Here is a 244411-nt window from a genome sequence, read left to right on the forward strand (position 1 = left end):
GTTGGAGCAGCCGGGCCAGCCACCCGGCGGCCACCCCGCTGGTCCCTCTCCGCCCACCGCCCCCGCTCCCGCCCCCTTTGCGGGCTCTCTCATTCTCAAACCCAGGTCGACCCATTCTCTCTCCCATTGGCCCGCCGCGGCTCCAGCCATTGGTCCGCGCTACCTGTCCATTTACCCGGACAGTTCTACACCTCCTCGCAGGAGGAGGCTCGGGCCTCATTGGATGCGTCGGGAGGGAAGGGTGTCCCGGAAAGGTAAGGCCGAGCCTTCATTCTGCCTGAAAAGGCTGGAGAGGAGGCCTCTCCCTTTGTTTGCCGCGGATGCGCAGGGGCTCAACTAGGCAGCACCGGTGATCTTCATCCCAAAGGGGCTTCTGAAAGGGAGCAGAGGAGGAGCGAGCTGGGTGGCACCTCCGGAGAGCGCTTTCTTCCCCAGCTCCCGCTTACAGCTGGATTCTCGCCTCTCCAGGATCTGGCTCTGCCCCAGCCGAGCTGGTGGATCAGCTTCCGCTGCCCCCTCCTCACACGCACACTCCCACCCGAAACCGTTCACCGCCTCTGTAAGACTCGGGCCCATCGGAATGTTCAATAGGAGAGCTCTGAAAACCACAGTTCTCGCCTCTCTGAAGACTGCACACAGCTCGTCCTTTCCTGGGTTCTGTAAGAAGAAATTCCAATACCATCATTTTATTAGAATTTAGAAAGGGAAGAGACCACCTTATTGGTGCTTCAAACGGAGACTGGGAGCGCTGTCGTGAGATAGGCTTGGTCTCTGAAAAGACTCAACTTTTCTACAGCCCTTGAGTTTCTTTTGCCTTGTGAATTGCACTTCGGATCATGGTGATGTCTACAGAGACCAGATAAAGAAGAATCAAAACAGAATATATATACAAAACGATGCTGTAGTTCTTGAACAAGGGCCGACCTCTTCCTACATGCCTTTGTTATACACTAAGAAAGAATGACATAGGTGGCCTGTCGTGTTTCTTCTGTGCTTTAATCCCATCATAGCAATGTTGACTTCCAGTAAGAAAGGTTCTCTGATATTTCAAAACAAGCCAGTGCTGATGGATCTATCCCAATCTCTACCAAACTTTGTTATTCTTTCCCCTTCAGTAGTAGGAATAGACATGATTTATTTAGCAAGGGTTGGTGCTTTTGCTTAATTTTACTTTGGGGCTTATTATCAGACAAACTGAAGACAGGTGGGGCAATTTGGAAAAATTACCAGACAGCCACATGCCCCTGGGAAAGTGCTTAACACTGTATTGTGGTCTGCTCATCCTTAAAGTGAGGGCAGTGAACTGGAAGATCTATGTTCTCATAGCCTGCACATTCTGTGGTTTGCACACAAATATGGCTACACTGTAAACCTAGGCATCCCACACATTTGAGGTCTTACAGAAGAGAGGGGAGATGGCCGGGCATCCTGGCTCATGCCTGTAATCCGAACATGCTGGGAGGCCATGGTGGGAGGTTCACTTGAGGTCAAGAATTTAAACCAGCGAGACTCGGTCTCTACAAAAAATAGAAAAACAAAAAATAGAAAAACTAGCTCAAGAGCAAGACCTGGTCTCTACAAAAAAATACAAAAACTAGCTACACATGGTGGTGTGTGTCTGTAGTCACAGCTACTCAGGAGGCTGAGACAGGAGATCCCTTGAGCCCAGCAGGTGGAGGTTGCAGTGAGCTATGATGGCACCACTGCACTCTAGCGTGAGCAACCAAGCAAGACCTTGTCTCGGAAAAAAAAAAAAAAAGAGAGAGAGAGAGAGGAGAGAATGTTTTAACTTGGGGGGAAAAGTTTTATGAACTGGGTGTGGGCACACAGAGAAAAACAGAAACAGAAAAAAATACTAGAAAGAGAAAAATGTCAGTGGTGGGTCTCTTTAGTAGGATTATGAAAAAGTGGGCAATTTTTATTGTCATTTTCTTATCTGTAATTTTGTTGTCCTACTATATATAGTTTTGTGAATTCCCTCCCCTCCCTGGGACAGGGAAATGTGGTGGGGAGAAATCCTTGATCCCTCTCAATGGGAAAACTCTAATACTCTGTACAACTAAATCTTTAATACTATAGCATATGTTTAGGATCTCATGAAGAGTCATTCATCAAACATTTCAACAAGTCACTCAGGAAATATCTGTTGAATGCATAAGTGCTAGGAATTCAAATGAGGGAAGATCCTTCAGAGCAAAGTTGTCTGGAAGGGCTTCATGGAAGAAGGTAAACCAAAACTGGCCCTGCAGGGGTAGGGGGTAAAGCAGGGAAGAGTCTGTTCAGGAAAGGAGGGAGGGGGTGGGCACAGCCACAGAAGTAGGAAAACATGAAAGGTGGGCCCACTTGGATGGAATAGAAGGATGAGAAAGAACTCTGAAAAGATAGGTTGAGACCAGATTGTAGAGGGCTTGTAATTTCTTCATTCACACTAGTAATTATGTAATTGATTATTTGTAATTATTTAATGTCCAATGTGTTCACCATAAGGGTGGAGACCAGTCTGTCTGGTTCTCCCAGCACCTAGAGGGTGCTTAGCACATAATTGATTCTCAGTACATATTTGCAACTGGATGACTGACTTGAATACCAGGCTAAGAAGCCTTGGTTTTGTTTAGCAGATAAAAAGGGTTATAAATGAAAGGTTTTGAGCAGGGCTGCAAGGCGATCAAATATTTCCTTCACTGAGATCTAGAATGGATAAAGAATGGATGAGAAGATGCTTACACTGGGCATTGAAGGATGTACGCAACTTGATTAGTAGAAAATAGAAGGTATGGAAATAGAAATTAATGTAATGGGTAGCAATAAGAAAAATCCCAGCCAGAGAAGAGAGGAGAGTGCAAAAAGGAAGTGATGGGAAATAAAATTGACCAAATGAAAGGATGGCAGATTGTAAAAGACTTTGAAAGCCATGTAGCATTACCAAGAGTTTGCCACTATTAGGTTTTGAGCAGGGTGTTGACAAATGTCACCCAAAAAAGGGAACATTTTCTCTACCACACTGAAAAGTATAGCATATGGCAGGGAGAAAGTAATAGCAATCAGTGATGCAAGTTGGCATTAGACTTAAGTCAACAGATCATGGTTTATCCTGGTGCTGCCCTTTAAAAACCATGTCACTTTGGGCAAGATACCTGTTTGAACCTCAGTTTCCTCATTTTTAAAGAGGCGTAATGATAAAGCCTGATTTTTAATGGATGTTTATAGGGTTACATGAGGCAAGACATACAAAAGCTCATAGCATGCTGCTCACACCCAGTAAATATTCAACATATTTATTTCCTTCTTTCATCTGCCCATTACTCTCAGAAACACCCTTTAATTGCACCCTAGAAAATAGTACAGGCCTCTTGATTGGAAGTTGGATCTAGGGTTTTTCCCTAAAAAAGAGAGAGAGAAGAGAGAGAAAAACAAGGAAGGAAAAAAGAACAAAAAGGAGAGGAAAGAGGAAAAAAGGAAGGCAGAAAGAAAGGAAGGAAGACAGAGAGGGAGGGAAAAGAAGGAGGAAGGAAAAGAAAGAAAGAAACAGAAAAGCAGGGAGGGGAGGGAAGGAAGGAAAGAAAGAGAAGACAAGCATTATAGACTAATGAAGAGCTGGGGGTCTTAGACCCTGACTGAATTTGGATCTATGCTTACTGTGTGCTCCAGACCCTCATCCAGAAATTAGGGACAATAATATCTCTCTCCCTGGCTTCCTGGAATGACTAAATGACACAATGTTATAATATGCTTAGCACAGAATCTAGCGTGTGGTTAACTTTATTATTATTATTTGAGTCTAAAATATGACTTAGCAAATGAATGTCACCCTCTCCTTGGTTCTTTTAGGAAATATTTCAAATTAGTACCTTAATGCTAAAATACCTCAAGCAGATGTTGACCTTTTCTAAAAGAGCCAGCCCACCCCTCTCACCTCTCATGTTCTACGCTTTCAGTAAAGGAGCCCAAGTTCCTGATTCATAAACTCCATTTGCATAAAATGTGATTTTAAGCAACTGGTTGGGAAGGGTGTGTGCTAGAGCTGAGGGAACTGAAGCTTTGGAGTCAAACAGACTTGAGTTCAGGTTCCTGAACAACTAGTCGTGACTCTGGATGAGGCACTTTGCCTCTCTGAGCCTCCGTTTCATTATTGGTAAAATAAGATTGCGTAAAATGAGGTTGTTTCAAGGGTCAGATGAAGTAAGGGTCCTTCTGGCAGTGCCTAATAGTAAATACATAATAGGTGCTTAATATGTTAATTGTAAATGTTCTCATTGCAATGGATAGCATTTTAATTCGTGTCTTCTGTGAGTTCATTCAGCTTGAAACATCAAAATGGTAAGAAATCTTCCCTCCTTTCTTCTTCTCCCTTCTATCTCCTTTGAAAACCTCACTTGAGGAAAGGAATAGATTATGGGGGGCTGATTAGAATATCACATCTCTAGAGCTATTTGCATTTTAACATGATCAGAGCCTTTAACTAAGGAGTGAAGGTCAAATAGAAGGTCTGCTTCATCCAGCCTGGTCACAGAGTGAGCCCATGGGACAGCTCTCTGTGAAAGTACACTGCTTATGACCATGTTGGGTCTGCAAGGACTACATTCCAGCCTTTCAGCCAAGGGCCCCAAATAGGTTCTGTCAAAAGAAGAGTGATTCCATTAATGATAAAATTATCCCTACAAATGGGGTTTGGGGGGGTTTTTGAACAACATATAATGATTGTAAATGTGATCATATAAAGAAAAAAAAAGGAAACCTATATATTATAGTTTTAAAATAATCTTTGAATAAATTTGAAAAATTAAGAGAAAAACTGGATATATAATATATTCCTAATTTTATGAAAAATGCATTAATATCATTGAAAGAAATGTATCAAAATGTGGACAGCAATTATCTTCAATCTAGATGATGGGGTTAGGAGTGATTTTTTTTTTCTTTTTCCTGTACTATGTAGTTTTTTCTATGACTAAAATGTACTGATTTTTCTAATTAGAAAAATATGTGAGCCACAGAAAGACAAACATCACATGTTCTCACTTACATGTAGAATCTAAAAAAGCTGCACTCATAGAAACAAAGTAAAATAGTGGTCACCAGTTAGAAAAAAAGGAATAAGTTCAAGAGACCTATTGTACATCATGGCGAATATAGTTAATAACAATATATTTCATACTTTAAAATTACTGAGAGTAGATTTTAAGTGTTCTTACCACAAAAAAAAAAAATATGTGAGGCAAAGCATATGTTAATTAGCTTGATTTCACCATTCCACGATGTATACGTATGTCAAAACATCATGTAATACACCATAAATATATACGATTTTCATTTGTCAATTAAAAAAATAAAAAGAAGCCACCACAAAGTATGTTATTAGTAATGACGATTATAAGAAAATTGTAATGATGTAGAAATGTGAACAATATAATGATAAATGAAAAAGCAGTGAAAAAAATCCTTGATTTTGATCACAAATGCAGCGGGGGGGACAGTATCAAAAGCATAAGAGGTATTTCTGAGTTAAGTGATAGAGCATGGGTAATTTTTATTGCCTTCATTTTACTTTATTTACCATATAGCTAAAATAATCATGTAATACTTTTGTAATTGGAATAAAGAACTACAAAAGCACTTTTATTTTTTGTGATAATGATACAAATTTCAAACTGAAAGCATTATTGTTAGTTGGAAAGATGGTAGAGGAGGGAAAACTCAGAACCTGAGGATGACACTAATAGTAACAATAATGATAATAGCTACTATTAATTAATAATGATAAGTCTTTTTTACTTACCAGAGGCTTTCACGGCTCTTCCAAGCAAACAAAAAGTTCTGGAATCCAAGCAGTCCATTTATTCCCTAGCCCGCCTACCGCACGGAGGGAACGTTCTCGGTTATTTGCAGGCAGATGTGTGGACTGATTCAGCTGTGGCCTCCCTCACCTGACACTGACCTAGGCTGCTTCCTGTGACTCTTCCGCTTTTCAAACCTTGGCTTTTAATTCATGTTGCTAACAAAGACTGAGCTCAAACTTCAGCTCACTGTTTTGGTTTTGAGATGTACACCTTCTTATCTGAAACAATATCAATTTAAAGATTTTTGTTATTTGTTAAACAAACCAATAAGATCTGAGGATTGAGCAACCATCACAGTTGTGTGTGAACAACGTATTTCTTGCACAGCAGCCCGGGGCTGTTTATGGACTTGGCATAGCAAGACCCTCCTGGAGTCAGTGGTGGGCAACCGCGCCACCGTGTGGTACTGAGGAGTAGGACACCTTTTTTCTTTTTCTAATTGCTTGTTTTCTAGTTTACTTTTTAAGAGCTGGAAGTAACCTGACCGGTCACTGGGTGGAGCCCTTTCAATTTATGGGTGTGGAAACTAAGACCTAAACAAATAAGATTACTGGGACTTGAACCCAAATTTTCAGACCCTTTCTCGCTCCACAGCTGCTCCCAGCTTTTCGAGTTAGTGCAGGGATGTCTGCACACCAGCGGGAGCTATCTAGTGCAAACACTCAATTTCACATCCAAAGAAACTGAAGCCTAGCAAGGATAAATGACTTGCTAAAGGGTCCACAGCTAATTTGGGGTTCCTCATTTTTTATGCTACTCAATCATTTATTCACATGTCTGCTCTGTGTCAGGCACTGCTCAAGACACTAGAGGCAAACTAGTGAACAAAATAGATAAAAATCCCCTCATATAGTTCATGTTCTAATAGGAAGGCAGAGAAACAGGATAAGCAATAAAATACATAATATAATAGAGGGGAATAAATGCAAAGAAGAAAAAAATGGAGAAGGGGGCTATGAAATGTTAGAAGGGGTTACATTTCAGAGGGGCCAAAGAAGGCCTCCTTGACAAGGTGACTTTTGAATAAAGACCTGAAAGAATTGAGGAAAGGGGGTAAGAGAAAGAGAAGAAACGAAGATGACACCAAGGTTTTTGGTTACAGCAACTGGTAGCCTAGCAGTGCCATTAGTGGAGATTGGGGGAGAAGCTGGTTTGGGAGAGAATCTCAGGAGTTTAATGTTAGACATGCTAAGTTTTATACTCAAGAGAGGTCAGGTAGACAGTTGATTATGTAGGTCTGGAGCTCAGCCAAGAACTGTTAAGTAGCAACAGTCTAGTCATTGAAAACCTCAACCCCATAAAATGACTAAGGGCACAATCATGATTAGAAAACATTCAGACTGAAAGGATAAGATACTTTCTATTTTAGCATACAGGTTTTCAGATTTCTGTCCAAAGAAACCTTGAATGCTCTGCCTCACCTAGTTGAAGGTTGTTAATCTCTTGCTCACAGACATGAGACAGGAATCTCCTGGCACTGGTTTTAGGACGTGTGCCTGTTCTCTGGGTTACTGGGATGGAGCCCTGTGAAGTCAGTGGGAGCCCTAGAGGGCAGCCTGTTGGGCCAGTGGAATATCAGGAAAGTTCTCTCATGCTTCGTGTCTTACTAAAGGTGAAGGAGATTGCAATCTGAAGACTTCCCTTCTTTGCTTCCTTGGGTTTTGTTGATGCACAGTGCAATTGCTTGCGGCTGCATGATCTGTCTTTATGATTTTATTACCTGCTCTTACCCCCACCCAAATCTCTGTACAGGATGGAATTGACACTGTTTTGCACCAGCACTCTGTCTCTTCGGGACAAGGGCAAGAGGTGGCAGAGTGACTGACAGCTTATTGAGTACCAGGCAGTAGGTTAGGCGCTGAACACATATCTTCAATTAGTATAAAGTGGCTTCAATATAAAGACGAAGCCACCAACCTACCAACTGTACCACTCATTACAGTAACAACCAACACTGAAATAGTATTTTAGAGTTCAGAAGGCACTTTTACATACAGGTGCTGTTGTACTGATGAGGAGTACAGACTCTAGAACCAGACTGTCTGGGTTTGAACACCAGTTCTGCGATGACTTGCTATGTGGTCTAGGACAATTTACTTAACCTCTCTGTTAACCTCAGTTTCTTCAAGTGAAAAATGGGGATTATAAAATCATAACTAGCTGAGTATGGTAGCTCACACCTGTAATCCTAGCACATTGGGAAGCTAAAGCAGAAGGATGGCTTGAGGCCAGAAGTTTGAGACCAGCCTGAGCAACATAGCAAGACCCTGTCTCAAGAAAAAAATAGAAAAATTAGCTGGGCGTGGTGGCTCACGCCTGTAGTCCCAGCTACTAGGGAGGTTGAGGCAGGAGGATCACTTGAGCCCAGGAGTTGGAGGTTGCAGTGAGCTGTGATCGCACCACTGCACTCTAGCCCAGGCAACAGAACAGAACCCTGTCTCAAAAAAAGGAAGGAGGAAAGGAACGAAGAAAGGAAGGAAAAGAAAAGAAAGGATGACAAAGAAAAAAAATCATACCTACCTCCTAAAGTGGTTTTAAGGATTAAGTGAAGTAATACGTTAGCAGCACTAAGAACACTGCCTGGAACATAATGAGCCTTCATTAAAGGCAGAAGTGATTGCATCACCTCCCTGGGCCCTCAAAAAGTCCTATAAGGTAAAACTTATTCTTTTTAACCAATTTTACTAATAAAGAAACTGAGGCTCAGAGAGGTTATTCAATGTGGCTAGCACAGTAGTAAGTAGCAGAGGCACAACCAGTCGGGGACACCTGCTTCTGACTCCAAAGCTTTCCCCACTTAAGATCCATTTCCTCGGAGAATATTGGTTTTGCATTCAAGGAGCCAGACTCTCTCACGAGGTCTCCTGGAATCCACCGGCTTTGTCTTTGTGAAATGACACGCTGGGACTGGAGGGAATAACAGCAGAAATAACTAACCTTCTTTGGGCACATCAGTCAGTGTGCCAGGCCCCTGCCAACGGCTTCACATGCCTTTCCCGTTAAATCTGCACCAAAAACCTACGTGTTGGGTACTTTTAGTAACTCCTTTGAATAAAAACTGGGGCGCTGAGCATTCAGTAACAGGAGTGGTATGTGCTGGGGCCAGAATCCAGGCTCAGCTCTCTCCGATCAGGGTCCCCCAGTTTAGTTTACGCACAGGAAGACTTCCACCAGGAGCAGCTTGGCTTCGTGCAAAATTCACGGTACGGATGGGGGAGGCAGATCGCCTGACCCCTGACACTACCCTGGCCAACCGGGAGGGGCCCGACGGCGCCACCTGGGGAAGGCAGCCCCTTCCCTCATTCCCTCCGGAACTCAGAGGCTGGGCGGCCGGGTTCCCGCTCCACACTCCCACCTTGGAGAATCCCCAGGGCGGAGGCTCTGTCCCAGCGTCCCAGCGCGGAGGACGGCTGCAGAGGAAGCCAGGTCTGACGCGCTCCCCACGCTCGGATCAGCAGTGCTCACACGGCCCCACCTGCGCCCTCGCCCTCCGAGCCACCCTCCGGTGGCAGGGTTGGAAGCCTGCTTTTATTCATTGCCTCCCCACCCCCCCCCCCCCCACACACTCCCCACAGAGTCTCACTCTGTCGCTGTCGCCCCGGGTAGAGTGCAGTGGCATCTTCATAGCTCACTACAACCTCAAACTCCTGGGTTCAAGTGATCCTCCTGCCTCAGCCTCCCGAGTGGCTGGGACTACAGGTGCATGCCACAACGCCCAGCTAATTTTTTTCTGTTTTTGGTAGAGCCAGGGTCTCGCTCTTCCTCAGGCTGGTCTCGAACTCCTGAGCTTGAGCGATCCTCCTGCCTGTGCCTCCCAGAGTGCTAGGATTACAGGCTGAGCCACCGCACCGCTCTATTCATGGCCTCTTGACATTTAGATCTCCGTGCTCCACTTCTGCGCCTCTGGAATGTAGTAAGTAGTTTCTTACAGTTATATGGAACAATTTCCCTTTTCAGACATGAGGCTGGAAGTGGGAGGGAGAATACAAAACCTCTGAGAAGGTCGCCGAGCTTAGGTTTAGACATGAACAACCTGGTCTCTCTCTCTCTCTCTCTCTCTCACACACACACACACACACACACACACTCTCCCCTCCCCCTTCCTTCCTTCCTTCCTAAGGGAGTAGTGCACTCTGTTTTGCTGCACCCCAGGAACAGAATTGCCACACACAGTTGAGCAGGCTCCAGAGATCTCGCTACTACTACCTAAGGCCGCTTGCCTGCTAAACTGGGTGAGCTGGGTTCAGGATGCTCACTTTGCACACTTCAGGTGTCTTTTGTGGGCGCTTGGATGTGGCTAAGTGTGACTGTTCTGACCTTAATTTAAGCCACCTGTTGTCAATGCCCTGGTGCCTCTTCATCCCACAGTTGGCACACTCGCCCACTGCCCCCTGTTACTTCACCAGGGGTCCTCTGTTCCTGGCCCCTGCCACGGATCTCATGGGCAGGCTGAGCAATCCGTGCAGCTCGTGGGCTGCAGCTGGGTGGGTCGGGCTGTAGGGTCCCCTTCCTCTCCACCCCACATTGCCCCCTTGCTTGCCCACTCCTCTGTCCCTGCTGTCACTTCACCTCCCTGTGTTCATCCTCCCAGGGTTGTATGAGGGCTAAATAACAAAATGTAAGTGGTGTATCTTTATGTATGTATCATCATCTCTCCCCAAAGTAGGACAGACAAAATTGTGCCAGGCGAAGATGAAGAAGCCAAAGTCCCTTTCCTCAAAGACTGACAGCCAAGGGAGGGGAGGGCAGGGAGGGATCTAAGTGGGGGTCAGTCCTGTGGGAGCCCAGGGAGGAAGCTTCCCCTGTGTCTTCAGGGTGATCAGGAAAGGGTCCCCAGGTTGCGGAAGTTCAGAGCTAGGTCGTAAAGGACAGGTAGGAGATCACCGGGCAGAGGAGTGTTTGTGGCAAGTGGTGGAATTATGACAGGGTGACTATGAGGAGATGGGATTATGAAGGGGCTGAGGGTGATGGTCCTATGGTCAGACCTTGTTGGACTCTTTATGTTCACGCTGCAGAGGCCACACTCGGCAGGCTGATTTCAGAGGCACCAACCAAGAAGGCTCTTTGAAATCATAGGCTGTCAAGATTCCTCTTCCCTGGCTTGCTGGCAGCGTCGGTTCCACCTCTGTTTCTTCAGAGCCAGAAAGAGACCTTGAGTACGCCCTGGTGTGGTCCTCTGCACCACAGTAGCTGGATTGGCAGCCCCATGTTGCCAACTGCGGCCGGGGAAGCTGGAGCTGGTCCCTGGATGGAGCACCCCGGGCTACTTCTCCTAGAGTTCTCCTTGTTCTCCTCTGTCAAGATGCTTCTTTTCTTTGGTTCCTTTTAAGTTTCAAATCTCCATTTCGTGGAACACTTGAGGTATTATTTATTTATACTTCCAGTCTTAAGTCCTTTCCTGGCAGCAAGTTATCATATAAAAAGGAGAGAAGCTCAGCAGGTATGGTGGCTCACGCCTATAATCCCAGCTTCATGGGAGGCAGAGGCAGGATGATCCCTTGAGTCCAGGAGTGTGGGACCAGCCTGGGCAACATGGCAAGACCCATCTCTGAAAAAAAAGAAAGAAAAAAGGAAAGAAGCTGAGGCAGGGAGGAAACAAGTAGAATGGGTACAGGTGGGAGTTGGGTGGTGAAACCTTCACAGACAAGAAGAGAAGCTTCGTTGACTGTTAGTGGATTCAGCGGCAGAACTGGATGATCCAGCCCAATTCCAAGAGCATAAACTCTAGCTGACAGGTGTCCCCAACCGCCTCCTGCCATGCAGTGGGAAGATTCCTGCAAAGGCAAGATCTACCTCAGCTTCTTTCTCCTTTCTCTCCCATCAGGCTCAAACATCAGGCAGCTAAGATAGCTGAGTTGACTCCTGAGAAAAGTCAAGTCTTAATAACCTGCCTTCCTCCTCTGGCAAGGACCCTTCTTGGAGGGCTGAGACTGTTTTCCTGGAGGCCACCAGACTGCAGGCTTCTAACGTGGAAGCCTGGGCTCTATGCCTTAAAGCTTGAACTTTCCGAGTTGTTGGAGACCTCCCCTTTCAGCTGAGAGCCTAGCGTCAGCCACCCTGTAACTGGGGCTCCAAAGGCCTGTGTGTATGATTGTGAATCATCCACAGGATACACAGAGGAAAGGACTGGGTTGCAACTCATCAGGTTCTTGTCCCTCTGGTTGTGTGTCCTGGAGTGAGCCATGAGCCCTGTGGACCTCAGTTTTCTCATCTAGAAAACAGGAGTTCAGTTTAAGAAATATCAACTAAATGCCCACTACGTACAGAGCCCAGAGCAAAGATAAAAAATAATGGTCTCTGCCCTTTTGTAAAATCAAACAGAAGAGACAGGAAATAAAAAATATCTATAGACTCCATAGCAGAGTGAAGTAGAGTAGATATGGAAGTAAGAATGTTAATACCTGCTTTGCCTGCTTCATAGGGTTGTTCCAAGAATCAAATGAGATCATGGATATCAAGTGTTCTTAAAATACTATGCAAATACAAGCAAATAGTGTGTTATGATTTGGCTTCTGTGGGAGATACCAATTGGGTTTTCTGCCCAAATCTCCCTATTTTTCCCCAAGAACTGCTCCTATAGCCAAATCCATATGATATCAGTGGTGTCCCCCTCCCCAGGTGCCATTTTGGCCATTTTGTTTGACTGAGCCAGTGCAGACCCTTATAGTCCCTGCTCTGGATTTGGAACAGGAAGGAGGGTAACTCAGTCTCATTTACTCTGGACTCTTGAGTAGACGGGACACAAATCCTGGAGGCATAGAGAGCATAGAGAGCTGTTTTCTGACAAGGTGGGCTGGAAATTAAAGAACGTCAAACTACAGCAGAGGAAAAATGGAGAGATTCAGAGAGGAAAGGAAGCAAGAGGTAGAAGCTCCCTGGCATTCAGGCCCGGGTTCATGCTTGTCCCCGCCTGCCAAAGACAGTACCCCAACAAGGGCCATCTTCTTCTAAAGGTAGCTCGAGTGGGCTTCAATCATCATTGAACAGTCTCTAAACTAATTCCACTCAGGCTAACGTAGAGCAGAAGTCCTGCCTTAACCCATGTAAGAGCTGTGTCACTCATTCAGTCGGTCAGTGAATATCGTTGAATGCCAACCATTTACAAGGTAAGGAAGGAGACAGAAAAGGAGGAGAAAAGTTGGCTGCAACCTTTATGATATAAACCAGCCACTGGATGTCAGCCTTCTCTCAAAGCTCCTGGGATCACCTAGTTGTGCCCTGGAAGCACCTTGGTGGCATCTGATATAGCTGTTGCTTGCAGCTCTCCCTGAGAGGCTCTAGAGGCTTGGACGCTGGTGTTTTCTCATCAGCCCTTCCCTTCTGGTAGCAGCCACTAAGCCCCACTCCCACCACACACACTTTTAGGAATCTGCCTCATTTCCACCCATGTTCTTCTGGTGAGGCTGTTAATCACAGGACCACTCCCCTGACCACAGGGTGGACATAGGTCCTCAGCTGGGCAACCAGAATCTCTTGTTGGGGAATTTGAATTTTTTTAAATTTTTTATTTTATATGATGTTGAGACAGTCTCCCTCTGTTGCCCTGGGTAGAGTGCAGTGGGGTCATTGTAGCTTACTGCAACCTCCAACTCCTGGGCTCAGGTGATCCCTCTGCCTCAGCCTGCTAGGTAGCTGGGACTACAGGCGCACACTGCAACACCTGGCTGAGTTTGTTTTTTTTTTTTTCTTTCCTTCTTTCCTTTTGGTAGAGATGAGAGTCTTACTCTTCCTCAGGCTGGTCTCAAACTCCTGACCTCAGGTGATCCTCCCGCCTCAGCCTCAGGTGTGAGCCACTGTGCCCGGCCTGGTAAATCTGAATTTTGAGCTGAGACACGAATACAGAGGGTACTTGGAGCTGGGCCATCCCACAGCAGCACCGCATAGAAATGCTCCCCAGGTGCCCTGCTGAGGTCAGGGCAGCCTGGTCCCTGGACTCAGTTGTTCTTTTAAATCTGTTGACACCCAAATTTCCATCACTCAAAAAATAAATATCTTTTGAACGAAATTAGCCAATCAAGTACTTGTAAACAAAGAATTCTGACACCTCTACTCTCTGCTTTTCAGATACAAGCTCATGGGTGAGTGAAGACAAAGAAGGAAAAGGTAGAAGAGGAAAGTTGCATCGTGTCCCCTGCCCAAGCCTGCAGCCCCAGCCTCCCTCCTATTTTAGGATCCTTTAAAGAATCTATATTTACCATCAGGTTTTTATTTATGGAAATCTACACAAGGCATTTGGCTAAAGGCTGAAGCTTATTTCAGGGAAGCAAGTCTGTTATTTCAACAAAGCCCCTGTTAGCTCACTCTGCACCTGTTTTCTCTTCTGCCAACCTACCTATTGTTCATTTCCAAAGCAAAAATTAAATAAATAAATCAGGACTCAGGTTCCAAAGTAGGACACAATTGCCAATTAGAGAGGCAGGCCTGTGTTTTTTTGGTATAAATTTTCTTGATGAACATTATGTATTGTTTCTAGTCAACACAGATCCCTCATGAAAATGTATTCATAGAAGTTGCCTCCCAAAGTAAATCTCATAGAATCCCAAATAATAGCCCAGTTAACACAGAGCTAACTAATAGCAGATCTAGGACCAGAACTCAGGTCTTATTACTGTTCGATCAGAGTTCTTCCCTCTATTCCAAGCCTCCTTTCACATTACAATTTGCTTTCTTTAGATATAATAATTTTATATATATACATATATATAAGTATTTCTTTAAACAATAAATATTTGACAAAAAATCTGGATAGAGGAACCTTAAAGTATTTGCTTCCACTACTATTCAAGATCTATAAATTATGCAGATTATATGTCAGTGGGAATATAGAATCCAAATAACACAACTTAATGCACATCCAAATATTAACTAAATATAATGTAGACAAAGTAAGTTACCTGGTCCTCAGTGGTTGTTTTTTTAAACTCCCCAAAGTGACTCAATTATATGGTAGAATTGGAACTAATGAGAGGAAATGACAAGGAATTTGATTTGGTCAAGACATGTTTAAAGGGCCTGCTCAGAGGTAGTGAGCTCCCCATCACAAGAGGACAAGCAAAGGTTGGACAGAGAACCATTTGGCAGAAGTGTTAAAGAGCAACAGTTCTCCAACTCTCATGAGCACCAAAATCACCCCTAAGAGCTTGTTAAAACTCCATTGCTGCACCCCAGAGTTTCTAATTTAGGGGATCTGAAGTGGGGTGTGAGATTTAGCATTTCTAACTGGTGACCAGGTAATTCTGATGCTGTTGGTCCAGGACCACACTTTGAGAACCACTACAGTAGGAGGAATTAAAAGTAACTGGGTTGGGCATGGTGGCTCACACCTGTAATCCTAACACTTTGTGAGGCGGAGGCAGGAGGATCACTTGAGGTCAGGAGTTCGAGACCAGCCTGAGCAACATAGCAAGACCCCATCTCTACTAAAAATAGAAAAATCAGTCAAGCATTGTGGCACATGCCTGTAGTCCCAGCTACTCAGGAGGCTGAGGCAGGAGGATCACTTGAGCCCAGGAGTTCGAGGTTGCAGTGAGCTGTGATCATACCACTGCACTCTAGCCTGGGTGACAGAACAAGACCCTGTCTCAAAAAAAAAAAAAAAAAAAAAAAAAAATATATATATATATATATATATATATATAGCTGGTAGGAGCCACCTCACTCCAGCTAAGGTATAGAAAGGAAGGTCACATTTCTTTTAATGTCCTGTCAAATGGTTTGAGTCCAGTTTCGCCAGGTGAGACTGGGCTTCGTTCCTGTTTGGGGGCCACCTCAGGTAGTAGTCCTCAATCCTTCACAAGCTTGCCCACGTTCACCTTGCAGCAAGGACAAAGAGCAGCTTTGTTTAGGCCAAAGGGAACCTAAACTGGCTGAAGGACACCTAAATCCAGCTGCTGATTCTTTAGGGTGGGCTGCCAGAGAAGTGGCGTCGCAGCTCACACCCGGGACGCAATGCCCTCTGACGACATCGCCACGGCCCGTAAAGCGTGCTGTGGATGGCAGTCATGACGAAGCTCCAGTCCTCACTCACTCCAGGTGCCTCCTGGAGGGAAAGCCGGAGAATCCGCCCCTGCTGCCCGTGGGGCCACAGCTGAAGAGAGGACATTGGCGCAGCCCTACACCATCCCTGCCCACACCCGTGAAAGCACATAGCCAACATTTATCAGCCTTTCACTCTATACCAGTGATTGTTCTCAGCAAGTTATAAATATATCTCATTTGATTTTTGCAACCACTCCATAAGGTAGTACTTGGTAGAATTGGGATGCGTGCCCGCATTCCTCAGCTGTAACCCCACACTCTTCATCAGAGTGAAGAAAGTCAGGGTGTGAAGGAGAGAGAAAGAGGTGGTCTCTCCCGCACTGTCACACTAGGCCAGAGTTTCAGCTCCTGGACATTACAGGGGTCTTACCACCCCAGAACTGGGCTCCTAAAATTTCACCTGTGTGTTTCACGTATACACATAGTTATTGCTTCCAAACTCACTCAGAGTGCGAGGGACTAGGTCAGGAAAGGTTTCTAGCTTACCACATTCTGCCCATACCAGCCTTTACAATGTGATAACCTCAGTGCTGGTGTTGAGCCAAATTCGCATTCCGGCTCCTCTTGCTGTCAGCTTCAGTTGCCCCTTGGGGAGCCTTCATGTCCCTTTCTGCCTGCTGGCCCCGGATGGTACCACCTCCGGCATCAGAAGTATCAAAAAGTGTTAAACCCCAAGACAGATGTAGTCTGGCTATTGGATCCTTCACTCAAGCAGTATCCTTGGCCCGCAGGGCACATTTCTCCAACCTCTCCCCCAGTCAGCCACATTCCAGGGACTAGAGCAAGCCTTATACATGGAATTGGCCCTGTTTGATCATTCCTCTAGGAAGAGGGGCCACCACTGCTTTAACTTCGCGTAACCAAAGAACCAAAGCAGATAATTCTTGCAAAACAGGATCTGCCCCAAGGCCTTTTGCTGTAGCCATCCTGGACACTGGCTTCAGCAAATACCTCTTTTAAAGAGCAGCTTCCCTCTCTAATAAAATAATTAAATTTTTGCCTTGTTTGGGCTCCTCTACTCAAGCTTTGGCAGTTTAATAGTGTCATCATTCAACATATAGTGAGCATCTACCCCATGTAGGGCACTGTGCCAGGAGCAAGAGATGGAGATAAGATACAGGCTTGCTAAATGGAAAGGGGAAAGGCCATCCAAGGCTGCAACGTCAACCCCAGGTCTGCCCCAAAGACGACAGAAAGAGCATGGGGAGGGAGGAGGAGAGCTGGGGTGGACGAGAGAGAAGATGCAGTGTTCAGGAGCCTGAAGACTGTCTGCTGGTAAAACCAGAGCAGTCTGACATTGTCTAAGGACAGCCTCAGCAGAGAAACCTTATTAGCCAAACCTATCGAAATAGACCCACTTACTAAATATATAGCCAGACTTTTCACTCCCACTCAACTACATATAGAAACATCCTACAGATATAATTTTTTTTTCAACACACCCTTCTGAAATACATGGTAACAGTCCCATTTGAGGAGCAAAATAATTGAGGTGTGGATGGTAAGTGACTTGCCCGATATTATGGAGCAAGTCATTGAAAACGCTAGAAACAGTCCAGGTGTGCTGGCTCGGGCCTGTAATCCTAGCACTCTGGGAGACCGAGGTGGGAGGATGACTTGAGGGTAGGAGTTCGAGACCAGCCTGAGCAAGAGCAAGACCCTGTCTCTACTAAAAATAGAAAAATTAGCCAGGCATGGTGGTACACGCCTATAGTCCCAGCTACTCAGGGCTGAGGCAGGAGGATCGCTTGAGCCCAGGACTTTGAGGTTGCAGTGAGCTACAATGCACTCTACCCAGGGCGACAGAGGGAGACCCTGTCTCAAAAACAAAAACAAAAACAAAAACAAAAAAATCACCATAAACAGGTTCTTAGGAGCTTCCTGGGAACTTCCTAAGATTTCACAAATGGCTGGCCCTCAGGGGAGTGTTGCAGTCATCTGTGACTACGTAACAAGCCGATCCAGAACTTAGCCACTTAAAACAACAATCATTTATCTGCTTATGAATCTGCAGTCGGGTCTGGGCTCATGGGCTCATCCGGGCAGTTCTTCTGCTGGTCTTGCCTGGAGTCATTCATGAGCTTGTAATCATCTGGTGGACTGACTGGAGCGGGTGATATAAGATGACCTTACTGACGAGACTGGGGCCTTGGTGCTAGCTGTCAACTGTTGCTCTCAGCTGATGTCATTCAGCAGTGTGGCACTGCAGGAGCATGCCAGGAGGGCCCCCAGGAAGCTACAAGGTCTCTTGGGCTTGAGTTCCCCTCCCTGTCCCCCTGAGCACACTCAGAGGAAAGGCCATTGAAGACAAAGCAACCGTCTGCAAGCCAGGAAGAGAGCCCTCTCCAGAACCTTGATCTTGGACTTTCTGGCCTCCAGAACCACGAGAATATGTGTCTGTTGTTTAAGTCACAGAGTCTGTGGTGTCGTGTCCTGGAAGCCTGAGCAGACTGCTACAGACCTTTCACCGTTTGGGGCTGTTGCGAATGAAGCTGCTATGATCGTTCGTGTACAAGTCTTTGTGTGGAGCATACACCTTCATTTCTCTTGAGTAAATACCTAGAAGTCAAACAGCTGCGTCATAGGGTACATATGTGTTTACCTTTCAAAGGCACTATCAAAACTGTCTTAAAGAAACTATCAGAACTGTTTTTCAAAGTGGCTTCACTGTTTTGCATTCCCACCGGTGGCGTGTGAGACTTCCAGTTGCTTTGCATCCTTGCCCACACCGGGCGAGGTCGATGTTTTTCATTTTAACCATGCTAGTGAACGTGCGTGCGGTGGTCTCTCACTGTGGGTTTAATTTGCATTTCCCTAACGACTAATGATATTGATCACCTTTGCATGTGCTTATTTGCCATCTCTACATCTTCTTTACAGAAGCGCCTGTTCAAATCTTTTTGCCCTTTAGTTATTGGTTGAGAGTTTATGAAATGTAAATGTGAATTAGCAGAAGCGTAGAACCTCCCTGGCTGTCCAGGTGGGGCAGAACACCCAGGAAGAGTCTGTGAACGTTGAGCACCCGGAGGTGGGCCTGTGAGGGAGGAGAGGAAAGTGGGAGGCCTGAAGATAGATCCTGCCAGCTTCACAGTCTTGTCTAAGTTTAGCCTTCAGGCCTCCCTAACAGTTTTCTCGCCATTAGCACTGCCTTCCAGCCCCCAGATCCTCCGAGAGCCCCAACTGCATGACACTTTCTGTGGGAGTTTCCTGGTTCAGGAGTGCACCACCATATGTCACTCTTGCCTGAAGAAGCTTGCCAAGTTTGTAGGCAAATACAGAGACACCCACGATAAGTGCTTAGATAAGATTTGGCCCAGAGTCTCGTCTCGGGGGGTGGGCAGAGCTGGGAACAGAGTGGTGTCTAAAACACATTCCACTAGCTCCAGGCCTTTAGAAGGGAGGAATGGAGAGACAGGTCTGAGGAAAGATAGGAGTGAGGACGGGAGGGAACAGTTGGTGCTCTGAGCAAGAACACCGTGTTCAGCCACGGATAACTCCACGCCGGAAAGAGATAAGTGGGAGAGAGTCCAGGAGAGAGCAGAAAAAATGATTAAGGAACAGAGAAGCTGATGTATGAGGCTAATTTAATAGAGCTCACCAAAGCTCGTTCATTTAACAAAATGTAACTGAAGCTAATCTTCCATCAGAGCCTGGAAGGCAATGGAAATGCACATATAAAAGATGAGGAAAGTAGCAAATGTAAGAGTCAGCTTGCCTAGCAAACCCATTAGGTACAATGAGCATAATTTCTGCATTACGTCGACCAGTTCCTGATCTAAACTTGTCTCTCTGTGTCGTGACAAGCCTCTTGTTGACATTTTCTCATTCTCTTCCACATTTCTCATTCTCTCCCTCTTCCTTTTTGCTTAATGAATAGATAATTATAGGCAAAACCCCAGCTCCAAAATTTCTTGTTTCCTTACCTTTTAGAGGAATCTTTCGGGATGGGTCTTGTACATGGGTCCACCCATCCATGGTCCACCCACTTGTCCTAGGCTGAGGTTTATCCTAATTTCCCTTGTGCCTCTATGAGTTAGGCCTTTCCTCAAGCCAAGAATTCAGAGAAAGGTAGTAAATGATCCTAATTCTACCATCTTAATGTGGCCACCCATAGTGTTTTGGAGCATTTCCTTCTAATCGCTTTTTTCTTACACATTGGAGCCACTCAGGTCAAATCACATCATCTCAGTGCACATATTGGAGATAATCATTTCATAATGGTTAATTTTATGTGTCAACTTGACTGGGCCACAGTGGCCAGGTGTTTTATCAAATATTCTAGATGGTTTTTTTTGGTGGACTTTGAGTAAAGCAGATTGCCCTCCGCAATGTGGTGGGCCTCACCTAATCAGTTGAAGGACTAACTAGACCAAAAGGCTGACCTCCCCCAAGCAAGAGGGAACGTTGCCAGCACACTGCCTTCAAAATTCATCTGCAACATCAGCTCTTCCTGGTTCAATGGAAGACTGCCTTTGGACTTGTATTGCAACTCTTTCCTGAGTCTCTAGCCAACTGGCCTCCCCCATCAGAATTGGACTCATGAAGCCTCCATAGTTGGGTGAGGCAATGCCCTAAAATAAATCTTTTTACACACACACACACACACACACACACACACTACACACATCCTATTGACTCTGTTTCTCTGGAGAACCTTGACTGGTACAAATTTGCATGTCATTAAATATCACTTTTGATGTAGCTAAGTATCTAAAATACTAAGAATATGATCATAGGCTTCCTCAACAAAGAATCCAGAACTGGGAACTTTTAAATTCACTGAAATTATGATATGCTCGGGGAGGAGATTTTGCAAGCAAAGAAGCAGAAGTTTTTGGAGTTATTTTCAGTGGTACAAAAGGCCATTGGGAAGAACGTATCTATTTCAACCCTCTTTGAACTCTATGAATTAAAAATAAAAAATTAGACTGGGCAAGGTGGCTCACGCCTGTAATCCTAACACTCTGGGAGGCCAAGGCAAGAGGATCACTTGAGGTCAGGACTTCCAGACCAGCCTCAGCAAGAGAGAGAGAGACCCCCATCGCTACTAAAAATAGAAAGAAATTAGCCAGACAACTAAAAATAGAAAGAAATTAGCCAGACAACTAAAAATAGAAAAAATTAGCCAAGCATGGTGGTACACACCTATAGTCCCAGCTACTTGGGAGGCTGAGGCAGGAGGATCGCTTGAGCCCAGGAGTTGGAGGTTGCTGTGAGCTAGGCTGAGGCCACGGCACTCTAGCCTGGGCAACAGAGTGACACTCTGTCTCAAAAAAAAAAAGCAAAAAAAAAAAAAAGCATTAAACCCACTCATGGCCTAATCATCTCTTACAGGCCCCACTTCCCAATACCATTGCATCAGCAATTAAATTTCCACGTGAGTTCTGGAGAGGACAAACATTCAAACCATCACAGGCAGGCAGGCTGAGTTCCTTCCTACTCTGAGGATGACAACTACTGAATTTGTAACTGTGAAGACAGGGGACCAGAGAGGCTCCCTCCCCGTGACCTGGTAGAAGATCCGCAGCTTGCAAGTAGGACACCCCCTTTGTACTTCTCACTGGTCACAACTTTGCCTGGCTCAGGGAGCACCAACAGCTTGGCCAGAACTTTAGATTTTTATAAGACAAGCCACTAGATGTAGATTAAATTGTTCTTGACCTTCCTAAGAAGTAGGCCAAGTAGTTACCTCTTTTCACACACAAGGTGTAACTTGGATACGTAACCCACTAGCAATCTCTTCAGTTTCTGAGGCTTTTTAAAAGATGAGTCAGTAAGCATATGCAAAATCCATTGACACTGAAAGTCACCGTAGAAGCAAGCCCACTCCATGTTAATAATGTCAATGTCTGTTTTAAACCGTTCAAGTCTAGTAGTATGTATACTACAAGATAGGGATGATATTTTTCCGTCCTCTTGATCCAATGGTAGAACGCTGTTGTCAGGATTTATCCAAATCAGACCAGTTATAGCAGAGGGTAGAGGAATGATCTGGGAATTCAGAGTTCTGTCTCTCGACTGGCCCCATGACTGCATAAGTCATTGAACTTTCTGAGCTTCAATTTCTTCGTTGGAGCAATAAGGATTTTACCAGAAGATTTCATCACACTTAACTGTATGAGTTTCCTGGGACTGCCATAACAATGTACCACAAACTGAGTGGCTTAAATAATAGAACTGTATTGTGTCTCACAGTTCTGGAGGCCAGAAGTCCAAAATGAAGCGTTGATCCCTTCTGAGGGCTGCGAGAGAGAATCTTGCAGCTCTCCTAGCTTCCGTAGCCTTGGTTTGCAGATGGCCATCTTTCCCTGTGTCTTCACATTGTCTTTTCTCTATGCGTGTCTGTCTCTGTCCAAATTTCCCCTTTGTATAGGGACATCAGTCATATTGGATTAGGCCTGCCCTAATGACCTCTTTGATCATCTGCAATGACCCCATTTCCAAATATGGTCACATTTACAGGTACTGGGGGTTGGGATTTCAACATCTTTTGGTGGGGACACAATTCAATCCATACACTAACTTCCTAAAAATAATCAATAAGGCAGAATACCTGTGAACCCAAAAATAAACTGAAGTATCTACCAAGAGAAGCTAGAATGAATGCCAGTAGGGAGGTAAGTGACTACAATTGCCTACCTATCCTGATCTCTGCCCAACTGCAGGGTGTCCTACAGGCTCCTTCCATAGAGATTACAGGACCCACGCAGGGAGAGTACCCAGGGAGGAAAACACACAGCTCCAGAGACATTCTCAAATAGTACCAGTAACATGTACATAGGAGTGCAAAAGTGTATATGGGTTTATCTGTTCCTTATAGATGTAGAGCCAGCAATACTCAAGCACATAAATATAGTCTTTCACACTTGATAAAAAAACCAAAATGGCTCTCTCATTCATTTCTTAACTGGATCTACCTGCCTACATAAACCCCATCTTCATTTTGCCTGCTGGGTGAAAATGAAAATCTCATTGACTCACCCTAGTCCTCAGACTCTTAGAAATAAAGAGTGAACCTTTCATGAGGCACATGTCTAGGCCAGACCCAGAAAACGTCTGTGTCCTAACCAAAGGTCAGTTATTTTTATGCTTTTCCCTTTCACCAGCATTTTACCTTGGCCTTTTTTTGCTCCCATCCTATGTGAATTTCCCATGCCTCTACCCCAACGCACACTCTCCGTAGGGAGATGCAAAATCTCTGTGAAGTGGCAACCTTTGTAACAATGAAAAAATTTCTCCCCAGATGACTCGGGACAGATTGGAGCCAAACCATTTCCTTCAGTCCCTGAGCACATTGTTTCCCTCCAGTGACTTCTGCAATCCAGAAACAGCTGCAAATTCCAGTAAAACAATGTTCTGATCCAATCCCCCAAGCCATCTTTACCCTTTTGTTTTTCTCTCTGGAGGGAGGAAAGAGAAAAAATCCTTGAAAAGCTGCCATGGTGCGTTATTTCCAAGTGTCTGATGATGGAGGCATGGGCCAAGCAGCCGTTTTCATTGGAGAAAAGGAGGAGAGAGTAAAAATGGAAGAAAGAAATGGAAGAAACAAAAAAAAAATGATAGAAAAGGGCATGGAGAAAAATATGAGTGGAGTAATGTTACATAATGGGAAAAAACTGAGCAAAGACATTGCTTATGAGATGCAATTGAAATGTGCAGAAGGCTTACGCTCACCTTGCCTCTCACTCACTTTGGACAAGTCAGGAAGCCAATCTATTTCAACATTTAATTTGGGCCATTCTTATCTGAAACTAACCCAATAAGAAAACATCAAGACATATAAAAACGATACTGTGGCCAGGTGCAGTGGTGCACACCTGTAGTCCCAGCTACTTAGGAGGCTGAGATGGGAGGATCACTTGGATCCCTCCAGGAGTTTGAGGCTGTAGTACTGCTATGATTGTGCCTGTGAATAGCCACTGCACTCCAGCTGGGGCGACGTAGTGAGAACGGGTCTCAAAAAAAAAAAAAAAAAAAAAAAAAAAAATTCATCCCTGCAAGGTCTGAGAAAGAAAAAAAAGATACTGTGAATTGAAAGTGCAAAAAGAGGATATTTCGCAAAGTAATTTACAGTAATACTCTTGTAATTAGCAACATCCACAATACGCTTAAATGGTGTTTCAATTTATAAAATTATCTGTCATTTGCTCCTTCGGATTCACTCTTTACCTTTCTTCATTCTTTGCCATGCCTGGGAGACAGGTCTTTATGGATAGAATCCACGCTTTCCCTCTGGCTTCTGCTTGGGGTTAGCTAATGGAAAAACATCCCGAGGAGATTGAAGAGCGGAAACAGTGAGATTGAGGGTCACCATGGGTTGGCGGCTTCCCTTTACTGTGGTCACAGCTCTTGAAAGAGGGGTGTGTTCCTCCCTCTTCACGCAGCTCTGGCTCTTCCTCACCCTTGCCCCTGCATGTCTTGGGGACATGGGTAACAGAACCCCGTCATTGCTAGAACTCAGGTTACTGCACTATTCCTGTCCAATCCCCTAAACCTCACCCACATTTTTATAAATAGATTAGTTCTTTACACTCTCCTTAATTGTCCCGTTTGAGTGGGCTCTTTGCTCTAAGAGGTGCCCTGATTATTACAATGCATAATTTTTCCCTTCAGCAAGACTGTAAGTCTCTTGAGCACAGTCTTATAGGATGCTCTGTGTCTCCTTCCAAACGTCTAGCACGGTCCCATGTGCAGAAAAAAACATTTGTCATTCACAGTGTTCATGATCTCAGGAAAGCCTTTCACTTAGTCTGACCCCTCTTTCCACGGTCACACTTCTAGACCCATTTAATGAACCACACAAGATTCTATCTGTTCACGCGAAGGCTGTCCATCATTGCTGCTTAATGTCTGCATTTAATGGGATTTTGTTGCTTACAGTAGAGAGTGTGATATAATGGAAACAGTGGGTGTTTTGGAGCCTTACTGACCCAGGCTCGACTTCCAGCTCCGCTATTTACTAGTTGGGTAACATGGGAAAAGCTGCTCAAAGTTCCCAAGAACCAAACCACTGTCATTGTATAATATATAAATGTGAGATGCAGAATTGCCACATCTCTGCCTCTTTCTCCCCCTTACTGCTTACTCATCTTTCCCAGTGTGGCCAACTGGAGTCCTTTGTGCCCAGTTTAAACACAATGGCCAGTGGTACAATAAAGCCATTAGTACAATAGAGCCAGGTTTCTAAGGAAGAAGGGGTAGAAAAGAAAGGAACATGGCAGAAAGTTTAGACATTGGCAACATGGAACAGGCTTACAATCAATATTTATGATTTGAGGAGATGTGGAAGAAATCATGATACCTAAAGAAGCTGATTAAAAAAAAACCAAACATGAGGAAGTATAAGAAATGAATAAGACGGGATATTCCAATGGTGCTTGTCTGAGGCAATGGTACTATATTAGTACTCCTTTCATTGGGAGCTGGCTGAGACAAAGAATTTATCCAATGTAGAAAGTAGGACATTAAGTAGAGAACATGTCCAAAAGAGAAACATAGTAAGTGACCATGATTCATTCAACCCCTTAAATGAGTTGGCTGGTAAGTAATTCATAAGTTCACACCAAAATGGTACTTTAAATTTCCCAACTCTACCAAAAAAATGAGCACCATCATGCAGAATAGAAAACAAGTTAATTTACCCTTACTATTTTCCTTATAGATAAATACTCCAGTTCCCTTTGCAGGGTGGGGAAGGAGGTTGCCAAGCACCCACACAAGGCAGGTGTGCCCTGAGAGACAACCCAAGAGAAGAGGACAGGAATGTTTGCACCATACCCTGGGCTCAAAGTGTCCCCATCACTGGCTGTGGCTAAGTGTGTTCTTTCTATGGGCCAAGTCTGCCTGGCTGTTGTGAAGAGTCACAGCAGGGTCACAGGGATTATAATACCTTCTTCAAAATGTTGCTATGAGGCAGTTCAGTGAGGCAATATACACAAGGCAGCTAGTAGTCAGCATATAGCAGGCACTCCATTCATGCTTTTTGTTATTTTTTGTAGGAGTTTAGAGCCTGTATTCAATTTAGTTAAAAGGCATTTTTTTTTAATTTAGTTGACATTCTGCTAGCTGATCATGCCAACTATTGCAATGACCCCAAAGGGTTGCTCCTTCCGCTTCCTTGCACAGCCTTGCACCCGTGATAAGCAATGACAAGGATATGACAACACCGAGAATCAAATGGTACAATGGAGTTACAGCACACAAACATTTAAGTTGCTGGGATTCAACTATATGCTCAGCAAAAGGAAATAATACAGATGCATATATACATATATGTGTAATTTCTTCCTCCTACAATATGGCTCTTAATTTCAAGCCAACTACTTCATCTGGCTGAACCAAAGAAACAGCCATGACCATCTGTTCCAGCTCTGGAGGGAAAACTGGCTGTGTTGAATTTACTGAGAGACAGCACAGAATACATAAAACCATGTAATCTGTACTACATGGGTGATTTAAGAGATTTTTAATGGGAATTTTTTTTTCCATACATAAGTTTTGCCACATGTGTTGACTTTAGAACCTAAACTTCAAGCACAGTACACCACCAGTGCTACACACCATTGTGTGTCATTTTAAGTTGTCAGATCTTAAGTATATATGAAAAATGACTCCTAAAAAAACCAGTATGTTTTAGTCAGTTTTGCACTGGTATAAAGGAAACACCTGAGGCTGGGTAACTTACAAAGAAAAGAGATTTATTTGGCTCACGGTGCTGCAGACTGTACAAGAGGCTTGGCACCAGCATCTGCTTCTGGTGAGGGCTTCAGGGAACTTCCAATCAAGGCAGACAGTGAATGGGGAGCAGGAATGTCAGATGGCAGAGAAGGAGCAAGAGAGACAGGGGGACATGCCACACTCTTTCAATAACCAGCTCTCGAGTGAACTAACATAGAGCAAGAACTCACTCATTGCCTTGGGAGAGCACCAAGCTATTCATGAGGGATCCACCCCCATGACCCAAACACTTCCCACTGGGCCCCACCTCCAACATTGGAGATTGAATTTCAACATGAGATTTGGAGAGGATGAACATCCAAACTGTATTACCACATTACTCTGAGGTTAATTTGGGAACTGCTTAGGCAGCCTCATAGCTGCAAAGACATCTGCATTACCATGTTCTCTCCAATAAATTCCTTCTGTCAATACTGGCATTACTGACATTTTCAATTATTTATTTATAAAAATACTTACTGATTATCTACTACCTATTAGGCCCTGTGCTCAGCTCTATAAAAAAGGCTTGGTTTCTGGTCTCATGGAACTCACATTCTAGGAGAGTAATCAGATACATTGATCAATTAATCACACAAATTTATGCAGTTATTCTTTCAATAAATACTCATTAAGAGCCAACTATGTGTCAGTCATTGTGCTAGGCATGGGGGATAATATTGTCAACAAAACAGATCAAAATCTCTCTTGTAGGGACTGCCAAGCGTGGTGGCTCACACCTGTATTCGGCCGAGGCTGGAGGATCCCTTGAGCTCAGAAGTTTAAGACCAGCCTGAACAAGAGCAAGACCCCATCTCTGCTAAAAATAGAAAGAAGTTAGCTGGACAACTGAAAAAATATAGAAAAAAATTAGCCAGGCATGGTGGTGTATGCCTGTAGTCCCAGCTACTCGGGAGGTTGAGGCAGGAGGATTGCTTGAGCCCAGGAGTTTGAGGTTGCTGTGAGCTAAGCTGTGAGCTAAGCTGATGCCACGCACTCTAGCCCGGGCAACAGAGTGAGACTCTGTTAAACATTAGATCAGATCATTGAGTACTGCCTTAAAAAAAGGAATGACAAAGAAGGTCAATTGTATATGTTTTTTTAATCACAATTTAAAATTTTAAAGAAAAAAAAGAGGTTGGACTTTTCTGGATTTTTTTGAAACTCACTGCATCACGCAGTATCAGAAAATCTAGAACCAAGGAAGACTGGGAAACTGATGAGACCACATCTCTCATTCTTGCTCCTGTAATAGACACTATAATCCCAAATTGCACAGGGCTGCCTTTACTTAAAGGATATGACTGACTTGACTAAGATATATAGGAATCCAATCAAAAAATAAAGCAATACTATTAACTATCTGAAAATTAGGAAAAGAAAAAAATATGGCATATATACCGTAGGATTTGAATTACTAAAGTTCCCTGGTAGGTAGAGGGGAGGTGAACCCCAAGGGAGAACCGAGAAGGGTAGGGTTTTGCTTTTATCTGTTTTACATTTTAGGCTAGCATAACTTCTTTTTTTAAAAAAAAAAAATGTTCCTGGTAAGAAAATCACTGCTCCAGAGATCGTCTATAAGGAGTGAGATTCCTGAAGATTTTCCCCCTAGTTATAAATTTATAAAATTTTTCTGTTTTTTTTTTTTTTTTCATTTTTGAGACAGAGTCTAGCCTTGTCACCCCAGCTAGAATGCAGTGGCATCATCAGAGCCTACTGAAACCTCAAACTCCTGGGCTCAAATAATCCTCCTGCCTCAGCCTTCGAAGTGGCTGGGACTACAGGCGCACACCACCATGCCCGGCTAAGTTTTCTATTTTTTAGTAGAGATGGGGTCTCGATCTTGCTCAGGCTAGTCTCGAACGCCTGACCTCAAGGGTTTACCTCTTGCTCAGGCTGGTCTCAAACTCCTGACCTCAAGCGATCCTTCCACCTCGGCCTCCCAGAGTGCTAGGATTACAGGCATGAGCCACTGGGCCTGGCCAAAATTTTTCATTTTTACAAGCTGGTGTTACTTTTGTAGTTAGAAGTAATAATGAGATTATTTTAAGACAAGAAATTCCCTCTATAGGCAATGTAACTCTTAGGACATATTGCTTCTTATTCTTTGTGACTCCAGTCTTTGGCCTGGGTTCTTGCACATTGTAAATCACAATTCCTAAAATCTTTGTATTCAGTGTGACTATATGTATTTTCTAAAAGGATGAAAAATTGGAATAATGATTTTGAATAACCATTATGAGAAATCAGGTATAAAACACATGTGATTACTAATTTTGTGTTAGAAATGGAAGATACCTCTTCTAGCTCCAGGATTATTTCCAAGGGCTACCTTGTTGATCCAAGTGCTATAAGCTGAATAGTGTCACCAGGCCCCCGGTTTATATGTTGAAGTTCTAATCCCCGGTACTTCAGAATGTGACTGTATTTGGAGATAAAGGGGTAATTAAGTTAAAATGAGGTTTTCTGAGTGGGACCTAATCCTGTAAGGCTGGTGCCCTTATAAGAAGACGAGATTAGGACAGAGATGAAAGACCATGGAGAGAAGATGGCCATCTGCACCCATGGAGAGAGGCTTCAGAAGAAACCAACCCGCCAACGCCTTGATCTTGGACTTCTAGCATCCAGAATGGTGAGAAAATAAATTTCTGTTGTTTAGGCCACCTGGTCTGTGGTACTTTGGTACGACAACCCCTAGCAAACTAATACACCAGGTATTTTTTAAACTACATAGAATGGACCTATTTTCATGGCATTTGCATGCCAAATGTACAAATAGTATCCAAAAGAAAGGCTGTGTAATACAGTTTTGGGTGACGCCCAAGCCTTATGTCAGTGTGGCTTAAAGCAATAAACCTCAGCAGGCTCATCCCTAATGTCAGACAGAGGAAGCAACTGAACTGCCTGTGTGTTGGTCTCGGTGTGCACCCAGATTTGATCTCCACAAATTTGGGAGGCAGATGTTCGAAATCCATCTCATATTTTACAAGGCAGCAGAGGATAGTGTGTTAACGGAGCAAGACAGATTGGAACTGGAATGTCGGCTCCATGCCCTTACTGGCTACGTGGTTTTGGGCAAGTTCACGTAATTGAATAAGCTTCTACTTCATTATCCATGAAATGGGAGTTGGTCAAAGGGCACAAAATTTTGTTTAGATAGGAGGAAAAAGCTCAAGAGATCTATTGTACAATACAGTGACTATAGTTAACAACAGTGTATTGTAATCTTGAAAATCACTGAGAGTAGATTTTAAGTGTTCTCACCACAAAAAATGACAAGTATGTAAAGCAATGTATATGTTAATTAGTTCAAATTGGCTTGTCCACACAGTACACAAAACATCAAAAACAGTATTCAAAACATCATGTTGAAGAAAATAAATAAAATGGGAGTAATGATAGTATCTAACTTTAGGGCTTTCGTGACGATTAAAAAGGATGAAAGTGTAAAGCTTTTAGTATAGTACTCACCATTTAATTTTTTGTGGATACGCACTTCTCAGGAGATGGAGGAGAAATTGGTAAGGAGGGCAACAATTTTGACAAGTAACAATCAAGGAAGAAGAGAGCCTTGAGGCAATTATGGGGCCAAGTCATTTTAGTCGCCTGATTTATGGGGCACAGGGCTTCAGGTGCCTACACTATCCTCAGATGAGCAGGTGATCTTTACACGTGGCCACAGCAGCGCTGTAAAAGGGAAGTGACACACCAGGCCATGACACAGAGCTCATGTTCCATGCACATCACAGGTCTCTCCTGGAGAGCTACTCAGCAGCCCTGCCTATGGGAGAAAGGAAGAGAATACTACTGAAGAGTCCCCTTCCTCACAGTCTGTGTGGGGCCTGGCCTTCTCTCAGATCAAGTGAAAACTGATACAGATAAAAATTATAATTCAATAACCCGAGGCAAGTTTCATGATCCCAATCATCTTTAGCCTTTTCCAATATCGGTTAGGATGCTGTTAAGAAATACTGTAACTTCTGGCCAGAACTAAGGCCTCTAAATAGTCCAGTCTTTACGTAAGTCTGCCGGCCAGCTGTGCAAAGTAAAGTCTGTTTTTCAACTTGACCCAGAACTAACGGTGGAGTTGAGGTAAGTGCTGATGGATGGAGGTTGCTGCAGGACCAGCTTCTATACAACTAGAAAACGTGTTGAAAATGGCAATTGAGGCCTGACATGGTGGCTCAGGCCGGTCATCCTAGCATTCTAGAAGGTGAGGTGGCGGTCAGGGGCGGGTAAATGGCATCCCTTGAGGTCAGGAGTTCGAGACCAGTCTGAGCAAGGATGAGACCCCTGTCTATATTTAAAAAAATGGCAATTGAATAAAATCCTACTCTAAATGTTCAAAAGGCAGGTAGCAGAAATGTGAAGCTGAAGTTTTGATTGTCTTCCCAGGATTATGGGTTTGACAAAACAAACATTGGTCAAAAACCATTTTAGCAATTTTAGAACAGTCACCACACCAATACACATTTTTTCATTATTTAGATCATTTTATCTCTTCCATGATGAGTCATGGAGTGCAGAGCTTTTAATAGTGGACGTTTTAAGAACTCAGGAAGGACCAGGCAGCTGCCTAGGCTCTCCATAAGTCTATGCTTCACATTGGATTTATATCCTTTTATTTATTTTATTTTATTTTTATTTTTTGAGACAGAGTCTTGCTTTGTTGCCCGGGCTAGAGTGAGTGCCGTGGCATCAGCCTAGCTCACAGCAACCTCAAACTCCTGGGCTTAAGCAATCCTACTGCCTCAGCCTCCCGAATAGCTGGGACTACAGGCATGTGCCACCATGCCCGGCTAATTTTTTCTATATATATTTTAGTTGGCCAGATAATTTCTTTCTATTTTTAGTAGAGATGGGGTCTCGCTCTTGCTCAGGCTGGTCTCGAACTCCTGACCTTGAGCGATCCACCCGCCTCGGCCTCCCAGAGTGCTAGGATTATAGGCGTGAGCCACTGCACCTGGCCAGATTTATATCCTTTTAAATACCAATTTTATTTCTCCAATTCAGGTGCATACATTGTTTATTAAATGGGTTATCATAGGTAATTTGACTTGGATTGTGGAGATCATTCAGATTGCATATCTTAACAATTTCAGTACTGGCTGACTTAGCGTGAAAATCTGCCAAACTATTTCCTTTGTATTTAATTAATTCTTGTCCTGCTTGGGTTAGCAGTTTTATGGTTAGTCTCTTCATTAGAGTTCTGGGAATTCTTACCCAGTCCAATGGTATAAAACTAAGGTTAGCAGAAACCTGCACTTGTCAGAGTCCTTTCTATCCTTTCTACGAACCTCCTTGAAGACACACTTTAAGATCATATTTGCTTATAAAGAACCTTCAGGAAAAGCATCAGAATTACGTAGTTAACTGTGGACAACAAGACTTAAAATGGTCATAGTTAAAGACACAATTGACAAGAATTTAGTTATTTCTGTGGCCTATAATAATTCAACATAACCATAACTATGACTAATAACATATACCAAGACATATAAGAATTTTAAGAATGTCATACAATTTTGGAACACATATTAATAACATATCCATAAAAATATAACTCAAAAAAAGAGGTTAAACATCAATTTCTTATTTGTCAATGCTTCCCATGTAATTTTTTTTTGAGACAGAGTCTCGCTCTGTTGCCCGGACTAGAGTGCTGTGGCATCAGCGTAGCTCACAGCAAACTCAAACTCCTGGGCTTAAGCGATCCTTCTGCCTCAGCCTCCCGAGTAGCTGGGACTACAGGCATGTGCCATGATGCCAGGCTAATTTTTTTCTATATATATTTTTAGCTGTCCAAATCATTTCTTTCTATTTTCAGTAGAGACGGGGTCTCGCTCTTGCTCAGGCTGGTCTTTTTTTTTTTTTTTTGAGACAGAGTCTCACTCTGTTGCCCGGGCTAGAGTGAGTGCCGTGGCTTCAGCCTAGCTCACAGCAACCTCAAACTCCTGGGCTCAAGCGATCCTCCTGCCTCAGCCTCCCGAGTAGCTGGGACTACAGGCATGCACCACCATGCCCGGCTAATTTTTTGTATATATATATTTTAGTTGTCCATATAATTTCTTTCTATTTTTAGTAGAGACGGGGTCTCACTCTTGCTCAGGCTGGTCTCGAACTCCTGACCTCGAGCGATCCACCCGCCTCGGCCTCCCAGAGTGCTAGGATTACAGACGTGAGCCATCGTGCCCAGCCTGATGTACTTTAATATATCAAATAAGGTTCTTTATTTTCTCTCCTTTGGATGCTTCAGGGGCTATTTGGAACATCCCAAAGTTAGTTTGAGGTCAAAAAGACTTTCTTTTGTTTGCTTGTTTTTAATTTTTTTAGAGACTTGGTCTCACTGTGTCACCCAAGTTAATTTTTTTTTTACTTTTTGTAGAGATGGGGTCTCACTATGTTGCCCAGGTTGGTCTTGAACTCTTGGCCTCAAGTGATCCTGCTGCCTCGACCTCCCAAAGTGCTGAAATTATGGGCACGAAGACTTAATTTTTAAAATTTGATTTTGGGAAGCCTGTCAAATATGTTAAAGGTTTAAAACACTTGATCTAAATAGGATCACAGGTCACTGTAACATAATACTCATTCATTTAGCCAAAATAATAAATAAAAGATTTTTAAAAACAAAAACCTTTACTCTTTGTACTTTTTGAGCTTGAATTGCTCATTAAACAAAACTAACCACTGAAGAAGTTCAGGAAATATCACCCCAAAATATGTCACTTTGGTATATTATTGCTACCAAAAGATATGCAGAGCCAGGCTTTTTGACTTCTCCTTGTTTGTCTAACGACAGATTTTCCAAAGGAGTTCAATTGCCATCAACACTCTCTCCAGGGAGGTCCAACCACCAGGAAAGACTTTTATCACAGGAGAGGAGACTTCATCACACCCAGATAGACCTTGTCACCAACCATCACCCATTCTTCTAAGGGCCCATTTGTCTTTCCCCAAAAATATTTACTTCCTGAGGCCTGAATACTATCATTTGCCCAAACCAAGAAAGGAGGGTATAGGAAAAGACCCAGTGAAGACAAGATGGCCAGGAAAGTCACCCCAAAGGTAAGTCTTGCTAAATAAATTTAAACCCAAAGCCTTTTCCATTGCAAGAGTTTGTAGTGATTCATCTCCCTTTCTTCCTGGTGCACAGAGGCAGACACCCTTACGGATGGAGGTTTCCTTTATAGATGTGAATTTCTTTCACAAAAGGGTTTCAAAATAGCCAGCTAACAGCCAGACAGAAGTATTTTATTTCAATAGGTGATCTTTTTAACTTAGCTTCTGTTTCTTGGCTAAATTACTGAGTTCAGGGCAGACCCCATTAATGAATAGGGCAAAGAAAGCATTCTCTAGGCTTGGGTCAGCATGAACGGCTCTGAAAAAGAAGCAAACCTACTTTACCTGAGGGCCTACTTTTTGTAAACTCTTAATCCAGCTTTCTCTTCGCCTTGGGGTGGGATAGTAACTAAGCCCAAATGTTAGTAGATTCCATTTCCCTTATCAATTAGTCCGTTAAGATTTTTATTTGTCTTTTGTAAAGAGTCCTTTAAAAGAAGCAATAAAAATTTTGAAATCTTCTTAGATGCTTCTGTACATCACTGGGCATCCCTGAGTGAGGCTAATTCAGGAGCCCTCATTTTAAAATGCTCTTCTTAAAGTGCAGTGCTCTTCATTTGAAACTTTCTCCCATAATTCTAAATTATGTTTAGTAAGATTTCTCCATTTTTGTAAGCTTCTGCTACATCTAGAGCCTGATACTTACACAGTACTTGCAAAGGCAGGTGTAGCCAGAAGGTGGAGTACTGAGTTCTTCAGAAATTAAGGAGCCCATTTTTGTGTAGAAGGTTGGTTGTGCCTCTGAGATCCCCTCAATATAGTTAGCCAATGATGTTTTTCCTACCAAACAGTGTAAGAAAAAGAAACAAAGGGGATAGAACACAAAATCCCTGCAAATTTCCAAAAGCTAGAGCTCGTACAGTAATCACTATATACTGCCAGTTTCTGCCTGACCCAGTGAGACATGGAGACCTCTACCTGGATCCAATCCAGTTAATCACTGGATCTAATCTGATGCTGGACCCAGTCTAGTTTCTGTTGTGATGTCTGACCCTGGTCTGGATAAAAAATTCGCTCAGACAAACTCAGTTCAAAACAGAAATCAGGCCGGGCACAATGGCTCACGCCTGTAATCCTAGCACTCTGGAAGGCCAAGGCGGGTGGATCGTTTGAGCTCAGGAGTTCAAGACCAGCCTGAGCAAGAGTGAGACCCTGTCTTTACAAAAAATAGAAAGAAATTATATGGACAACTAAAAACATATACAGAAAAAAAAAAATTAGCAGGGCATGGTGGCACATGCCTGTAGTCCCAGCTACTCGGGAGGCTGAGGCAGGAGGATTGGTTGAGCTCAGGAGTTTGAGGTTGCTGTGAGCTAGGCTGACGCCATGGCACTCTAGCCTGACCAACAGAGTGAGACTCTGTCTCAAAAAAAAGAAAACAGAAATCAGTTTGGAATCCAAGAGAGAACTTGCCCCTGACCCCCAGCTGCTGTCAAAGAGCAATGGACATAATGGGCCCGGCAGGTCAGTTGGTCACTCAATTTCTCAGGAGGTCACTGGGAGCTCTACTTCAGATTCCACTTCTGACACCATCGGTTAAAAGAAAAACTTTAGATGAATGTAACAGAGTTTAATTGAGCAAAGAACAATTCTCGAATTGGCAGACTACAGAACCAGAACAGATTCAGAATGCTCCAGGGCTGACATGTGGTTGGATAACATTTATGGACAGAGAAAGGAAAGTGACATATAGAAAACAAGCGAGGTACAGAAAAAGCTGAATTGGTTACAGCTGGGTATTTGCCTTATTTGAACCAGGTTTGGACAATTGGCTGCCTGTAGTTGACTGAAATTTGGCTGCTGTGATTGGCTGAGACTCAATTACCAGTGTGTTTACACATCAAGTTAGGTTACAGTTCACTATGTCTGGATAAAACTTTAGCCCAAACTTAAAATATGTATAGAAGCAGTTTCAGGCCAAACTTAAAAATAATTTTAAAATTTTAAATTTTAAAAATTTTAAAAATTTTAAAAATAATCCATGATGTAGCCTTTTTCCTTTGTTCAATGTATTTCTACAGGGGGAGATACCTTCACAGCTTCCTTGTTACTCTCTTAGCATCCCCAGATAGCTTAACAGAACTTGCCCTATCAATTTCAGCCTGTTCTGAAGGTCTTCACATATAGCTAAGGCTTTTTCTGTAAATGTGGAAAAGCTTACCCTGATCACTTGAAAATATTAACTTGCTGAGAAAATCACATATGCATCAATGTGACTTCCGTGTTACATGGCTATCATTCATATCGAAGAATTTTGCATTGCAGCAAAAAGGATCGGAACTATTATGTACTGAATTGTGGTTCTCCCTGCACACAATTGTGGCTCTCTGCCACCAAATTCATATACTGAAACCCCAACCTCCGATTTGATGGTATTTGGAGATGGAGCCTTTGGGAGGTAATTAAGTTTAGATGAAGTGGTGAAGATAGGGTCCTTATGATAGGATTAGTACCCTTATAAGAAGAGACACCAGAGAGCTTGCAGTCTCTCTCTTCTCCTTATGAGGACAGAGAAGGCAGCCATCTACAAACCAGGGACAGAGCGCTCATAAGAACCTGATTATGCTGGCACCCTGATCTTGGACTTCAGCCCACCAAATCTGTGAGAAAATACATTTCTGTTGTTTAAGCCACTCAGTCTATGTTATGGCAGCCCAAGCTGACTTAGGTGGTAGTCATCACAATATGACATAACAGGAGCATTTAAAGTGAGCACATAACTCTAGAAGGGGTGGGGGTTGGAGAAAAGCTAAGTTGGGAAGAGGAGAAAGAGGTGTCAGGAAAGTCTTCCTACACGAGGCACTTCTGGCAGTTGAGTCTAGTCTGGACGGATAGGTGGTAATTCTCCAGATGGTCTCTAGGAAGATTTGGAGGCACTAAAGACCAGGGACACAGTAGTAATCTTCTTTATAGGCTGCCAACTGCTGTGGAATATATAGCTTCAACCTCATTTGTTTTCCATGAACTCCACAATGATGTCTATGCCTTCTTCATGTACAAACATAATATGACTAACCCACCACCATGATAGCATGTACTTTCTGCTGCCGTGTTATTTCCTACTAAGGTGATATATTTGTGTTGCTTCCATCAGACGCTTCTGAGTGATCAACTTCTGAACAGTGGATGCATTTACAGACGGCTGGCCAGGTACAAAAGATCAGTCTACAGCCATAAAATAGATACAGTAGGCTTGTCACATTCTGAAATTGAAGCCACGATCTTGACCTCATCAGAAAGTGCTCTAACCGATTGAACAAACTAGGCCTACATGGAGCTGGAGTTGTCACGTGGGAGATTCTTACAGGGCATGGAACATTCATGCTTCCGCTTGCATATGTACCACATATGTGTTCCTCTCAACTGGCTTTGTACATTTCCATCTTTGCCTTAATTATATTCATATAGCACTTTTTAAATACTCTGACTATAATGAAAAAAAGATAAGGAACTGAAATGGTTCCAATCCATTTCTCACGAGAAAGTTGATTCTGTGCAATCTAATCCTATTTCCTATCAGTCTCTCACTCTTGGATTCAGCAGGGAAGAATGGGACACAAAATGTGGCACAATTAAAAGAGAATGAATGAAGAAGAAAGTTAAAACAGCTAATTGTTATTAATTGATTTTAATGTGTATCATTTTTTTTAATTCCAGAATAACCCAAAGAGGTAAGCATAACTATTAGGTACGATTTACCAGTGAAAAATAGAAGCTTAGAGAAATGAAGTAATGGCTAGAGAGTCACAGCCAGAACTCAAAGTGAGAATTCCCAGCCAAGAAGTCTAACTCCAGATTCTTTACTCTTAATCTCTGCCATATTGCTTTCCTGAAATGAGGAAAGAAAGGGAAAAAATAGTGACAAGAAAAGGGGGAGGTGAACACGAGAGGACAAAGAAAAGAGGAAGGAACTCAAGTAGCTTCTACGTTCTGGAAAATAATTGAGCAGAATTAACAATGGCCTCCGAAAAGAACTACTTCCCTCAATGTTCATTTTATTGTTTAAAAAAAATCACTTTGTTGTTTCATTTTCTTTTTCTTACATTGCACAGTGCCTAGAATAACACTCACTAAACAGCATATGTTCAATAAACCCTATTGACTACCAGTGGATTTGTACAAGAAGCACTGAAGGACTCTGAGGCCAGCAGATATAGTGGCAGCAGATCTGTGGCAATGAGATCTTTTGGATGAGTGTTTCTTGTTGTTCACTGCTTGTCAAAAATGATAAGGTCATAAGAGCCAACCCTCCACTGGAGTGGCCCCCATGAAACTGTCTGCTGTGGAATGGGGATTGTAGTGGCTCTCCATCGTGGGTTCTACCACAGCTCCAGGGTGGGCCCTGGGCGTTCTGACACCCCTCCCCATTCCTACTGCCAGTGAATGGGTCTGGGGTAGGCAGGCCTAGGCCAGTTTGGACCAGTGAGTCACAAAGAAGAGTTTTCTAGGCACTTCTGGAAAATATGCTTCCTTACCCTTAAGACAGAGCCATAGGAAGTTGGTAGGAGGTGAAAAGACAGGCAATTGGCCCACTGAAAAGCCTTTCCAAACCTAGGGAACTTCCACAGGATGAAGTCAGCGCTGGGACAGCACAGCAGAGAGCTGAAAAGAGCCACTGAATCCACCAATCCTGGCCCCTGTCCTACCTCTGATTCCCTGAATTCAAGCCAGGAAATTTCTTTACAATGGAAGCTAGTTTGAAGTTGAGTTGGTATTTCTGGTACTCAGGTTTTAAAGCATTCTACTGATACATCCTGGTAAACATAAGAAATGGTAAACATGCCTGGCCTGGTTTTACTCCCAGCCTGGTTCACTGGTTCACGCTATGGTTTGAGCTACTCTTGCCCTGTTGTGGTTATGACAGCCTGCTCTGCTGAAAAGTGCGGCCTTTCTCCTGTCATGCCTGCCTGGACGAAAAAGCCCAGCCAGGGTCCCAATAACCATAATCTCCTTTCTGTCCATCCATCCATCCAGCTGATGGATCAATAAATTTATATCAAGCACTTACTGTGAGCTAGACACTGTAAGGCATTTTGCTAGACACCGTAAGGCTACCAAAAAGAAAAAAATCAGATACTCTTGCTCTTAGAGACCTTATAGTCCAAAAGGGAAGAAAACTATGTATATAATTAACTATGTCAAAATGTAGAAAATCGTTAAGTGTTACTAGACAAGTGCAGATAAAGTGCCACAGCAGGTTAACAAAAAGGAAAAGACTGTTTCCAGCTGGGAGGATTAAGCCCATTTTTGTGGAGAAGATGGATTTTGCATTAGATCTTGGATGATACAGAACCGACATAGAGGAAATAATTGTTCCTGGCAGAGCAGAGCAGGAGAAAATGCCCAGGAGAAAATCACAGAGAATGGACAGGAAACAGTTGGATGGAATATAGGGTTGGAACTTGGAAGGGTCATTGAGGCAAGACAGTGAAAGGATGTAATTCTAGGTCAAGCTATTACTTTGTGGGCAGTAGGGTAGGTTTTGACTTAGGTATGAGTGGGGTGATAGAACGTGGTTTCGAAAGGACAGTATTCAAGACACAGCAGGGCAGGAGCACATAGAGGAACCTAGGTGAGCTGGTCTCTCTGACACGTGCAGGAAACAATCTTCTACCATCATGAGCCAGGCTGGAAGATACAGGAGACTCTACTTGTGAGGCAGGTGAGTCTAGAATGAGGGGCAGTTTCCCAGAGTCTGGGAGCAACAAGCCGGTTTCTCATCAGTCAGGCCCTGCCAGCACACTTATGAGGAGTGGGATTAGGAAAACCCTCCATCACAACCACGAGGACCAACAAGAAATAGGTGAGTGCCATATGTCCCCAGGGGCCAGACAGGTGAGCCTGTGAGCAAAGAAGACAGGACCCAGAAGGGTGCAAACGCAGGAAGGACGGGAGAAAGCAAGTCAGGAGCTGGCCGGACAACAGCATACCAGGCCCAGGTAAAGGGTCCAGGCAGAGGGTCAAGAGCCTAGACAAGGACGACAGCTGTGCTGTAGGGATGAAGTGGAGCGAGCACAGGCTTCAGAGTCAAGCAGACCCACGTTTGAACCCAACACTATTTTATCTCCTGTGGAAACCTGGGCAAACCACTTAACCTCTCTGAGGCCTCTGCTTCCTGGACTGAAAAGGAACGTAATAATGTCTACCTCACACAGTTGTTATAAGGAGTGTAAATAATATATGACCAGCGCCTGGCACTTGCAGCACTCAGTAAATGAGAGCTCTTGTTATTCTCTGTATCGTCCTCGTTATTTACCTTGAGCCACAGATTGCTTTGGCTCAGGCTGAGAAGACAGAGGGAGGGAGAGGAGCATTTGCCAAGAACAGAGAGACCACTGGGAAGGGGAGCCAGGCCTCTCCAGAACCGATCTCAAATGCCTTCCCTCACTTACATATTGGCCCTTTCGAATTGTCAGTTTGTTCTTCTACTCAGTGGTACTAACATCATTGTCACCAGTGTCATCATTCCCTCCAACAAAAGTATAGATTTCTGGCAGGGCACGGTGGCCCACGCCTGCAATCCTAGCACTCTGGGAGGCCAAGGCAGGAGGATCACTTGAGCTCAGGAGTTTGAGACCAGCCTGAGCAAGCGCGAAACCCTGTCTCTACCAAATATAGAAAACTTAGCCGGGCGTCATGGCATGTGCCTGTAGTCCCAGCTACTGGGGAGGCTGAGGCAGGAGGATCGCTCGAGCTCAGGAGTTTGAGGTTGCAGTGAGCAATGATGACACCACTGCACTCTCTACCCAGGTGACAGAGTGAGACTGTCTGAAAAAAAAAAAAAAAAACCAACTCTCTCTCTCTCACTATATATAGATATAGATATAGGTATAGATATAGATATAGATTTCTGTTAAGCCAGCCACACAGCCTGTGTCCTGTCCCTGGCACACAGTTCATCTTTTCTGTGGGGTGAGCTCTCATTGGCATTCAGGGATACCTCCTGCCTGGGGGTTCTGACAACCATCCTATGGCTTCCGGCCAGATCTCATTAGTTAAGTGAGGTCGAGCCCAGCGAGGTTAAATGCTAACAGGGGAGATGGGGGAGGGGAGAGAGACAGATGGTTACAAGAGATGGTGCTTGTGATGGGAGGGCATCGCTGACCCAGCCTGGTGTTAGGGGATGCTTTCTGGGTTAGAAAACCAAGGTCACAACCTTCTGCAGTCTCTGAGGAGGCACGTGACAACACATTTCATTAGATGAGGATGTTGACCACAGTGATCCTGCATATTTCCAATTGATGTGGTTTGCCTGCTTTCTCCACATTCAATTCACCCAGCTATTAGCGCCCAATCCAATAATAACCAACAATTTATTAAGCTCTTACTGTGTGCCAGGCTAAAGATAGGCTAAAATGCTGGACTAAAGCATTTTACATACTGTCCCCTTTAATCCTCACCATAACTCTGTGAGAAGTCAGTACTTATTATTTTCTCCATTTTACAGATCAATAGAAGCTCAGAGAAGTTAAGCAAATTGTCTAAGTGCACACAGCTAGTAAAACTATTGAGCCAGATTGGGAACCCAAGTTTTGCCGATTCCAGATCTCCAGCTCTGAATTAGAATGCTAACCAGTGATTCTCACATTTTAATGTACACACAAGTCACCAGGGAGTTTGTTAAAATAAGGTTCTGATTCAGTAGATGTGGATGGGGTCTGAGATGCTGCATTTCTAAGAAGCCCTTAGGTTATGTGCGGTGCTGTTGGTCCATGTGCCATACTTTGAGTCGCAAGGGGGCTTGTCTGATAGATTTGGTTCACAGTGGTTGGCAGGTTTCTCTTTGAAGGAAGCTGGTTTTTGGTCTTAGATAAGAGGCTTCAAAACCACTGATGAAGTGTGTGTCCTAGTTTTATGCTGCATAACAAATTACCACAAATTTAGCACCTTAAAACAACATCCATTTATTATTTTATAGTTTTTCCACAAAAACTGGAGTCTGGGAAGGGCATGACTCTGCTCAGGTTCTCACAAGGTGGAATGAAGGTGCCAGCTGGGCAGTGTTCGAACCTGGAGCTCAAGGGCCTTGTCTAAGCTCATCAGGTTGTCACAGATGTTCCTTGTGGCTAGAAGACCGAGGCCCCTGTTTCCTGGCCAGCTGTCAGGTAGGGGCCACTCCCAGTTCCTGGGGACTGCACTTCTGGCCACCTTGTCCTCTATTTTCAAAGCCAGCAGCTGAGAATCTCCCTTTTGTTCAATTCCTCTCTTTGACTTTTTCTGTCTCTTCTAGATCCAGACTTAAAGGGCTCATGTGATTAGGCCAAGCTCACCAGACAATCTCTCCATCTTAAGGCCAACAGATTAAGGACTTCAATCATATCTGCAAAGTCTCTTCACAGCAGAACATAAGTCAGTATTTGATTGACTAACTGGGAGAAGGCTCCCAGATTCCAGAGGCAGGAAATCTTGGGGACTATCTTAGAATCCTACCATCACAAAGTGTTTTGGTTTTCCTGGAAGAGCTGCGTTGTTGACTGATCCGTGTTTTTAGAGTCGAGGAAATTGAAACTACATAAGCTTCCTCATTTCTGCTTTCATTTCTACCCTTTTGTTGTAAGCCTCTCCTTTTGTATAAACAACGGTTTCAAAATAAAAACGGGCTGTCAATTTCCAGCAAATTGAGCTAAGCCCTTTTTCTCGTTTGTTCTATAAACTGAAAGTGTAAAATAACAACTGATGCATAGATCATTTGGGTTTTTTCACTGACTCATTATCAATGTCCAGGAATAAGTCTCCAGATGCCTAGATGTTTATGTGAGGGCAGCACTTATTCAAGGAACTCTAAGTGCCCACAGATGATGTGAACTGACAAACATTAGGGCCTACATTTTGAAGAAGGGTTTGTGATATCCTGATGTCAAAGATCTGACTGAGATCCCAGGGGTCAAGCCTATCTTTTCTGATTTCTAGCGTATTTTCCTTCCAATGGCATTGCCCTATGGTTACACAGCTTAGAAAATGGTAACATAGTATTGTTTTCCTTCCTTGTAACTGAGAGAAGTCAAAGTAAGAAAGGGGAAGCAAGCCCTTGGAAACCTCCAGGGGAGGGAAGTCCCAGGGGTTTTCTATATTGGAGAGAGTTCTTTCCACAAGCAAAGGAGAGAGAGAAGCAACACACACCCCCTGTGGATTCTGGGTTTGAAAAGAGTGGCTGTCTTAGTCCATTTGGACTGCTATAACAAAATGCTATACACTGGGTGGCTTATAAACAACAGAAACGTATTTCTCACAGCTCTGATGGTTGGGAAGTCCAAGATCAAGGTGGAGCAGATTTGGTGTCTGATAAGGCCCCAATTCCTTGTTCATAGATGTCAGTCTTCACATGACAGAAAGGACAAGGGAGTTCTCTGAGGTCTCTTTTTAAACGCATTAATCCCATTCATGAGGGCTCCACCTTCACAGTCTAATCTCCTCTCAAAAGCACCACCTCCAAATAACATCACATTGAGGATTAGGTTTCAACACATGAATTTGGGTGGGACAGACATTTAGTGTATTGCAGTGGCCAACAACAGCCCCCATCAAGAGGTAGAGCTGGGCAAGATGTAATACAGTGGGTCTTCCATATCCACAGGTTCCTCATCCTCAGATTCAGCCATTTGTGGTTCTAACCAATCTCAAATTCAACCAACCACAGATGGAAAATATGACAAAAATAAAAAATAGCAATGCAACAATAAAAATAATACAAATAAAAAATACAGGCAACTATGTAGCATTTACATTGCATGATTTAAAGTATATGGGAGGATGTGTGTTGGTTAAATACAAATATCATACCATTTTATATAAGGGACTTGAGCATCTACAGATTTTGGTGTTCTGGAGGTCCTGTGACCAATCCCCCCATACTGAGGAATGACTACACTGGTGATTCTATTTCATTGCAATTCTCCTTAGTGCCTCCAAAGCTGTAGCAACATCACCACACAGGAAATAGCACAGTTTTCTTAGCCTACTCACAACACAGAGCACAGTGAAGTAATAGCTGTAGGAAAATCCAAGTGTCCATTGCAACCTCAGGGTGAGGAGGGAAAATTGGTAGTGGTGTTGCTTCCTTCAAAGCTTAAAAGGCACAGCTGGGGTAACGCCCTTAACCACACCGTTGCCAGTACATAACCAGATCTGCTTTGCATTTTTGGTCCCATGGCATCATTTTTGAAATATGACTCATAAAAGCAGTACATTTCTGCTGTGCCTGCTGAGACCTGCTTTATCACCCTCCTAATTCAGCATCAATAAAATGATGCTGTCATTCCAGCTGGGAGGTATTTTGATCGTTCCAGACAGAAAGCTAGCTGATCACATTGTGTGAGTGTGTATACTTGTGTGCATATGCCTCCCTTTTGGGGCCGAGGAGGAAATTGTCTCATCTTAGTAATGGATAAATGCATTTGATGGTAATGGCTTACTAACTTGAGATTTTCTATAAAATCTTATAGCACCATGGCAATTTAATAACAAAGAGAATTCCTTGCTAAAGATATCATTAGCAAAAATCCTATGCCACTAGCTTCAAAGTAGAAGCATAAACATAGGGCAGTAGAGACTAGAAATAAAATAAGGGGGTTGGAGTAAATGATCTCTAAGGGCCCCTTTCATTTAAAGAAAATTCTAAACTTCACATTGAAAGACTTAGAAATGATGATAAATACCTGAAAAGGAAAAGTATAAGTTTAGGAAGGTAGTGGAAATCTTCTCAACTGATAAATGAATTTGTAACTAAGGGTATTTGCATGTGTGTGTGCCTGCTGTGTTGAGGGGAATTTTTTCTAAATCTCAGAATGATGGCTCAGTTGATGGCAAATGGAAAGGACTCAGAGACTAGCTAGAAACCCAGGAGAAAGGCAGGCAGAAGGTCTTGGCAGAAAGAGTCAGACAGAAAGGCAGGCTGGCCGACCAGTGCCAAGGAGGGTGAGAGTTGAACTACAGGTGGGTGGAGCACAACTCACAGGTTACAGAGGTCTAGTCGAGGTCTAGTCGAATTCAAATTGGCTGCTCTGAATAGTGGGTAGCAGGGACTGTACCTTGGAGGGTGAGGTTCAGAAGTAGGATTTGTATTCTTAAAAGGATTAGCAGGAGAAAGAACATAATCCAGAACAAATGGGGATGCCAGCAAGGGACCCAGGGACAGGCTGATAAGGACTTGATCTTCAGGCATAAGGCTGGCTACTAGAATCAGGGAAAAGCTTTGTGTAGGGCCCACAGCAAGGCTAATTGGATGGTATTGTCTTGGGAAACTGGCTTAGGGCTCCTTAAATTCTCCCACACTATAGAGTGGCTTCCAACTGGGCCAATTGCCAAATCATAGAATTGGGCAGGTGATTTCAAGAAGTTTAAGATGCTTTTCCTGTCCTCAAGGAGTTTATAATCTATTTGGGAAGAAAAGGTCAGCAAACATGAGGCAGAAAAATATGTCTAGTGAGTCTATTTATTGTGTTATGTACAAGTTATAGGTATTAAGAAAAAGAAAAGTTAGTAGGTGCTGGAGAGGTCAAAGAAAGTTTCATGGAAGAGGTAAGCTTTGGAGGATTCTGGGCCCTGGGGATAGAAGATGTTCATGGAGATGGAGAGAGGAGAGTAAGAAATGTCCTGAGATATGTTTCTCATCCTGTTTCTATTCAAGCAAGAATAGCTGAGCCTCTCTTTCCTGCAAGGGAAGCCAGCTCCACAGCCACTAGTGAGCACTTACAAAGCGGAAGATAAAGAAAGGAAGTGGAGTTCGTTTGGTAAGAGAACATGATTAGAATGACTGAGATGGTAGCTCCCAGCCTCCTTCTCTGTGGCTGAGTTTGTTTCAGTCCCCTAGCTATCTAGCCTAGATTTACAACAGTGCCAATTTCAAGCCTTCAGGGCATTTTTCTAGTGCTTCCTGCCTGTGCTCCCCACCCTTATCACTCCCACTTCTTGTTTTCCTTCCCTTTGTTTAATGACTACTATTGAATCAAATTTTCCTATTAATTAAAACCCTTGGGATCTCGGAGGCTTAGTCAACTTTTCCCCCCATAGATGACATAATGATACACATTTTGTTCCAATGGCTCTGGATGGCATCGCTGACAAAATAGGTCACCTGTTGAGCATAATCAGGGTGAATGTCACCATCAAGATGACTACTTTATATTGAAGAGTATGAGTCAACTCAGCATATTAGTTTATCTTCGTGACTTTTACTGTTAGGGAAAAAAAAAAGTGTTTTAATATATTCCTTTAGCACTGGCAGTTGCCTTTCCCAGTCTGCTGCTGCTTAAGAAATTCCTAATGGTTAATGTCAGATCCCAGGACACTGGCCTATAATGTTGGGAAAGGAGCTAGTGTCAGAGAATCCTGGCTCTTTGTTGCCGTTTCACTCTGCAGGAGCAGTGAGAAATAGAAGCCAGGATAATCCCTTTCCTTTAGCAACTGCTTAAGCAGATCTGACATTTGGATTGGAAAAGTATATCAACTCACCCCAATTTAGAGAAATTATTTTTTAACCTTCAGAAAGTAATGTATGTACTGCACCACTGAGGAGGCTTTCTGTTGGATTGTCGGGGAAAAAGCCAGACACCCTACAGAGCTCTATTACAGACCTGGTGACCCATGCAAGGAGCTGGCAATTGTGGGAGATAATAACAATGATTGGCACTTCTCTGGCAATTTCCAGCACACTGCTCTAAACTTTATCTAATCCTCTCAACAAGCCTGAGAGAAAGTGGTTATTTTATTATGCATTCTACGGATGAGGAAATAGACTCACTTTCTTAAGCAACAGTTAGTTGCAATCCAGAAATTAACTCAGTCATTCTGAATCCCAATCCCACACCATTCCCAATAAACCAGGGGTTCTGTTCCACTGTATGGCCATCAGTCATGAGATGTTTCACACAATAATTTGTTGTTAACAACAACAGCAAACAAAAGATTTGATTGTGATACACTTTAGAATCATAGAGTAGATATGTCTCTCATTTTCTTGAATTCGAGTGCACTTTTTGAGCAGAGAGAATGGGTCAAATTGCATCAAGCTATCTGGGGAATCACACGTGCCAGTTTTATCTATGCAATAGCACTAAAAGACCACGGCTGGTGGAGATGATAATAATTGTCGTGATTATAAGGTATTGCCCTGTTTTCTTCCCTGCAAAATGCTGGGTTTCACCAAAATTTGGATCTGAGTTCTCCCATGAAAGTGTGTTGTTTGTGAGTGTCACCCATTCTGAGTATCTCCAAAGACACCAGCGGGGAGTGACTGTGGCCCATCACGCAGCCTTCCTGGTAGATCTGCCTTCGGTAGCACACACGCAACCTTTGATCCCCTGCTAAGTATCAAAGCTGGGTACTTATCCCTAACGCAAACCCTTTTGCTCATAATGAGATTTTAATGGACTTTTGCTTATAAGGAAAATTTGTATAACCAACTCTCAATTCTTATTTGGATGTAAGATCGAAACGACAGTGTTTTATTAGTGGCAGTACTGTCACCATATAGAAAACTGTACATACTCCTATTACACAAGTGTAATGTAAATGTTCTTGAAGAACTAGGAACTTCCTGCAGCATCACTCCTGGCTACCTCCCAGAAGTCCAGAGCTTGTATTAATACAACTTAGTGTGACAGTAGAAATACTCAAAATACGTTCGGGAGCTATTTTTACACAAACTAATGCTGTTGCTTTTTTTTTTTTTTTTTTTTAGGGATAAAAAAAGGTACGTTTTGATGCAAGAACACAGGGTATTAGTGTGCATTGAATAAAGATGTATGTAACCTCTGTACCAGAGGTTCTCCATGGGGGAAAGGGATATTTAGCAATGTCTGGAGACATTTTTGATTTTCACAACTAAGAGCTGGTGTGTTTACGCTATTGACATCTAGTGGGTAGAGGCCAGAGATGTTGCTAAACATCCTACAATGCACAGCTTCTTCCCCCCATGATAAAGAATTATTTGCCCCAAAATGTCAACAAGGCTGAGGTTAAAAAACCCTAATCTAGGCCGGGCACAGTGGCTCATGTCTATAATCTTAGCACTCTGAGAGGCCAAGGTGGGAGGATTGCTTGAGGTCAGGAGTCCAAGACCAGCCTGATCTAGAGCGAGACCTGGTCTCTACAAAAAATAGAAAAATCACCCAGGCGTGGTGGTGCATGCCTGTAGTTCCAGCCACTTGGGAGGCTGAAGCAGGAAGATGACTTGAGCCCAGAAGTTTGAGGTTGCTGTGAGCTATGATGACGCCACTATACTCTAGCAGACTCTGGAAAAAAGGGCGAGACTCTGTCTCAAAAAAAAAAAAATAAATAAATCAATAAACACCCCAAAACAATAACGAGAACAACAACAACAAAAAGAAAAGAAACCCTAATCTATACTGACACTAAAATGATATGTTGGTAGGAATTGATGTCTGATGCAGCTGAGCAAACTGGAACAGGGTTCAATCACAGAAGGGAAAAAAGTATGTTACTATAACCAGATATCACTATGTCTTATGTCTTCCGCTTTTGGGAGTTAGTTTTGTTCAAGTTCCCAGCCCTTGGTGGGATGTCGCTTTCAATATTTCCTAGGGATTTACGAGTGACTTTATTTTAGCTGTGGGCTTGGGATGCTCTTTGCTTTATTCACTGCTACTGTCTGTTCCACATTGTTGTTTTCAGTCCCTGCATCTACTACTTCTGTCCCAGGACTACTCAGTGTCACTTTGGATCTCATTCCTTCCTCTCCCTCCCTCCCGGAAGAACATTGCTTACATGTGCTTATTGTGGGTTGCAAACTACTGCTGGCAGTTCAGGGTTATTTTTGTATTTCTCAAGCCTCCTTCACCATGGGAGGTTTCCCCCACTGCCCTTGACCTTGCATAGGATTTGGCTGTCCCATGAAGTTGCTGGAGTTCCTTGCCCTCTCACATCTCTTTTTCAGATCCTTATGCTGTCTCTCTGAGAAGCCAGCAAATTCCTATTTTTTTTCTTATATAATACAAACTAATATAGCCTTCTTTGTTTCACTCTCCTCTTCCCCTGCCCTAGATGGAGTGGGAGTGGGATTATTCAAATAGGAGCATCAAAGTATTTTCCTAGACAAACAACAACCCCCCAAACAATTCATATCCCAGGAGATAACTCATGCCACTCTTCTAGAAGGTAATGTGTAAGTACTTGTTTTGTAATACATAAAATTTCTTTTCTTCCCAACACACTGGGCAGAAACAAGGTAGCGTAGCTGTTATGAGCAGTGTGCACTGGAGTTAGACCATCTGGGGTTTGAATCTTGGCTCCATTACCTATTATCTGTGTGACCTTGGGCAGGTTACTTTACCTCTCTTTCCTTAGCTTCCTCACTATTACAATGGGGAAAATAATAGTACCTACCTCATAGAGCTATTGTGAGAATTTTAAACAGGTAACACATGTGAAGTGCTTTTGTCCAGTGGCTGACACACGGTAGCTGCTCAGCAGTATCAAAGAGTGGGATATATAAGTAGCCTGCCCACATATGAGAGCACATGCATTAAGCACATTCCAATGGAGAGGGATGGGTGTACTAAGCTATAGAGGTTCTGAAGACAAAGAGCTTCTGACTTAAAAGAACACTCAGTCTCCCGGGAAAGACAGAAAAGTAAACAAATAACTTTAATGCAATGTGACAGTGCTCCGGGAGAGATCTCTTTATACTTGTTAAAGGATTTTTACTCAGCGGTGACCATGACATCCTATTGATGTGGATTGACGTTAGTTCCTATCCCACTAGAGAATCACAATGCATCTCACCATCTCCTTGCAGTGAAAGGGAGTTAAGCAGAGTGTCCCTGGGTATCTGGATTTGGCCAGCCCCACTGCCAAAATCCACAGCTTAAGGAACAGAGATGTGTCTCCCATCTGTCTCCACTGCTGGGCTCCCCTCTCCTGGGTTGTCTTGGAGGGGGCTTCACACTCCCTGGTGGGCTGCTTCTTAATTAAGACTTTGGGGCTCAGCAGTGTGTTAGAATGCAACTAGAAACAAGCTACCTCCCCCAATCCTACAGGAGAGTAAAAAAGATTCGTCATCCCACATCTAAAAAGAACCCAAGTTAATGAACAGAATTTTAAACCTGCCAGTTTTAAGTGACTTAAATCATTGGAACATACTGTATTGTTTTTAATGATTTCTATGGTGAGTAAGTGTCCTGAGTAAGCACATTTCCAAAGAGCAATGATTATGAAAATGCAGCAAACATTATTCTTTGTATGGTTTCAAGACATTTTTGCTCCATCCTCTTCCCAACATCCAAAATATATTATGGCCTAGGGTAAGTTACAGAAACTCTGTGAGTTATTGTTTTTCTAATTAAAGTCAATGAAAACTTAGATTTTTTAAAACAACTGTAGAAAATATTTGTAAAGTCTTGAGTGTTACAAAACAAGAAAGGGGCATCATTTTGAAACAGCACAAAATATAAGTCAATCAAATGAGAAAAAAATCAAAATTGAGTTTATTCCTCACACCTGAATGGGATAAGTTCCAAGTAGATAAAATATTTAAATGTATAACATGAAACCATCAAGGTATTAGAAGAAACTTAGAGAGAGTTATTCACCTTAAAGTGGGGAAGGCCTTTCTAATGATGACATTAAACCCAGAATCATAAAAGATTGATATATTCAATCATAAAATTTTCTGCATGGGAAAAACCATAAGTGTAGTCAAAAAACAAATGACAAACTGGATGGAAATATTTCCAGCTTTATTTCAGACCAAAGACTAATTTCCCTAATATATAACGAGCACTTACAAATCAAAAAGCAAAAGATAACAATGTAGTAGAAAAATGGGCAAAGAATATGAACAAGCAGCCTGGAGGAAGAGCTACACGTGGTACCTAGGTACACGAAAGTGGCTCAGCCTCACTCATAATAGAGAAATTCAAATTAAAGCTACACTGAGATATCAATTTTCGATTATCAAATTACCAAAGAAACAAAAATCTGACAACAGTCTCTGTTGATGAGGGTGTTCTGAAATAGGCATTTCATACTCTGTTAATGGAAGTATAAACTGGTGCAATAGCTAGAGAGAACCATTTGGCACTAACTCCACTTTTAAAAATTCATGCTTCAGAGAGATATGCCCCAAATATGCAAAATGAAATGTATACAATATTATCTATGATAGTATTGTTTTGTATTTCTATGTTAGGGGGCAGGGAGCCCTCAGAACCTTAAGAGGTTCAGAGAACTCCCACCATTTTTTAAGTTGCTTTTCCTTTTTTTATTAGAGACGGGGTCTCTCCATCACCCAGAGTAGATTTCATCTCCTGGGCTCAAGGCATCCTCCTGTCTCAGCCGCCCGAGTAGCTGGGACTACAGGTACACACCACGGCACCTGGCTATAGTAGTGTTTTTAAACAAAACATTATTAGTCAACTAAATGCCCATCTATAAGCATTAAATAAATTGTGGCACAGCTATGCAGTATAATACAACGCCGTGAAAAAAAAGAATGAAGTTCTTTAAGTGCTAATATAATAATCTCCAATACGTATTTTTAAGTGAAAAAAGCAAGGTGCAGAACAGTGTGTATAGCATGCTATACTTTGTGTACAAAAAGGAGGAAGTATATGCATACGTAATGTTTTTCCTTGTACACATAAAATATCCGTATGGCTATGGTCAGCACTGGAGAGGATGTGTACCCTTTTTGTATTTTGTATTGAATATTGAACTAAATGAAGGTATTACTTATTAAAACTTTAAAGTAGGAAAATAAAAATAAGCCCAATATTATTTAAAAATATATATATAGAAATAAAATGACCAAGTTTTTAAACCATCTGTGGTTGGTTGTCTGTCTGTTAAACATCTACCCCTCCCCTCTGGTTCTCAATATAATCCAGTTTTATTTACTCATCTATCCCTCCCAACATATCCCTTGTGTCTCAGTCCACATCTGGGACTGACTGGTCTAAGGGTAATTCCATTCCGCTGGCTAGTAATTGGTTCAGGAACCCAGGCCAGAATGAATCAGTGTGTGGCAGTGCCCTGAGGACAGGGGTTGGCTCAAGAATAAGCATGTAACTAAAATTATGCTAGAGGTTCCTGGGAAAGAGTCCTCCTTGCTCTTAGGTGAATTTCTAATCGATGGCATCTCTATATGAAACCAGTAACAAGTATAACCATTTGCCTTCATGAAGGAAGCAGCTCAAGGTCAAAGCCAACACTTAGAGGAGGTGCTCTCAGGGTATTGCAGAAAGATAGATCCAGAACCACTAAATTAAACTTCCCCTGAAGCCTGCCTACCTCCTGGACTTCCAGTTATATGAAGCAATCATTTTCCTTATTGCTGACATGAGTTTGAATAGAATTTTCTGTTACTTGAAGCTGCAGGCTAGTACCCATGTAGCACAGAGAATGTTTCCAAGAATCTAAGTGAAACACATGGGTAAGTCAGAAGGAAAAAATGTCTCCAAAGTTTCTCAGACTTAGAAAACTGCCAAAGCACATGGCATGTGTTGACATAAAAACTTTCCAAATCAGGCTCTGAACTCCAATTAGAATATGGTGCAGAAGTCGAGGGGGAAGGGTGGAGAGACTCAGCTGGGAGATATCACACACCAACAGTGGTTGTGAATGGGTAGTGGGCCTGCTGGCTAAATTTTTATCTCTCTTTTCTATATTTTCTCAGATAAAAAATATGAATGTATTACTTTTAGGAAGAAAAGCTAAATACTAGCCGAAATGAGTAACATGTGCATGACATAAAACTCAGGAAGTACAAAAGATATATAATGAGTCTTTCTCTCAGCCCTGTGGCGATGCCTGCTATTTCCTCAGATGTCCTGTTAGGGACATTAAATACACAGATAATCACAATCTATGCCTTTTTCTTTAGGAAAATGATAGCATGTGACTGTGGTCCCCAAGCCCCCCTCCCCCCACCGGTACCAGTTAGGAACCGGCTGCACAGCAGGAGGCGAGGGCAGCTTCATCTGCCTTCCAGCCTCTCCCCATCACTCACCATCCCTGGTTCCTGGTCCGTGGAAAAATTTTTTTCTATGAAACCAATCCCTGCTACCAAAAAGGTTGGGGATCGCTGGCGTGTGACGTGTGCTGTTCCGTATTTTTTTCCACTTCACCATTTATCTTAAAGATCAGTCCTCACCAGTTCAAAAAAAGCTATTTCAGTATGCGATTAGCTGCTTGGAATTCTATGTCTTAATATCAAAAGATAGAAAATAATAGGTGTTTATACTATTTATAACTCTCTAAGGATTCCCAAGACTAAGGGAGTTTTTTAGTGTCCTATGTTTAGAGGTATCATAAGTTAGAATTCTGTGTGTTTAATAGAAGATTGTGATGAGGAAGGTTCATTGACTACACATTGAGAAACACTTGTCACAGGACTTGAGGCATAATGAGTTTAAAGGATGGAAATACTGAAAGAAGGGGAGCAAGAAAGCTGGATGAACAGGGAAGTATTACTTTGCATCATCATCATCTCTGCTGAATTATTTGAAGATTTTATCCTGAATATGTTATCCCCCAGGATGTATAAACAAAATATGCTATTTATGCATAATTAGAAAATGGTTATGTGTGTTAACAGCTGCTGAATCCCAGTGACAATAGGCAAGACAAAACAAAAATCCCACCAAAACCAAAAAAACCAAAAACCCAAACCAAATCAACAAATAAAACTAATAAGAAATATATTGCCACGTACTGTCAAGGTTTCCATAAAGAAAGCTGTGAAAAGTCTCCAGCAGAAAGACCTTTTTATTACATCATTGGAATCCCCAAAGTTCTGGCCATCTAAACAAAATGCAACGAGTCTGGAACGTTGAATTTCCCAGGACTCTTCCATTCTGCTTGGATTCCTTGACTTGGGGCTAGGACTAATTTAGAAACAGCAGAGGGTGGATTGAAACACGGGTTTATCTGATTCCACACCCCATAATCTTTCCACTACTTTCCCACCAAGGAATGTTTCTGGTGCTCCTTGCCAGAGGAGCCAGACTTCCGGCCTCTAGAGGTGACAATTCTCTCATTTCTGCATAAATACAGGGAGGCATTACAGATGACACTGGTAGCTACTAACAGGGAAGGTCGAGCTCTTCAGAGAATCCCCTAGCTCCATCGACTGTCCCAGTGGATCCTGCTGAAATTATGCTACCCTTGCTGAAACAGCAAGGTAAACAAGCTCTTTAATACGATATAGTTAAACCATAAGGCATCAAACTGACACAGAACAATCTTTCAATGTCAAAAGTTAGAAAACGATGTGTGGGTATATTGTTTCTAATTTAGGGGTTCCCAATATTTGGGGAAGTTTTGTAATATTCTATGTATTTCCTCTTTCCTTTCATTACCTTGCCCCAAAAGTGTTTAAGAAAAGTGAACAGGTTTTTTGAGTTACAACAAGATACTCTCAGGAAGACACAAAATCATAACAAGAATTACTGAACTAGTTAATGTCATGTTTTAAAACATGTTTGGAAGTACTCTTTATATGGAATTGACATTAAAAAAAGAGTAGTTTGAGTTGAGATTTCCAAGAAGGATCATCTTCTACATAGAAAGTTATTATTTTTATTTATTTAGTTTCATATCCAGATATTGGTATTTTATAATTATATTATGTAAGATTTGGGAAGTCTCCCCCCCCCCTTTTATTTATTTTTCTGATATGATACAAAGTGGTATAGAGCAAATGGCTAAAAGAGAACCAGGGAAGGATTCTAGGGCATTTCCTTTCTCTTCCAAATTCTCTTCACCATTATTCCATATATTTTTTCCCTTCCTTGAGCTGATTTTCAAAGCTGGTAAAATGCTTTTAAATGTTGAAGAGTTGCCAAATGAATGCTAAAAAAGGTTAAAATCTCTAATTGCAAATCACTGGGTTTTGTGCTTTATTTATTGAATTTATATGAACTGAGCATCAATTGATCTTAACAGCTTTCTGGTAGGCACTGTGGGACATACTGAGAAGTGCCCTGCCCTCAGGGAATGTACAGTTTAAATGGAGGGATATCAAGTAGTACACAAATAAGTGCTAAGTGAGCAGAACATGAATGCTCTAGGCTGTTCAAACAATAGATGAATGGATTTGGAGTAGACATAGTGGATTTTAGTAGGCAGGTGGAGGGGGTAAGGTTTTCTAGGTAAGACAAATGGTATCAGTTAGAGCACAGGGGCAGAAATTAATAAATGGGTGGGCTGATAAAAATAAATAGGTATGCTGATATTCACCAATAAAAAAGGGTCATGCTGGGCAGTAGCTGCAGTTAAGTTGGAGAAAATAGTGATTCAGGCTGCCAGGGACCTTGAATGCCCAGCTAAGTAGTATGCCTTTAGTCCTGTAAGCAACTGAAGGGAATTAAAGGCTTTTAAGAAAAGTGGATTAGGGAGATTAGTTTGTTGGTGGAAGGTAGAACAGTTTAGAAGACGAGAGGTTGGTGGCAATAGGAAGGTATTGAGTACGAGTTAATGAGGGCATCCATCAGCATGGTTGATCTGGCAACACAAAAGGAAGGGTGGAGCAGGAGAAAGACTATAGGAGACTAGTAATGGGAGAGGGTATATGAGGTTTCAAGTCTGAGCGAGTTGGAAAATGTTGGCTTTACTAAGAGGAAGAAGAGGGGCTGGTCTGGGGAAAGACATGAGTACTTGCTGTATTTGGGTTTTTGGCAGGACATGTGGGCCATAATGTCTAAAATAGATCACTGTCCCCACATAAACTGACCAGAGCTGCAGTTTGTACAACTCTTCTCCAAGGTGGGCTTGGGTGGGGTTATTAGAAGGCTTTGCACACTCAGCTTTGCCTTTTTAGGCAGGGAGAGAGCATCTGCTATCGAGCATTCTCAGTCCTCAGGGGGCCTATGAGCTAGTCAGGAAATATCATTTTAATAGGATTAGCTGAAAGATGAGCAAATGTCAGGTGATGGTTTGGTAATACGTCATGGCTGCTAACTTTGACATACTAAGTGTGACATTATTCATGACTTCTATGCATGGCTAAGAGGGTTAACACTTAGTAAATTAGATCCCTGAATTTTATTGTCCTGTTCTTATATTTTATGGGTATGATGAAGTGTTACCTTGGACAAACCATTTAACCTCTCTGTGCCTTGGCTTCTTGTTTATAAAGTAGGAAGCTTGTGGCAGCATTCACATTTTGAAAGCTACAGATAAAAAGCACTGTAGGATTCTCTCTCCCTCCTACCCCAATGACTGAGTGAGTCATTTGGAAAGGTCAGTCTTTTCATTGGATTGTTTCAATTTGCTGCTCCCTAAATCAGTTAATTAGCATTTTTCTAAAATGATTCTACCAGTCCAGAGTTGAAAGATGTAGTCTCTAACTGCCCTTTCTACCTTCTGGGCCTGCCAATCCTGCTGGCCCCTTTTCACCCAGTGGCTGTTGCCATGTGACTACCACCATTAGGCTCTGGGATCAATCCCAGCCATTTTAGAGAGGAGTTAGAGTTCTATGTTGACAGTCTGAGACTTTGACATAAGGCAACCATGCTCCGTGTGAAATTCGGTCCAGTTCCAGGTATTAAGCTCCTGCTTTGTTTGTAAGTCTCACTCTGTCCCCCACGCCCAGACTTTGGATACTTGTTTTATTCTCCTGAGCCCCTAAAACTTGCCCAGCCCATTAGCTCAAGGACTTGAATTCTATTTGTTTTCATTAGTTATCCATAGGGACTAAAGTCCAGACCTAGAAGACCTCAGCACTGAGGCTGGGAGCTTGATATAAGCAATGTGTTTTCTCAATGCTTGCTATGACTTCCCAATTTTTGCCTGCTCCTGGATTTCCCAAGGCTGTGTTCCAGCTGTCCGCTGGCTTGCAACACTTGCTTGCATTCTCGGTGTTGAACAGGCCTGATGCCGCTGCCTTCTTGGCCTGCTGCCAGTACCATATCCTCCAGATACTGTCTTCTGGCTGAACGTTCATCACGCCAGCTGGGTCTGCCTCCAATTCCATGGATGTATCTGGTTCTAGTCTCCATTTCTCCCTGTCTACCTCATGCTCATTACAGTTAATCCTTTTATATTAAACCACAGTGGATATTTGCTGGTGTGGAAACTGATGTGGCATTGGAATTTTATCCTTGTTTATGTCTTTGTGTTGGGAAGCTTGGGATCACTTCCAAAACCTCCTCAGAGAGCTTTCCTGTCTCCTTGAGGAGAAACAAATGAAAACTTGACAATACCTTGTGTCTATGACTGAGCTTCAAGGCCACTATTTAAATTGTAAAATTACATTATGTAATTATAATTTTGTGTTTGGATATACAAATATATTTAAAAGTGCATTATTGATCAGTTCAAAATGTTACCTTAATGGACAAGGTAGAGAGTACTGAGAAATAAACTTCCAAAGTTTAGTGCATGTAGTTAGGACGACTGCAGGTTTCAAAGTTCTTCTAAACCAATTATTACTTATAAGAATTTGGGCAATCACTTAGTTCTTTAAGCACAGGTTTCCTCATCCATTAAAATAAGGGTAGCATTATGCTGCCCCCACAGGAGTATCCGGAAGGTCAAATAAAATGGAGGGTGACACGTTTGAACTGCTATAAAGTTATATGGAAGTACTGCAGTGGTTTTTCATTACTTTTGCTAAAATGTCACCAGTCTCTTTTGCCTCTCTTGCTTCCCTCATTAATTATGGCAACTTTAATCCGGGAATACGGAGTACTTTTATTGCTGTAACACAAACTTCTGTAAACTCAAACTTCAAACTCTTTTTAAGAAAATTTCATTCAACGAGATCATTATAAACAATACACAGAGCCAAGAATGAGTCCAAGTTTTTACAGCTTATAAAAAGAAAAGTACAAAACCTTATTGTAATTTGGGGAGGAGTCACACTTAATCTTTCAACTCCATTTAGATGAGATGGGCCCATTGATAAAAATAGCTTCTATTACAGCACATTAAAAAAATAAAATCACCACATACAAACGATAACCTGTCCATCCCATACTTTCATTTCTTGTAACTTCTATTACATTTTTATCTTTGGAAGTAGTAAATTCTCCAATCCTGAACGTGGGTGTCTATTTTTCTCACCCAAGGGCCAACACAGTTCTTGCTCAAATTGGGTGCATTTGTGACTTTTCAACAGTGCCATCCGCCGTACCTAATTCTTCCAGGCCTTCAGTGAGCATCTCAGATGTTAGCTTCAATTCTTCCCAGGTCTTTAATAAATGTCATAAACGTCAGCCAGGACGCTTTTCTGAAGACAAGTTGTATTGGGTTCGGAGTCAGAAAGACCCCGTTCAGGGACTGCTAAGCGAACCTGCCAGGTTCGTCTCCCCGGGGCGGAATGGGGTCCCCTAGAGCCGCTACCCGCGTCACCCCACCCTCCGCTGCCGGGGACCCCGGCCGCGCCGGCGCGCACTTCTCCTGGGGGTCGGCAGGGGGCGCCCGCGGCGGCCAAGGCGCTGCGCACCCCCGCGGGGAGCCGGCACAGGGGGCGGGGAGAGAGGGAGGAGGAGCTGGAGGGGGCGCGGCTTCCTCCCCGTCGCGCCCGGGCGCCGGGCCTGCTTCTCCGCCTGGCGCAGGGCTGGCGGCCGGCGGGGGTCGCGGCGGCGGCGGCGGCGGCGGCGGGGGCGCTGGCGGGCCGTGGCCGGCGGGGGCCTGGCCCCGGCTCCGGGTGTTAGGAGACAAGATGGCGGCGGCGCTCTGGAGGCCGGTCTCCTCCTCTTCGCTCTCCTCCGCCCCGCCGCTCGCCGCCTCCTCCTCCTCGGTCTCCTCCTCCTCGTCCGCTGCCTCCTCCTCCTCCTGCAGCAGCACTAGAGACCGCCGAAGCGCCGGGTCGCTCTCCCGGAGCTCCGGAGGGGGATAGACCGGGCAGCTGCAGGCTCCGGCGACCGAGGCCGAGCTGGGGCCGGGGCGGGGACGGCGACGGCGGCGGCGGCGGCGGCGCCAGGTGGGGATGGGGTCGCAGACGCTGCAGATCCTCCGACAGGGGGTGTGGGCCGCGCTCAGCGGGGGCTGGTACTACGACCCACACCAGGCCACCTTCGTGAACGCGCTGCACCTCTACCTGTGGCTGTTTCTGCTGGGCCTGCCCTTCACCCTCTACATGGTGAGTGTTGGGGCGGGGAGCGGGTGGCTCCTTCCCCCTCCTGGCTGGCGGGGCAGCGCCCGCTTCCCAGAGTCCGCCGGCGGTCGCGCCTCCCGGGCTGGGCGCTGGGGTTGCGCCCTCTTCCTTTCCCGGGGCGCGCAGCCCACCGCCCCGCGCCCTGGCGCGCCCGGGGGCCGCAGCCCCGCTCGGTGGAGGCTCCCCTCCCCCATCCCTACTCCCCACTCTCTCCTCTTCAGGGCTTCCCCTGTGTCGGCGACGACTCGAGAAACGAGTCAACAGCAGCCCGCGCCTCCGCCCCCGTGCCTCCCGCCCGTTCACTGGGAAATAACAGCTTGCTAGGCCCCTTCTCAGGGGGTCCTTAACCTTTCCACCCGGATGGGCAAATCCCTGCTGGGCTCCCTGCCCTTGCTGTGTTGTGGAAGGCGCCGAGCGTTTTGCTCCTTTAGGGGACGCCGCATCCATCCTTGGCACGCTGGCTTATTTGCGCTCTGTTCCTCGGGCGCCTGGGCACCCCTGGGCACTCCCCTCACCCGCGGCGGTTCTCGCACCCGGTCGCCGGGGAGAATCCTTCCTCCACCTCGCCTCTGCTCCGCGTGCGGGCCTTGGGAGCGGGCCTAGGACGTGTGCCGCTCTGCTCGGAATGTGTTTGTGCGCCGTCCGGGCGCTCGCCCTCGTCTAGGTGGTGGTTGAAAACCTGGCTCTTAACCGTCATGCCTCTAAAAACATCGTTTTGCTTCCCACTGGCTCCTCTCCGTTCCGCTCTGTGGTCAGTGGCTGCGGTGTTTCCAGGCCAGCTTTGGGGGGAGGGAGCGGGGGAGATACGGGGAATCTGGCTGGCATTTCAGCGGATTTGTTTGGGTTGGTTCAAGGCCTGTGACTGATAGGAAAAAGGAAACTGCCGCCTGTTGCTGAATTCGTTACGATCAGCTTCTCTCGCTGATTTACGTTTTTAAGCGATATTTTCACTGAAAGTTGTTTAAGCGCCGTTTTTTTTTTTTTTTTTTTTTTTTTCTTTTTAAGGCACTTTAGGTTAGGGTGGGACATTAGGGTAACTAATCTGGTTAGAAATGATGCTCAAAGCTTCAGTTAAATTTTTAAAGTAACCGGAAGGGAGGAAAGGATAGTGACTTTTTATTTTAGGAGAATTCCTTTGATTATGTTTTTGCTAACTTTGTGGTTCTTCTCCGAGCTAGAATAGGTGCTGAGTTAGAAAAACTGGGAATATGACTACCAGAAGTGCCAAAGGCGAGAACACCCAATTCTTCCCGAAATGAAGCTCAGTTTCAATAACTGGAAGGAAAGTGTCTCCTTGGGGGAAGATGTGCTATATTTCACATTCTCAGGCAGATTCAGATTTTTCATTGAAATTGTTTTGAAGGGACCTGTTGTTTAAGGTAAAAAAGCCATTTAAAAAAATGCTGATGGCTTATGGCTTATTTTATTAGGGGACTTGTTCAGTCTTGTTGCATTCTGAAAATTTATTATGAAGTGTTATAATTTTAAATTAATTCTGGCCTAGGGAATTCTATTTGCACTACTCTACCTTCCAGGAATATGACATCACTAATGAACAGGTTAATTACTTTGGGTGTAAGAATCCTCAGGCTGTGTCACAGAGCTTTCATAACAGATTTATATCCAGGAGAATTGTAAATTTAAAACTGAAAATGATTCTTGAGAGGTAAAGATTAGTTGCAGTGTCCCAGTGTAAGTAAGGTTTCTTTGTTAGCACCTTTAGTTAACTGTGTGTGTCATGGTTAAGTCTCTGTGTGTAATTTACAAGCATGAGTAAAAGCATATTAGAGCAAACGGAAACCAATACATTCAGTTTACTTGCTTCATTTTGGGAATTTATTCAGTTAAATTTAATTCTCAAATATGTGAGTGTCTACTATGTACTAGATACTTTGCTGGGTTCTAGGAAAATAACATTGCTTCTCTGACCAATTCACGGTAGTTCCACTCTTCCCAAACATTTACAAAAAACTCTCTTTGATTCTTTTCTTTCTCTTTCTTCACATCCAGTCTGTCAGCAAATCTTGGGGGTTCTATCCTCAAAAGCTATCTTGACTCCAACTCATCATCACCAGCATCATCATCACTCCTTTGGTTCAAGCCACCATTCTCTCTCTCCTGGATTATTGCAGTGTTCTAATGAGGCATACTGCTTCCATTCTTTATTCTCTATTCTGCATACAGAAGTCTGTGATTCTTTCAGGTCACCTCACTCTTCTCCTCTCAGAGCCTACCCTCTTAGGTGTCTATCCCCCACCCCAACCACACACACATTGCCTTCCTACTATTCTTCCCACACAAGTCCGCTCCTGCCACAGGGCCTTTGGCTTGTTCTTCCCCCTCTGTCTGGAAGACTCCTCCCCTCCAGAGATCTGTGTGGCTTGCTCCACTTATTTCAGGTTTCTGGTATATGTAAGGCTTCTCCTGATACCCTATGTGAAATAATAACTTCTTCAGTTCTTAAAACACTTCCTAGTCCTCCTACCCTCTTTTTAAATAGTATAATACTTATCCCTAATTAATATATATTTATTTGGTTTATATCTTTATTATCTCATCAGAATATATGCTCTCTGAGGGCAGGAACTTTATTTTGTTCACTGCTGTATTCTCAGGCCCTAGCTAGATCAGTGCTAAACACATGGTAAGTACTTAGATATTAAATGAATGATGACAAGTGAACTAGACACAGCTTTTGCCCTCAAGGACTGTCAAGTCTAGCCTGGGAATAATGCAAAAGTACAACCATTAGAACTTTTATGAAACGGTGAGTAAAGAGTGACCCTGATCTTTACAGGCAAGGGATGAATCCTAGTCTACAGGTGATTAGCAAAGAGGATTTGTAAACATTTCAGGAAACATTCTAGTGCTATGGTATTGCAGTGGAGAGTTTGAAGTACATACCTAAAAGAAAGTAAAATCCAACATTCTGTGTAAAATAAAATTTCAAAAAATATATTATTATTTGTGTGCTCTTTTAGTAATAATTAGAATTGATAATGACTTTATTAAGTATATGTATAGGTTCTTTATCCCAAACCCTGTGTCCTTATGAGGCTTAGCTGCTAGTGACTTGTTTTGTGACCTTCTGCAGATGGGTGAGCTGTGAGCTGGGATTTACATGGAGCTTTCTGAAGCCAAAGCCGCTGTACCTGTTGCCTTTTTTTTTTCTTTTTTAAAAGACCCTAATTCTGTTTTTGTACACTGAGTTAGGAAAGAGTCTTAGAACTTTTTATGTAAGACTCACTTTTGCTATCTAGGAGCTTTTGTGGATACTTTGAAAGGTAGAATTTATAGTTTCTAGCAATTATGAAACTTTTAAGTAGTGCAAATCAAGAAGAAATTTTTTCTTCTTAATTCTGATTGTTTCCCTTAAGGTACTCACTCCCTTTTATCTCTCACTCCCTTTTATCTTCTTATAATTATTTTTGTATGTGACATGTCACAGATGGTGCGCTTTTTCAGGGTAGGTGACAGATTGGAATTTGTGTCTTGATTTTTGAATTTTGGTTTTGTTACTGATTGTTCTTTGGGCAAGACTCTAACTTTCTGAACCTTGATGTACTCATCTGTGAGATATTTCATGTGTATTTTGCAAGAAAATATTTGTGAAATAGAAGAAATTATTCACCTTCAGAGTGGCCTTCAGTAAATGTCATTTGAAAGAATGGCTAACTAGAAGTGTTTCCTGTATAATGCTGTATGACTGGAGGAGATTAGCTAGCTCTGGATTTATTAAGTCAAACCATTATTGTAACATATTGCTCAACATACTTTCGTCTGTAAAGAATTATATCCCTAGGTGATGAAATAGAACATTAAAATCTATTCATGTAAGTGGTCCTCAAGCTCTAGTTGACATCAGCATCACTTGACAATGTTAAAAATGTGCATATGTGCAAACCCATTCTGATTCAGTAGATCTGGAGTGTGGCCCATTAATTTGTATTTTATAAACATCCCACGTAAGTTCAAAGAATGTGATCAATATCCCTAAATCCCAGCCCCTGATTTATGTCCAGCTGCTACTCAGCGTATCCTCTCGGTTGTTTCAGAGGCATCTCAAAGGTGCATGTCCAAAAGCTTCTAAATTGCCCACTAAACCCACCTTCTCTACCACCCCCACAAAACTTTTTTTCTCAGTCTGTTATCTCAGTTAATAACACTATTTTGTATCTGGCTGCTAGTACTATTCCCTTCCCCCTCTCCTTATGAGCAAATCTTACCAGTTCTACTCTCAGAATATTTCAGACGTTCCTTTCCACTTCCGAGTCCATGCCGTTGTTTGTCTGTACTGCTGCCTTAGCCTCCTTGCTGGTCTTTGGCTTCTGTTGATGCCTCTTTACAATTCTTTCTCCACAAAGTAAAAGACATAAATCTGTTTGTGTCATTCCCTCTTTTTAATATCTTTTAATGATTTTCTTTAGTATTTAGAGTAAAATCTAGCATCCTTACCATGGCATCATCAAAGCCAATTCTGCCTTTGTTTCCAGTTTGTGCGGGTTTCCCACTGTACTCCAGTCACACTGGCCTTCTTTCTGTTACCTCAGCTTACTTAGCTTCTTCCTCTTGTAGGGCCTTTGCACATGCCGTGTCTTCTGAAAGGGTTCTCTCGTTTTTTATTCTTTGCAAGGCTGGCTGCCGCTTATTCTTTAGGGTTGGGCTTAAATATTATCTCCTTACAGAGGCCTAACCTGATAACCATAAATAGGTTCCCGCTCTTTTTTCCATCATTCCATCCTGTAACTTTCTTCCATAGTGCTTATCACAAACATATATTTATATCTTTGTTTATTTGTCTGTTCTTTCTCTCCCCACCCCCACCCCTCCCAACCCCCGTGTCTCCAGTGTCTACTTTACTGCTTGGCTCATATTAGTCTCTGAATGAAGGGTTATTAAATGAATTTTTATATAGGTGAACCTTCTTTGAACTTATCAACATAACAAATAGAGAACAGTTGGGGGTGGACAGAGTAGTCTACTAATTTGTTATATGGTGAAGCCATGCCTTATCTAAGGGTTAGTTTCAGTGTGGGTGTGCAAGGCAAAAATTAAGTATAGAATTACTGGAAAATACAGAATGACTCTTGAAAAACCCTTAAATCACTACAAGTGCAACTTATATGGCTCTTTGTGCACTTATACATACATGTATACACACATGATATATACAGTATTATATACTATATAAATTTATGGATAGATTGTATTCAGAAACTAAGTCATATAAAATTTAAAATGTATGGAAGTTTCAACTTTTTCTTCCTGGTTATCATCATTATCATTATTTTCTGTAGCTGATTTTTATCATCTGTATAATGATAAATACTTTATTATGATGATTTCTTTGAGGCGCTCAGGTCATTTTCTTGCCTAAAAATTTGAAAGTATTTAAAGTCATTATAAACAAGATTTAGTTGATGACTACAACAGAAATCTTCATATTTTAAAATTTATATTTCTTATGAAGTCAGAAAAGTTATTGTCCTATAAGTTAGTAGTTTAGCACATGATTATTTAGTATTAGAATATTTTCTGTGCCTTTAGGAAAAAGTGAATGAGTAGTGGATGGCCTATTTTGATTTAGCCTGTGCATTTTCTCACCAATATTTTCAATATTTGGTATCAAGGTGAATCTAATTATTTCCATAATTGGTGATGGCACAGACATAGCTCTTATCTGTCTGTTCTGTCACTTATAATAAATTAAGAGTACACTGTTCAAAGGTGGTTTACAAATGAAGTATCCAAAAAGCAGCCAGATTTTTTAGCTTGTAGAAAAGCTTGTGAATTTACAAAAACGGCAATTGATTCCTAAAATGTTCTGTCTTTTGTTACATAAAGATGGAATGTTTTCTGCCATTTGAGAAATGACTCCAAATCATAAAATCATTTGACATTTGGAAAACTAAGAAGGTTTCTATTTGTTTTCCAGCCTTTGAATACAGATTTAACTAAGTAGTTCTTTTCTTTAGCTGATTTTACTGAGAGTTAAATTTTCTAATATTTTATTATGAGAATTTTCAAGCATATAGAAAAGTTGAGAAAATTGTACCCACCCCCTGGATTTTACAGTTTTTTATATTATAATACATATGTTCATTTATGCATCCCTCTGTGTGCCTTTTTTAGGCGGATGCACATAAAGTAAGTTACAGACCTCAGTACAGAGCACCCCTAGACACTTCAGCAGGTGCACCATTAGCTCAAGTTCCAGGGGCACAAATCTTCAGTGAACCATTAATGAGTTTTGGTAAAAGCAAACACCTGTGTAGCACAAACCCCGCATGTTGTAGATTATTAGCATCACCCCAGATAGTTTCTGCTTGTTCTTCCCAGTTGGTCCTCTCACCTTTGTTCTGATTTCTTTTCATTATAAATTAGTTTATCCATTCTAGAACTTCATATAGATGGAATCATGTAGCATTTACTTTGTGTAAGCCTTCTTCACTCACATGTTTGAGATTCACCCATAGGTTGTATCAGTAGCTTGTTGTTTTTATGGCTGAGTAGTATTCCTTTGTATGAGTATACTACAATTTGTTCATCTTCTTACATTCTCCTGTAGATGAAGACCTAGGCTCTTTCCAGCTTTTCGCTATTTTGTATAAGGGTGTCACACCAACATCAGGGTAGGTTTTATCAGAACTCAAAGGCATTGAAAAACTTTATTGAATATCAAAACCCTTTTCTCTTTCCAAGTAAGACTATGTTTTAATTTAAAATAAATTAATAATTGCATACTGATATCCTCTCATTTCAATTTTAGTAGTCTTTAATACTCTACTTTCATTTGTTCAGTATTTTTCTTTGTCAATGCAGTAAAATCTTTTTCTTCAACTATTCTAATTTAGCTAAATCAGAAATTATAGATAAGTAAAAAGAAGAAAATAAAAACCATTGGTAATCACATCACCCCAGCCTGCAGAACATGTTAGTAACCAAAATGTATTTGGAGCTACAAATACTTACTTGACTTCTTTGCTTACAAAAATGAGCTCATAGAATTTGTACTGTTTGGAGGCCTTCTAGCTTCACTTGACTATAAATTGTGAATGTTTCCATGTGGGGGAAAAAGTGACTTTTTAATAGCTCTGTAGTAGACCGTAGTATAGATTCGTTACTGTGTATCTAATTTTCCTGTTACTGGTTGTGTAGGTTGTTTCTAGTTTTTAGTTATTTGGAAAACACTAGCATGAATATTCTTGTGGTTAAATCTTTGTACTGGTGTTTTGTATAAATTCCTAAAGATAGACTTGTTGAATTAAAGGATATGCCTATTTTCCTTTGATAAGTAATCATTCATTTTATAAACATTAAGTGAATCTTTATATTGAGAGAGAATATGAATGAGAGAATGAGGACTTGGTAGATAATAAGGCAGGGTTCCTGGGAAGGCAAAATAGGATTATGGTCCAGAAAGTAAAGGATCATCCTCAGAAAGGAAGAAGGAAGGAGGTAAAGATGAATGCTGATGAGGACGGGATAAACAGTTGATGGAAAAAGTTGAGGTTGATCTTTTATGATTTATGTAATCTCCTTGAAGTACAAAGTGAGTGTTTTCCGTTAAGGGTAACGGGGGAGGGGAAGGGGATAGTCAAAGTGTGAGGAAGATCCCCCAAATGTGAAATGCTATCCTTGCTGTTAGTGAGTGGGAAACTGAACTGACTGTTGATGGTAGGATTGCTGAGCAATTTTGAAGGTACCTTTGAGTTCAGAGTGTTGAAGAGGAATGTTCAGGAGAGATATTTGGGATAAAATTTACTTGGAAGTTATCAACATATAGATAAGATCTGGGGAGAAAGTATAACTCAATAAAATGAAAATGGCCTTGGACAGAATTCCAAGACCCAACAAGCACTTAAAAATCAGCAAAGGAGACAAGAAAGGTAGGAAAATGAAGAGAGAAACAGAGCCAAGGAAAGACAGTACAGGTGTACGTTGGAGATACTGTGGGTTCACTTCCAGACCACAGTAACGAAGCGAATATTGCAATAAAGCGAGTCACCCAAATTTTTTGGTTTCCCAGTGCATGGGTTATGGATGATAGTTATGTTTACACTATATTGTAACCTATTAAGTGTGCAGTACCACTATGTCTGGAAAAAAGTATACTGGCCAGTATACTTTTCACACCTGTAATTGCAACCACTCAGGAAGCTGAGGTGGGAGAAACACTAGAGCCCAGGAGTTCAAGGCTGCAGGGAGTTATGATCGTGAAACTGCACTCCAGCCTGGGTGACAGAGCAAGACTACGTGTCTAACAAATGAAAAATAAATAAAAAATGTAAAAAATATACATACCTTAATTAAAAATACTTTATTGCTAAAAATGCTAATTGTTATCTGAGCATTCAGCGAATTATAATCTTTTTGCTGTTTGAAGGTCTTTCCTTGGTGTTGATGGTTACTGACTGATCAGGGTGGTGGTTGTGGAAGGTTTGAGTAGCTGTTTCAGTTTCTTAAAATAAGATAACAATCAAGTTAGCCACATCAATTGGCTCTTCCTTTCATGAAAGGTTTCTCTGTAGCACAAAACGCTGTTTAGATGGCATTTTACTCACAGTAGAACTTCTTTCAAAACTGGAGTCAGTCCTCTCAAACCCTGCCACTACTTTCTCTATCAATTAAATTTATATAATAATCTAAATCTTTTGTTGTCATTTCAACAATGCTCATAGCATCTTCACCAGGAGTCGATTCCATCTCCAAAAACCACTTTATTTTCTCATCCATAAGAAGCAACTGCTCATTCGTTAAAGTTTTATCATGGGATCGCAGCAATTCAGTCACATCTTCAGGCTCCACTTCTAGTTCTCTTGCTATTTCTACCACATCTGCAGTTACTTCTTCCGCTGAAGTCTTCAACCCCTCAAAGTCATCCATGAGGGGTGGAATCAGCTTCTTTCAAATTTCTGTTAATGTTGATATTTTGACCTCCTCTCATGAATCATGAATGTTCTTAGTGACACCTAGAGTGATGAATCCTTTTGAGAAGGTCCAATTTATTTTGCTCAGCGCTATCAGAGGAATCCCTATCTATGGTAGGTAGAGCCTTATGAAATGTATTTCTTAAATACCCAGACTTGAAAGTTGGAATTACTCCTTGACCCATGGGCTCCAGAATGGATGTTGTGTTAGCAGGCATGAAAACAATGTTAATCTTCTTGTACGTATCCATTAAAGCTCTTGGGTGACTAGGTGCATTGTCAATGAGCAGTAATATTTTGAAAGGAATTTTTTTTTTTTTTTCCTGAGTAATAGGTCTTAACAGTGGGCTTCAAATATTCAACAAACCAGGCTGTAAACAGATGTGCTGTCATCTAGGCTTTGTTGTTCTATTTGTAGAGCACACGCTGAGTAGATTTACCATAATTCCTTAAAGTCCGAGGATTTTCAGAATGGCAGATGAACATTGGTTTCAACTTAAAGTCACCAGCTACATTCGCCCCTACCAAGAGAGTCAGCCTGCCCTTTGAAGCCAGGCATTGGCTTCTCCTGTTTAGCTGTGAAAGTCCTAGATGGCATCGTCTTCTACTAGAAGGCTGTTTTGTCTACATTGAAAATGTGTTGTTTAGTTTAGCCATCTTCATCAGTTACCTTAGCTTGATCTCCTGGATAACTTGCTGCAGTGTCTCCATCGGCTCTGGCTTCTTCACCTTGTTGTTTTTTGTTTTGTGTGGGGTTTTTTTTTTTTTTGAGACAGAGTCTTGCTGTGTTGCCCAGGCTAGAGTGCCCTGGCATCTGCCTAGCTCACAGCAACCTTGAACTCCTGGGTTCAAGCAATCCTCTTGCCTCAGTCTCCTGAGTAGCTAGGACCATAGGTGTGTGCCACCACACGTGGCTAAGTTTTTCTATTTTTAGTTGTCCAGCTAATTTCTTTCTATTTTTAGTAGAGACGGGTCTTGCTCTTGTTCATGCTGGTCTTGAACTCCTGACCTCCAGCCATCTTCCTGCCTCGGCCTCCCAGAGTGCTAGGATTACAGGTGTGAGCCACCATGCCCGGCCCACCTTGCACTTTTATGTTATGGAGACGGCTTCTTTCCTTAAACATCATCATGAACCAACCTCTGCTAGCTTCCAACTTTTCTTGTGATGCTTCTTCACCTCTCTTAACCTTCATAGAATTAAAGGGAGTTAGGGCCTCTCCTGGATTAGGCTTTAGTTTAAGAGAATGTTGTGGCTGGTTTGATCCAGACCACTCAAACTTTCTCTCTGTCAGCAGTAAGGCTGTTTTGCTTTCTTATTATTATTTGTGTGTTCACTGGAGTAGCACTTGTAATTTTCTTCAAGAGCTTCTTTGCATTCACAACTTGGCTAACTGGTTCAAGAGGCCTAACTTTGGTCTTAGTTTTTGACTTGCCTTTCCTCACTAAGCTTAATCATTTCTAGGTTTTGATTTAAAGTGAGATGTGTGACTCTTTAACTTGAACAGTCTTCAGCATTTTATATGGATGGGCTTTGTGGCACCCCAAAACAGTTACAATGGTAACATCAGAGATCACTGTAACAGATATAATATTAATGAAAAAGTTTGAAATATTTTGGGAATTACTGAAATGTGACTCAGAGACATGAAGTGAGCGAGCACATGCCGTAGGAAAAGTGAAGCCAATAGACTTGCTCCATACAGGGTCGCCACAACCCTTCAAGTTGTAAACAATGTAGTATCTGCTAAGCCCAATAAAAAGGGGTCTTTCTGCATTTTCAAAAGAAGAGATTGGTCAAAAATGACAAATTGCTCTCCAGGAAGGTAGTTGTAATTTAAATTTCCATCAACATTATTAAGAGTACTTGTCTTCCTACCCTTTTGCAACATTTTCCAAAACAGAGTGTTATTGTAAATTTCTTATTCAATGGAATGTTGAATAAAACCATTTCACTTTCATAAGTCTTTGATAATAGGCAGACTTTCTCTTAAACTTTTTAATTCAAACTTCTTTTAGTCCAAATTAAGGATGTTTATTGCACTAACACATATCACATAACAAATTTGATCTGATTTTTCCTCCTCTTGGTACTCAGATTTTCACAGCAGGTAACTTGATAAGCAGAGATGTTTCTTTAAGAGAGACTGATTGCTTCCTTCTGTTACTTAATCTGAGTTAAACGATTTTCCTGTGTCTGTGAGCAAAGCTGGAGAGGGTGAGAATTATCTGGTAGGTGGAGTAGGACACCTGGGAGTAGTAACACTAGAGTAGCATAGACCAAAGATATGGAAAAGGGAAGAGTACAACAAACGTGTAGATTTTACTACTGTTGACTTCTTGAACAATAAAATAAGTAGCTACTGATTCTGGTTCCTCTGCTGCTTCTGCCTGTCCCCGCAAAAAAGATTAGATGCTTTATTTGGTAGAATTGCAGAACAGTTTAGAGATCTTCCTTTGTTGTTGGAACCTGAATAGTAGTTATCTTTTATAACTTGCACCACTGGTGCTAGTTGCTTTGTGTTACAGGGAAGGAAACAAAACCTAGGGAAAAGCAAGCCATTTTCTTTTGAGGTTTTAATGGGAGGGAAAAACTACTGTTCTACAGAGCTTTGTACAAACCAAGTACAAAGAACCCTGAGTGCCAGCTGCCCTGAGAATAGGCAGGAAGATTAGTCATAAATTTGAGAAGCTTGAATCACGTATCTGGCTGTTTTCCTTCCCTTCCTCACTTCTTGTTTAAGTATTGTCTAGACATAAACTAAACAGGTATAATGACCATAGTTATCATCTTTAAAAATTTACATTTTAATATAATCTTAGATTTACAGAAAAGTTGCAAAGATGGTACAGAGAGTTCCCATATGCCCTTCACCCAGCTCCTTCTAATATTAGAATGTTACATAACCATGGTTCTTTTATAAAAATTATGAAATTAACATTGGCATAGTACTATTAACAGACATCATACTTTATTTGGATTTCATCAGTTGTACATTTTCTATTTCAAGATTCAATCCAGGATATTGTGTTGCAGTTAGTATCATCATCTTTAGTAAGGTTGGCTGGCTTATGTTTTTCCTTAATATGGGTTTCTATTCTTTGAGGAATTATACAATGTGTAACAACTTATCAAATGTATCTTATAAAAATAATCAGTAAAAGATTTTAAGGCTTTGATAGATTCATTTTAGATGGACAAAAAAGGAGAGTATTCTGAATATTTTTGAATTGTGTATTGACCTCTAACATGTATTTTATTTAGGCTGTTTTAAAACTGAGATATTTTACATATGAGGAATTGTGTAAAATGAAATAATTCTAAGTTGAAAAAGACTTTAGACCTCATTTAGGGCAGAACGGGCACCTGTCTCTTAGCTTCCTGTATAATGCTGTTTTTCCTAATTTATAAATTAGAGGCTATGAGACAAGTACACAGCCATATTACAAGGTAGAATATGAATAATTATGTGTGATAAAGTGTTCAGGAATTGGAAGTAATTCCTAGAATTCTTTATGCAGAGGATATTCATACTTTCAAAACATTTTCTGGGCTGGGTGTGGTGGCTCATGCCTGTAATCCTAGCTCTCTGAGAGGCTGAGGTGGGTGGATCGTTTGAGCTCAGGAGTTCGAGACCAGCCTGAGCAAGAGCTAGACCCCGTCTCTACTAAAAAAATAGAAAGAAATTAGCTGGACAACTAAAAAAATATATATAAAAAATTAGCCGGGCATGGTGGTGCATGCCTGTAGTTCCAGCTACTTGGGAGGATTGCGTGAGCCCAGGAGTTTGAGGTTGCTGTGAGCTAGGCTGACTGACGCCAGGGCACTCTAGCCTGGGCAACAGAGTGAGACTCTGTCTCAAAACAAAACATTTCCTGTGTGCTGGGCACTGTGGTAGGCCCTATGGTGGGACTTCTATGAGGTTTGTTATTCGTGCTGAAATAGCATTTCCATAGTCTTCCCACTGGGCAAGATGGGGAACAAATGAATATTTGTTCTGGGGAAAGATTATTAATTAAAAGAATAGATGTTCTTGGGTATAGTGTTTTGCTCTGCTGTCAAGTATTTAATATATCCAATACGTTAAGTGTTTCTCAGTGATTTATTTTTTAACTTCTGAGATATTATTTATGTTCATAACATTACCATTTCTGGCATGTATCTGGAACAGTTAAAGAAAGGATGTAAAAACAAACAAGAAGTCCCAAATAAACCAATTATCATTTACATTTAACAGTATTCTATTTTATTTATCCCAGAAATATACATTACACGTGATTTCCACAAGCTTCACAGACCCTCATGACAAAACAAAAATTAACTGGCCAGGAATAAAGAGGTTTTCTTTTGTTTTTGTTTTTTTGGCATTTTGGTAATGAAATCCTCTATTTAAAGAATTTTTTTTAATTGAGAAAAAAATATAGCTAATCTAAAAAAATTATACTGTAGTTAGAAAGACTCACTTTTTTTAGTTCCTTATGTCACAGGAATAATAAAGTATACAGTATGTGTTATTGACGAATAAGCTTAAAGTAATCTTATTTTTCCAATTTCTTAATATGAAGATTTTGAAATGAATAAGAAAGTTGAAAGAATAGTACATCATCATCCATATTTCCACCTAGACTCTACAATTATGAGCGTTTTAAAAAATAATTGCTTCAGCTATGTACAGATGTATGATACTTATCTGTACACGCACTCTCACTCACATATGTTTTCTGAGTAATTGATATGTTGCAGATATCATGACGCTTTACCCCTAAATGGTTCAGGTTTCATCTCCTATATAATTATAATACTCTTATCACATTAGACATCATTGAAAATTCCCTAATATCTAACATCTACTCTATGTTCACCTTCCCCCAATTACCCTAAAAATGTCATTTTTAATTTAATTTTTTAAAATTATTTCAGAATACTAAGAGAGTACAAATGGTTTTGTTACATGGATACCTTGTATAATGCCTAAGTTGGGGCTTTTAGTGTGCCCATTACCAGTAAAAATGTCATTTTTAGCCAGGTTTTCCAAATTGGGATCCAGTTAGGATTTAATCACTTTTCCCCCATCCAATTAACTTTTAAAAAGTCTAGGTAAAAAAAAAAAAAAAGGGGTGTGTGTGTGTGTGTGTGTATGTAAATTATAGAGTGTTTTACATTATGGATTTATTTAATTGTGGTGTCATTTATTTAATTGTAATGTCATCTCCCCCATTCTCTGTAGTTCCAGTAAACGTAAACCTTATTGTCCAAAGTTAAAGTTCCTAGATTTTACAAATTTTAACATGATTAGCATTGTATTGCAAATTTCTCTATTATCATTACTTTGCCTTTGATTTGGTAATCTTGTGTACTTACTGACAAATATTTATAGCATCATTTTTGTTCACATCATTATGCAGTGTCACTGTTACTCAAGCTTTTATTGTGTTACCTGTTTTGGTTTTCTTCCTTATTAATGATGTATCTGTAGGTAAAGTAAAGAAAGTCAAAGTAACTGTGAAATCACAAAGTGTAACTCTTCACACTACTCCAGGCATTCACATGTGGTTTTCAGCTAATTATAACTTTCTACTTTTTTGGTTACTAATAGGGGTGAGGAGAGTTATGGGATGATTTCAAACTACATCTCCCCTCTCCTCCACTTCAGTTTCTTTGTGAGCCATTGCTCACCTCTCTTCCTTCCTTCCTTTTTTTCTTTTTCTTTTCTTTCTTTCTTTCTTTTTTTTTTTTTAGACAGGGTCTTGCTCTGTTGCCTGGGGCCAGAGTGTAATGGTGTCATCATAGCTCACTGCTACCTCCAACTCCTGGGCTCAAGTTATCCTCCTGCCTCAGCCTTTCGAGTAGTCACCACACCTGGCTAATTTTTCTGTTTTTTTGTAGAGATGGGGTCTTGTTCATGCACAGGCTGTTCTTGAAGTCTTGGCCTCAAGCAATCTTCCCATATCAGCCTCCCAAAGTGCTAGGATTACAGGCATGAGCCACCACACTGGGCTTATCTTTCTGTAGCAAAATGCATATCATAACACAGGCTAGAGTGAAGCTAATTCAAGGATGCTTTTTTTTTTTTTTTTATTTTAAAGGTAGTTATTCAGAAGCTTTGAAAGATTATTAGGAATTCTTTTTTGTACCTTACTAGTGTGTGCCATGATACTTCATTTGAGAATTGCTGGCCTGTTACACATGACGTGGTCTTTTATATAGGTGATCCATAGGACAAAGCTATCATTACCTTTCTTCAAACAAAACAAAACAAAAACAACCATCTACTAACTGGGAGTTAGCTTACCTGAGGTCCTCTACTGCTCCGCCCCAATACATCAGTATCTGGGGGAGATTCTTAGCCATGTACATTTTGAAAAACAACTCTCCCAACATGTACCAATAGAAAAAGCCTATAGGTGATTCTGGTGGATACTCCAAGCTAATGGTCACTACCTTGAGAGGTCTTAGTCTGTTATTTGTGAATGTCTGAAAACACCTTCTTGTTTCTTGCTTTGGTTCTGGTTTAACTCATCTCCTTTTTTCAGCAGTGAATAAATTGTCGAATAACTCTGATTCTGGTTAGACTATTATGGTACTGATACTAGTAACACTTAATATAGTACTTTTTGTCCAGTATGGTATATTTCTCAAGCATTTCACCCTTTAGTTAAAAATCCTTTATTAGATTTTTGTCCTGAAAATAATACTAGCTGTAGGTACTGTTCTAGACAATATGTCAAGTATATATACTCCAAAATGAAAGTCTTCTGTTTTCCTCTCTGTCCTTTGCCCCACTAGTTCCCACTCTTCAGAGATAATGGTTGTTATCTCTTGGTATTGTGCATATACAAACATACATACATATTATGTGTGTACTTTAAATCTAATGGGATTATTGTGCTGTACTTTCCATTAAAGTTCGTGTAGCTCTTCTTTATTTTTTGAACCATTTGTGTAGTAATCCATTATATGAATGTATTATAACTAGTATTTTATTTATTATTTTTTGCTATTATGAACAATGCTGTGACAATAAGGTCATGAACATTTATGTATATAAGATTTTACTTGTGGGAATTTATGGCATAATGTCATGGGGCATGTACATTTAAAATTAAATTAGATGCTGCCAAATTACACCTCAAAAAAATTGTCAATTTATATTCTCACCAGTGTGTGAAAGGACCTGTTTCCTTTTGTTCTTACCAACATTGGTTATGAATCTTTTTTAATGTGAAAGTGTAAAATGGTATCTTGTTTTAATTTGTTTTCTCAATAAGTTTTTGAGTATTTTTTCATATGCTTAGTAGACATTTATATCTTTTTCTTTTAACTGCCTTCTGTAAACTGTTTTTTTCGAATACTCGTCTAAGTGATTGTGAGAGCCCTTTTTGTATATATAAAAATTAGCTCTTTGTGGTATATTAAAGTTTTACCCTAATTTCTCTTTAACTTTATGATAAGGTTTTTGAGTATATAAACTTGAAATATTTAGTATTCCACATTTACCAGTTTCCTTCTTGTTATAAAGGCTTTTCCTATTAAAGGTTTGTTAAAAAAAAAAAATTCATGTTTTCTTCTGGTAGTTTTAAAATTTAGTAATAAATTTGCAAGGTTAAGTCAAAAAACACCACCACAACACTAACAGGTGGTGAAAGGTTGCCTTTCTACAGCTGTCCAGAATCCTCACATTTTCCACTCCTGCACCGCCTTCCACAAGAAACCACTGTGAATAGATTCTTGTGAATCTCACCATAGCTTACAGATGAAAATTCAAATATATTTGTCTCTCTCCCCCAAAATACCATTGTATGTTGGTTTTCTCCCACGTAATATATCTTAAACATCTGTCTGTCAGTACCTAAAGGGCTTTTTCAGTTATTTTAATAGTCGCCTAGTATTCCATTGTCTGAATGTATTCTTTAACCTGTTCCCTGCTAATGGACATACAATTTTTTGTAGCCTTTTGCTAACATTATTAAGATAAATTCCTGGAAATGGGATTCCTTTTGTCAAAGGGTAAATGCTTTTGTAATTTTGAAAGTTATTGTCAAATTGCCCTCTTGAGGGGTGGTATTATTCACTTGGCATGCCTTTAAGCAATCTATGAGAGTGCCTGATTCCCTATAGCCTCATTTTAGTTTGCTATTTTCATAGGTAAGAAATAGATCTTAGAGTGGTTTTAATTTAAGTTTTTCCTGCAAAGAAAAGCTTAAGGTCCTTTTTATTTCATTTTTCTGTGAACAGTTCATAATACGCTTTATCCATTTTTCTAATATATTGTTTTTTTTAATACCAAGGGGCTTGTATATGTTAAAGAGATTAGTCCTTTGTGATATAATTGTAAATGTCTAATAGTTTTATAGTTTATCCCATTTAGAATTTATTTTGCTGTAAGCAATGTGGGGGCTAGTTAAGAAAAATAATATTTGACAGGTAATTGTCCCAATCAACCTAATTTATTAAACAATCCCATCTTTTTTTCAGTGGTTTCAATGTTGCCCTTTTCAGAATCTAAATTTCTCCTGGGGTAATTTTGGGTTTTCTGTTTCATCAATATGTGTATTCTTACATGAATCCCATTTTTTTTTTAGTGACTCTAGTTTTTTACATTTTTTTTCTTTCATAGTAGTAATCTTACTGTGTTATTCTTTCTTTTTATTATTTTTCTGGCTGTTCTTGCACGCTTACTCCTCCATTTTAAGTTTCCTAAGAATACTATTAAATTTTTAATTGAGAGGGCATTAAATTTGCGGATTACTTTGCGGGAGGGGAGTTTGGCATCTATTTGATATTGAGTAAGGTGAGCTTTCCATTTATTCAGGTATTCTTTTATGTTCCTCAGAGTATTTTTTCTAAAAGTTTTCTTCTTCATGACCTTGCACATTTACCGTTAGGATTAATCGTAGATTTTAGTTTCTAACATTAATGTAAATGGAACCAGTTTTTTCATTGTTTCTAATTGGTTATGGCTTGTTTATAAGAAAACTGTTGATATTTAAAAATAAACCTTTTATTTTAGAATAGTTTTAGATTTCTAGAAAAGTTGCAGAGATAGTGCAGAGGGATCTCATATACGCCACACCCAGTTTCTCCTCTTGTTAACATCTTTGATTCCTATGGTACTTTTACCACAACCAGTGAACCAATATTGATGCATCATTATTAACTTAAAGTCTATACTTTATTCACATTTCTTTCTTTCTTTTTTTTTTTTTTTTTGAGACAGAGTCTCGCTTTGTTGCCCGGGCTAGAGTGAGTGCCGTGGCGTCAGCCTAGCTCACAGCAACCTCAAACTGCTGGGCTCAAGCGATCCTCCTGCCTCAGCCTCCCGAGTAGCTGGGACTACAGGCATGCGCCACCATGCCCGGCTAATTTTTTGTATATATATATTTTAGTTGTCCAGATAATTTCTTTCTATTTTTAGTAGAGACGGGGGGGGGGGGGGGTCTCGCTCTTGCTCAGGCTGGTCTCGAACTCCTGACCTTGAGCGATCCACCCGCCTCGGCCTCCCAGAGTGCTAGGATTACAGGCGTGAGCCACCGCGCCCGGCCTATTCACATTTCTTTAGTTTTTACTTAATGTCCTTTTTCTGTTCCAGGTTCTCATCCCAAATTATTGATTTTAGTTTATAAATTTTGCAACCAGCCACCTTAGAAATTACCTTATTCTTTCTAATAATTTTTAAGGTGATTTTTAAAGGAATTTCAGATATGTGATTATGTTTGTAAATAACAATTTTCACATCTTTTTGATATACTTTTTTCTCTTGTGTAATCACTTTGTGACCTCTGGTCATTTACTGTCAGATTGACATTTACCTTTGTGTATTCTGAGGTCTCACAAATCTCACTTGCCTCATCTTTTTTGCACCTCATCTTTTTTGTAGCTCATCTTTGGTTCCTTTGAACTGTGTCTACTCAGAGGTCTTTTTGTCTGCTTATCTTAATCTTGTCACCACATTGCTTAAACATTAAAAATATCACGTATTTATTGTGCTATTATATATCCATCCACCATGTGCTTTCAAGTTTTCTCATTTAATTCTCATCATAGCCTTGTGAAATGTAGATACTGTTATCCCCATTTTACAGATGAGGACACAGAGGCTCGTAGAAGTTAAATCATTGGCTCAGGGTTATGCAGATTGTCTCTGCTGTTTCTCCTTTGACCCCAGGACGACCACCACAGTCACCTGCCACTGTCCTCCTCCACAGTCATGCAGGGTGCTTCTTGCTGATTAGTCTGTCCATCTGAAAGCCTACCTGTGATTGATGTGAGATGAGCTAAATGTCCCCTGATCTTTTTCAGTCTGTGTTCTGAGTCCTCGACTCAGAGCTGCCTTTCCCATCACTATCTAATTATACCCTTCATCTTGGCTCCCCTTCTTGACCAGCATATTATGTGAATACAGTGGAAGCCCATTTATAAAGTACAATGTTCTCCCAGGGATTTAGCTATGGTTCTCGCATATACTTAAAGTGAGATAATTTGTCTCACTGATCATTTGGGGCTGGCTTAGCCTTGTTCTATGGCACACGATGTAAATGGATTTCATTAAACTTTAATGTCCTTTCACTTATTGGTCTAATGTGGTCTCTCTTCCTGCTGTGTTTATATCAGATGCTTTCTCTCTTTCTTGCTGTTGCTCCTGCCATCACACCTGCTCCTTCTCTCCTGCTACAGAGATGCAGCATGCACAGTGTGTTTATATCCTGTCCATTCCAGTTTATTTGCACAAAATCTGGATCATAGTCCTTATGAATATGTAAATAGAGGCAAGAGAAGCAAGTGCTGCCACTTAGTTGAATGTTTCAAGGGATGGAAACCTTTTTGGGGGGACTTTAACCTAAAGCTGGAAAAGTGTGCTGTTGGCCTCTAGTGGCTGGAGGCCAAGGATGGTGCTAAATCTCCCACAATGCGTAGGGTGCCGCCCCCCCCCCCCCCCCCCCCCCGCAAAGGATTGTCTGGCCTACAGTGTCAACACTGAGAAACTGCCATGGGGCATACATTCTCAGTGAATGTGATGTCCTCATGGGGCAAAAACTAGTTCTTGAGAGATATGTGTATGAAAAAAATCTTACCTTTTTAGATTTAAAGTACAGATGTACATGCTGTAAATACAGGTATATAATATATCTGTGGTATTAAAATTTCATGAGGGTGGGCATGATTAGGAAAAAAAAATGCCCAAAAAGGCTCCTAGGAGGGCAATAATTAAACAAAAAAATGGATGGGAAACACTGCCTGGGAGGGAGACTGTCTAGTACAGTGGTTAAAAACTCAGGCAGTGGAGTCAGACTGTCTGGGTATGAATTCTGTTTCTGCCACTTACCAGCTGTGAGCAAATGACTTTATACTCTCGGTTTTCTCATCTGTAAAATGGAAATAATAGTATTAGTACTTTGTTCAAAGGATTGTTGTGAGATACTCCATTTAAAGCACCTGGTACTTGGCAAAACACTAAATTAGTCATTCTCCTAAGAAGCTCAAAGAGAGGAAGAAAGGATCTTGTTTGTTGCTTTATTACCATTCCTTAGAGGAGTACCTAGAACTTAATAAGTGTTCTAGAAACATATGTTGAATGAATAAAGCTCTTACACATTAAGTGTGTCTAAGTTGCCTTAAAGGTAAATGAGGAAATGGTGGTAGTAAGATATGCTGTGCTTTCCTACATTATTTTTTTCTATTAGGCATCTTTCACATTACTTCACCTTAAATTTAGTGTGTGATACATTGCCTAATTTTAGCACTTTCTTTTAAAGGTAGAAATGGATTATATGGCATGCAATACTGTCATTCTGTCTCAAGCAAATTAAGTGAGCTCAGGGCAAATGTGATGGAAATGATGTATGGGTTCTGGTCATACTCTTATGAGAGCTAATATACTTATTTTAATTTATATATTGTATTGATTTTCATTCTTGTGTTAGGATTTCAGCTTGCAGTTGATTCCACTGAATGGTAGTGAAACATAAAAGAATACAATCAAAATAACTTGACAATCTAATTTTTGTGTGTAGTACTATTTTATTTTAAAATATTTATTTTTTACTTTATCCTTATAGTTTTGACTGCTCTTTTGGCTTATTTTGTTATTGAATTAAATTATTTTTATTGTTAAGTCTTAAATTTGAGCTATTGTGTTTATTTTGTGTTGCGCATGTATAAGACTGTAGTTATGCTTTTATATAAGAGCAAGGAGAATCTCATTGTTATATATTTATCTTCCCATTATGTATATTCTGAACCAGCATTTTGTGAAATGTGGTAAAAAGCAACCTAGCTACTGTTCTTCAGAATTGCCAAGTCATGTTGACAGAACTTGTTAATGAATGCTTAATTTTACTTACTGTGAATTCTGAAAAACTTTTAATAGACTGTATCAGAAACAGATGGAATAAAGAACTAGGTCAAGCTATTTAAGTTGGACTTTAGGAGACAGCTTCTTGTCCTCATATTTACCATTTAGAAATACAGCTTTTATCAATTTACTCAGGGATTTACTTAGACTGATTAAACTGATAAAAGAGTGATTTATACACCAAAATGTCAAGTTACTAATTTACAAAAGGAGATATTAATCAAGATAGTTCTCAATATAGGACACCTCACTCTCTTTCCAGGTTGGTTAGGTTTAATCAGAAAATCATATGTAAATCAAAATTTTATTGATGCCTCTCAAGTTATATTCTCACATATAATTCAGATTCCATTTTAGGAATTTTTGGATAAAGAATACAATCCATTCTCTGGATGATACCATCTGGATAATCCTGAAAGATAAATCTATACCACACTCTTTCTTTTAGATGCTTAAATGCCTCTACCTTTTTGTTTTTATTTGCTGTTCTGACATTTTAATAATGAGTTATAATTTTCAGACATATGAGGTTTTTTTTTTTTAGTACACTTTAGGTTTGCTATTGCCTGATGGTTTGGGAATAGGTGCCTTAATGTCATCATAAAATCATTTCAATACATGGGATAGGGAAGATTAGTTTTGGAAAAGGTTTTTGTGAGTCACTAATTCCACCTATAAGGTTTAGATTGTTGGGTATGTTGTATTTGGGGGCATACCTCTTTGTTACCTTCATTTTTGAAAAATTTCTAAGTGTGCTACCTTTAACAAATTCTTCTAGACAGGAATTATTTGGAGACCCTTTTGGAATTATGTGAACATTATTACCTTGCTTTTGTTCTCTACAATAATCTCAAGATAATTTTGGAATCTGGGGAAAGCTCTGCTGTTTAAGTATTAATACATTCTACTCCCCCCTGCACCATCTTGCTCTTGTTTTGTAGTATTCTTTCTCTAGTCCACCATATGACTGTATATTTGATTTATAAGGTTAGGTCCCTACTTACCCTAGAACTAACCCTCAGGAAAGAAAGAATTATCATATTGTCTGAGTCATTACAAAGTTGCTTGTATGATTTGCTCAGTTACCTTTTTCCCTCCAATTTCTTTTTTGTGTGTTTTTAACAAGATGTCTGGTTTTTAAACAGTCTTTAAAAATTTAACATAGATAATAGTAGCTATTACTAGGGTTATAACAATAATTTTCAAGTGTTGAATATCATAATAAATTTTTAAAGATTAAGTTAAAAGTAGCTTATGGAGATAAGAATAAGTATTTATGGGAAGAATGAAAAAAAAGAACAGTTGTCCTAATGAAGTACAGGTGGATATTTGTGACAAATAGAATTTCTAGTAACAGCATCATATGTACATTCAGAAAGTGTAACTCAAATGATTTATACTAAAATGATAATGGAGATGTGCTATGTAAACCTATGTTAGATAACCCGATGATGATGTCTGTGATGAAGAAAGCTCTGTTGCTAAAGATGTGTATGAATAAATTGGACAAAATTACTTCATGAAATAGAGTAGAAAACTAATATATTTAAATATGTTTTATATAACATTTTAACTATGAAGATGTTGACTTTCACCAAAATTTATAGATCCAAGTTGTCTAAAACCCTTTTTTTGGCTTTTCTTTCTTTAAATAAAAGTATAAAAGTATAGGAAAAATCCTATAAAGTATATAACATTTATTTTAGTCCATCAGTATACATCCTTACATTTATTTGTTAGGATGTTTTTCCAATTTTTTTTCAACCCTTTGTGTGACTCATGAGCTAAGGAGGATTTTTACATCTTTTAATGGTTGAAAAAAATCAAAAGTAGAGTAATATTTTGTGACACATGAAAATTACATGAAATTCAAATTTCAGTGTCCATAAGTAAAGTTTTATTGGAACATACCATGCTCATTTGTTTACATATTGTGTGTGGTGACTTTTACACTATTATACCAGAGTTGAATAGTTATAACAAATCACCTGCAAACTGTGAAATATTTGTTGTTTGGTCTTAAACAAAACAAAAGTCTGCTGACTCTTGAGTGTGGAGCCAAACTGCTTTTTAATGTGTCATTTTGAGACCAAGTTACTTACCTCTTTGTGCCTTAGTTTCTCCATCTGGAAAATGGGGAGTATAATGGAGCCAACCTCATGAGGTGATTCTGAGGGTTAAATGGGTTGTACCTAAAGCATTTAGAAACATGCTGTGCACACGGTAATCACTAAGTATTAGAGTATTAGATGTTGGTTAACAGTAAGTATTAGATTTAATTGATGATCACTTTGTAACTTAGACTGGAAAAGATGCATTGAAATTAGTTCTGATGGAGAACAGCTACAAGTATATTAAGGAAGCAGTCTTTGGCAATAGCATACTTCTAAATCTTGAGTCAGTGGTGCAGGAAATAGTGAAAATTATAAATCCATAGCAAAGCATAGACAGTGAGCATATGTCTTTACATTGCTGCACAAGGAAAGGAGTATTGTGTAAAGATTGTGTTTCTTCCATGCAGAGTGCTAGCCATAGGGGAGAATTATGCACTTAAGTTTTTGAAATGAAATATAGGGTTGTTGCATGACTGTGATAATTCTAGTATGACCATTTCTATGATTCCAGGTGGCTTTTGGATAAGCTGTCAGAATTACTAAACCACAGTGTAAATGGCTCAGTCTCCCAGCTTATTTCTCAACATTTCGTTTTCTTTCCTCACTGGAGAGAAAACAGTGAAATACTCACCCATCCAACTCCTTTTTATAAATTGTGGTAAACACATGCGTGCATGTGTGCGTGCACACACACATGCACTATTTACCATCTGAACTATTAAAAAAAATTTTTTTTTCAGAGATGGGAATCTCACTAAGTTGCCCAGGCTGAACTCAAGCTCTCCTGGGCTCACGCAATCCTGGGATTATAGCTGTGTACCACCATGCCTGGCCATCTTAACCATTTTATTTATTTATTTATTATTTTGAGACAGAGTCTCTCTGTTGCCCGGGCTAGAATGCAGTGGAGTCATCACTGCAGCCTCAAATTCTGGGGCTCAAGCGATCCTCCTGCCTCAGCCTCTTGCCGAGTTGCTGGGACGACAGTCATGCACCACTATGCCAGGCTAAGTTTTTAATTTTCTGTAGAGACAGGGTCTTGAGATGTTGCCCAGGCTGTTCTGGAACTTCTGGCCTCAGGCGATCCTCCCAAAATGCTAGGATTACAGGCATATGAGCTCTAGCACTCAGCCTAAGAGGGGGATCTTATTAAAAGCATGTAACCCAGCTGTCAGTATGGCAGCTTTTTGGGTTTATATTTGATCTGAATTATGTAGAGTTATGTGATAACCATTAACACTTCCTGCTATTCCCAGTGGTATGTAATTAAGAGTAAAGTTTTTTTTTTTTTGAATAATTGCAAATAAGGAGGAAGGTAAGAAACTGCCTTTGTATGGAACTTGACCTATGAATTAAATCATTCATCGTTTTGTCTAATTATAAAAGAACTACATACTCATTACCAAAAAAATTTAAAGAATACAGTGAAGGATAAGTTTATACTTGGTATTGTATTGTGTTCATACAGTTTATCTTTGTTGTTGCAGGTAGCTGTAGTTTTCACTGCCATATCATATTCCACTGGCAAATAGTTTACAATTTTGCATTTTTCTCCTGATTTTCAATTGAGGTTGTCTCATTTTTTAAAAAATTTTCTTAGTGCTGCATGTATAAGAATTTCTCTCAATTTTATGCATATAAGAATTGCTAGGCCTTGGGCTGTGTATCTGTCAATTTATATTTCTACTAGCAGTTTATAAGAGTTCTGGTTCTTCATACTTAATTTTTATCTGATTTCTCAATTTTTGTCTATAGAGATGAGTATTAAATGGAATAGTGTTGTGGTTTTAAATTTCCTTATTACTGGTGAAATTGAACATGTTTTCATCTCTTGGTTTTATTGGCCATTTACTTTTTTTTTTCTTTGTAAGGTTTATCTTTTGTCCTTTTAATTGGTTTGTTTGCGTCTTTGTTATTGATTTTGAAGGAATTCTTTATATATATCCTGTATATACACATATATGCATATACACATACATATATATATATAGTAATTCATGTTTTAATATGTCTTCTCCTAGTGTGTAGCTTGTCTTTTAATTTGTAGTGTCTCTCAATGAACAATTTTACTTCATCAGTCCTTTTCTATAGTGTGTGCTTTAAGAGTCACGTTTAAGGAATCTTCCATCTCCGAACGTCATATAGACATTCTTTTATAGTTCTTCTAAAAGTTTTAATACAGTTTTGCTCTTTACATGGAAGTCTTTCATCCATCTGCCAGTTTAAGAAATTAAAATGTGATGAATCTTTACTTAGAATACAAAGTTCACATGTTTGCTGAATGCCCATTGAGTCTGTGCTGCCAAAAGTTTGGCAAACATTGCCTTAAATAATGAGGTAGTTGCAATAGTGTGGGGGGGAACCCCCAAATAAGCATACAAGGTTTCTTACATTAATGATGGATATTTTAAGAGATTTGTTAGAAAAATTTTTTTTTTCACAGCCATAGGCTCTAAGTTACAGACACTGATTTCTGACTGAACTGGTTTTAATACCTGAGTATTACTAATCTGCACAATAAGTGAATCTCAGAAATCAAGCATAGCATAATAAAACTGAAAAATACCCAGCTTGTCTTTTTCTTTTTTAATTTTATAGCCTTTTGACATATAAGACATGTAAGACACATAGATGTTTAAGATGTATAAGAAGAGCTGCGCAAAGCCCGTGATGACTCTGCAGGCCTTTATCTTGTGTTTTCAGTGCCATGACCTTTGTAGTTATTTGTCCACCAGTATTGCACCACCTGCTTTGCCACCTTCCTTGTCTACTGTCCACTGTTTACCGTTTCCTAGGAAAGAAGTAAAACCAGCCCTTTTTTATAAGCAGTTTATACCTGTAGATAGACTTTTATGGGGAGATAAAAACAGATCAGCTTTATTACCAAAGGATGGTTCATGTGCTTGGCTGCATCAGCATTAATTGGAACGTGACATCTACAATAAAATATTATAGCCTAAGATAAAAAGTATCCTTTTGGAAATACTAGTACTTTTTAAAGTATTGTTTGTTACGCAACATAATTAACATTAAGTCAATAATTACCTGCTAGAAAAATTCAAAATAGAGGTTTTAGTTTAAAATCATCGAATGAGATACAAAAATTGTATTTTAAACAGAAAAATAAGCAATTTTATCTTGTAAATTATTTCTTTTCTGAAGAAGAGCCTGCTTTGCCATGAGATTCTGCTTGTTGCTATTTAGAATTCGGATTTCTTTCCTTTTTTTTTAAATTTTTTGTAGCGATGGGGGGAGGGGGTTCTTGCTATGTTGCCCAGGCTGGTCTTGAACTCCTGGCCCCATGTGATCCTCCTGCTTTGGCCTTTCAAAGTGCTGGGATTACAGGTATGAGCCACCACACCTGGCCAAGAACCATTTTATTAAGCTCATGGAGACTAATTAGAATTCTGAATATCTCTGAAAATCTTTTTTTAAAAATATATTGGTATATCTGATTTAATAAAATGTAAAAGCAAATAGTAAATACCACTGATTTTGCCTTTTTGGTGTATATAATCCATAAAACTGAATAATAGGGGACTTAACTAGTTTCTAGTTTATTGGTGTTTGATTTTAGGGTATCATTGAGACCCAGTAAAGGCAGACACCATTTAAAGTTTTCTTGTAATATTAGTGAATCACAATTGCTGGAAGGGTTTATGATCCATCATGATTTGATACTAACATTGTCAGCTGCCCTGGAGTCAGTTGAGAGCTCAGTGAAGTAATGCAAGTATAGTAGAGAACAAGTTTAAACAAAGTCACCAAATAGCCTGGTGTGTGTCCATGCACTTTTACCTGCTTTGAGAAAAGAGAAACTATCACAGCACAGCTGTCCTTTGTCACCTAGAAACCTATAGGGTAACTCCTGGCAGGACTTATGCATTTAAGCCAGATAGTAGAAAATAAATGGGCAACTTTTACAATTTCAGTAGAAAATCAGATATTGGTTTCCAGTATGTAATGGTCACTTAAGTTTTTAAGACTTTTCAGTGTTCAGTGTTTTTAAAAAAGAAATTTTATGGTTAATGTTTAAATCATGCACGGCTCAGTGTGTTTCTTGGCACTCAGTTGCTACTGCTCTTAGCAGTGTAACAGTAGGGTGAGAGAGTTTGTTTAGATCTGTTTTAAGTATCCGTAATCTTTTTGTGGGGGCAAATACTGTAGACCATTTAATGTTAAGTACTCTGTTTTATCTTTTCCCATTTGGAAGAGCCATTAACATTTTCACTGAATTTTTCTAACACTCTGAGTAAAAATGTTAGGATTGTTGCCTTTCTGTCTACTTAATATAATCAATCATTTTTATCTTAATGTGGACTACAGTGAATTGATGGAACTCTGACTTAATTTGCATTGACACTTTACATTTTAAAATGGAATTTGCAACATGGTAAAATGCACAGTGAAATAGGTATAAGAAACCTCGCTTAATATTGTTATTAGGGTGTTACTAAAATGTGTGATCTTGGCTAAGTCATTTAAATTCCTGTCTGGAAGTGAGAGTGTTGAACTAAATCTCCATAATTCTAGTTCTTATGTGAACATTTCAGATGGAAACCAGCATAGAGTATTTTTGTAAATTCTCCCAAGTGGTATATCTGTTTGTATCAGACAATTTATGTGTGCGTGTGGGTGTATGTGTGTGAGAGACAGAGAGAGTGGCTGTTTTGCTCAGAAAAGGTTGTTCAGGGCACTTCTGTTTTTTATAATGGATATTAGCTTTATTGAAGCTATATATTAAACAATGAAGAATTTTATTAAACTCAACACTTTACAGATCTAACATTTTAGCAATCATTTTAAGAGAGTTTTTTTAATAGCTTAAGATCCCTTTACATTGCATTATAAATTGAGTGTTTATTTTTAAATACTTAAATTATCTGAAAAATTTTTGCAAGTTGAGAAGATGCAGGACAAATGCTCAGTTTCTCCTGCTGTGCTCTCACGGCACAGAGCACTTCTGACAGTAGATGTGTGGGGGTATTTCCCTACACACGAGGCGGCAAACCAACTTTGAGGCAGATTCTCCAGTGGACAGCAGCTGGGTGTGCTCTAATTCAGTTTAGTTCTGACACTCTGCCTGGAGATAGCATCAGATCCCACAGGTTGAGGGCTCAGTCCCACAAAACTGCCCCCACATTTGATGACAGTCGAAAGCCCCAGGTTATTTTACTTGTGTCTCTGACTGAGTCATAAATTGGGGTTCACACCACCCCTTCCTTGTGTTTAACTAATTTGCTAGAGTGGCTCATAGAACTCATGGGAACACTTCACTTACATTTATCAGTTTATTATAAAGGATATTACAAAAGATACAGATGAAAAAGATGCATAGGGCAAGGCATGTGGGAACGGGCCTGCAGCTTCCATGCCCTTTCTGGTCACATCACCCTCCAGAAGCCTCCACATGTTCAGTTATCCTGAAGCTCCCAAACCCTGTCCTTCTGGCTTTTTATGAAGGTTCGTCACGATTGATTACATCATTCATTGGCCATTGGTGATCAACTCAACCTTCACCCCTCTTGCCTCCCTGGAGGTCACGGAGTGGGACTGAAAGTTCCAACCCTCTAATCACTGATTGCCAGAAGAACCTGCTTGGTTCTTCAAGATCTTTTCAATTTCACCATCTGAAGCAATTTGAGGTTATCCTTTCCAAGCACATTTGGGGTCATGTTGTCAGATGGCTGAGGCTGAATCTTATGGAAACATGTGGAATCTAGAGCTACAGACATCCAGGATGATTTTTCCCCATGAAAGGGATAAGTTGAGCCTAGTTTTATATTCTGCCAACAGTGACTCTGAGGTCATGCCTTGCAAGTGGGTTGGTCTTTAAACCTGCCACCTTTGGATTCAGATTCCCCATCATTTAGTCCTCAGGTATGACAGGTCTTCAGTCCCCACACCCAGGACGCTGGACTGACTTATTTAATTTACTCTATTGCTTGATTCTGTTCTGTATTTTTATTGGTCAGGCTAAAATTTTTAAGCATTTATTTATTTTAAAATAAAACCTACTTGGATTTTGCATAGCTCCCATGTCTTACCTGGGCAGTCACAGTTCTAAGGTCATTCTCAGGACAGTTTTAACTTCCAGTTTTCTGGAACACAAAGAATGTCTGTATCCTAAAAAAAAGTTACACAGAGCACATAAACAGGGATTATATTTGGATTACAACCTTGGTTTCTTCACATACGGTGTAACGTAATACCTTAGCTCTCCAATTGTATTATAAGGTTTTTGGCCTGGACTGTATACCAGTGCTGGCCAATGGAAATGTAATTAGAGTCACATATGTAATTTAACAGGTTCTAGTAGCCACAGTAAGTAAAAAGAAATAGGTGAAATTAATTTATTTTGTTTTGCCCAGTATAATTTAAATGTTATTTCAAGAAATAGTCAACATCAAAATTGAGTTACTTTACGTTCTTTTCTTCATACTGATTCTTTGAAATTCAGTGCTATTTTATTCTTACTGCACATCCCAATTCAGACTAACCACAGTTTCAAGTGATAAATAGCTACATGTGGCTGGTGGCTTCTGTGTTAGGCAATGCAGTTGTATATGTACTTCTGCAACTTAGCTCTAGTAACATAATTGTTGCTGTGTATGTAAATGTGTATATTTATTTTAGATACAGATTTCTCTAATTGAATAAAATAGAAAATATTTTGAAATATATGTCTTTATTTTCTTTCTCTTAAAGGCCCTTCCTTCTTCCATGATTATAGTAGCAGTTTATTGTCCTGTGATAGCTGCTGTTTTCATTGTTCTGAAGATGGTCAACTATCGACTACACAGAGCCCTTGATGCCGGAGAAGTTGTAGATAGGAGTGCAAATGAGTTCACAGATCAGCGAGCCAAAGCTGAACAAGGCAACTGTTCAACCAGGAGAAAAGACAGCAATGGACCGAGGTAAGGAAACCTATGTCACTCTGTTTGTAACGATACAGATCGTGGTATGTGTATAATGGTGGGATTATTGTGTTGTACCTGTTCTCTTTATATGATTTTAAGGCACCATTAGATCTTACACTTTAGATACAATGACAAGTACAGATTGTAATATTAGAACAGAACAAAGCTAACTGGCATGTTTGAGGGAGAACAAAGCTAACTGGCATGTTTGAGGGATTAAATCAATATCCTTGCCCTCAATACTAAACAAATTAGACCAGTCTGCCACTGTATAATAGTTACTTACACCAAAGGCCAAAGTCAATGAAAAACAGCCTAAAGAAATAATTAAACATGGCATATCATCTTAAAATATATATCTTAAGCAAAGTGTAATAATATTTTACTTGACATTTATAATCTGCATTTTTCACTTAACCTATTGTAAATATCTTTCAGTTTTATATTCTTACCTTAAAAACTTAGCTTCTCCTTTCCTTGATCTTTGCAAGACTGACTTCTTAAGATTCAACTCTGGGCTAGACGTCATCTTCTCTTGGAGGTTTTCCCTTCCCATCCCAGCTGAAGTATTACTCCTATTGCTCACAGTCCCATTCTGTTGGTGACCTTGGCCTCACCCTCTTTCTCTTTGACAGATGAATCTACTTTATTTTATTCATAGTCAGAAGTTTATTGTGACCTCATAGAAATAGCAGGTACCAGTAATATAACAGCAGTTTCTTTGTGAACACTTGACATATATAAACTTCTCAAAACAATTCTATGAGGCAGACACTGTTATTATCCCTGATTTACAGATGTGAAAACTGAGGTGAAAAAGGTCAAATAATCTAAGCGATTGTTTCCACTCAGCATAATATGAAGTATTTCAGGTATCAAGGTACAAGTAATATAATGAAAAGTAGGCACTCCTCTGTGTATTTTCCAGTGCATTGAAAGCGTTTGTTTATCCCTTTTCAATTACATTTTTACTCATCCGTAACATGATTACTCTGTTTGTTCATTGAACAAATATTTTACCCTCCTAATAATTTTTTATTGCATTAATCACTATTTGAAATTACCATAATCATTTATTTGCATTTATAAGCTACTTGAAGGCAGGGGCTTTGTTTTTCCTATACACTATTACATTCCCAGGTCCTAAATCAGTGTCTAGCTCTGCTAGGTAGGTACTCAGGAAATATTGGAAGTAGTGAAAACAGTTTTTCTGTGATATTATGTTTCATGATGCATAGTATTCCATTGCGTAGATACATTATAATGTAACTATCCTTTTTTAAATTATTTCAATTATTTTCAAATTTAAATATTAGAAATATCATTGTGATGTTTAAATTTTAAATGATTAAATGTTTTACCATAATTTATCAAAGGTGGAATTACTAGAAAGCCTATATACACTGCCAAATTCCAAAGATTTTATTAAAATCTTTAGAAAGATTTTAGTTACTATAAGCAGCACTTTGAGGGCTGCTTGTTTTGCACTTTTGACAACACTGAGTATTTAGTATTTTGAAAAAATGTGATATCTCATTGTTTAATTTTTCCATTTTTGGATTAGTGAAATGGAAATATTTTCCTTGTTATTGCCATTTATATTTGTTATTTTGTGAATTGTGTATTTTTGTATTGGTGGTTAATTTTTTTGCTGTTTATTTGGAGAAGATATTTATGGAAGATAGCAACTCTTTTCTTTATCTTCTGTGTCAAATACTTTCCCTCAATTTATAGTATTTAGTCTATTTATATGCCATAATTTATTTTTTTATTTTTAGTTTTTTTGAGACAGAGTCTCACTCTGTTGCCTGGGCTAGAGTGCCGTGGCGTCAGCCTAGCTCACAGCAACCACAAACTCCTGGGCTCAAGCAATCCTTCTGCCTCAGCCTCCCGTGTAGCTGGGACTACAGGCATGCGCCATCATGCCCGGCTAATGTTTTCTGTATTTTTAGTTGTCCAGCTAATTTCTTACTATTTTTAGTAGAGATGGGGGTCTCGTTCTTGCTCAGGCTGGTCTTGAACTCCTGACCTTGAGCGATCCTTCCACCTTAGCCTCCCAGAGTGCTAGGATTACAGGCGTGAGCCACTAAGCCTGGCCTATGTATGTTTGTTATTTCTGCTTTTGATATCAAGTTTTGTAGTATTTTCCCTTCCCCCAAATTATATAAATATTCACTTGTATCTCCTTTCCATATTTTTATCATTTTACTCTTATGTTATAGTCAATTTGAAAACATTTTCCCTTAATAATGTTTGTTTGTCCAAACACCGTTCATTAAATAATTCATTTTTCCCAGTAATTTTAAATCTTTCTTTTTCACGTAGCGTACTTACATATACTTCTGTCAGTTTCTGAGCTTTGTTTTCTGCCCTATTGATCTTTCTTTTTTTATTTATACCATACTGTTTTTATCATAGGAGCTTTATAATATGCATAATACTTAGTGTGAATCCCTCCTCAATATTTTTCTTTTTCAGTATTGTTTTGGTTACTCTCATATATATATTTACTTTTTTGTTTCAGTATTATTTTGGTTACTCTCATATATATATTTACTTTTTTGTGAGATGTCTTCCTAGGTGCTAATCCTCCAAAAAATTCCATTAGAATTTTCATAATTATATTAAATTTGGAGAAACTTAACCTTTAAAATAGGAACGTGGATGAGATTTCCATTTATTTTCATATTTTTGTTTATCATCCATTTATTCATTTTTCTGTCTCATAGCATTTCAGATTTTTTAAATGGCTTCTGTACATTTCTTAGGTCTATTCTATTTCTATTAATAAATGCATACTCTTACATTGTGGGTAAGCAAACAGAATGTAGACTATGCAATTTGTCAGCTAAGGCTTGAATCACCTCCTAATTATATGACCTTAAACTTTTTATGCCTTGGCTTCCTCATCAGAATGATGAGGCAAATGATGGTATTATCTCATAGACTTATTATAAGGAGTAAATGAGATAATATATATAAAGCACTTGAACAATTTTTGACTTATGTTAACTACTCCATAATTGTTTATTTTTGGATATGTGTATTTTTCATTGCTTCTGTTCCATCTTTTAGTTTTAAAAAATACTTACTGTGAAATATTTACGTTCCAAACAGTATATCAAATATATATATATATATAATTTAGAGAATAATCATGTGAATACTTAATTACCCACCACACAGCTTAAGAACTAGATTATGCAAATACCATACAAGCTCCTCCTTTCCTGTTTCATTCCACTCTTCTCTTTAAGAGTAACCATTATCCTGAATTTTATGTGAATAATATTTTCTTTATTGTTATATAATCTTTGTAGATATTTGCAAGCATATGTATTATTTATTTTGTCTGCTTTAGGACATTCTAAAGAGAATCATACCAAATATATATTCTCTGAGTGGCTTTTTTGGAGAGTATAGTATTTTACATATTATTTTATTGACTTACCCATACTGATGTGTGTAGCTAGAATGTTTTTTTTTTTTTTTTTTTTTTGAGGCAGAGTGTTGCTTTGTTGCCCAGGCTAGAGTGCCATGGTGTCAGCCCAGCTCACAGCAACCTCAAACTCCTGGGCTCAAGCAGTCCTTCTGCTTCAGCCTCCCAAGTAGCTGGGACTACAGGCATGTGCCACCATGCCCGGCTAATTTTTTCTGTATATTTTTAGTTGTCCAGATCATTTCTTTTTATTTTTAGTAGATACGGGAATCTCACTCTTGCTCAGGTTGATCGCGAACTCCTGACCTCGAGCGATCCTTGTACCTTGGCCTCCCAGAGTGCTAGGATTACAGGTGTGAGCCACCATGCCTGGCCTGTAGTTAGAATTTATTCAGAGTCACTGTCATATAGTCTACCACTGTAGGGATAGACTACAATCTTTTTATCCATTCTTCTGTTGATAGGTATTCAGATTCTTTCCAGTTTTTCCCTCTGGTAACACATTAATGTATGTATCTTCTGATACACATGTGTATATCTGGTTTATATAAGCTGGTCCATAGGACATTTTCATGTTCAGTTTTATTAGGCAATTCCAAGCTGTTTGCCAATGATTTTACCAGTTTACACTCTTACCAGTAATGTATGAGAGCCCTTATTGTTCCACATCCTTATGAACAGTAGATATTGGCAAACTGTAAAAATTTGCCATTCACTTAAGTATAAATTGTGTCTCATTATGACTTAGTTAACTTTTCTGATTACTAATGAGGTTGAGAGTCTTATTTTATATATATGGTCCCTTTAGGTTTTCTCTTCTTTCCAATGCCAATTTATGTCTTTAGTTTTCTTTGGAGTTATCTTTTTTTATTGATTATTAGGAATTTTTTAATATAGTCATACTACTCTTTTACTAGTTATGTACACTGTAGACATCTCCCAGTTTGTAGCTTGTCATTTTGCTTTCCTTAAGGTTCCTTATGATTATTGTACATTCTTAAATTGAATATAATGAAATTGATCATTTTTTAGTAGTTAACATTTCATATTCATATTTAATATTCTTCTTGTCTTTTTAAAATCTCATGTTTCTTTTGTTTTTACATTTCAGTTCTACCTGAAATTATTTTATTCTGTGGTGTCAGGTAGGGACTTAAGACTTATTGTTTTCTTTATGAATAACTGGTTTACCCAGTATTGGTTAAATGGACTATCTTTTCTTTAGTAACCTGCAGTATTCTCTCTGGCATAAGTTAAGTTTTCAGATATGGTGGTGTGTTTCTGGGCTGTCTTCTGTTCTGTTGATCTAGTTGCCTATGCCATTACCACATTGTCCTAATTATATCTTTATAATTATGTAGCTTTATATCATGGCTCTTGGTAGCCGGTGGGGCAAACTTCCCACCTTGTTCTTTTTCAGGAGTGACTTTGCTATTCTTGGCTCTTGGCTTTTTGGTATAAACTTTAGAGTCTGCTAGACAAAGTCTGCAAGAACTTGATATTTTTATTGGAATTGTACCGAATATGTAGATCCCTCTGCGAGAATTTTTATCTTTGTAATATTGAATTTCTCCATTTATGTAGTTTTTAAAAAATGTCTTTCAGTAAAGTTTTAATCATTTTCTCCATGAAAAGGATATTTATTACTTTATAGTGTTTCTACTATTGTGAAACTTTTTTATAATTATATTTTCTGTTTCCTCCTTAACTGTAGCAGTTTACTTTATCCAGCAACCTTATTAAATTCTCTTACTAATGGTGATACTTTGGTCTGTAGGTTATTTCTTTTTTTTTTTTTTCTTTTTTTTCTGGAGACAGAGTCTCACTCTGTTGCCCAGGCTAGAGTGCCGTGGTAGCTCACAGCAATCTCAAACTCATGGGCTTGAGCGATCCTCCTGCCTCAGCCTCCGAAGTAGCTGGGACTACAGATGTGCGCCACCACACCTGGCTAATTTTTTTATTTTTAGTAGAGATGAGGTCTTGCTTTTGCTCAGGCTGGTCTCGAACTCCTCATCTCAAGCGATCCTCCCGCCTCAGCCTCCCAGAGTGCTAGCTAGCATTACAGATATGAGCCACCACACCTGGCCTGGTTTTTTCTTGATTTTCTATAAAATATGACAGTTGTATTTCTTCCTTTCTAATCCTAATGCTTTTTGATTAATGTTTTCATTGGCTATGACTCCTAGCACATGGTTAAATTGGAAGTGGTACACCATGGTTATTGGTGTACATCCATGTCTTTTTTTCTAATCTTAAAGAGAGTATTTTTTTCATCATTAAGTAAGATCTTTTTTGTAGGTTTTGACTTTGACATCTTCTTTTCCTTACCTTCCCACTTGTAGAATCTCACATTTTTTTCTGAGAAATAATGAACAGGAAAATAAATACTTTTATTTCCAGAGTCCATTCCCATGCTTGCTACATTATAGCTATCAATTTGTTGCCTGAGTGAATAAATATAGTAGGACTACTTGAGCCTTATGTTTTTCATTGATCTCTCTTTTATGTGGTATAGCAGTTCAAAAATGCTTAAATCTTTATCTTAGAGAAAGAGTCAAAGTTACTAATATTTGTATCACATTGCTAATGCTTTAGGAGAGGATACTGAATTTTATGATTTACATACAAATATTTGGAGACAGATCATATTTTCTCTGTTTCTCATGGCAGTAATGCTTAAAATATTATGAACTAAGGATCAGCTTACACTCTGAAGCTGAATTTTAGGCGAAGTTTCCTGAGAGAGATATATTCTATTTAAGAACTTTATTTTTTTTTTTTTTTTTTTTTTTTTTTTTTTTGTTGAGACAGAGTCTCACTTTGTTGCCCAGGCTAGAGTGAGTGCCGTGGCGTCAGCTTAGCTCACAGCAACCTCAAACTCCTGGGCTTAAGCGATCCTACTGCCTCAGCCTCCCGAGTAGCTGGGACTACAGGCATGCGCCACTATGCCCGGCTAATTTTTTCTATATAGATTTTTAGGTGTCCATATAATGTCTTTCTATTTTTAGTAGAGACGGGGTCTCGCTCAGGCTGGTCTCGAACTCTTGACCTTGAGCAATCCACCCGCCTCGGCCTCCCAGAGTGCTAGGATTACAGGCGTGAGCCACCGCGCCCGGCCTAAGAACTTTATTTTTATCTATTCATATTTTTTATGAGCACCATTTTAACCTAGATTAGGTTTATAAATTTAGTACTGTGATGGTGCTGCAGAGTTTCTGATCAAAGCCTGAACATGAACAATTAATGTGATACTAGTAACAAATTAGTTTGTGAAGTCTCCTCTATAATTCAGATTAGACCACTTCTGCTTTTCTGCCTTTCCCTGTACCTGGTTTTTTTTCTTTTTAACAGATGGGGAAATTAAGGCAGAAAGGTAGAGATTCCCTGAATTTGGTGTATTGCTTACTGCAGTAGACCACTTTGCTTCTGTGAGAATTGTAAACTACTATACTTTCCAGGTATGTGCTGAAAACCTGCAAATCTTGCTAATAAAGAAAACTCTTACTCAGCCATTTTATATGTTTAGCTATATTTAGAACATCTATAGTTTGGCTAAAAGTTTTACTGTGGAATTTGTAGAGAAGAGAGAAGTACAGAAATTTTGCTAGATGATTTTTTTTTTTAAAGCAGGCGTCCATTTTTTTCCATCATCTTTTTTGTTCCTTTGATAGCTCCTTTCTTCCTATCCAGTGTTGACCATTAACCATTAGTTTTAGATCCTTGTTTCTCAACTGGGGGTGATTCCCCCCCCCCCCACCCCCCAGGGGAATTTGGCAATATCTGGAGACATTTTTTTTGATTGTCATAACTTGAGGGAATGCTGCTGCTATCTAGTGTGAAGGCCAGGGATGCTGCTAGCCATCCTACAATGCACAGGACAGTCTTCCACGATCAAGAATTAGGTGGCCCCAAAATGTCAGCAGTGCTGTGGTTAAAAATCCCTGTTTTAGATAATGGTGTTTACTTTTGTTTTTGAACTGGAAAGAGAACTTCATGCCCATTTGGTATAAGGTAGTATTGTTTCTTAGAAAGAACATGGGCTTTAAAGTTTCATAGACCTGGTTTTCAAACCTATCTCAGTTCATGCTGGTTATGAGTACTTACATTTAGGTGTGTGGAAAAAAAAAGAAAAGAAAGAACAGACATAACACATTGCAGAGTGCTGATAAGTATTGTTTGTTTCCTTCCCTCCCATCTGAACTCCATATGCCAATGACTCAGTTTATGTTGTTTACTCCTCTTACACCTTAGGCAAGTTTTTATAGCTTTTGATTTTTAGTGTTTTCATCTATAAAATGAGAATAGTAGTACTTATAGATTAGGAAAGATTTCCTCAGAGAATGCAAGTAAAGCACATACTCCTATAATTGGAATATAACAGATACTTAGTAAATATTTGTTTTCATTTATTAATAATAACTTTATGTTCAGATTGTAATCATTTGGACTTGCTATCAGAAGTGATGTATAAAACTAGGCAACATTGTCTATCAACTGACAAATGTAGTCTCGCCATACAGTGGGACATTATTTGACCGTAAAAGGTAATGAATGTATGCTACGACATGGATAAACCTTGAAAACATTATGCTAGGTGAAAGAAGGCAGTCCCAAAAGATCACATACTATATAATTCCATTTATATGAAATGTTCAGAATAGGCAGATCTGTAGAGCCAGAAGGTAGAATAGTGGTTGTCTAGGGCTGGAGAGGATGGAAAAGGGGAGTAATAGCTAAAGGGGTTTGTTTTTGAGGTGATACAAATGTCCTAAAGTTGGCTATGGTGATGGCTTTATAACTTTATGAATATACTAAAAACCATTGAATTGTACAGTTTAAATGGGTGAATTTATGGTATGTGAATCATGTATCAATAAAACTGATAGTGTAAACTAAGCAAGATGAGGGCTCTCTGTCCTTTCTCTGGTGTTGAGTATTTTATTTCTTTATCTGTACCTTGCCCTTCATCTTGTGATTTCTGTGGATCTCACTTAGAGGACGTATTCTAGTGGAGACAACAGTAATATTGCTGGTTATTACTCACCACGAATGCAGTGGGGTGATAGCTGCCTCTGTATACACATAAAGATTTTTCCAGTTTAGAAAAATTTCTCATACTGCTGGCCTATGTAGCGTCTATGAATTAACACCAAGCAACTCGCAGACCTGAACATATTCTACATTTCTCACACGTGGGCATGTGTGTAGAGAATTGGCCATTACATTTGTAACTGAGTTCCAATATGTTTTATTTTTATAAATGGATAGCAAGTTAGAAAGCTGATTTTCCTTATTGAACATTAGCTAGCTAACTGTAGCCAGTGGCCTAGAGTTAGGAACCCATTAAGTAAACAGGGACATTATAGTTATGAGACCATTAATAATAAAAACATGCTAGAATTCAAACTACTATAATAATAGATACTTAAATGGAAGGTATGCTTTCAAGCAATTGATATTTTGCTTATATCTTTTGATTGCAAGGGTCAGAATACCTCACCTAAACAGGCTCGAGGGAATTTACTGCTCACATTACTATAAAGTCTGCATGTGAGAAATGTCTTCAGGTGTGTCAGCATGCAGAGTTTCAAACATTTGCTTTATGTCCCCACTTCCCTTCTTTTAGCCAAGCTTTGCTCTTTTCTATTAGTTGGCTTCTTAGGCAGGCTCTCCCTTACGGTTGTAAGATGGCTGCAGCAGCTCCAGGCTTACATCCTACCTGAGGCTAGCAGATAGAGAGAAATTCCCTCTCTCAACAATAGGACACTCCTGGCCTGCTTCATACTGGCCCGTGTTGGGCCGTGTACTTGTTCCAGAACTAATCTCAATGGCCAGAAGAATGGAATGTGCTGATTGACATTGGCCAGTTAAGTCCACCCCTAAACTTGAGGATGGGGTCAATATTACCCAAAACCCTGTGAGAATTTGGAATGAGGGGATTTAGCAGAAGAATTTTGGGTTGCTTTTTTTGTTAGCCAGGAGGTTAAATTGGATGCTGGATGGCTAGTTTATATCTACTATAGTGTCCAGAAATATACTAGAACTTTTATCCTGAGAATAAATAGCTAAAAATTTTATTGAGTACTTACTGTTTGTACCAGGAAGAATAAGTAAAAAAAAAAAAAAAAAAAAAACCTTTGGGCAAAAAATAGGATTATGGGTTGTTCTAAGAGTTGTTTTCCTAAGGAAACTTATTATATGGCATTTTCTAAGTTTTTTGAAATTTGGTGTGATTTTTCTTTTCCCTAATTTTGACTTCCTGTTATCTGTAAGTACCATATATGGGCTTCCCCAGTTCTTTGAATCTAGTACTTTTCTCTCTTTGGTCTTTCTATATTGCTACTACATATCATCATTTTACTTTTTTAACTTATGCCTTGTAATTCAGCACACACAAATCTAAAATCTTAGTTTCCAGTTTTGTAAAACAAGTTAGTAGTATCCCAGTTAAATTGTACTTACTTAAATAATACAGATACAAATAGCTTGACCAGGAAGATTGTTCTCTTGTATGTTCATCATTGTGTCATGCAGCTCAGTCACACTGATCTCTTGGAGAGATCAGTTGATGGTATATCTGATTACTTTCTGTGTTTACGATTGACCAATTTGTCTCTGCTCTTGGGGAAAAAAGGCAAACATTTCTTTGCAAGAGTGGTTTTATGGCACGTACAACATATTTAGTATGCTATAATTATAAGTAAGACCAGTTTCTAATGTTGGATTGGATGTAGACAGTTTGCGATTAGAGAGTTTTAAATATTTTCAAGTAGTGATGTGGTTGTAAAATAGTTGCCATTATCAGACTTGTACATGAAGAATGATCATTCTTTCCGTTTATTCCTTGCTCCATTACAAATCAGAACCTTTTGGTTTTATAGAAAAAAGTATAATAATATAAATAAATATAAGTATAAAGTATAAAATAATATAAATAAGAAACAAATAAAGAGAAAAACATGGTATGAGAACAATGATAGTTACTGTCTCTTTCTCATTTTTTTCTCCACAGTGATCCTGGTGGAGGGATTGAAATGTCTGAGTTCATTCGAGAGGCCACACCCCCAGTTGGTTGCAGTTCAAGAAATTCTTATGCGGGTCTAGATCCAAGCAACCAGGTAGGGACCTGAGCTCTTCTATTTTGCCTTTTTCCCTTCCTCCTGGTGGTGGTCTCAGTTATTCTTATGTCTGTAATAGACAATTGGTGTTTTGTTTTATCTTTCTGATTATTATTTTTTGATTGTTTATTAATAACATCTTTTAATAACATTCTTTTAAAGTGACCTTTCACATTAATTACATGTTTGTTGAGCATGTACCACATGCTTATTTTTAGGTTTATAGTTTTGATCAAGACAGTTGTGGTGAATGCCCCTTAGGAGATTTAGCTTCTAGCTTGCACCATCTTATTCGCCTTCACATTGTCTGTATTGGAGAGGTATAGATGTCTGTGGTTATCCCTAGTTGAAACATAGCAAAAAAATTAAATAACTTGCTCAAAATCTCAGTGTTCAAGATGTTAGTAAGAGCTAAAAGTAAAATACAAATCTACTTTTACCAACTTAAATGCCTTTTTGCTCTGTAACATTTACTTTTAACGTAAAATGGTAGCTCTGCAAGTATTATCTCAAAACTTGGCTGAATCCTGGACTCTCATTCTGGCTAACCCTGGCTGGGCCTTTGCTGCTACAGCTCTCTTACTCGTCCTCAGCATCTGCTACACAAGTCAGAGTCCCAGTTATTCCTGCTTGCCCTCTCGGCAGATGTCTTTACTAGGTAGAGTAAAATTCTGTAAGTATAAGATTGTAAACTTTGTGAGAAACTTTAAAGGTTTTTTCATAGCAGAACTTTATATAACTATGGGTTTTAGTGGTCATTATGTCAGCCCTTCATTATGTAGAAGAAGCAACAGCTGATTGATATCAAGGTCTAAGCTAGACCTCACTTCTCACTTCAGCTTTCCTATTATTATACTGCTAGTACTCAGCTTGTGGATTGAAGCCTCCTTTCTGTTCTAGAGAGAGACTTACTCCTCTTTATTTTCTGGCCTAACTCTAGCTCATCTTGTAACTACCTCCCATTTCTCAAGATTTTTTCTTTTTTTTTTTTTTTTTTTTTTGAGACAGAGTCTCACTCTGTTGCCCAGGCTAGAGTGAGTGCCGTGGCGTCAGCCTAGCTCACAGCAACCTCAAACTCCTGAGCTCAAGCGATCCTCCTGTCTCAGCCTCCCGAGTAGCTGGGACAACAGGCATGCGCCACCATGCCCGGCTAATTTTTTCTATATATATTTTTAGCTGTCCATATAATTTCTTTCTATTTTTTTAGTAGAGATGGGGTCTCGCTCTTGCTCAGGCTGGTCTCGAACTCCTGAGCTCAAACGATCCGCCCACCTCGGCCTCCCAGAGTGCTAGGATTACAGGCGTGAGCCACCGCGCCCGGCCAAGATTTTTTCAAAGACCTTATGGTTGTTGACCCTTTCTTTTGCACTTATTTATGCTATTATGGAGCACTTATTTATAGTACTTATTTTAGTGCTTAGTTTTTGGTGTATGATATGTGGCTTATAAACATAAGCCTCTACAGAGTAGGTTTTCTTCTTTTTTCCACTGTCTAATCTACTGCCTTGTGTACAGTTCACTTTTAATTAATGGTTACTAATTATATTTACGTGTATAGGTAGTAGAACTTTAGAGCTAGAATCAGACCTCGCTCCTCATTTAACAAATGAGTAAGTAGCACACATAAATTCCGCTAACTCTATCCCATAGTGTTCTACTCTTCTACATTGGTAGCCCTATATTAGCTAAGAACAATACTATGGAAAACACCATATTCTATGAATCAAAATCTTGAACAGAATTTTGTTTCCTAATATATTTTGATAGAAGATTTGCCTCCATCTGAATTGCATTTTCATGATTTAAAGTTGAAGTGAAAGAATTTTTGGTAACGGTTTTGTTTTTTTTTTTTTTTTTTTTTGAGACAGAGTCTCACTTTGTTGCCCAGGCTAGAGTGAGTGCCGTGGCGTCAGCCTAGCTCACAGCAACCTCAAACTCCTGGGCTCAAGTGATCCTCCTGCCTCAGCCTCCCGAGTAGCTGGGACTACAGGCATGCGCCACTATGTCCGGCTAATTTTTCTGTATATATATTTTTAGTTGTCCATATAATTTCTTTCTATTTTTAGTAGAGACGGGGTCTCGCTCTTGCTCAGGCTGGTCTCGAACTCCTGACCTTGAGCGATCCACCCGCCTCGGCCTCCCAGAGTGCTAGGATTACAGGCGTGAGCCACCGCACCCGGCCTGGTAACGGTTTTAATTGTGATTTAGTATAGAGCAAGCAGGTCCTTAAATTTGTCTTCCTTCCATAACAAACCGATGAAATGGGAGGTGTCAGAATTTAAAAGAAAAAAATACTGTGAATGGGGCTATGACACACTAATTAGATTGATACTTTTTAAGTTTCAAATTTTACAATGCCTGTTTGAAGAAGAGTGTTACTATCCTTGATCCTGTTTTTTGTTGGTTTTGTGCTTTTTTCAGTATCTTTTTGTAGACTCAAATGAATTAATCCTTGAACGTGGCTGCATGTTTTATATTTTTAATTAACCCTGGCTTTCTTCTTGACAAACGTAGGCAGTGTCAGATTACCCCGAGAAATAAGGCTACATTTTTCCGATAATTTTTGGAGAGCCACACCTTTTTTTGATTTTTGTAGTAGGACAGGTGAAAAGAGTATAGGAGTGGCCAGCCAGCGTTGGATACTCTGCCCTTGGCATTGTGTTTGTTGGAACTTGCCCTGTTTGTTTTAAGGAGAGAGTCCCTTCTTGAATGTAATTAAAGCATATGTGCACACAGCATGCCTTTTCCTTATAATAGAAACTTTTTACTTAAAATAGTAATTTTTGAATAAAAATTGGCCAGTATTACAGGTTGTGCTAATAAGATTGTAGTGTTTTCATTTTATACTGTTTATAGCAAAGTAAAAGCTTGACATAATTATTGTTACCCTTTAGAGAAGCTGAGGGGAAGAAGTAGAATCAGGCTTTTTGTATATTTGTGGAGATATTATCAATGTAGACATACTGTTGTTTCTTGTACATATTCTGTTATATATCATTTGTTGTCACACATTATCATAATTGCTGATGTAACTGTCTTCTGTATTAAATAATGGACTCATGGACCATAGTGGCTACGTCACGGTCATTGTTATTCTTTCTTTCTTGCCATCTCTACCCTTCTCCCTTCCATCTTCTACCCTCATTTCCCTTTCCTTTCTTTTTCCCCCCCTTTTTTCTCTCCCTTGTCTTCTTCTCTTTTCTTTTGTTACTTGTCTACCTTCAAATATTTTAGTGCTTGATACTATTCAAGGCATTTTACTTAATCTAGGATGGGGAGTGGTCTTACCCTCAAAGAGATTGTGACTTCATAGTAGATATGATATAAGTAACCAGACTTATAGATGTAATATATATTACTAAGGAAATATAAATGCAAGACACAAAGTAATTATTGCCTTAGAAATGGTACAGGCCGGGCATGCTGGCTCACGCCTGTAATCCTAGCACTCTGGGAGGGCGAGGTGGGTGGATCCTTTGAGTTCAGGAGTTCGAGACCAGCCTGAGCAAGAGCGAGACCCCATGTCTACTAAAACTAGAAAGAAATTAGCTGGACAACTAAAAATATATATATAAAAAAAATTAGCCAGGCATGGTTGGTGCATGGCTGTAGTCCCAGCTACTTGGGAGGCGGAGGCAGGAGGATCGCTTGAGCCCAGGAGTTGGAGGTTGCTGTGAGCTAGGCTGACGCCATGGCATGCTATCCTGGGCAACAGAGTGAGACTCTGTCTCAAAAAAAAAGAAGAAATGGTACAGAAGGGCTAATGATTTCAGAGGTGAAAATAATTATTTCCGGCTGAAGAGAAAGGCCAGGCTTTGTAGGGGAAGTGGCCTTGCCCAATATGCTCTCTAGTTAGAAGTAACCTTTCTTCTCTGATATCCATCATCCTTCCTGGACTTTTCCTATGGCACTTATCAAAGAGAAGAAATAGTGGAATGCTTTAGTTTATGCAAACTGCTTAAATAAATTTCACTCCCCCAAATGTAGGAAGATATTATTTTTTCTTAATTTTTTTCATTTTTTGAAAATTTAACAAATCACAGTAAACAAAAAGAAGAAAATTAAAATCATCTATAATTTAATCGAAAAACTTTCCTAAACAAAGTGGAATTATAGTGTGTATGCTGTTTTGAACTTGATTCTCTTTACCAAATGCATCATGAATGTTAATGTCATTAGGTGTTTTTCTACAGTGACACTTTGAGGAATGCATTGCATTTGGATGTACTATAATTTATATCCTTGATCCCCTGTTTTTTCATATGCAAATAGTCATGATGCTTAGATATTTTGGGGGGAAGCTTAATACAGAAAAGCATGAAGAGTAAAATTTAATTGCCCCATTGTATCCGTTAAGAATGCCTTTTTTTTCTTTGGAGACAGAGTCTTGCTGTCTCCTGGGCTAAGTTGCTGTGGCGTCAGTCTAGCTTGCAGCAACCTCAAACTCCTGGGCTCAAGTGATCCTTCTGCCTCAGCCTCCTAATAGCTGGGATTACAGGTGTATGCCATGACGCCCAGCTAATTTTTCTATTTTTAGTAGAGTCGAGGTCTCACTCTTGCTCAGGCTGGTCTTGAACTCCTGAGTTCAAGTGATCCAGCCACTTTGGCCTCCCAGAGTGCTAGGATTACAGGCATGAGCCACCGGTGCCCAGCCAAGAATGCTTTTGTCAGCAAGTAATAGAATACCCAACTAATAGTGACTTAAAGAGATAGGAGTTTGAGTACAGCAGCTTCAGTCATGACTGTTGAAAAGTTAGGAGGCAGGCAACGGTGTGGGGCAGAGAGATTTTCCTTGGGTCACCTTCTTGGCAGACATGAAAAGATCTTTTACTGGAGCCATCCAGCATTCTCTCCCATACATTCATTGACTGTAACTAGGTCATATACCAGCCTCTAGACAGGGGACTGGGCCTACTTCTCATAGAACAAAAGATATATGACCAATGTCTGAACAAAATAAGGAGCTTGTTAAGGAAGGAGAAAGAGAACACTTTGAGGTTGTGAACAAATGACTACTATGCCCATATTCAAAAAATTTTGGGTTTTTTTTTAAAATTTAAATTCTTAAAACGGGATGCATAAAATGATATTTTTGTTTACATGTTTGTTTTTAAATTTCTATCCAGGAAATTATGTGTTTATAATTCTAGTAGAAGGATAACATATGTTAGTTCTATAACTTGTGTAGCAGGTGTGGTAAGAACGAAACTTTCTTTTTCAGTAAAATGCTTTTTGGCCTTTTTCATTCTGGGTGATTGCAGTGCCTTTTATAGCTAATTGAAAGTTGAAATTAGGAAAAACTGGGAGAATCAAACTTAATAAATAGTTAAAAATATTACAAAGCTTATTTTTTTATTGGCTACATCAAGAGTTTATTGGTAGTTTCAACCCGTATCTGTGTGCTTATTTTTATTTACTTTTTCACTGACATATAGCTTATACAGCATTGTACGCATCTTAAGTATGTAGCTCAGGGAATTTTTACATCTGTGTACATCCATTCAATTGCCATACAGATCAAGAAAGTCCCTCATGCCCCTTCAAAGTCAACATTAACCTGTATTTTGAGCTGATGTCTTGTGGTATGGTATGCTCCTATTTAAATTGAATCAATAAAAAGGAAGACTTGGTAAAATATGAAGTATTATATGACTAGTCTTAATTTTACTTTACAGGCGTAAATTTGGTTGACTGGGTTCTTTGAATCCTATAACAGATTATAGGAGGAGTTTCTAAGACTTGTTGATTTAGTAACTGTCATGTTGTTATGTTTGGTTTCCCTAATTTGTTTGTGGAATTTGCAGTATTTATGTAATTTTTATGGTAGTATTAATAAATAGTGGCTCTGAAATTTTAGGGAAGTGTTATACCATCTTGAATATAAGCACTAAAAGCTCAGCAATCAGATTTTCATTTTCTATCCATAGTTTGTGCTAAAAATTCATTCTTTTGTGGATGATTTAGATTTTTATTCTTTTTAATAAATGTTCTGTCTACAAAGAAGTATTTACTTTTTGTCTGGAACTAAGGAAAGTACATAATGATACACTAATAATCTGACAGTAAGATTTATGTTGCTCTTTGTAGCATATGCTAAAATGTTTTGTCCTCCAAACCTTCTCTTTATGTACCCTGAGAAGTATAAACTTATTTCCGTTAGACATAACACCTGGGTTTGCTGTTGTTTGTACCATGAGCATGTCATGATGCAATGTAAAAAATATTAATTGTGTGACATGAGTTGCTTGAGGTTGGAGGCATCTGGCCCTTGGGTCTCCTTCATTCCTGAGCATGCGGAGGGATTCAGGGTCTCAGCACATCTGTAAGATACATGTAGCGTGTGCCACCGCAAACAGGTTGTGTGGCTCTAATAGAACGTGGCCAAGGTGTCTGTTAATATTGATAAAAGTGACTGATAACATGTTTGATATGATAATTTTGATGACATATATTTAGCATTTTAATTCATTTTATTTACTCATGTCCTGTTTTCAGATTGGATCTGGCTCCTCTCGTCTTGGAACGGCAGCAACTATTAAAGGTAGACATAATCGAATTTAAAAGTTGCCCCTGACTTTCCATTTCATTTTTGGTTGTAATAAAGATAAGTACTGTACATTTAAATGTAATGAAAAATCGTTCTTGAAATTATTTTATGGATAAGATTATATATCTTATTAACAGTTGTTTGATATAAATTGTATTCCTCTTTCATCATCCAAATTTCTCAAAAGAATTTTACCATTTGTGTTACATTCCATGAATTATAAGTTTTGATCTATAAGAAATTTCCTTGTCTTGAGGGAAAATACTTTCATGAGTTTTGGTAGGGTTCATGATAAATTAAGTACTTTGATGTGAAACCTTTAAATGTGGGCATAGATGAGACACTAAAAAAAGGGAAAGTTATTTTCTGTCATTTGTTCTATACATCTACTTCAGATGTATAGAACATATAATAATAAATATGTAATAAAGTAAATAAATACTTATTTTTACCTTATAATTTTTTTAGCTTGCTAATTTTCCCTAGGAGGGAAATTTACATTGTTTTAAGCCATTATATAATTTGCATTTCTTTTTAAAATCTACTTATTTTTAAAGAAACAGTTTTGTCAGTTATATTATGCAGCTTTCCATATTACATGGTTTATAGTTCCGTGAGAATAATTATGTTCTCTGATAGTCCATGATACTTCTTATTAGTTCAGTGCTTCTATTACTGTAATCCTTGATACACAAAACTGCTTTAGTTGATAGATGTCTACCGTATGCCTTGATGTCCTTCCTTGGTTATGCCACACTACAGCCTTGACTTTTAATATAGGGGCCTCACGTGTTTCTCTTAACTTTGTAGGAGATACAGACACTGCTAAGACTTCTGATGATATCAGTTTAAGTCTGGGCCAGAGCTCTAGTCTTTGTAAGGAAGGAAGTGAAGAACAAGGTAAGAACATTATACTTCATAGTGACATTGTATATTATGGTGACTTGAATGAATTTGTGGAATATACTGCTCACAATTTGGCAGAAGTTGAGAATAATTTATTATGGTATTTTTAGGAAATGTTAATATAAAATGTTACTGTAATGATAGTAATAAAGCATTATAAGTGCTTTTAGCTTATTGGAGTTCAGTTATACATATTCTGCCAAATAAACATGGTACCTTCCTGTAGCAGATTGTTAATAGAAATTTTGGCTACATGTGAATTTTTTTTTTCTTCTTATTCAGCTCCATTGCAAATGTGTATATTTTGGTTTTTACTGAGTTTTTTAAACTACCACATTTTCATGTTTGATTTTTAATTTTCAAACATACAAAGACAAATATGTCATCCCTATTTTCAAATGGAATTGTCCAAGGTTATATAATCAATGAGCCATAACTGGATTAGAAACCTGTCTTTTCTTTCTACCCAATTATAACCCTGTTATTTTTATTTTTATTTTTGTTAACCTATGGGTGATATTTGGGCAGACAGGCTGATAAATTTCCTTTTCTTAATTATGAAACTTGTTTATGAGGCTACAAATACATCACTGAATTATGACATTTGTCCATTAATTTAATATTTTACCCAGGTTTATTTTTTTCTTTCTTTCTTTTTTTTTTAATTTTCTTTACTCAAAAACCCACTCCACATGAACCAAGTTCATTTCTTCTAAGCATATTTTGCTACTGTTATTTGGACTTTTAAGTTTTTAATTTTTTTTTTTTTTTTAAGTTATAGTACCCCATCATTGTTTATTTGCTTTTATGGACTACCCCTTCCAACCCTACCAACCCCCCAAACTGAAAGACCTCTAAACATACAGTATGCAGTATGGTATAGGTACTTTTTAAAAATGAAAGGTGAATCAATTACTTTGAGAATTACAGTATCATTTTCTATAATATATGTGACCATTTGTATATCTCAACAACTAGATAATAACTTTAGAGGGTTTGGTGCCACTGCCTTTAGGGGGTAATATATGTCTTTATCTTATTTTATGTCTGGAAAATACCATGTGCAAGGAAGATTTTTATGGTTTGGCAGGTTGGGAATTATATACACCCAAATCTACCCTTGCAGCTATGCAGTAACACAGATCATGATGTCTGACATTCACTGACGGCATAGTGTTGTCCAAGTTCAGGGTCAGCATACGTTTTCTGTCAAGGGCCAGATAGCTTTGTAAGCCATATGGTCTCTCTTGCTACTCAGCTACTCAACTCTGCCTTTGTAGAGTGAAAGGAGCCATAAAAATACATAAATGAGTGGGCATGGCTGTGCTACACTAAAGCTTCATTTACAAAAACAAATAGAGGACAGGATTTGGCTCCATGGGCCTTCATTTGTAATCCTTGGTTGAAGTTCTCTTCTAAGCACTTTATATGCATTCAACCGGTTAATATTCACTGTAAGCATTTGAAGTTGATACTGTTACTATTCTCACTTTACAGATGAACATATTATGTCTTAAGAAAGCAGTTATAAGAAACTTGCCCAAAGTCACACAGTTACAAAGTGGCGGTCGTATAATCCAGATCTAGTTTGGATTATAGGACTGTACTATATTCCTTTGTATATCTATAGAAATAAACCTATAGTACACTCCTTTCATATAGTTTTATAATTTCCTTTTATTATGTAACATTTTTCCATGTTTTTAACATTTAACAAATATTGAGTATTCATTATGTTTATGGTACTGTTGTTATAAGTACTGGAAAAAAAAATGAGCAAACACAAAAATTTCTACCCTCCTGTGGCTTCCATAGTAGTATGGAATCATACTAGTGTAAGTCTATATATGTGGTAAATAGAGACAGGACAGGGAGTGGTGGGGGCTGAGGAAATTGTAATTTTGCATAGAGTGAGAACAAAGAGCTGAAGCAGGAGGAATGAGCTGCCAGGGTATCTGGGGAGGGAGGGACTCCCTCTGTGTCTAGGGGAACAGCAAGGGCAAAAGCCCTAAAGTAGGAACATGCCTGCAGGTTTGAGAAATAATGTGGCTGGTGTGGAGTAAGTGAGGGGCCAAACTGCATAGAGTCTTTTAAGCCATTTTAAAGGTGTTAGTTTTACTAATTTTGAGTGAGATGGTTTGTGTTACATTTTAACAAAACCACTCTAGCTCCTGTATTGAGAAATATATTAAAAGGGTCAAAAGATAAGGCAGGGAACTCAGTTAGCAGATTATTGCAGTAATCCAGGGCATAGATCATGGTAGCAAGAAGTGGTGAGAGAGAGAGAGAGAGAGAGAGAAAGAGAAAGAGAGACAGAGTGTGTGTGTGGGTGTGGGTGTGTATGTGTGGAAGATATTAATAAGAGGATATGTTGATGGATTTGGATATGTTATATGAAAGAAATAGTAGTCATGGATGACTCTAAGGCTGTTGGGTTAAGTGGCTGGGAGGATGAAGTGCCCATTAACTGAAAGTGGGGAGACTGAGGAGGAGCATTTTGGGGAGGTAAGAGAGGGAGTTCTGTTTGGGACATGTCTGATATGAGGGGCTATTAGACCTGAAAGTGGCATGAGTAGATAGGTCTGGATTTCAGGTGAGAGGTCAGGGTTGGAGTTTTAAGTTTAGGAGTTGTCAGTGCATAAAAAAAAAAAAAAATCAAATCATGTCAAATATGGGGTCGGGTTATTATAAAGTTCATAAACTAACAGGGCAAGCCTGCTTGGGGTTTACGTTGCCTGGCTTCCTCATCCGACTCCTTCCTGGCTATAGTTTGGCACCACCTAGTGGCAAGTGTTTGTTCTGGCTTAAATACCATTTGAGACTGGTTTGCTGGTTGGTTTGGATTTATAGGACAGTGACCTTTAGTTAGGTGGTTATCAGTTAGTTGATTAGTTGGCACTCATTTTGTCACCTGATTCAGGATGATTGGAAGAAAACTGAGGATGTATGTGTGGGGGTGTTCTTTATTATTTCGCTTTTAAGAAGGGGTAATCTTATTATTTCCCTGCCTAGCCTCACTCATGTCTTCTCTATCTAAGATTAGAACTTTAGACCATCCCCATGTGAGTACAGGGGCTGGGTAGAAGATGGAGGAACTACTAGTTATAGGTATTTCTGAATTTTAGTTTATTGTGGGGACAGAAAACTGGATGGTATCTATAAAGAGGAAGTGTAGATAGAAAAATGAAAAGCCTTAAGGACTGAACCCTGAGCCCCTCCAGTTTAAGAAGTGTAGGAGACTGAGTAGGAATAACTAGTGAGATAGAAGGAAAACCAAGATTGTCATATCCCTGTGTTTCGAGGAGAATGGATTGATCAGCTTTGTCAAATGCTGCTAATAGGTTGAGGGACATGAGGATGGAGACTGGACCATTGGAGTTAATAATGTAAAGGGAGTTGGTGACCTTGATAAGCTTAGTCTTAATGGAGTGGGATTGGAATCTGCTTAGGAGGGACCTGGAGAAGAAGAATCGAAGATAGTGAGCATAAACTATTCTTTTAGTGAATTTTTATAAAGGGGGCGGAGACCTTACATGATAACTAGCAGGGGAATTAAGGATAAGGGAGGGATTTGGATTTTATAAGATGTTGTAAGGGAAATAATAGCATGTTTGTGTAATTGATGGGGATGATCTGGAAGAGAGGAGGAAAATAATGATTTTTGTTTACGAAAGTAGTGTACGGTAACTTTAAAACATATAGTTTAAGTATGAAGAAAAAAGAATTTGTACTTCTGTCACTGAGAAGCTGTTGTTAATTTTTTTGATGTTTCACTTTTTTTTGTATTTTTTAATTGCAGTATAATGCAGTGGTTTTTAATCCATTCACAAGGTTGTATACCCATCACCACTATCTACTTCCAGAACATTTTCATCACTCCAAAAAGAAACCTGTACCCATTACAAATCCCCATTTCCTCCTTCACCCTCAGCCCCTGATAACTACTACTTTTTATCTCTATGCATTTGCCTATTCCAGACATTTCATACAAATGGAATTATATATTATGTAGTTTTTAGTGTCTGGCTTCTTTTACTTACCATATTATAGCATGTGTTAGGACTTTATATTTTTATGGCTGGCTATGGTAAATCACTTTTAACATTTGTACAAACATATGCACATGTGCATTCTTTTTTTTTTTTGGCCCTCAAATATGATTTATTCAGCAATCGTAATAGGAAATACAGAGAATTACAGCATATTAAAAGCACAAGAATTGTAGGTATCATGTTAAAAATTAAATAAGTACATCAAGCAGTATGAAAACTTTTCTGAAAAAGTGAAGTATCTTTTCTTCATTCCCTCTGGAAGTTTGATCACAGTGCTTTATAAGTGACATAACCTGGAAAATTAGTTTAAAGCCCATGTACAGAAATTGATGAATTCTTTGCATTCTCCTACTTTTTAAATAACGAAGTCTATAGATCTTAAAGTATTAATAGGAACAAAGTGGCTGTGTTTCCTGTGACATTTGAGAAGCAGTGTTTCAATTTACTTCTCCTTGGAGAGATTCTGTAGCTTTACTGAAAGACAGCTGACTTAAATAGGAACAATAATAATTAGATTTCCCAGATAATCAGTTCTATTTTAAATCAGAATATTTTCTAGCGGGTAAATAGCTCATTTTAGAAAGACATTAAAAGCAGTAGTTACAGTTTCTCCATAAATGGAAATGAAAGTCCACTGAGGACCAGAAGTCACCATGATTTATATATCTATAAACGTTTTCCCCCAGCACATTATTGTAGATCAATCTTTACTGCTTACATTTAAAATACCAATTACTTTGTAACGTGTGTGATACAATTCAATTATTTAGCTGTGTTCTGCATAAGATTCAGGTAAAACTAAAGCTAACGACCTTATTCACAGAACTTTTTTTTTTTTTTTTTGAGACAAGGTCTCTGTTGTCTGGGGTAGCATGCAGTGGCATGATCCTATATAGCTCACTGCAGCCTCAAACTCCTGGGCTCAAGTGATCTCCTGTGTCAGCCTCCCGAGTAGCTGGTACTGTAGGCGCATGCCACTACACCTGGCTAATTCACAGAACATATAAAAGAGTCTACACACAGCTATATCTTAAGTTATAATCATGCATATAGAATATAGAATATGGCTTATAGAATACACATATAGAATATGGCTTACACATCAAAAGAGATCTAAGTTGTGAGTTATAAAATCTCACTACTTGTGCTTAACAGCTTCTGATTGTATCCATTTCTAAAATATTGCTTCCCATTGTGAAACTCAGGAAGGAGGCGGGTGCAACAGAAAACTCGTTAGGATGGATGGATGGATCCTCCTTCATATCATTTAATTGAAGACTACTCGTCTTGATTGTTTTCACAAAGATAAATTCACTGAAGCCCACAAACATTGAAATGTGTGTATACTGAAAACTTAACTTACAACACCTAATTGTGCTTGACCTTTCCTGTCAGCTAATAACAAATAAAGGTAGTTCTTCAGTTTGGAGCAAAGGAAAAGCTTTGCACTTGCCCAGTCAAAACATGACAAGGGAGCGGGGCCTTTGAGGGTTGCAGTTTGTTTCTGTGTAATAAAATTTAAAAGTCACATCACATAATGTTATCTGTACAGAAAAGGGTGGGCTTCCATTTTCATAGACATTTTTCAACATACACGCACACGCTTCTTGTCTCTTATCCGGTGGCTTGTAATATATTTTGTTACATCTTGATGGGATGAACACCCCAGAAGGGAAATTCCATATTCCATTCCAGTGTCTGTCTTCACCGATGGCTGACAGTCTGTTTTCATGGACTGTAGGTACCGTGTGCCCTGTGTTGTGAGCACACCCATGGAGGTGATGCATGAGTGCTTTGGCAACACAGGAAGGATGCAGGTCCATCCACTGGGTTCAGAGAGAGGTTTCTCTGCCATTTCCGAGGATGAGAGTTACAGTGAGATGTTCATCAGGTCACTGCACCGGCACTGTGATGCTCCACTATAGCCACAGGGCTTCAGCTTCAGCTTCTGAGCAGTCCCAGCTTTCACTCTGTTCTCATGCGTTTGAAGGAAAGAAGGACAATCTAAGTAGCCTGTTCTCCAGCACTGCAAAAGAATATTTTTCCCATAATTTTGTTTTTGCTTTCCTTTTATTTAAGACCTTGAAATATTTGAAGTTATAACACTTCGTATAAGACAGTGCAAGAAAGTAAATTTAAAAAAGCTTCATCTTCTGCACATGTAGTACATAGTCACTATGACTGGCTCAAAGTGAGGAAAATTTAAAATTGACTTTTGTCTTAAAAATTTATCTGGTTTAATTGAAGAAGGCCAGGTTGTGGAGGAAAAACAATGGCAGCAGCACTGGCTAAAAACAGCAACTTGAATGTATTTGTCCAGAATTATTAGCTCAAAATTTATGTTCTTCTTAATTCCTTGTATAGAAGTCCATAAAAATGGCTTGATCCAATTATATGTTGAAAAACGAGATATAGCTTTGTGCAAAATTGAGGATTTCAGATGTTGTCATGCTGTTTTTATTATCCTCTCATGTTTAAAATGACAGAAGCCTTTAAGGTGTTTCAGATCTATGGATGTGTATCAACATGTACTAAGTCTTCTGAGTGCTTATAAAGATCAGGTGCACCTTGTGCAGCTGACTCTTTCCGCCTCTCTTTGTTCTGCTGAATGATGTCCATCAGGTTGTTTTTGAAGCTCGTCAGGTCCCCTGCTGCAAGGGAGTAGTCTGGGGAATAGGACCCATCACTCAGGCAGCCTTTTGTATTTGATTGTCTTAGTGCATCAGCAACATGTATCCCACAGTGGTGGTTGAGCTAACAATAACAACCGAAGAAACCAGAAAGTACCAATATCAGGATACGAGATAGGAGAGAAAAACCTGAATAACTTTATAAAACTGACTGGAGAAGCAGGATGGCAGAAGCTCAGGCCCAGTTTCATGCTCACCTCCCGTCTTCCCCCCCCCCACGGGGAGAGAGGGCCAGATACTCCTTGGCACACTGAGTCCCTTAGCGTTCTTTTTAACTTGCAGAACTGGAATTGTACTTTTTATATAGTGCTACCTGTTTTACTTAAGTATTTTCTCACATTATTATATAATCTTTAAAAATGTTTTTAGTGCCTTTGAAATTATTAATAGACTACATAATTTATTCAACCATTTTTCATGGACATTGTTATCCTTTTTGTATTTTACGAACTTTTGTAATAACCTGAGATGAACAACTTTGTGCTAAAACCTTATACACATATTTGATTTTATCCTTTAGCAACAATATCTAGAAATAGATTACTGATCAAAGGGTAAGAATACTTTTTCAAGGTTTTTGGCCATATTACCAGACTGATTTGGAGAAGGTTACACCAGTTTGCACCACCTTGAGGAGTATGTGAGTGTGCCTTTCTTATCCTAAACACTACTAATAACAATTACTGAAAAAAAGTTTAATTAGATAAAAAATAGTATCTCTCTGTGTTGATTTGAGCCTCTTAACTTTGATGTATCTTTGACTCTATTGGTACGAGTAAGAAAAAATGTGTAAGAAAGTATATTTACTTGAAAATTTCCTAAAACCACCTAAAATTCTTCCTGACAAAGTTAAACCTTTTATGGTATATTTGTTTAGCACCACTGAAGAGAGTACATGTTTTAAAGTACTGTCCTTTTTGGAAAAACTTAAATTTCTGCTTTTTAAATGTCTTGGAGTGGTTTTGATCATTAGTATTTTTTTTAAAAGTACTTTATTGTATATTAGATTTAGTGATTTTCAGCTACTTGTTTAGAGTTAAGTTTTTATTCTGGAAAATTCATATTCTTGAAATATGACTATCACACCATTCCATAATTGCTTATCAGAAATATATATTGAGAGTTTATGGAAATAACATTATTATTTAATACTACAAAAAAGTAAATACAATGTTAACTTTTAAATTTTGGTATTTAGAGGACATAAGAGCCCAAGTACAGTGTCAGCTGTTTGGGACAAATGACAAAGAACATGGGTTTTACTTATCTTGAAAAGTTTAAAACATAAGAGAAAGCTTCATAGGTCATAAATCACAGTTTACATAATAGAATGTAGAGGCTGTCTCTGAGTTTTTAATTATTTAGGTCTAATCTAGGTTTAGATTTTTTTTAAAGTATATAAACATTTCTAGTAACTGATTTTATTTTAATCTTGGGGGAAATGTCTGCTTACAACATTGGGATTCTACTGGGAAGAGTCTGACTTACTATAGAATCTATTATTGTACTTTGTGCAGCTATGACAAATAAGACAATAATTTTTCTTTTTATTGAACTAATAGCAGGTTCAACCACCCTTGTCTGTCAAAATGTGTGTAAAAAAATCAGCTATTGTGCAGCTCGATTGTCAAGCTATATTCCAAGATAAATTCCAATGTAGGTAGGTAGGTAGATAGATTTATTTATATCTATATCATATTTATATATGCATAGTATATATGATAAGTCACTAATCACTGCCCTGAACGATTAAAAGATATAGGAGGATAATGTATTTTTATGAGGTATTTTGTAATTGCTTATTAATAATGAAAAAGAAAAGAATATACTATTTTGCCCTATAATTTTTGTTGTTGTTTTAACCGTTACGAATAGCAAGATGCCTTACATCATTATATCATCTCTTGTTTGGGCATTGGTCAACCTTTTTATTTATTTATTTTCTGGTTCTGATTACCATAGGTTTTTGTTGATTTATAAAATAAGTCATATTAGTTTTTTGAAAGGATTTTAGTATTGTGTTAGTGAGGTGAAACAATGATACCTGTCATTAACTATGGCAGCATTGTACCAAGCAGTATATGTTATTAACTCAGTTATGCCTTCCCTCTGACTCAGTGAGGTGATACCACGTTTTACAGATGAGGAAACAGAGGCTCAGAGGGTAACCTGAGGTTAGAAACAGAGCTTGCATAGAAATCCAGATCCATTTTAAATGTAATCCTTTGTTGCCTCTTATTTTAATGTTGGTAGTGTATAGAACTTTTTCTGAGGCCAGTTGAAGAACTCAAAGATTTGGAAGTTCAGTTCATTCCATCAGTAGAATGCTTTCTTTGTGCAGCTGTGAAATAGAAACCAGCTCTTTGGAATGGCTGGCCAACTCTTACTCAGTGAGCTGCTTGAGAAATTGTTTATACTTGATTTACTGTATGCAGTGAATTCTTTCCATTGTAAACAGTAGAAAAACAGAGCATGCATTTGTGTTAACATTTCCAAATATGTGTTTGAAACAGATTTGGCAACTGATCGGAAGCTCTTTCGTCTGGTCTCCAATGACTCCTTCATCTCCATTCAGCCTTCCTTATCCTCTTGTGGACAGGACTTACCAAGGGACTTCAGTGACAAAGTGAGCCAGCCAAGTCATAGCCACCACCACCACGTTGATCAGTCTCTGTCCAACGCCTGTGACACAGAAGTAGCTTCTCTTGTACCTTTACATTCACACTCGTATAGGAAAGATCACCGGCCACGAGGTGTACCACGGACTTCTAGCTCTGCTGTGGCTTTTCCTGACACTTCACTGAATGACTTCCCTCTTTATCAGCAAAGACGTGGGTTAGATCCAGTTAGTGAGTTAGAATCTTCCAAACCTCATTCTGGATCCAAAGAATCCTTGGTGGAAAATTCTGGTTTATCTGGGGAATTTCAGCTTGCTGGCGACTTGAGAAATAGTAATTCTCAGCCACCCACAAAAAGTGGGAAGAGCAAACCTCTGAAAGCAGACAAAAGCGTGGACAGCTTGAGGAGCCTGAGTACACGGAGTAGTGGGTCAACAGAGAGCTACTGCAGTGGGACAGACAGGGACACCAACAGTACTGTCAGCAGCTATAAAAGTGAGCAGACCAGCTCGACTCACATAGAGAGCGTCTTGTCAGAGCATGAGGAGTCTCCTAAAGTAGGAACGAAGAGTGGCAGGAAAAAAGAGTGCTGTGCTGACCCAGAAGAGAAGAGTAGCTGTCCCAGTGACAAAAGGACTAGCAGTGAAAAGACTGCCGTGGAAGAGAGTACAAACAGTGGGGCTCCCGAGGCCAAGGACTCCAACACCTCCGAAGAGATGCACAGCCAGAGGAAGCTCAGCACCTCTGCCTCTGAAGAAGCCAATACAAATCCCCATGCAAACGAGGTTACTTCCCAGGGGGACAGACCACATGCAAACTCGGTGGAAAACAAAGAGGAGCAGAGTGATAAGTCAGCTGTTTCAGTGGATTCAAAAGTGTGTAAAGATGTTGGTGGAAAGCAAAAGGAAGGGGATGTCCGACCCAAATCCTCTAGTGTAATCCACCGGACAGCCTCTGCCCACAAGCCAGGCAGGAGACGGACGGGGAAAAAACGGGCCAGCAGTTTTGATTCTAGTCGGCATAGGGACTATGTTTCCTTTCGAGGTGTTTCTGGTACCAAACCACATAGTGCTATATTTTGTCACGATGAGGACTCCAGTGATCAAAGTGACTTGAGTAGAGCATCGAGTGTTCAGTCTGCTCACCAGTTCAGCAGCGACAGCTCGTCTAGCACTTCTCATTCCTGTCAGTCTCCTGAGGGCAGGTACAGTGCTCTCAAGACCAAACATCCTCATAAGGAAAGGGGAACTGACTCTGAACACACACACAAAGCTCATTTGGGTCCTGAAGGAACTGGCAAAAAGCGAGCAACACGTCGGACTTCCAGCACAAATAGTGCCAAGACTCGTGCCCGAGTGTTGAGCTTGGACAGTGGCACGGTAGCATGTTTGAATGACTCAAACAGGCTAATGGCACCTGAAAGTATAAAACCCTTAACCACTTCCAAATCAGATCTTGAGGCCAAAGAGGGAGAGGTGCTAGATGAGCTATCTTTATTGGGACGGGCTTCCCAGTTAGAGACAGTCACTCGATCTAGGAATAGCTTGCCAAGCCAGGTTGCATTTCCTGAAGGGGAGGAGCAAGATGCAGGCAGTGGAGGTAAGTAAACTACAAAAAGCGATTTCCGCAAGAGTCACTGCAATTTTTGGCACTGTTTATTAGAGTAGTACTTGTTAAAATATGCCTTCTGTTAATATTCTGCCTTCTATGTTATTAAAGTAAACTTTTTTCAGTGGAGAAGAAGAAAGTGGTTATCCTAGTAAAGGTTTTGGTATGAACACCAAGAAAAAAAATTTTTTTTTGAGACAGAGTCTCACTCTGTTACCTCGGTTAAAGTGCTGTGGTATCAGCCTAGCTCACAGCAACCTCAGACTCCTCCTGGGCTCAAGCGATCCTCCTGCCTCGGCCTCCTGAGTAGCTGGGACTATAGGTGCAAGCCACTATGCCTGAAGAAAATATTTTTTCCGTTGTAATATTTGAATATATCAGTTTGTTCTTGATGGCATTCATTTTTCTAAGCCAGTTACCATCTGTGAATGTTTTGCCAGGAATAACAAAAATTATCCCTGTTACTTTGTATAAGAATTGAACAACAAAATTTATAATTATATTAGGGTGTCAAACCATTTTTAGTCATCTCCTATGCACTGTGTGCTACTGAACTTTCAGAATTAGATCACTCAAGCTGTTATATAAGACTTTTTCCAAATACTACTTTAGCTCTGATTATGTACTTTGAAAATTATGGCTCTTTTTTGTCTGTTTCTTTGGTTTTATATCTTGCTTATTCAAGTTTCAGACATTAAGAAAATTTTATTTTTTTCTATAATTTCACACTTTATTCTTATAGTTTACTAAATCGAGGTTTGTCATTTATATTGGCATTTTGTATCTATTCATTGATACATGGTGTCCTGTCTGATAACGTGCTGGTGTTTTGGTTAAAGTAATAGCTTATTTATTTGAAGTTTATGGGGAATTGTGCAAAATTGGACGGGTGATTTTATATTCTATCAGTGTGTGTTGGCCTTTTTGTTTATTTTGGAGTTGTTTCTTGCTGTTTACTTCTGTCCAAAATAATTTGGTTCTGGTTATTGTAGAATTTCCTTTTTGAATAGAATCAGAAGAATGAGGTCCTCTGTTATCACCTTAGCTTTTTTAGCTTCTACCCCCATTCCCTTTATTTACGCTTGCTTGTATCTTTAGTTTTGAAGTTTATAGTCTGTCTGGCATAGTAATGTTCAGTCACTTATTAAAAGTTAAGCTGGATTTTCTGTGTTTTTTTTTTTTTTCTTCCAGTCTCCAGAACATTCTGGTTATAAGCTGGATTTTCTGTTTGTACAAACATTCTGAAACATATGAATATGCTTTTTCTCTCAAAAGAATTTTAATTTCATCCAGAGTATTTTAAAAGCTCACATTGTGGTAAACACTCTCTTTGGTTTTGTTTTTGGTAAAGTTTCTAACAAAGATTAAGTTCTAATGGGAATGTAAAGAAATGATCTTTAGTGCCTAAGGAAAAAAGTAGCCTATGAAACCTAAATATTGAGAACTAATTACATCTGAAGTGGCTGTAATCATTTGGTGACAATACAGTAATTAAATTCCCTAGAGTCTTTGACCTGGATACCATTCTGTTTTGTATAAAAAATCAGAAATACTTTTAGTGATTTCACAAATCGTATCAGATATGTTCACAATATGCAAGAAACCATTGGGTTTTAAAATATAGCTTAATTTTTAAAGTTGTTTTCAAAATGAATTTTAAGAGTGAACATGTTATGATAGAAAATTATTGCTGTTCTAAATGTTGTTGAAATGTAAATACTGAAAAAAATGTACAAGAGCTATAGTAAATGCTAATGTCCGTGTATTTAAAATGTCATTCCCTTTTCACAGGGAATGTGGGGTACCCTGTTTTCAGAAATAGTCATATGCAAGTTGTTATTTGCTCCTCAGTACAATTCTTTGACTAATATAAGCCCTTATTTTTCGAGGTTCCAGCTTTTATTTTTTTTTTTTGTTTGTATTCTTTATAACCCCATTAAATGTTAATAAGAAACAAATAATGAACTAAAAATTTCCATCTACTTTAGTGGAAGAAATGTATTATGATAGTTTTGTGGGCTGTTGGAAAGTACCTTTTTGTTTAAGGAAGGTGTAACTACTTAAATGTGTTGGGGATTTATACTTAGTTGGATTTTATTACAACTAAATATAGGGGCTTTGTTGGGGGGTTATTTGGGCTTTTTGGAAGGTTGGAGGCAGTGGGAGGGGATTTGTTTTTGGTTTTCATTTTTAAAACTTACGTAGAATCTCAAATACTTGTTAAAGATATTTGTTTTATTAGCATTGCTTGTTACAGTCCTATCTGACAATTTAGGAGAGATAGATGTTTTTGGCCTATATTAGTATTCTTCCTTACATAATGTACTCCTGAAATGTGTTAGCAAAACGCATTACTGATTGACCATTCATATGCCTATACATAAACCATAGATAGATTTTATCCTAATGAATTCGAAGGTATTGATGAGTTCCCAGTGATTTCTTTTTGTTTTGTTTTTTAAGTGGGTGGTGTAGGTAGCATGGAGGGATGGAATTTAGAAAATGTACTTTAAAGTACTAAAATAAGACTCTAAAATAGGAGCTAATCTAGTTTAGTGACATGGAATCATATACTTTTATTAGAGGGCTCCACTGTATGTGTGACTCTAGGAAAACTCCTTCCCTTCTTGAAGCCTCAACTTCCTTGTCTTAAAATGAGATGATAATGGTGTCTATCTCATAGGGTTGTTGTGAGGATTAAAGGAGTTAATACATATAAAATGCTTACAACAGTGTCTGGCACATAGTAAATACTTAATAATGCTGCTATTACTATTATCAAACAGACCAGTTTGTTTTGCTATGCAAATGTGGCCTGTCCTTGTTTAACCTTATTAATTCAATGGTATAAAATTCAAGTAGAAGAAAATGATTAAATATAGAAATAAATTAGAGTCTAATTGTATCATTGTGAAACTGGACAATCGTGAAAATAAGAATAACATCTGAATTCCTAATTTCTTACATAATACCAACAGAAAAACATTTTTTATTAACATCTGATCTAGTAACATGGATTTTAAACTTATATTGGCAGTAATATGTCACATAACTTAGTTTTGATATTGAGTCACATAGCAAATGATTGTTTTCATAGGACCTAACACCATTAATCAAGTACTTTGGTAAACTAGGATTTCATCAATAATGGTCCATGTTTACTTAGGAAAATGTTTAAAGTTCAAACTAAGGTATTTTTCTATTGACTTCTTATTTTGTACCTACTTTTTTTTTTTTAAATAATTATAAGGCATATCTTTAGTAATTTATGAGTAATATTTAAGAATAAAAAAGTATATGCAAGTTATATATGATAGAAGAATGTCCTGTTTTGTAGCCTGTATTACTTTTAATAAAGGCCTTTTCTTTTTGTCCACTTAAACTTATTTTCTGCCCAATTCAATACCATTATTATGGCATATTTTCTATATCGGTTATCAAATTACAAAGAGTAGCCAGAATGGAGAGATTTGTGTTTACTTATTATTCTTTGTACTTTTTTCTGAATTTCTTAACCCTTATTTCTTTGAGAAAATTATTTGAAATACAATGTTTGGGTCACTGTTCTCTAACCATGAAATAGGATCCTATTGTAATATTGTTAGGAACTAAAGATAATCTTTAAAGAAAAGTCAGATCTTTTCAACAAACAATTTATGAGGGTTTGTGCTGTACATACAAATTGAAGGTCTATTGTATACCTAAATATCATTGAACATTAGAAAGCAAAGAAAAAGACCAGTGGACAAGAAAATGTGAATTAAAGCTTTTGTACTTTACTTTAGAGAGACTCTCAAGTCTAATAAACTTAATTTTCTGATTTCCCAGTCTACATGGCAAGTTAGAAGCAGCAAATTAGTAGAAGGGATGGGTACTTGTAGAGGCTGACATAATGACAGCAGAGGAAATACACAGCTACCCTAAAGAGATGTAATAACTCTACAAACCAAAGCAAGAAATGTAACAGTATGCAGTTATTATATGTAGGGGCAAACTATCTTTTTTCATTTAATAGTGTTCAAGGACATGATAGTATCATAATTTACTACTGTATTATGGTGTTAATGCTGTAATAATTGTTGTATATGTGGATTATGTTTTGGCTGTACTATGAAGAAAGCTTAGACATATACAACTGCATAAAAGAATGCTCATTAAACACAGTAAAATATGCTTGGAAAAATTATCTTCCCTTACAAAATTATCAAGGAAAAAAAGAGAAAAGAAGTATTTTATTGGTGAAGCATATTTGCTGTTTATACGTAGAATTATATATATTATATTTTATATTATATATAGAATTCCTCAAAACAGCCTGCGCCTGATTTTGTCAGGTGAAGAAAACATTATAGAATTTTTCTTTCTAGCAGCCGTGAAGTTCTGGCTAAGCAATCAAACGGTTACATTTCATACCACCTCTAATTACTGACTGAATATTCTGGCATTAAATCTGTGTCTTAGTTTCTTCAATTGTAAAACAGGAATAAAAACTGTCTAGGCCTGTCTCACAGTTAACTATCAGACTCTAATGGGCTTAAACCCAATGAGCTTAGAAGTGTGAAAATGCTTTATAAATTGTAGATTCATTATGTAAACTAAGATACCGATGCCTTTTAGTTATTTTTAAGGACATTTCCCTTTTTAAATATGTCACTTTAAATATATATATTCTTCACTAATGACCCCTTATTAGGTGAATCTCCTGAAAATATATACAAAATTGTATCAGAATGCAGTTTTCTGGGAGAGGGTTGATATTTTTCATCCTGTTCACAAAGGATTAAAAAAGATTAGTAACCACCTATAAAAGTAAGTAATCCTTAAACTATATCTTTCAGGAATTATTTTGTGTGAATTTTGACTCCAGAATATCATCTAATATCTTGAAAACTTCTCATATTTGTTTGGCTGCTGTGTTTGTGGAAAGTATCAGTAAAGATATGCAAATTCTCTTTAACTCAAAATACAACTAATAATTTTGTTGTTGTTTGCCATTATTTGTTGGCTTACTTATTAAGAAGTAGAGTAATCCTTTAAAATGTTTTCACAGATGGAAATTATTTTAATTCAGAATTGATGCTTAGAAGTTGTACAGTAGGTGGTTGTTGTTCTTTTAGCCTCTCAGTAACTGACACAAGCATTTGTTTTTTCATGAGATCAAAAATCTTTGCATGTTAATGTTAGCATTATTCTTGGCTGACACAGAAACTAAGAAAGAGAAAAGCTGTTTTAAAGTAGATTTCATGCCTACACTAAAATATTTCTTATAGAATTTTTTTTGCAAAATTATTGGAATGTTCATTTTTTACATTGTAATTTTAAGTAAAAATTAGGTAAAAAATAGTTTTTACCTTGAAGAATGTTTGTGTATTTTAGAATGTTTACAGATGTCTTTTATATTTATGAGATGTATATATACTTATTCAGTTCATACTTTTGTTGCTTTTCTTAAAACTTTAATTTCCTAGTAGCATTTTTTCCTGATCTTTTTGAGGTATGAAACACATTTTTATTTTCATGGTTTTCCCAGATTTACTCCTTCCCCCCCACAATAAACATTTTTCACCAAAAAGAACAGTTTTCTTGAGTAGTTTCCTCTGTCTAAATTTTTAACAGTTTATTTAATTGCAGTTGGTCTGTTGTAAGAGGCCAAAGCAGTACCTAACCACTAGAAAGTAACTTACTATAGATGAATCCTTTCACTTATCAATGAGCTATATGATTGACAATGATTTTGAAGTGGCATCTTTATCTGTTGTATTTATATTCACAATTTTCTACTTTTTGAAAAAGAATTTGGACAACCCTCACCTCGTAGTACCTCACCAAATTTTGCTCTTTTATGCATTTCAGCCATTCTGGAAGTATATTAGTACCCTTAATACTTTCTGTTTTCATTCACAGAGTAAAACTGACAGTCTGTTGTTTTGATGCCCCTATATAAAAATAAGTAGTTGCACTAAAATAATTCAGTATAGAATGCTTAGACTTTTCCTTAACTCAGGAAGTAGTTCCTGAGGTGGGACGTGTGTATTTTTGATGTTACTGTCTTTATGGTCTTCAGGAATAGACCGGACCACAGCTGTCTAAAATGTTTGAGGATGTTTGTGCATTGTCCATGAATTGCACTTAGGCACACAGTAAGTGCTTAAACTTAGGTGAATGGTTGCATCACTATACCAAAAGTAAAAAGTTATATTATCTGAAAGTCCCTCTTAAACTTATTATGATTGTAAATTCGGTCTTTTGAAGTCTTTTTGTTTTTTAACACAAATGATAAGTTGTTGAAATTTTGAAAACAATACAAGAAATACATTAAAAACATACAAATCTCTCTGTATTCTCAAAAGTATTCAATGACTGTCTTGTCATTCATGGTTTTTGAATTACTTGAATGTTTGCAATTTTTTTCTCTTTACCTATGTATGCATAAAATTTAATTGTACCTAGAGCACTAATTTTTCACTGTTTGCATTTCATACTTTTGCTATTGAAGTAGTTAATTTCATTCTTCTTTCCCAGAAGATACTGAATTTTAAGCAACCAATTTTAAAAGTATTTTCTCCCTCCTCACTGGTTCCCTAGTTAAAATATTTTTTTCTTTCTCCTATAAAGTTAAATGGTTCAAAAAGAGTTTATTACATTGGGATTGTGGAAGTGAATTTTCATCAAATATGGCTATAACTTGTGTGGTATGCTTATGGCAAATTATTTTAAGCTTTAAAGACACTCGTCCCCCCCCCCCCCCGCCCCGTTAGCTGTAGTAGAATTGGACCCCCACTGGACCCTGTTCCAAATAGAGATGTTCTGTATAAGTAGCACATTCCCAGCGGGGCATGACTTAATCTTATCTACTGTGGCCATAAATTATAGCATAGCATTTTCAATTGAATGTGTGATCCTAGCTACTGTTAAATCAATTGCCATGTAAACATTTTGAAAACTCTTTTAACAGTAGGTATTTATACCCTATTACAAAGGATAACATAAGCACTAATCGTAACTCCACTTTAATACATTGTTCAATGGATGCCTAAACTTTCATCTTGGTATGTTTCTAAGACTATTAAGAAAGTAAGTAATGTAATATGTAGCTATTTTTCGGATAACAAAGTATAATTGGTATATTATTAGCCAAAAAATTGTTTTCTGAAGAGGCCAAACAACATTTTGACTAAAAATGGGCACATTTCTCAAGTAGGAGGAAGATAGTAAAGAAAGTTATCTTCTATTTCTCTTCTTCCTATTCTCAGTATTCAGTGATCATATACTGCTCTTTTCTACATCCTTCCAAATAATTTTAGTGCATTTTATGGACTAAATTATCTTCCATAAATTATGTCTGGATAAATTTTACTCTGCTATTTTGGTTGAAACAAAATCCACAACTAGAGAGAATGAAAGTTTTTTTAATGAAGTTGGATTGTCTTGTACATTCAGCACGATAGTTTGTGATTAAATAATGGTTTAAAATAATAATAGTTTATAAGAACTACAGAATGGAAATCTTTAATATAGTATTTCACAAAATAAGTATTGAATTGAGTTTTTAAATAGTGACTTAAAATCCATAACCTGATTTAACCTTGCTGATGTCTGAGAACTGTTAACAGGTATACCAGTTACTCATCTAATTTTTCATTTCTTTCCTCCACTGGCTTGTTTTCTTCTCTGTTTTGTTTCATACTTCAGCCAATGACTGCCTTGCCCGATAAGTGTTTTCTTCTCTGTAACAATGATGGTTGTATTTTCATTTTATTAAGGTCGTAGTTGTCAGGAATTGGCAAAGTGTGCCTTGCAGATGTGGTAACAAAAAGGCAGCCTTGACTTTTTAGATCAGCACTGTCCAATACAGCTTCCTGTGATGATGGAAATGTTCTATATCTGCAGTGTCCAATAATGGCAGCCACCCGCTACATGTAGATAGTGAGCATTTCAAGTATGGGTTCATGAATTCAAGGAACAGAATTTTATATTTTATTTAATTTTAAGTTTAAATAGCCACGTATGGCTAAATGGCTACCATATTGGACAGTTCTAGATGACCAGATTCAGTCAGTGTCATTTGCTGTCATAAGCCTTATATAATTTTTGTATGCAAGAGCTTTTACCCCATAAATAACAGCCTTTTCACATATAAAGGAACTTTCATGTTTGGAAAGAACATTTCTGTACTAATTTGTTTTGTCTTTATTCATATTTGCTGACAAAATACCCTTTCTCAAAATCAAAATGATTCCCAAAATACTTAGGTCACACTAGGAAACAATTGTTTTATATTCCAAGGATGAAAATCTTTTATGTTTTGTTTTAGAAACCCCAATCAACCAGTATGTGTGGTTTTAAAAAATCTATGTAGTTCTACTAAGCCAATGTTGTGATTTTCTCGTTGTGTGCTTGGTTTTAGTTTGTACTTTATTGCTCCTAGATTAAACTGTGAGTTTATATACTTGCCATTTGCCATTTTGCTGATCATTTGCTTCCTGACATTAAGAGGACCAGGGCATCAAGTTGAATAAAGTTTGATGGTAGTGAAGAACCCTACAGTTAAGATACATTCATGCTATGTTGAACATTTAACAAACTAGTTATGCAACCTTGCAGTCAGAGGTTTCCTTTAATGCTGTCAAAGTTATGGCCCGGAGTATTGCGAGATAAATTTACTGCCTTACTCCTTGGCATCAGCAATGAAGTGCTCTCTTTGCTGCTTTTACTGTCATCATGAGAGTAAGAAACAAGTGCCCCATTCCTATTAATAGAAACTAACAAATACTGTACTTTTAAGCCTGACTTAATTAAAGGGGGAATGGAGGTATATGACACAAAAATAAATGAGACTTTCAGGAAAAAAATTAAAGCAACAGAGATCTTAAAAATAGGAAATTGAGGTTGAAGAGAAGATGGTAAGGCTAGATAATAGATCAAAAACATTATGTTTAAAGAAACAGTTATCTTTAAATAAATGACACATACCTCTGTGTATTACTTGATGTGATAAGCCGACAGTGTACATATGAAAACAGTTTGGAGTATTTAGACAAGTTTTCTTTACCCATGAGGGTGGGAAGTCAAGGGAAAGACAGGCTCAGCTGCTATTTACATCTGACCTAGGCTCCTATTTGACCTAAGTCTGTCTTGATGCAGCAGCACAGGCCAGCGAGGAGGCCGTGTCATTTCGCCGTGAACGCAGCACATTTAGGCGCCAGGCAGTACGGCGCCGGCACAATGCAGGGAGTAACCCTACCCCTCCTACCTTGCTCATCGGATCACCCCTAAGGTATGATATTTTGAAATTCCACCAAGTTTAGCATGCATGTAACAGATCTTCTAACCTATCAGTCCCAAGAAAGCATTTGAAGAGCCTTTTCCTTTCTGTTTCTCTCCTATACAGTTAAGCCTCTTTAGGTTTTCTCTGCATGTGACCATGAGCCTGTTACATTATGCATGCCTTGTGTCGTGCTATTTAAAAAAAATGATCAGATTGGTTTAGCCAATTTTAAATTGCAAAATCACTTTAGGGCAGTTATAGAAATATAAACAGTGGGCCTTAAATCAGCTTTTCTTTTTTTCCTATTCGAAATTAATAACATTAATGCAACATCTTTTTCTAGCATCTAGACAGTATTTAGTATGAACAAATACAAAACCAAATGGTGAGCTTGTTGAGGAATAACAGATAACTGACTCCCGCTTGATAAGCCAGTTTGATTATTTTATCTCACTAAAATATGATGTATTTTATTTTATATTGCTTAAAACTTGGTGTCTTTTGTTTCATAATAACCAGGACCCAGTAAATAACACAGAACTAATGAAATATTTAGTTTATGTAAAGTATGGTCGATTGAATATATATATTTGTATGTACATATTTGTTGAATTCTCAACCACTATAGTATATCAAACAAAAAAATTTTTACATTTTCCAATAATCCTAAGTAGGAAAGCATCCATTCATAACATTGGGGATAATTTTCCATTAAAATTCTAGTAACAGTTTTATTCTTAATTGTATCAAATCTAATGAGCCTATGCCTTGAATTAGAAATGTAAAACTCTATTCAGAAGACTGATACTTTAAGAATACAAATATGGACATAAATACTTTACATGTGCTTGCTTAAACAGTACATATATTATACCATATACTTTTATTAACTTCTATGCCCCAGAGCACATTATATAGATTATTTTCCTTCCACATTTTAATGTTAAATTCAAAAGGAAGAGCATTTGATGAAATAATTGTTAGTGAGTACATGGTAGGTTGGAAGAGGTTAAAACCTCTTCCCTTGTTAAAACCTTGTTCTTGAGAGTAACAAACTCCTTATTTCTTTAAAATATTACTTTATTTTGTATTCCCCTGAGATTTAAGACTTATTTTCCTGGATTTTACATTACAGTCAGGGACTTTATCTTTCATAGGTCATGTACCTAATTAATCCTCCATAATTCTTTAAAAGTAATATGGATTAATCAAACCAATATTTAAAATATAAAAACAAGAAGATACAAATTTAAAAAGAAACATTTGGTTCTGGAAACCTTTTCTGAGCCCCTTTGCTTTTTGTGAGCCTTCCTCTTCTCTTTCCTTTCAACCTCCTGCCCTTTTCCGCCTGAGGTAACTTTTCTTTCTGCTGGTGAATTTCGGGCATAATCCTAACATGCAGAAAGAGCTCAGCATTTTATTTTACTTTTTCTATTATATTTCTAACCTCTTTTTTTCCCCCTTTGAATAATACTTGCCATAGACAACAACTTTGCTTTCTTACTCATTTTATGTTGTTATTTCTTAAACTTTTTTTTTCAGACCTTCTCTTTTTAGTCTTTAAAAATCCTTTCATTCTTTGCCACAAATGAGCCCAGTGGATCCCACTCACCAAAGAATTGTAGACAAATTAGATTTTTTTCTCTATCTGGTGGAATATTAAAGAGCTGTGTTCTAACTCCAGACAATCATATACAATTTTCCCATGTTTTTCTAGGGTTTTAAATATATCACCGTTTAAATAAAGATATGGTGTAAAACCTGTTTCTAAAGTGCTCACGTTAGAATTTTTGGAAAGTAGTCTTCCAGTAGTCAGCATGTAGTTTTTGTTGATGTTCCAGGATTATTTCTAGTACAAAGGTTGCATATGTCTTAAATCAGCTGTTCTCATCATGGGTGAAGTAAAATAAAATTTAGCCATGAGGAATTAGAGAGAAATACCAATTTATTAAAATCATTTTTTATAATTGTGAGAATATTCAGGTAAAGTATATTGGTATTATTTCTCCCTGTGAGTTATACTTGGTCTTAGCCAAAAGACCAAGAAGCGATTCTCAGTGTGAGTTACAGAATAATAATCTCATCTTTAAATAAATGTAGGGTGGTATAGTCCTTTAAAGTTTAGAAAACTTCTGTGTCAAAAAGAAATAATATAGATGTGGCAATACTTTCATTACAATTACTATATAAATACTGGTAAAATCTGATAATTTATTTTAAACTTTAACAAATAGTTTAAAAAACAACTTGGTAAAATATATGTCCCCAAGGATTAGGAGTGAATTATCAATTTCCTCACAAAGAGAAATTGCATATATTTTATAATGCTTATAAGAATATACTGTTTCAGAATTTTTTTAAGATTTTTTTTTTAATTAGCCTTATAGGTAGGTTTTATAGACCCTTGATAATTCTTCACAGTTATTAGGGCTAAAAATGACAAATATTTTAAAGTTGTCTGATACAGATATTAAGAGTTAACTTTACATTTATCAACCTAAATGTGATATCTTTTTGAATTCTAGTTAATGGACTGGAATGGAAAGAAATGAAATCATCACTGCATTTTGGGGAAGGGAAAAAAAGCTTTAGTATATTCTTAGATTTATTTTTAAAAATATAAGATGGGAGGAAAATACATAAGATTGAAAGATCTCTAATAAAATAAGGTCATAGTAATAACTGAGAGTCCATGATTAGGAATTCATAGGGATCATTTTATCGTGCTCGGAAATGAATCCACCAGCTATTTGTTGTGTGTGTACTATGTTCAAGACATTCTTGTGCGTTTTCTCTGGAATCTGGAGATTCATAGGAATGATACACTCCTAGAGTTTGCATTTTGGTTGGGGAGACCCGTACAAAGATAGCTAGCAGTGTAAGGCAGAATATATCAAGGACCAATTAAGTGGTATAGTGGAAGGAAAGATGAAGGCCAACTATTTTTCTGTCATTTCAATTAAAAAATGTTAAACAGTAAGATTACATGTTAGTAATAGCTGATAGTTACAGACCTAAATTTCCACCTTTCTTTTTGCAGTGTTACAAAATAGTTGCTACCTTTTCTCAAAGTGGTAGTTAGGACATATAATTAAAAATGTAAAAAAAGATTAATTCATGCGAATTATTAAAGATGAAGTATAGCCCCCCAGGAAAATGTTTTCTAACAATTTATGCAAAAATGAAGACTTTTTTGTTGTTGTTAAAGGATTTGAAAATAGGAATTCAAGAACAGGAAGGGGAAAAAGAGAATATAAATGTATTTATTACCACTGATCTGTACACTTAAAAATGGTAAAGATGGTAAATTACATATGTATATTTTACCTTAATAAAATAATTTAAAATAAAAAGAAAATAGGAATTGAAGCAACATAAATATTTTATTACTAGCTTTTGATGTTCAAAAACTTGATGTTTATAATCACATAGATTTTGGCTAATTTCCTTTATTTCTTTATTCTGGAATTGATTTTCCTGGATTGCCTAATATTTTTAAAACCTTTTTGTATACTTGGATATACATTGTGCATCTCTATGTTGAAGATTAGTATATTCTCAAATATGTCCATGTTAAAATACATCTAACTGCTGTATAGCTATTTTGCTTAGGATTTTAAGTGAAAAAATTGATAGAAAAATTTGTTGAGTACATATTCCATAAAATTCCACTGTCTTCTGAATCTGAAGGGACAAGGGACACAATACTTGAACTGCTTAAACATTTTTTCCTCACTGTTTTCTCCCTTGTGAAATTTGTTTATTTTGGTAAGATTTGTGGATAAATTTAGATAGATTCTGAGGAAGAGTAACAGATTAACTATACGTGTATGGAAAGTAAAAACTCGTCCCCCATGTCATCTCTTGATTTATATCTATTGTATGAAGATTCTGGTCTGAAGAAATTATTAAGTAAGTGCTTTCATAGTTTAAGGCTCAAAAATATAATGCCAGTAAGGATTGAAAAGTCAATATTTTCCAGATTTGGTTTTTTCATATGTTATATCCATTGTTATGCTCTGCTTGGAATGTATACTTTTCATTGGCTCTAAAAGAAGCCTGAAAAATGAATGTTCCAGGTAGTTCTGGTTAAGAGAACTTTCTGAGATGATGAAAATATTCTATAATCTGCCCTGTCTAATATGGTAGATACTAACTACTGGCTGTTGCCCACTTTGGTAGGTAGTAGCTATGGTAGCCACTAGCTATGTTATGTGGTTTTTGAGCATTTGAAGTGTGGTTAGCATGACTGAGGAACTAAAATACTAATTAATTTAAGTAGTCACAGACTACTATACTGGACAGTGTAGTTCCAGAGTATATTCTATTGCCGTAATCATAGGCTTAAGCAATATATAAGTATTTTCTACTTGGCCTTTTATTTCATGGTTAGTCTGTAGCAGATGAGGTTGTTTTATATGTACCAGAGAAGCTATTACATTGAATTCGAAGGATTAAAGATAACTTGATACTCATGAAAAATGATAAAGTCACTGAATAAGGCCATCCTCAGTAGCATTCTTCTTTTGTTCTAGAGGTTTAATAAGTTTAGTTACAGGCTCTGCGATTGTTCAAAGTAAACTTAAATTGACAGAACGCAGAGTCGTAGTGAACATCATATAGAGAATGACACATAATCATTATACTCAAAATGATTTCATGAGTTTTATCAGTTTAAATTTGTCTAAATATTATACTAAGAACATTAAAATCTATAGTATCTTAAGTATATGAAAATATAAAATGAATTAATAATTTCTTAATTATTTATAAAATTTAGATAATTTTATAAAAATTTTTAGTAAGTAAATTTGTAATAAAATACTAAGCATTTAAAATTTTTATCAAATTTTAAAAAGACTGTAATATCCTTTGAGAAATTCTTGGTTTCTAAATCATTTAAATCATTTTTAAGATTTTCTGCAATGATGGATCCTTCCCCCCCACCCCTTGAGACGAGGTCTCGCTGTGGAGCCCAGGTTGGTCTGGAATGCCTGGGCTCCCATGATCCTCCCACCTCAGCCTCCTGAGTCTCCCGGCAATGATGGGATCCTTGTTAATGAGACTACAATATGGATTGGAAAAGGAAATAAAATTTGTTAAGGGAACACAATTTTTAACTAACACCTTGTACATGAAGCATGTGTCCTTATTTCGGAAATATGTAGACTTTTTAGAGATAAAACTTTATGTTAATTAATTCTACTTCTATCAACATCCCATGGCCATTTGTATTTCTCTTAGTTGAGTCAGTTAATCTGGTTTTCTTGTACTAGTTTGTGATTTTCTTTTGATTCAAAGTTTGGTTGCATTTGGTAAAGATTCTTTGGTTTTCACATGCATAGAAATTTTGTTTTATTTTGAATTTGAGATCCCAGAATAGTTCGAAGAACAATTCTAGAATTATTACAAGGCTATGAATAAAAATGCATATTTAACTGAAAAATATGGTTATCTATTGGGGACCAGCTATAATGCACATAAATTGAATGTACTCATGATTCTTTTTGGCTGCTTTCTTTTTCTTTATACTAAAATTTAGTAGGCTTCAGGAGGAAAAAAAGTCACAGATTAACCAGTTTACATATACATTAAATGTTTACTACATTCATCAAATTTGAATCAGATTTATAAAGATCGAAAGACTGAAGTCTGTAAGTGTAATCCGTATATTTTACAAAGTGTTGGCTCTTTCCTAGGTTACATTGATAAACTGTCTTTTTGAAATCAGTTTTCTATATTGACTTCATTCTAGCTGTTATTTTCTCTTTTCTTCCCTGTAATGTCTCCCCACTCCGTGTTTTTTCCTAGCCTTCAAGATGGTCAGCAAGGCCCGCAGTCCACAGCCCAGGTCAAAGCCCAGTCCCGCCCCCCTTCCCAGGCTGCAGTGCTCAGTGCTAGTGCCTCCTTGCTGCTGAGAAATGGGAGTGTCCACTTAGAAGCATCACGTGACAATGCCTCTGCTGTAGGCGGTAGCAGTTTGCACGATGAACTTGGTATGCAGGCCTTCTGTAATCTTGGTGATACAAAACTTAAATGCAGCAGATAGTGGGTAGCAATGATTGCAATTTGTTTCTTGAGATAGCTTCATTTTGGAACTACACATGGGAGCACTTTTTATACAGGATTTGCCCTTTGTGTAAGGAAAATTTGACTTTTGCTCTTTTCTGTTTCTCTCTACGCTTACTTTGCATTTTCTTTGAGTAGGTCCATCATTAATAGGTAGTTGAGTGTCCTCTTAAAATGATTTGGGCAATTCTGTTATCACAAGGCATTTGTACCATGTGGGAAAATGTTGATTTTTTTAAAAAAATGATTTTGACTACACTTTAATTTCTTTGAATTCTTTGAATGTGCTATAGAAAAGGGAAAAATGCTTTCTAATTATCTATTACTGCAGAATCTTTCAAGTATTCTATATTTCACAGTACGTCTATCACCTGTAGTAGGAGATACTATAATTCAAAATGCAGTACTCTGAGGACATCATGGCTCAAGTAATAACTTTATAAAGTTTATTACTTTTTCTTGGTAATACTTCTATGAATATACATATACATTGTTAAATAGTATCAGGTGTGGTATCATTTAAAACCTCAGTAATACGTATCTACTCAAGTATCTGCCTTCTGTGTTATGTAAGGATAATATTTTATACTACTTTGGAATGTGTGTCTCTATATAATCCAGCTTTCTTGTGCTCACAGTGCTGATTAATAATGATTTAAGTAAATATTAATATAATGAAGAAGAAAATCTTATTATTTAGAAATACCCACTTGAAAGCACTTACTCATTGTGATTTCATTATCCATGTTATACCTGCTTTTTACTTATAAAGGTGATAATCCAGTTGATGCTTTAATTAGACAGATATGAGGTATAAGGTGCCCAAATTAGGTTTAATAAAACTTTATATGTTATCTATTCATTGACTGTTTTTCCATTTTGTAAAAGCCTTTAGTTACAGAGAAGTATTAATAATATGTATGCATATTGATGAAAATAATCTGTAGCAAATCTTGCAGAAACTTGAAAATGGTCATCTAAGCTATTTATAACATTAGAATGTATGGTGATTTCTAAATAAAATGAGAAAGCAATAAAACATTTTAATTTTAAATTTAGAATGCTTTTGCTTTTGAGTTTGGAGAGGCAAGAAAATGTATAGGGAGGTTGCTTGAGAGAGAATAGGTAGACTCTAGCTACTTATTTTAGTTGCAAGTGATACCTTGTTAGTTGCATATATATATAATTCTCTTATGTAATAACTTTATATTGATATTTTTCTTTGGTTAACCCAACGTTCCTATAGACAAAGGATTTGTGAATCTTTTAATATAAAATTACCATCATTATCTCAATGTCCATTGGCTTTATGGTAGTGTAGATCAGCTAAAATAAAAGGCTTCATTTTGATCCATTTCAGATTTTTAGACTTTTATCGGATCAAGCATACAGTGAAACAGTAGATAATTTTCCTCTATAAAAATTCTTAGTTTGCTCAAAAAATTTGCTAAGTGATCTTTAATTATAAAGCCCGTTCCTAATGCCACATGCAGATTTTTGAAAATATTTATTTATGATGTCTTGGCCAATTCTGAAAATAAAAGCTGCTTCTGACTGAAGGTGACTTTTAGCATCTGGTGGTGGATATTCAGGATATTCTCTTGAAATTTGGATTTTATCTCTTGTGTTAACGACTTTCTGGTAGCTAGTTCTTGACCTGTGGTAGCTGAATGCTGCCAAGTTGAATGCTTAGTAATAATTAGCACAAAAGCAGTCAGTGGAAAGTGTATATCTGTTCCATAGCCCATAAAGTTGGCCAAAAAAGATTCTAAAAATGAACTGCAGCAGAACTTAAAGGAATTGGTAGAGAAGCTAGAATATATTATTGTGTAGTTTAATTATTTATGTAATTTTAATTAGCAGTAGTAAGAAAATGTGTGAATTAATGTGTGTACTATATACTCAAGTATGTTAAAGTTATCCATGGTATTCCCTAAAAGTATGGAATATTTACATAGGTTTGCTTCCTTCCAAATTTAGCTTCTTCTATTAAAAAATTTTAACCAATTTTTACATGTGAAAATATATCCATATGCATAAGACATTTATATAAAACACTTATATATACATATATACACACATATATACACACCCAGACTTACATATGCACTCAGGTATGTTCGAGTGTATATAATGTTTGCATATGTACATATTTCTATGCCTGTTTGGATTAAAGGAAACTCTCAACCAGACATTGTTTAATTCCAAGCCTAGATAGTTTTCTTAGACTGTGTTTTCTACATCTTTATTTTGTGGTATCCATAATAGATAACCACATCCATTTCCTATACTAAATTCTCAGAATTCTTATTTCTCTGTTGCATTTTAACTAGCATTTTAGGGTTACCAGGTAACGTTAGACATCATGGAAAAATTCACTAAAGGTAGCAGTATAAGGATCTTCTTAGTAGTTTATTCAGCAGAGGAAAAAGTATTTGCATCGTATATTCAGCAAGCATAATTTTTAATCATAATTTTAGAAACAATTATAAGTGGTATAATTTAAAAGGAAAAACGTGGATAGTTTCGTTTCTTATAGCTTTCATTTCCATGCAAATCTATTTTTAAAAAGGTTCAAATGACATAAATGATGGATGAGTTTTGATGTTAACATCTTTGAAAAGGAAATTTCTATCAGAATTACTTAAATCCTTCAATGTAATGTGTTGTTTTTTATTTTAAAGACCACACTTTAAAGGTTAATTTCCTTCCGATCAGTCTTATTGGACTTGCTATTTGCTGTTGATGTTATACTATTTTCTGTATTAAACTATACTATTAAATAAAACAAGCTGTGGCTTGGTGCCCAGATTAAGTCACACAAGAGACTGAATACAAGTAGAACAAAAAGTTCTATTTTGTATCTGCTAAATTTTTCTATGAAATTTGGCAATTACTTTTAAGTTTTTATATTAATCCTAGCTTCCTCTTATAAATTAAGACTAATAAAATGATGTAATGATGAAACATGCCATTATAGTTGATTTTACACTCTTAATGTGTAACACAACATCTCAAAGGAAATGTAGAGAAGATCAGATAGAGCAGGAAAACGTGCCTGTGTTTTTTTCTGTGTATGAAATTAGTGGGGGTCAATGGTGAGGGTAAGTTTTGAAAAAGTATGTGTAAAATTATTATTAATATTTTATCTTTATGTGAAAAATTAAAAAGTTACTGTTAATACAGACAAGAAATGAGGACAAGGGAGTTTATTTCTCAAGACATAACTGTAATATACATAAATATCATGGGTAATGTTTCTCTAAGACTATCTTAATTTGATGAATATATTACAGGTTTAAAAAGTGATGCTTAAATTAATTTTTCTAAAGTTTTCTTTTGTTTCATTGCTGCACAAGGATTGACAAAGGAAGTGTTTTTTGAGATAGTATGCTTTACTGCAGAGCTTATTAACCTGAAAATGTAGTCAGCTCTAGGAGAAGCCTTGAAGGAAACCTGACAACACTCTATTGCCCTTCTTATTAGCAGTTTATAGCAGCTGTGCATTATTAAGCAGAAATATAATTTAGAGGTTTCAAAAGTTTTACTTTAAAAAACAGACTTAGGTGATTTATGTATTTTTAGTGATTTTTATTAGCATTAGTCTTGATGTTTATAGAAGATTATATGTATTACTCTGTGGCATTTTGGGCTGTAAGTACTTTTCCTTGTTACTGTAATTACAGAGTCAGAGGACGGTAAGGGACCTTGGAGTTTATACTTCAGTTCCCTGTGTTATGGTAGATTATTTTCATTCATCTGAACAAAAAAGATTATATTCTTTTTGTAACAACCTTTGTCTTGTCCTTTATTGTTTTTGAGTACAAAAAATACTAAATTTTATTTTTTGCTCCTTTTTGGGGATGAGAGACAATGAAGTATATGTAAATAAATGTAAAATGTTTATTGAAACAAAAATGCTTCATTATATCCAGAAGGAAGAAGTGTTAAGAGGTTTGGGGCATATATTCTACTTATGCTTCCTTTTGATAAAATTAGAATGTGCTTTTCCCATCCTTTTAACAGAAATTTAAGTTTATAAATATTGGAAAATATAATGAAGAAAATTAAGTCATCTGTAATCTTCATCACTCATTCACTATTATTAGAATATTTTATAATTTACTCCTTCCAGTCTTTTTTTAATTTTTTTTTTTTTTTTTTTTTTTTTTTTTGTTGAGACAGAGTCTCACTTTGTTGCCCAGGCTAGAGTGAGTGCCGTGGCGTCAGCTTAGCTCACAGCAACCTCAGACTCCTCGGCTTAAGCGATCCTACTGCCTCAGCCTCCCGAGTAGCTGGGACTACAGGCATGCGCCACTATGCCCGGCTAATTTTTTCTATATAGATTTTTAGTTGTCCATATAATGTCTTTCTATTTTTAGTAGAGACGGGGTCTCGCTCAGGCTGGTCTCGAACTCCTGCCCTTGAGCAATCCACCCGCCTCGGCCTCCCAGAGTGCTAGGATTACAGGCGTGAGCCACCGTGCCCGGCCCTTCCAGTCTTTTTTAATGTACACATCTATATACTTTTCTAAAATAGAATTAGGCTTATATTGTGTGACCTTTGTGCTATGTATGAGTTTTGTATTTTGCTTTTTTCAGTTAGCATGTCTGAACATTTACCGATGTTATTAACTGTTCTTTAACTTGTTTTTAATTGGCTGCAAAATATTTTGTCACTGAGATCTACATGAAAGGCAGTACAGTATAGTGGACTCTTGAGCCAGACTTCCTGGCTTCCAATCCATGCTCTACCACTTACTAACTATATAATCTTGGGCAAGTTTATTTTCTCTCCTCATGCCTCAGTTTCTTCATTTATCAAAGGGGGAGAATAATAAAACCTATTTTGTAGGCTTATTGTGAGGGTTAGATCTATTAAAGTATGCAAAGCAGTTAGAACAGTATTTAGCAATAGTAAGTTTGTTATGTAAATAATCATTGGTATCATTATTACTGACAAAATATTATTGTATTATGATTTATTTAACCAGTTAACTAACCCCATTGTTAGTCTTCAAGTTGTTTCCTGGTATTTCCTATTGTAGTAAACACTGTGCTGAACATCCTTTATGGATGTTTTTGTGTACAGCTGTGATTATTAACTTAGGATAAAGATGTTGAAGTGGAATTATCAGTCAAGGGGATTATACATTACTGGGGCTTTGATGTATACTGTTAATTGCTTTATGGGAAACTCATAGCAGTTTATATTTTATCTGATAGGGTTTGGGATGTCTGATAGGGTATCTGTTTTATCCCCACAAATAATAAAAGTTAAAAATAGATCTAGATAAATTTTATCTACTGCAACCTTTATCCCCTGGATAATTTTCAGAAGTTTATCATTGTTACTATGGAAAGAGTACAGTAACAATTCTAAGACTACAGTAGAATATTATTTCAAACAGTTTTGGATACCTGAACTGCTCTAGGAATTTTACCAAAATTTACAGGGACTGGTTAAGACATTTAATTTGTCTCTTGCTAATATGTTGTAAAGAATTCATTGAAGCACTAGACTAAATTATCTGCTTTCTAACATTAAACATTCTTAAGATTTTAAATTAAAGTTGATTAATACATACATTAGTTGGAATATAGGTTAGATTCGTTAATAGCCTCAAATCAATGGCTGAAATAAAAGAGGAGGTTAAATTTCTCTCATAACCGTTTAATGGGAGCCATTCCTGGCAAATGGATTGACTATGTTAACTTTCACATGTGGCTTCCCTGCCCGGTCCAAAGTGACCGAGGTAGTTGTTGACATTTCCCAGCAAACAGGAAGGTAGAGGAACTAAAAAGATCAAGGACATCCAGACTTTAGCTTTCTGACTGTGACTTGGAAAATGTGCCTCTCCCACCTCCCGTTGGCCATGCATAGTCATGTGGCAACTTCTAGCTGTAGGAGAGGCTGGGAAATGTCTCTATGGGGACAAAAGTCCAGCTCAAATTCAGTGAGGGGAAGGTCCTATTATTGAAAGGAATAAGAAGCAGATGGATATCAGAGATAATTCATCAGTCTTTGGCAAATAAGACAGTAAGGATTTCAAATCAAGATGAAGATCAGTGACTGGACAAGTTGGGAGTTCAAAGAAAAGAAATGCAGTGGCCGGCAATCATCGGCCAAAAGCCAAACATTGCTTATAATTTTTAAAATTGCAAATTAAAAACAAGATTGAGATTATCATCTGGTGAAAATGTAGTGGTGTTGGAAAGGTCTAGAGAAATAGATAACTAAATGACAGGACGTTTTTATAAGGCAATTTAGAATTATAGACCAAAGTACTTATATCTTTCTTATTCATTTATCTATCTATCTGTTTATTTATTTAAATCTTTATTCTTGCCCTGCTTTGTCCATGTTGAGAATCATATCTTTTAATCCACAAATTTTCCAAACATGCAGAGACATATGTATATAGGTATTTATTGTAGCATTGTTTGTAATTTTGAAAAACAGTGAAAAAATCTGTGTCCATCACTAGAGAACTGCTTAAAGAAATGATAGTACACCGATATAATGTAATATTCAGAACTTGATACATCTGTATTAGTGACATGAAAAATTAAAGTATTTCTTAATAAAAAAGGTAAATTCCAGAACAATGTGTATGAAGAGAATGATCCATTTGTCATGGGACAAAGTGTATATACAATAATTGTTCAGAAGGACACAGAAAATGCTCTTGGCAGTGGCTGTCCCTGGGGAGTGGGGAACTTTATTTTGTATATTACAAAATAATCTTCTGATTAGTAATATTTTTTAAATGAAACACCAAAACAAGACAACAAATACCAATGTCATTCCCCAAAATCTTGGTTAGTATCTTGTGGGAATTTCACTGACTACATGCTGTCTCATGCCCATCCATCTACTCAGACTCTTACCTGGCAGGTCTTTTTTTTCTTGTTTTTTCATCAATTTTATGAATATATAATTTAGGTACAATAAATTGCATTCATTTAGCATGTACAGTTCACTGAGTTTTAACAGATATGTATACTTGTGAAATACCACAGTCCAGATGCAGAACATTTCCATCACCTTCAAAAGATTCTTTATGCCCCACTGCAGTCCATCCCTCCTGGCCATGGGCAGCCGTTAATCTGCTTTCTGTTATTGTGATTTTTCCCTCTTCTAAAAGTTGATGTAGTCATACAATATTACTGCATTTTGTATTTAGTTTTTCTCAGAGCATAATGCTTTTTGAGACTATCATGTTGTTGCATGTATTAGTGGTTTGTTCTTACAGTGCTGAGTATGAGCTTACTGAATATTGTTTTTCCATTCACCTGTTGATGGGTGTTTGTGTTGTTTTGAGTTCTTGGCTATTGTGAATAAAATTTCTAAACTGTCTGTTTGGAAACAGTTCTACCTTTCCACTAGTGAGTTTGAGTTGTTCCCATTCTTGCCAACATTTGCTTTTGTTGGCCTTTATAACTTTAGACCTAATGGATGTGTAATGGTTTAAATTCATTGTGGTTTACATTTACATTTCTCTTATGACTCAGGATGATGAGCATCTTTTGATGTATTTATTGGCTATACATACATTTTCTTTTGTGAAGTGTGTCCAAGTGTTTTATTCATTTTTAAAATTTAGTTCTTTGTCTTCTAACTATTGACGTTAAATACAACTCATTTGTCAAATATAAATTGTAAATATTTTCTCCCATTTTGTGGCTTGCCTTTTTGTTTACCTGACCAATCTTAATGTCATCAATATCATTGTTACAGATTATTTTACCAAGGTAAGGAGGACTTGTCCCTTTGAAATGAAATGTGAGCACATGATGAAATCATAGCAGAATGTAGACTTGTACATTCACTTTTGGAAAGTTAAGCTGATCTGGGGACTAGGGAGTAGGAGTGGAGTCATAATGATAAATTGACCCATGTTAAGCCAGAACTAGAGAATGAGGTGGCCATATCAATAAAACATACCTGCGTATACATCTCTTTGTTGCCAAACAATAGAGATATCTGTCTTTCCTTACCAGTCACCTAAAGCTCTCTTCTAAACCAATCTCTTTCTTCTTATACCTGCCCTTTTCCCTATTCTTTTGTTTTAAAAACTAGCACAGTGTTGCATATTCCAGGAAGAAAAACAAGACTGGTTCTAAATATCGAAACTTTAAATTACAAGTATTAGTAGCATAATGACTTGATTTTCCTTGTATCACAAGAATTAAAGAGGTTTTAGGAACCTAAGTTTCTTGGTCTAGGACAGGGGTTGGCAAACCTGTGGCCTGCGGGCTAAGTCCAGCTTTTGATGCCTGTTTTTGTAAATGAAGTAAATAAAATAAATACGTGTTTATATTATGTCCTATCTATGGCTGCATTCATGTACAATGGTAGAATTGAATTGTTGCAACAGAGATTTATGTGGCCCACAAAGCCTAAAATATTTGTTATCTGGCCCTTCACAGAAAAAGCTACTGACCCCTGATCTAGGGAGAAACAAGTCCATTAACCTGTAAGCAATATAGTGAATCATTTCTGTCTGGGTGAAAATTCAGAGTCACTGCTCATGATAGTAAGGGGTGGGGAGGCTATCCAAGAAATTAAAGCTGATGTTAAAGGCCTTCTCTCTTAAAAGTACAATTTATTCATTGAGATGAGATTGTGAACACATTTATCACCATCAGAAACAAGCATTTTTTTATACTTACTGTTTGAATACTGAAGTTAGTCATATAGACATATGTGCTCCTCCAACAGTCTTCTAAAACCCACTTTATAAATTTACTGCCCATGTGTCTCTCTCTGTTCTTTCTTGTATCCCCTCCCTGCCGTAAGAGTAATACTAGAAAAATGAGAAGTCAGTTTAGACAGTGTTAACAGGTTTAGGCTTGGAGGGCCCAGAATGAACAGAGGTGGGGTTGAAGGTCAAATAAGAAAATTATCCAAGAAATTTAAGAGGCCTCCTTTATTGTCGGTACATAGAAGATTAGAAAAACCATAAAGATGATTTGTTGTTCTAGTAACGACAAGATGCATAGGTATCTTTAGAAAATGAGTGACATCAAGAACACAATAGGAGTTTCTTAGGTGAGTTCTAGTGACCATATTAGAATTCTTGAGCACGTGGTGAAGATTTTTGCTGATAGTAGGAGTTAGAGAATCTCATTCATTTTTCATGTCTTTTATGAGTATCTTGCCAGTATTTGTTTAGAATTTGTCTGCTGTACCATTCGTGGCTTTAGACAAATGGTTTAAGTGTCCTTGGTCATCAAGTCAGTATTCAATATTACTCAACCTTCCTGTTCCTCATCACTTAATTACTGACCTATCATTGTTACTTTGACATGCTACATCAAAAAAACAGTTTTGTGTAATTAACAAATTTAATTTTTATAGACAATAAGTCTATTGAATATTCGAGGCTGAGAAATGCCAGGTATCTTACCTTTTTTAGATATTTAGAGATGCCATCTCATGGCCACTAACATTTTTACAAGTCCGACATTCCAGCTTCTAGTTTTGTTTGTTGAAAATTTGTTGTTCTCTCCTTAAATCATGACAGAGCCATTCAGTCAGATACAATTAATTACAACTTGGGAGCCGAATCATGATATGATGGCTTGATAAGGAAGATGCATTTCTTTGATCTGCTTTCTTCCCAGTTTATATTTATTAGAAAAAAATCAGTATTTAAATTGGAGTATTATTCTTAATGCAGAATAATATTAAAATAGAGTTAATAATAAGGGCACATTTTACTTTGGATTTAAAGTTTAAATATGATTTTAATCTCAAATGGGATATGTAAAACTGCTCTGTATGCCGAGAAAACTTGGATAAATTTAAGATATTCTTAATCTCTATAACCAGTAGCAATATATACTTATTTCTGTTTCAGTTATTTTTAAAGCTGCCTTCAGTAGATTATATTAGCACATTAAAATGTTACCAAATTTTTCACTGAAACCTTAAACTATATCTTTTTTAGTGTAATTTTTTCTGATTTGTTTATCTTGTGAGTAAGATTTGGTACTTCTGAAGTGCCGTCAGTTGCTAAACCCAGAGATACGAGGGAGACAGAATTTTCTTTTGAAGTTAAGTTTGGAATATATCATGAAGCCTTATTACAGTGTTAGTTTGTTCTGACATGTGCCATGTATATTTTTAAGAACCTGAACAAGCTCCTAAAGTTTAGTAGGCAAACAAAAACTTCTTAAGGAAAAAACAATAAAGCACTGTTGAAGTCATGCACATCTGTTAAAATCATAGCGTCCCTTTTCTTAGACATGTTTTATGCTTCCATTTAAATTTTATTACTTGTCATTGGTTTGTATAGAAACATTCAGAGTTGTAGATTTAGGTAGTAATAAAACTCCTCAATTTTTCTACCTCTCTTTCTACCTAAAAAAGCTTTCTTTTGCATTCTTTGTGTTTATGTTTATATTTAAAATATACCAAGAACAGAAATTTTATTATTAAAAATCATATGGAAGGCTTAAATACTCAGAATATACTATAATAATTTAAATTCTATTAGATATAGAATAACTTATTTCTAAAATATATACAAATTATGTGTCATGACATATAGATTTATGCATTCCATTCTTACTGAACTTCACACACAGTAGCCAAGCACTCCCTGTTCTTTGTTAGTCTGCGATTTATTCATTTAACATAGCTTTATAATTCTGCATTTATGCAATCTGTGATTTTGATTAGGTGTTTCTTTTTTCTCTTAAGGTAAGTTTAATTATGATAGCATAGCTACTCTTTCATTATCCATGATAGATGAGGAAAGAGCAGAGCATAAAAAAGTAAAATTTAAAATAGCTTTTAAATTTAGTAATGTATCTATGAAGTAGCCAAATTAACAGCTTGTGTCATTTCATTTTAGTTTATTAATCTGGTTTCTGTGAATGATGCTAAGAATGAATGTCTTATGACATTCATAAAGACAAGTCATAAAGACAAGAAGAGAACAAACATAGTCTTAGATAATCCACATGCTGAATAACCTTGAAAAACACAGCAAGTGAACTGAGCATTTCACAGAAAGCTTTTTTCCTAATTTATCTCAGGAATTATTATTTTGATAAAAAATGCTACTGTAGAAAACATTAAAGAAAATTTTGTATATTCTATCTCATGGCCCATAGGAAGTACTTAGTCATATTTATTGAAGTTTTTTTTTTCCTGGTTGTAGTCTTTTTAAAGAATAAAGTAGTGCTTGAGATGTTATATAAGCCCTTAGTTATATAATGGTTATATTATTAATATATTATGGAGTCCTTTCATTGTCATTTTTTAAAGCATTTAACTTAAATTAAAAAAAATCATATTGTATGCTGTTTGCATTGTAGACATGGAAAAAAATCAGACTTTTAGCCCTGCAATCAAGTTGAAATTGCCTTTTAAGATTCCTAATATTTGTAACTTCAGTAATTCCACCTAGTAAAACAGAAGCCTCGTACTCAAAAAGCAGCCTGGAGTAGACCCAAATGATTGCAGAGTTATATAATTCATCTTATTGCCCTCATGGAAATTTATATTAATTTATTTATGCTCCCTTTCTACCATCAATATGGCTACCTTAGATCCTCACAGGTGAAAAATGCATTTCAGGCAGTATGTAGAGTTTTAAAATTCTGTTACAGAAATTATTTCATATTGTAAAATTCATTTTAAGCGAGTTCTTTTTATTTTAACATATGTTCATTTGCAACCAATACAATTTCTAAACCTTTTAGTGGTTTTGTAGAGATATTTGGCTGTTGCAATTGCTGTTTCTAAATTTTTCATAGCGTTATTGTGGTAGAATCATACAATTAATAACATTCATTAAATGCTATAGTTTAATTATTGCTGACATTATTATAGCTCATTCAGTTCATTGAACTTCCTTAGATCCCTCTTAACACTTCATTTCTTCTTAAAAAAAAAAAACAGAACTCAGGAGGCAGTCACACAATTTTGTTGTCCTGCCGTTTGAGCTATCTTAGAACTTAAGCAGCTTTGCAAATGGCCACTCACCACCTGCAAGTAGTGGTCAGGTGACTTTTAAATAGCATTAAATTCATTCATGTGATTACTTGAATTGTGTGTGCTAACTAGGAGAAAAGAGAGAGACTGGTATTACAAAGCTGACTTAATAACAATTATATATGTTTATATTTATCCTACTGCCCAACATTCCTTTTCAGTTCACCATTGTTTTAAAAATATTTTTGAAAAAAATGTTACAGTGTATTTTCTTAAAATGTAAAAAGTTATCAGGTTTAGTGTATCATAAAGAAAAAATTGTGAGTATTCTAATGGCTTTTTAAAATAATCATTTATTTGCTAGGTAAGTTCTCTTCTACGATCTATGAGACTGGTGGCTGTGATATGTCACTTGTGAATTTTGAACCAGCAGCAAGAAGAGCATCTAATATCTGGTATGTGTGAAGTCATATTAGGAGTGTGTATGTACTTGCATATATTTGCCATATTTAATGTTTTTAAGCCTTGAGATAGAAAAGTTAATTTTTTTGTTTTTATAATTTATTTTTCTAACTGACAAAAATTGTGTATAGTTATGGTGTACAACATGATGTTTTGAAATAGTATACATTATTAAGTGGCTAAACTGAGTTAATGAACATACCTATTACCTCACATACTTATTTTTTTTGTGGTGAGAACACTTAAAATCTGCTCTCTCAGTGATTTTCAGGTATATTATACATTGTTAACTATAGTCACCAGGTCAGATATAAAAGTTATTTTGAAAACATGTTTATATTGGCCCTAATAATTTTTCATAATGCATTTATTTCTGAAAAGTTAAGGTAGAATATTTTTGCTATGAAGAGAACATTATTTTTAAAATCAAAACCATTCTGTTTTAAAAAATTAAATCAGAATTTCCTGTAGATCTTAGTGTTTTCCCACAGTTTCAAATTTAACCATAAATTTCATACTGTACATATTGTGTGATATAAAAAAAGCTTATCAGAAAACTATTTATAATAAGTCAATCCCATCAGTTCTCTTTCTTTATATAATTTTAAAATTTTATTTCCTTATAATTATGAGTTTGGTCAAGTACCTATTTATATGATTAACTTTCATTTTATTTAAAATTTCTTTTATTAGCTTTAAAGAGGAATTTCTTAAAGTATGTCATATGTTACCTTTTGCTTCTTTTCTCTCCTTCCCTTGGGAAGGAATTGTAAGATAATGAAGTTAGAAGAAAAGTAAATAAGTAAAATTAAACAAATTAGAAATCTTGATCATATAGCATAATCAATTATAGTTTTAGAATATGTTAAAATTTTTTCTAAAATTTTAATCGTATTGATTATTCAAATTGCTGTTTTGAAATCCATTATTGATTAATTAGCTCACTTTTCCCACAAGGGTTGTTCGATTCTTATTTTAGAACTTCTGTTTAATAATGGGTCATATCTGTTTCAATGTTGCACATCTTTGGGCAGTTTGCTTATTTTAAGTTTTGTGGTGCTATGTAAATCAATGGGATCTTGTAGTCACTCAATTCAGCATGCTGAAAAGATAGAACATATAGATAAACTATTCTCTTTAAGCTTCTTTAATCCAGGTTCAGAATTCACCCTCTCAAAAAATTATTAAATTTAATTATTAAAAATTAGAGTGTTACCTGATTCTGTAACAGTGAAAATAATAGGAGGATGGAGAAATAGAAACACTGTTATTATGTTTGGTGTAATTCAAGAGAAGAACAATTCCTTACACCATAATGTAGTAAAACCTCAAATTTTGAAATCCAAACATGACTGAAATGTGGAAGCTGAATTGTCATGTCCTAGGCTATTATATTATACCTTAAATTTATTATGTCTTTACTGATTCCAGGTAAAATATGTTAATCACTTTCTCTGTATTATCTCACATAAACATTTTTCACAAGAACTCGTGATACAGGTACTACTATGTACTGATGGGGAAACTGAGATAGAAAGAGGTTAGGTAACTCGAATTCAGTTGAAGAAGAGATTTGAGTATAGACACTCTGACCCAGAGGCTATGCTCTTAATCACAACTCTAGGAAAATGCTATTTAGCATTTTGAAGTTTACATGGAAAAGTGAAGATAGTATAAATCCCATCTGTTTGTTAAAGGATTTATTTTTCTTTCCACTGTTTGATAAACTGTTTATTCTTTAAAGTCTTTTTCATTTTATTTTAGTGACACGGATTCTCATGTATCCAGTTCTACCTCAGTTCGATTTTATCCACATGATGTGGTAGGTTTTTCTTTATTTTTATAACATGATATAATTTCAGATTAAATATGAAATATACATCTATATAGACAGGTATAAAAATCAGAAAAATTGATAAAGTTACAAAATGTTAACTTTATTGAAAACTATGGCAAAATCACCTTTGCCATCCCACAGAGGATCTCTACTTATAAGTCCCTTGATAAGAAGCAAACAAACTTAAAACAGCGTTAAAGTGTAGCCATGTTTATGAATCAGTAATTACACATTTTGAGGTTATGTAAAGGTCCATTTACTCACCAACTTCATAATCTGATTGTATCATTTTTTGTGCCATTTTGCACCCTTACTTTAAATATAATTTTGGAGTAGTTTTTTTAAATATTGGTTGATTATTAGTTATTCATATACCAGTGTGCGTGTGTGGAAAGCTTAGTAATGACAATACCATATAAAAAGTATGCCATGTGAGATACAGTGGAGATTTTTAAAAAATAACGCTATTTTTGCCATCAGGAAGTGTATATTCAAGTTGGAAAAAACAAAATGGATGAAATGCATATGAACAACAAATGTAGACACATGTAGATGAATTTAGTACAAAAGGGATTAATTTTTAAGTAGCTTCCTGAAGATGAATTACGAGCAGGGTTTTAAGACCATACATTTGAATTGGCATAGAGCAGTGCTTTTCAGCAGGTGGATATTTGGCGATGTCTGAAAACATTTTTGCTTGTCATAACTGGGGACATGCTACTGGTGTCTAATGGATAGGGGCCAGGGATGCTGGTAAACATCTTACAGTGAACTGCACAGCTCCCACAAGAAAGAATTATCTGGCCCCAAATGTCTGTGGTGCCAAAGTTGAGGAACCCTGGCATAGAATATAAGAAAAAAAAGTGTTTTGAGAAGTATTTGTCAGTGCTTAGAGATAGAAATGGCTGTGTTATATACAAGAAGCAAATTTTCTTGACAGTACTCATATATGTGTTTGAAAAGTAAAGACTCTCCCTACTTTTTTGCTATAGTGTTATATATATATATATTACTTTGCTATAGTGTTACATATATATATATTACTGGAAACTCCATAGGAAAGCAAAAATGGGGAGATGATTATATTATTGTTTTCTACTTTTAAATGGTGTAAAAGCCTTGAGATAGCAAAATGCTGCCTAGTACTATGCCAGATACAGTAAACTTTTGATGCTTTCAGAGGAAGAGGAGACTGGTGAACTGATATACGGATGAGTTGAAGCTATAAGAAATGTAGTGCAATAACTTCTTATATAGCCTCAGATGAGCAGCCTGCCAAAACAAAGAGGGTGAGGGATTTGAACACAATTACAACAGTGGTAAGAGACTATGGGAAGAAATGAGAGTTGAAGGCATTGAATCTAAGGCCGCATAGCTGAGATTTGACACTAATAATGAGGTTCATAGCTCAATGACAAACGACCATAAATGTGACAGGAAGAAGAGAAACCACTGACGATTCACTGTAAATTATTTTAATGGATTCACTAGCTGTACAGTTATGAAACCTTAAGATTTCAAACATTTTCCTAATAAAACCTTTCTAAAAGGTCTATTGATCAATTTACTTTGTTTTAGTTCACTTCCTATTGTTACCTTCTGTAGTTTCTAATGATCATAACATACTCACAGGGAGTGGACTAGAGTAGGGAATTAAGGGGCTTAGGTAATTGACAAGCTGATTGAGTAACTCTTGTATTATGATTTGCCTGAAGACGTTTTAAGCCTTCCAATGCTGACTTTCTTTTAGCTCTCTCTCCCACAGATTCGATTGAATAGACTATTGACCATTGATACAGATTTGTTGGAGCAACAGGACATTGATCTAAGCCCTGACTTGGCAGCTACTTATGGTCCAACAGAAGAAGCTGCCCAAAAGATTAAACATTATTATCGCTTTTGGATCCTACCCCAACTATGGATCGGCATTAACTTTGACAGACTCACACTTTTGGCCTTGTTTGATAGGTGAGAATTAAATTTAAAATATTTGTTATTTTATATGACTAAGTTTGTAACCAAATTTTGATACCAAGTGGTTTTGTTTTCCCCGTCTCTTAGTAATCTGAAATGATCCAAAAACTCATTTACAAGAATTACTTAAATACAGGCTCTTATATATCTTGAGAATGAAGGTAGTCACAGTCTAGAAACTGTTTTGAGAGTTGGTTTTTTAAACTTGATCGTATGTCTACTTTATTTGCCATCCAACCTTGTTTTTTTTTTTTTTTTTTTTGAGACAGAGTCTCACTTTGTTGCCTGGGCTAGAGTGAGTGCCATGGCGTCAGCCTAGCTCACAGCAACCTCAAACTCCTGGGCTTAAGCGATTCTACTGCCTCAGCCTCCCGAGTAGCTGGGACTACAGGCATGCGCCACCATACCCAGCTAATTTTTTCTATATATATTTTAGTTGGCCAGATAATTTCTTTCTATTTTTAGTAGAGACGGGGTCTCGCTCTTGCTCAGGCTGGTCTCGAACTCCTGACCTTGAGCAATCCACCCGCCTCGGCCTCCCAGAGTGCTAGGATTACAGGCGTAAGCCACCGCGCCCGGCCCCAACCTTGTTAATATAACAGAAAAGCAGATGTTAGGAGAGTAAGGTTTTTTTTAATAGATATTAGAGCTATATTATGTACTATAATTAGTACTTCCCAATTCACTGTAGCATGTTTTATTTGTATATAAGAATTTTTATTGTGTCCACGTGAAATTTTTTTTTTGGTATGATCCAAAACCTTACTCAAACCCAGTACCAAAAAGACATCTCAGCATATTATGAGCTTCATATTGATGTCTTCTCTTTTTTCAGTCTGATTAATTTCTTATATTCATAATATACTTACTAATTTTTCTATCTGTAGAAATCGTGAGATCCTGGAAAATGTGTTAGCTGTCATCCTGGCTATTCTTGTGGCTTTTTTGGGATCTATTCTTCTCATACAAGGCTTCTTCAGAGATATCTGGGTCTTCCAGTTCTGCCTGGTCATAGCCAGCTGTCAGTACTCACTACTTAAGGTACCAGTATCTCTTCTTTTCATGCTAAGGAACAATATTTGTGTTAAAAGTCAGAAGGTTTTGTACCATTCACCAAATTATAGTAAGATGATATGATTTTTCTTGGATGTTTATATAAAGTTGTGTAGGTAACAAAAAGGGGATATAAACTTAAAAAATAATTATATGTAAATAGAGCTTCCTAAAACTATTTTTTATATTATAAAGAAAATATTTGTGTATTTGTTAAAATAAGACTTTGCATTCTTGAAATTTATTTCTTTATAATTTGTCAACATTAACTCTCCCACTCCCATCTTTTGAGTCTCTATTCTGTGGGTGAAATTTATTAAAATCTGTCATTGGTAAATATAATAATGTCATAAGTAGTATATTATGTTCTTTTGGAACATGGAAAAGAGAAGATTAGTGTCCCTCTGTTATTGTTTAATAGTGACTCAAAAATTCCAAATGTTAATTTTAAGCTTTCAAAAAGTGGGAGAATCAACTCATAAAACCCAAATTTTCACCTTCTATTTAAAATCAGTATGGATTATTAACACAGACTCGACTCGACTCTTCTCTTCTCTTCTCTTCTCTTCTTTCTTTCTTTCTTTCTTTCTTTGTAAATCCACTTTGCTTCGTATTGTTTATTTGCCTTATACATGCTAACATGCAGAGCCTTCAGAGCCTAAAAACTATTCATTTAATGCTATTTATACTACAAGCTGGTCCTTTCTTTCTTCTCTTTCCATTTATTGTGGGATACCTGGAGTAAGCCACCTAAGTCATCTGCTTCATCTCTTTAAGACTCACCCGTACTTTCCTCATTGCAGTACTGAAATTACAGTCTGTGGTTGCTAATAATCATTCTAATTGTTAAATCTATGTCCTTTTCTTAGTCTCCATTCTACAAGTGCTGCATTGTTTAATACCTATTAGTACAGTCTTCCATGTTTATGTTCTTCTGATTGTTTATCTGTGACTTTATACTCCCCTGATGATTCTCATACATTTCAGATCACTGTATTCTCTTTTATTGATGTGTCTTTGTTCTTTTATGTTAGTTTATCTTAATTTATGATAATTCTCTAGGGTTTTATTTGGCTCACTTCTCAGTTTATATTCCTTGCCAGTGAAGTCATCCTCTTTTATCACTTTATTTGCTGCCCCCATATATGAGTTATGTCCAGATTTACATCTCAAAGCCTTCACCTCTTTTGCAAGCTTTAGTGTTATATATACAACAGACAGTTGGAAATATTTTACAAAGAGCACATTATCATCTGATTAATTTTTCTTTCCCAATTCTTTGCTTTTGACTATGGTATATCAGCTCAGAATCTTAGACTCCGCTTCTTCCTCCTTGATTCCTAATAACAAGTAACCAAATCCCTTTGATTAAATTTGGTAAGTCTATGTTAAATTTACTGGTCTTTTAAAAATATTTTTTATTGATTTTTTTGAGAAAAGGTCTTGCTCTCTTACTCGGACTAGAGTGCAGTGGCGTCATCATAGCTTACTGCAACTTCATGCTTCTGGGCTCAAGTGATCCTCTTGCCTCAGCTTCCTGAATAGCTGGGACTACAGGCACGTGCCACCATACCCAGCTAATTTTTTTATTTTTATTTTTTGTGGAGATGGGGTGTCACTATATTGTTTAGGCTGGTCTCAAACTCTAAGTCTCAAGTGATCCTCCTGTCTCGGTCTCCCAAAGTGCTAAGATTACAGGTATGAGCCACCATACCCGGACTGGTCTTCATTCTTTTTTTTTTTTTTTTGAGACAGAGTCTTGCTTTGTTGCCCGGGCTAGAGTGAGTGCCGTGGCGTCAGCCTAGCTCACAGCAACCTCAAACTCCTGGGCTTAAGCAATCCTGCCTCAGCCTCCCGAGTAGCTGGGACTACAGGCATGCGCCACCATGCCCGGCTAATTTTTTCTATACATATTTTAGTTGGCCAGATAATTTCTTTCTATTTTTAGTAGAGATGGGGTCTCGCTCTTGCTCAGGCTGGTCTCGAACTCCTGACCTTGAGCGATCCACCTGCCTCGGCCTCCCAGAGTACTAGGCTTACAGGCGTGAGCCACCGTGCCCGGCCTTGGTCTTCATTCTTGTCTTTCATTTCAGCCACTATAATCTATCCTTTTATTGTCTGAAACCATTCAAATTTGTTTCCTCTCTCTAGTGTCTGTTCAATTAATTTTGTCTGCTGCTTTCAGGTTAATATGGTTTAATATGGAAAAGCTAAAAGGTGACTGAGAATTTTTACTCTTGTTGACTAGAAAAATAGTAATGTCATAAACAGAAATAAAGAAGGCAAGAACAAAAGCTTTTAGAGGATAAGTGTTAGAGTTGAAAGAGTTTAAAGATTTCCGGGACTCAAATCCAGCTAAGCATCAAATACCAAATTCAGCAAGCTTTGCCCAATGTAGAATTGTAGGGTAGTGATAGACCATCCTAGTGAAATTGTTTGGTATGCCATTGGAAATGAACTGAAACTTGGAAGAAAAGTCGTGATTTGGGAAATAGCTGTGTAATGCCTTTTGAACATTTTTTATAGGAAGTTAATAAAGTCGCTCTTAAAAGGATACAGCTTAGCGCATTTGATTATTTCGATGTAAAAATGCATGTAATATATTTAATACAGGTACCATTCAATTGTTTAGTAAGCCTGGAATTTGTGGGCAGAACTAGAATTCTTGTTATAAGCTAACCTATTGTTATTGTGCATTTCCTAAATGGAGATATGTCCCATGAGAAGGAATTCCAAGTTAACTGTATTTATGTATAGTAACAAGCCTAGCACTGAGATGAATCTGTCTATGCTATTTGAGAACCTTTAAGCTAGATGCAAATTATTAATTAATCAAAATAAGTAATCTTATTTCTCGACTCTTATCAGGAAAGATTTGAGATGTTTTTAATATCACAGTGATATTAGTATCTGGAACTGATGTTTCATCTGTGGAAAAAGATTAATGGAGGTCATTTTGCGATTGTGGAATATTTACTTGAAATCATTTCAGGCATTTTGTAAGTTGCTTATACAATTACCAGGAATTCAGCAGTGTAATTTGTCTTTTTGTTTCATTTTTAGAGCGTTCAACCAGATTCTTCTTCTCCCAGACATGTAAGTTACTCTAATATGGCTATAACTTGTAGTTTCTTAACATTTATCAAGGGCTTTTTGGGGGGGGAGAGGGAAATGCATCAGATTGAATTAAGATTTGTGCTATTATTTTCTCATCTAAGTTTTGACACAGTACTACAAAAAGGTGACTTATTAGCTTGAAATAAAATGACACTGTATTTGTGGACTCTAAATCTTGGTTGAAAATGAGCATAATTCATTTTTTGATAGCCTGTTTCAGGCTATCAATTAGGTAGATATTGTTCATATAAACTGATGATTATTTGCATTTAATAAATTTTGAATAGATTGTGATAAATATTGAAAATAGAGTTTTGAAGTGAGGAAAACTTTATATTATTTCATTAGGTAATCATTAGGAGGAAGAATAAAGAAGTAATACATTAGTTTGGTGTTAAGGCCATTAGACTTAAGTGATGAGATAAAAACCTTGTTCACTCTGTGACTTTAGACAAAAATATTATCTCCCTAGCACTGTTTATTGTGAAGTATGAACCAATTTTAGATATAACTTTAGTATTTAATAGAAAGGCCAAAGGATATTCTCTTTAAAATAGTTCAAAAATAGACTTCAAGAATAGATTATGATGATGCTTTTTTTCTTGAATATAATTATGTTTTTTATCCATACACTGGAATAATTAATAGTGGGAATAGATGAGCAAAATAAAACAAGGAGGCAAATGATTTTCTTTTGACTGATATGTTTATTATTTTGTAAGAATGTTTTTGAAATATAATGATATATGAAAGCATTGCTTTTTAACTTTTTATTTTGATATAATTTCAGACTTAGAGAAAAGTTACAAGGGTAGTACAAAGAAATCCAGATAATGTTCACCCAGATTCCCTGTGTTAACATTTTACCATATTTGTTTAATCGCTTTCCAGCATGTAGAGTCTCTCTCTCTCTGTGTCTCTCTCTACTTGCAGACATCATGCCTCTTGATCTCTAAATATCTCAGCATATGTTTCCTAGAAACAAAGGCATTCCTTTACATTAGTTTAATGTAATTATCAAAATTAGAACATTAACATTGATACAGTACTATTGATTCACAGATCTTAATTCAGGTTTTGCCCATTGACTCAATTGGCAATAGAAAGTTCCTGATTATGTTTGGTCTCTTAAATCTCCTTTAGTCTGGAGCAATTCTTCAGTATTTGTCTTTCATGATATTAAAATATTTGATGGATACAGGCCACTTACTTTATGGACTCTCTCGGTTTGAGTTTGTCTGATGTTTCTTTCTGATTCGATACAGGCCACACTTTTTTGGTAGGAATGCTACAGAAGTGATGCATTCTACTCAGTGGGTGATATGAGGAAGCACATGTTGATTTGTCCTATTACTAGTGATGGTAACTTTGATGTTTTGATAAATCTCTGCAGTATTAACATTTCGGGCTAGATGATCCTTTGCTGAGGGTGGGTGGGTACTGTCCTATGCATTGCAGGATGTTTAAGCATCCTTTCTGACTTCCACCCACTGAATGCTAGTAGCACCACTGACCCGATTGTGACAACAAAAATGTGTCCAGACATTGCCAAATGTCCCCTGGGGAGCAAAACCCCCTCCCTTTTCCTTAAGGAGCCATTACTCTACAGTAATGTTATTGTTTTTCTCTTGTAGTTAATATGTATCTCATAGGGAGATACTTTGAGACTTTGTGTATGTGTTGCTATGCTATAAACTTCTATCCACTTGCTTTAGTACGTACTGATGTTTCTTGCCCGATTCACTTATCATTTGATGGTTGCCAAATAATGATTTTACTAATTCCATCATTCCTTCTACATATGTTAGTTGACTTTTTACTGTAAGGAAGAGTTTTCTCTTCTGCTTATGTATGTATGAATGTATGTATTAGTGTGTATAAATGGATTATTTTATTCAGTAGATTACATTACTAGTATTACTTATTTCAATGCTCAAATTATCTTTGATTGGGCCACTGGGAGTTCATCAAGCTGCCTTCTGTGTCCTTTTGAAATATTTCTGTCATTCTTTAAGTATATCCTACCTTTTTGTCACAACAATATGTTCCAGGTTCAGCTTATACTTTACCTGCCCTAGCATGAAACCAGCCTTTTCTCTGTGGAGCCTTGGTGTTTTGTGTGTGTTATGTGTTTTGTAAACTAAGTTCTAGATGCTAGTAATCTTTATTAGAATGTCATTAGTTCTAGGTCTTCTCAGTGGAGAAAGCCAGGAAATATACATATGTATGTACATATACACACATTATCTATTTTTATATCTATGTATATGCATATTTAAAATAATGAGTTCATACTGATACCTCTAATTTTAATTCAGTATCACAGTTCATTCTATTCTTCCTCCTTTCTATGTCATTTCCTTCTGTGAATGTCAGAAACCTGGCTTCCATATGGAAAAATTTTGAATCCTTAGAATGTAAACCATCAATGATCTCAATAGCTAGTTGTAACTCTTAAAATTAACTAATCTCACTTTTTAAAAAATATCATTTTCAGGGTCATAATCGTATCATTGCCTACAGTAGACCAGTTTATTTCTGTTTATGTTGTGGTCTTATTTGGCTCTTGGATTATGGTAGCAGAAACCTGACTGCAAACAAGTTCAAATTATATGGAATAACTTTCACCAATCCACTGGTGTTTATATCAGCCAGAGATTTAGTTATAGGTGAGTCATCTTTAAGTATCTCATCTTAATATTAATTTATTTGTATATCAACAGTTAAGTTATAAACATCAATTAAATAGATAAAAATAGTTTTAATAAGCTTGTTTTGCTATTTATTGTAATTCTCTCCGAGGAACAAAACTATAGGGCTATGATGAATGAAAAAAGCTAATGATAACAAATATAGTAATTCTTCTGTTATTGAAGCAGATGCAATGGAAAGGTTTTCTTGGATTCTTTGTCTTAGGTTCCTGTTATGTGAAAATGGTTGAAATAATTTTAAAAGGTGTTGTTTATAGGTTGAAAATACTTAATACCCATTTAATTATGTCAAGATAAATAAAATGATATCTTTTAAAAATTGCTTAGTAAGTAGTTGATGTTAATTTTGGATTCTTTTTTATCATTTATGATCTTTCAATGAACAAAAGATGGATACAGTATAATATTTTTTAATATACTTTTCTTTCCTTCTATAGTGTTTACACTCTGTTTCCCAATAGTATTTTTCATTGGTCTCCTGCCTCAGGTGAATACATTTGTAATGTACCTTTGTGAACAATTGGATATTCATATCTTTGGTGGTAATGGTGAGTATTTCTTTATAAAAATTATATATTACTTTTACAAATAATGTGGTAATACACTGAACATTAAAATGCTTTTCTAGTTTTCAGTTTAGAATCAAAATTAGAAGAAAAGACATGTAATAATTGAAAATTGAGAAACAATTTGTAAATAGGAAAAAGTATTTTAGTGAAAGATCCAGGAATAATGGAGTAGATGTGTAAGAAGTGATAAAACCTGTGAAATGAAGAGTTATAGTGAGTTTACATGGAACTTGTATAAACTTGTGAAATATTTATAAAAGATTATCCCAAATAGATACCATCATAATGTAAAATTACCATTTAAGACAATCTGTTACCCATGTTTTAAAAATAAAGTCTCACTATCTTAGCGATCCCTTCTTCCTTATTACTAATAATCCCATTGGATCTAGTTTTCGCTGTTATTATTGTTTGTAATTAGTCATATCTGTGCTTTTTTGTGAAAATTAACACATGGGAATACAGGTTTACTTCTGTGGGTAATACAAGTTCTGTTAACATAGACAAATATTTTTTAGTGAATACTTAGTACATCTCCAGTTCTTTTTTAGGCCTCTGAAAGCTTCATTTTTTAATATTTTTTGTCAATATAAGATGCATTCTTTTTTTCTTTCCTTGAGACAGTGTTGCCCTGTCATCCTGGGTAGAGTGCAGTGGCAACATCATAGCTCACTGCAACCTCAAACTCCTGGGCTCAAGTGATTCTCCTACCTCAGCCTCCTGAGCAGCTGGGGCTACAGCTGCACGCCATGACGCCTGGCTAATTTTTCTATTTTTTAGTAGAGATGGGGTCTCGCTCTTGCTCAGGCTGGTCTTGAACTCCTGAGCTCAAGCAATCCTCCCGCCTTGGCCTCCCAGAGTGCTAGGATTATAGGAGTGAGCCACACCATGCACAGCCTAAGATACATTCTTGAAGCATAATATAGGTATAATTTTTTTCTGTTATGGGTAAATGTTCATTACTTCCGAGATGAATATATTTTATCCTGTCATAAATATTAAGGATAGCAAATCTGTCATGTCAAGATCTTCTGAAAGTACAGGATGAAATAACAGAATTTTAAAAAATCATATGAATAGATATTTAATTATAGTCAACATTATAACATTTTAAATGCTTTTTGATGACCTTATAATCTTTTTTCATAGATGTTTATAAAATATTGATCTTTTTTTTTCTTTTACTGTCTAGCCACTACAAGCCTTCTTGCAGCACTTTACAGTTTTATCTGCAGCATTGTGGCAGTAGCCTTATTATATGGATTGTGTTATGGAGCTTTAAAGGTGAGCAATAAATTGTAGACTGTTTTGTGTTTAAGACTGTATTTCCATATGAAGATTGTTTTAAAATTGACTAATAATGATTTCTTTTCCTGGTGCCACTTTAGCATTAATTTCCATGATTTTCATATGATGAACATTATATTTATTCTCATTTACATTGAATGTGAAAGCAATTTAATAGTTAACCATTATTAAAGAGTATTATTTTCATGCAGTAATCATAGGTTAATATTAGACTATTAAAAACTAGGCTCATCTAGGGGTGGGCATGGTAATTATAGAATATGAAATTAATTTCAGATTTCTAGTTAAGAATTTATATAACCACTTTTCATATCAAGGTTTCTTTAAACTTATAAGTTCAAGGACTACAATTTAAGATACATGCTAGTAAAAATTAATACACTGAAATTTAATGTCATTATTGGGTTAGAAGGATCTGGATGAGCCTTATGAGCTCCCTTTTAAAAGGTTGTCACCTAATCGTAAACATGAAAATTAAAAATTTTTTATAAACAACTTTTAACCCCTGACACATACTTCTGGGTTTTTTTTGGTTTTTGTTTTGTGATTAATGCAAGATAATCAGAATGGTAGGGTTGAAAGGACTATGAAAGTGACTCACAACATCCTTCCTTGCCTCATTTATTAAGTAGAATTTATAGAGCACTTACTGTGTGCCAGGTATTATGCTAAGAGCCATTTTCTGCTTTTAAGGAACTGATAGGTTAGCTATGATTAATAAGTCAACCAACGTGTTCAATACAGTGTAATGAAGGTTATGAAGACAGTGCTGTGGGTATACAAATCAAGACTACCTATTCAGCTGAAAGGGATTTAAAACAATTTTCTAAGGGGGTGATTTTTCACCAAATTTTGAAGGACAAATAGACATTACCTAATTAAAACAAGGGATGAAGAGCTATGGAGTTGTAAAGAAAATGGGTTATGTAGAGGAAACAGCAAATAATTTGGAATTGCTGGAAGTTTGGGTTCATAAGGAAAGAAGGATGGCCTTTGAGAAGGCTGGAAAGGTAAGCAAAGGCTGGATCATGAGATATCTTTTATCCTCAGTGTGGTCGGGTGAACATGGAAAACCATCAGCGTATTTGAGGTAGAGCAAGGAAATGATCAGAGTTGCGTTTTAGAAAGATGACTGGTCTCCACTGTGAAGGAGATTGAAGTCTAAGCAGGAGAGACCAAAGTAGGGAGACGGTTGTGGTGTAATGTTGAAATTAGAGGGACTTACCTAAAATTCGATTCCGTGAATATATTTGGGGACTATCTGGATAAAGAGAAAACCAGAATATGGTCCAGGATGATTTCTGGGCAGGGTCTTGCTTTGAACAACTGGTTAGGGAGTGGTGCAAATACACAAGATTAGAAGCCTTCCAGTTTGTTGGGGAAGGTGATTGTTTACATTTTTATACTTTATTTGTTGATATTTATGAGGTATCCAGAGATGCATAGTAGATCATTGTATGCAGAGAGGCTTAAGGTAGTGATTCATAGATTTAGAAGTCATGAAAAAAATTCAACAAAGTGTAAGAAAAGGCTGTTAATGTGGATTGACAAGAGAGAATGGATGGGGGAAGAACGCTGGGAAATGCCAATACTGAAGTATTGGATTAGCAGAAACACACGAAGGAAATTTCAAAGGCAGTAGAGTCTGAAAAAGGTTTTTGTTGAATTTGGCAGTTAATAGGATATTGTTGACTTAACAAAAGCGGCTTCTTTGGTGTTTTGGTTAAGGAAACCAGGTTATTACAAGTTTAGGTTTGAATATATATCAAGGAAATGTATTCTACTCTTTCTAGAATATAGTTTGGAGATACACACATATACACATAATGGGAGTTGCTTTCTGATCTTTGTCTTTTAAAAAGCTCTGAGACTAGATTGCATTTAAAAGTGAGGAGGAAAAATTTAGTGGAGGGAAGATAATCAATGGAAGTAAGCCCAGGAAAGAACTGGAGGCAGTAAGATCCAAATCCAGGCTTCTGCCATAGGCAACACCTATAAACCCACCTGGCTAAAGGTGTTAGATCATGTTTTGAGTAATGTTTTGGAAAGCGAATCATTATTTGAAAGTTGTGATTATAGAAGTTAACAAGTGCAGTAAGTTTTCTAGCCTAGTTTAGAAAGGTCTATTCAACTATAATTATATAGAAGAACAGCAGCAATTGTAAAACTGCCAGCTAGACTCCTGTGTCCTAAGGTGGGTGGGTAAATGTTTTTTCCTTTTTTCTGGGGCATGGCATTTACATTAGACAATTTTAGTTTTAAATATGACTCATTAGAGTGTAATAAAGCTATAGATGTATGCATGAGCAGAGATTATGTACAGGCATACCGCATTTTATTGTGCATCAGTTTATTGTGCTTCTCAGATACTGTGTTTTTAACAAATTGAATGTTTGTGGCAACCCTACATTGCGCAGGTCTGTAGGTGCCACTTTTCCAATACTATGTGCTCACTTTGTGTCTCTGTGTCACATTTTGGTAACTCTCCCAATGCTTCAAAATTTATTATTACTGTATCTGTTATGGTGATTTGTGATTAGTGATCTGTGATGTTGTTATTGTAATTGTTTTGGGGCACCAGAAACCACATCGATATAAATGAAGGTGAAATTAATAGATCAATGTTGTGTGTGTTCTGACTGTTCGACCAACTGGCCGTTCCCCCATCTCTCTCCCTCTCCTCAGGCTTCCCTATTCCCTGAGACACAGCTATATTGCAATTAGGCCACTTATTAACCCTACAATAGCCTATAAGTATTCAAGTGAAAGGAACAGGTTTTTTTTTTTTTTAATTTCGGAATATTTTGGGGGTACAAATGCTTTGGTTACATATATTGCCTTTGCACCGCTGGGAGGAAGAGTTGTATGTCTCTAACTTTAAATCAAAAGCCAGACAGTAAGCTTAGTGAGGAAAGCATGTTGAAAGTCAAGATAGGACAAAGCGAGGCATCTTGTGCCAAAGAGTTATCAAAATTGTGAATGCAAAGGAAAAGCTCTTGAAGGAAATTAAAAATGCTACTCCCGTGAACACACAAATAACAGGAAGGCACAACAGTCTTATTGCTGGTATGGGGAAAGTCTGAGTGGTCTGGATAGAAGATGAAACCAGCTACAACATTCTCTTAAGCCGGAGCCAAGTTCAGAGCAAGGCCCCAAGTCTCTTCAATTCTTTGAAAGCTGAGAGAGGTGAGGAAGCTGCAGAAGAAAAGTTGGAACCTGGAAAAGGTTGGTTCATAAGGTTTAAAGAAAGAAGCTGTCTCTATAACATAAAAGCACAAGGTGAAGCAGCAAGTGCAGATGTGGAAGCTGCAGCAAGTTATCCAGAAGATCTAGCTAAGATCATTGATAACATCGTTGTATTGGAAAAAGATGCCATTGAGGACTTCATAGCTAGAGAGAAGTCATCAATGCCTGGCTTCAAAGGACAGGCTGATTCTTTCTCTCTCTCTCTTTTTTTTTTTTTTTTTTTTTTTTTTTGACAGGCACTCCCAGTGGGGACCTATCCTTTTCTTTTCTTTTTTTAAATTTAATTTTTTTTATTTTATTTTTTATATGTATATTTTTTTGAGATGGAGTCTCACTCTGTTGCCTGGGCTAGAGTGCCATGGCATCAGCCTAGCTCACAGCAACCTCAAACTTCTGGGCTCAAGCGATCCTTCTGCCTCACAGGGTGACTCTCTTGTTAGGGATTAATGCAACTGGTGACTTTAGGTTGAAGCCAATGTTCATTTACCGTTCTGAAAATCTTAGGGCCCTTAAGAATTTGGCTAAATCTCCTCTGCCTGTGCTCTCTGAATGAAACAACAAAGCTTGGATGATAGCACATCTGTTTTAGAACATGGTTTGCTGGATATTTTAAGCACACTGTTGAGACCTGCTACTCTGAAAAAAAGATTCCTTTCAAAATATTATTGTTCATTGACAATGCACCAAGTCACCCAAGAACTCTGATGGAGAAGTACAAGCAGATTAATGTTGTTTTCATGCCTGCTAACACAACATCCATTCTGTAGCCCACAGATCAAGGAGTAATTTTGACTATCTAGTCTTATTAATTAAGAAGTATTTCATATGGCTATATGGCTATAGCTACCATAGATGGTGATGAATCCTCTGATGAATTTGGGAAAAGTAAATTGAAAACCTCCGGAAAGGAATCACTGTTCTAGAAGCCAGTAAGCACATTCATGAGCCATGGGAGGAGGTCCAACTATTGACATTCATAGGAGTTTGCAAGAAGTTGATTCCAACCCTCATTCAGGGATTCAAACCCCTTTGAGGGGTTCAAGACTTCCGTGGACAAAGTAACTGCAGATGTGGTGGAAACAGCAAGAGAACTAGAATTATAAGTGAAGCCTGAAGATGTGACTGAATTGTTGCAATCTCATGGTAAAACTTGAACAGATGAGGAGTTGCTTCTTATGGATGAGCAAAGAAAACGGTTCCTGGAGATGGAACTGGTTCCTGGCGAAGATACTGTGAACATTGTTAAAATGACAAGAAAGGATTTAGACTATTACATAGAGTTAGTTGATAAAGCAGTGGCAGAGTTTGAGAGGGTAGACTCCAATTCTGAAAGAAATTCTACTATGGGTAAAATGCTATCAAACAGCATCGCATGCTACAAAGGATTCATTCGTGAATGGAAGAGTCCGTCGATACAGCAAGCTCCATTGTTTTCTTACTTTCAGAAATTACCACAGCCACTCCACCCTTCAGCAGCCATCGTTCTGATCAGTTAGTAGCCATCAACTTCAAGGCAAGACCCTCCACCAGTACAAAGGTTACAACTTACTGAAGGCTCAGATGATAATTAGCATTTTAGCCATAAATTAATTTTAAATTAAGTTATTTATACATATACTTTTATACATAATACTATTATACACGTAATAGACAAGAAGTATAGTGTGAACATATCTTTTATTTGCACTAGGACATGAAAAAAATTGTGACTTGCTTTATTGTAATATTAGCTTTATTATGGTGGTCTGGAACCAAACCCATAATCTCTGAGGTATGCCTGTACAGGGATTTCATTATAGCAGTGTTTGTAACAGTAAAAAGCTTGTAATGAGCCAGGCATGGTGGGTCATGCTTATAATCCCAATTGCTTAGAAGGCTGAGGTGGAGGATTGCTTGATGACCAGTCTAGGCAACATAGCAAGACCCTGCCTCTGAAAAAATAAAAATAAAAAAGATTAACAATTAGCCGGGCATGGTGGCGCATGCCTGTAGTCCCAGCTACTCGGGAGGCTGAGGCAGGAGGATCGCTTGAGCCTAGGAATTTGAGGTTGCTGTGAGCTAGGCTGATGCCACGGTACTCACTCTAGCCCGGGCAACAAAGCGAGACTCTGTCTCCAAAAAAAAAAAAAAACAAACCACCACTACAGTCATTAACTAATATTTTAAAAATAAATAAATAAATAAAAAAGATTAACTAGGCATTTTATTGTACACCTATAGTCCCAGCTACTCGGGAGGCTGAGGCAGGAGGATCACTTGACAAGAGTTTGAGGCTATGGTGAGCTATGTTTGTGCCATTGCATTCTAGCCTGGGTGACAGAGCAAGACCCTGTTTCTAAAAAAATAAAATAAAAATATTTTAAAAAGCTGAGAATGACCTAATAGCCGTCATTCATGACTGGTCAAATCAATTATCATATAGCTATACAAAGGAATGCTATCCAGTCATGAAAAAGAAGAAAATACATTTTTTACATGCTAAGTGTGGTGTGATTTCTGAGACATACTGTTGGCTTTTTTTTTTTCTTTAAAAGGGAGAGCAGTATGCCCAAAATTGATGTTTCCTTTGTGCTATTTTTTTAAAGTGCACATGAAGTTTTGTAGATATTTACAGAATAATAGGATAGGATACTTATAGAATTAATACATAAGAAATTTAAAATAGTGGTTACTTCTGGACAGTTAGAATGATTAGGGACTTTATTGGGTACCTTTAGGAATGGTTTAATTTTTCTTTTCATCTATTCATTAAAATAGGCTTTTATGTCTGTTTGACATCTGCTTTCCTTTTGTTCTTGTTTTTCCTTGAACTTTTTTTGTTAATTTTTTTAAATAGAGATAGGGTCTTACTATGTTGCCCAAGCTGGTCTCAAACTTCCAGCCTCAAGCGATCCTCCTGCCTCAGCCTCTCAGAGTGGTAGGATTACTGGTGTGTGCCACTGCACACAGCCTCCTTGAACTTTTTAGCAGGATGCATACATAGTTCCTTAAAAGCTAAATATTTTTCTTTAAGACCACTCTAGTATATTCTATTAACATGTGTAAACATTTCAGGTGTTTTCATACTCTTTGGAGATTAGGGCCGTTATGTAATAAAGTAAAAACGTTTAGACCTTGGAGGAAATCAGGGCCCACAACAGTGGGTAAAATAAACCCACCTTTTAATCTTTTGACCTAGGTCAGCTTCCATAAACGGTTTTGTTTTCCGTAATTTCTGTCCGTGTCCCACTTCTGAATCAGACAGAATTCATTAACAACTCAGAGGTACTTGAGTTTTGTTTTCCTTTTTGTTTTTCTAGTTAGTGATTCAATAGAAGTAGTAGTTACTATCAACTTGTTTATGTATAATTTGTAAATTAGGGAGGTTTCTTAGTTCAGGCTGTTATCTTTTTTTTTTTTTTTTTTTTTTTTGAGACAGAGTCTCGCTCTGTTGCCTGGGCTAGAGTGAGTGCCGTGACGTCAGCCTAGCTCACAGCAACCTCAAACTCCTGGGCTTAAGCAGCCCTACTGCCTCAGCTTCCCAAGTAGCTGGGACTACAGGCATGCGCCACCATGCCTGGCTAATTTTTTCTATATATATTTTAGTTTGCCAAATAGTTTAGTTCTATATATGTTTTAGTTTTCTTTCTATTTTTAGTAGAGACGAGGTCTCGCTCTTGCTCAGGCTGGTCTCGAACTCCTGACCTCAAGCCATCCACCGGCCTCCACCTCCCAGAGTGTTAGGATTACAGGCGTGAGCCACCGCACCTGGCCCAGGCTGTTATCTTAATAACAAAGTACCACAGACTAGGTGACTTATAAATAGCAGTACAGTTCTTGAGGCTGGAAGTCAGAGATTAGAGTGCTGGCATGGTCAGGTTCTGGTGAGGACTATCTTCCAGGTTGCAAACAGCTGACTTCTTGTATGCTTACATGGCAAAAAGAGGACTGGAGAGCTCTCTGAGGTTCCTTTTATAATGACACCAATCCCAATCATGAGGGCTCTACCCTTAACAACCTTCTTACCTTCAAGGTGCCACTTCATAATACCATCGCTTTGGGGGTTTGGATTTCAACATGAAGTAGAGGGCAGGGGGCACAGACAACAGGAGGTGTTCATGAATGGCTTCTGTTAATAATATATGATAATTCTCAATTCTTAACCTAAATTAAATAAACAAGTCATTTTGAGATAACCTTAAGAATGCTCTTCTTTTGTCTAAGAATACTAAGTGGTGTCAAGTATTTGTCAAATAAAGGCAGGCATCTTTTGTTTTTTTCCCCCTAAATACTCATTTTATTTTATTTTAATTGAGACAAAATTTACATACCAGTGAAATCCACATATCTTAAGTATACAATTTGATAAGTTTTGACAAATGCATATACCTGTGTCATCTACACCCTTATTAAGCTATGAAATAGTTCCATCACTCCAGAAACTTCCTTGTATGACTTCCTACCTTCTCTGCCATCTACTGTTCTTACTTCCTTCACTGTAGATTAGGTTTGCAGTTCTTGAACTTCGCATAAATGGAATCATACTGTATGTACTGTTTTGTATCTGATATATTTTGTTCAGTATGATGACGCTATTGAAAGTCATCCACACGGTGTGTAGCAGGAATTTGTTTCTTTTTATTGGAGGAGTATTCCATTTAGTTTTAAATCCCTCTTGCCCCCATTGTATGAGTATATTACAGTTTATCTGCTGTCTTAATGATGGATATTTGAATTGTTTCCAGTTTAGGGTTATTATGAATAAGGCTGTTAGGAACATTCTTTTGTATGTCTTTATGTGGACATGTGTTTTCATTTCTGTTGGCCAAATACCTAGAAATGAATTGCCAGTTTTTGAAAGTGGTTATACTGCCTATCTTTTTTTTTTGTTTGTTTAAATTTTATCAAAGTTATACATGCAGATAATTTATAGTCAAATAGTTCTATAAGACTTATTACCAGAAACAGCAATCTCCTACCCTTTTTACCTTGCTGCCTTCCTTAGACTTTTTACTCTCAACCATTTGGGCTGATTCTTTTGGTATTTACCTCCACATATATACCTAACTTTTATTTCTATTTCTGGTATTTTCTTAAGTTTTAAGCAGTATCCATGGACTGCCCTTTATGGAAATTGTAGGCTTGACTTTCTGTCTCCCCACCCCAGCCTCTACCACACACACAGCGTCTCTTACCTGCCGCCTTATTATCACTGTGCAAATGCTCTTCCTACCTATATTTTGTTTTCTCCTTTGTTTTCTTATATATTTATTTCTTTTCATTCTCAAACTCTTGACATGTTTAACTTTTTTTTTCAGTACATTCAGACATGTGAGGGGTTCACTTTCTCTTTTTCTTCTATGAATTGGGGAGTAATAGTGCACATTTCCAAGAGTTATGGTAAAAATTATTTAGGGAATACTTACAAAGATCTAAGAATGTGGCTCTACAAATACTGTTCAATACGATGGTAATAAGGTTTTGATTTAGGCATTAAAAATGTTTATGTTCTGACTATTTTTAAGTGGGGGAAAAAGGGCAAATTTTATTAAAAACTGCCATTTGGTTCCCTACTCATACAATTTTTCCTTTCCAAATCCCCAGAGAAAGATGAAGGATTAGAATGGTGTCTACCTCACAGGACAGACTCAAGAACTGTTAACTATTCCTGTTAACAGTATGATTCACTCTGTGCCACGTTTTATGCTAATAGACCTTAGAGATACTACAGCGAGCAGAGCCAACATGGCATAGCCACATGTTTGTTGGCCTTGGAAGCTAGCATTTATATTATTTCCTTCTGGGACTATGCAGTCATTCATTTAGGAAACAGTTGACTTTTCCTACCATTATTATATATAATATTATACAATATTTATATACTATTATTTTATTCTTCACAAAGGAGTGCACAGTTTATTGTAAAATTAATACCACTTAAAATCTGAAAGAACTGGTAGCAACATGCATCAGAAGGAAAATATTCCTACCGTATGACTAGAGCTTTCTTACCCAAAGAAATCTGAAGCTTTAGTACCAAAGGAAATCTAGAAGGTAGATTCTAGCTCATCAGAAAATAATAAGTCTAAATTTTTCTGGAATCAAATGCAATTAATAATGTGGCAAAAATTTTTTGTTGAATTTGATTTCATTGTTTTCTGGAAATATTGGCATAAAAGGATTATATGATAGATTATAAATTAGAAGCATACTATTCTGTTAAATTTTTTTTTAATAGGATTCTTGGGATGGCCAGCATATTCCAGTACTTTTCTCCGTTTTTTGTGGTTTGTTAGTGGCAGTATCCTATCATCTCAGTCGACAAAGCAGTGATCCATCTGTACTTTTGTAAGTGAAATCAATTGCTATTGAATTAAAGAAATTTAAATATGTCAGCATTTCCTTCAAACAATTTCCAAGATACCTTTTTCCCAATGCCTTTCCAAAGTGCCATTTGGCTTAATCTAGATTAAATTTCAAAATACATTAACTTTGGGTCATTCTGATCAGTGTTTGTTAGTTTTTTCCCTCCCAAGTATTGAAACTATATTTAATAAAAATATTTTCACTCTATGCTTATTTATGATATCTTAAACATTTTGGAATTTATCATTTGTTAATGAGTAAATATATTTGGATCGCTTGGTTTTCTGTCATCTTTATTTGCCATTTGAATTACTGGTTTTCAGATTATGTATGTATTTTCTATTAATTATTTTCTCTTAATTTTTTTAATGTAAAGTTCTTTGGTGCAATCCAAGATTTTTCCAAAAACAGAAGAGAAAAATCCAGAAGACCCTCTATCTGAAGTAAAAGATCCACTGCCTGAAAAACTTAGAAATTCTGTTGTAAGTTTTAGCTTTTAGAATCACCAAAAAGACTTAAATTTTAGATGGTTGATCATGTTATAAAATGAACACTTTTTGGGAATTTTTAGTAATTGGGGGAAAATATATATGGTTATATTTAATAAGATTAGTTGTACATTGTTGATTGCCTTTATTCCAAATTTTAACATATAAGAAATGCTCATTCCTCAAACTTGGTTTCTATGTAGACCAATATGCTAAACATTTATTTTTAGGTCAGGTGAAATTAAGTAATTTCAGTGGCATAGACTTTTTATTCCTAATCAGTTTAGACTAGGAACTGAAAGATCAGTGTTAACATAAATTACATTTATTTTGTTGGCATTGTTCTTGTTGATAAAAACTATGTCTTTATAAGTCATTTACTAGTGTTTTAGAATGTTTTATTTCTCAAGAGCAGTCTGAAAGTTTGTGTGTTCCCAGTTTGAACAGAAAGAACACTAACCTGTATTAACATAATATAGTTAAGTAAATGTAATAATTTTAAAAAATTTCTAATTTAGTGAATTATAATTTTGGCCTGTATTCTTTTAGTCATTGTTTAAAAATGAGTTCTATAGATTCATGTCTGTTTTATAGAACAAAATATAAAACATCATTTTCTCAGATTTTAGATTATTTCCATTTGTGAAAAACTAAATGTATATGTGTTGAGTTAGAGATAACATTTACTTTCAGTGAACTTGAGCTATTTACATATTTTTTAGAAAACTTTATTAATTCAAAACTACCTCAAGATATAATTTAAACAAACTTGTTTTCTGACTTTAGTTTCCATGTTAGCAAAGCATATTTCATGTTAAATGCAGTAGTATAGTCTGAATCTAGCTTATAAGCATAAATCTGGATCAACTGATAACCAAAGATATTGAGGTTTCTGGTTTTTGCTATAACCACTGAAAACCAAAATCTAGTAAGTAAAATATGACATATGCAGTTTTAATGTTTCAAAAGACCAATGAAAACATAACTTATCCAAAGGAATAAACCCCTATAAATGACACTATGACCAGGCACAGTGGCACACTGTGTAGTCCCATCTAGCTGAAGCAGGAGGATCGCTTGAGCCCAGGAGTTCTGGGCTATAATATGCTATGGTCACACTTGTAAATAGCCATGGCACTCCAGCCTGGGCAACATAGTGAAACCTGGTCTCAAAAAAAAAAAAAAATTCTAAAAAATGTTATAGCAACTTACATCCTTTTCCTCTATGTAAAAGTGAAACTTACAGACCAATGGGGGAATAAAAATCTTCATTGTAATTGCACTATGTTATACAGCTAGCAGAACTGGATAAATTGTTTGGTTTCCTTTGTATTGCAGTACAATACCAAAATATGAGGAAATTGAACAAGAAAGTAATATTTAATGTTTTTAATTATTATGTGTAAGAAATATCTAGAAGTTTACAGAGTATCATTGTAAAATTATTTCTTAAATTTTGCTAGTTTGGAATAAAGAAAAGATTTTTAAAAATTTTAATGTAATTGTTTGGTAATTCTTTTTTTTTTCAACAGGGTGAGCGTTTACAGTCTGACCTAGTAGTGTGCATTGTAATTGGTGTGCTGTATTTTGCTATTCATGTAAGCACAGTCTTCACAGCATTGCAGGTAAAGAATAATTTTGTTCTTTCAATTGGGGGAAAATACAGTCTTGCCCTGCATAACAACATGTCAGTCAGCTACAGACTACATATATGATGGCGGTCCCATAAGATTATAATTGAACTGTCTTATATGTGTACCATTTTTTAAATATTGTATACCATACTTTAACTGTATGTTTGCTATGTTTAGATACACAAATACTTACATTGTGTTACAGCTGCCTGCAGTGTTCAGCACAGTAACACACTGTACATGCTTATCACTTAGGAGCAGCAGGCTATACCATAGACCTAGGTGTGTAGGAGGCTACACTGTCTAGGTTTGTGTAAGTACACTCTGATGTTTGTATAATGACGAAATCACCTAACATAGTCTCAGAATGTATCCTGTCTCTAAATGATGCATGACTATAACTTTGTTTGGATTCATTTCTAATCTGATAGTAATGTTTGTCCATAATGCTGAAATATGTGACTTTTTATTTGGTTTTATCAAAAAAAATATTAATTTTCTTACGGTTTCTCTGAGCCATGAATCTGGAATTGGCTTATCTGGATGATTCTAGCTCAGGATCTTTCATGATGCTGCAGTCATCCGAGGTTCATTATTTACAGGCCTCAGTTCATTCTGACTATTGGCCAGAGACCTCAGTTCCCCTCCATGTGGTTCTCAGCATACGCTGCCTGAGCGTCGTCACAAAATGACAGCAGATTTCCACCAGAGCAAGTGACCCTGGAGAGTGAAACCCCAAGACAGAAGCTGCACTCCCTTATAACCTGATATTGGAAGTGACATCCACCACTTCTTCCATACTGTGTTGGCAACTTATATCAACCCTGGTACATTGTGGGAAGAGAATATACGCAAGTGTAAACACCAGGAGGCAAGGATCATGGGGACCATTTCAGAGGCCGACAACCACAGCTCACCCTCTGGCCTCAGTGACTGTCATCCTCCCTTATGCAAAATGCACTTATCCCCTCATAAAACCTCTAAAAATCTCATTCCAATACAGTTGGAGGTCTAGAACCTTATCTAAAGGTTTGGGAATGGGTGAGGGTCCTCAGGTGTTGTTCCTTATGTACAGTTCCTCAAGCACAGTTCCTCTCATCTGGAGGCCTTGTAATTACCATGTTTAGTGCTCCCCCATTCTTTTGTGTAGATCCGTATTTCCACATGGTTTGTAGGGCTTCTGCTGAAAAATCTGCTGTTAGTGTTGTGGTCATTCCCTTGTATGTGACTTGATGCTTTTCTATTGCTATTTTTAGAATTCTCCCTTTGTCTTTGACTTTTGACAATTTGACTATAATATGCCTTGGAGAAGACCTGTGTGGGTGCACGTATAATATTTGGGAATCTTTGAGCTTCTTGTATCTGGTCGTCTGTATCTCTTGCAAGACTTGGAGGTTTTCAGTCATTATTTCATTGAGTAGTCTTTCTATTCCTTTGTCCATTCCTTCCATCTGGACAAAATTTGAATATCTGTTAGTTTTTTAGTTTTGCATGTATCATGTAGGCTTTCTTTATTTTTTTATTCTTTTTTTTTTACTACGTGGTTATTTTAAAACATTTGTGTTCAAATTTAGAAATTCTTTCTTCTTGGTCTAGTCTGTTGTTGGCGCTCTTAATTACATTTTATTTTACTCATTGAACTCTTCAGTTACAGAATTTCTATTTGGTTCTTTTTTATAATATCTCTTTGTTGACGTTCTCACTTAGATCATGACTTTTTTTTTTTTGAGACAGAGTCTCACTCTGTTGCCCGGGCTAGAGTGCAGTGGCATCAGCCTAGCTCACAGCAACCTCAAACTCCTGGGCTTAAGCAATCCTCCTGCCTTAGCCTCCCGAGTAGCTAGGACTACAGGCATGTGCCACCATGCCCGGCTAATTTTTTTTTCTATATATATTTTTAGCTGTCCAGATCATTTCTTTCTATTTTTAGTAGAGATGGGGTCTCTCTTTCTTGCTCAGGCTGGTCTTGAACTCCTGACCTTGAGCGATCTTCCCACCTCCGCCTCCCAGAGTGCTAGGATTACAGGCGTGAGCCACCGCGCCCAGCCAGATCATAATTTTTTTTTCCTGATTTCTTTGTATTATTTACCTATGTTCTCTTTTATCTCACTGAATTATTTTGTGAGATAAAATATCATTATTTTGAATCCATTTTAGGCATTTAATGTATTTCCTTTTCTTTGAGGTCTTTCACTGGAGAATTATTATGTTCCTTTGGAGGTGTCACATTTTCTTGCCTTTTTATGTTTCTTGTGTCCTTACCATTGTATCTGTTTGTGATTTGTAACAGTTGCTTTTTCCAATTTTATGGATTATCTTTTTTAGGGAAAAACTTTCTCCTGTAGATGTATCTATGATGTTGGTTGGGCAGGATGCATTGGCTTTGCTTCTGGGGGGGGTGCAGTAATGTGTCCCCGTGATTTCTAAGGCTGTAATTAGTGTCAGTGGTGTCTGTGAGTTCCTCAGTGGCTTAGGCTGTGTTTGTTAACGAAGGCAGTGGCAAGGCTTGCTTGGGATGGGGATGCCAGGTGGGCTGGTCCTCGGGCACTAGTGGTGGCAGCAGTGCATTGGGTGTGCTAGTCCTCGGGCTGCTGGGCAGCATACATGAGCACTGGTGGTATTGGGTCCAGCTGGGCCAGTCCTTGGGCCAGTTGATATACTTGGGTATTGGTGGTAGTAGGGAAGAGAAATTTTAAGATGTGTTACCCTTCTAACAAATGGCCGTTCTTCAGTATGAGTCAGGATGTGATGACTCAGATGATTGTCTCTGCTGAAAGCCTTGCCATACCCTTCATAGTCACAAACAAATGGTCTCTGCCCTGTGTGTTTACAACAGTGTGCATCAAGCTTCTAGGCTGTTGTAATTGGCAGTGTAGTTGAGGAAGGAGCAGACAACCCTCCTGGGAAGCGTGAAGGGTGGCAGGAAAGAGGCTGGGCTCTTGACGGCTGTGATGTGTTCATCAGTGATGCCCGTGGATGACACCACCTCAGTGACCGTGGCTGGTGGCTCTAGGGGGCCTGGGCCTCCACGCCTTGGGTCAGGCATGTAGCCGTGTGCCAAGCCACGTTCTGTGAACCAGTATATGCAGCTGACTGTTCCTGGCAGACCCTGCCATAGTCCACGTCCTTGATCTTTACTGTTTAAAACAATACATTGCTCTGAATGTCATGTAGAACATTCTTATGGTAGAAAGCAATATAACTCAGGCCACTCTCTCATCATATACAGTAGCGTGAGACACCAAAGAAAGTAGTTAACGCATTTTAAAATATCTGTGATATATGAACAGCCACTAACTTTCAAGACTGATTTAATCAGGAAAAAATGCATAATATAGAAATGTTAACTGTAGAAAAATGTTTGGTTTTTAGATTCTAAAATTCTTTTTGCTCTTCATTATCAAATGGAAAATTAAACTGACAAATTTGAAGTTCTACAATGATTCTCAAAATCACTCCTAATTTTTTCAGTTTTTTGTACTTATTTTTTTAGCCTGCTCTCAAGTATGTGTTGTATGCATTGGTTGGCTTTGTGGGGTTTGTAACCCATTACGTACTGCCTCAAGTTAGAAAACAACTACCGTGGCACTGTTTCTCTCATCCTCTGCTAAAGACAGTGGAGTATAATCAATATGAAGTTCGAAGTAAGTATATCAGTAGCTCTCTTTCTTTTAATACTATGACTTTTTCCCCTATTATGCTGATAGTTCAATATATGTTGAGTTCAATAAGTATCATCAAGACTTTGGCTTACATGTTTTATACTTAGGTTTCAAGCTGTAAATGAGTCAAATCTCTTGCAGGATGCTCTAATTTCAGCTGAAGTACAATGCCAATTTTCCACAGAAAAAACTCACTTCTTCTCTAAATTGGTCTGCACAGATCTCTCATTGCTGACTCCTCGTGTGTGTCTGTGACTTCTCTGTCATGACCCTTCACTTCCCCCAATAAGGCTTTTTTTGTTGTTGTTGTCATATACAGGCAACGCGATCCTTAAATCACAGGGAGAAAAGAAAAGTCTTTGGTCCTGTTTCTACCAGAGACACTGTGTCCTACCAGAGAGGAGTATAAAAAAATGTATAAAATGAAAAGAAGTTAAAACATTTTGTAATTGTCATTATTAGTTCAGATTTGGGATGAAGTGTAAAAATGACTCAAAAAGAGATAGAAGGCCAGTCCACTTGGCAAGCTTTTTCCTGGCCACTGCAAACACTGACTTTTCTTTCCCGTTGTTAAGTATTCAGTTCTTGTTCATTGGCCCCATGACCTGTAATATACTATTACTTCCTCATTTTAGGGAAATAAAGTTCATACCTATATCATTTATTATATAACAGTGATTGAATAAGCTATTTTTTCCCCTCAGACTTTTCCCACAGTTAGTGAATTACTGTAAAGAGAGTAAATTACTCAATTGCATTCACAAAGGAAATTTCCTGGGCCTTTTAGTGAAATTGATTGAAACATCATGTTACTGTAATCTTGATCACCAGTTTAATCTTGGAGAGATAAACAAACAGTAATTTGTAGGTTGCAGTAATAACTCTGGTAGACCTTTTACAAAATTTGTGTTCATTTAATAAGGAAAAATGACATGAAACTGTATAAGAATATGTACTGGCCCATTTCTGCCATCAGGAAAATAACTCAGTATGAGATTTTTTTTGACAGTGAACTATTAGTATTGTTTTCATATATAAATGATAGCAAGTATATCTAGTTTGTCTTAAAGATCAGCAATTTTCATTAAATTATTGATTATATTGTTTATTTTTGATCTTTACAGAACATTTAGTCTAAATTTTTATAAATTTTGAATCATCATAACATTTTTGACTTATTAATAGTACTAGGTAATAGCAAAGTTGTTTTTTTTTTCATCATACTGTTTTTAGCAATTGAAAGAAAAAATATTATTCATTAGAGAACTTCCAAAAGAACTTCCAGGTAAGTGACTGTTTTCAAATAGCCGAAGAACCATGTTTTAAATGTTTTATTTTATCCCAGACACATTCTCCAATAAAATAATATTGAAGTATTAGAAAAAATATTATTGGCAATGAAAATGACTTTTATGAAGTATGTGAATTCAAATCATAGCATATTTTATATTTATTCTGAGATAGTATATCTTATATGTATATGTGTTTGCAACTATGTACATATATCTTAGCATTTTAAAAACAGATTATTTAGTATATCATTTATTTTTTTGGGGGGGAAGAGCAGTCTAATAATCAGTATCCTTTTCTCCATAAGCTATAAGCATAAATGAGAAAAGTTATGGTTAAGAACTGAGGTTTCAAGAATTCTAAATGTAAGTCATGTCTAAGTTGCATATTTTTAAGTGTTTCAAAGCTCATGGAAGTTGACAATTGAAGTACTAGATTCTTTACATAAATTTTAATTTATAGTATAGAACTAAATTTAAGTGATAAGATTTTCCTTTCTCATCACATTACCTAAACTACTGTATATGTTAGATAACATGTGGTCTTCTTGACTTATATTGCCCTGTTAGATGCAGCCACTATGATGTGGTTTGAGAAACTTCATGTGTGGCTTCTTTTTGTGGAGAAGAATATCATCTATCCATTGATTGTCCTTAATGAACTTAGTAGCAGTGCAGAGAAAATTGCTAGTCCAAAAAAACTGGATACAGAGTAAGTACAATAATTCTGTAATCTAAGCCTGACTATTGGAAGATGTCATAAACAATGTTTTAAAGTTTTGATCAAATATCAAATAATCATTGTCTTTCTGGAGCAAGGCACTCTGAGTTTAAAAATTCAGGTGAGATTTTTGTCTTTGTCTTCCCTTTTTTAAACATCTGTTTCTGCCATTGGCATATTCATTATCCCATACATCTCATCGCCAATTGATATTTTATGAGAGGACATTTATGTAGTAAGGTTAATTTTTAATATTAGATGGCAAGTTTGATAGATGGCTATCTTTTATACTATATAGGTGGTTACTTGCCTCCATGGTCATCCTACGCGACTACCCACTGGAGTATGTACATGTTGTTGAGTAAGCGTTGGTGTGTGTGTTTCATGTGCTAGGTGCAATTAATGTTGAAGCAGTAGAAATACTGAGAAACTAGCGAACCAGATGTCAGATTTACAATACTATTTTTAAAATATGCTTATTCATATAAAGGATAAGAATCATAATACTATTAAAAGGGAATATTATACTAAGATTCTTTCAGGATCTGATTTGCTTAGCTATATAAATCATTTTTAGAAACTGAAATTTGATCTATATATTGTAAGGTTAGTAAATTCTGTGGTTATTTTTCTAAAATTAGTAAATTTTCTAATGTTTTCAGTCATGAGTTCATGATTTGTGCTTTCTTTCTATCATAGATTAGGTGCTTTAATGATCACCATTGCTGGTTTGAAGTTGCTACGATCCTCGTTTAGCAGCCCTACATATCAATATGTCACAGTCATCTTTACTGTGCTCTTTTTCAAATTTGACTATGAAGCCTTTTCAGAGACCATGCTTTTGGATCTCTTCTTCATGTCCATACTCTTCCACAAGGTAATTTATCACTGAAAGGAATATCCTTATCTATAAAAATTACCTCCTTAAGTAATATGCTTTTTAATGAGGATTATGCTTATATTTCGTTGTTTTTATTATCTTTTAAGGAAGTAATATCTCTCTTCAGTCAACCAGTTGTTTAGGAGCATGTTAGAATCCCTAAACAATGCTAGTCACTGCGATTCATAAAAAAGATATATTTCTTACGACAGCTAGGAAGATAAGATTAAATTCCATAGAAAGATAAAGATGAGAGAAACATTAATAAGTATATTTTTTTAAATGAATCTTCCAAATGGGGTATAGTTTTGAATAATTTTAGAAATAGAATTGGTAATAATTTAATTGGGCCATGGGCTGCTGGACAGATGGAGGGAGCAAATTCTAGCTGAGGATAATAACCGTCATGACAGCCGAATGCAGACAGTAGATGCTGAGGACACTTTGGCCAGGTGGGAGCAATCAGAAATTAGCCTAATGTAACATTTGCAGAATACTCTGAAGTTTACAGAATGTTTCAAATATATGTTATCCATCCATGAGAATAAATGTTCTTACGCCTTTTACAAATGAGATGATAAAACCTGGGTCTTCTGCCTCCCAATCCAAGGATCTTTTTGCTGAACCACACTACCTTTCTAAATGAAATAGTTTGTACAGTCAGATTATTTGTAAGTTAAATAGCAATTAGATTTCATGTTAACACTGACCACATACAAAGGACTTTGACATATATTATCCCATTTGATAGGTAACAGAGAGCTGAAGCAAATGAACAGCTACAAAACACAATGAAAATCCAATTTTAGGAAAGTTAGCCTGGTCAGCCACATTTGGGATGAATTGGGGAAGAGAGAACGTAAAGGTATGGAGAACAGCTTAAGAGATTGTGACAATAATTTAGATGTGACAGAGATCTGACCTAGGATGGGAACAGTAAAAATGGAAAACCATTAACCTGAATAAGGTTTCATTGGTAGTCATTTTCCATATTGTGGTAAATAGCTTCTGAAATATTCCAGTATTGTATTTGTTCAACCACTAATTCGTGTGCATTTTATCATTTATTTCCTCTTTTAATGAGTGTGGTTATTAACCAAAGGAGGAATCCTGAAAGTTAATAAGAGAATCGTTTGTATAAAGAAGCATGTAGTTTCTCACAGATTTAAATATTAATATTTAGATTGAAAATTGTATTTCATCTTATTTTACTGGTTAGGAAAAGTGAAAGTTGTAGTAAAATATAAACTAAATCTTTGAAATATAGTTGCTACACTTAACTCTGCATTAGTTGGGGTTTTCCTAATACTTTCATTTATTTTTAAATATTTTTTTGAGAGCATACTAGTTTCCAGAACTGTTATAAATGCTTAGGGCTACATCAGTGAACAAAACAAAGAAAGCTCTCCCCTTAAGGAGTTTGATTTTACATGATCAGTAGATAGAACTTAACTATGATAATAAGTAATTTTCGAGGGATCTCTTCATATGTATTTTTAATTCTAAGATATTGTTGTAAGATGCACCATGGATTTAATAACATTTTGAGCTTCAATGTATACAAAAATGTTTTTACGTACCAACCACTTACTCATGTAATTACATATTATTTTTTTCTTTAATATTGCAGTCAAAATTTGAATACAGTCTGTTTCACATTTAGAATCTGAAGGGTTTTCTAAGTCACTGCTTTTAAGTAGTTATAATGGCATTTTGGTGATATAAATGCTGCTTTTACTGACTGTGATCTTGATCACTTTAGTACCAAGGATTGCCAGCATGATTTTGAGTCATGGCAGAGACTACTGGGGTTCATCTGCATTTTCTAATCAAATGAAGTTGTGATTTCTTTTTTAATTGGAAGTTAAACAAATTCATTTGTAAATCAGCTAAAGTATTTTAAGAGATGAGGTATTTGTTGTGTAATCATGGCACCGAATTAGTCAGAACTTCTTGCTTTTAAGATTCTATGATCTGTTTTGAGAGTTTGACTTTGTATTGCCTAACATGCAGAAGCAATCTTGGACAAACATAGCAATTCTGTTTCAGTATTGAAGACATGTTCAACAACAATAACAGATCCAAAATTAAATTTTTAGGATGAAAATGTGTACTGTGTTTTTATTGACAGCACTTGAGGTTGTCAACACATGCCTAGAACACACAACTACATTTTTATGCAAACCAGCAGTGACAATTACATTACAACTGCTGTTTTCATTTTCCTTTTGACATTACATTTAAAACATACTCAATTTCCAAAGCACTAAAATTTGGGGAAAATGTGTCTTAGGATAAAATAAATATGTGTATTACTTAAGCTTTATAGACATCTAGAGTTCTTTTCAAGGACAATTATTTTGCTGCTTCTTTCCTTTCTTTGTTTTGCTTATGGTAGTAATAATATATTGCCAATAGAGGGCACAGCATGTTTTAAACAGATGAAACACAAATTCCTAAGTCAGCTAGCTGTTTTTACTTAAAAATAGTGTCTTTATTGAGAAATAAATGCAGTGTTTTGGCAGTTGATATATCTTTTCCTATTACGCAAATGGCAAATAATTTCAGTGTCATTTCCCTATTAGGAAGAAAATACATTTTACAAGTTTTCCATTTCAGATTCAAATATGTGATGATAAGTTTTTTTACAAATGGCTTTACTTTTTCTCCTACAGCTTTGGGAACTTCTTTATAAATTGCAGTTCGTGTATACCTATATTGCCCCGTGGCAGATTACGTGGGGTTCTGCCTTCCATGCTTTTGCTCAGCCCTTTGCAGTGCCCCGTATCCTTCTGATAAAAGTTTTATAAGAATGAACAGTCATATCCTTTATAGGCATAGAATACAGTTAGCTATGTAATAAATCATCAAAAATTCACAATCTTTTGAGTCCACACCTATACTGATTTCGATTGTTTAACTTGTATTAGTGTCTATGACTCATAGATCATCTGAATATGAGGAAAGTATTAAAGTTTTATAATTAAGTAATGCTAATTTAAAATTTTATGTTTTCATATATGAATATTAAAGTTCATTGATTTCTAATACATACAAAATATGTTTAGAAATAGTTTTAATAAAGAATAAAACTTTTTTAGTAATATGATTATAATTAAACTCTGTTCAAAGTTTTCTACTCTCGTCATTTCTTAAAAGTATTTCCTAAATAACGGTAAGGGTTAGTGATAACACTGATGTTGAAATGCGTACTTTTGGTGTCTGCAAATTTTAGTTTTAACCTTTTGGAAAATTGAACCCAACCGTCTCTTCCCAAGATTGTTATATAGACTTTTACCAAATACATACTACCAAATAGTTACTTGGCCCCCTTCAAAGCATCCTACCACGTTGTACTTACCTTGTTGTGTCTTTTTATTGGTAACCCCTTATACTGTCTGTCTGTATTCTTCTGGTGAACCTCATTTTTCTAATTGCTGTAATCTAAACGTATTTATGAGTTTTGTTTTTTGTTTCAGTTTGGTTTGGGTTTTTTGGGGTGTGTGTGTGCTCAGTTGAATGTTAATTTCCTTAACCAGTTTCCCATAGATTCAGCCATGTTGTTTATTCAGGCTGTCGTGTCGGCCTTCTTCTCTACTCCACTGAACCCCTTTCTGGGAAGTGCAATATTCATCACTTCATATGTTCGACCTGTGAAATTCTGGGAGAGAGACTATAAGTGAGTAGAATAAAACACCTGGAAAGGAATTTTTATCTTTTTTATTAGGAAAAACTATTGATAGCATAATTATTTGAAGTATTTATGGTTCATAATTGTGTTGAAATGATTATTTTTACTAAAAATTTGTAAACTACAAAAGAAGAGTTGGGAGAAAATTATTTATTATTTTTTTCTACTCATACTATTTTAAAACAATGTTTTGATTGAATATATTCATTTTTGTATCTTCTTTTGGTGATATTTCTGAGAATTATTTCACAATAATACTCTGAAACTTTATACAATGTTATTATAATAGTCATAATGAATTATTTCATAGTTTTCTTAGAAATAGCTGGCTATTTCTAGAGCTAAATTTTTTATAGGTTATTTCTGCTTTTTCGGGAAGAAAGTTTTTAATGACGACCTTTGTACATGAAGTGTTTTCTTCACTTAGGCTTAGTTCCTTAGGCTACTTATTTAATGCTTAGTGACCATCTTTGTATGTAATCTCTCCAAATTTTATTGTATTTAAGGAAGAATTCCTAAAAGGATAACTACTGAGTTGTAGAGCATAAACATTTTAAAGGCTTTTAATATGTATTAACACATTGATTTAGAAAGAGCTTGTACAAATTTATAATTCTACTGGCCATCTCCATGACTGCCTTTCTCTCTACACTTTCACACATTGGCATATTTAACAGGTGAAAACTGTAATCTCATCTTTTAAACAATGAACTAGTTTGTGGGCTTGAAATATTTACCTTGGTTCTTTATGTAAAACCAGATGTTGTGTCTCATTTTGGTGATTTTCAGTGTTATTTATATCTTATTCTTCTGGGCAAACTTTTAGCCCAAAATAATGTTCTATAACAACAGTTCTTAAACTTTCTGATTTCAGAACCACTTTACACTCTTAAAAATTATTGGAAGTGCCAAAGAGTTTTTTTGTTTTGTTATGTTTTTTTATGTATCTTTTTAAAGTGTTGGTTTTCTTTTTTCTTTTTTTTTTTTTTTTCTTATTTCAGCATATTGTGGGGGTACAAAAGTTTAGGTTATGTATATTGCCCTTGCTCCGCCCCTCCCCCAGTCAGAGCTTCAAGCGTGTCCATCCCCCAGACAGTGCATATCGCACTCATTATGTACGTATACACCCATCCCCTCCCCCGCCCACATCTTGGCGACACCCTATCAATGTTACTCCTAAATGTGCTCTTAGGTAATGATCAGTGAAACCAATTTGATGGTGAGTATATATATGGTGCCTATTCCTCCATTCCTGGGATACTTCACTCAGTAGAATGGGTTCCAACTCCCAAAGAGTTTTTTTAAATATGGGTTTTCTCTACCAATATTTACTGTAGCAGAAAGAAAAATTCAAAAAATGTTAAATGTTTACCAAGAGTTCAAGGCTATAGTGTGCTCTGATCACACTCATGAATGCTATGAATAGCCACTGCATTCCAGCGTGACAGTATAGCAAGAACCAGTCTCTCTTTTTTTAAAATTATTTTTTTATTTTGCCTGCTTCCTTTTTCCTTCATAGAGACCCAGTCTTTTTAAAAATCAAAATGGATCTTCTTGTGTTTGCATAGAATGTCTGTAAAGGTTGCCTAAGAAACTACCATATTTCCACAAACCTAAGGCTGTTTGGTGCTGGAGCTCTTTTTTTATTAATTAATTTTAAAATAACAATAATATATCCATTGCATGTTAGCACAAATAACATTTTTTTTTAATAAATAACATTTTAAATTAAGAACAACTATGTTTCTCCTCCTGCTAAAAAAAATTAGTGAGAAGAGTGGCATTGTTCTATAGTTTTGCAAATCTTTTAAAGTCTGGCTTATTGAAAGACCCCTGGATTCTCGTATCTGCTTCTGCATTCAATCTGTTGTAATATGTTGTTTTGGTTCAAGCATATGAAGGAAATCCGGCCTTACACACAGATACGTAGTTGGAAAAGAAAAGTGTTTTAGTAGCCTCTTAAGATAATTGTGGATGTTTTTCTTTGCTCCTTCACTAAACCTCAAGAACTGGTAGTTTCTTAAAACTAGTTGCAGTGTGAGATCTAAACCGTATCTACAAACTTTTGGACCCATATTGCATCAAAAGTTTACTAATCTGTCTTATACTTTGAATGAATGTTTTACCCTTGCATAATTTTGTAATGTTATTTATTGGTCATTTGGAAAATATTGTTTCACTGCGTAATGAAGATCTTCCAAATATTGACACATTTCATTATGCAATGTTTTAAAAAATATATTCATTCATATCAATGCCAATTTCAAAAAAATGTTAAGTATTGGGAATCTGTCAAGCTCATGGTGGTAGATACAAGTTTCCAAAATTCTCATTTTTTGCGTGAAAGCTTGAATTTTATCATTGTCAACAGATACTGCCAGTTTTTCTTGAAATGACAGACTCACTTTCTTTTTTGTTTGTGCAAGCAATATGTTAAATACCCCTATCTGAATGATCTCAAAATTTTTCCAGTAGCCATTCAAGTAAAAATGGCATTCCAAGAAACAAAAGCAGCTAGTTCAGCTTGCAATTCAAACACTTGCATAAATGTTTTCCCTTGTACAAGAACTATTGTACAAGGGAAATACAAGAACTATTGTATTTCAGAGTGGAGCAGAAATGCTTTATGTGTATTTTCTCATTTTGCCATATGGAGTATTAAAAAGGCCTGTACTAAGGGGTTGAGATTTAATAAAATTAATAATTTTTACTGCTTCATTAGGGATGTTTTAAAATGAAACTTGATTTTTCTGTTTTGTTTGCTTTATTGTGCTAGTGTGGCAGTGAAGAGTAGCATGATTTGGTGCTACTGTCTTGATTCATGCTCAGGCAACGGCAGTCTTACCGCCATTGCTTTTACACCATCAGTGCAGTTGGCATCACAGTGAAAAATGGCAAATAGCAGTTCTGTATTATTATGAAAATAGTTTTGGTCTGGAAAACTTCCTAAAAGAGTCTTGGATTCTGTGGACAACATTTTGGGAACCACTGTTCTAAAGAACATTGTGCCACTGGCTGTTAATAGATGTACCTTCCCCTTGCAAAAAATGTTTCATTGTTAAGAACCATATATAGTATGTATTTTTACATCCTGGTCAATTTTTTTTCACTGTACACTCATAGATGTCTTTCTACACAGTGTGCAATGAAAAAACTGCTATGTTTATGTGTGGTTAAGGTGGGAAAGAAGAAAAAATCTTCCCCCTTAACGTGTGCCATTGAGGTGTTTTATCATTGTACTAATCATAGATTTTTCTTCAGAGATTTTCATAAAGTGGCAATATTTATTTCATCTATATCCTATAGTTTCTATCTCACTCTAAATTATTGAACATTTTTAAAATGTAAAGAAAGTTGCTGAAAATGTTTTATTTTTTTCCTCTTCAGTACAAAGCGAGTGGATCATTCAAATACCAGATTGGCTTCCCAGCTTGATAGAAATCCAGGTAATCTCTATTTGTGAGCAAGGGGGCAAGTCTGAGGATTTATTTTACACATATATGTTTATATTCACTCCCAACTTGTTGGGAATACTCCATGAATTCCAAATAGTCATTTTTTAAAAATGTAATATCTTTTTCTTTATTTGTTTTATTTTAGCAAAGTATATGTGAATTAACATATAATTTATATATTCATCTTTTATATTATAAAATGCATTTTGAGAGTGCTGATAGGGATAAAATAATGCCATTCAAAGATCGTTCTTTCATAGGTTAAAAAGTAGAAAACAGTTAAAGTAAAACTAGTCAGATGTGTTGAAGGGTATGCAGTCATACTGATAAATGTTTTATAAATATATTTGCTTCCACCTTTCCCTCAATGTTAAGATAAATATTAATTTTATACAGTTCATTATATACAGAGATGTCATCTAGGCAGCCAAATAACCACTTAAGACAGAGCTTCAGTGGGTGAGTCTTTGGTGATGGTACCATTATCTAAAATCTGGTTCTTAGTTTTGTCATTTGGGAAACATCATTTTGTCGGTCTGCCTAATAGTCCGACAGAGAAAAAGTGAGTCTCATTGCCCCAACCATAAGAGATTAATATATCAACCAGAACTCCAATGTGTTAATTTACTAAAGGAAATCTATTCCCAGATAGACTGAAATATTTGCATGCGTTTGACTCATGAATTCCTTTAAATACTCTTTCCATCTGAGAAACCAAACTAGAAGAATCAGATTGATTCTTAATCATACAGTTGGGTTAAGGTTGATTTAATTACTGTCATAATCATGTTCTGGTAAAGTGAAGAACCATTTCAGCTATGGTATATGCTTATAAAGGGTTGGAGTTCTCGTGATGATGATGCCATCCTACATAATAAAAAGCACATGTCCTGAATTAATATACACACTTTTATGATGGGCAGATGTAGAATTGTTAGTCATTTTATTGACATTAAAATCTGGGATTCCCCTTTCATTATTTTATTATTTGGTTTGGCTGAGTTTAAAATAATTATTAAGCATTAAATATTTTGCCATTCTCTATTACTATACTTTGGGCACCCTTTTTCAGATTATTGCTTTGTACGGGTTACTTCTAGAGATGGCCATATCATTTATTGAGTGGTGTTTTATCTTAATGTTTTTCTTAAGGATAACACGAACGTCAGTTTTGTAGGTTCTTTGCTGCTATATCTGCATATAGAGTTTATTTCTGTTTAGTATTAGCCATCTTGATATATAGGTTCTTTTTGATTGACCAACTTCTCTTTGTTTTGGAGTGTCTTATTTATTCAAATCTTACATGATTTTATCCATTTCCTTTACCGAATAGTCTTTTTCTTCTCCTTCTGAATTGTTTTATCTTTTTCATTTCTCTTGTATGGTTTTAATTATAAGGCATATTTCATTGAATAATATGGACTGTTAAAAGAGGTGGAAAAGTCCTTAGATTGCATCTAATCCAATTCCTACTTTTTATTGATGGAAACCGTAGATTCCATAAGCATAGGTTATATGACTTCTAAATCTAAATTATAAAACCTTTCCATTATCCTGTATTTCATTTTTATATAGAAACTGTTATAGGTGTGAATATTACTTTCCTTGCCAAAGAAATATAATTAATTATAACCCTAACTGGAAGTTAGTTTTAATATTTTTAAAAATCTTGTTTTCTGATATAAAGGGGACTTAAGATGAAATTTAACTTCTTTTTAATTCCTTCTTTATAGGATCAGATGACAACAATCTGAATTCCATCTTTTATGAGCATTTAACTAGATCCCTGCAACACAGTCTCTGTGGTGATTTGCTGCTAGGACGGTGGGGAAACTACAGTACCGGGGACTGTTTCATCCTTGCCTCTGACTATCTGAACGCGTTAGTACACCTCATAGAGATAGGCAACGGTCTGGTCACTTTCCAGCTGCGGGGACTTGAATTCAGAGGTAAGATATTCATTCACTCTTTTTTCCTTCCTTTTTTCCTTTCTTTCCCTGTGACATTTAAGTTTTATATGTTTATATCTCAAATCAAAAGTTGTCATAAAATTAGATCTTTGGAGTTGTGGAGTGTGAAAAGTTGTTAAAGAGTAATTATTAGGCCGGGCGCGGTGGCTCACGCCTGTAATCCTAGCACTCTGGGAGGCCGAGGCGGGTGGATCGCTCAAGGTCAGGAGTTCGAGACCAGCCTGAGCAAGAGCGAGACCCCGTCTCTACTAAAAATAGAAAGAAATTATATGGACAACTAAAAATATATATAGAAAAATTAGCCGGGCATAGTGGCGCATGCCTGTAGTCCCAGCTACTCGGGAGTAGGATTGCTTAAGCCCAGGAGTCTGAGGTTGCTGTGAGCTAAGCTGACGCCACGGCACTCACTATAGCCTGGGCAACAAAGTGAGACTCTGTCACAAAAAAAAAAAAAAAAAAAAAGAGTAATTATTAGATTTTCCCCCCAAAATTCATATTCCAAGAAGAATCATTTTTACTATATGGCATCATATGACTTGTTTTCCTGGAGATGCTGAATTTCTGTTATATTGTGTGTGTCCTCTTGCTGGTCCTTTTGTGGCCAGTGGCATAAATGTGTTAGATGGTTAGCAGCGTAGAATGCTGAATTTTTGTATGAGGGAGAGTAGCTAACCAAGTCACATTCATATAGACACCATGCCCTTGTCCTCAATAATGTTTTTAATTGAAGTAAAATTCACACACCATAAAATTAACCACTTAAAATTAAAAAATCAGTGGCATTTAGTATATTCACAGTGTTTTATAGCTACCACCTCTGTCTAGTTCCAAAGCATTTTCATCACTCCAAAATAAAACCCCATACCCATTAAGTAGTTACTACCCATTTCCCCCTCCCACCAGCCCTGCACAATTTTATGTACTGACAAAGCTGTTTCTACTCAGAAAATCATGCTTTCAGAAACATACCAACTTGATGTTATCAACTCCTGTAAATTGATTAACTTGAATAGGAAGTTCAAGTACTGTTATTAAATATTTTTTATCTTTTGTACCATATTTCAATTGTTCCTTTTTTATGTTTAGATGAACAAATACTTACCATTGTGTTCCAATTGCCTACAGTATAGTAACATGCCATACAGGTTTGTAGCCTAGGAGCAATAGGCTATACCATCTAGGTGTGTGTAAGTGCATGCTAGGATGTTCGCACAATGACAAAATCACCTAACAATGCATTTCTCAGGATGTAAACCTATGATTATGTGACACATGACCGTGTTTATTGTTTAAAGTTTAGTTTTTTCCTAGCCCAGGGGTTGACAAACTTTTTCTATTAGGAGCCACATATTTAATAGTAAATATTTTAGGATTGGGGAGCCATGCACATTCTCTGTTGTATGTTCTTCTTTGTTGTTTTTTCTTTCAAACAACCCTTTACAAATATAAAAACCCTTCTTAGCTTGGATTTGACTTGGGGCTGAATTTGTCAGCTTTTGCTCTGGACAGGTAGTCCCCAACCTTTTTGGCACCAGGGACTGGTTTCATGGGAGACAGTTTTTCCACAGACAGGGAGGTGGGGGGGAGATGGTTTCAGGATGATTGAAACGCATTACATTTATGGTGGAGTCAAACCTCTCTGCTAATGATAATCTGTATTTGCAGCCGCTCCCCAGCGCTAGCATCGTTGCCTCAGCCACACCTCAGATCATCAGGCATTAGATTTCTCATAAGGAGTGCACAACCTAGATCCCTTGCATGCGCAGTTTACAATAGGGTTCATGCTCCTGTGAGACTCTAATGCTTCTGACAGGAGATGGAGCTTATGCTGTGATGAGAGCGATGGGGAGCAGCTGGAAATACAGATGAAGCTTCATTGTCACTCATCACTATCCCCCCCACCCCCACTCCCTTACCTCCTGATGTGCAGCCCAGGTCCTGACAGTTCGAGGCCAGCGGTTGGGGACTGCAGCTCTAGACTAGGCAGATTCCCAAGGGCAGGAATCACATCTGCTCTGCTCATCATTTTGTATGTAGCATCTATCTACACAGAGCAATTATTATGTAATACATATTTTGTTGATTTTGAAGAATGATTAAATAATGTAAGTGTACAGCCTTTTTGTCCTTACTCCCCATTCCAGAGCTCTCACAGGGTATGATTATGTTCTTGCTCCAATGTCAATGTACTCCCTGGTTATTTTCTTTACTTTATAGTGTTATTCTCTTTTCTTACTTCCCCTCTCAGAATATTAATCAAGAATATCATTATTTTGCCGGGTAGATATTTGGATCTGCTGAGCATTTTTATGTAATTTCTGAGACATGTTCCATTAAATCAGTTTAATCTTTTTGATTTTATTTGTCTATTGTGTTGGATGCTTAATCTTAAGCAATATTTAAAGAATTTTTTTGACCAGTTTCCTATAGGTACTGGTTAAACCCATTCATATTTTTTCATTTCTTTTTTTAGTTTACTGATATTCTCAAGATTCTTTTCCATGTAAATTTTATGTGAAAAATTTATCAGTCTTTTTTTTCTCTGTATCAGAATTTTCTGATTACGACTTTTACCATGCTAACTTTTTATTTGTGTTACCACTACTAAGTACAATTTTCCAAGTCATACTTTACAGGTCAAAAATTTGTTATGCTGATTGGATTCCTTTGAATTTGTACTCAGATTTATTTTAACATTTCTAGTTTTCATGATGGTTAGTTTTATTTATTTTTATCAGTAATATTTCCTATGATAGCTGAAAGGTCTCACTGATCTAGGATATAATTGTTAATAGTTCCTCAGAGATGCTCTGGAATACCTTTCCAGATCTCAAAATTCTTTTTTCAATTATTAATGTTAATTTTTGTACTTATTATTGACTTTATTTTCTGAGAAAAATATATTACTAGAATATGTTGGGGTTGAAAATATTCTTGAGGTTAGTATGGTAGAGTAAAAAACATCCTAATTTAATTCAGTTATCCCGTTTACTTCATTTTGGTACTCTGAACAAGGACCGCATTGAGTAAATGTCAAAAATTTTAAATTCATCCTTGCCACATATGATCTCTGTACACCAAAAACAAAGTGATCTGCACAAAATACAGCTCTCATTATGTTATTTCCTCATTTAAAAACCTTTGATCAACTTTCCAGAAAGAAAATGAATAAAATGAAGTAATAATAAATAATACCTAAGGAATAGTCCCAATTTCATCATAATTAAAAAAAAAACAGGCTCAGGAAGTTTCTTCTAGAAATTGGGTAATTCTTCTGCCCATGTTCTAGCACATGATAAAGAAGCTTTTTAAAAACTAATATAATACTGATATCAAAATATGACTAAACTGACATTTAAAAAATACTCTGGACTGGGCGCGGTGGTTAACGCCTGTAATCCTAGAACTTTGGGAGGCCGAGATGGGTGGATTGCTTGAGCTCAGGAGTTCAAGAGCAGCCTGAGCAAGAACGAGACCTGTCTCTACTAAAAATAGAAAAAAATAAGCCAAGCAACTGAAAGTAGACACAAAAAATAAGCCAGGTGTGGTGGCTGACATCTGTAGTCCCAGCTACTCTGGAGGTTGAGGCAGGAGGATGAGTTGAGCCCAGGAGTTTGAGGTTGCTATGAGCTAGGCTGACACCACGGTACTCTAGCCTGAGTGACAGAGTGTGACTCTGTCTCAAAAGGAAAAAAAAGGAGTAAAAAATACTCTATTTTAATTTCACTTGTGACTACAGATGTAAAAAATCTCTAATTCTGAAATAAACAGAAAGCAGCAGTACTTTGTTTAAAGTAGCCCTCACGGATTCAACCATTTTTCATTTTGAAATTAATTTGAGTATTAGAAAGCAAATTAATAGAATTCAGTTTATTTGAAAAGGAGAAAATATATTGTGATCCTCTCAAAAGATGCCAGAAAACATTTGATTAAGTTTCATTTCCATTATTGGTTTAAAAGATACTTTACAAAATTGCACACGTCTTTATTATGTTAAAAAACATGTATGTACAAAGTACAGGCATACCTTGGAGATGTTGTAGGTTCAATTCCAGACCACTGCAATAAAGCAAATAGTAAAGCCAGTCACCAATTTTTTGGTTTTCTAGTGCATATAAAAGTTATGTTTACATTGTATTGCAGTCTATTTAAATGCGTAATAGCATTATTTCTAAAAAAAAAAAAAAAAAAAAAAGAAAACAGTGACTTTATTGCCCAGCCTCAGTGACTCATGCCTATAATCCTAGCACTTTGGTAGGCCGAGGCAGGAGGATCACTTGAGGCCAGTCTGAGCAACATAGTGAGATCCCATCTACAAAAAATAGACAAATTAGCTGGGCATGGTGGCATGCACCTGTAGCCCCAGCTTCTCATGAGGCTGAGGCAGGAGGATCACTTCAGCCCAGGCACTTGAGGTTGCAGTGAGCTGTGATGACACCACTGCACTCTACCCTGAGCAGTAGAGTTGAGACCCTGTCTCAAAAACAAAACACAAACTTTATTTATAAAAAATGCTAACAATCATCTGAGCCTTCAGTGAGTCATAATCTTTTTTGATGATGGAGGGTCTTGCCTTGAAGTTGATGGCTATTGCCTGATCAGGGTGATGGCTGCTGAAGGGTGGAGTGGCTGTGGTAATTTCTGAAAGTAAGAAAACCATGGAGTTTGCTGCATCAACGGACTCTTCCATTCGCAAATGAATCCTTTGTAGCATGCGATGCTGTTTGATAGCATTTTACCCATAGTCGAATTTCTTTCAGAATTGGAGTCTACCCTCTCAAACTCTGCCACTGCTTTATCAACTAACTTTATGTAATAGTCTAAATCCTTTCTTGTCATTTTAACAATGTTCATAGCATCTTCACCAGGAACCAGTTCCGTCTCCAGGAACCATTTTCTTCGCTCATCCGTAAGAAGCAACTCCTCATCCGTTCAAGTTTTACCATGAGATTGCAACAATTCAGTCACATCCTCAGGCTTCACTTATAATTCTAGTTCTCTTGCTGTTTCCACCACATCTGCAGTTACTTTCTCCACGGAAGTCTTGAACCCCTCAAAGTCATCCCTGAATGAGGGTTGGAATCAACTTCTTGCAAACTCCTGTGAATGTGGATAGTTTGACCTCCTCCCATGGATCAGGAATGTGCTTAATTGCTTCTAGAATGGTGAATCCTTTCCAGAGGCTTTCAATTTACTTTTCCCAGATTCATCAGAGGATTCATCACTGTCTATGGTAGCTATAGCCATATAGCCATATGAAATACTTAATAAGACCAGGTAGTCGAAATTACTCCTTGATCCATGGGCTGCAGAATGGATGTTGTGTTCGCAGGCATGAAAACATTAATCTGCTTGTACTTCTCCGTTAGAGCTCTTGGGTGACTAAGTGCATTGTCAATGAACAATAATATTTTGAAAGGAATCTTTTCTTCAGAGCTGTAGGTCTCAACAGTGTTGAGACCTTAAAATATCCAGTAAACCATGTTCTAAACAGAAGTGTTGTCATCCAGGCTTTGTTGCTCCACTCATAGAGCACAGGCAGAGGAGATTTAGCCAAATTCTTAAGGGCCCTAGGATTTTCAGAATGGTAAATGAACATTGGCTTCCACCTAAAGTCACCAGCTGCATTAGCCCCTAACAGGAGACTCAGCCTTTCCTTTGAAGCCAGGCATTGACTTCTCCTCTCTAGCTGTGAAAGTCCTCAGTGGCATCTTCTTCCAATACAAGGATATTATCAATGATCTTAGCTAGATCTTCTGGATAACTTGCTGCAGCTTCCACATCTGTACTTGCTGCTTCACCTTGCACTTTTATGTTATAGAGACAGCTTCTTTCTTTAAACCTTATGAACCAGCCTCTGCCAGGTTCCAACTTTTCTTCTGCAGCTTTCTCACCTCTCTGAGATTTCACAGAATTGAAGAGACTTTGGGCCTTGATCTGAATTTGGCTTTGTCTTAAGAGACCATTGTAGCTGATTTGATCTTCTATCCAGACTGCTCAGACTTTCTCCATACCAGCTTTCTTATTATTTGTGTGTTCCCTGGAGTAGCACTTTTAATTTGCATTCATAACATGATTATTTGGCACAAGAGGCCTAGCTTTTGGCCTGTGTCAGCTTTTGAGTTGCCTATCTCACTAAACTTAATTATTTCTAGCTTTTGATATAAAGTAAGAGTTGTGCAGCTCTTTCTTTCACTTGAATAAGCTTATTCATTCTAGTTTTTGATTTAAAGTGGGAGACATGTGACTTGTCCTTTTACTTTCAAGTTTCACTTGAACTTAGAGGCCATTATGGGGCTATTAATTGGCCTAATTTTAGTATTGTTGTGTCCTAGTGAATAGGGAGACTCCGGGAAAGGAAAGGAGACGGGGGAATGGCTGGTCGGTGGAGCAGTCCGAACACACATTCGTTGATTTTGCATAGGCGCGATTCATGATGCCCCTAAACAGTCACATTTGTAACATCAAAGATGACTGATCACAGATCACTACAATATATATAATAGTAATGAAAGAGGGCTGGGCGTGGTGGCTCACACCTATAATCCCAGCACTTTGGGAGGCCACGGCATGAGGATTGCTTGAGGCCAGGAATTCGAGACCAGCCTGAACAACATGGTAAGACCCTATCTCTACAAAGAGATAAAAAAAAGAAAAGCGTTGACATATTGTGAGAGTTACGAAAATGATCCAGAGACAGGAAGTCAGCACATGCTGTTGGAAAAATGGCACCAACAGACTTGCTCCATGCAGTGTTTTCACAAACCTTTAATAGGTAAAAACACGGTACCCGCAAAGTGCAACAAACAGCGTGTGTTCCTGTTAATGTCAGGTTCAAGACAAGGGTTTTTCTTCTCAACACCTTATAACATTATTATGGATGTCTTGGCTAGCATGATTAAACAAGAAAATTAAATAATAGAATTATTGAGGGTTCTAGAGTGCCAAACAGTATGGCTCCTTAGCTTGGCAGGAATAGCCTGTCAGCCAGATCTTTCATTGTACCACCAGCACTGTCATCTGAGGCTGGTTTCATGGCATCAGTTTCTTTCAAAGTCATGTTTTTCAAATGTGGATAGTGTGCATATATATATTTTTTAAAGGATGAAAGTTACTGTGTAGTCTGATTTAAGTTATTTATTATAACTTAGACATGTGCCTATATACAATTAAGTATAATCACTTTATAGTCTTCACATAATGTAAGGAATTTACAAATTAAATGGAAGAAAGACCACAGAACAAAATAAAAATTAACATTAGCAAATGGTATTTTGTTGGCATGAGATTACTATGGGTCTAATTATATATTTAATCTGTGTTTGTATTTTTACTTCAGTGACACTAATTCAGTCAATTCCTTTTTGATAAGTATGCTGTATAGAAGAATATAACTTCAAAGGTTTGTTTGCTAGTGTAAAATAATCAGACCTTAAACTTAACTGGAACTTTATAAGTAGGTAAGCCTCAAATGCCAGTAATGTAATCTTGTAAAATTATTGTTGGAATTGGGAAGAGAAAAATTTTAATTGTGTCTTTAATATTAAATTATCATAACCCTTGCAAGTTATATAGCCAAGTAAACAGGATGTATATAATATTTCTGCTTGCAGCATGGACATGATACTGCTAAATGGAGCTCAGATTCTTTTGAGTTTTGCATGTCTGTCTATATTTCTGTGTGTCTGGTATGATTCAGTTTTTGTTCTGTTGGGTTTTTTTGTTTTTGTTTTTAATTAATTCAAACCTTCAGGAGATATGCGTTTACTCTTTGATCCTTCATTTGGTATGAATGCAATTGTAAACTCATTTGAAAAGTTTGGAAACTAATGAGTCAAAATTACAGGGGTTACTTTACAAATTTCCAGAACTTTTAATGTGCTAACGTACATTGTGATTCTGCAGGAGATGAATATACCGAATGCCTGATTTCTGGAGTTTGCTACAATTTGTTAATAAATATTCTGAGGCAAATCAATCACATACTTTGAATTGCTGTAAATGAGTCTGTTTCATAAATCTCTCGTGTCCTTGATGCATTCATTTTTTTTCCCATTTCGTAATTTTTCCCCTTTGTTTGTAATGGTCTCTGTTGCTGTCTCTTTCTCTTTTTAAGGTACCTACTGTCAACAACGGGAAGTAGAGGCCATTACTGAAGGCGTAGAGGAAGATGAAGGATTTTGCTGTTGTGAACCTGGCCATATTCCTCACATGCTTTCATTCAATGCTGCATTTAGCCAGCGCTGGCTAGCTTGGGAAGTGATAGTCACTAAGTATATTCTGGAGGGTTATAGTATCACTGACAATAGTGCTGCTTCTATGCTTCAGGTCTTTGATCTTCGGAAAGTGCTCACCACTTACTATGTCAAGGTAAGGGTATGTGCCTTAGATCTTCAGATAATCAGAGTCCCTTATTGGGAAAGACATATATATATTTTTAAATATATATATATTGATTGATTGATTGACTGATTGATTTTTTCCTTGTGCTTTGCTTCTAAGTAGTGATTTAAATTCTCTAGGATCCAGAAAAGTCAGTAAAAATATACCTACAAAAGTCTTGCTGTTTCTTTCTTAACTGGATTCTTTCCATTCATTCATTAATAGTAGTAGCTAGTATTTGTAACTTAGATGTTTTAGGCACTGTGCTAAGGAACATATACATACATATATATACACGCGTGTATTTTACTTAATTTTGTGAAGGAATTTTACTTCCTTGTTTTACAGATAACTTAAGGATCAGAAGTAACTTGCCCAAGGTCCTCTAACTAGCAAGTGGAGTTTGGGATTTAAAACCCAGACTTGTCTCACTCCTGAGCCCTTCCTGTTAACCACTACTTTGTACTGCTTTCGACAAACTGAATAAAGTATTGCAAAGTTTGGGAGGTCCCCAAGACCACCCTGATTTCTGACACCAGCTGCAATTTCTGGGTTCCCAGGAGCACCCATAGGTTCTATAATTTGCTAGAGAGATCCACAGAACTCAGCGAAGTTGTTCTACTCACATTGCACCTGTGTTATTACTGTGGAAGGATACAGATTAAAACCAAAGGAAGAGGTACATAGGGCATTGTCCAGAGACACCAAGGTGTGGAGTTTCCAGTTGTCCTCTCCCAGTGGAATTGTGTAGATGCCTGTTTCTCCCAGCAAACCAGATGTGGCAACACTCACAGGGTGTTGCCAACGGAGGAAGCTTGCCTGAGGTTGGCATCCTGAGTCTTTACTGGGTGTAGTCATGTAGACATGGTTGACCACCCAGAGTCTCTAGGACCCTCAAAGGTCATGTTGATATTGTATGGCTCTAGGTTCCCAATTGGGCAGACTGTCTTATCAGGCAGGACATTCCAAGCACTGAGTGTTTACCTCCTGAGACCCAAGGGCAAATTTTTGCTTAAGAATTTACAGAAATACAGCATAGTTATGATTTGGAGGCTTACAGGTGAAGTCAATATTTTAAAAATATGTGTGCTAAGCTTTAGTGATCCATGTCTGAAATTTCCACATCTTATGTTATTACCTCTACCTACCACCTTATTTGTGCTGATAGGTGGAAATGAACCTTGAGCTTTACATTTAATGTTTGGTTAAACCCAACCTTAAGAAGCAAGAGAGATTGATTTTACATCATTTTTTACATGTGTGTGCAAGCACGCAATGTTTTTTGTCTCTAGTTCTAAATACATACTTTAAATACGTATTTTCTGTTGCTTTATTGTTAGCTATATTTCTATAAGTTGACCTGGGATCACAAGAAATTTGAATAATTTTCCATGAAAAATTATTCAACATAAATGCACCACAGTAACTTTTTTTCACCTCTTAAAATATCCTGAATTCAAAAGTTATAAAATCAATAGACTAGAATTGTTTTGAAGTTGCCTTGCTGAATTTATGGTTTTTATTTTAAAGTATTATGTTTTTTCATCTAGGAAACCCTGAGGCATTTTGTTATAGCATTCTTAAAATATATATGTAGAATATTGACCTAGAGTGAAATATTTTTGAGTTATACTGCCAGTAGAAACAGTTGAAATTTATTTCACTGAGGCATTGGAGATCATTCAGATTGTGATTTAACCTGATTTTTTTTTTCTCTTCTCCACATTAGGGTATCATTTATTATGTTACAACCTCCTCTAAGTTAGAGGAGTGGCTAGCTAATGAGACAATGCAGGAAGGACTACGTCTGTGTGCAGATCGTAATTATGTTGACGTGGACCCAACATTTAATCCAAACATTGACGAAGACTATGACCACCGACTAGCGGGCATATCCAGGGAGAGTTTCTGTGTAATTTACCTCAACTGGATAGAGTATTGCTCCTCCCGAAGAGCAAAGGTAAAGTTTTGTTTAATCCATTTGCAACTCTTTGAATTCAGGTTTTGAATCCAGGTTTCCAAAGATGGAAAGAATATCCCTGTTAGTTATTACAAGGCGATTTTTCCCAGACTTTCCTCTTTCTGATCTTGTAGGTAAGAAAATCTGTTTGGTTCATTATGGTTGGGCCAAACCAACTCTGCCAAAACAGGTTAAAGAAAAGTGGTCTCCTCCTTTCTTTCATTTGCAGTGTCCTAATCTCACTGCCCAGGTAGCAACCCCTCTACCCTGTGCAGGCACATCCATTTTACACAAATTAAAATTACATGCATTACTCTCCAAAATCTAGTGTGTAAGAAATTCCCCCTTCATTTGCCAGACTTACGGATAATTAAATATCTTTGTCTGAAATACAAAGTCTAGACCAGTGCTGTCTAATAGAACTTTCTGCAGTGATGGAAATGTCCTGTGCTGTCAAATCCCATATGTGGCTATTAAACACTTGAAATGTGGCTAATACAACTAAAGAACTGAATTTTAAAGATTGATTTAAATTTAACAGCCCATATGGCTAGTGGCTATTGTTTTGGACAGTGTACATGTAGACCACTGACTTTCACATATTAATGTGGGTAAAAATGACCTTGAAACTTGTAAAAAATGCAGCTTCCTGGGCCTTACCTGAGAGATTGTGATTCAGTAGGTCTAGGCTGGGGATGTAAAAATCTGTCACCCTGGGTGATTTTAATTTAGGTGGTTCCCAATCCACACATTGGGATATCCTGTCCTATCTTAAAGGTAAGATGAGTTACAGGCTTCGGCAACTACTTCTTCCTTCTAGGTCCCATGACTCTTGTGGTAGTATTGCACCCCTGTCAGACTCCAGGGAACATAAAGATAATACCAAGGCCTGTAATTACAAAGCTAATCCCTACCACCACTATTGCTTTCCAAGTAAAAGCCTTGTGTAATTGAACCACAGCATGCTATGTACAGATTTGCTCTATATCGTGGAGCATAGTGAGTTGCCTTAACCAGTGCCTTTATCATGGTGTGGGATGTACATACCCCTCATCTTCAGATTTAACACCTGGTTTAGTTCTTCTTTTGCAACTACTTACAGTACTGCACCCCATCGTATCAGCTTCTTTTCATCAGACTTAGAAATTTTCCACCATATTTTTATCTGTTAAAGAAATGCTTTATTGATACAAACACACTCACAAACTTGAAAGCAGTAAGAAGTTTAAGTATCCATATCATAGCAAACAGGTGGCCAATTCAACATTCAGGGTCGCCGGATGCAGGGAGACAGCAGTAGATGGAATTCCCGTGTGGAGAGGGCATCTTCACAGGCGGAGAAGGCCCAGCTGTAACAGCTTTCAAGTTCTCTCTCCTGAGCGAGGAGGAGAGGCACTCCATTGGAGGGGAGGTGTGCAATCTGGTACTCTTCAGGCAGGTCAAAACCCTCAACATCTAGAGGATTGAAGGGAAAGAATTTTTCTGTTTCTGGATAGCTGTCATCTGAGCAGGAGCAAAGCTTTTTGCTCTAACAGTCTTCTCGGTCATAAGGCCCAGATCCCAGCTTCAGCCCATCCCTAGGAGCCACTTCTCCAGTGTCTGCCTACTTCTCCATTCTCCTTACCAACAAAGATCAGAATAGTCACTCTGTATTATTCTAAGACTCTGCCTCCAATATTTAAAAAAATATTTTTTCTGTCCTTTCCCCCTTTTGTGAAGACTCCAATTACATTTATATTAGACTGTCTGATGTTCTGTAGCTCACTGATGCCTTGTTCATTTTTTCAGTCTTTTTTTCTCTGTGTGTTTTATTTTGAATAGTTTCTATTGCTGTGTTTTTGAGATCATTTGTCTTCTTTTCTGCTTTGTTTAACATACCATTAATCTCATCCAGTGTATTTTTTATTTTGGACATTGCATTGTTTTGTATCTCTGGAAGTTTGATTTGGGTCTTTTTTTTTTATAAATCTTCCATGTGTCACTTAACATAGTAGACTATTCCTCTACCTTCTTGAACTTGTGAGATATATTTATAATAACTGTTTTAATATCCTTGTTGGCTAATTCTCACATCTGTGTCAGTTCTGGGTCAGTTTTGATGGATTGAGTGATAAATTGATGATTTTTCTTATTACGGATCATATTTTCCTGCTACTTTACATGCCTGGCAATTCTTGATTAGATGCCAGACTTTATGAATTTTTCCTTGAAGGGTGCTGAATATTTTTGTATTCCTATAAATATCCTTGAACTTTGTTCTGTGACATAGTTAAATTTCTTGGGGACAGTTTGATCCTTTCAGGGCTTGCTTAGAATGGACCAGAGCAGCCTTTAGTCTGGGGCTAATTTTTCCCCATTACTGAGACAATACCTTCTGAGTACGCTAGGCAGTCATGAGATTTTCCATTGTCCTGACTGTTGCTTTGGATGGTTCTTTTCTCAGCCTTGGGTCCTCCTTGCATGTGTTGATCAGTGCTCTGGTGAGACTCAAGAGAGACCCTCCGCAGATCTCGGAAGCGTTCTCTGTAGCTCTCTCTTCGCTAGCACTTTGCCCTGTGAACTCTAGCTGACACAGAGCCCTCTAGACTCAACCTTGCTCTGTGCTGTGGCCTGGAAACTCTCTAGGAAATACGCTTTGTCGATTGTAAGGCTACCTATTTTGTTTTCCATATCTCAGGGATGAGTGACCAGTGTCTGAAAATTGTTTTTATGTATTGTGCCCAGTTCCTTGGCAGTTTCAGATAGGAGGGCAAATATGATTTCTGTTACTGCATCTTGGCTAGAAGCAGGACCTTGAACTGAATTTTTTTTTTTTTTTAATTTTTTTTCTCATCATGGAAGCAATACATTTTCAATATAGAAAGTTGACAGGGTTGGGGAGGGAGGGAGGAAAATAAAGAACAAAAATCACCCACAATTTTCTCACCCTTTATGACCACCTTTAGTGTTTTTTGTTTATGTAATTTCAAGTCTATACCCACCCTCTCTTTTATTTTTCTTTCGTATTTCTTAATGCTAGTTCTGCCATACTCTTTATTTACTATTTTGTAACCTGGACCCAAAATTCTTTTCAAAGAGCCTGCTTGATGAAACTGGAATATATGCTATATGAGGTAATACATCTTTGGAAACAGTCTAATTGGCAGCAACTAGGGCATCCCTAACACAGTTGCTATTAATTAACTAAATTGTCCAATTAATGATAATGAATTAAATTAACCAATCAATATTAAGTTAATATCTTAGACAGTTCCCCTTTCTTGTTTATAAGTTAATGGTTTATAAAGCCAAAAATATATACCGCTGGCAAAGTTAGAATAATTAAGCTCATTATTAGCCTACATGATTGATTCTTCAACTTTAGTATGCATTAAAATCACGTGGCAAATGATTGCTGGACCCCACCTCCAGAATTTGATTTCATAGATCTGGAGTGGCCTAAAATTTGCATTTCCAACAAGTTCCCAGGTGATGCTGATGCTGCTGGTCCTAGGACTATACTTTGAGAACCACTGCCCTAGACTGTTTCTTGGTCACTGAGGGACTACCAAAATTTTCCTTAGTACTGTATAAGGTAAACAATTTTGTGACTTTTATTGGACTTTCTTAGGGTAAAAAGAAAGGAGAGTTACCAGCTTCTTTCAGTAGTCGAGGTATGCAGTTGTTAAAAAATCAAATTAAAAAGTTGAGGGGAAGCAATATTCTATGGATAGCAATTTGATTTTCTTTACTATGTTTATGGTCACAAAGAGGCCAACATGGCTGCTACTAATAGCATACTTGACAAGTTATGGTCAGAAATAACTATAGAATATGGAATATTGTATTTTCAGGAGAAGGTAGTATCAATAATACTAGTAAGTACTTTGAAATGTTTAGCTAAGATCCTAATTTATAATAGAGGCATTTTTTTGTTGTTGTTATTATGTTCCATATTATAAAGCTTTAGATTTTATCTAAGGATTCCAAAGAACCTCCCCATACACACTCATGCTTCATTTCATGCTGTTTTATTGCTAAATTTATTTTCATTGGAACTTTTATTTGAAAAGATAAAAATAATATACTAGCTGAGTTCTTCATCGTTTTGCTGATGTATTAATTAGGTATATTTTGATTTGTTAAATACTTATATACCTTTTTGATAACAATGTTCTTTTTTTTTTTAAAGCCACTGGATGTGGACAAAGATTCATCCCTGGTAACTCTTTGTTATGGACTCTGTGTTCTGGGACGGAGAGCTTTGGGGACTGCATCCCACCATATGTCCAGGTAAAGAAGGCATTTCTGTTTTTAGGAAGAGAGTATGGGAAGCTGTATAACCTAAATCTGAAATCATATTTTGTGGAAGCATTCATTCTATGCTAATTTATTACAAAGTCTCTAGATTTTATCTGGAGATCTTTTTGCTGAATATAGTTGAGTTGTCCTAACTGGTTAATAGAACTGGCTTTTAAAATTCACACATGTGTGGGTATCTATTGATAATGATAATTTAACGAATTTAAGACATTTTAAAATACAATCACCCCATGAAATTTGATTGGTCTCTTCCCATTTACATCTCTTTTTCTAATAAGTTCATTTTTCCATATTTTCTTGCAGCCTCTGTCCACAGCATTTATACTTTTAATATAGTCATATGTTAAATTTGGGGACTCTAAATCTAAACTGAATTTCTTGACATATATAGCCAAATGAATCAGAATTAAGAAATACCACACATTTTGAATTTCTTCTCTGAAAACGACATGTTTTCCATTAGGCCTTTCATAATTTATTTTAACTTATAGGCTCTTTGCCTGTTATCTGTTTCGATGGACTTACTATTTCAGTGGTTCATAAACAAGGGTCTCAGGTCAGACAGGCCCTCTCTGTCTCTTGTGATTCTGGTTCTGACATTAGTTCTTGGAATCTGCATTTTGAAAACTCTCCCAAGTGATTCTGATGTACACCCAAATGTAAGAATCAGTGACATGGAAGACTTTTGTCAAAATATGTGAACTTTTATCTCCAATCTTAACAGTAATTTAGAGTCATTCCTCTATGGATTGCATGCCCTATTTAAAGGAGATTTCCGTATTTCTTCAATTCGAGATGAATGGATCTTTGCTGACATGGAATTGCTAAGAAAAGTAGTCGTCCCTGGAATCCGTATGTCCATTAAACTTCATCAGGTAAGAAGATGAAATTTCTCTAAGGTGTTTATGATAATTCTTCTCATGAATTCCAAGTTATGTTTCTTAGGAACCTTTTGAGAAGTATTCTGATGTGAACCAAAGAAAAACATGATTTCATGACAAGATAGTAAACCTTAAAAGCCTGAACCTATGTTTCAAACAGTAAATTTGAATATTAATATTAGAGAGTGACTGATCTAGGGATGAACTTGAAGAAAAATTAAGCAGTGACAAGCTAGAAGTAAAGGTCTTTGATCCTGTAATACTTGCTTTGACTTCATGTGGTTGTAATTCACGCCTCTTCCTGGATGAATTTTAGCCAACTCCAAATGTGCAGTATAGCAACAATTCAGGAGTCCTCTAAGTTCTGCTGTTACTGAACTGAGTTTCATTTTGTGTGTTATGTAGAATAATAGTTGGTTAGGATGGATTTAGCCTTAGTTATATAATCCTAGTGGGGTAATAACATTGAAACGGGGCCCCACAATGCATTTCCAAAGCCCTAGATCATTTCAAGACTACACTGTGAAATTAAGTCCCGGTGCTTGCTCCTCTCATCATTCCACTGGACGGTAGTTATCAGATCTGACCCATAAAACTCATCAAAATGCATCTTCTGTGTTCATATCTGATTGAATCTCTCCCTCCCTCCGCCCCCAAAAATAAAAGATAAATTAACTCTTCAAGTGATTTTACTATGATCTAAAGTGTTAGAATGAGGTTACCATCTCATAGTCTTTAGGAGCATTACTAATAAAGGATGTATTGTTTGGAAATCTCTGTTAAAAATGGAATACTATTTTGAGGATGATGGGGAAAATATTCATTTGGGATCAAATAGAATTGTCTCTCTTCACACTAGCTTTAGAGTTTTGAGACAAAATTCAGTGCATTTAAACGAAAAAGAGACAGTTACTTCAGATTAAAATGTTTTTAAAACTTCAGAATTTCTCAAAAGGTACCAGTTGTATAGCTACCATGTAAGAAATACTGTATTTTGTATAACATAATTATCTAACAACTTCTGACAAACTTCTTTAATTAATCCTAAGTGTTATGACAGATATTTTATTTCCATTTGTCTAAGAAGAAACTGAGCACAGAGTTCAAGGCCTAAGACCTTAGGCCTTAGGTCTCTACTCGTAGTCTCTCCTTGCCGCTACTCTTACCTGTTCCTGCTGGGTCTCTTTCCAAATGTATTCCTTTGGCTACGACATTATTGCCTATGTCAGTGGTTGGCTTGAGTACAAATGAGTGACTTTACCTGAGTACAAAAATCGTCAACCTCCCAACTATAAATATGAAGGCAGCCAATATAAATATTTATATTTCTTCAGTAACACTCCATTTCAGAAACTCAGATTTCTGTTATGTTTATTTCGGTATATGTCCTGTATCCCCTATCAGTTTGTAGGTTTATAAAAGGGAGATGCATTTCATATACCTCTTTCTATGCTACTTGGCCACAGAATCTTGCACATGGCAGATACTGAATAACCATTTATCACATGAATAAGTAGTTATTGAGACCAAGAGCCTTTACAGGGAAGACTTTACTAACTTCTCTAGGACTAGGACCATTAATTTGTACTCAAAGCTCAGAGCTTTTAGCTATATCTTAGTTAGATGAGAGGCAGGATAAATGGTGTATTAGAACCATTCTAAAGATGTGGCTTTATATGAGAAGTGCCTAGTTAAGAAGAAATACAATACAAAGACCTTTTATGTAGTTATAGCCTTTCTTAACCAACAAAGAAATAATCTTTCAACAGAAAATATATATATGAATAAAGATATGAAAAACCAGCCTGAAAGAGAAAAACAAAGAAAATATATAAAAACTGCAAATGATATTTGTTTATCCAGAACTTAGAGAAGAGGGTTAGATTGAGAAATTTACAAAATAAGTATAGCAGTGAGTGAATTTGTAACCTGATTGTGATTGAGAATCTATAATTTATCTCTAACAATATTAACTTGTCAATCTGAAATGTGCATATTAAATCAGCTTTTAAGAACTTTCTGTTGGTAGCTTAGTAACTATAGAAGTTATCATCCTGGAAGTCATTGTTTTTTTCCTAAAAACCTTACATATTTTTTATTTTTGCATTTAGGATCATTTCACTTCTCCAGATGAGTATGATGACCCTACTGTGCTCTATGAAGCCATTGTATCTCATGAAAAAAACCTCGTGATAGCCCATGAAGGGGACCCTGCATGGCGGAGCGCAGTCCTTGCCAATTCTCCCTCCCTGCTTGCTCTGCGCCATGTCATGGATGATGGCACCAATGAATATAAAATCATCATGCTCAACAGACGTTACTTGAGCTTCAGGGTCATTAAAGTACGTTTTGAGGCATTTATTTGTGTGTAAAAAAAATGGAAGTTGGATAACTTGACTCAAACTTTAAAAAAGTAATTGAAATTTTTCACAGAAACAAAATGACCGTACCATAATACATTAGTGTTTTTTGTTTATGAGCACTTAATTTGACTTATTTTGTTAGTAATTCTGTCCTCTGAAATTTTCTCGTGTGCTATAAAACCTTAAAATTTTTGCTTATTTCAATTTTGGCAGTGCTTTGTCCGTTATATGTCAGGTCTTACTATCTGTCGTATGTGCGATTTGGGCAGCATCTCTTTTTAAACATCTAATGGCTTTTTAAACACCTTTAGGAGGCTTAATTTCTGAACTTTTATTTTGATAGTTTATAATTATTTATTTTTATCTACATTATTTAATCAACCCCCAAATGTCACATTCTTTCAACTCTTAATTTGTTACCTCTCATTTCTATTAAAAAAAATCTATTATCTTATTTACAAAGTACTTTGCCAATTTGAAAAACTAAATGGACACCATTTTACTTGATACTTTTACAAGACAGCCGGGAAAGGAGCTCTGTAGGTGCTTATTATTTAACAACCTGCTAATGACAAAGGAAAACTGGTTAACTCTCACTCAGATGTGACCTACTTATACTTGTTTCCTGCTTTTCACAGTTGGGTATCATGATGTTTTTTATATTTTTCCCGTATCTGCTCTTCTGTTGCTATGAATGTTATTCTTGGTCCTTTAACCTAATTAGTCTCATGTGTTCTGGTTTTCAGGTGAATAAGGAATGTGTCCGAGGTCTCTGGGCAGGGCAACAGCAGGAGCTTGTTTTTCTACGTAACCGTAACCCAGAGAGAGGTAGCATCCAAAATGCAAAGCAAGCCCTGAGAAACATGATAAACTCATCTTGTGACCAACCTATTGGCTACCCGATCTTTGTCTCACCCCTGACAACTTCTTATTCTGACAGCCATGAACAGCTTAAAGATATTCTTGGGGGACCTATCAGCTTGGGAAATATCAGAAACTTCATAGTGTCAACCTGGCACAGGTGAGCCGTGGGGTTGCAGTTTTCAGTAATGGTGTATCATGACCCTTTTATCTAGACAACGTGCATTAGCATCACCTGGGGAACTTGTAGAAAAAACACAGATGCCATGGTACAATATAAACCTATTATCTCTGAACTTCAGGAAATATTAAGTCATTAAATATGAAATGTCCAATTTTGAATCAAAAGTTTAGTTTGTGATATCTCAAACAAGAAGTAGTACCTAAGCTTGCACTTAAACCATCAACACGGTTTTGCCATCTTAACAGTAGTTTGTTTATGTCAGCAGCAGAGAAGCCTGAAGAGTGAAAGGCGTTTTCCACAGCTTGTTGAGAATTAAATATGTTTCCTTGCAAGAAGTGGTCTAAAGCCTGGAAGAAGTGGTAGTCAGTTGGTGCAAGGTCTGGTGAACACAGAGGATGACAGAGTTTCCAAGTCCAGCCTCTGTAATTTGAGCAGCGTTGTTTGTACGACATGTGGTCGAGTATTGTCTTGCAAGAGGATTGGCCTGTCTCTATTGACCAATCTTTGCTGCTTAATCGCCAGCATCCTTCTCTTTTCATCCAGTTGGTTGTAGTAGACATTGCTGTAATCGGTTGACCAGGTTTCATGAAGCTGTAATGGATAATACCAGTGCTGGACCACCGGACAGACACCATTAGCTTTTTTTGATGAATATTCAGTTTTGGACTATGTTTTGGCACTTCATCTTTATCCAACCATTGTGTTTGCGATTGTCAAAAAGAATCCATTTTTCATCGCATGTAACAATCCAGTGTAGAAATGGTTCATCTTTATGTAGTGACAGCAAAGAAAGGCACACTTCGAGTTAATTTTTCTTCTGATGCTCCTTTAATTCATGCGGAACCCATCTATCCAGCTTCATTACCTTGTTGATTTGTTTCAGATGGTCTAATATTGTTGGAATAGTAATGTCAAACCTTGCTGCTAATTCATATGTACGTTGAGATGCATTTGCTTCCACTGTAGCTTTCAGCTCATCATTATCCACATCGGTCTCAGGTCACCCACATGGCTCATTTTCTTTCTTTCTTTCTTTCTTTCTCTTCTCTTCTTTTCTTTTTCTTTTCTTTCTTTTTTTTTTTTTTTGAGACAGAGTCTTACTCTATTGCCTAGGCTAGAGTGTTGTGGCATCAGCCTAGCTCACGGCAACCTCAAACTCCTGGTCTCAAGTGATCCTCCTGCCCCAGCCTCCCGAGTAGCTGGGACTACAGGCGTGTGCCATGACACCTGGCTAATTTTTCTATTTTAGTAGAGCTGGGGTCTCACTCTTACTCAGACTCGTCTTGAACTCCTGAGCTCAAGCTATCCTCCTGCCTCGGCCTCTCAGGTGCTAGGATTACAGACATGGGCCACTGCGCCTGGCCCATGTGGCTCATTTTCAAGATTAAAATCACCAGAACGAAATTTCTCAAAGCATGTATCTACTGTGTGTTCATTAGCCACATCCTTCCCAAACACTTCATTGATATTTAGAGCTGTCTGTGCTGCATTGGTTCCACAACGGAACTCATATAAAAAAATAACTCGAATTTTTCACTTATCCTGGAGTTTCACAAAAATTGCTCTAAAAAGATTTGAAAGATAATCTCAAGTCAACACATGCATTTGAAAGAATGAGGATGTATCTTCACAATAAAAAGAAAACAAGAAGTGTCGAAGTGAAATGTCAAAGATATCAACTCTCAGACTTAGTATTAATACTTAAGGAAATCAGACATTTCATGCTTAATAACCTAATAGAATCTGAGCAGTTTTATCTTCAAAATCTTATTAGATAAATCTAATGTACAACCCAGGTTAAGAACCATTGGTCTGGTATATGGTAGAATCTTGAATAATCCCCTTTCCTTTGTTTAATTTTTTTGATTCTTTATTGCATATTGCCACTATTAGAATGTATGGGCCAGCAAACAGGGCAGATTAAGAGAAAAACATAAGAAACATCCACATTGATTCCTTTCTTCTATTTTAGCATCTGTTCCAGCACTAGGGGAGCACTCTACACAGGTTAGAACCTCTGATTGTGCAATCTAGAGATATTACTGCCTTTTTAACAATATAATGTCACCCAAATCTTAAATCTGCAGTGTTTTCAAGTATTCACATGGATTTTTTTCTCTGTTGTTTGTCTAGTGAATTAGGATGTCTTGTGTAGGAACATCATAGTTTCATGGCAAAGAAAAATTTCAGAACATTGTTTTTAATTTCTTAAGAACTATTCAGATTCTTAATTATCAGAGCTTAGGAAAAACAGAATCTGGTGATTAGAGAAGCAAACTCTCAAATGGGCTCGCTATCAATCCCTAACCAAACACAAGAAAGAAAAGAAGCCAGGGAAGACATTTTTTTTTTCCAGAAAATATCTATTGTGCTGGAATTACCTTAAAGAAGTTCTTTCCTCCTAAGACAAATGGCCAGCTGTCTTGGTTTGCTTAGTCACCCTCCATTAAAAAAAATAAGAAGGAAAAATGATTGCAGCAGCTCTCTTCAAGTGTGCTGTACTAACCAGTATAAATAAATTAGATTTTCAGGGATTGTATACTTCAGAGTCACTGAACAGACACTGGCAAGAATTCTGTTTTTAGCTGTGATCTTAATGGTATGACTGCGTTATATACAGTCCTTTATTATGTTGTAGGAAAGATGATAGCATATATAAAAGTGAAGTAGATTGGAAAGATTTGAAGCAGTGAGTATAAGAATGATACAGTTTCAAGCCATGCAAATGCAAACATAAGAGACTTTTGTTCCCAATATTGATTGCACCATAAAGATTTTCAAAGGTGAACATTAGTAACATTAACAGTTCAGAATAGCTGGAAAAAGAAAAAAATACTCATGTTGAAGTGATCGGGGGGATAACACTTCTTACTGTGGTATTTGTTCCTAGGCTAAGGAAAGGTTGTGGAGCTGGTTGTAACAGTGGTGGCAATATTGAAGATTCCGATGCTGGAGGTGGAACTTCCTGCACTGGTAATAATGCTACAACTGCCAATGATCCCCACAGCAATGTGTCCCAGGGGAGCACCGGGAATCCTGGGCAAGGATCGGGAGCAGGACTCCATCCACCTGTGACATCTTATCCTCCAACGCTAGGTAATGTGAAGCAAAGTTACATGTGTAACGTTAGCCTCTTAGCCATGGGGGCCAGTTAGTATGTTGTATAAAGAGGATTACATATGATCTACTTGGAAAAAAGAGAAATAGAATATTATGTTTGATTCCCAGATGTACATTATCCCATTTGTTTATATTAGTCATTTTTATGTATTTAAATATATGTATCACATATATAATCCTTTTACCTTGACATTTGACATGAATAGTCAGAGCATTAAGTATTCCTTGAAACTACTATTTTTAAAGGCTAATATTTCATTATTATAATTTATTTAACTTCTCTTGGACAATGAATTGATTTCTTCTGACATAATGTTGTAATCTTTGTATGTAAATCTTTGTAATCCTTTATTATTTTCTTAGACTGGAGACTTTAAAAATGGAATCATTGGGCCAAGATTTATGAGAATAAGGTTTTTAATATATAATACCAAAAATCTTTCCGTAAAGTTTTTTTTTCTTTTTACCAGTTGATACTCTCAGCAGTCATATATAGGAATGTCCATCTTATAAACCTTCACTAGCCTCGAGTGTTGTCAGTTCCCACCTCTGCTCCCTGTTTGCTCAGGGGGGTAAGAGAAGGTGTGGCCTTTAATTTTATTGTTTCAGTTTGCATTGGTCTGATACCTGAGATTAGAAGTTTTTAATGAGTTTATCAGCTGCTCCTCTTTCTGAAGTGCCTATTAAAGTATCTTGCTTATTTTTCTATTTGGTTATCTTTTTCTTAATTGATTTATATTTTATATCTGAGATTTGAGCTCTTCGTCATTTTTCTGTACTAAAAATATCTTTTCCCATTCTGTCCCTTGACTTTTCATTCCCTTACTATGAAAAATGCTTGTCTTCTTTCAATGAGAAGTTTTTAATTTTAGTGTAGAACAGTTTACTAATCTTTTCCTTTATGATTAGTACTTTTTATATCCTATTTAAGAAAATGTTCCCTATCCCAGGGCCCTCAAAGTGTGCTTGTTTACAAACTTACCTTTGACGTGAGATCTACATGCCTCCTGGCGTGCAGTAGGAATCGGGTTCCGTCTGCTTCCGTAGGGCCGGTCAGTTGCTCTACACAGCATTGTCTCTCCCACACTGCTTCACATGGATCAGAAGAAGTTTTAAGACATTTATTTACTTAAGGAAGAAAAATTCCAGTGGAATTGGAATGAAGAGTCTAAATAGATGTGTGATCAACATATTGAATTTTTTTTTTTTTACTTTTAAGTGAAAACCTAAAACTTTCAATGTGCCTTTTCAAATGTACTTTTTGCTCTTACATTTATTAGCTCCTTTTATTTTCAGGTAAAAAGTACATGTAGCTGTGTTTTCAATATAATTAATGATAATTTTCTAAACTTTACTCTTAGGAAAGAGACAAGTCTGAATTGTATCAAGCCACTTGAAAAAGGATGCAGAAGAACCTACTCTTCAGCATCACTGATAATTTGTATTTAGTAGTAATCCCTTAATGTGTATGAAAGTCAGTGTGGTATCCACTCTCTCTCTGTAGGCAGTATAGCTTGTCATTGCAGTGGATTGAAAGGCCAGTAATATTAATACTATACCTTGAGAAACAGTGGCTACAGAGCATGCCACTTAGTAGATCCTTAATAAATATTTCTCTTTTTTTAATTGACAAATAAAAATTATAAATATTTATGCTATGCAACATCGTATTTTGATATATGAATACATTGTGAAATGATTAAATCTAGCTAGTTAACATATCCATTACTTCATATACTTATTTTTTATGGTAAGAGTATTTTAGATCTACTCACTTAGCAGTTCTCAAGCATGCAGCACTCTATTACTAACTGTGGTCACCATGCTGTGCAGTAGTTCTCCGACTCCTGCCGACTGAAACTCTGTACCCTTTGGCCAACAGCTCCCCACCCTTTTCCCCTCCCCTGGCAACCACCATTCTACTCTCTGCTTCTCTGAGTCCAGCTTTTTTAGATTCCACATGAGTGAGATCATGTCACTGGGATACAATTTGCAATATTTCTTAATATTTCTAATTGTCTCATTTTCATAAGATATTTCATTATTGATATATTAAAGTGATATTCTCATTATTCTGAAATCTTTCTGTGGAAGATATTTTAGAATTTATCTCAAAGTCCTGATATTTGCTGTAAAATACTTAATTATGTCTCTCTTATGCCCCAGAATTTGAATTTTAAAAAACTTTATCAAATAAAAATTAAATTGTAAAAACCACATAAGAGAACAAATTTCAGATATCTGGGTTTTTCTTTTTTTTTGATAACTTTAAAAGTTTTCGATATAAAGTTCTTTTTTTTTTCCTTTTAATTTTTAGTTTTTGCCTTTCTCCGCATGCTCTAATAAATACTAAGTTCTATCAGTTCAGCAAGCAATTGCTTAAGGGAGAAAGTCTTAGAAACTACAAAACAAAAGCATCATGTTCCCTTTAAGTGAGTGCTGTTACTGCTTCTCCTTCTAGGCACCAGCCACAGCTCTCACTCTGTACAGTCGGGTCTGGTCAGACAGTCCCCTGCCCGCGCCTCAGTAGCCAGCCAGTCTTCCTACTGCTACAGCAGCCGGCACTCGTCTCTCCGCATGTCCACCACAGGATTTGTGCCTTGTCGGCGCTCTTCCACCAGTCAGATTTCGCTTCGAAACTTGCCGTCATCCATCCAGTCCCGCCTGTCGATGGTGAACCAGATGGAACCCTCCAGTCAGAGCGGCTTGGCCTGTGTGCAGCATGGCCTCCCTTCTTCCAGCAGCTCCAGCCAAAGCATCCCAGCCTGCAAACACCATACTCTCGTGGGCTTTCTTGGGACAGAGGGAGGTCAGAGCAGTGCCACTGATGCACAGCCAGGCAGCACTTTAAGTCCTGCCAATAATTCACACACCAAAAAGGGGGAAGTGATTTACAGAGTCCAAGTAAGTAAGCCCAGAGATCATCGTGTGCTGTTTATGTTTCTCATTTGTTTTTGTTTCTTATTTGTTAAATGAAGGATTCTTGTGAAACATCTTATCTTACTTAGTCTGAAGACTAGACTGTTTTTGAATGTTGGGGGGAAAAAAGGTTTTGTCAGGTTAAAAACTAAAAGCAGGCCAGGCACGATGGCTCATGCCTGTAATCCTGGCACTTTGAAAGGTCAAGGCCGGAGGATCACTTGAGCCCAGGAGTTTGAGACCAGCCTGACCAACATAACAGGACCTTGTGTCTACAAAAAATTGAAAAATTAGTTGGGCATGGTGTCAGGTGCCTTAGTCCTAGCTACTTGGGAGGCTGAGGCAGGAGGATCGCTTGAGCCCAGGAGTTTGAGGCTGCTGTGAGCTATGATGACACCACTGCAACAGAGCAAGGTTCTGTCTCAAAACAAAAAACATAAAACAATAACAACAACAACAACAACAACAAAAAAACAGTACACAAGCAGTTTTGCTGTGATAAAATTTGTACCCTATTCAGCCATTGTAATAAAGTCTTCCAGTAGGCTAAAAGGAAATCAGGAGGTGGCTCTTTAGATTTTTTTTTTTATTCCATTATAGGAATAAAAAAAAAAACTTGAGACACAATCCTGTGAAAGAAATTTTGTTTGGGAATATATAATTTTTCAAAATCAGGAAAAAAACAAATTGGAAATGATTCATATTTATATGTAATATAGATTGTGGATCCCAGTCAAATTCTGGAAGGGATCAACCTGTCAAAAAGGAAAGAACTACAGTGGCCTGATGAGGGAATTCGGTTAAAAGCTGGGAGAAATAGCTGGAAAGACTGGAGTCCTCAGGAGGGCATGGAAGGCCATGTAAGTTCTGTTATGAAGCTGTCTGGTGGTGTGACTGTTTTATAGTCTGACTGACTTGTGTGCATGGTTTGAGCTGCTTTATATACTTACATTTAATTTTTAAAATTGCTCAGTGAGGGATAAAAGTCTGTGAGTATATTCAAGGTCTCTAGCACTAACTTCTTGTTTTATTCTAAATCGTTAGGTGATTCACCGATGGGTGCCTTGCAGCAGAGATCCAGGTACTAGATCCCACATCGACAAGGCAGTGCTTCTGGTCCAGATTGATGATAAATATGTGACTGTAATTGAAACTGGGGTACTAGAACTTGGGGCTGAAGTGTGAGCCAGTGTTTTATAACTACATTTCTTTTTCCCTCTCAATTCCAAGACATTGGAAAGAGAGGAGCAAGCAGAAGATGCCTGCAGGTATCATTTTGATCCTCTGTGGGAGAGACTTGAAAACAGTGAGCTTGGTTCAGCACCTCTCTCTTGCCGTTCACCCTGACTCCTGTCACTGTCTCCATCCCCAAATAAAGCTGAATATTTTTTTAAGTTAGCTGCCAAGAAAACACTTTGCATGAAGGATAAAGTTCAGTTAAAATACATCCTTAAAAAAAGTTTTTCCTATGCATTGCCTATGCTTTAAATCAACAAACTCTTCATTTCTAAACTATGAGCTCATATTTTTCTAATTTCTTTGCCAAAAATAATTGCCATGTTTTGTCATAGAACATGAAATCCATTTACCTTGATTTTTAAAATCAGACCAGTGTAGAAACACATTCAGTTTGACATATAGCAGTATAAAAGTTTAATGTACAGTGAAAGAGACTATGAACAGACATAGATTTATCTTATTCCTTGAGCGCTAAAAACTTTAATGAAAAATCTGCACTAATTTTTTACAACAATGCACTAAAGTCTGAGATTTCTCAGAACATTTATTTATATATAAAATAAAATGCCATTATTTAAATTGCCTTTGGAATTAACCCCTTCCCAGAAACTGTGCTGCTCACTTTTCTGTTAGTAGTCTGTACTTCATGCCAGTGCATTGGATGTTTTCTTTAAAATGAATCTGAAATCTCAAGATACAATAGCTTCGTCATTGACATTTCCCGGAGCCACCAGTCAACGATCGGTCACGTGAACACCACTGCCAGCTACCGTGTCCACATTTCAGATGAGCTCCACGTGCTCTGCTTCTCTCCACCCGGGGCAAGCTCTGCTGGGGTCACTTCTGGGAAGAAAATACTTTGGCTTTTCAAAGAAGAAGATGAACATCCAGGAATTTAAAGAAAGGATCAATTGCCTTTTATTTATTTTAAGAGTTCCTAGCTCTTGAAGTTATTTACATGCAGTTCAGTTAATCAAGTAAAATTTTTTTCAAACAAAATGTTCCAAATGGTGCAGTTCTTATTGTTATATCCCTCTTTAATAATAACTTTGTTTTTTATTTTCCCCCCTCTTCTTTTTTATTACTTGAATTTTATTTCCTGTAATTTATAGTGTGTAGCTGTAATTTGAAATATTTATAACTGTGAAATTGACTTAATTCATATGTTGTTGCAGAACTTAAATTTTATTGGTTTTTTTAAAAAGCATGTATTCAGGGAAATATATTACTCAGATTTACAATTGGGCTACATGGGAACTGCAATTTAGATTTAATTTGCAACTTAGCTTTTTTAAATCCTTAAGAAAATTTTCCATTTCGGTGTGAAACTCCAAAGAGCATTGTACATCTTCTCTGAGCATTTAGGAGCAGCCATCTTTCTACCCCCTGTGAATAGAAAGTAAAAAGAGGCAGGTAAAATTAATTTTAATTACATATTCTATTTAATCCAGTATATCCAAAGTATTACTATTTCAATATGTGACACTAGCCATATTTCAAGTACTCAATAGCTACATGTGCCTGGTGGGTACTGTATTGGACAGCACAGGTTTAAAGTATCTTTTGATGACATGACAGAAGAGATAAGCTGTTTTTCCTGTTAATTCCAATGTAGATCTCACAGTATAGCGTAACGTTACAGTAGAAGGAATGAGAACTGAGAAAGTAAATAGCTAATGTACCGAATGCATTTCCACTTCAAAACCTATTTATTTTCTTTTTATTTCTAATTTTAAATTTTTGTGGTCATTCGGAACCTAATGTGCCTTGTGTTGACGTTTCTGTAGACTTCACACTTTACAAAATTTACTGTTTAAATATACTTGTCAAATGATTTACTGAACCTTTATACAAAGGTACCCTTTCTAAATTGACCATTTAAAAATGTGTTTTCTGGTACTCTTATTATATTCTGTATTTGCCTCATTTTGGCAAATCTGCAGTATGCCATTAAAGTTCAGTATTGTTTTTGGTTTTTTGGGGTTTTTTTCGTGAAACAATATATTATCTGTCTATCTACATACATATATTTTTAAAATCTTCTCCAAGGGACTATGCTCCCAGATGCTTATTCTCTTTCTGAAGTGAATATTATCCTTTCATTGCCTAGATAAGAGATAAGTGCAGCCTTTTCACTCTTAAATGGAAGGTAATTCATTTTCTCACGCAGAATTTTAAAAAAAAAAAAAAAAATCTTCAGATGATTTAATCAGAAGAGGTAGAATTTTTATTGTTCCTAGCCCCTCCTCCAAAAAATTGTTAAACACATCACATACTCTGAAAAAGTCATATTTCAAGTATGAGATTAGATTTTATATAGAGCATATATATTGGGTTTTGATTTGGGGTAGCAATTGATAGACATTTTTCTCAAAACAAGTTAAATTTTGTTATTATATAACTCTTTAGTGACTATAAATTAGAAACCCTAAAAGAAGCCCTGTTATTTTTAAAGTCTAAAACCAATAGTCTTTTAAAAATTATAATACTTTTCTAATGATTGCATCAGGGGAAATGGTGATAATTAAAGAAAGGTTTATGTCTTAAGAATAATTTGATCTAAATTATCATATAAAAAGAAAAACCTAAACAACTTAAGTGATGAAAATTAATTAAATTGATCATAAATGTCTTATTTCTCCCCACCTCCCAGAGAATAGTGAGCTACTTGTTTTGATTCTCTGCTTAACCTTCTTCAGTAATGTATAAGACTCCAGTATACATTAATGTCTTCAGTTCATAATTGCCAAAATTTTGGCTTCCATAATTTGAAGATAAAAAGATACAATTAAAACACTAGCTTTTTATTCATTTCCTTTAAATAGAGTTGCATGATTGAAATCTTTCTGCCTTTTTCTTGTTTGTTTGATTTTATTTTTCCCCCATTTCATGAAAAAGGCGATCCTAGAATGAGTTGTTAATTGTTGCTATTTTTCCTTTTATTTCCTTTTATTCAGTGGCAGAAAACATTTTGTAATTCCTAATTGAGCTTTTGGTTAATCTACCAATGTACACCTTGGTGTGAACTCTCTTTTTACACCATTTTCAACACTGGCTAAAACTTTAAATGTTGACTTTTTGCTAAAGAACTTTAATTTTTCCAAGAATGAAGGTTAATATAAGATGTTGATATTTAAGGAACTTGGGAGAGTAGGTGGTAAGGCAGTATGTATATTTTTTAAGATAAGCAGGATTAATTACCTTTTAGAAAATTAATGAACAAACTTAAGTCAGCGTTCTGCCTTCTCTGAGTTTCCATTACTAGAGGATTAAAATCCATTAGATTTGAAGTATTTTGAAAAATATTTCAAGTATATCTGAAATACTTCTAATTTTTGAAACAGAAGTAGTCAGACAATATTCCTATCCTTAGTAAGACATGGAAAATTACTCTGTGTATTAAATGTCAGACAATGAAAATGTAAGTTTTATGTAGGAAAGTATAACTTAAGATGTATTTTTCTTTCTAGATTAATTTTTCTGTCTCATGTCAAAGTATAAAAAACGGCTCACATCTAAGCAAAGGTAACTTAGCTTTAATTAATCCCACTTTGCTTCTGAGCAGCACCCTCCTGCCTGTGCTTATCAAGGCTCTGGTGGGTTGCTGTATTGAGTCATTAGTCCAGAACTGTGTCTTTTAAGCTTAGGACTCACCCAGTGTCTAATTTTTTTTCCTCTTTGCTAACTTTTAAGTGTCCTTCCTCCTTAAGTAAATATGTGACTTGATAAAAAGGTAATATTAATTTTGTGTGAGAATTCTTTGAACTTACGTTTACTAGCTACAGACTATAAACTGCTGTCCAGATTGTTAATTTTATATTTATTTTAATTTTTCATGAATTTTCATGGACAGAGCCCTTTCTGGGGTTTTGTTGTTTTTTTTTAAGTCCTCAGTATTCATCCTCATTCTTTTTTGTAGTGTAATTATATAAAATTACTTTGTATGGACACAGACCCAGTTAATTTTTTGTTTTGATATGATACATTGTTCAAAGAAGATATAAAATACCCCTTTTAATTCTAGAAGCTTTTCCTTTAATTCCAAGAGCAGTGGAGAGGATAATGTCAATCAAGGCTAAGATGGTACGTGGAAACTGTTAATGGACTTTGAGCTTTCTGTTTCAGTCTTGTGTGGTATATTGAGTTTTATTGGTCTGGAGGAAGAGGAAAATTAGATACCAGGCAGCATAAATTTTAATATTATGTTGAATGTGTATAGCTTTTTAAAACTAAGTATTAAAAAACTAACCCTTCTTTTTCTTCATTTCTCTTTTGTTATAAAAAAAATCTGGTTGCTATAAATCCAGGCCTTCTCATTTTTAACTTGCTAAATGTTTAGGTTAAGAATTGTGATTGAAAAGGATTTCATTATTATACAAATAGGTCTGGTAGGGTATGAGTGGAGTACTAATTTTGCTTGAAACAGAAGAATATTTTCTGCTTTGAATCACCAGAGTCATCTGTCAAGAAGTATATGATAAAAATTTCTCTTTATTGCCTATAAGCTACGTATTCTTTCTCAATTAGGGTAAATAATATCTGTTTGTAAGCTGAACTTTATTATCTGCCATTTTGTGGAATCAACATAACATTCTTTGGGGGAACTAGAGCTGATTGTCACTTCAAGGTTATATGACAACTTTGTTCTAAGACTTATACCTATTATATAGGGTTATACCTTTTTTCTTATGCCTCAGCTCTGTACCTGACAATTTATGATTCAGTGGAGCCAAGCTGGAAGGAACAAAGGTCATCTAACACTGCTGGGATGAATTCCTGGGTGTTACCTGCACAGATGAGGTGACACCTTGGGATTCAAAACAGAGTAATAGCAGAGAATGAGATGGCTGCTCCAGATGACTCTCGGGTTTAGTGTACTTGTGGTTGAACAAGATTTTTTATATATGAAGCTTGATTCTACAACCAAAACAGTAGAAATGTCGGGGAGGGAGAATCATGTCTGCTTATGCTTTTTAAAAGCTTATAGTTTAAGTAAAAGTAGATTGTAAAAACTGATTACTTTAACCCTATACAAGTCTGGCAATGAGCTCTGCATGAGGAAATGGAAGGAAGAATATTAAAAATGATTCTAGGAAGGTACATGTGAAAAAGGAAAATGGGTTTTCCTTTTCTGATCATGGGCTCTGGAAAGTATTCATTGCCTTTACCAGCATTCAGTATAAACCAGAGATAAGGCTATATGTACTCGCGTGTGTCTGTGAGTGTGCGTGTGTGTCTGAGTGTTATTCTAAACAGCTTGTAAATATTGTAATTGTTTAAAATGAAAAAAAAAAGGCTGAGGTGTTTTTTGGCAAATATATTGCATCAAAAATACAGTATTGACAGTGGATAAAACACTAAGGAAATAAATTTTTTTCATTTTGTCTTCTGTCTATTTTTGTCAAATTAAGAAAAAGAGTATGCTATATTAAGTTCTGTATGGAATATTCTTAAAACATGGTCTGAAATCATTTTAAACAGAAGCTTTGGCCTGTAAACATATAATTCAGCTTATAATAGATCAGAAATGTACACATTTCATGTTAAAGGAGGGTCTCTTTCATGCTTTTCTTGGTAGAAAGATTGTAATTTGTACCTTCTGAAATGATCTGAATGTTACATGTTAATGACATAATAGTAGATGGAACGTAGTGATAAAAATGTGTATGTGTTCAAATGCACACTGAATTATGATACAGAAAATGGAAAGCACATTTGGATTATGGTCATCAAAATCAGGCAGGTACTAACTTGTTTATACTTGTGGTGTGTAACCTGGTGATTTCACATAATAATACTTAAAGAACATGCAAACTGATTTACAGCGAGTATAGATATACTCTTGATTAAATCACTTGTTAAGCCTTTAATGCATCATTTTAACTATTAGTGACAGCCAGAACCAGCAAGATACAGATTCTTTGCCTTTTGCATCACAGTCCCAAATAATTTGCCATCTTTCTTCTGGGATCACGGTGGCATAACTGGAAACAGTGGTATTTAGTCTTGAAGGACAGTGTTTCTCTACAGTGACAGGAAATGTGCTGGTTAAATGAAACACATCTTCAGAGAAAGGAATTTCCTGTGTTGAGTGAGTTGCAGTCATCTCAAAGCCAGAGATTCAAAGGGCTGCTGACATGAAATTTGGATCCCCTAAAACTTCCTTCTTACTCTTAAGGTGCAGTTTACTTAGGATTTTTTTTTCCCTATAGGATCCAAAAATACTTTGCTGACCTGTAGCCAATGAATCTCACCAGGTAGGTGCATTTTCCCCAGGGGTAGGGTGGAAAGCAGCACTTTGTGAAGTAAGGGCCTGAGTGAACAGTGGCTTCCTGGGTATTCAATTAGTACTTCTTATACAAAATATTTATTTTTGTCCCTTCATATATGCTTATCAAAGGCAACTTCATACCTTGAAAAATGTAATTTGATGCAAGAGGGTCCCTAGGTTGCTTGGTAATTTCTAAAGATGTACATTAACAGCAAGTGGCCAGAGATGAATCTATCTTGTCTGGAAGACTTTCAAGAGACTGTTTCAGGGCCCAGTACACTGTGCAAAAAGGGAAAAATCATCTTTTAGTCCAGGGTTCCTTTTTGCTTCCAAGAGCATTGTTTATGGATACGTCAACAACTGGCCCATATAAGAATACTCAAGATGTCTGGTCCCATCTTGAAGCAAGTACTCTTGACCTATCTTTATCAGATAAAGTCAACAACCCAGGATAGCATTCAACTTAAGCAGATAACATTGTAGTGCCTCTGTGTGTTCGTAGTACAGTTGGCTCTTGAACAACAAGGGGGTTAGGAGCACCAGTACCCCGCACTGTTAAAAATCCACATGTAACTTTTAACTCCCCCAAAACTTACTCTTAATACTATTAATAATAGGCTACAGTTGACCAGAGGCCTTACTGATAACAGTCAACTAATATATATTTTGTACATGTATTATATACTGTATTTTTACAATAAAGTAAGCTAGAGAAAATTAAAATCATAGGGAAGAGAAAATATATTTACTATTTATTAAGCAGACATGGATCATCATAAAGGTCTTCATCATTGTAGTCTTCACCTTGAGTAGGCCAAGGAAGAGAAGGAAGAGGAAGCGTTGGTCTTCTTGTCTCAGAAGTGGCAAAGGCCAAAGAAAATCTGCATGTAAGTTGACCCATGCATCTCAAACCTGTGTTGTTCAAGGGTCCTCTGTACTACTAGTGAGTATACTCTGACACACCACTTCTCAGATGTAGACCAATGATTAGTAATAATACAATGTTCCACAAATATCACAGTGGTAATTCTACAGTGTAATACAAATATCTAAAGTGCACCTTTCTTTAAATGAAATGCAAATTTGTTTAGCTTATAAATTTGGGAGAGACTCCTTTTGTACAATTGCAATGTGAAACAGCATTTCTTTAATGAGTTCTATAATATTAATTTTCTTGGGATGTTTACAGTTGTAACAAAGTGAAAACCAAATTCAAAGTTCCTGAAACAAATAGACAAGGTTGCCCACTATCTCCACTTCTATTCAACATAGTGCTGGAAGTCCTTGCCAGAGCAATCAGACAAGAGAGGGGAATTCAGGGTGTCCAAATGAGGGCAGAAGAGGTCAAACTCTCACTCTTTGCTGACGATATGATATTATATCTAGAAAATCCCAAGGATTTAGCCAAGAGACTCCTAGAATTGATAAATGAATTCAGTAAAGTCTAAGGATACAAAATCAGTGCACACAAATCAGTGGCATTCCTATATGCCAATAACAGTCGAGCTGAAAATCAAATTAAGGACCCAACACCTTTCACAATAGCATCAAAGAAAATTAAATATTTAGGAATATATTTAACAAAGGAGGTGAGAGACATATAGGGAGAACTATGAAACACTGAGAAAAATTGTAGAAGATCTAAACAGATGGAAATCCCTACCATGCTCATGGATTGGTAGAATCAATATTTTTTAAATGTCCATACTACCTAAAGTGATCTACAAAATTAATGCAATCCCTATCAAAATGCCACCATCATTCTTTATAGATTTAGAAAAAATAATCATATGCTTCGTCTGGAACCAGAGAAGACCTATAGCCAAAACAATCTTAGGCAAAAAGAACAAATTGGGAGGCATCAGTCTGCCAGACTTCAATCTTTACTATAAGGCTATCGCAACCAAAACAGGTGGTACTGGCACAAGAACAGAGATACAGACCTTTGGAATAGGACTGAGATCCCAGATATAAAACCATCCTCGTATTGTCATCTAACCTTCAACAAAGCAGACAAAAATGTACACTGGGGAAAAGAATCTCTATTCAATAAGTGGTGCTGGCAAAACTGGATATCCACACAAAGAAGATTGAAACTGGATCCCCACCTCTCACAAAAATCAACTCACGATGGATAACAGACAACCTAAGGCATGAAACCTTAAGAATTCTGGAAGAAAACATTGGGAAGACTCTCCGACATCGGCCTAGGCAAAGAATTTATGAAGAAGACCCCCAAAGCAATCACAGCAGCAATAAAAATAAATAAATGGGACCTGATCAAATTAAAAAGCTTCTGCACAGCCAAGGAAACTACCATTAGAGTGAATAGACAATCTACAAAATGGGAGAAAATATTTGGTTTCTACTCATCCAATAAAGGGCTGATAACAAGAATCTATATAGAACTTAAGAAAATCAACAAGAAAAAATTCAAACAACCCCATTGATAAATAAATGGGCAAAGGACATGAACAGAAACTTTTCAAAAGAAAACAGACTAAGGGCCAGCAAACATAAAAAGTGCTCAATATTTCTAATCATTAGGGAAATGCAAATCAAAACTACAGTGAGATATCACCTAACTCCAGTGAGAAGTGGCCCTTATCAAAAAGTTCCAAAACAACAAATGCTGGCATGGATGTGGAGAGGTTGGAACATTCTTAAACTGCTGGTGGAATGCTAATTAGTACAACCCTGTGGAAAGTAATTTGGAGATACCTCAAAGAGCTAAAAACAGAAACCATTTGATCCAGCAATCCCACTACTAGGCATCTATCCAAAGGAAAAAAAGACATTCTATAATAAAGACATCTGCACTCAAATGTTTATAGCAGCACAATTCACAACTGCAAAGATGTGGAAACAACCCAAGTGCCCATCAATACATGAATGGATTAATAAAATGTCATGTATGTATACCATGGAATACTACTCAATTACAAAAAACAATGGTGATCTAGCACCTCTTATCCTGGATAGAGCTTGAGCCTATCCTTCGAAGTGAGGTATCACAAGCATGGAAAAACATGCACCACATGCACTCGCCATCAAATTGGTACTAACTGCTCAACAATAAGTTGTTCACATGGTAGTAATGCTCACTGGGTGCCAGTAGGGGTGGGGTGGGGGAGGGGTAAATCACAATTAATGGAAGTGGAATGCATTGTATGGGGGAGGGACATATTTGTAGCCCTGGCTTGGGTGGGGCAAATAGCATTACATGTAACCAAAATGTGCACCCATAATATCCTGAATTAAAAAAAAAAGTCTCAAATAGAAAGACACATATATATTCCAGTGAAATTCATATGCATAAAAAAGTGAAAATATTCCAAGTATTAAATTCTGTTATATATCATGGTAGTATTTTAAATTTTGTCTGTATGCTTTTTCTCAGTTTTCTACAATGAATTTTCATATACCTACATCAATTATAATAACAGTGAATGAACAGAAATCAAAAAATAATTTTTACTTCAAAGGTTATCTGAGAGGGTCTTGAACACCCTTAGGGGTCTGCAAACTATGCTATTAGAGTCACTGTTAAAGGAATGTGTCCATCTCATTTTCATTTTCAAATTTATTGAGGTAATGTAACTCATAATATTCTTTCATTTTTGTAGTGTCTGTAATATCTGTAGAGATGTTCCCTTTTTCATTTCTGGTAGAGATTATTTTTGTCTTTTCTTGATTAGGCTCAACAAAAGATTATCTTTTCAAAGAATCAACTTTGGTTATGTCAGTCATTTCTATTGTTTTTGTTTTACTTTATTCATTTCTGCATTTACATTTATTCCTTCTACTTTCTTATTTAGTTTGCTATTCTTTTCTAGCTTCTTGAAATGGACACTCAGTTCTTGGGTTTTCAGCCTTTGTTCTTTTCTACTGTGTACATTTTAAGATTATATGCATTGGCTTTAGCTGTGTCAGATAAGTTTTGATATGTCATATTTTTCTTTTACCAATCAGTTCAAACTATTATCTGATTTCCTTTTTTGATCCACGGGCTAATTAGTTAATTTCTGAATATTTAGTGGTTGTCTAGTTATCATTTTCTAGTTATTGCTTAACTGTTGTCAGAGAAACTATTAATCCTTTGAAATTGTTTAGCCTTGCTTTGTGGCTCAGTATATTATCAATTTTAGAAAATGTTGCAATGGGTATTTGAGGAAAAAATGTGTATCTGCAATTATGAAAGCCTTCTATACTACATAGATCCATTAATTCAATTTTGTTATGCTACTCAGATTCTGTATATTCTTATTGATTTTGAGGGGGTCTATAGTTGTAAATTTATTTCTCCTTGTAGTTCTCTCAACTTCTGATTTATATATTTGAGGCTATGCTATTAGGTACATATAAATTTGGAGGAATTTTTTTTTTTATGAATTGACCCCTTCAATTATAAAATACCTTGTTCATCTCTAGTAATACTCTTTTCCCTAAGGTTACTTTATCCTGTGTTAGTATAACTGTATCAGGTTTGTATAGTACAATTTTATCTGTCATTTTATTTTCAACTTTTCTATGTCTTATATGTAAGTTATTCTTTCATAAACCACCATATAGTTAGGATTTTTAATTCAGTTTGACAATCTTTGTCTTTTAAATGGAGTGTTTATTCCATTTATATTTAAGATAATTATTGATATTTTGGCTTAAATTTACCATCTTACTATTTGTTTCTTATTTGTCCAATTTTCTTCTGTGTATGTCTTATCACATTTTGGAATAAATCGTTTTCATTAGCATATCCCTCCCTTTGCTTATTACCTATATATATATTTACTGTTCTTTTGCTGGTTATCAAAATTATAACTTGTCTACTCAATTCGTACTTTACCATCTCCTGAACTATATAAGAATCTTTGAGCCCTTTAACTCCATTACTACCTTCTCATCTTTTGTACTGTTTTGTCATGCATTTTGAACTCTCTGGATATTTTAAACTTCAAAAATATTATCATTTAGCATGATATATATCAGTTTGGATTTACGCACATATTTGCTCTTTCCATTGTTCTTTATTCCTTTCTATATCTTTGTGGTTTCATTTGGGATAATATTTCTCCTGCCTGAAGAGCTCTTTTTACTATTTCTTGGTCTGCTAGTGGCAAAAATCTTGAATTTTTATGTTTCTTAGTGTGAAAATGTCTTTTTTTTTTTTTTTTTCCATTCTTGAAGGATGTTTTTCTGAGATACAGAGATCTGAATGGGCAATTATTTTCTTTCTGCAGTTCAAAAGAATCATGCTATTGTCTTCTGCCTTCCATGGTTTCTTTTAATCTTATTGCTCATTTAAGGGCAATGTCTTTTTATTCCACTGATTATTTTTAAGATTTCATTTTTGTCTTTGATTTTTAATAGCTTTCCATATTGTGCCTGTGTGTAGTTTTCTTTGTATTTATCTTGCCAAAGTTTTTTGTCATCTCTTGAATCTTGGCCATTATCTCTTCAGATATTCCTTTTGCCATGTTATGCATAAGTTAAACCTTTTTACAATGTCCCTTATCTCTTACATTCTTTTCTGAATTTCCTATCTTTAGTGTCTCCATATTTAGTCTGAATACTTTATTCTACATATCTTCCAGGTTGTCTTTCTTTCTTCATCTATATTTAATCTTCTGTTAAACTGGTCTATTGAGATCTTAATTTTAGTTTTTGTATTTTTCAGTTCCAGAATTTGCATTTGATTCAATATATTTTCAGTTACCTGCTGATATTCTCATTTATTTAATTTATTAAACATATTAACTACAGTTATTTTAAAATTCATATATGATAATTTCAATATCTGGGTCTTCTGTACACCTGGGTTTTTTTTTTTCTATTAGTTCTCAGTTTTGTCTTTTGTTTGCTTATTTCTGATTGAATGCCAGACATTGTATATGAAAATATATAGATAATTGAGGCTCTGGATTTAAAAAGATTTACTTTTACTTTGGCAGACAAGGTAGGAAGTCAGGGAATGAGCTGTTTGGAAATAGACCTTAGTCTTCTGAGAACTGATCTATTTCTAGTTCACCTTTATTCCTAGGACATAGCCCTTTAGGTATCCAAACTTAAAGTCCAGGTTTCATCTTCGGTTGACCCTGCATTGTAGTTATTGACACCTCAGCTTTGTGAGAGTCCAAAAGCACTGCTCAGCTTTTCAGCCTTTCAGCCATTGCTTTCAAATGGGCAGATGGGGCACCAAACACCAGTCTTACTTCTCTAGGCTTTGCTTCTCTCTGGGGTTTTGGCTCCTAACGTCCTAGTTACTATGGTAACTAGCACTCCAGTGCCTTCATATATATTTTTATACTTTGTGCAGCTTTTATCATTGTTTTGGATTAAAGGGTTGATCTGAAACAAGCTAATTTATTGTTTTTTGTGGTGGGGGGATCTCCCATGTCTGTTGTCAATACTTTTCTTACTATCAACTGGCATCCTCACCTCCTATCTCTATATCACAAAATCTCATTACTCAAGCTTTGACCTTTCACTTGGACTTTCAAAAGCTTGATATTCAAGCTTTTGACCTACCTACGATGTTTTTGCATTTCAGGTTCAGCCATGTGTTCGTTGGTACCTAGCCTACAGATTGTGCCCAGTCACGATGGAGAGAGTTGGAGTGGAGTGCACAAGGTTTCACGGTGCAAACCAAGTCCACTTAGGTAGCAGGAGCTGAGGGAGAACAGGATCAACAACCTCAGAATTGGGTGTCAGTGTGACAGCAGTTCTGAAGTTTGTGTTACAGCCATAGAGGTATGCCAGGCACTTCAGATAAAACACGTATAATGTCTAGACTAGTAAAAGAGTTGCATTAATGTTTTGTACTCCTGCAGGCTCTGATTACATTACAGAGAGTCACATTACTTGTGATTTAGAAATCAGTGTTTCCTCTTTGGTTGCAACACAATGGGTTTTTCCATGTTCTCGTTTCTAGGCAGTGACTTTCCTGGCCTAAGGTCCTTACTGGCTGTCCTCTGTGTCAGACATGACATACCAGGTGACTTAGCTGCAGCAATAGCAGAGACAGGAGATAGCCCATGCAAAGTGCTTTTCCAGCCCTGAGCTTAACCTTTTAATCCATTCTAAATAAAATAAAATCTCTGTTGATAACCTAAGGACTAAAATATGCTTCAGGTAAAAAGTAAGTGAACTTTGTCATTTTCATGAGCTGGGTGGGATGAGTGTTTGGAAAAGTTAAGTGGTTTAACTACCGAAAACCACCCAGTCCACAGGCTCATGATTCATTTTATGTGACCTTAGGCTTATTTTTTCTTTGAGGTTATGGGGCCAGAGGACAGGAGGCAAAAAATAGCTTCACTTGGATCCTACGTTTTCCTTTCTGGAAACCAGAAAACCATTCAATTCCACGAGTTCCAACATGTCCCTCATTAACATGTTTCTCAACAGAGAAAGATTAGATCACTCTCTGGAAATTCAGGTCAGAAAGGAAACCCACAGGTGATCTGGGCCATGGGTGAGACAGACAAAGGAAAAAATGACGGCTAGTGAAATAGGAGCAGCTTGGATGTCTCCAGGAATTAGATGGTTTGGCATGGCCACCAAGGCAAGCCCTGGCTCACTCACCTGTAGTCACACGGAAGGGCCTTAAGAAATGCAAGAGCCTGGGTCCCTGCTTTTCTACATAACATTGACAATCAAGTCAAATGTAGGATGCATTTTTTTCATAATGAAATTTTCATTTTCTCTAGTTAAAGTCGTACGAGGTGTGTTTTAGATAAAGGAGAAAGTTAATACAGAGCTAGAATTAACGTGAAGCAAGATTGGGGCAAATTCCTGTCAGTACAGGACATGTGGATTGAAAGAGAGGCCCTGAGGAAGTCCCTGGAGGCTGTGAGGCAACCTGGGCCTGGACTGAGGTGTTGATTTTGTGCTGGGTCCGCTGTGGAAGCAGACTCTGAGCCTGACATTTTTGCACAGAAGTTGACTGGGGAGTACTTTTAGGAATGATACATGTGATGGAGTAAAAGAAGCAGCTGGGCAGAGGAAGAAATTGAACTGTGATGCAGTTACAACAAAGACTTTGGTCGAAATTCGTGGGGAGATGGAGAAGGGTGGCCCTGCCGAGATGTCCTGAATTAAAACAAGGTGGCTGAGGGCAGTTCCCAGGAAGTCCTCGAGCTGGGCTCACAGCTAGGTGAGTGACTGCCTCCCTCCAGAAGTAGAATCTGGACGGGACACCACAATATTCCCTTGGGCTCTTGTACTGCTCCTGTCTACATATCTCCCTCCTCTACTGCCTTTTTGAGAGTTCTCCTGACTGGCGCCTCTGCTAGTCCCGGTAGCTAACCTCCTGTGTGACCCAAGCACTCTCATCCTTGAGAGCTCAGAGCCTCTGGTCACCATGCCCTTCTCAACCAGTGGCTGCTTTACTTGACTGACCATTTTCCATTTAAATCGTGAAAGGAATTGCCAAGAGACACCCCAGTGGATCAGCTGGATGCCAAGCATGTGCCCTCCTGCCCCATGTGTGACGGCAGCCTGCCTTCTGACGATCCAGGTCAGCTACCCTGCCGTGGTGGTCACTCCTGTCCTTGCCTGCTGCTGGTCTCAGCACAAAGAGCCCAAAGCGACTGAGTGATGGCATTAGCTTAAAGGTGAATGGGATTCTTGCTCTGTCTCCTAGTGGAAGTTTTCCCCCTTTGGAAACCAGGATCTTTAGACCCACAGAGCCTAAAGTTGCAGGAGTAAGAAGAACCAATTCCCCAGGTGAGTCATTGGTAAAGATGGTGAGCGGGGCCACTCCTGTTTGTATCTATCAGTTCTCAGTCTCATGTATTGCTCCTATTGAGGCCACATAACCACTATAATGGTCATTGACTTAGGATGTGTCTTGCATCCTGAAGGATGATGTCCATCCTCACAGAAAATTATTTCCAAACTGCGCCTCAGCTACACCTTTAAAAGGCCATCCAATGGCTCTATCAGGCCAGCAGCTCCCACAGGGTGTGATACGATCATTGGATCTCATGGCCACATGCCACTGTTCTGCCCGCTTTGCTGTAGAGTCCCTTGGTCTGCCCAGTGCTACTCGGGATCCTGTGTTGGTGGATCTGACACTTGTAAACTGCTGGCTGCAATCAAGAAAAGGCAAACCCATACCTTGAACATGTGTCAATTCTAGTTGAGATAAACCACTGCCCTCATCTAGAGCGGAAGAGGTCCAGTGTGAACAACTTGCTGTCAAGTGAGTGGTCGCCCTCCTTCAGGGATGGGCATCGTATGGGGCTCAGCAGTCTCTGTTGCACGCAGGTTAAACATTTGGCAGCATCAGTAGCTAGATCTGTCTCGGTGAACGGAATCCTTCTGTGCTGCCACCATGGCTTATGCCTTTCATGCACCCATTTTGTCAGTGCAGGAGTGAATAGGTATTAATCTTGTATCACAGAAAAAATGTTCTCATATTGATAAACTCGCTATCCAACTTTATGATCTATTTCTCTTGATTCAGTGTCCTCCAGATGCAGTCCCATACATATTCTCTCTGCTTCTGCCAGTACACACTGGCTAGGTCTTACAGCTTCTTCAATGTATGGTCCGTCCCCAGTGAAGAAGGTGGCTGATGTCACCTGGCCAAATCATTGGCACTACTTGTTTGTTGAGTGCCTCTTCCACAGGGGATGCTCTCCAGTGAGCATGGAAATGCACTCCAAGATCTGTGCACTCCATTCCCTCTAACAGAGATCCAGCCATGTGCTCTCCCGTTCTCTCCAATCTCACCTATCTCCTAGGCCCCTGACCCCGTGCCCACCAGCCACGCCATTTGCGATCTGCACAAATCTATGTTTTTTCTGGCCTCAGGCCTGTTCTCTTTCCACACAAAGTGGATGGCTCCATAATCTGATTTTTGCCTTGCAATGATTTCCCCTCACTATGGTCTTAAAGGGCCACCTGAGTGGGGCTATATGGCAGCTGCCGTCTGTTTTGGGCTTGCAGCTACATATTGAACCAACTTACCTGGGAACCAAACTTGGATATTTTTCTTCCTCTGTTAGTAGCTTATAAGGGATTCACCACTCACTCCACTGGCCACAGGAGTGAACTGAGAGAAGGCAGGTGTGTGATAGTAGTGCAAGACATCGGAGGGGTCTGGACCGTCTGCTCACGCACTCTCCTTATGCCCTTTGTCCCTGTTCACGCCCAATACCCGATGTACCACTTCCATCTTAGGGTGGATTACTCAGACTTATGGCTTAATGGCTGACAAGTTGCATGATCAAATACTCTCTACCAAGGCCCAGTAGCAAACCACGAGCTGTTTCTAAATGACATATAGTTCTCTGTTGCAAATGCCATGGCCTTACTCCAGAACCCTATGGGCCTACATTGTGTTTACCATAAACTCTATACAGCATTTTTTCCCAACCACAGATAACTTGAATACCAAACGGTTGTATGGACCAAGTGGTGAGGCTGCTTACGCCACATCCTGAACTGGCTGCAGAGCCATTTCCTGCTCTGGGCCCCACTCAAACCTGGCAGCTTTCTGCATGACTTGGCAAATGGGTCAGAGCAAGGTTCCCGTGAATGGACTACGCTGACCTCAGAACCCAAGTCGATGTATGGGGTATTAGTGATGGAACAAGCAAGTCCTTTATTTTGAAGGGGACATCCCAGAAGACTCCTGAATCTTTATAGGGCTTATCTCCCACTGTACTTCCCACCTCTTGCTCATCCATTTTCATTGGCATAATGTCATCAATGGAATGTTCCGTAGCATGTGCAGAAGGTCTAGCTTTCCTCAGACTATATTTTGACAGCGGGCAGTAAATTAACATAACCCTGGGGCAAGACTATAAATGTATAGGGTTATCCCACCTCATATGAATGCAACCCCTGTGTGTGCTCATTCTCCACAGGGGTGGATAAGCACGCATTTGCCAGAGTGGCTGTATACCGTGTACCTGATGCAGCGTTAATTTGCTCTAGCAAACATGCCACGCCTGTATGGTTTTTGTAGGGGCCTGACTGCCAAATCAGTTGGAATATGGGGGTCACCACCCTCTCCTTTATGTCTCTTTTAGTTCCCACAAGATATGATACTGTTTGTGATTTACTGTCTCAGCTGAAAGCAAGAAGGGAGAAATTTCAATAGGCTTCCATTTGGCCTTCCCCAATGTGGTTGACTACCTAGCTGGTGCACCTAACTACCAAGTGTGCCCATTCTGATTATATGTTCGAGGATGAGGGAAATAGCCACTGGACAGCCCTATCTCCCAGTGGGCCCCCCATGAGACCTGCACCAGTACTTTTTCGCCACTCCCCGTATGTCCTCTGCACCCTGCATCTCACAGGGGAGTCATGGGTGTGCTTTGGGTGCCCAGTATCAATTACCTCGGGCTTTGGATTTGAGGTACAGGGGCTGGGGCCACCCTGCCAGCATTACTGGATGTGGGCTGCCCTCAGGGGGAGACTTAACCTGGGGTAAGTCAGCGTCCTTTAGATGCAGGGCAGCTCCTGGGGAGGGACTTAACTCTGTGCCGCGAAAGGCAATGAGCATATCGTCATAAAGAGCAATCCAGGTGGCACGTGGCACCCGTTACACTGACACTGGCAATACGGAGGAGGACTACAGACAGGAGAATGAGCTCTGGAAGAACACTGACAGGATATGCTGACCACGTAGCGTGTGAAGGAAGACAGGGTTCTTTCGTTCAAGAAACATTTAATTCCTCCTCTGTGCCCAGTCCTGTGCTAGCTGCAGGTCACAGGCACGAAAGGTTCTTGACATCAAGGAGCTCACAGTTGGAAACCACATGCCAACAGGAGGGTTGTGGCAGGGCCAAGGTCTCAGTCTGCTGCAATGGGAATGGGGGATGTGGCTAAAAAGACAGATAATCCTCTGATGAAATGGAGCTTTTTATTAGCTTTGGGCGTCTCTTGAGGTTTTGATAATTCATATTTTGCTATAACATGATTTTATAGCTTCAAATGAAGACATTTAATGCTATATGTATACCCTTTGCTGTGTCCAGTGGATTTTGGCTATAAGGTGTTCTTTTCATTGTTATCTCAATAGCTTTTAATCTTTTGATTTCTTCTTTGACCCGAGGGTATATAGGTATGTACTTCTTAATTTCCAAATACTGAATATTAATTACTAATATCTCCTTCCTAATTTATTTTCAATATTATTGGGTTTTGGTCAGAGCAAGTAGCTCCTATAAGCTCTACTTTAAAACATCTGCTAAAAAATGTTTTGTTAAAGGTTTTTTAAATCAAGTATGGAGTCAAATTGTGTGAATGCAAATATTCAGTCAAGAAATACCCATTGAACTCGACTCTATGCCAGGCCCTTAGTGCTGGCAATACAGCAGTGAAGAGCACAGACATACTTTGTTTCATAGAATTTACATTTTAGCAAAATTACAGTGTTCCACTGAGAAATAAACATATAATCAAGTTTATTGATTATTTTATTCAGTACCCCATGTTCATACTTATTTTTTGTCTGTGAGATCTGTTCAACTCTAAAAAGTTTTTCACAATTATTCTTGTTCATCAAGGTTTGCTTTATTTGTAATATTTCTGTTTTATATTTTAGATGCTTTGTTTTCTTGATACTTATATGTTTATAATCGTTAGAGCCTCTTCATAAATTGTACTTTTGATAATTGCATGATATCCTCTATCTTAGATTTACTCTCCTTACTAATATTAATCTTGCTGCTGCTGTTTTTGCTTTTGTGTGTTTGCAATGGCCTAACATAAGGTGATTTTTGACCTTGATTGTTTTATTTTAGTTGAATATAGTTGGGTTTTGTTTTATATCTTAATATGATAATCTCTTTTTTTCCCTGTAATAATGCAGTTCTCTCATGTTTAGTATTATGACTATATAGTTGATTTCATTCCTTTCATGCGTTTATTTATTCATTTATTTAACAAACATCTGTTAAGTGCCTACTAAGTGCCAAACGTACTAGGGATTTAGCGATGAACAAAACAGATGAAATGCCAAACTCATGATATGTATATTGGGGGGTTAAAGATACTAAATATAATAAATCAGTAAAATATTGAGTATATATAGACGGTGATAAAGTTTATACAGAAATATCAAATAGGGTAAGGTTATGGGCGTTGTTAGGGGGATTAAAATTTTAAAAGGGTGGACAGAGTAGGCCCCATTGAAAAAATGACACCACAATCCTTGGCTCAAAAGGAGACGACTTCTTCCTTGAGGACTCTGGAGTACAGTACGAGTACAGTACTAGTCTTAGTGTCCACCCTTATCAATAATCACACACACACACACACACACACACGCACACACATTCACACGCTCCCCCATACACACCCCATCTCACTGAATTGCACTGCACGTGAGGACTAAAGATCTAAATTGTGGACATCTGAGAGACTCCCACGCCAGGGAGTAGGTCCAGCCTCACACATGACAACAGAGTGCTCAGGAGTGGCCTTTCCTTCTGTTCTTGGGGGAAGTGATGAGGGCCCCAAAGTCAGGAAATCTCTGCAAGCAAAGTCCCAGGACAGGATGGCTCTGCCTCTTTAGTGTGCCTCATGCAAACGGCCACAAGGTGGCAGCAGGCGCTCAGCCCAGCCGGTTGGGGAGGCTGAGCACAGGTGTGTCGGGGTCCGGGAGTGGGGAACGTAACCCGAGATACCCAGGTTGCAGAAGAGAGGTGAGGAATGGAAAGTAAATGAATGAAAGGCTCCCGGAAGCTGTTTAAATCAGGAGTCCACACACTGGTTGTTCCCTGGCCACTGCCTTTCTGATTGACGCATGTACTGCTCCACTCCTGCACGGGTGTGCATTTGCCACACTTAGGTTTTTTCCTCTGGCTAAATAGGAGCCCTACAACCATAAGACTTAAAACCAAAGTCGCCCGTTCAAAGATCCTGGGTCTTGCAGAATCGGTGTTGTGCAAAGTGCTTTATTTCCATCGTTTCGCTGAATCTCACAAGAGCCTTCATGTGGGCTGTAAGGATTGCTCCAGATGTGTCCCCAGCCACCAACCTGTTCCTCTCAGAGGACGCCAGTCATGCAGTCTCCGGAAGACAAACAGCACACTGCCCTGCTTCCCTCCCGACAGACTGGACAGCTGACGGTGACAAGTTGAGTGTGCTAGAGTGAAGGAAGCCTCGGGTCTGGTGTTCTAATAGCTCAAAATGATCGTTTGCATCCTGGGCAGTTTAATGAAGATGCCCCAGTGGCCAGGCCCAGTGCAGGGGCCTCGGTGCTGTCAGGACACACTCGGATGAGGGTTGTATGCACATGCCACCCCCACCCCCATCTCAGGACACCAGGAGAGATGCGGAGGTGGTTAAATAGGCAAAGGAAACCTGAGGGACTAGAAGGGGACCCCTGGGGTAACAGGGAGGGTGATGGGGGGCAGCAGCTCCTGGCCCAGAGCCGGGAGAGCCAAGGGAAGAGGCTGGAGGGGGTCCTGCCGAGCTGCAGCCCCAGCCCCTGAGGAGGGGGCTCTGCCCTGAGCTCCGGGCACCTCTGAGGGGGCACAACACAGCAGACACTGGGAGGGTAGAACAAACAGCTGGAAGCTGGAATGAACTGCAAGAGCCTTGGGTAGAGCAATGCTAAAATTAAGGAGCTTTCCTCTCCCCTCCACCTCTTTCCTCCTCCTCCCTTCCTTGCAGTCTCCCTTTGGCCCTTCTTGGCAGAACCGAGGAAGGAGCCAGGTGACATAGGACAAGGCATGTGCAGTATCTGGGCCCAGCATCATGGAGCAGAGATGACAGGCTGCCCGGCAGTTCTGCCCCAAGTCACTGCAAGGTAGGCCTGTGTTGCAAGACAGAGTAGCCACCCATCTCTTCGATGGAATCAAGCTAGGAGAGAGGGGAGAGGCTCCATGTGCTGAGCAGGGGGTGGAGGGCTACGGGGTCCTCACAGTAGTGGGGAGCTGGCAGGACCTCGTCCATGCAGGAGAAGAGAAAAACTTACTTCATGGAAGGCTTCGGGAGGCTGGAACCCCACCCCTGGGACTCTGGAGCATTGGCACAGCAGAGTTGGCGACCTTCAGCCTTCCAGGAACCACACAGGAGGGGACAGGAGCCACCCTGGTGATAGCCCTGGGCAGGCTGAAGGCCAAAAGAGGCTCCCTGCATGCCTGGCTCTGCAGAAGACCCCAGACTCTTTGCTCATCTTTGGAGGAGTATGTACAGGAGAAGGCACTAATGATGACAGGTTGAATTTACGCCCTGCCCAGAGGGGTGAGTGTTTGTGGTCCAAATTAATTTGATTTAAAGAAAATAAATGTACAATTTCTAACAGACCTGAGTTCATGGTGAATGATCCTTCAAGCTCACCTGATGACCACAAACTGCCAGCTGCCTGCACATGCCCAGGGCCTCACTCTGTGGCCACCAGCATCACCCTGACCCTCACGTCCTTCCTTGTCGAGGGTGGTCCAGCCGGTGCCTCCGCATCAGCAACAGGCTCCTTCGGAACCGTGGGGGCGTGATGAATTCCTTTCACGTAAGTGAAATACAAATCTCAGCTGCTGTTTGTCACCAGCTTACTCTGTCCAAGAAGCTTCTCGACCTTGGCACTGTCCTGTGCATCGTAGGATGTTTAGCACCATCTCTGATCTCTACTCGCTAGATGCCAGTAGCACCAACCCCCACCGCCCTCAAGTTGTGATAACCAGTTTTTGTCTCTAAACATTGCCAAATGTTCCCTTCTGGTAGGGGTAGGGGGAGCTCCCTGGTAGAAAACCAGTGAATTAAACAACTCATTTACTCCTCACAACAACCCTGTGAAGTAGGTACTGTTATTACCCTTCCTTATTTATTTATTTCAATTTTTTAAAATTGTGGTGAAATGCACGTATGTGGAACTCATAGCAAGTTGCTGCATCTCTCATGCCTCAGTTTCCCTTTCTGTCAAAAGACAGTACAAATAGCAGCAGCATTCTCAAAAGCCAAAATGTGGAAGCAACCCAAGTGTCCACTGATGGATGAATGGACAAAACATAGCATATACATACATATATACATAAAATATATACATAAAATTTACTCTTAATGATTTTTAGGTGTACAGTTCAGTGGCATTAAGTATATAACATTGTTGTGCAACCTTCAACACCATCCATCTCAAAACTCTTCTCATCTTGCAAAACCAAAACTCTGTACCCATTAAGCAATAAGTCCCCATTCCTCTCTTCTCCCGGCCCCTGGCAACCACCATTCTACCTTCTGTCTCTCTGAATTTGACTACTCTAGGTACTCACATAAGTGGAGTCACACAGTATTTGTCCTTTAATTTGGCATGATGTCTTCAGGGTTCATCCATGTTTCAGCACATGTCAGAATTTTCTTTCTTTTTGAGGCTGAATAATATTTCATTGTATGGATATACCACGTTTTGTTTACCCATTCATTGAGGGACACTTGGGTTGCTTCCACCCTTTGGCTTTTGTGAACAGTGCCGCTATTTGTACTTCCTTTTGACAGAAGAGGAAACTGAGGCATGAGAGGTCAAGTACCTTGCTGTGAGTCCCGAGGCGAGCAAGGAGCACGGCCGGATTCCAGCTGAGCAGTGGGCTTCAGAGGCTGTGCTGTGGAGCGTTGTACGGCAGGGAGCCCTTCCCAGGGCTCACAGCCAGGACCCAGGAAAGAGAACCCCTCCCGCGACATCTGATCAGTGGGACTCGTTACTGCTCTGCTGGGAGCTGAGTCAGGTGGAAAATTTGGAGAGATGTGGGTGTTGGGGATTAGGGAATGGTTGCTTTTTTGTTTCTGCCTCAAACTTTGAGTCTTACTTTATCCCTGGAAAGCCTGGGTCAAACCGTGAGGTAGAGAGACTTCTTCAGTGATGGCCCCCCGAACAGAAAACTCCCACCATCTGTTCTCCCACCACCATTAACCACACCATCCCCACCCAACTGCCTGCTTGGGGGTGGGGTTTGAGGTTCATGTGCTTCTGCGTACCAAAAGAATAGCTACTCTGCACTCCTAGAAGGCCTTCTGCTTGAGAATCCCTCAACAGACCCATTAATAAATTCTTCCTTGGAAACTGACCATATGGCATAGGCCAATTATAAAAGATATATGTAGTCACCATACGGAGGGAAAAGAAACCAGTCATCCCATTGTTTTACGCAGTGCTTAACAAAAAATGTCTGTATAACAAAGTCTACAAAGCTCGGAGGAACTCTGTGGTTTGAGGCTTTGCGTCAAGGTCCACCACACTTCCTGATGAATCACCTCCTTGTCTGGGTAGCACTTGTGTATCAGATCTTCACGAGAAACCCCTGACTCTTCAGGTCTGCAGGTTTCCAAATATCAGATTTCTAAAATGTAGAATGGCCCACGGTTTCACTGCTTCCTTTGGTGTCAGTGCGTTTCATTTTGAGCAAAGACAAGAAGAGGCCCCTATGAAATTGCACCACCACAGACAACAGGAAACACGCCAATCTGTGTCCACAGGCCTCTCACCTTTTCCCCACAACCAGGGAGACCTGCCTGGGTAGGCTCATTTCGCAGCTTCTTGGCTGGGTTTTGGGAAATGTTGCAGTTAACGTAATGAGAGAAGGCAAGCTCTTATCTCTCTTTCCCCCAACTCGGTATCAGCACAGTAGTTGCAGCAACAAAGCAAACTCAGTTCTTTCTGCCTGCAATTGTCTAGTTGCAAGGGGAAAAAGTAAAAACTGAAGCTTTCTGTGTTTTCTGTGTTAGTCTGCTTTGTGCTACTATAACAGAATACCTGATACTGGGTAATTTATAAAAAACAGAAACGTATTTCTCACAGTTTTGGAAGCTGGGAAGTCCAAGATCAAGGCGCCAGCATGTTTGGTGTCTAGCAAGGGCCTGGTTTCTCCTTCCAGGATGGTACCTTGAGTGCTGCATTTTCCAGAGGGAGTGGAACGCTGTTCCCCTCATGGCAGAAGAGCAGACGAGGGGGAATCTACTCCCATGAGCCTCAACCCATTCCTGAGGGCTCCACCCTCATGACCTAAATGTGTCCCATTAAGCCCCACCACGCAACGCTGTTGCATTGGGGATTAAGTTTCCAACACATGAGTTTTGGAGGGGACAAAACCAGTCAAACCATAGCACCCTCTCCCCAACTTTTACAAAAAGCCTGGCATCTGAGAGACCTGGTAGCCCAGTTAGAGAATGAGGTGATGGAGGGTCCCACACCACCTACATCCTGTAAAACCTGAGGCCCACCAAGCCGCACAGCAAATTATGCACACAAAAGGCACCTCTCATTGTTGCTTTCTTGTCTCCTGGCTCAAAACGGCCCTTCCCCTTCAGCCCAAGACAAGAAGCCACCCAGGACTTGTGGTATGACACAAAATAAAGGTGTGATCTTTGTCTCTGTTTCCGTATATAGATTGCCTCAAAACCCCTGGAATTTACTGTCTTTTGTGTTAATAAGATGACTCTGGATGGGGGCTGGGCACCAGGAAAACCAACCATGTGATTAGAGGGTTGGAACTTTCTCTCCCATTCCCCACCCCTGACCTCCAGGAAGGGGAAAGGGATGAGATATTGAGTCTAATCACCAGATGGCCAATTATTTAATCAATTGTGCCTGCGTAATGAAACCTCCACAAAAACCCCTAAAGGACAGGGGTTCAGAGAGCTCCTGGGTTGACAAACACATGGGTGTGCTGGGATGGTATTGCGTGCTGGAAGGGTGTTGCATGCTGGGAGGGTGTTGCATGCTGGGAGGGTATTGCATGCTGGGAGGGTGTTGCATGCTGGGAGGGTGTTGCATGCTGGGAGGGTATTGCATGCTGGGGGGTGTTGCATGCTGGGAGGGCATGGAGCCCCCAACCCCACGCATCTCTTCCCTTTGGCTGTTCCTGAGTTGTATCCTTTGTAATAAAACAGCAAACATAAGTAAAGTATTTTCCTGAGTTTTGTGAGTTGTTCTAGTGAATTACCAAACCTGAGGAGGGGGTTGTGGGAACCCCATATTAATAGGCAGCCAGTCAGAAGTAGGGGTGGCCTCTTGGACTTGGGGCTGGTGTCTGAAGTGGACGCAGTCTTGTGGGACTGAGCCTTTAACTTGCAGGGTCTGTGCTAACTGCAGGAGTTAGTGTCAGAACTGGATTTACTATTGGACACCTGTTGGTGTCACAGAATGGGTAATGGGTGTGGGAAGCACTCCACACACTTGGTATCAGAAGTGTCAAAAAAAAAAAAAAACCCTCTACACCTGTTTTTCTCACCGAACAATGGAATTGCTAAACTACAGTCTGTTTCTACTACATTTCTTCCTCTCTTGCAGTTACACTTTCCCGGGAAGCTTTGGCGATTAGCTTTGTTGCAGGGCTGTCTTATGTGTCATACCATGTGTAGCATCATCTCTGATCGCTACCCATTAGATGCCAGTAGCAACAACCTAAAGGTCCCTGGTTGCCATCACAAAGTGTGGTAACTCCCTTGTAACAAAAGCTAGACCTTTAAAAAAAAAAAAAAAAAAAAAAAGTCTAGTTGAGCATGTGGCCTGAGACCTGGGGTCTGGTCCTGCCCGAGCTCCCTCTGTGGCCTTGGGCAGGGCTACTTGGCCTCTTGTGTCCTCCGCTGAACCATGAGAGGAGACCAACCTACGTTCCATTCAGCAGCAAAATGCTGGGCTGCTATGCTAGTCTTACCTGCCTAAGCGGAAATTAAGCCCACTGAAGGTATTATAGTAACTCAGGCTGTGACCTGGTTTTTGTTGTATCAAAGCCTGAATTCCTGCCCGTCCAAATGATTTGACCCCGAGTCTCCCATTTCATTTCACAGAATGAGGCCTGCAGGGGCCTGACAGGGGATCCGTGTTGGGGACAGATGTTACTGACAACCTGGAAGAGAAGAGAATTCACCAGAGACTTTGGAATTAACTGTGTTCAGGAGTCAAAGTGAGGGCACCTTCACCTTCCCTGCTGCGGCTATCCTGGGGATCCCAGGCCCAGAGGAGCAAGTGGTGCCTTTCCTGGAAGAAGGAGGGAAATGTGGGATCCATAGAAGTCACCAGGCTGTCACTCTGCCTAGATGCCTGCTGGGTCCCTCTGTGGCCAGCAGCCTTTGTGGCCCAGCCTGCCCCACGGAGACCACCCTCCTGCGGCTCTGTCCTTCAAAGATAGATCACCTGTGCCTAGCAGGCAACGATAACATTGGAGGTAGGAAAGTCCATTCTCTAAAAAATCATAGCACAAAAAGTAGAAGAAATTAAAGTCAATTGCAAATGTATCTTGTACTACAAGTAATGTTAGTAATAATGACGCTAACACTTGAGAACTTATTAGGTGCTCTGAACTCGGCTCAGGGCTTTTCATGAATTATTGCATTTAATTCAGGAGGTAATTGGGGAGAGATATGATTTTTACCCCCATCTTACAGATCAAGAGACTGAGCTTATAGAATTCTTCAAAGTCTTTCAACTAATAAGCTCTACTGATTTCATCCCAGAAGCACTGGCCGGGGAAGACCAGCAAGTCCACCTGAGGATCCTCCATGAGGAAATGTTCTTGTTCCCAAGCATCAGTAGCTAGAACTTGGGGCATCTTAGCAGGTGTGACCTAATTTATAAAGCTTGTCTGATTCTTGGGAAAGGAGATGATGTAAGTTCAAGGCCCTGATCACCTGCTGGGTGTTGGTGGGAAGGGTGGTCTAGCTAACGACCAGCATTTTAAACTAGAATCACTTGGAGTCATCGTTGATCTTCATTTCATCCATTTCCACCCATCCACCCATCCACCCATCTATTCATTTACACAACCAAGAAAGCGTACTGATGACCCGATGTATGTCATGAATTGTGCTAAAGGCTGGGGACCCAAAAAAGAGCCATGTCCCATCCTGCTCTCAAGGCACTGCTGGTCCAGTGCTGTTGGCTACAGGTGGAGGCCAAAGTCCCCTAAGAAAGTGCCCTTCTGGCCCCTGACTCCTTCCCCAGGTCCACCTGGAAATCTACCTGGGTCCAAATCAGAAAAAGACATTTACAACTTCATAATTTCTTGTCAGATGGAAATCCCCTGAACTTTCCCCTTTTGTATTGTTAGCTTTAGTTCTCCTGGACATGCCAAAGAGAGAGCACATGGCCCACACAAGGCCATGAAGCCCTGGGCCCCTGCAGCTGGTGCATAGGTGCCAGGGGCTTCAAGAACTCTTTCTCCTGACTGTCTTGTCTGACGACATGATCTGTGGGAAACTTCTCATACAAAGCGCAAGCACAGCAGATGGGGCCAGCCGAGACCCAGCCTGGAGAAGCCAGCTTAGGGGTCCATTGGGTACATATTGTCCTTGAGGCTTAGCTGCCCAGCAGTGGGCTTGGCTGCCGCTACCCTCCCCTTCCTCCCACCCCCAGGGTTCCTCCCCTGCCCCCAGGCTTCCTCCCCTTCCTTCTCCATCCAGCCCCCACCAGGGCCTATAAGAAGTGGATACTCCCACAGGCTTTGTGATCAGATGTACCTGTGAGTTCTTCCCTCTGATTCAAAAGGCAGCGTGGGGGAGTGTGTTCCTGCCAAGTCTTACAAAGGGCAGATTTCCCCTCTGTTTCAGCAAAGTCCCCCGGCTCCCTGGATGCTATGGTGTCAGCCCTTCTCTCCCGTCTTTGGAGCCAGTACCGAAAAGAATCCAGACGCCATTGCAAAATTCTTCTCTCCAGTCCCGTTCAACCCGAGAGTTCCTGGCTGCTCCCTTAAGAGGGGAGAAACAGCCTTTGCTACAGCACCTCCTGCTGCACCTTTGAACTCTCGCCCTCACACCGGTGTGGACCCACCCACCACCCTGAGAACCTGGTACAGTTCCACCAGCACCGTGGGCTCTGTGGGCCTGCACTGCACACCCTCCCTGTCATCACACCTCCTGGGAGGCTCAGCCCCCTCCCTTCCGCTGCATGAAGGCGCCTCTCCTTCCCCCAGGCTTGGCGCTTCCATTCTCAGTCTTGGTTCTTCTCTGAAAAGGGCCCCCCCCCCCACCCCCGCCTGGCTAGACCAGGCCCCAGGTGCACACATGTGTCAGACTCATGCTTGCCCTTGAGGGCTCGTCAGGGCCCAGGGAAGACCTATGGCAGAGCGGGAATTGAGAAGGCTGCAAGGGAGGCAGGGGCAGGGCAGGGAACAATGAACAGCTGAGAGTGGGAGGAGACCGTTATACCGGAAGCGGGTGTAGAGGCAAGCGTGGCTGGGACAGTCTCCATGGGGAAGAGCTCCTGGGAAGAGGCCGGTGTGGCTACAGCAGGCAGCAGAAGTTCATCTGGGCTCTGAGAGATGAAGCTGTCCCCTGACCCTTCTGAGCTCAGACTCCCCCATCTGTAAGATGCAGGGCCCACAGCTTAGGGTTGTGGTTGTGGTTGTGATGATTGAGTGAATCACCACATGGAAGGGACAGAGCAGTGCCAGCCTGGCATAAGCATGTGCACGTGTTAGCAGGTGTTAGTGCTCTTGTCCTCGTGTGCAAAGATGTCAAGACTGAGCAATAAGTATTTTCTGAATGAATTAGTAAATGAGGCTTAATTATATCAGTATAAACGTGTGTACCTCGCAGGGTTGTGAGCTGAAAGGGCATATGGAAAGGAGTCCTAATAATTAAAAAAAAGTAGGTACAATTTATGGAGTTTCTATTATATGCAAACCATATATTTACATTTATTTCTCCTCTCTCTCTCTCTCTCTCTCTCTCTGTCACACACACACACACACACACACACACACATCAAAGATAAGAAGCTAATAATAATTCTCAGCATAAAGATGAGGAAATTGAAGCTCAAAGGCCTCTTGTTTTGCTCAGGATGCTGTTCTCTGCCTAGAATGTAGGATATCGATGATGATGCTACAGCCTTTATTCTGAAAGACAACTTTCTCCACTGGTGTTAGCCATAATGAAACTAAAGGAAAAAAGTACCTTTGAAGATGCTTACGAGACTGTCATCCTTGGTGGCATTCCCACTCAGTGAGAAAGGCAGAAAAAGACCTCACAGCCATCTCTTGCTTAAGCAGGGGTTCATGAGTACAGCTCCCTGAGGTCAGAGCTGACAATCTCAATGGTCGATGCTCTGGTGGGCCTGGGGGGACCTGGCCATGCAGGCCGATTTTCCCATGTGGGCCCCTCGTGCTCTCGTTCAGTACCCACATAGGTGGTGCCGGGCAGTGGAAACCCTGGTGCCGCAGGGAAAAGAGCTCTGGTTTCAGGGTGAGTCAGACCTGAATTCACAGCTGGCTCCATCACTTACCTGCTGCGTCATCTGGGACAGGTCACATTGTAGAGGTAAACTCAACGGGGGCGATGACAACATGTCATAGAACTGGCATAAGGATGGAAGATAATGTATGCAAAAGATAACAAACATAGGCAAAGACTTCCCGTCATAATTGAATTAATGCAAATTTTAAAATTATTAGATATTTTTCCACTCAGGGACAAACATTTTAAGCTTGACAATGCACAATGTTGGCAAGGGTATGGCGAAACAGGCGCCTTCATGTACTGTTAGTGGGAGTATAAATTAGTGCAACAGCTGTGGAAGGCAATTTGGCATTAAAAATCAAATTTTTTAATGCATATACTTTTTGATGTGGCAGTTCCACTGCTCTGAATTTATCCTATGAATATATTAATTTTAATTAGCATATTGGCTTGATTGCTATAATTGAGGCACAAAATAACAGTGGCTTAAACACAATAGAGATGTGTTTCTTTCTGGAACAAAGCAGCTAGCTTAGTCCATCCAGGGCTAGGTTGGTGTGTGTGGGTGTGATTCCCTGGTGTCAGGGGCCTGGGGTTCACATTTTGTTGCTCTGCTGTCCTACACTGCCACCCTCGTCTGCGTAGGACATGAGAGCTCCCCACCACATCCACGTTCCAGCCAGGGCCAGCGGGGAAGATATGGGGCACACTCCTTCCCTTTAAGGCCACAATCCCAGGGTTGCACACATCACTTCTGCTATACCTCATTGACCTGCACTTAGTCACTTGGCCATACCTAAGTGCAGGGATGCTGGGAAATGTAGTCTTTATTCTGGGCAGCCATGTGCCTACAGGTTGAGCATCCCAAATCCCAAAATCCAAAATTCAAAATACTCCAAAATCTGAAATCTTTTGAGCACTGACATGACGGTCAAAGAAAATGTTCATGGGAGCATTTGAGATTTTCAGATTTGGGATGCTCAGCCACTATGCGAACATTCCAAAATCTAAAAAGCATCCAAAATACAGATTACATCTGGTCCCAAGCATTTTGTGTAAGAGATACTCAACCTGTACTGAAATTCAGAGGATGTATGAAAAAATCGAGCAGAAGGTGCGGGCGGAGGCATGGACAGAGGTGTGGGCGTAGGCATGGGCAGAGGTGTCAGTGTGGGCACAGGCATAGGCATGAGGACATTCACAGCAGCATGTGTTATAATTGACAAACCCTAGAAATAATCTGAATAACAGCTACCAGTAGAGGACTGCTTAAAGAAAGACACATTTGTTCAGTGGAACACTGTGCAGCAGCTAAAAATGAAGGTGGTAGATGTTTGTTTGCATTAAGGAAAGATGTCCAAGCTATATAAAGTGAGAAAATGGAGTTGCACAACTCTTGAATTAAAAAATTAAAAAATATATGTGAATGAGGTGCCTAGACAATTAATGGCAGCATACATTAATACTTCAGAGCAAAATGAAATGGGTAGTTATTTCTATTTCTTATTCTTCTCACTGAAATTCTTGCCACATGCATGCGCTACTTTTTAAAAGGTAAAATAAATTTTACCTTTTAAAAAATACCTTTTTAACAAAGGAGTCGGATTCACAAGTACTGACATGGAAAGATTTCATAAACATTAAGCAAAAGGCAAGTTCAAAAAATAGGCAGACTATGATCCCATTTAGTGTTAAAAAAAAAGAAAGTATGTGTCTGTGTGTAAACTCAGAATAGTATCTGGAGCCTCGTAAGCACTCATATATGCTGTTATTATTTTACCAATATAACTGTCCGTGAACAGGTCTGAAAGCATATCCCAAACTGTCAGCCGTGGGGAAAAGGCCACCTAGGGGGAGGGACAGGAGATTTGCCAGGAGTAAGAGGAGGGTGGGACACATCAAAGGTGATTCACTTTTTGTTCTACACACATTTATATTGTTTGAATTTTTACAAGCATATATTCATTTTTTTGTTTAAAATTTCAGTAGAAAAACCTGGTAATGTATATAAAATTCACAATGCCTAACACATATTTGGCACTCAGGGCATACAGTCCAGGTTCTGTATGGACTGGCTCTTCGAAGCCAGCCATCCCTTAGAGATTTAGAGAACCATAATTTAAACCTGCATCCTGGAAGCTTCAGGAAGCCCCTGTCCTTCAGGCATTTTTGAGCCTCCCTAGGGATCCTCAGAGTGCGTGTGTGTTGTCACCCCTCGCACTGAACGGCGGGACTCTGGCCAGCCCACCCACTCCGCTCCAGGAGCCCACTGCCCTGCTCTGAGCACAGAATCGACCAGCCTTTGGCCAGGTCTTGCAGCGTGGAGACAGGTGTAGCTTCAGGGAATTAGAACAAGGAGGAGAAAGACTGAAAACTCACGGGATCAAAGAGATGCGACTTGGGCAATTTACTTAACCTCTTTAAACCTCTAGTTCTTCATGTGTAAAATGGGAATAATAATGTCTATTTCCCAAGGTTGTGAAGGATTAGGGAGAATATGTATGCAACTATTATGCTCTGTGTCTCCAGCATAGAATACACAAAAGGACACATTTCATCTATTATTCAGAATAAATGGCTTGAACACCTATGTCACCATCATGACATTAACCTTACTCCCCTGGGGACCCTTCCCTGATAAAGCCAAAACCTGGGGGCAGAATCAGCTTAAGGCATCAGGTCCTGGTTGCAGTTTCCTTGCGGAGAGGAACTTGGAGAATCTCACCAGTCTGCCATGGGGTAGGAATCTGGGCTGTTGCTGTCACGTAGGGTCTACAACTGGAACTCTGAGCCGTCCTGGAACCATCCTCCTCGCCTGCCTGTGGGCCTGTGGAGAACGTGGTATGGACCTCACTGAAGCTAGGCCTTCAGGTGGCGGCTGCAAGCCCTGCCCACCCTGGCCTCAGTTCCCTCGGGGACCACGAGGAAGGGGGTGGGGTGCAGAGTGTGCACAGCTCCACATTCCACTTACCCCCACTGCATGACCTTGGCTGGGGACCCCTGGTCACACGTACCAAGGCTTGGATGTGTTCACTAATTACTCAG

At 38.0% G+C, this 244411-nt stretch overlaps 1 protein-coding gene across 3 annotated transcripts; it reads left to right on the forward strand.

Annotated features, from left to right (window-relative positions):
- The first annotated feature begins 58208 nt into the window (after window positions 1-58208).
- On the forward strand, window positions 58209-217352 carry PCNX1 (pecanex 1). 3 transcript variants are annotated; one of them, XM_069488441.1, is made up of 36 exons: window positions 58209-58752; window positions 88870-89078; window positions 99533-99638; window positions 106134-106179; window positions 106996-107085; window positions 116347-118050; window positions 127204-127336; window positions 133139-133323; window positions 145710-145800; window positions 147572-147629; window positions 149395-149612; window positions 150506-150659; window positions 153735-153767; window positions 156286-156457; window positions 156937-157047; window positions 158261-158352; window positions 167840-167949; window positions 168344-168449; window positions 169988-170080; window positions 173583-173733; window positions 175611-175752; window positions 176461-176638; window positions 179317-179425; window positions 180191-180320; window positions 183720-183778; window positions 185521-185736; window positions 193874-194127; window positions 195869-196099; window positions 200271-200371; window positions 201126-201276; window positions 203394-203624; window positions 204392-204666; window positions 207581-207786; window positions 210272-210714; window positions 211449-211589; window positions 211774-217352. In XM_069488441.1, exons 1-36 carry the CDS (start codon window positions 58600-58602, stop codon window positions 211912-211914), a joined length of 7023 nt encoding a protein of 2340 aa, XP_069344542.1. In that variant the 5' UTR covers window positions 58209-58599; the 3' UTR covers window positions 211915-217352. The 3 variants fall into 3 exon arrangements, with proteins under 3 accessions (XP_069344542.1, XP_069344546.1, XP_069344545.1); XM_069488445.1 differs by lacking the exons at window positions 127204-127336; window positions 133139-133323 and having other exon boundaries at window positions 149410-149612; XM_069488444.1 differs by lacking the exons at window positions 127204-127336; window positions 133139-133323 and having other exon boundaries at window positions 58446-58752; window positions 211774-213021.
- Window positions 217353-244411: the final 27059 nt, after the last annotated feature.

This window comes from Eulemur rufifrons, chromosome 2 (assembly GCF_041146395.1).
Source record: "Eulemur rufifrons isolate Redbay chromosome 2, OSU_ERuf_1, whole genome shotgun sequence".
Lineage (NCBI taxonomy): Eukaryota > Metazoa > Chordata > Mammalia > Primates > Lemuridae > Eulemur > Eulemur rufifrons.

Excerpts from the sequence above, each read along its gene's own strand:
- PCNX1 (XM_069488441.1), top strand. The coding sequence starts at position 58,600 with ATGGGGTCGCAGACGCTGCAGATCCTCCGACAGGGGGTGTGGGCCGCG. Across the intron at positions 118,051-127,203 it reads GCAAGATGCAGGCAGTGGAG|CAGCACAGGCCAGCGAGGAG; the intron begins GTAAGTAAACTA and ends GTCTTGATGCAG. Across the intron at positions 196,100-200,270 it reads GCTCCTCCCGAAGAGCAAAG|CCACTGGATGTGGACAAAGA; the intron begins GTAAAGTTTTGT and ends TTTTTTTTAAAG.